The sequence below is a fragment of the Hyla sarda genome, chromosome 5 (assembly GCF_029499605.1).
Source record: "Hyla sarda isolate aHylSar1 chromosome 5, aHylSar1.hap1, whole genome shotgun sequence".
Classification (NCBI taxonomy): Eukaryota; Metazoa; Chordata; class Amphibia; order Anura; family Hylidae; genus Hyla; species Hyla sarda.
In genome coordinates this window covers 200,771,933-201,060,290 of record NC_079193.1, presented here as the reverse complement: position 1 = coordinate 201,060,290, position 288,358 = coordinate 200,771,933, and the positions used below count along the sequence as shown (strand labels likewise).

Genomic DNA, 288,358 nt, shown 5'->3' with positions numbered 1-288,358 from the left:
AGTCCCGCCACTGCTGCCCGATTCCCCCCCCCTATCCCGAGCTTTCATATTTACCTGTCCTTGGGCACGCTCCTGCAGGCTTCGCCGGCGTCCTGCGCTGTTTCTGTGCATGGCGCAATGACGAGTGACATCGCGTTGAGGACGTCACTCGTCAGTGTACAGCGACAGCGCAGGACAACGCCAGTACCGGAGCCTGCAGGAGTGCTCCCCAGGACAGGTAAATATGTAAGCCGGGGATGGGGAGGGAATCGGGCAGTGGCAGGAATCTGGCCCCGCAGAAGCTGCTGCAGTTACATGATTTAAAACAGCCGCTTTAAATCATTGAACCGCAGTGGCTTTTGCAGGGCCAGAAAGAGTTTATTGGCATATAACTTGCAGATAGACTTTAAGCTACGCTAATTTTATCTTAACAAATGTGTGTTATACGCCAATAGATAGATATAAAATAGATAGATATAAAATAGATAAATAGATAGATAAATAAATAGATAGAAAATAGATAGAAATATATTAGATAGATAGATTAGTGTTTCCCAACCAGAGTGTCTCCAGATCTTGCAAAACTACAACTTCCAACATGCCCGGACAGCCAAAGGCATGCTGGAAGTTGTAGTTTTGTAAAAACAGGACGCACTAGGAAACACTAAGATAATGTCTCCCAAACTGCATACCCCCCGTGAAAAGTAACCCACCGGATGCGCAGGATCAGTTGTGGGCAGGAGAGTTTCTCTTTTTTCTAGCGGCGCGAGCGGGTTTTTGAATGTGTCTGCTCCACCAATAAGGCCTGGAGGGGGGGGGGGGGACGGAGAGGAGAAGGAGCATCCCTCTCCTAACAGACCTCGGCCCCTGCGCTGAATTTAAAGGGACAACAGACTGAATTAAAAAAAAGAAAAAAAAAGAAAGAAAAGACAATGGTGCTGGCAGCAGCAGGCCCCTTCTCAAGCTGGAGTGCCCCACGGTCAGTCCACCCCTTCCTTTATATGGCAGCTGCAGGGTTGTGCAGCGGGAGCCCAGGTCGCCTGAAAGCTTGGGGCCCTTACCCCCCTGATGGCAGCCCTGGTCACAGGGGGCGTCGGATAGTTCAGAGCCAACCCGACTACCGGAAACTAAATAACTTGGAACTAGAATTCAGACCCCTGGGATCCATAGAGCTGAAACCATAGATGTTCTTACTTTCAGCCTTGACATTTTGGTCAGATAAATACCTCCCCTCCAATCTTTTTAAATCTAAAGGATACCTATAAATTTCAAACTAGACAGATCTCAATTATGAAAAGTGAAAACATGAGAGAATAATGAATGATTTAGATTCCTTTTCTGATGTTATTTAGATGTTCTCCCATTCAAATTTTTAGTTGCCTTTTTGTTCTCTCAATACTGTATACTGCTTATTACATCAACATTTCAGTACATAGTGATATATGTACTGTAGTGTGGAGGTAATAAGCAGTAATTTTGCAGTGTGAACATACTATTAGGGTTTCATATGGTATCTGACATAAAAGCGTTAGCAGCAAAAGTAGGTTGTGGGATGAGGCCTCCATGAATCAAATAATTTTTCCAGCACATATCACAGATAATGCACAAACAAATGGATCACAGTATATGACATAGTACTATGAATTGCAAAAAATATTTATTTTCCTTACACTTTAACCTGTCTAGGATGACAGTTTTAAACATACTAATTTGGTGCATATAGTTATAATTTTATAAAGATAAGAATAAAGAGAAGGTGTCATTTTTAACGAAATTTGGACTGCATAGAAATGGAAGCCCAAAAAAATTTCAAAATTGCGTTTTTTTTTTCTATTTCACCCCACAAATAATATTTTTTTTGGCTTTGCAGTAGATTTTGTTATTAAATGATTGATGTCATTACAAAGCACAATTGGTGGTTCAAAAAACAAGCCCGTATATGGGTCTGTAGGTGCAAAATTGAAAGTGTTATGATTTTTTGAAGAGGAGGAGGAAAAAACAAAAGTGCAAAAACAAAAATTGGCCTGGTCCTTAAGGTCAAAATGGGCTTGTTCCTTAAGGGGTTAAACATTTATGCCCTTAAAAAGCTGAGATTACACAGCGCTTTTGTTTGACCAGAAAAAAAAAAACCTCATAATGGAGGAGATTTATCAAAACCCATCTAGAGGAAAGTTGCCCAGTTGCCCATAGCAACCAGATCGCTTCTTTCATTTTTAACAAGGTCTCTGCAAAATGAAACAAGCAATCGGATTTGTTGCTCTGGGCAACTGGGCAACTTTTGATTTACACAGGTTTTGATAAATCTCCCCATATATTTATCATGATTCTTTCATTATGTGAATATTTCTATTGAAGAATTAGGGGGGAGAGAATCTTGGGGGAACATAAATGCAGATATTAACCCCTTAAGGACATACCCCATTTTGGCTTTAAGAACACCTTCTGATTATAGGGCTGATGCAGTGAAACATGTATAGTGGGGCAACAATAGTGTCTTTTATATGCTGTCATTACAGTATACAGTATTTGGAGTACTGCAGACTTTGTCATTTACAATGGTCAACCCATCAGATTAGAGTTATTATAACATACTGTAGTGTAGTGACAGCTGATTTTTAACTTCACTTTTGTAAGTTAATAGCTATTTATTTTTATCCATTACAAATAAAAGCTAGGTGTTACGCCGAGCGCTCCGGGTCCCCGCTCCTCCCCGGAGCGCTCACAGCGTTCTCCTATTCGCATCGCCCCGGTCAGACCTGCCGACCGGGTGCGCTGCGAATATGTTCCCAGCCGGGATGCGATTCGCGATGCGGGGCGCACCCGCTCCCGATGCGCATCCCGACTCGCTTACCAGACCCGTTCCCCATCTGTGCTGTCCCGGCGCGCGGCCCCGCTCCCTAGGGCGCGCGAGCGCCGGGTCTTTGCGATTTAAAGGGCCGGTGCGCCACTGATTGGCGCATGAGGTTTTAATCAGTACCTTCACCTGTGCACTTCCCTACTTATACCTCACTTCCCCTGCACTCCCTTGCCGGATCTTGTTGCCATTGTGCCAGTGAAAGCGTTTCCTTGTGTGTTCCTAGCCTGTGTTCCAGACCTCCTGCCGTTTCCCCTGACTACGATCCTTGCTGCCTGCCCTGACCTTCTGCTACGTCCGACCTTGCTCTTATCTACTCCCTTGTACCGCGCTTATCTCAGCAGTCAGAGAGGTTGAGCCGTTGCCGGTGGATACGACCTGGTTGCTACCGCCGCTGCAAGACCATCCCGCTTTGCGGCGGGCTCTGGTGAATACCAGTAGCAACTTAGAATCGGTCCACCGACACGGTCCACGCCAATCCCTCTCTGGCACAGAGGATCCACCTCCAGCCAGCCGAATCGTGACAGTAGATCCGGCCATGGATCCCGCTGAGGTCCCGCTGCCAGTTGTCGCTGACCTCACCACGGTGGTCGCCCAGCAGTCGCAACAGATAGCGCAACAAGGCCACCAGCTGTCTCAACTGACTGTGATGCTACAGCAGCTACTACCACAGCTTCAACAATCATCTCCTCCGCCAGCTCCTGCACCTCCTCCGCAGCGAGTGGCCGCATCCAGCCTCCATTTATCTTTGCCGGACAAATTTGATGGGGACTCTAAATTTTGCCGTGGTTTTCTTTCACAATGTTCCCTGCATTAGGAGATGATGTCGGACCAGTTTCCAACTGAAAGGTCAAAGGTGGCTTTCGTAGTCAGCCTTCTGTCTGGGAAAGCCCTGTCATGGGCCACACCACTCTGGGACCGCAATGATCCTGTCACTGCCTCTGTACACTCTTTCTTCACGGAGATTCGAAGTGTCTTCGAGGAACCTGCCCGAGCCTCTTCCGCCGAGACTGCCCTGCTGAACCTGGTCCAGGGTAATTCTTCTGTTGGCGAGTACGCCATCCAATTCCGTACTCTCGCCTCCGAATTGTCCTGGAATAACATGGCCCTCTGCGCGACCTTTAAAAAAGGCCTATCCAGTAACATCAAAGATGTGCTGGCCGCACGAGAAATCCCTGCTAACCTGCATGAACTCATTCATCTTGCCACCTGCATTGACATGCGTTTTTCCGAAAGGCGTTAGGAGCTCCGCCAGGATATGGACTTTGTTCGCACGGGGCGGTTTCTCTCCCCGGCTTCTCTCTCCTCTGGTCCACTGTAATCCGTTCCTGTGCCTTCCGCCGTGGAGGCTATGCAAGTTGACCGGTCTCGCTTGACATCTCAAGAGAGGACACAACACCGCATGGAGAACCTTTACCTGTACTGTGCCAGCACCGAACATTTCTTGAAGGATTGTCCTAATCGACCTCCACGTCAGGAAAGACGCACGCTGACTCCGCACAAAGGTTAGACAGCTCTTGATGTGAACTCTGCTTCTCCACGTCTTACTGTGCCTGTGCGGATTTCTTCTTCTACCTTCTCCTTCTCAGCTGTGGCCTTCTTGAATTCCGGATCTGCAGGAAATTTTATTTTGGCCTCTTTCATCAACAGGTTCAACATCCCGGTGACCAGTCTCGCCAGACCCCTCTACATCGCCTCTGTTAATAATGAAAGATTGGACTGTACTGTGCATTACTGCACGGAACCCCTCTTAATGTGCATCGGACCCCATCACGAAAAAATTTAATTTCTGGTCCTCTCTAACTGCACTTCGGAAATTCTTCTTGGACTACCGTGGCTTCAACGCCATTCCCCAACCCTCGATTGGACCACCGGGGAGATCAAGAACTGGGGTACTTCTTGCCACAAGGACTGTCTTAAGCCTGCTCCCTGTACTGTCAGTCAAGACCCTGTGGTTCCTCCGATATCTGGTCTCCCCAAGGCCTATCTGGATTATGCTGATGTTTTTTGCAAACAACAAGCAGAGACTTTGCCTCCTCACAGGCCTTATGACTGTCCTATTGACCTCCTCCCTGGTACTACTCCACCCCGGGGCAGAATCTATCCTCTGTCTGCTCTGGAAACACAAGCCATGTCGGAGTACATCCAAGAGAATTTATAAAAGGGGTTTATCCGCAAGTCTTCCTCCCCTGCCGGAGCTGAATTTTTTTTCGTTTCCAAAAAAGACGGCTCCTTATGCCCTTGCATTGATTACCGCGGACTTAATAAAATCACTGTAAAAAAACGCTATCCCCTACCTCTTATCTCGGAACTCTTTGATCGCCTACGAGGCGCCCAAATCTTTACCAAGCTGGCAATCTTTTTTCTCCCATAGGAGGGAAAACATAAAAAAAAAAAAAAAAAAAAAAAAAAACCTCAGCAAGATGCAATTTTAGAAAACTGCCACTGAGCCTAAAAACATCAAGAGACAACCATGGTTAACCTAAATAACCTATCTCCTTATGATAGCTACAAATCAATGGCCTAGTGATCTTTCATAAGGCGTAGTTTTCTTCTAAATAGAGGGCCACAATTTCTCCTTTTGGAAGCCCCTGTAGTTCCTGCGGGAAGTGGATATTTTTCATTGTGTTTTGGATTTCTCCTGTAGTCATTTCTTGTGGGCTATGCTTGCATCATACTGCTTATCTACACATGGGGGGAGATTTATCAAAACCTTTGCAGAGGAAAAGTTGCTGAGTTGCCCATTGCAACATATCATATTGCTTCTTTCATTTTTTAAAAGACCTCTGAAAAATGGAAGAAGCAATCTGATTGGTTGCTATGGGCAACTGGTCAACTTTTCCTCTGGACAGATTTTGATAAATCTCCCCCATGGAGTACATTTACCCCAGACTGCAGAGTGGTCCTCATTTCATATGTTCAATAATTCAGGCTCTTCCTACTAAATAACTTCTTCATTTATAGATGGCAGCAACACAGAAAAGTATTCTGCAGTCATGGGTGCAGGATTCTGTTCCCTTCGCTTTCTTAACCCGCTAAGGACACAGGGCATACCTGTACACCCTGAGTCCGCTCTCTTTCTATAATGCGGGGCCACAGCGGTTTGGGCCCAGGACCCGTGGATAATAGATCGTGATGCCGCGTGCTATTAACCCTTTAGATGTGGCATTCAAAGTTGATCGCCACGTCTAAAGTGAAAGTAAACTACCCCCGGCTAGCTCAGTGGGCTGTTCTGGACAGCTTCAGCGAAATTGCTGTGTTCCGAACAGCTGGAGGACACATGGAGGGTGCCTAACTTCCTCCTGTGTGTCTGATCGCCGAATGACTGCTCAGTGCCTGAGATCCACGCATGAGCAGTCAAGCGGCAGAATCAATCCTAGGGGATAACAATGATCAATTGAAAAGATCAGTGTGTGCAAAAAAAAAAAGTGAAAAATATTTTATAAAGATCATTTAACCTCTTCCCTAATAAAAGTAAGAATCAGACCCCTTTTCCCATAAAAAAAAAAAAAAAACTGTAAATAAAAATAAACTTATGTGGTATCGCCGTGTGCGGAAATGTCTGAATTATAAAAAATATATTGTTAAATAAACCGTACGGTCAATGGCGTACGCACAAAAAAAAATCCAAAGTACAAATTTGCTTATTTCTGGTCACTTTTTACAGTTGCAAGAGTATGCAATAGTAAAAAGTATGTGAACCCTTTGGCACTATATGGATTTATGCACAAATTGATCATAAAATGTGATCTGATCGTCATCTAAGTCACAACAATAGACAATCACAGTCTGCTTAAACTAATGACACACAAAGAATTAAAGGACATCTGTATTGCTGGGCCAAAAATCCCTATCCAACAATGTCTTCCCCCATCCAAATCGGTCCAGCCGATCTGCAGTTATCGCCGCCCGAAGTAGTAAAGAGAAGAGTAAGTGAAACTATATCTCCCATGATGCCCTGCGCTTTGTCCTGTAAGCTAGCAAATTGTAATATTTATATGCCCCATTTCCCTCCCCTATGCATATCCCCTCCCCTCCTCCTTATCTCCGTCTCCCCATGCTCCCTCTGTGAATAACACCTGCTCTTAGGGTGCCGCACAGGGGAGAAATGCTTTTTGCCGACGGAGATCCCGTGATCAGCGGAGATCACATCTGCCCTTTGACCACCGTGTGCGCAGTGTGCCTGCGCTCATGGTGCTGAGTGATAGGAGGCCTGTTGGGATAGGGGCGTTTTTCATGAAGAGCCTAAGGCAGGGTCAGAAAGCGCCCGCTTATGCACATATGTACATATAAATGATAGACTAAAATGTATAACTTTAGTAAGGGGGATGTTTGGGCAGGAATTTTTCTGCTCTACAGATGTCCTTTAAATCTTACCATGTTTTTATTGAACACACCATGTAAACATTCACAGTGCAGGTGGAAAAAGTATGTGAACTCTTGGATTTAATAACTGGTTGAACCTCCTTTGGCAGCAATAATTTCAACCAAATGTTTCCTTTAGTTGCAGATCAAATGTGCACAACGGTCAGGAGTAATTTTTGACCATTCCTCTTTACAGAACAGTTTCAGCTTAGCCATATTCTTGGGATGTCTGGTGTGAATTGCTTTCTTGAAGTCATGCCATAGCATCTCAATCGGGTTGAGGTCAGGAATCTGACTGGGCCAATTCAGAAGGCATATTTTCTTCTGTTTAAGCCATTCTGTTGTTGATTTACTTCTATGCTTTGGGTTGTTGTCCTGTTGCAACATCCATCTTCTGTTGAGCTTCAGCTGGTGGACAGATGGCCTTAAGTTCTCCTGCAAAGTGTCTTGATAAACTTGGGAATTCATTTTTCCTTTAATGATAGCAATCCGTCCAGGCCCAGATACAGCAAAGCAGCCCCAAACCATGATGCTTCCACCACCATACTTTACAGTTGGGATGACTGTTACGCCTAGCGCTCCGGGTCCCCGCTCCTCCCCGGAGCGCTCACGGCGTCTTTCTCCCTGCAGCGCCCCGGTCAGTCCCGCTGACCGGGAGCGCTGCACTGTCTTGGCCGTTGGGGATGCGATTCGCACAGCGGGACGCGCCCGCTCGCGAGTCGCATCCCAGGTCACTTACCCGTCCCGGTCCCCTGCTGTCATGTGCTGGCGCGCGCGGCTCCGCTCTCTAGGGCACGCGCGCGCCAGCTCTCTGAGACTTAAAGGGCCAGTGCACCAATGATTGGTGCCTGGCCCAATTAGCTTAATTGGCTTCCATCTGCTCCCTGGCTATATCTAGTCTCCTCCCTTGCACTCCCTTGCCGGATCTTGTTGCCTTGTGCCAGTGAAAGCGTTTAGTGTGTCCAAAGCCTGTGTACCTGAACTTCTGCTATCCATTCTGACTACGAACCTTGCCGCCTGCCCCCGACCTTCTGCTACGTCTGACCTTGCCTCCGCCTAGTCCTTCTGTCCCACGCCTTCTCAGCAGTCAGCGAGGTAGAGCCGTTGCTAGTGGATACGACCTGGTTGCTACTGCCGCAGCAAGACCATCCCGCTTTGCGGCGGGCTCTGGTGAAAACCAGTAGCCTCTTAGAACCGGTCCACTAGCACGGTCCACGCCAATCCCTCGCTGACACAGAGGATCCACTACCTGGAAGCCGAATCGTGTCAGTAGATCCGGCCATGGATCCCGCTGAGGTGCCGCTGCCAAGTCTCGCTGATCTTCCCACGGTGGTCGCTCAGCAATCGCAGCAGATTGCCCAACAAGGACAGCAGCTGTCGCAGTTGACCGCCATGTTACAGCAACTTCTGCCTCTGCTACAGCAGCAACCATCTCCTCCGCCAGCTCCTGCACCTCCTCCGCAGCGAGTGGCCGCTCCTAACCTACGCTTGTCCCTGCCGGACAAATTTGATGGGGACTCTAAACTCTGCCGTGGATTTTTGTCTCAGTGTTCCCTGCATATGGAGATGTTGTCGGACTTGTTTCCTACAGAACGGTCTAAGGTGGCGTTCGTAGTAAGCCTTCTGTCAGGAAAGGCCTTGTCTTGGGCCACACCGCTCTGGGACCGCAATGATCCTGCCACAGCCACAGTCCAGTCCTTCTTCGCTGAAGTCCGAAGTGTCTTTGAGGAACCTGCCCGAGCCTCTTCTGCTGAGACTGCCTTGCTGAACCTGGTCCAGGGTAATTCTTCCGTTGGCGAGTACGCCATACAATTCCGTACTCTTGCTTCTGAACTATCCTGGAATAATGAGGCTCTCTGCGCGACCTTTAAAAAAGGCCTATCCAGTCGCATCAAGGATGTGCTGGCCGCACGAGAGATTCCTGCCAACCTCCAAGAACTCATCCATTTGGCTACCCGCATTGACATGCGTTTTTCTGAGCGACACCAAGAGCTCCACCAGGAAAAAGACTTAGATCTCTGGGCACCTCTCCCACAGCATCCTTTGCAGTCTTCGCCTGGGCCTCCCGCCGAGGAGGCCATGCAAGTGGATCGGTCTCGCCTGACCCAGGAAGAGAGGAATCGCCGTAGAGAAGAAAATCTCTGTCTGTACTGTGCCAGTACTGAGCATTTCTTGGTGGATTGCCCTATCCGTCCTCCACGCCTGGGAAACGCACGCACGCACCCAGCTCACGTGGGTGTGGCATCTCTTGGTTCTAAGTCTTCTTCTCCACGTCTCACGGTGCCCGTGCGGATTTCTCCTACAGCCAACTCCTCCCTCTCAGCCGTGGCCTGCTTGGACTCTGGTGCCTCCGGGAATTTTATTTTGGAGTCCTTTGTTAATAAATTCAGCATCCCGGTGACCCGTCTCGTCAAGCCGCTCTACATTTCCGCGGTCAACGGAGCCAGATTGGACTGCACCGTGCGTTACCGCACAGAACCCCTCCTCATGTCTATTGGACCCCACCTCGAGAGGATTGAGCTATTCGTTCTCCCCGGCTGTACCTCTGAGGTCCTCCTCGGTCTGCCATGGCTCCGGCTTCATTCGCCCACCCTTGATTGGACCACCGGGGAGATCAAGTACTGGGACTCTGCCTGCCACAGGAAGTGCCTCTCCCCCCCTCCCAGTCCCGTCTGGCAAGCCTCTGTGCCTCCTCATGGCTCCCGTCCTTGTGTCTCCCTGCCCCGTGCCAAGCTTCACCCTCTGCCCCCCCTCCCCATTCCTACTCCTGCTGTACTGCCTGCCATTGAGGAAATCCTCCATTCTTTCCCGGTGTCCTCATCCCAGGGGAGGCAGTTACCGGACAAAGAGAAGGGGAGACCTAAGGGGGGGGGTACTGTTACGCCTAGCGCTCCGGGTCCCCGCTCCTCCCCGGAGCGCTCACGGCGTCTTTCTCCCTGCAGCGCCCCGGTCAGTCCCGCTGACCGGGAGCGCTGCACTGTCTTGGCCGTTGGGGATGCGATTCGCACAGCGGGACGCGCCCGCTCGCGAGTCGCATCCCAGGTCACTTACCCGTCCCGGTCCCCTGCTGTCATGTGCTGGCGCGCGCGGCTCCGCTCTCTAGGGCACGCGCGCGCCAGCTCTCTGAGACTTAAAGGGCCAGTGCACCAATGATTGGTGCCTGGCCCAATTAGCTTAATTGGCTTCCATCTGCTCCCTGGCTATATCTAGTCTCCTCCCTTGCACTCCCTTGCCGGATCTTGTTGCCTTGTGCCAGTGAAAGCGTTTAGTGTGTCCAAAGCCTGTGTACCTGAACTTCTGCTATCCATTCTGACTACGAACCTTGCCGCCTGCCCCCGACCTTCTGCTACGTCTGACCTTGCCTCCGCCTAGTCCTTCTGTCCCACGCCTTCTCAGCAGTCAGCGAGGTAGAGCCGTTGCTAGTGGATACGACCTGGTTGCTACTGCCGCAGCAAGACCATCCCGCTTTGCGGCGGGCTCTGGTGAAAACCAGTAGCCTCTTAGAACCGGTCCACTAGCACGGTCCACGCCAATCCCTCGCTGACACAGAGGATCCACTACCTGGAAGCCGAATCGTGTCAATGACGTTTTGATGTTGGTGTGCTGTGCCTCTTTTTCTCCACACATAGTCGTTACGCCGAGCGCTCTGGGTCCCTGCTCCTCCCCGGAGCGTTTGCGGCGTTCACCTATACGCAGCTCCCCGGTCAGACCCGCTGATCGGGAGCGCTGCATCGGTGTTACCGGCGGGGATGCGACCCACGTAGCGGGACGCGCCCGCCTGCGGCTCGCATCCCAATCCCCTCACCTGTCCTGTCCTCTGTCGGCTCAGTCCCGGCACGCGGCCCCATTCCCTAGGGCGTGCGCGCGCTGGCTCTCTGCGATTTAAAAGGCCAGCGCGCCACTGATTGGCGCCTGGCCCAATCAGTACTCACACCTGTGCCCTCATTATAAAAACCCACTTCCCCTTCCTTGCATTGCCGGATCTTGTTGCCTCAGTGCCAGTGAAAGCGTTTCCGGTGTATATTCCAAGCCAGTGTTCCAGACCCTCTGCCGTTGCCCCTGACTACGATCCTTGCTGCCTGCCCTGACCTTCTGCTACGTCCAACCTTGCTCTTGCCTAATCCCTTGTACCGCGCCTGTCTCAGCCGTCAGTTGGGCTTGAGTCGCTATCGGGTGGAACGACCTGGGGGTTACCTGCCGCTGCAAGTCCATCCCGCTTTGCGGCGGGCTCTGGTGAAAACCAGTAACCCCTTAGACTCCGTTCCCCTGGTACGGCCCACGTCATCACCCCACTGACAGAGAGGATCCACCACCAGTATCCTCACAGTATACCGATCCGGATCCTGACAATAGTGTTGTTTGTTTCCTTCAAACAATTTAACTTTGGTTTCATCTGTCCACAAAATATTTTGCCAGTACTGCTGTGGATTATCCAGGTGCTCTTGTGCAAACTGTAAATGTACAGCAAGGTTTTTTTGGGACAGCAGTGGCTTCCTCTGTGGTATCTTCCCATGAATCCCATTCTTGTTTAGTGTTTTACGTATTATAGATTCACTAACAGGGATGTTAGCATATGCCAGAGACTTTTGTAAGTCTTTAGCAGACACTCTAGGATTCTTCTTTACCTCATTGTGCAGTCTGCGCTGTGCTCTTGCAGTCATTATTACAGGACGGCAACTCCTAGGGAGAGTAGCAGCAGTGCTGAACTTTTTCCATTTATAGACAATATGTCTTACCATGGACTGATAAACAGCAAGGCTTTTGGAGATTCTTTTATAATCCTTTCCAGCTTTATGCAAGTCAACAATTCTTTATCGTAGGTCTTCTAAGAGCTCTTTTGTGCGAGGCATCATTCACATCAGGCAATGCTTCTTTTGAAAAGAAAAACCCAGAACTGGTGAGTGTTTTTTTTATAGGGCAGGGCAGCTGTAAGCAACACCTCCAATCTCATCTCATTGATTGGACTCCAGTTGGATAACGCCTCACTCCAAATAGCTCTTGGAGATGTCATTAGTCTAGGGGTTCACATACTTTTCCACCTGCACTGTGGATGTTTACATGGTATGCTCAATAAAAACATGGTTAGATGTAATTCTTTGTGTGTTATTCGTTTAAGCAGACTGTAATTGTCAATTGTTGTCACTTAGATGAAGATCAGATCACATTTTGTGCAGAAATCCATATAATTTCAAAGGGTTCACATACTTTTTTTGCAACTATATATCATGAAAAAATGAATAAGAAGCGAGCAAAAAGTCCAATCAATACAAAAATGGTTACCGCTATACAAAAAATGAGCCCTCATACCGCCCCGTAGGTGCAAAAATAAAAAAGTTATAGGGGTCAGAAGATGACAATTTTAAACGTATACATTTTTCTGCATGTAGTTATGATTTTTTCCAGAAGTAAGACAAAATCAAACCTATATAAGTAGGGTATCATTTTAATGGTATGGACCTACAGAATAAAGATTAGGTGTGATTCTTTTTTTACCGAACAATGAACTGCATAGAAACGAAAGCCCCCAAAAGTTACAAAATTATGTTTTTTCTTCATTTTTGTCACACAATGATTTTTTTCCCTGTTTATTCATAGATTTTTGGGTAAAATTACTGATGTCATTACAAAGTAGTATTGGTTGATATCATATGGATTTTTAGGTGCAAAATTGAAAGAGTTATGATTTTTTAACCCCTTAAGGACTCAGCCCATTTTGGCCTTAAGGACTCAGACAATTTAATTTTTACATTTTCATTTTTTCCTCCTCACCTTCTAAAAATCATAACTCTTTTATATTTTCATCCACAGACTAGTATGAGGGCTTGTTTTTTGCGCGACCAGTTTTCCTTTGTAATGACATAACTCATTATATCATAAAATGTATGGCGCAACCAAAAAACACTATTTTTGTGGGGAAATTAAAACGAAAAACGCAATTTTGCTAATTTTGGAAGGTTTCGTTTTCACGCCGTACAATTTATGGTAAAAATGACATGTGTTCTTTATTCTGAGGGTCAATACGATTAAAATGATACCCATTATTACATACTTTTATATTATTGTTGCGCTTAAAAAAAATCACAAACTTTTTAACCAAATTAGTACGTTTATAATCCCTTTAGTTTGATGACCTATAACTTTTTTATTTTTCCGTATAAGCGGCGGTATGGGTGCTCATTTTTTGTGCCATGATCTGTACTTCTTTTTGATACCACATTTGCATATAAAAAACTTTTGATACATTTTTTATTATTTTATAAAATGTATTAAAAAAGTAGGAATTTTGGCCTTTTTTTTTTTTTGTTCACGCCGTTAACCGTACGGGATCATTAACATTTTATTTTAATAGTTCGGACATTTACGTACGCGGCAATACCAAATATGTCTATAAAAAAAATTTTTACGCTTTTTGGGGGTAAAATAGGAAAAAACGGACGTTTTACTTTTTTATTGGGGGAGGGGATTTTTCACTTTTTTTTTACTTTTACTTTTACATTTTTTTACATTTTTTTTTACACTTGAATAGTCCCCATAGGGGACTATTCATAGCAATACCATGATTGCTAATACTGATCTGTTCTATGTATAGGACATAGAACAGATCAGTGTTTTCGGTCATCTTCTGCTCTGGTCTGCTCGATCACAGACCAGAGCAGGAGACGCCGGGAGCCGCACGGAGGAAGGAGAGGGGACCTCTGTGCGGCGTTATGAATGATCGGATCCCCGCAGCAGCGCTGCGGGCGATCCGATCATTCATTCAAATCGCGCACTGCCGCAGATGCCGGGATCTGTATTGATCCCGGCACCTGAGGGGTTAATGGCGGGCGCCCGCGAGATCGCGGGTGTCGGCCATTGCCGGCGGGTCCCTGGCTGCGTTCAGCAGCCGGGATCAGCCGCGTATGACACGGGCATCGCTCCGATGCCCGCGGTTATGCTTAGGACGTAAATGTACATCCTGGTGCGTTAAGTACCACCGCACCAGGACGTACATTTAGGTCCTGCGTCCTTAAGGGGTTAAAGGTTAGGAGGAAAAAATGAAAAAATGCAAAAACGAGGGGAAAATGGTCCTTAAGGGGTTAAATCACTAGTAAAGTAGACTTTTTTTGTTTCAAATGGACTGTAGTGAAACCCTCACAAATTAGGAGAGACTAAGAGATTCTTCACCACATGGACATTTCATACTAAATACCTCATTCTGTCAGTGAAATCTACACTTTATTATTGCTTTTAATGCACAGACTGGTACATGAAGAAGTGTGTTATAGACAGATGTCCTATTCCTTAATTTCAGGGGAGTCCATATGTTTTCCATTTGGTTTTGTAGATTTGAGGGGTAGAGGTAATGGTGGGGGGGGGGGGGATTTGTTGACTGTTGGAATTTTGTTTATTGAAAGAAGCACCATTTGTCAGTAATTTGAGAATAATATTTTTTTTTATGAATGCTTATTTTTGTCACTAACTTATTTGTATTGTTTTATTGGTGATTAATACAAAAAAATACTTTTTGTTGGACTATCTATATAATTCACATATTGCTTCCAAAAATAATATTCTAATGGTAACATTTTAAATACCGTATATTCATTTTCTCCACAATTTTGTCCCAGTAAATATGTGGCTTGGGGCATTACCACAGATTACGAACAGCATTGGCATTTGACAAATTATATTTCAGACAAGCATTATCACCATTAGTGTTATTTTTTTTCAAGAGTTTAGGAGTATAATATAAAGAGTGCAAGAAAAAAAAATGTGAGAATTAAATAAAACCTCTTATTTCCACCTGTAATTTATACCATTTTCTTTAAGCATTTTGAAATGTTAAAAAATGGTTAATGTGAAAACATTTATAAATGCTATTTTCAGTACAGTGATAAACTAAACTTTAAAAGTAAAGTTTTGCATAACTTTGCCTTTCCATAAATAAATAAATAAATAAATAATGTGTGCTTTAAGCCACAAATTATCATTTTCTTCTGAAATTTCTAGTTGTACCTGTACATTAAACAAAAAAATCTTGATCTTCTGGTGGGCAAAGCTTGGGAAAGACCGAATAATGTGAAATCTCACGTTGCTGACAACAAATATAGTAGTGGGAATAAGTGTATAACCGACCGGCCCAGTTTTTTTTTCCAGTGGTGCCTGCTGAGAAGAAGGCTGAAAGAAGCTTCTGCCAACCTGTGAGGACAGAGCAACTAAGTGGAGGAGTTACACATGGCGGCACAAGCAAATGGGTACAGGAGGATGGCAGCATGACGAGTGGAAAAGAAGCTCAAAAGACGACAACACTAACCGGTACTCTGAGGTATAGTAAGAGGGAACACTGAAGGTGCATATTTGGAGTGCTCTGAAAGCCATCTCAGCCAGGAGTATGTCCTAGAGATCTTGCTGTGGCCATAGTGACACAAGTATTTCAGTTTGAGTCAGGTCTCTCTTGCTTAGTACATTTAAATTGTGGAGTGGAGCACTCCCTTAGGAGCATGAGGATCGATTGTTCTTACTGATTTATCCTGCAATGTGTTTATTAGTGATTTTCATTCTGAGTTTCTCAGTGCTGTGGGGAAATACTAGTGTTTTCCCAGATTCTACAGTGTGCAGTAATACAAACCCATGTTTTTGGAACTGAGCTCTCTATCGAAAGACTAAACAGCAATAGGGAATTTTCTATTAAGCTGACTAGTGGTCAGAAGCTTCCTAGATGTGACAGAGAAGCCGTCCACCTGCATCTAACAATGAGCCACTTATACTTATATCTCACACTGGCTCATTTGTCTTAGCCTGAATAATGGGGCCATGGAAAAATACTTTATGTAGATACTCGGGCCTCAAAACCCATACCAACAATCAATGGCACCCATGCCTACTAAAGATAAACCCCAAAAAATTCATCAGCCTACCAATTCATCCACATGTAAAGGTGTTTCCACAGTCTTGGTTTTCCATAATTAGGCCATTATGGATGCCATTGGTCCTCTTATAGATTTTAAACTTGCTTGTTTCAAACCTGCTTGCTTACATTAAAGGGGTACTCCAGTGGAAAACAATTTTTTTAAATCAAATTGTGCCAAAAAGTTATGCAGATTTGTTAATTATTTCTATTTAAAAATCTTAACCCTTCCAGTACTCATCAGCTGCAGTATGCTCCAGAGGAAGTTATTTTCTTTTTGAATTTATTTTCTGTGTCACCACAGTGCTCTCTGCTGACACTTCTGTCCTTGTCAGGAACTGTCCAGAGTAGGAGCAAATCCCCACAGAAAAACTTATCCTGCTCTGGACAGTTCCTGACATGGACAGAGGTGTCAGCAGAGAGCACTGTGGTCAGACAGAGAAAAAAATCTAAAAGAAAAGAACTTCCTCTGGAGCATACAGCAGTTGATTAGTACTGGAAGGATTAAGATTTTTAAATAGAAGTAATTTAAAAATCTGTTTAACTTTCTGGCACCAGTTGATTAGAAAAAAATGTTTTCCACTGGAGTACACCTTTTAACTTATATTTAAATTGGCACTGTCAGATACACAAACTTATTATATGTTGTAAATTTACTGTGTTGTAAGTTTATTTCTTTTTTATAGAAATCATGGCTGATAAAATCATGGTTTTGTTCAAGCTAAAGCACAGGCATAGAAAAAGTCCAGTAAGTGAGGATGGGCTAGCACTCCTCTTTGTTCTCTACTGTCTTATAGTACTAATTTGTGCTCTCTCCTGTCCTATCAGACAGAAAAGAGCATAAAGGATCCCACCCTCACTTACTGGATATTCACCTCTACCCTTCAATTCCCTCGTTGAACTTGATGGACATATGTCTTTTTTCAACCGTACTAACTATGTAACTATGATATTATAAGTCATGATTTCTATCAAAAGTTAATATATTTTTCTTATGAAGTTAATTAGAAACATTAATGTTTTGCTAAGATGTACAAAATATAAAATGTTTTTGTACCTGACAGTGCCCATTTAAAGAATTTGGGCCATGATATTAAAGGGGTATTCTGGGCAAAAACATCTTATCCCCTATTCAAAGGATGGGGGATAAGATGTCTAATCACGGGGGGCCCGCTGCTGGGACCCCCCGAGATCTCCCTGCAGCACCCGCATTCTATGCGGGGCTGTGTCTCTAGTTTCGCAAAAACTTCCGGGTTATCGGGACTGGAGACGTGACGTAATGTCTATAGGAGGGGGTGTGATGGCCGTCACGTCCCCAGTCCCAGAAACCTGGAGGTTTCCGAAACTAGTGACGCAGCTCCGCATAGAATGCGGGTGCTGCAGGGAGATTGTGGGGGGTTCCCAGCAGCGGGCCCCCCGAGGTCAGACATCTTATCCCCTGTCCTTTGCATAGGGGGTAAGATGTTTTTTGCCGGAATACCCTTACATTTTTATGTGTTATTCAATATTGTGTCTCTCCCATACACATGCAGCTTACTCTAAATTACACTGCTCAAAAAAATAAAGGGAACACTAAGATAACACATCCTAGATCTGAATGAATGATCTAATCGTATGAAATACTTTCGTCTTTACACAGTTTAATGTGCTGACAACAAAATCACACAAAAAATATCAATGGAAATCAAATTTATCAACCCTTGGAGGTCTGGATAAGGAGTCACACTCAAAATCAAAGTGGAAAACCACAGCAGCGCTCTAGACCCCAGGAAAGGCAGGGGGAGAGAAGCGGGCAGCGACGGCCTCTCTCCCCCTGCCTTTCCTGGGGGGGTATCGGCGTATAACACGCACACAGACTTTAGGCTAAAAATTATAGCCTAAAAAGTGCGTGTTATACGCCGATAAATACGATAAATATGAGCTGATGTTCATGTGTCAAGGCTTATCTTTTGTTAAACTTTCAGGTACGCACATGGTAGATATGATGCAGAATTTTCTGAAATTAAAAACTGCTCTATACATCTTAATGAGGTTATTTCTGCAACATATGCATGGATTTTCAGATACTCCTACCTGTATAGGAAAGTCTTAACTGTTTCAACATTTCATACAGCTAATATTTATTCTTTTCATGTATAGTTCAATATATATTTAAACTGTGTCTGATTTGCCCATAGCAACCAATCACAGCTTAATTTCTAGTTCTCAAATTGTTCATGAAAATTATGAGTTGATCTGTGATTGGTTGCTTTGGGCAAAGCAGACACATTTTTGTCTTATTGATAACTCTGAACTCTGTAAAGAAAAAAACCCATAAACGTAGTGTTGAGCGGCATAGGCCATATTCGAATTTGGGATATTTCGCGAATATATGGATGAATATTCATCATATATTCGCTAAATTCGCATATTCGTAATATTTGCGTTTAATTTTTGCATATGCGAAAATTTGCGTATGCAAAAATGTGCATATGTGAAAATTAGCATCATCGGGAATTAGCATAAGCAAACATTTGCATTTGCGAAAATTAGCATAAGCGGAAATTCGCATATGCGAAAACTAGCATACGCGAAAATTAGCATATGCAAATTTTCGCACATGCAAATTTTCGCACATGCGAAAATTCGTACAACAGTCTCACACAGTAGTATTAGAGCCTTCTTTAAACCACACAATCTGGAAGCAGAGAGGGATGATCACTGTGAAAAAAAAATATGAATATTCGTAATTGCGAATATATAGTGCTATATTCGCGAATATTCGCAAATTCGCGAATATGCAATATTCGCGAGCAACACTACATAAATGTTTACAAAACTGACATTTCATTTTGCATTTGGAACCTACTGTAAATCTGATTATCTTAATACTTAAGAAAACCAAGAACTTAAATGTGTGTAATTTGAGGAACGGAGTTCCAGCTGTTCTTAAATGTTTCTTAACATTATAAGTAAAGGGGAAAAAGTGTAATTTGCGTGATTCATTGTTACAATCTCTTGGCCAGCTGGTATAAGAAGTGCCCTTAATGAAGCATGCTATGCCATGCTGTTTGTCCCTTACAAGATATAAACTCCTGTATACCTTATGGCTGGTCCCCTCTTCCTAATCTTTAAAATTGTAATTTGAGTATATAGGCATTAATGAAAATTCACACGTTCACAACTAAAGGCATTTTAAGATGTACAGAATTTAAATTTAGAGAAGGAAGGCAAAGCATTTTTATACACAGAAAAAGCAATTAGCTCAGCTCACCTGGATCGTCCACGGTCAAACCTCAGAAAGGCATGAAGAACAGAACTTGTTTGGAAGCCAGCACGTATAGTAAAAAATGAAGGTTTATTGAAGTCCAATTAAAAACCCATATAGCAGACAGCAGAAAATGAGTCTTTATAAAAAAAAATTATATTCAGGAAACATAAAAATAAAATAAAATTAAGTAACCAAAGCTGCACTAGCCTTCCCCAAACTGTATGTCTGTACGCTGCAGATAGGGCTTACAGTCCACAGTTTAGTGTAAATGATGTTACCAGTCAGTCCATAGCCAAGTGTAAGTGTTGTGGTTAGTCAGTCCATAGGTTAGCATAAACATTTCTACGTTTCATAAACAGTTCCGTTTCTACGCAGTGCATTTTACGGTAAAAATGACACCTTATCATTATTCTGTAGGTCAATACGATTAAAATGTCACCCTCCTTATATAGGTTTAATTTTGTCTTACTTCTTGAAAAAATCATAACTACATGCACAAAAATGAATACCTTAAAAAATGTCCTCTTCTGACCCCTATAAGTTTTTTTTATTTTTCCGCATATGGGGATGTATGTTGGCTTATTTTTTGTGCCGTGATGTGAGGTTTTTATCGGTACCATTATTGTTTGGATCAGACTTTTTGATCACTTTTTATTCTTTTTTTTTTTGGCATAAATTGTAACCAAAAATACGCTATTTTGGACTTTTGAATTTTTTTTTTACATGTACGCCATTGACTGTGCAGTTTAATTAATGATATATTTTTATAGTTTGAACATTTACGCACACGGTGATACCACATATGTTTATATTTATTTTTATTTGCATAGTTTTTTTTATAGGAAAAGGGGGGTGATTCAGATTTTTATTAGGGAAGGGATTGAATCACATTTATTAACACTTTATGTTTTTTTTTGCAATGTTCTAGCCCCCATAGGGGACTATAACATTGCACACATTGATTTCCTACACTGATCACTGGCATGCAATAGCATGGCATTGATCAGTGTTATCACCGCTCAACTGTGCCTGCCTGGATCTCAGGCACGGAGAAGTCATTTGGTGATCGGACACGCAGGAGGCAGGTAGGGATCCTCCTTGCACCCTGCAAGCTTTTCGGGATGCCACTTCCCACCACCCTTCAGACATGGACATGCAATATGTGCAAAAACAATCATAATGTGCATGAAAAAGTATCTATACGGAATATGGCAAAAATTCTGAAGACTTTAACTAAAGAGGCTTCATGTATCATCGGCATCCTGATTGCGACCAGTGCAGCATTGTATAGTGCACTGGGGCCCACACCCTGAGCTGTCTGGAATCCTTGCTCTGAGCTGATTGTAGGCCAACTCAGAAAAGTGCCTTCGGCCATCTACTTGGTAAAAGATTTACATTGTATACCTCCTGCCCAGCCATGGAAAAGTTAAGTGAAGTGATTCAGTGCATCACTACTTAACCCCTTAAGGACCCAGCCCATTTAAACTTTGAGGACCCGGCCATTTTTTGAACATCTGACCACTGTCACTTTAAGCATTAATAATTCTGGGATGCTTTTACCTTTCATTCTGATTCCAAGAAGGTTTTTTCGTGACATATTCTACTTTATGTTAGTGGTAAATTTTTGCCGATGCTTGATTCATTTCTTGGTTAAAAATTCAAAAATTTGATGGAAAAATTTTAAATGTTGCATTTTTCTAACTTTGAAGCTCTCTGCTTGTAAGGAAAACAGACATTCCAAATAAATTATATTTTGATTCACAAATACAATATGTCTACTTTATATTTTCTTCATAAAGTTGACATGTTTTTACTTTTCGAAGACATCAGAGGGCTTCAAAGTTCAGCAGTAATTTTCCCATTTTTCACAAAATTTTCAAAATCTGAATTTTTCAGGGACTAGTTCAGTTTTGAAGTGGATTTGAAGGGCTTTCTTATTAAAAAAAAATACCCCATTGATGAAACCCCATTATAAAAACTGCACCCCTCAAAGTATTCAAAATGACATTCAGAAAGTTTGTTAACCCTTTAAGTGTTTCACAGGAATAGCAGCAAAGTGAAGGAGAAAATTCAAAATCTTCATTTTTTACACTCGCATGTTCTTGTAGACCCAGTTTTTGAATTTTTACAAGGGGTAACAGAAGAAAAAGCCCCCATAAATTTGTAACCTCATTTCTCTAGAGTAAGGAAATACCTCACATGTGTATGTCAAGTGTTCGGCGGGTGCAGTAGATGGCTTAGAAGGGAAGGAGTGACAATGGGATTTTGGAGAGTGAATTTTGCTGAAATGGTTTTTGGGGGCATATCACATTTAGGAAGCCCCTATGGTGCCAGAACAGCAGAAAACCCCCACATGGCATACCATTTTGGAAACTACACCCAAGGCATGTAACAAGGGGTCCAGTGAGCCTTAATACCCCACAGGTGTTTCACAACTTTTTGTTAAAGTCGGATGTGTAAATGAAAAAAAAATTCACTAAAGTGCAGTTTTTTACCCAAATGTATCATTTTTACAAAGGGTAATGGGAGAAATGCCCCCCCCCCCAAAAAAAAAATAAATTCTAACCCCATCTCTTCTGAGTATATAAATACCCCATGTTAGGACGTAAAATGCTTTGCAGGCGAACTACAATGCTCAGAAAAAAAGGATGAAATGGTTTTTGGGAGGCATATCACATTTAGGAAGTGAGTATTTACACCCCACTTTTGTTTGACAGATCTTTGGAACAGTGGGCTGTGCAAATGAAAAATTAAATTTTTCATTTTCACGGATCACTTTTTCAAAAATCTGTCAGACAACTGTGGGGCGTAAGTGCTCATTGTACCCCTTATTAAATTCTGTGAGGGGTGTAATTTCCAAAATAGGGTCATATGTGGGGGGGGGGGGGGTCCATTGTTCTGGCCCTATGGGTGGTTTGTAAACACACGTGGCCTTCAATTCCGGACACATTTTCTCTTCAAAATCCCAATGGCGCTCACTCTCTTTTGAGCATTGTAGTTCGCCCGCAGAGCACTCTACATTCACATATGGGGTATTTTCTTACACAGAAGAAATAGAGTTACAAATTTTGGGGGCTTTTTTTCCTATTTTCCCTTGTGAAAATGAAAAATTTAGGGTAACACCAGCATTTTAGTGAAAAATGTTTTTTTTTCATTTTCCCATCCAACTTTAATGAAAATTCGTCAAACACCTGTGGGGTGCTTAGGCTCACTATACCCCTTGTCACGTTCCGTGAGGGGTGTAGTTTCCAAAATGGGGTCACATGTCGGTATTTTTTTTCCCGTTTATGTCAGAATCGCTGTAAAATCAGCCACCCCTGTTCAAATCACCAATTTAGGCCTCAAATGTACGTAGTGCGCTCTCACTTCTGAACCTTGTTGTGCGTCCGCAGAGCATTTTACACCCACATATGGGGAAATTGCGTTACAAATTTTGGGGGTCTTTTTTTCTTTTACCGCTTGGGAAAATAAAAAGTATGGGGCAACACCAGTTAGTGGAAATGTATTCTTTTTTTTTTTTTTTTACACTAACAGGCCGTTGTAGCCCCCAACTTTTCCTTTTCATAAGGGGTAAAAGGAACCCCCCCCAAAAAAAAAAAAATTTGAAGTGCAATTTCTCCCGAGTACAGAAATACCCAATATGTGACCTCAAACTGTTTCCTTGAAATACGACAGGGCTCTGAAGTGAGAGAGGGATTGCATAGGGGTATTCTACGCCAGTGATTCCCAAACAGGGTGCCTCCAGCTGTTGCTAAATTCCCAGCATGCTTGGACAGTCAATGGCTGTCCGTAAATGCTGGGAGTTGTTGTTTTGCAACAGCTGGAGGCTCTTTTTTGGAAACAGTGCCGTACGATATGTTTTTCATTTTTATTGGGGGGACAGTGTAAGGAGGTGTATATGTAGTGTTTTACCCTTTATTATGTGTTAGTGTAGTGTAGTATAGTGTTTTTAGGGTACATTCACAGTGGCGGGCGTTTACGGTGAGTTTCCTGCTAGGAGTTTGCGCTGTGGCCAACCTCCAGCTGTTTCAAAACTACAACTCCCATCATTACTGACAGACCGTGCATGCTGGGAGTTGTACTTTTGCAACAGCTGGAGGCACACTGGTTGGAAAACCTTCAGTAATCTAACTCAGTATTTTCCAACCAGTGTGCCTCCAGCTGTTGCAAAACTTCAACTCCCAGCATGTACTGATCGCCGAAGGGCATGCTGGGAGATGTAGTTATGCAACAGCTGGAGGTACTCAACTATAACTCCCAGCATGCTGAGACAGCTGTTTGCTGTTTGGGCATGCTGGGATTTGCAGTTTTGCAACATCTGAAGGACTACAGTCTGAGACCACTATACAGTGGTCTCTATACTGTAGCCCTCCAGATATTCCAAAACTACAACTCCCAGCATGCCCAGACAGCTATTTGTTGTGTGGGCATGCTAGGAGTTGTAGTTTTGCAAGATCTAGAGGGCCACAGTTGGATCACCGCACAGTGATCTTCAAACTATAGCCCTCCAGCTGTTGCAAATAGCTATCTGGGCATGCTGGGAGTTGTAGTTTTGCAACATTTGGAAGGCTACAGTGTAGAAACCACTGTATAGTGGTCTCAGACCATAGGATCCAGGGAGTCGCATGGCTGTCCTCTTCTTCCGTGGATCCCCGTCCCGATCGCAGCCCACAGCCGTCGTCGATGGGTAAGTGGATCTTCGACGCCCGGTCCCTGTCGTTTTCCCCGTCCTGTCCCGCCTATTGTGGGTGGGCACGACGGGGAAAACGAAAGTTAACCCCCCCGATCTGCTATTGGTCGTCACTTCTCACGACCAATAGCAGGGATAGGAGCGATGGCACTCCTGCTACCTCACTCCTATTTCTTCAGGGGGATCGTGGGTGTCATGGACAACCGCGATCCCCCTTATATTCCGGGTTACCGGGTTACCATAGACCCATATGACCCGGAATCGGCACAAATCGCATCTGTAAATTCAGTTGCGATTTGCGCCAATCGCCGACATGGGGGGGGTCATGGGCATTTGTGCAGGGTGCCTGCTGATCCATATCAGCAGTCATCCTGGTCCCCACCCGGCGCGCGGCGGGGATCGAAATTCCCACGGGCGTACAGGTACGCCCTGGGTCCTTAAGTACCAGGGACTGAAGGCATACCTGTACGCCCTGGGTCCCTATGTGGTTAAATATGTACTCTGGTGGAAAACAAATGTTTTAAAATCAACTTGTACCAGAAAGTTAAACTTGTAAATTTCTTCTATATGAACATCTTAATCCTTATCGGCTGATGCATACTACAGAGGAAGTTGTGTAGTTCTTTCCAATCTGGTCACAGTGCTTTCTGTGTCCACTTCTGTCCTTGTCAGGACTGTTCTGAGTAATAACAAATCCCCATAGCAAACATCTCCTGCTCTGGACTGTTTTTGAAAATGACAAAGGTGTCAGCAAAGAGCACTGTGGTCAGAGTAGAAAGAACTTCACAACCTTTTCTGTAGCATACAGCAGCTGATAAGTACTGGAAAGCTAAGGATTTTTAAATACAATTAATTTACAAATTCACTTTTTGGTTAGTACATTTTTGGCCAATATGCAGGGCTTGTTCACAGATAACCTTTTTAACATGCCTTTTTTTTTTGTCAAAATGCTATATGAGACCACAGTCTATCTTGGTTACTGACTGTATCATACTGTATTCTTCTGTTGTTCTGCCTGTAGTGACCATGATATCATCACTAGATGTAGGACCACAAAAGAAGAAGCAAAACAACAACCCTGACTGATAAGTGGACATTTGCCCATTTTATATAGTATACAGCCATCTACAGTAACAAGATGGCCCGAATGGAGTTAACTACAGGATTGCTAGTTAATTCCTTTCCCACTGGGCCAGCACAGAGCGATCAACCTAGCGATAAGGAACCCAGGAACCAGCGGTGTATATACTCTAATGTTACTATATGTTCCCAAAGAGTTAAGTAGAGAAGCACAGCATCACTTCTTAACTCTTTAATAGGTGGTCAGCCAGAGCTGTACCATTAACTGTTTAGCCCCAGACAAAGCCTAGCCCTGCTTCAAGCAGGAACTTCCGTCATTAGTGTTGGGAGTCCCTCTCCTGTATTTGGATGATAAATACTTTGCACAGAATTATAAATAAATACTGCATACAGCCCACATCAGCAGGACGTTGGCTTTTAAAACAGGTCCTGACTGACGTGGGCTGTGAAACAATCTTTGCAACTTTTGAACACATTTTTAATAGCTGCACATGTTAAATCCTGGATTCCAGGATTGAAACGCCCCCGCTCCATCCACTCTGCACCACCTGGATTATTGCTTAAAAGCCTTCTGCACCAATAAAAACAGGGACATACATGTGGCACATAATCTGTACCTCAACAGTGGAGAATATAGGCTGATTTTGGACTTAGTACATGACTAGAGATGAGCAATTTAAAAAAAAATTCTATTTGGCCGATTCGCTGAATTTTGGGAAAAAAATTTGGTTTAATCCGAATTCATTTTTGGCAAACTGCTATTGAAAGTGCATACTAGCCATTTCCGGGCATGAGAGCCTCAATAGGGGTGTAGAACACTTTGCCTTGCTGTAACATGCATAGGGTGTGTGCTGGGTTAGTGAAATAATACTCTTATTCAGTATGACATGCAGATTCTTTTGGAAATGTCCTTCATGCCATGAGACTGTATTGACAAGAGTTATCTTCCATTCTGATCTTCTTACCTGGCTTTTATGGATCAAATTTATTTATTTAAATTCTATTACATTTTATTTCAAAATGTACAAGTCTCTTTTCATAATGTATAAAAAGTCTGTAAACAAAGTTTGCAAACTGCAAGGCGATCAGATAAGTTCTAAACATTGTTACATGCACATTACAAACAGCTATAGCTAGCTCTTTTTGCACCATCTGACACAGGACATCATGGAACCTGCAAACAAACAGATTGGTATTAGGCTCTGCACTTTTTAAGCATTATCCTCCCCTTTTCCCTACAAATGACTCCAGCCTTCCCACAACGCATAAGGGGGGGGGGGGGATTTATCAAAACCAGCGCGGAGGAAAAGTTGCCCAGTTGCCCATAACAACTAATCAGCTGGCTTCTTTGATTTTTAACAAAGCCTTTGCAAAATGAAATAAGAACTCTGATTAGTTGCTATGGGCAACTTGGCAACTTTTCCTTTGCACAGGTTTTGATAAATCTACCCCAATGTTTCCAGCCTCACTTAAATGCCCCCAGCCCCCCCCCCCCCCCCCCCCACCCCCCCCCACAAGCACACATAATGCCTCCTGCATTACCCCACACAGTGACAGAGGGGTGTACATAGGAGACAGGGGTGTATAGGGGTGTATATGGGTGACAGAGGGGCATACAAGGTGACAAAGGGGTGTAGAGGGGTGACAGAGAGGTGTACGGGGTAACCGTGGGGTGTACAGGGGTGACAGAGGGGTTTAGAGGCGTGACATAAGGGTGTAAAGGGGTGACAGAAGAGTGTATGGGATAACAGAGGGTGCCCAAGGGTTACCTGAAGCCGAGTAGGCCTCTGTCAGCACTGCCCCTGCTCCTTCCCTCCATCCACATCATTCTGATAAGGGACCAGGGAGAATCCAGAGTCCAGAGCTGCTCCACAGTAGAGGGAGGATACACAAGGATTGGAGCTTCACCCATCCCGACACTGCTTACAGACTTACCTCCCGCCTGGCCTGCATGCCTGTGACTCACAGGTGTGCAGGCCTGGGCAAAAAAATAAAAAAATGTTAGTGCCATATTTCCCACCAGAGTGTCCTGGTACCCTGGTTGGGAATCAATGCCTCAGTGTAATATGTGCTGGACCCCCCTTGCGCCCCCTTGCAACAAAGCACCTGAGACGATCGACTCTCATCTCATCAGAGCTACAGCCCTGATTACAGAACATACAATGCAAAAAAACACAAACTTCAAAGAACACTAAAATCTGTGATAAAAGTGCTATAAAAAAAGAGGTAGTATAATATATAGCAAGGTCATCAAGGGTGGATTTAAAAGTTTAAGTTGTAGAAATTTCTGCAACAGTTAGTTCCATAAACCTGAGTGAGGGGAACTCTGAGGACAATGTGCTTCAGTACGTTTAAAACAATATTTGTCTACAACCCCAGCCGGTGTGTACTTTTTCCTGGTCTTTCACATTATCTAGGCTCTTAAAACTTTAACAGGAACAAAATAGTACACCATTGAGATGTATGCATGTGGTATGCACTTATGAGGGGAGGACAATGCACTCCAGTACGCTTAAAACAGTGTTTGCGTACAACACCAGTGGGTGTGTACTTTAACCTGGCCTTTCACAGTATCTAGGCCCTTGAGAATTTAACAGGAACAAAATAGTACACCACTTAAATATAGGTATGTGGTATGCACTTATGAGAGGAGGACCGATCTGCTGTAGTGGTGCTCTGCGGGAACCCAGGGAGGTGAGTGATGGTTCATTTTCATTTATTTTGCAGCCCGGGCAGGACGGAGCAGGAATACTCTGCACTAGAGTACTCCTTTAATTAAGCGATTTGTGCGATCAAATGGCGTCGATATTCGCATTTGTTACAAATCAAATTTTTCCCGAAATTTGTAACAAATTTGGATTCTGCAAATTCTATTCGCTTATCCATAGTACCATGAAACCAAAACAATTTATATTTGCGGGCAGAATAAGAAAACTGAAATTTAGTAATTTTTGTTTTTTTTGTTTTTACGCAGTGCTGTCACGTATGGGCAGGGAAGGTAAGCTCGCTAAGCTCACCCTCGCCCCTGTCCCTGCCTACTTGTCCGCCTATCCTAAATGATATGCCGGCAAGTCCTCGACAATCCCTTCCTAAATAAGTGAGGGGAGTCAAATGTCAACACAATAAAATACAATCCTGTCAGTTGTCAGGAGCAACAGGGAAACAAGCAACTAACAAAGACAAACTAAACATACACACGTAAAGTCAATGTCAGTCAAACCGAGTCTAGCCAGGAGTGGGAATAGGTGCCGACTCGCTATAACAAAAGAGAAGTCAGATAGGAAGCCAGAAGTCAAGTTGCCGGGTATACAAGGGAATAAGGAAATGCTAGCTACTCAGGTATCTTCCCAGTGTCTGATGCCTGGTAATATAGGGAGATGCACATGTGGTCAATCAGTAGCTAGCCACTCAGACAGCAGGGCGTAACCCGGCAACCTTGCAACAACACCTTGTCAGCACCTGTTAACCCTGCTGGTGCTGAAAAATGCATTTTATGGTAAAAATGATACATTGGCCCTGACTTACTATTGTAAACCCAACGTGTTTTGTCGGGTTGTGTGCCAAATTCTGGCACATTGCGCTAGAAAGTCTGTCTGCACCAGAATTTGTGCCAGAATTGCAAAAAAACCCGACCGACTTTCCATTTTACAGAGAAAATCCTAAAATGGGGTGTGGCTGCCAGGAAAATATGATGTGGTCTCTGAAAAGGGGGCATGTCCCCGTTCTATGTTTTAAAAACTAAGGTTTTCACTGAAAATGTGATGGATTTGAGCCGAGGAAAACCCCACGGCTCAGAGCATGTGTAAAAAATTGGAAAATGTAGTGAAACATTAGAAATTGACGTAGAAACATACTTGTAGGGAATTAAAACCCACAAAAAAAACTTTTAATATGTAAATGTATTTCCTGGTGTGGTGGTACTTAACCCGTTAAGGACTCAGCGTTTTTCCGTTTTTGCATAAAAATTTTTTCCTCTTCACCTTCTAAAAATAATAACACTTTCAATTTTGCACATAAAATTCCATATGATGGCTTATTTTTTGTGTCACCAATTCTTCTTTGCAGTGATATTAGTCATTTTACCAAAAAATCCACGACAAAACGGAAAAAAAATTCATTGTGCGACAAAATTGAAGAAAAAATTTCATTTTGTAACTTATGGGGGTTTAAGTTTCTACGCAGTGCATTTTTTGATAAAAATTAAACCTTATCTTTATTAAGTAGGTCCATACGGTTAAAATGATACCATACTTATATAGGTTTGATTTTGTATTACTTCTTTTTTTATTTTTTTTTATAAATCATTTATTTTCATTCAGCAAAAATACATGATATACAACAATCGAAATTGTGGTCAGTATATATCCCCACTGTACCAACCCCCCCCCCCCCCCTTCCGATGCCAGGAGAAGGAGGAAAAAAAAAAAAAAGGAAAGGATATATAATTAGTTTCCCTTTTCCTCTCCCTCCTTCCCCTCATTCTGTACTACTCTTCCAGCAATCCTGACCAAATTTGAGAAAATACCTCACTGCATCCTCTCTTATTATATATTGCCTTATCCCATAATATAACTCTTTCCATTTTAGATTTATACTCTGCAAGGGTCGGTGGCCTAGACTCTTTCCAATTTTTTGCAATCAGCAGCCTAGCATTGAAAAGTAGCCTACTCACAGTTATTTGAGTACTTTGATCAAAACCAAGGCCTTCAACATACCCAAGGATGGTACCCTGATCTTAATCTTTTCCTCTATAAATTCCAGAATTATACGCCAGTATGTCAATATAATTGGGCAGCCCCATAGCATATGTTCAATATCCGCATCCCAATGATGACAGCGTGGGCAGCTGGAGTCTAATCCAGAGCCGTACTTGGCTATTAAGGAAGGGGACTGATATGCTCTATATAGGATATATAGCTGAGATAAACAGGGACCTTCTCCTACTGATTGTTGAACTACTGATCTTAATACAGATCTCCACTCTACCTGGTCTAGACCTGATATTGATTGCCAAGTTATAAAAGCCGGTACACTATAAGTCTCGACTATATGTGACATAAGCCGCTGATATATTTTAGACCTTTTGACCCATTTTTGCAAACTATTATGTCCAAAATGGGATCCTTCTTAATAACCAAGGGAGTTTGTTTATTTTGGGCATAGGGTGCATGCCGTAGTTGGAGATATTGATAATGAATGTCAGGATTCGGCAGGCTGGAGGTGGATCCTCTGTGTCAGAGAGGGATTGGCGTGGACCGTGCCGGTGGACCGGTTCTAAGTTGCTACTGGTATTCACCAGAGCCCGCCGCAAAGCGGTAGCAACCAGGTCGTATCCACCGGCAACGGCTCAACCTCTCTGACTGCTGAGATAGGCGCGATACAAGGGATTAGGTAAGAGCAAGGTCGGACGTAGCAGAAGGTCAGGGCAGGCAGCAAGGATCGTAGTCAGGGGCAACGGCAAGAGGTCTGGAACACTGGCTTGGAACACACAAGGAACGCTTTCACTGGCACAATGGCAACAAGATCCGGCAAGGAAGTGCAGGGGAAGTGAGGTTATATAGGGAAGTGCACAGGTGAACATACTAATCAGAACCAGGCGCCAATCAGTGGCGCACCGGCCCTTTAAATCGCAGAGAGCCGGCGCGCACGCGCCACAGGGAGCGGGGCCGCCGGGACAGAACAGACGGAGAACGAGTCTGGTAAACGGGCCGGGATGCGAATTGCTAGCGGGCGCGTCCCGCATCGCAAATCACATCCCGGCTAGGGACATTATCGCAGCACTCCCGGACAGCGGGTCTGACCGGGGCGCTGCGAACAGGAGAACGCTGCGAGCGCTCCGGGGAGGAGCGGGGACCCGGAGCACTCGGCGTAGCAATGAAGCTTTGGAGATAGGTGAAAATCCATTATACATTGTTGAAACAATTTAATAACTCCTTTCTCATACAAATCTATTAACCAACTTGCTCCCTCTTGCCTCCACCTATCGAACCCCTTCAGTTTATTCAACTCCTTAAATTGATTATTGCCCCATAATGGGGTATATTGATGGAGACCTGTTATCCCACAAATACGTTTAACAGTGCTCCAGATCTTATCCATTAGAAAAAATGTGGGATAAAGATCTTAAATTTTTTTTTCAAACCCATTCTCCAAGGGCATTCAAATATTTGAACCAGAGACAATAGTGGATATCATCCCAGCCGAGCCTCCACAAAGATCTAAACTATCAAAGTGATCAAAATGTTTACATTGTGCAGCCAAGAAAAAGGCCCATAGATTCGATAAAGCAAGACCTCCCTCATTTTTTAACCGTTGTAAATTCGATAATTTCAGTTTGGGTTTCCTGCCCCTCCAAACCAACTCCCTCAATTGAGAGTCCATTCGCTTAAACAGAGTCATTGGTATCCAAACAGGGGAATTTTATAATAAGTATAGGATTTGCGGCATGACTATCATTTTTATTAAATTTATTCTACCGACAAGGCTTAGTGGGAGTTTCCCCCACGCTTTGCATTTAGATTTAAGATTATTTAGTACTGGGCTTACATTCAGGGGTACATAATCCTTTACGTTAGTTGTTACTTCTATGCCCAGGTATTTTATTTGGTTCACGCATTGTATATAGCTATATCCTTCAACATGGACCTGCGTTGCTAATCGGTCTATTAATAATAAGAAATATTTCTCCCAGTTTATCCCTACCCCCGCCAGTTCTCCATAGCGAATTAGAATCCCCATAGCGTTTCTCAATGACTCCTCTGTATCATTTAGAAAAAGTAATGCGTCATCCGCATATAAAGCGATTTTACTTGTATAATTCCCATATTGGAATCCTGATATTCCAGGGGAGGAGCGAATATGCTCCGCCAGGGGTTCCATCGCGATGGCGAATAATAGCGGGGACAGGGAACACCCCTGTCTTGTACAGCGGAAAAGCGAGAAATTATCTGAGATTTGCCCGTTTACTTTTACACGGGCCAGGGGATTCTTGTATAACAATTGTATCCACGATACAAATTTTGGGCTGAAGCCCATTTCCTCCAGAGTCGCCCAGAGAAAGGGCCATTCCACCGAGTCGAAAGCTTTTTGAGCATCTAAGGAGAAGATGGCCCTATCTCTGGGGGAGTCCAGAGGAATCTGTAGACTCAAAAACGCCTGATATTAGTTGTGGTGGATCTGGCTGGGATGAACCCGGTTTGGTCGGGGTGTATCAAGTTTGAAATTACCTTATTTAAACGTCCTGCTAAAATCTTCGCAAGTAGTTTAATATCGTTAGTAATAAGAGAAATGGGGCGGTACGACTCGGGTTGCTGGGGGTCTTTACCCTTTTTCAAAATTACTGTTATTATTGCCTCCCTCATAGAATTAGGTAGATTCTGCTCACTCAAAGCTGTATTAAAAAGATCTAACAGCCTTGGTAGCAGAGTCTCTGAATATTTTTTTATAGATCTCTAGTGGGAGACCATCCACTCCGGGTGCTTTATTATTGGGGGATGTTTTAATCGCTAGTTCTAGTTCCTCCATACTCAATGGGGAATCTAAATATTCCCTGTCACTATCAGATAATTTCGTTAAAGATATTTCTCCTAGAAAGTTTTTAATATCAATATACCTCGTTTTAGTTTTAGATGAGTAAAGAGATATATAAAAGTGCAGCATTATCTCCCTAATACCAGGATCATCCTCTATAATCTCTCCCCTCTGATTTTTAAGTGATAAAATATTAGAAGATGTGTTTTGTGCCTTAATGACTTTAGCCAACATATGCCCCGCCGATTCACCCTCTGCATAGAACTCCTGTTTATTTTGGAAAAGTCTGTTATTAGCTTCTTGCATAAGATACAGCCTCAAGGATCTTTGAGCTGTGTTTAAGATTTGTCCCTTTTCTGCAGAAGGGTCCCTACAAATTCTGCTTCCGCAAGCCAAACAGTATCCCGTAAAATATCCAATTGAGCTACTCTGTTTCGCTTTTCCCATGCCACTCGCTTAAGCAAAATACCTCTCAAAAACGCCTTCATACTTTCCCATACTACTTGTTTCGATGAAGTGTTATCATTAAGCAGGAAAAATTCCTTAATCTGCTCAAGGATGGAATTTTCACTATCCAGTTTAAAAAACCAAGAAGGAGTAAACTTTCAAAAATTCAACCCCTTATTGATTCTTTTAACCTCTTCAGGACACAGGGCATATGGATACGCCCTGCATTCCGAGTCCTTAAGGACCGAGGGCGTATCCATACGCACGTGGGAAATCCGGTCCCCACTGCTAGCAGGCACCCAGGCACATCGCCCAGGGGGGTCCTGAGACCCCCCCATGTCGGCGATCGGAGAAAATTGCATGTCAATTCAGACATGCGATTTTCTCCAATTCCGGGCTGGTGACCCGATCACCCGGAAAATAGGGCTGATCGGAGTTGTCAGCAACAGCCCCGATCAGCCTAAAGTATAGGAGTGAGGTCGAAAAGCTGCGATCTACTCCTATCCCCTGGCATTAGTCAGAATGGAGTTCTGACCAATGGCAGCGCAGGACAGGGGGTTGTCCATGGCAACCCCCGTTCTGCCCGCCCCTGGATGTCGAGGGGCTCTGGGAAGAAGATGGAGGCCGTACCTGCAGGAGAAGATGCCTGGGGACCTGGGATCATCACTGGAGCCTGCTGGATCCTGATCAGGTAGGGAATCGACAGTGGGGGGGGGGGGATTGAAAGTGAAAGTAAATCGATCTTTACTGTGGCAACCACTAGGGGGGCCAAACTGCAACTCCCAGCATGCCCAGACAGCCAAAGGCTGTCTGGGCATGCTGGGAGTTGTAGTTTTGCAACATCTGGAGGGTCACAGTTTGTAGACCACTGTTACAGTGGTGCCCAAACAGTAGCCCTCCAGATGTTGCCAAACTACAACTCTCAGCATGCCTTGACTGCTCAGTCATGCTGGGAGTTGTAGTTCTGTAACATCTGTCCCTTCAGATTTAGCAATTTTCATGACATTTTTGAAAATTGCTGCTCTACTTTGAAGCCCTCTAATTTTTTCAAAAAGCAAAAATATGTCCATTTTATGATGCCAACATAAAGTGGACATATTGTGTTTGTGAAGAAAAATAACATTTATTTGGAATATCCATTTTCCTTACAATTAGAGAGCTTCAAAATTTTCATGAAATTTGGGGATTTTTCACCAAAAAAGGATGCAATTAACGCCGAAACTTTACTTCCAAAATAAAGTAGAATATGTCACGAAAAAACAATCTCAGAATCAGAATATTCGGTAAAAGCGTTTTCGCGTTATTAATTCGTAAAGTGACGGTGGTCATAATTGCGAAAAAGGGCTCAGTCCTTAAGGGGTTAAAACTAAAAAGGGCACAGAGTGGTGAGTGGTCCGAAATGGACCGTGCATCATAATAAATCTTTGATAAATAAGTATAAATAGAATGATTACCTATTGCTAGGTCAATTCTTGAGAGAGACAAATATGATGCGGAGCAGCAGGAAAAATGCCTAACCCTTGGATATTTATATCTCCATAAATCCAGCATACCTATTTCCTTAATAAAAACACCTAGTGAGCAAAGTTTAGGCACAATACTGGCACCTCACATCGTACATCTGTCCAGCTGACAATCTATCACATTATTGAAATCTCCCATCAATAGTGTTGGAATATTGGAATGTATAGAAAGAATCGAAAACACTTTACTAAGCACATTAGCAGAATATGGCGGGGGAATATAAATATTTACAAGTGCCATTTTCACATTGTATATAGTGCAGGCTATAATGACGTATCGCCCCTGACCATCCTCATTCCTCCGCAAAAGAGAAAACGGTAGTCTACAATGTACAAAGATACTCACACCTCTAGAAATATTCGAATAGGTTGAGTGAAACGCAGCTTGTATCCAAGGTCTCTCGGTGATATGGAGACGGTCAGGGGTCAGATGCATCTCCTGTACACAGAGCACATCCACTTGAGACTTTAAAAAGTAATGAAATATAGCATCCCTCTTTATTTTATTTAATAACCCTCTTATATTCCAGCTTACAATTAGTGCGGCCATTCTTCAGAAAAGAAAGAGAAGAGAAAAACAAAAAACCAAACAAAACAACTCCTGGCATCGTCCCTTACCCACACCCACCCTCTACTTTTAGAGGTATTGGAGGAAATTCTAAATATCTAACCCTACTAGCGAAAAGGAAGTCACACCCCCTATCTCGCACCGACCCATATAATACATCCAATGGAGTAGATTACTTCTCTACTCCATAATATATATGTTACCCTGTATTATTTATTAACCTATATATTCCATTTCTCCATAGCCAGCCCAGCTACTTCTCCCTCCCCTGCTCAGTGTATTGAGTACTTCCCCCCTCTCTATCCTTTCAAGTTATTATTTACAGATTTTACTTTAGGCGAGTTTCATTACTATCCAGCCAGTCACTGGCGTCCTTTGGATTATCAAAAAAGTGTGTTTTGTCAAAGGCCACCACCCTTAAACGTGCCTGATACATCATGGAATATGTTACTGATAGTGCACGCAGTCTTTTCTTATTATCACTAAACTTCAGTCTTAGCTTTTGAACTTCTCCTGAAAAATCAGGGTATAAAGAAATCCGCGATCCATTATATTGAAGATTGGCAGCATCTCTGGCCTTCCGTAATATATTTTTTTTATCCCTGAAATTTAGCAGTTTAGCAATTATAGAGGGGGGGGTCGTCCTGGAGGTAATGGTCTAGAGGGGAGCCGGTGGGCGCGTTCCACTGCAAATATAGCTGATAGAGATTCTCGCCCAAACTGGGCTATGAGCCAGTTCTCAATAAATTCCGCCACATTGCTTCCCTCTGCTTTTTCCGGAAAACCTATAAAGTGAATGTTATTTCGACGCAGGCGGTTTTCTATGTCATCAATTTTTAATGCAGCAAGTTTGATGTCCTGCGTGGATTTTGCCATTGCCTTGTCGCAATCACTCTGTTTAGTTTCCACAATATTAATCTGTTGCTCTACAGCAGACACTCTAATAGAAATATTTTTAATATCGTTACGGATCACTGAAATATCTTGCTGTACGTGGCCAATCTGAGTGGATAAGCCCGTAATTGCTAGGTATATGTCCCTTAAAGTTGTCTCTTTTGGGATTTGCACATTGTCTGCATATGCAGATAAATCACTCTCTGCTTCAATGCTGGAAACAATATGGCCCCCAGCACTATGACTTACGGTTTCCGGACATATCGATCTTGCCAAGTCCGTAGGGTCCTGTTGTGCATAACGGTCCCCATTATGTGGATATGAGAGTTGATTTTCAATTTTGTCTGATGCAGGTGTAGATGTCTTCACATTCACTTCAGTGCTTGTTATGCCCTGTTGATTGCCAATCTCAAAATTAGAATATTTCATGCTAGCTCTCCTATTCCCTTTAGTGTCCGGTTGTTCAAAAGAGGCCTCTGCCAGAGCTGCCTCCTGAATAGCCAAGGCTTTAGCTAGTGCCTTGGCCCTTCTTTTAGCAGCACTGGCCATTTTAATCAGAGCACAGTTAATGTTAAACAAGTAGATTAACGCTGTTTATCACTTTTTACTTTATACAGTGAGAAGGCAAACCTGCTCCAGTTGCTGCGAACACTGCCTGTATGCACTTCTCTCCATGCTTCACGGGCGAGACCTTTATATATGCAGTATGCGATAAGCAATAGTCCCCCGATACAGATTTCATTTGCTATGCGGCAGTTAGGAATCGTCCCCAGGCTCAATCTTTTAAATATGCGGCACCCAGAATACTGTCACAGGAGTACCTTCCACATCCAGGTCCTTGTCGTCCACTACAGCCGTCACTCTGCGATTCTGCCCATCCACACAGCAAGTCGGCCACAGCACACTGTAGTGTGCCCTCTCGCAGGGACAGGCTCTTCCGGTCCGGGCAGTACGGAACCCGGTGAACTTTCGTTCCAATGGCTCTCTATCTCAATCCACGCTCCATCCGGGACAACACAGGCATCCGCCCGAAGTCCGCCCCAGCCATCCGCCGCGGGGGGAGAGGGGACTTAGCAGCACAGTGGCAGAGCAGCCACACCGGGGGATCCAAAGAACTCTGACCGGCACACACAGCTCGCAGGGCGGTGAAGGGCTCCCGGGATTACAGGGCCATAGGCAAGCTGGGCAGGTGCACAGCGAGAACAGGAGACCGGCGTCCTACGTCATGTCCGGTTAGAAACCCGTCCCACCAACTTAATATAAATTTGTATTACTTCTGAAAAAAATCATAACTACATGCAGGAAAATGTATACGTTTAAAATTGTCATATTCTGACCCCTATAACTTTTTTTTTCCGTGTACTGGCCGGTATGAGGGCTAATTTTTTGCGCCGTGTTCTGAAGTTTTTATCGGTACCATTTTTGCATTGATCGGACTTTTTGATTGCTTTTTACTCATTTTTTATGATATAAAAAGTGACCAAAAATACGCTATTTTGTACTTTGGAATTTTTTTGTGCGTACGCCATTGACCGTGCGGTGTAATTAATGATATATTTTTATAGCTCGGACATTTACACACGCAGCGATACCACATATGTTTATTTTTATTTACTCAGTTTTTTTATGGGAAAAGGGGGGTGATTCAAACTTTTATTAGGGAAGGGGTTAAATGACCTTTGTTATCTATTTTGCAGTGCTATAGCTCCCATAGGGACCTATAACACTGCACACACTGATTTTTACCCTGATCCCTGCAAAGCCATAGCTTTGCATGGATCAGCGAGATAGGGGCTCGATTGCTCAAGCCTGTAGCTCAGGCTTGGAGCAATCAAACACCGATCGGATGTGACAGAGCAAGGTAAGGGAGTCTCCGCTCACGTCCTAGCTGATTGGGACATTGCGATTTTATCGCGATGACCCGATCAGCCTGATTGAGCTGCCGGGAAGCGTTTACTTTCACTTTCAGACGCGGCGGTCAACTTTCATCTCTGCGTCTGAAGGGTTAATAGCGCGCGGCACAATGATCGGTGCCGCGCGCTATTAGCCCAGGGTCCCGGCTATGACCAGCAGTTGGGACCGACCCGGTGTGATGCGGAAAGTAGGTAATTTTGAGTATCATTTTAATTGTATTTAGCCAATCATTTTAATTGCACCTTTACACACGTGGTGATACCAAATATGTTATTTTATGTATTTATTTTTCTTGAAAAATGGGAAAATAAGGGTATTTGAATTTCTTATTGGGGGGGGGGGTATATAATTTTAGAATTTTTTAATATATTTTTTTACTCATAGGGGACTTTGATATTGCATTTAGTGTAGCATATAGCATTATATAGTACCATCGGCTATCTACTGATCTAGCCTGGCTATGCAAGGCTACATTAGTGAAACGACAATCGGTGGCAAGAGGCAGGTAAAGAGACCCTTCTCCACCATTTTAGCTCACAGAACCCCTGCGATCACGTTGAGGGGTTTCTGTGAACTCCTCTGAGTTACCAAGTTCTTTTTATATACGTTGTATTTGCCACAGCATGCACCCATGTATTTTGTAGTTGGGCTGGCTATTTTTCTGTGTATTTTTGCAATTCTGCATCATACATATCAGAGATATGATCTATCAAATGTAATTGGTGCAACAGAAGGAGTCATCAGCCTACAAATAGAAGCAAACCAGAACACTGGTGCTGGAGTGGGAGAGATGACAAAAGTACAGTTTTTTTTTACATTTTTTAGCTCTACCATGTACCAGAAATTGGAGAACGCCTTTAAAGGGGTACTCCGCTGCTCAGCATTTGGAACAAAGTGTTCCGAACACTGGAACCAACGCTGGGAGCTCGTGAGCTCGGGAGCTGATGTCATAGCCCCGCCCCCTCATGTCATGACCTGCCCCCTCAATGCAAATCTATGGTAGGGGGCGTGACTGCTGTCACACCCCCTCCCATATACTTGCATTGAGGAGGAGGGACGTGACATCATGATGGGGCGGGGCTATGACATCACGAGCGCCCGACGCCGACTCCAGCATTCAGAACAGTTTGTCCAAATGCTGAGCAGCAAAGTACCCCTTTAAGTCATGCTCATGGTTTTGACATGTATATAAATTCTTAAACACACTTACATGTGCTAAATCATATGTGTATATAATTAGTTATTCTCCTCTACAAACATTGCTTCTTGGGGACACAATATGTAACATGTACTTGTAGGGACCATGTGTTACTCTACATGGTGTGTGTATGGGTTAATGCTCATTGCTTTATCATACATTTATAAAATGTACTGAAAGATTTCTAAGATCTATTAGAATTCTTCAACAGATTATTAAATCTTAATAATCTTTTTTTTTTTTTTATCTTTTTATATCTCAGGTGCATTCTATTGATTTGAAGCATTGGAAATTGAAAGCAGTGAATGCTGTGCTTTTATCTTTGAAAGAAAATAAGTAATGACAATGGAGTGTGTTGATATGGTTCATCTTCCTCCTTCTAACCATTTAACATTGATCCATTCATTTCTATATATGCCCCTCAGCACAGTAAAATGCATATACAGAAGATAGCATCAACCCGTCATACTGAGAAGTGGCTTGTCTATATATATATATATATATATATATATATATATATATATATATATATAAGCTCCATAGTACAATTTGAATTGCAGCTAAAGAGCAGTCAGATACAGGGACAGAGAAGAAGGGTTTAAAGGAATACTCCAGTGGAATTTTTTTTTTTAATTAAACTGGTGCCAGAAAGTTAAACTGATTTGTAAACTTCATTTATTTTAAAATTTTAGAGGGGTACTCCATCCCTAGAAATCTTATCTATAAATGTATAAATCTATTAGATGTCTGATCGTCGGGAATCCGCTGCTGGGAACCCCCACAATCTCTCCTGCAGCACCCCCTATCATCTGGTGACTTGAGATGCAGGGAGACTGTAATAGATATTACAGTCTCACTAGCAGATCAACTTTCAGCTAGTTTTAACACCCAGTAAAGCTCCTCTTAAAACCAGGCATGGCCCACGAAGAGTTAAGAAGGACTCACTGCACACCCTAAGGCCTTTCATCCAGGCCTGAGAATAGGATTAACCAATAGTCCATAGCAAGTTATTCTAGATATTTATCTCTTTTGAGAATTTATATAATATATATATATATATATATATATATATATATATAATTAGTAAATTTACTTATTGTTATTAAAGAATGCATAAACAAAAAAAATGCGAAAAATCGGCACTCAAAATTGAAGTGCAAGTGCAATATAATGTTATAGATGATTTATCAAGGGATTTAACCAGCTTTGTCTGCTTACAAAAGTTGCACAAAAAGTTGCACGTGCGCCTTAGCAATTTTTTATTTATCATTATGAAAGTCGCACGTAACCAAATAAAAGTCGCAAAATCCCTTCAAAAAGTCGCAAGTGTAAGTAAGGTTAGACCTGGCTTACAAACTTGCTTATGGCAGCATTTTTCACACGTGAGACTTTTTCTGTGACTTTTTGCACAGCTCCGCTCCCCGGCACCCACTCACATCTACCACCTGCTTTCAAGGTGTTGGGACTAAATCTCCCAGCATGTCCTCACTGTAAGAACATGATGGGAGTTGTAGTCCTGCAATAGCTAGCGAGTGGGTGGTAGATCTAGGCGGGTGGTTGGTAAGCAAAGCTGTGCATAAAGTTGCACCAAAAGTCGCAGGTGAGACTTTTTGTGCCACTTTTTTTTACTTTCATTTTTCGCAGGCACGGTGGGACAAGCAGGTAGGAGATGTACAGGAGGGTGACAAGCTTGTCACCTGTCCGCCCATCTCCTGCCCACGCAACACTAATACAACTCCCAGCATGTCCTTACTGTAAGGACATGCTGGGAATTGTATTTGTGTGGCACGCGGGCAGTGTGTTAGATGGGCGGGCGGATGACAAGCTTGTCACCCACCCGCGCCGCATGATTACAACTCCCAGCATATCCTTACTGCAAGAGCATGCTGGGAGTTGTAGTCATGCAGTGGGGGCAGGTGACCAGCTTGTCAGCCGTTTGAACATCTCCCCCCAGCCCTGCTACATGACTACATCTCCCATTATGTCCTAACTGTAAGGGCATGCTGGGAGTTGTAGTCATGCGGTTTGGGCGGGTGGGTTACAATAAATGTACTTACCTATTTTCCTTGTTTTTTCCCTTATCATTCCAGATCCGTATATGCTGCGGACTATGACGATGACCTTTTTTTTTTTTTTTTTTTATATTTGTTTAATGTTAATAAAATGGTTAACCAGTGCTTGTGAGGGACTGTTTTTTTGGAATAAACGTTTTTTAAACATGTTTTTTTTTATTTATTTTTTATTCCCTTTACAGGCTTAGTAGTGGAAGCTGACTTATAGACAGAATCCATTACTAAGCAAGGCCTTAGCGTTAGCACCAAAAACAGCTAGCGCCAACCCCCAATTATTACATTGGTACCCACCACCACAGGGCACAGGGGTGCCAGGAAGAGCCGCTACCAAAAGACCTAGAGCATCAAATATGGTGCTCCTGGGCTTAGGCGGTAACAGGCTGGCATTATTTAAGCTGGGGGGGGGGGGGGCAGTAACAATGGTCCTCGCCCACCCTGGGAGTTCAGGCTGTTTCTACTTGGTTGGTATTTGGCTGAGAATGAAAATATGGGGAACCCAATTAAATTAATTAATAAAAGAAAAACGCATAGCGTTCCCTGTATTTTTATTCTCAGCCAGATACAAGCCAAACAGCAACAGCCTAACCAATTTGGGCGAGGACCATTGTTACTAGCCTTCCCCAACCTGAATAACACCAGCCTGTTACTGCATAGGCTCAGGAATGCCATTTTTGGTGCTCCGGGCCCGTTGGTACCAGCTCTTCCCTGCACCCCTGTGGTGGTGGTTATCTGGGTATAATCTGGGTTAGCGTTAGCTGGTTTTGGGGCTAATGCTAAGCCCCGGCTTAGTAATGGACTCCGTCTATAAGAAAGCATCCACTACTAAGCCTGTAAAGTAAATTAAAAAAACACATTAAAAAAATGTTAGTTCCCCCCCCCCCTAGAACAAGCCCTGATTACAATATGTTGTTAATATTAAACAAAAGCTGTCACGCCCCTCCCATAGGCTTACATTGAGGGGACGGAGCGTGACGTCACACGGGGGCAGAGCCGAGACGTCACAGTACTCCGGCCCCGTGATCGGCAGTCATCATGCTCTGGGGGGCTGATGGTAACACGGTGCTGCGTGAAAGATCACGGGAGTCCCCAGCGGCAGGACCCTCACGATCAGGCATCTTATCCCCTATCCTTTGGATAGGGGATAAGACATCTTAGTGCCAGAGTACCCTTTAAGCCTTTCTCCTTTCTCCCCAATACTGCAGCTCCTAAATATTGGAACATAGTGTCAGACTCCATCATACAGGACAGTACAACATTTGAACATAGTATAGATTGACAGTGTAATCATGTGTGGTATATACTTCTATAAATGCAAATGGCCAGTGTATGGACACACCTTCTATTGTATAGTGTGGTGCAATTGAGATAGCAGCAGCATTCTATAAATAGCGAGGCATACAGATAGAGGTAGGTGGGCAGGGGAGGGGTCTGTAAGCTGCCAGGAGGGATTGATATGTGATGATGTAATACTGTTGTCCTTGGGAGGTCAGGTGACCTAAGACAGACCACTTCCTGAGACACATAAACCCATGTGAGCGCCTGTCACATGACGCAGTTGCAGTATTGAAAGGTGTGGGTTAAGTTGACCTGGAATGAAACAGATGACACTGTAGAGATAGTGGTGGCGAGTGTGCATTATATGAAGAAACAGTGCACTTTTTAATATCTCCATTTTACATATTTATTTTTCACCATAGTTACTCATACAGTGCATAAACATAGGTTCATTCCCCAGGTTGAACTTTTCCTGTGCAACATTAAATAACAATAGTTACAGTAACAATACTGAGACTATTTTGACAAAAGTTAAAAATGTTAAGAGAGAAATAGATATCTACAGAAAAAAACATTATTGCAATTACTAAACAAAAACACAAAATGTAATTTTGACCCCGATGGCAGGATATTTGTTTAAAAGACTTTTGTGATCTAGCGAAGAATTTGCCAAAAGTTGCATAGACATGTATGAGATTTCCACCAAAGATGTCTCCAGGTTGCAATAATTTCAGGACACGTCTTGAGCTCAGGAATTGCTGAAATTTTTAAACACATATCTTACCATTATTGGTGTACACTTTAATTTAATTGGGAATGTGACAATGACAAGTTTTGCATATAAAGACATTAGAATTTTTATCTATTCTAAAGATAGGTTAGGAAAAGACAAGTTTGATCAGCTGACCTCACAGGTGACTTGTTGCTACACGGACCAATGTGAACAAACTTCAGACGATACATGAGAAGATAGTCTAGTTGTCTAGCTTAAGACTTTATTCATGATAAACAGAGACTTCAGGATAGGTGGATACAGACAAAGGGAGGCTTTTTGGTCAGAAATACCAAATTATAGGTTGGGTATTGTTGGAATTGAGTTTTGTGGCTGAGTATTGAGTTGCAGAATGTAACGGTAAATATGATAGTAATAGTAGTACTTCTCTGAACTGCTGTTTCCTTTATGGGCAGGCTGGTGTTAGCTCTTCCCTAAACTGATGCCTATCAATCACTATTTGGTACATAATGGGGAGTGACAGAGGCATTCAGATGGATTCAGATGTATGGACTTTCTATCTGTGAACATAGGCCACTTTTTACATTTTCTTGTGTCTAGAGATAAGAGGACCTGACATCTCACTCAACAGATAACACACAAGGTTTCACAATCTGCATGTACCTGGCTGTCTGCCTGTCCATATTACGTACAAATACTAAGTCAATATAAAACCCAGCCATTGAAATCTGTGATATTGTAATAAATCGGTAATAAACCGACTTAATATTTTCAGCAGTTTTACATTAGAAGAAAGTGAAGGTGCATATTCTGATGATTACTGAGAAAAGAGAGAGACAAAATCATTAGGGGGCAACAGCGTTGAAAGCACACTAATAATATTTAGCAAGCCTAATTTATATCAAAGTCTTAATAAAGCCCAGCTATACAATTTTCTTTTATTAAATGTAATCCAATGCTACTGATTTAATTTTAGTCATTTTAGTATTGACAGTTTTGGGAATACTGCCCACACCTAATGACCCTTTCATCTAAATGAACCAATATAACATGCTTACTACAAGGTTAGTTTTAATTTAATTGGATTTATACATTTCTAATTGAGCAATTTACTTGGGAAAAATTCTACCTTTTTAATGCACTGAGCAAATGTATAAAAATCTATAATTTATTGGCAAGAAGCATGAATTTTAATTTTTTTCCTATTTAAATGTACTCATATGTCTTGATTTGTTTGATAGTAACATCATTACTAGATAAAAAGCCACTGTAAATGAAATTCTTTTATACCTTCACATTTTACATAGCGTCAATATATTCTTGCAAAAATTTACCAGGATGGAGCAGCACAGCTAATGCTGACTATAGAAAAAAAATGGGTGCAAGGCTTCAAGGAGGTTAGACCCAGGCCTCCTGTGTTTAAAACCAATTTCAATCGAAGAATCACACTTCAAGAATCATTTATTCAACGGTCTTAACACTGTGTGAATAAACTGGAGATTTGTATTATTTTGGAGTACTTCTTTTGAAATTGGTATAAACATGGGAGTATATTTAGAGCAAGGTTCTTATAACCAGTGGGGTCCCTCAGGGATCTGTACTGGGACTCATTTTGTTTAATATCTTTAGCAGTGATATTGCAGAAGGTCTCGATGAAAAGGTTTTAGTCTTTTTGCTGATGACACAAAGATTAGTAACAGAGTTGATGTTCCTGGAGGGATACGACAAATGGCAAAAGAATTAGGGAAACTAGAAAACCTCTGGCAGCTGATAATTAATGTGGATACGTGGCAGATAATGCACCTGGGTTGTAACAACCCCAGGGCAGAATAAATATTATGTGATACAGTCCTAACCTAAAAACTACCCATATTTTCTGCCACCCATTTGCCATTTGCTATCTGTACCAACACAGTCTTTCACAAACTGTCCAGTTTTACCACATGTAAAGCAATTACACTGTCTTAAAAGGGGACTCCGCCCCTAAACACTTATCCCCTATCCAAAGGATAGGGGATAAGATGTCTGATCACGGGGGTCCCTCTGTTGGGGACGCCCGTCATCTCGGTTGCGGCACCCCAGACATCCGGTGCACGGAGCGATTTTTGCTCCTTGCCAAATGACTGGCAATGTGGGGCGGAGGCTTGTGACATCACGGCCATGCACCACTTGTGACGTCATGGCCATGCCCCCGCAATACAAGCCTATGGGAGGAGGCGTGATGGCTGCCAGGCCCCCTCCCATAGACTTGCATAGAGGGGGCGTGGCTGTGGCATCACAAGCCTCCAGTGCTCCGGCGCTGCATCTGAAGCTCTATTTGAACGCCGGGTGCAGCAGGGAGATCGCGGGGGTCCCCAGCGGCGGGACCCTCATGATCAGATATCTTATTCCCTATCCTTTGGATCGGGGATAAGATGTCTAGGGGCAGAGTACCCCTTTAAGGTGTCCCTGTCAATTCTAAAAACTTTTGACCTTTTACAGAGATATGTCAAACGTTTTGATTGGTGCTAAGAACTCCATCTACACTGCTCAAAAAAATAAAGGGAACACTTAACCAACTCAATGGCCCTCATTTACAAAGACTGGAGTGTCGGTTAGGTTTTTTTTCTTCAGTGTACTCGTCTTTTTTTTCCTTGTGATTTACTAATCTGTCGCCCAATTTCCCTTTCTTTCTGTCGCAGGTTTTTTTTCTGCCAATAGCTTACTTGTCATTCATAGTGGTGAGACGGCATTTGTATATGTATGATGTGAGGGTCAGACATATATTTATATGTCTGACCCCTACAGCATGATATGCAGATGCTGCCCGCTATGAATGACAAACTCTTAGCAGCGTGACCGGGCAGCAGCCCTCCGCTCCCCCGCTAATAGAGTTTTCATTCATTGGCAGCCAGGGGAGGGAGAAGATGAAGATTAATATGCGCAGCTTGGGGGAGGCAGTATATATATATAAATATGTGCAGCGGGGGTCAATATAGATATATAATAGCGCTGGGGGGCAGTACATTTATTCAAGCACAGCGGCCACTAAGTTTGATATAGCGCAGCGGGGGAAAGATATATAGAAACGCTGGAGGGGCCAGATATATACCCCACCCCCAGCGATTCTATACATCTTTGCCCACCACAACGCTTCTATATTAAAACTCTGCCAGGAGCCCTGATTGGCTCCTCGGCCCTGGCCATTCAGGGCTTCTGGTGGAAAATTTAATAATGAAAGTTTACTGTACATTGCAGGGGATCGGAACATGCCGCCCGCTCCCCTGCTTAATAACATCTGATCGGATCGGGTCTCATAAGTGAGACCTGGTGCGATCAATCCCTCAGCCTCTCTACTACTACCCCCAACATGGAACAGACCCTGTTCCATGCTGGGGGTAGCAGGATTCACTCCGTTTTGAGGAATTTACCGACAGCTCTGAGCTGTCGGCTTTCTGTGAAGCAAAACTCACAGGTTTTCCTGTGAGTTTTCTTCACACTCGGAGTGTTTTTTTCTGTTTTTGTCGGGTTCACGCCCCTTTTCGAGTAAAACACGCCCATTTTGTAGGTAAAAGACAACAGGTGGAAATTATAGGCAATTAGCAAAACACCCCCAATAAAGGAGTGGTTCTGCAGGTGGTGACCACAGACCACTTCTCAGTTCCCATGCTTCCTGGCTGATGTTTTGGTACCTTTTGAATGCTGGTGGTGCTTTCACTCTAGTGGTAGCATGAGACAGAGTCTACAACCCACACAAGTGGCTCAGGTAGTGCAGCTCATCCAGGATGGCACATCAATGTGAGCTGTGGCAAGGTGAAAGGTTGTGGAAGGTTTGCTGTGTCTGTCAGAGTAGTGTCCAGAGCATGGAGGTGCTACCAGGAGACATGGAGGAGGCCCTAGGATGGCAACAAACCAGCAGCAGGACCTCTACCTCCATCTTTGTGCAAGGAAGAGCAGGAGGAGCACTGCCAGAGCCCTGCAAAATGACCTCCAGCAGGCCATAAATGTTCATGTGTCCACTCAAATGGTCAGAAACAGACCCCATGAGGGTGGTATGAGGGCCCGACATCCATAGGTGCAGGACATTTGGCATTTGCCAGAGAACATTAAGATTGGCAAATTCGCCACTGGCGCCTTGTGCTCTTCACAGGTTAAAGCAGGTTCACACTGAGCACATGTGACAGACGTGACAGAGTCTGGAGACGCCGTGGAGAACGTTCTGATGCCTGCAACATCCTACAGCATGACCGGTTTGTCGGTGTGTCAGAAATGGTGTGGGGTGGCATTTCTTTGGGGGGCCGCACAGCCCTCCATGTGCTTGCTAGAGGTAGCCTGACTGCCATTAGGTACCAAGATGAGATCCTCAGACCCCTTGTGAGACCATTTGCTGGTGTGATTGGCCCTGGGTTCCTCCTAATGCAAGACAATGCTTGACCTCATATGGCTTAAGTGTGTCAGTAGTTCCTGCAAGAGGAAGGCATTGATGCTATGGACTAGCCTGCTCGGTTCCCAGACCTGAATCCGATTTTGCACATCTGGGACATCATGTCTCGCTCCATCTACCAATGCCACATTGCACCACATTGTCCAGGAGTTGCCACCTCATCAGGAGAATGCCCAGGCATTGTAGGGAGGTCATATGGCACGTGAAGGCCACACACACTTCTGAGTCTCATTTTGACTTGTTCTAAGGACATTACATAAAAGTTGGATCAGCCTGTAGTGTGGTTTTCCACTTTGATTTTGAGTGTGACTCCATATCCAGACCTCCATGGGTTGATAAATTTGATTTCCATTGATAATTTTTGTGTTATTTTGTTGTCAGCACATTTAACTATGTAAAGGCGAAAGTATTTCATACAATTAGTTAATACATTCAGATCTAGGATGTGTTATCTTAGTGTTGCCTTTATTTATTTTGAGCAGTGTATTAGGAAAACAAATTAGGACTGGGAGTGTTGTAGCATGCCTTACTCCTTGTATTTCAGCAACCCCCCCCCCCCCCCCCGCAATCCTCTGCATGGGACAACAGCTCTCCCCAGGTTCGGTACGTTTAAACCCCTGCAAGAAGTGGTAGCTTACATCCCCTGCCATGTGTCTCAATGGGAGAGCCGGAGATAGCTGACGGCTGAATCTCCGCTCTTCCATAAAGAAACATGAAGGGGGCGTGTCGCCCGCCGCTTTGTGCGGAAGTTGACATGCCCCTTTTACTGGGAGGTCCCAAAAGTTGGACCCTTTACATAGGGGATACATTTTTATACAGGATAATTTTCCTTTAGACTCTTAAGAAATCAGGGCGTGACCCCGCATCACACCGGGTCGGTCCCGGCTGCTAACGATAGCCGGGACCCTGGGCTAACAACGTGCGGCACCGATCGTTGTGCCGCGCACTGTTAACCCTTCAGATGCACCGATCAAAGTTGACCGCCGCGTCTGAAAACGAAAGTAAACGCTTCCCGGCAGCTTAGTCGGGCTGATCGGGACATCGCGATAAAATTGCGACTTTCCGATCAGCTGGCACGCAGGCAGAGGTCTCCTAACCTGACTCTGCGGTGTCCGATCGTCGATTGATTGCTCCAAGCCTGAGCTACAGGCTTGAGCAATCAAGCCCCTATCTGACTGATCCGTGCAAAGCTATGGCTTTGCAGGGATCAGCATAGGAGATCAGTGTGTGCAGTGCTATAGCTCCCTATGTGAGCTATAGCACTGCAAAAAAAAAAGTGAAAAACAAAGTTAACAAAGGTCATTTAACCTCTTCCCTAGTATGTTTGAATCACCCCCTTTTCCCATAAAAAAAAACTGTGCAAATAAAAATAAAAATTAACATATGTGGTATCGCCGCGTGTGTAAATGTCCGAACTATAAAATGATATCTTTAATTAAACTGCACGGTCAATGGCGTACGTCCCCAAAAGTCCAAAATTGCGTATTTTTGGTCACTTTTTATATCATATAAAAATGAATAAAAAACAATCAAAAAGTCCGATCAACACAAAAATGGTACTGATAAAAACTTCAGAAGACGGCGCAATAAAAGAGCCCACATAAAAAAGTTACAGGGGTCAGAAGATGACAATTTTAAACATATAAATTTTCCTTCATATAGTTACGATTTTTTTCAGAAGTGCAACAAAATCAAACCTATATAAGTAGGGTATCATTTTAACCGTATGGACCTTTAGAATAAAGATAAGGTGTAATTTTGACCAAAAAATGCACTGCGCAGAAACAGAAGCCCCCCAAAAGTTACAAAATTAAATTTTTTCTTCCATTTTGTCGCACAATGATTTTTTTTTCTGTTTTGCCGTGGATTTTTTGGTAAAATCACTGTCACTGCAAAGTAGAATTGGTGTCGCAAAAAATAAGCCATCATATGGATTTTTAGGTGCAAAATTTTAAGCGTTATGATTTTTAGAAGGTGATGAGGAAAAAATGAAAATGCAAAAACGGAAAAACGCTGAGTCCTTAAGGGGTTAAAGGCAAAAGTGTAATCACACTTAGCTTGCAAGCAAATAATTTTCTAAAAAGTAAAGCATTTCCTCTGTAGTATATAGCCCCTAAAAAGTACTGAAAGGATTAAGATTTACAAATTTGTTTGTAAGTTTGAAATCTTGATATGTATGTTCCATGCACCTGGCAAGGATAACTATCTGTGCACAGCATCTGATGACCCATGGAGAACAGTGAGCTGGAAATTCCCTTTCATCCTACTAGCAGCACAATATGGGGTTAATTCTGCCCCTATAACCTGGTAGGGCAGGTAAAAAAAAAAAAAGTATTAACTAAAAAAGTGTGAACAATTGGCAAATGCCTACATAACTCCTAAACCACCTCCACAACTTGTGTTTTTTTTCTATTCTTCCAATGCCATGCAATAGGGAGACAAATAAGAATATTTTATGTAACCTGGAGTTGTCCTTTAAGCAGCCCCCACCCCTAAGGCTAACCAGACTTATTCCAGTTACATCCTCAATTCTCCTGGCTAGAATCCTCCTATGTATTGGCTTGCCCTATAGCGTGCTCATGCTGTGATGTTAGCGCAGGGCTCCATTTGTAACACAGATGTTTGAGGAGCTAACAAGAAACACTGCACATGTGTGTGGGGCGATTGCTGGTCGGGCCACTGCTTTTACAATGATGTAATAGCAGTGACCGTACTGCAACTGTCCTGCGGCAGCACTATTGGGCTGCATAGAAAAGGGGAGTGAAGTGAGCTCAGTCAATGACGCATGGACACACCCAAGCTTGATGAATATGCAAGAGGTGGGAAGGGCTGAAACTGGCCACACCAGGAATAGAATTGTCCCGGAGCATGTCAGGTAAGCTCATGAGTCGACCACAAGATGGCCGCAGCAACTACTCAACTTCCTGTGGGACAAAAGCTGCAGTGAAACAGAGGAGAGCTTCAATAGGGACAACGTAAGTGCATTACAAAGTTATATCACTTTGTGACTTTGCAATAGGGATATAATAAACAAAACAAAAATATCAAAGAGTTCTCCTTTAAGCAGGTCATTCCATTTCCTGCCTTCTCAACAGAACCCACAAATGAAGAGGGACAGTCTAGTATAGACCATATTATGATCCGGAACATTCATGTATGTAAGTTTCATATTGTTCTCTAGAATCAGGCGACATAACATATATCATCTCTATAACTCAGAGGTACATAGATAAATTACACAAAGGGGTTGTTTACTATATGTTACGCCGAGCGCTCCGGGTCCCTGCTCCTCCCCGGAGCGCTCACGGCGTCTCTCTCCCTGCAGCGCCCCGGTCGGTCCCGCTGACCGGGAGCGCTGCACTGACATGGCCGTCGGGGATGCGATTCGCACAGCGGGACGCACCCGCTCGCGAATCGCATCCCAAGTCACTTACCCGTCCCGGTCCCCTGCTGTCATGTGCTGGCGCGCGCGGCTCCGCTCTCTAGGGCGCGCGCGCGCCAGCTCTCTGAGACTTAAAGGGCCAGTGCACCAATGATTGGTGCCTGGCCCAATTAGCTTAATTGGCTTCCACCTGCTCCCTGGCTATATCTGCTCACTTCCCTTGCACTCCCTTGCCGGATCTTGTTGCCTTGTGCCAGTGAAAGCGTTTAGTGTTGTCCAAAGCCTGTGTTACCTGAACTCCTGCTATCCATCTTGACTACGAACCTTGCCGCCTGCCCCAACCTTCTGCTACGTCTGACCTTGCCTCTGCCTAATCCTTCTGTCCCATGCCTTCTCAGCAGTCAGCGAGGTTGAGCCGTTGCTAGTGGATACGACCTGGTTGTTACTGCCACAGCAAGACCATCCCGCTTTGCGGCGGGCTCTGGTGAACACCAGTAGCCTCTTAGAACCGGTCCACCAGCACGGTCCACGCCAATCCCTCGCTGACACAGAGGATCCACTACCTGTAAGCCGAATCGTGACAGTAGATCCGGCCATGGATCCCGCTGAGGTGCCGCTGCCAAGTCTCGCTGACCTTCCCACGGTGGTCGCTCAGCAATCGCAGCAGATTGCCCAACAAGGACAGCAGCTGTCGCAGTTGACCGCCATGTTACAGCAACTTCTGCCTCTGCTACAGCAGCAACCATCTCCTCCGCCAGCTCCTGCACCTCCTCCGCAGCGAGTGGCCGCTCCTAGCCTCCGCTTGTCCCTGCCGGACAAATTTGATGGGGACTCTAGACTCTGCCGTGGATTTTTGTCTCAATGTTCCCTGCATATGGAGATGTTGTCGGACTTGTTTCCTACAGAACGGTCTAAGGTGGCGTTCGTAGTGAGCCTTCTTTCAGGAAAGGCCTTGTCTTGGGCCACACCGCTCTGGGACCGCAATGATCCTGCCACAGCCACAGTCCAGTCCTTCTTCGCTGAAGTCCGTAGTGTCTTCGAGGAACCAGCCCGAGCTTATTCTGCCGAGACTGCCCTGCTGAACCTGGTCCAGGGTAATTCTTCAGTGGGCGAGTACGCCATCCAATTTCGTACTCTTGCTTCCGAATTATCATGGAATAACGAGGCTCTCTGCGCGACCTTTAAAAAAGGCCTATCCAGTAGCATCAAGGATGTGCTGGCCGCACGAGAGATTCCTGCCAACCTGCAAGAACTTATCCATTTGGCCACCCGCATTGACATGCGTTTTTCTGAGAGACATCAGGAGCTCCGCCAGGAAAAAGACTTAGATCTCTGGGCACCTCTCCCACAGCATCCTTTGCAATCTACGCCTGGGCCTCCCGCCGAGGAGGCCATGCAAGTGGATCGGTCTCGCCTGACCCAGGAAGAGAGGAATCGCCGTAGGGAAGAAAATCTTTGTCTGTACTGTGCCAGCACCGAGCATTTCTTGGTGGATTGCCCTATTCGTCCTCCACGTCTGGGAAACACACGCACTCACCCAGCTCACGTGGGTGTGGCGTCTCTTGGTTCAAAGTCTGCTTCTCCATGTCTCACGGTGCCCGTGCGGATTTCCCCTTCAGCCAACTCCTCCCTCTCAGCCGTGGCCTGCTTGGACTCTGGTGCCTCTGGGAATTTCATTTTGGAGTCTTTGGTGAATAAATTCTGCATCCCGGTGACCCGTCTCGTCAAGCCGCTCTACATTTCCGCGGTCAACGGAGTCAGATTGGATTGCACCGTGCGTTACCGCACAGAACCCCTCTTGATGTGTATTGGACCCCATCACGAAGTGATTGAGTTCTTCGTCCTTCCCAACTGTACCTCTGAGGTCCTCCTCGGTCTGCCATGGCTCCGGTTTCATTGTACCACCCTTGACTAGACCACCGGAGAGATCAAGAACTGGGACTCTGCTTGCCATAGGAAGTGCCTCTCCCCCCCTCCCAGTCCCGTCAGGCAAGCCTCAGTGCCTCCTCATGGCCCCCGTTCTGGTGACACACTGCCCCGTGCAAGGCTTCGCCCTCTGCCCTCCCTCCCCATTCCCACTCCTGCTGTACTGCCTGCCTTTGAGGAAACCCTCCATTCACTCCCGGTGTCCTCGTCCCAGGTAAAGCAGTTGTCGGACAAAAAAAGGGGGAGACCTAAGGGGGGGGGGTACTGTTACGCCGAGCGCTCCGGGTCCCTGCTCCTCCCCGGAGCGCTCACGGCGTCTCTCTCCCTGCAGCGCCCCGGTCGGTCCCGCTGACCGGGAGCGCTGCACTGACATGGCCGTCGGGGATGCGATTCGCACAGCGGGACGCACCCGCTCGCGAATCGCATCCCAAGTCACTTACCCGTCCTGGTCCCCTGCTGTCATGTGCTGGTGCGCGCAGCTCCGCTCTCTAGGGCGCGCACCAGCTCTCTGAGACTTAAAGGGCCAGTGCACCAATGATTGGTGCCTGGCCCAATTAGCTTAATTGGCTTCCACCTGCTCCCTGGCTATATCTGCTCACTTCCCTTGCACTCCCTTGCCGGATCTTGTTGCCTTGTGCCAGTGAAAGCGTTTAGTGTTGTCCAAAGCCTGTGTTACCTGAACTCCTGCTATCCATCTTGACTACGAACCTTGCCGCCTGCCCCGACCTTCTGCTACGTCTGACCTTGCCTCTGCCTAGTCCTTCTGTCCCACGCCTTCTCAGCAGTCAGCGAGGTTGAGCCGTTGCTAGTGGATACGACCTGGTTGCTACTGCCGCAGCAAGACCATCCCGCTTTGCGGCGGGCTCTGGTGAACACCAGTAGCCTCTTAGAACCGGTCCACCAGCACGGTCCACGCCAATCCCTCGCTGACACAGAGGATCCACTACCTGTAAGCCGAATCGTGACACTATATATATATATATATATATATATATATATATATATATATATATATATATATATATCCTGTTCCTCAAACACATTTGCCCGATGGGGCCATTGGGGCCCTATTGCCACACTGGTCTAAATCTTGTCCCCAAATTCAAAGGCATTTCGATTTAATACAATATCAATAATTGTTGAATGCGATCTATATGACAAGGCCCATTAATATGTGTGTTCAAACTGGAATTTAACAGCCTGGACACTCACATCAGGTGGGACCACTGGGTAACCCATGGTCTCAACACCAAACTTTGCAGAGTGGGTAAGAGGAAAAGGCTGTAGTTACACTTAAAGGCGTACTCCACACCCCCTAGACATCTTATCCCTTTCCAAAGGATAGGGGATAAGATGTCAGATCGCTGGGGTCCCGCTGCTGGGGACCCTGGGGATCTCGGCTGCAGCACCCACCTGTACGACTTTCACCTCACACCGGCAACGCTGGAGGCTTCAGATCCCGACCACAATGGCGGACGAGCGTGACGTCACGACTCTGCCCCGTGTGATGTCATGCCCCGCCCCCTCAATGCAAGTCTATGGGAGGTCCACCACGCCCCCTCCCATAGATTTGCATTGAGGGGGCGGGGCATTATGTAACATGGGGCAGAGTCGTGACGTCACGCTCGTCCGCCATTGTGTTCGGGATCTGAAGCCTCCAGCGTTGCCGGTGTGAGGTGGAAGCCATACAGGTGGGTGCTGCAGCCGAGATCCCGGGGGTCCCCAACAGCGGGACCCCGGTGATCTGACATCTTATCCCATATATAAATATATATATATATATATATATATATATATATATATATATATGTATATAAGCCTGTGCAGTGCTAATGGCCTTTTTTGAATATCCATACACACACATATATAGCCACCACACTTCCTGGATATGTTCCCTGTAAACCATAACTCTGATATACATGGCTCCTGTGGCCTCTGTTGTCTTCTCTGTTCTACATCTTCCAGCAATCATTGCAGCTCTGCTCTGCTAGGCCCCACCCTCCTGTTATGAGCAGCAGAGAGAGAGATTCAGTGTCTGGTTGGCTGAGGCTGCACACATCTCCCCGTTCTCAGCAGTAAAGAGAGCATGACTCATCAGTGCAGGGCAGAAACCACATGGTCTGTATCTCTTATGAGGGTGGGGGTTTCTTTCAAAGAGGGATTTGGACAGATTGCATGGCTGGATGATGTCATTCCCTCACTTCATGCATGTTAGTGACAACCAAAGAGAGAACCCTGCTCTATATATAGCTAATGAATGATGTTTAGACAGTTAAATAGGCTGACGAGAGGGAAAGGATGTGTTATGGGTTTAGTTCCCCATAGTACCCCTTTACTATGGACTGGGCTTAGAGGGGGAGGTAGCCTTTCACGGGCCATCAGATTTACTAGAATGTATGCCAGAATTTATGTAAATCATACCTGCAATCTGTTTCAGTTCATTGCTGGGGTGCATTTTAGTTTATTGGCACATGTGCAACAAAATATGCACTAAATCCATTAAGGCACATTCATCACTGAAAACATTTGGAGCAGATTTAGAATTGCTCCTTCAATGCATTAGCTGCTCTTGCTGATATATTCTCATTACCATAATATTTCATTGACATCACTATCAGATATCTGATCAGATGAATTAGATAGTCACATCCATATTCACAATGATATGATAATTAATGCTAAAATGTAAACTAAAAAGAAATGATCTCAGCTGGGATATGAGACAGTTAACTGCAGTTCAGCACATCTTAAATACTGCTCCGAATGATCATTTTCTGATTGCAGTTTCATTAGCATATTTAATACCGGGTTTGTATCTCTTCTCTTTTTAAACAGATGGAATGTTTAATCTCTGCCAGCAAATCTAAAAACAGCTTTGGCAATGCAGTCATCTAAGGTTTGAAAGACCTCAAATTGATCAAGCTGGTCCCATTTGATAATACACACAGCATGCTAAGGTCTTATGTAAATGCATGTCTGCAGTTCCAAGGGCATGACGCTGGAATGTAATTTTTTTGGTGATGAAGAACTTACAGGGATGTTTTTAGCTGGCTACATTCTAGCTGAAAGCAGATTAGATGAGGCTGATTAACTGTGACTAGATCCAGTCTGTTACAAAGTAGTCTTTAAGAAACCCCTCCTCTGGGTTGCATCCCACCCTATTCATTTGCAAATCATTCTGTGTGCAGCCAAGATTTCACTCTCGCTATTTCTCCTCCTTCCCTAGCTATTACCCTCCATGCTGAATACTGCTTTTCTACCAGCAGCACAATGTCTTCATATCTGAGCCTTGTTTATTAATCACGAGCTTTGAAAGGAAACCAATCAGACGGTCTATTTGACTGTAATCCTTCTCTTGTCTGAGTTGAAATAATGCTGGGAGAGGCATCGAAGATAAGAACAGATTTAGCAGAGAAGTTACTGTACAGCACAGTGGAGAATGTAATGACAGCGACCTGCTAGACATAGATTGATGTGCTTGCTGCTTACTTTGGACTAAGGTAAGTGCTGGACACACTACAAGTTGTGCTTTAAATATACAAATGTATCAATACTTTATACTCTGTAACGACTACTTGCTTGCTACATTGTTTCAGATTTAATTTGCTGTGTACATTTTTGAAATGTTTTGCTTTTTCGAGTGCAGTTTAGATGATAGGATTCAGAATCGGTTTAGAACATGCTTTCACAAAAACTGTATTCAAGGATCCTTTCCTTTTATTGCACTTTAAATATAAGGAGTCGAACAGTAAATAACTGAGGTCTGAGAAACGGTAGTATTGCTAGACTAGGCAAAGTAGTGCTGCCCTTCTGGGAAACTTATTTACCAGATGTTAGGCTATGGAGCTTTGACCTTCTCTTTTATATTAATCAACACTAAACCTGCCACAAAGCAAAAGCACGTGAAGCTGACATTAAAGAATGAAATGATTCAGCAATTGCATGATAAATTGTTTTGTCTTGCCGGCAATATAGAGGAAAATTGGTGTATTTGCAGGGTTCTTGTTACCTTGAAGGTCCCAAACATGAAATGATGAATACCAGCTGTAGAGAAATCAATATTTACTGAGATTGGAAGGAAATGTTGCTCTTTATTTATTTATATATTTACTTTAAACAGACCTATACAATAGGGTGAATTGTAAAAAAACAAACAAAAAAAAAACATACTGTATCTACGCACTTTAATGTTGTTCACCTAGAGATAATAATCTACGCACTTTAATGTTGTTCACCTAGAGATAACAAAAGAAACTTTATTGATGTAAAAGTATAGGTGTGACATAAATATGATCGCACGGAAGCTTGAGATAAATAAGTTAACCCAATTCCTATGGATGCAAATTGATCCATTAAATACTATGTATAAGGGTCCTGATAGTAGAATCAGGTTTAAAATAGGGGGTTATGCAAAGTAATACAGATCAATGTTCCAATCAGTTTGGATTATTTGTTCAAAAATGATATTACTCGGACAGGTGGATACTATGCTAGACGTTTTACATAGGACTGCCGATCAATCTACTGCATATTGTGGACAAGACTTAAAGCTATCAGCTCTGCTCTATTTGTATTGTTGTTAAATATGTAATACTTCAAATGTTGAATTGTATGGGTGCATTAAGTACTTTTTAGAATAGGGTGAAAATCTGGCTGAATACTAAAGGAATGAGCTTTCTCTTGTCTGGTATTTATAAAACAATATGATAGTGACTAATCCAATAGTATCTTCTCATTGCTCTAAAACCAGGAGAACACTTTCCCAAGCACAATACTTAAATCAAGGCCGGTGAGATAGCTAGATAAAGGTTTGATCTTAACAAAAATGATAGCTTTTTATTTACAAAAAAATATATCCTGCTCAAGGTTACATTCTTTTGACTATAGAAAGCACTTAAAAGAGAAAATGTTTCCACCCATTTGGTATTCTGTTTGATATTAGATTTAATCCGTGTTTATTGAATTCAATATATTACATATAACAAAGATATAAACCAAAACATAACAGGGGTAATAGCAAAGAGAAAAAAAGAAGAATTTAAAAAATATATATGAACAAAAGAGGAAAAATTAGCCCGCCTTTCCAATTATATTAGTTGGTCATTTACCATTAGATCCTTAACCCTAGATTTCTCTATGCCCAACCAGAGTGTATATTTCCTATCTCCAAAACTTGGTGGGAAGGATGGGTTATTGAAAAGAGGTATCATACCACCAGGTCTGCTTGATATTTTGAAGTGATGAACCCATCTTTCCCAGACCCTTAAAACATTGGTCACGGATAGCGGCCAACCCTGTATTCATTGCCTATCCTTCATGATCCAGGGGATTGCTTCTAATCCAATTGGGGACAGGTCGACAGCAAAACCACCCATCTTTTAGACTCTTTATGATGGGCCCAATCTAACATTAATGTTAAAGTTGCAGGTTCATGATACTTCCTAAGATCAGGTAATGCCCCCCCCCCCACACACTTTCTTTTTAGTCAGGGTACTCATTTAATTTTTGATTTCCCTTTATGCCATATAAATCATGCTATCATACGCTGAATCTCCTTAATGTAGCTACTGGGAACAGGGATTTGTATTGTCTGAAAAATATATAAAAGCTAGGAAGTATATCCATCTTATTAGTGTTCATCCATCCAAACCATGATATGAATTTGTTTGGGAAGTCCTGTAAATCTGTTGCTTTATTTTTCTGAAGAGGAAGATAGTTCAAAGCAAACAGCTTCTCCAATTGGGAAGGGATCTGTATACCTAGATATTTTATGCTATTCTTTTTCCATACAAAAGAGAAGACATTCTTAATTGCCTCTTATTCATACTCTAATAAAGAAATATTGAGCCCTTCCGTTTTATTAAGATTAGCTTTAAAATGTCTCAATCTCCCAAAGCTCATAAGTTACGGAATTATGGGTGGCAAATATATTCGGGGGAGGTTTTTTATTTATTTATGACCTCGATCCCACTAGTATCTGAATTATCCCCTATGGCTTTGGCTAAATGCTCCATTGCTAGTATATACAACCTTGCCTCGTACCATTTTTAACATTGAAGGCCTCCGATAGGGTTTCATTTACTCTGACCCGTCCAGTAGGTGCTAAATACAGGGCCCTAACCCTATTGACAAAGACAGGTCCCAGGCCAATCTTAACCAGAGATGCCAGATCCCTGTCGAAGGCCTTCTCTGCGTCGACTGCAAAAAGGAAGGATGGTATTCTTGAGATAGTTCGCAAAATGTTATCTTTTGCCTCTCTGCCGCCCAAAAAGCCGGCCTGATCTATATTTATCACTGTGGGTAAGATTTAGCTCAACCCATCCGATAGCATTTTAGAATATATTTTAATATCATTATTTATTAGTGATATAGGTCTATAATTTCCACAATGTGTGCGGTGTTTACCCGGTTTAGGAAGAAGTATCACCGTGGCTCCAAGAGATTGTCAAGTGAAGAGATGAGCTGGTGAAATGCAGATAAACACTTTAGTCATAAAAGGAACTAAATTAGTCCGAAAGGCTTAAACAAAAGCCGCAATAAACCCATCGGGTTCAGGGTTTTTACGTCCCTCCAGAGACATTATCATTTCTTTCGCTTCCTCTTCAGAAAACTCAGCCTCCAACGCCCTCTCTGTCCCTGCTTCAATTTTAGATAAAGCCGTTCTATCCATATACTCCCTTATCTTCTCCTCTAACTCCACTTTTGATAATTCAGCATAGTGACCCTTAATATTATATAAATTCTCGTAATATTCACAAAAGGTTTCTACAATGCTTTGTGAGTCATGTACTAATTTTCCCTTTGAACGGCAGATATTCAGTATATAGGCTGCAGATTCCTGTGCCGCACAAGCCCAGAGAGCATCTTACCACATTTGTTAGCATGTCCATATAGCTGACCCCTGGTCCTGTTCAGCCTCCAGGAGTCCGCAGTCTTAGCCAACTCCTTAGTCTGTTCCCTTATAAAAGTAATTTGAATTAATATTGGTTTTGCTATATTTTGCTTATGTTGTTTAGATAATTCCTCCAAGTATTTTATTAATTTATTAAGTTTTGCCTCTTTCTCTTTCTTTTGATATTAATGGTAAAATGTGTGAATGGTTTTGAGGTTTTCATACATTTTTTAACCCCTCAAGGACTCAGCCCATTTTGGCCTTAAAGGGGTTATCCCGTGGAATTTTTTTTTTTAATCATCTGGTTCCAGAAAGTTAAACAAATTTGTAAATTACTTCTATTAAAAAATATTAATTCTTCCAGTACTTTTTAGGGGCTGTATACAACAGAGGAAATAGTTTTCTTTGCTGACCTCTGATGTCCATTTTAGGGACTGTCCAGAGCAGGATTTTCTCCTGCTCTGGACAGTTCCTAAAATGGACAGCAGAGGTCAGCAGAGAGCACTGTGGCCATGACAGAAGAGAAATCCAAAAAGGAAAGCATTCCCTTTGTAGAATACAGCCCATAAAAAGTACTGTAAGGATTAATAGAAGTAATTTAATAGAAGTAATTTACAAATCTGTTTAACTTTCTGGCACCAGTTGATTAAAAAAAAAAAAAAAAAAATCACGGGAGTACCCCTTTAAGGACTCAGACAATTTTATTTTTATGTTTTCGTTTTTTCCTCCTTGCATTCAAAAAATTATAACTCTTTTATATTTTCATCCACAGACTAGTATGAGGGCTTGTTTTTTGTGCAACGAGTTGTCCATTGTAATGCCATCACTCACTTTACCATAAAATGTATGGCACAACCAAAAAAATACTATTTGTGTGAGGAAATTATAAAGAAAACCGCAATTTTGCAAATTTTGGAAGGTTTTCACGCCGTACAATTTACAGTAAAAATTACATGTGTTCTCTATTCTTTGGGTAAATACAATTAAAATGATGCCCATGATTACATACTTTTTTATTACTGTTGCGCTTAAAAAAATTGCAAACTTTTTAACCAAATTAGTACGTTTAAAATCCCTTTATATTTTAAGACCTATAACTTTTTCCTTTTTGCCATATAAGCAGCAATATGAGGGCTCATTTTTGGTGCCATGATCTGTACTATTTATTAATACCATATTTGCATATATAAAACTTGTAATACATTTTTTTATAAAAAAAAAAAATTGAACAAAATGTTATAAAAAAAAGTATCAGTTTTGGAATTATTATAATTTTTTTACGTTTGCGCCGTTCACCGTACGATATCATTAACATTATATTTTAATACTTTGAATATTTACGCACATTGCGATACCAAATATGTTTAGACATTTTTGTTTCTTTACATTTTTGGGGGTGAAATGGGGAAAATAGGACAATTTAAATTTGTAATTTGGGAGGGGATTTTTAAATTTTTTTTGTTTTATTTTTATACTTTAATAGTCCCCATAGGGGACTATTTATAGCAATTATTCGATTGCTAATACTGTTCAGTGCTATGCATAGGACATAGCACTGATCAGTGTTATCGGTCATCTTCTGCTCTGCTCGATGGCAGACCAGAGCAGAAGACCTGTGGAAGGCAGCGGAGGCAGGTGAGAGGAGCTCCGTCTGCCATTCCGGATGATTGGATCTCCGCGGCAGTGCTGCAGATGATCCAATCATCCATGTTAGTGACCACAGTGCTGCAGATGCCGTGATCCATATTGATCACGGCATCTCAGGGGTTAATGGTGGATATCTGTGCGATCACGGATGTCAGCCATTACCGGTGTGTCCCTGGCTGCTATCAGCAGCCGGGACCTGCCTCGCATGACCCGAGCATCTAGGACGTACATTTACATCCTGCATCATTAAGAGATTAAAGAAAATATTTCAAGAGAATGAATAATATGAATTCTCTATGCATACTGTAAATAACCACCTTGAAAATTTCAATACATTTTTCTACATGCATAGTTCTCTGTTGGAGTTTTCTTTTGTGCATTTCATGTATTTTTTACAAGCTTGTCCTGTTCAGCCTCCAGGAGTCCGCAGTCTTAGCCAACTCCTTAATCTGTTCCCTTATGAAATTAATTTGAGTTAAAATCGGTTTTGCTATATTTTTCTTACCGTACATACTCGAGTATAAGCCGACCCGAATATAAGTTGAGGCCCCTAATTTCACCCCAAAAACCCAGGAAAAGTTATTGACTCGACTATAAGCCTAGGGTGGGAAATAAATCATACCCCCATGTCATCATCCCCCCTGTCATCATCTAGACCCCCGTCATTAACACCCCCGTCATCATCACCTTGTCATTTTCACCCCGTCATCACCCAGTCATCATCACCCTGTCATCATTCCCCTCATCAACATCCCCCCCTTCATCATTCCCCCCCTTCATCATTCCCCCCCTTCATCATCACCGCCTGTCAATCCCTTCATCAGTCGTCTTCAACCTGTGGACCTCAAGATGTTGCAAAACTACAACTCCCAGCATGCCCAGACAGCCATTGGCTGTCCGGGCATACTGGGAGTTGTAGTTTTGAAACATCTGGAGGTCCGCAGGTTGAAGACCACTGCGGCTTTCATCATCATCAAGACTCCCCTCCCCTTTAGTTTTCTACTCACCTCCCCTTGGTGGGAAGGAAGGGTGAGCTGGTCCGGGCCATCTATGCTGCAGGGACCGTCTGATGGGCAGGGTTTGTCGTTCGGGGCTATCCATTTTCACCGGGAGGCCCACTTCTTCGCTCCGGGCCTGTCCCGGACTAGTGACGTTGCCTTGACGATGACGCACAGGGACATTCATGCGCATGTACGTCTGCTGCTCACGGATGTCCCTGTGCGTCGTCATCAAGGTAACGTCACTATGCTGGAGCCTGCCAGTGAAAATGGACAGCCCGGAACAACTAATCCTCCCCACCGGACCGTCCCTGCAGCATAGATGGCCCTGACCAGCTCACCCTTCCTTCCCACTGAGGGGAGGTGAGTAGAAAACTAAAGGGGGGTCTGGACGATGATGAAGACCGCAGTGGTCTTCAACCTGCGGACCTCCAGATGTTTCAAAACTTTTGCAACATCTGGAGGTCCGCAGGTTGAAGACCACTGAGAAGGGATTGACAGGCGGAGAGTTCACTCGAGTATAAGCCGAGGGGGGCGTTTTCAGCACGACAAATCGTGCAGAAAAACTCGGCTTATTCTCGAGTATATACAGTATGTTGTTTAGATAGCTCCTCCAAGTCTTTTATTAATTTATTAAGTGTTGTCTCTTTCTTTCTGTTTGATATTAATTGTAAAATGTGTGAATGGTTTTAAGGTTTTCATTCATTTTTAAAGAAAATGTTTCAAGAGAATGAATAATATGACTTCTCTATGCAAACTGTAAATAACCACGTTGAAAATTTCAATTAATTTTCCTACATGCATAGTTCTCTTTTTTTTTTGTGTTTTTTTTACAAGCTTTATATTACAAGAGTTTTTTAAGTTTTCTAAAAAAAAATATATATTTTTTTCCAATTAGAAATTGATTTTTTTAAAGCGTTTTTTCCCTATATAAAATCCTTTGGCAGAAATGCAGTAGTGTGGCTTTTTTGTGCAATAGGAGCCAAAAACAGTATGTAAAGCAGGCCTTGCAATGTATAATTGTTACGCAAGTATAGCTGTGTAATCTATGTTTAGCCAGATAATATAGATGCTATCCCCATATGCTTAGAAGTGTGTGTAGAAAGTAATGAGATGAATTACATTATGGTCTTGTTGTTAGTCACCTTTCATGCTGTATTTGTTTTACCTTTATGGAATGTAAACTACAACAGTTTTTTTATTTTTTTATAAATTCAATAATGTATATTGAAAATGCTATATTCACTATGACATTACCAATCCTTGACAAATGAGCTCCAGTCTTGAATAAAAGAAAGAAATTGTCATCTACTGACTTTGTGTTACCAAAAAAGAGAAGTTACATCAGTTACATCAATACCTGTTTACCTGAGGATATAACCTATAATATAGAAATAATCTTCACCAATGATAATATTTGTTTTATCAGACATAAATGTAATTGCACAAGGTCATCTGTGTAGAATGTGATCCCTATTTACTGTGGACATTGGGGGGCATTGTGTGTCTATTGTAGACACAGTTCTATCCATTTACACTGCTTGTCTATTGTACACTTTTGCTCAGAATTTACTAAGGCTGTACACTCTTTTGATAAATCTTGTGCAATTATAGAAACGTCCCCCCTCGCTCTAACGTACATTCCTTTCCTACCTCACAGGAAAAGTGGACACAGGGATTTTGTTTTATTGCTTTGAGGCCAGGATTCCATTGAGGTTTTTTAAGCATCATTAAAAACGCCAGAAAAACTGTCCCAACTGTCAGTTTTTTCTTGTGTTTTTTTTTTTTTATTGCATTTTTGCTGGTGTGTGTAAACAAAAAAATGTACTATTTTTTTTTCTTTTAAATTTAGATACGTGAATGCGGAGGACTATGCCAGATTTGAAGGATTGCGATGATGAACAGGGTTTTTTTTATTTTTATTTTTTATGTCAATAAAAGGGTTAACGAAGGCTGTGGTGGAGTGTTTTTTTTCATTTGTGTTGTGTTTTTTATAATTCAATTTTCACGCTTAGTAGTGGAAGCCATCTTGTAGACAGAATCCATTACTAAGCTGGGGCATAGCGTTAGCCCCCAAAAGAGCTAGCGCTAACCCCCAATTATTACCCCGGTACCCACCGCCACAGGGTTTCCAAGAAGAGCCCCTACCAACAGGCCTGGAGCGTCAAAAATGTCGCTTCTAGGCCTAGGCGGTAACAGGCTGATGTTATTTAGGCTGGGGAGGGCCAGTAACAATGGTCCTCGCCCACCCTGTTAATGTCAGGCTGTTGCTGCTTGGTTGGTATCTGGCTGATACTGAAAAAATTAGGGAACCACACACTTTTTTTTATTTATAAAAAAAAAAAAACACATAGGATTCCCCCTATTTTCAGTATCAGCCAGATACCAACCAAGCAGCAACAGCCTGATGTTACCAGGGTGGGCGAGGACCATTATTACTGGCCCTCCCCAGCCTAAATAACTCCAGCCTGTTACAGCCTAGGCCCAGGAGCGCCATTTTTGATGCTCTGGGCCTGTTGGTATCGGCTCTTCCCGGCACCCCTGTGGCGGTGGGTACCAGGGTAATAATTGGGGGTTAGCGTTAGCTGTTTTTGCTCTTTAACCATTTTATTGAAATAAAAAATGTAAAAAAACGCTGGTCATCGTCGCAGTCCACCGGATCTGACGTAGTCCTCCGCATTCACGTATCTGAGAAGAAAAGAAAAACAAGAAATATGGGTTAGTAATTTTTTTTTGCTCTCCCCTGGGAAGAGCGCACATAATGCAGGGTGTTCCTAAACAGGGAGCCTCCAATTGTTGCGAAACTACAACTCCCATTATAGGGGGCTGTAGTTAAGCAACAGCTGGAGGCACACTGGTTGCAAAACACTGAGAGTTTGTTACTTAACTCAGTGTTTCCCAACCCGTGCGCCTCCAGCTGTTGCCAAACTACAACTCCCAGAATGTACGGTTTGTCAGTGCATGCTGGGAGTTAAAGTTTTGCAACAGCTGGAGGCACACAGGTAGGGAAACACTGAGTTAGGAAACAGACAATGTTTCCCAACCAGTGCACCTCCAGTTGTTGCAAAACTACAACTCCCGGCATGCCCAGGCAGTCCAGACATGCTGGGAGTTGTAGTTTTGTAACATCTGGCCCTTCAGACGTTGCCTAACTACAACTCCCAGTATGCCTGGGCAGTCTGGGCATGCTTGAAGTTGAAGTTTTGCAATATCGGGAGGGCTACAGTTTGGACACCACTACTTAGCGGTCTCCCAACTGTTCTCCTCCAGTTGTTGCAAAACTACAACTCCCAGCATGCCCTTCGGCTGTCTGAGTATGTTGGGGGTTGTAGTTTTGCAACAACTGGAGGCACACTGGTTGGGAAACTCAGTGTTTCCCAACCTGTGTGCCTTCAGCTGTGGCAAAACTTCAACTTCAAGCATGCCCAGACTGCCCAGGCATGCTGGAAGTTGTAGTTCGGCAACATCTGAAGGGCCAGATGTTACAGAACTACAGCTCCCAGCATGCCTGGACTGTCTGGGCATGCTGAGAGTTGTAGTTTTGCAACATCTGGAAGGGCACAGATTGGAGACCACAGCACAATGGTGTCCAAACTGTGGCCCTCCAGATGTTGCAAAGCTACAACTCCCAGCATGCCGAGACAGCAAAAGGCTGTCTGGGCATGCTGAGAGTTGTAGTTTTGAAACTCCTAGAAGCAGCAGTGAATATCACTTTACGGCGATCTTCACTGCTGCTTGCAATTACCTGCCGCAGCTGCCTTCCAGACGGTCCCCGGTCCTTGCCGTCCCCGCCGGTCCCACAGCAGGTATGTGCCGTGCCCCCCCCCCCCCCCCCCCCCCCCGCAGCTCCCGGGATCCTCTTTCCCTGCTCTACCCGACTTCTAGGGGCGGGAAAAGTGGTGGATCTGAACTTTAACCCCCCACAGTCGGCGATCACTGTGATTGGTCCACAGGAACCAACCACAATGATCGCTGACCAGGACCATCCACAGATGGTCCTGGGGGGGCTTGCAGAAGTTGTCCCCCGCTGATAACAGCGGGACTTCTGCCAGTTAACCTGTGCGATGCCGTGCATCGCCGAGTTAACTGCATGACATATATAAATGTCATGATGCGCGACCTACCTGCACATCATTACATTTATATATGTAATTCTGCAGGAACGGGTTAAATTGGGGGGCCACTGATGTAATGCGAATCGCAGCAGATCTCCAAAATGATCTGCTGCGATCCGCATTTAAATTAAAAAGCCGGTGGAACATGCGGCTACAGCGCGCTGCCACCGGCTTCCATATATACTGTAATGATTCATAATCCCTGTCGGGTAAGGGGAGCTCTGATTGGAGAATAGCTATTGACCAATCAGAGCTCTCCTCTCCCGGCAGCGGGGATTATGAATTATGACAGCTGTATATAGAAGTTGTGTCAGTGCAGTGAAGCCGCATGTACCACCGGCTTTTACAGTTAATAGATGCGGATCGCAGCGGGTCTCTGGATAATGACCTACTGCGATCTGCACCTCAGCCCCTGGACTATAACTCCCATCATGGACATAGTCTGTCCATAATGGGAGTTGCAGTCCTTACTATGTGAAAATAAACACTTCGGTACGTCTCCTCCGAGGTGGTTTATATTTGCGCAAAGAAATTAGACTTGCGTTCTTTTGCGCGTCCAAAAAAACGCAGTTAGTAAATCAATGTCTACGGGAAAAATGGCTCTACGGTACACCCGAAGGGTGACATCTTTAGAAAAAGTTCCACCAAAAAAGATGCACAAAAATTTTGCAAGATTTTGCGCAAGAAAATACACTTAAAATTACTCTATATAGATTGATGATGAATCCCCCCCCCCCCCCCCATTGTGTACATGCTGATTGGACATAGTTTTTCTAATTTATCTATTCAACTGTAGGTATTATGTGTTATGTACGTAGCCACTATGTTGTACAAAGCAAATCCTGTATGCACTCTGATCAAAGTATGCCATTGTCTATGCGCTGTACTATTTGGGGTAATATAGGCTATATAGAGCCCTTGTATAGTACCTTGTTGCTTTTGAGTTTACCATTTATCCAATCATTGTGGACACATTTGAAATGTATTGCACTAGGAATAATACTGGCTACACCTATAATCTGTAGACTATGTTCACACACTACCCAAAGAGAATATGAAAGAGGCATAATGGGCATTCATTAAGACAAATGTGGTAGTCTGTACAATAAATGTACACTAAAATCCATGTAAGGCAGTGTAATAAGATATTCCAAGTGAAAAAAGTGTGTGTGTATATATATATATATATATATATATATATATATATATATATATATATATATATATATATATATCTAAACAGAAGACCAAATAGGTATAACCAACAAACAAGGATTATTCCGGTGATAGGTATATGCAACAAATAAACATTGTACAAGGACAGACCACTAATGGGAAAAATTTATGAAGCGTTTTAGTCATCTTTTTGTTCTATATTCCTAGCATAATATGTAGCACATGGTGATTTGGGGCAAAATTTGTGCAATGTTTTGCAAATAAATCTTTTACTGAAATGACTTCTGTACACACTTTTGGTTTTGCACTTTGCACTGATTTATAAAGCGCAACTTTTCTAAAAGTTTGTTGCAATGCCCTCAATTACATTACAAACATATACCAGCCCAGACCTGGCTTACAAAAATGGCTGTGGACCGCATTTAAAAAATGTAAAAAAAATAAAATATGCAAGCGGTTAAAAATTCACAAAGGAAACATAAAAAGGGGTGTCCTTAAAGGGGTACTCCGGAGCTTAGACATCTTATCCCCTATTCAAAGGATAGGGGATAAGATGCCTGATCGCGGGGGTCCTGCCGCTGGGGATCACAGGGATCTTAGGCTAAGATGTCTAAGCACTGGAGTACCCCTTTAAGTGTTTTTTTTAAGTGTACTTTATCACATGCCCTGTACCCTTTAATTAATGTTGTGCATGAACACCACACAAAATAAAGGTGTACCAATAATACATTTCCCCCAATTTGTTACATTATAGTCGATGGAAAAACAGCCTACAGCTTAATCATGGTTTAAAGAAAAAGGAAAACGGTCATCCTGTTCACCCACACTAAACCCAATATACTGGTTTAAAATGTGGACGAACAGGAGACCGATGAGAAGGTCAATCAGTTAAATGCATACCTGTAGTCCGGAGCTGTGTCGCTCCGAAGATCCTCCTCTATACCAACTGAATTGCGCACAGGAGGCAGGCCTGGTCATGTGAGCATTCAGTAGGCAGCAGCTGTATATTCAGCTCTGGACTACAGGTACGTATTTATCTCATTGACCCCTCATCGGTCTCCTGTTCACCCACACTGTTACCCAGTGTATTGGGTTTAGTGTTGGTGAATAGAATGACTGTTTTCCGTTAAACAATGTGTGCACATTTTAACACTGAACCAACATTTCTTTAATGAAATAACAGGCCGCATTCACACAGCAATATTTTTGGGTGGACATACCGCAGGTGGCAAGTGTTGGCAGAAGAAGCAGACTCTAGGTGCATTCGGAAATGTGTTGTCTCCATAGAAACAAGCAATGCATTTCAGAATGGATTCCACTGAAATCATTGGCATATTTACTCTTTATGTGGAGTTTGGAATCTGTTGTGTGAACGGTGCAACAGAATCCCATTGAAAATTCTACTTGAAGCCACAAAGTATCAGACAGATATTACCAGATGTAACATGAGCAGCACTGCACAGGGATTTTGCTATAATACATCTCTCTAAGCAGATCTTAAGAATCAATCAGATAACACATTTTATTAGGGAAGGGGCAAACTTCCTGCTGCTTAAATGGGCCAGTTGGTCTACTCCAAGTGCCATATTGGTACACTTAGAACTGTATGTGATTAGCAGAATAAGAGCAGCTGGAAATAGGCAGACAGAATGCTATATCATGAAATGTAAAAATAAAATATCATGAACAGTAACATAAACTTTGACGGTATCTAGTGGGGAGGCTGTAGCCTCTGTCTGACGTAAGTAGAGTATGCAGAGTTCTCAGATGTATTACTTCTGTTCTTCTATAAAGAAATGAGATCTAAGACATTATTCAAAGGAGAAGGGAAAGGTGCCAACATGTCTATGCTAGATGACCAGATGTTTAGTGCTTTGTGTTGAGTTTGTTGTGGAAGGCAAATTCTGGGAGTACGGTTAATCTGGCAATTAGTTCTACTTTGAGACGAACAGGAGCTTGGTTTTGTTCAGTACTATTGGCACAGAGTTTCTGAAGTGGATGTCTTATCCAGTCAACCATTTGCGATAGGTTGGGAGCACCCATAACACCCAAACTTCAAAAGAAATACAAAAGAAGGCAAGGATGGCAATAATCTACGCCTGCCTTCTCTCTGGAAATCCCAGCTGTCACTGACATCTTCTCTCTGCTCATGCAGCGGCATTCACTTCAGTCTATGATGATTTCAATTCTGACCAAGCGCATGATTAAAGTGAATGGACAGTAGTCAAGCAGTTAAGGACACAACTGTAGATGTAACATAAGAATGCTACATTCAGAAAAAAACAGCTTATGATTTTTGCCTTGCTCTTGCTAGTACTAGAAAGTTATTGGTATATTCAGGCAGACGTAGCTCTTAACTTTCTGAGGCATTTGGCATTTAAACATAATTAAAACCACTATACCAAGACCAATATCACTAATAAAACCACTATATGAGGGACAAATATTTGTACCACGCCATGACTACACATTACCACCACATAGTGATTGGAACCCTCCTCAGTGTCTTATATAGTAGAGGGGATAAATAAGTGAGGAAGAGTAGGTAGGTTGCCCCCCTCATTAGGTAATTAGGTTGCTCCAGTAAGTAAACAGGTCCCTTCACATTGTTTCCCCCATTACACAGGTGCCCCGAGTAGGTAAGTGCCACCTGTTGGTAGGTCCTCCTGTAGATGGCAGTCCCCTGTATATAGTAACTCCTTGTAGGCAGTAGCAGCCCCCTATAAGTAGGGGTTACACCCTGTGGGTAGGTGTACCTGTACATTGCAGCCCCCTGTGTATCGTTGCAGTCCCTTGTATATGGTTGCAGCCCCCCCCCTACATATAGTAGTAGCAGCCTCCCTTTAGGCAGTAGAAGTAGCCCTCTTTGGGTATTAGTAGCCAAAGCCCCCTTTAGATAGCAGTAGCAGCAGGCTCATTTAGGTAGTAATAGCAGCAGTCTCTTTAGGTAGTAGTAGTTGCAGCCCCCTTAGGCAGTAATAGTAGTAGCCGACTTCATGTAGTGGTAGTAGTAACCCATTTTTGATAGTAATATCATCCCCCTTTAGATATTAGTAGTAGTAGCCAATTTTGGGTAGTAGTAGTTGCAGCCCCCTTTAGGTAGTAGTAGTAGTAGTAGTAGTAGTAGTAGTAGTAGTAGTAGTAAACCCTTTTAGTCAGAAATATCATCCCCCTTTAGGTATTAATAATAGTAACCTCCTTTAGGTTGTAGTAGTTGCAGCCCCCTTTAGGTAGTAGTAGTTGCAGCCCCCTTTAGGTATTAGTAGTAGCCCCCTTTAGGTAGTGGTAGTAGTAACCCCTTTTAAATATTAATATCAGCTCCCTTTAGGTATTAGTAGTAGTAACCCCCCTTTAGGTAATAATAGCAGCCCCTTTAATATTCTCCTTTAGATAGTTATATCATCCCCCTTTAGATATTAGTAGTAGTAACCCATTTTGGGTAGTAGTAGTTGCAGCCCCCGTAAGGTAGTAGTACTAGTAAACCCTTTTAGGCAGAAATCTCATCCCCCTTTAGGTATTAATAATAGTAACCTCCTATAAGTAGTAGTAGTTGCAGCCCCCTTTAGGTGGCTGTAGTAGTAGTGGCCCCCTTTAGGTAGTGGTAATAGTAACCCCTTTTATATAGTAATGTCAGCTCCCTTTAGGTATTAGTAGTAGTAACCCCCCTTTCGGTAGTAATAGTAGCCCCTTTAATATTCTCCTTTAGATAGTAATATCATCCCCCTTTAGTAACCACTTTATGAAGTGATAGCAGTCCCCTATAGGTTGTAGTGGCAAACACCCTTAGGTAGTTGTATTGGAGGCCGCTACTGTCAGAAAAATAAATAATAATAATATATAAAAAATACTCACACAGCTACCACATAGCGTGTCCTCTCTTTTGCTCTTCTCTCCTCTGATCTGTGCTCCAGGGCATGATGATGCCACTCATCTTTGCTGGAGCACAGAGGAAGAGACTGTTGGTCTATTGTAGTTGCCTGCTTATTGTGGGCGGCCATTAGAGTAATTGACTTGCTTAGGAGTTAATGGCTCTTTTCGCTCTATCAAAAAGCCAAGCGCCACATTTAACAATAAGGGCACCTCTAAGACCCACGTATAGTAAACTGCATCCTAGACCTGGCACTGCAGAGTGGCTATATGTACATTTAAACCATCATTACTCACTTTATATACTTAGGGGGGTGAGTTAGGTGGCTGCAAGGCCAGATCGAGCACCAAGCCTTAGGTGGTCGCTTATTTCACCTAATGGCAGAGCTACCTCTGTATACAGGGAAGATAAAGCTAAATTATTGATATGAAATTTATATAATTTATAGTATCTATACTACTGTCAAATCTAAAACAACATTGGGGAGATTTATCAAAACCTGTCCAGATGAAAAGTTGCCCAGTTGCCTATAGCAACCAATTAAATCGCTTCTTTCATTTTGCAGAGGCTATGTTAAAATGAAAGAAGCAAGCTGATTGGTTGCTATGGGCAACTGGACAACTTTTCCTCTGGACAGGTTTTGATAAATCTCCCCCCATATGTTTTGCAACAGAACAGTAAATATCTTTGGCTACTAAAAATAGAAATGATGAAATCACAGAAATACATCCCGAGAAAATGATATTTCAAGGCAGAGTACTGTCACAGGATGTTGACAATGACACTGGTTAAATCAAACTTCACTGAATTATTCAAATGTTATGCGTATATGATGGATGTAAAAAACATTCGAGGCATCTGTTTTCATCTTGACGGTGATAAAGCAGATGTATCAAGGCAGATGCTATCATCCTTAATTATTTCTTCATCAGATGGCCAGTCCATGTTATTTTTAGTTGAATATTTTGGTAGGGTAACAAAATTGGACAATTGATTGAAAATCCAATGTCAAGAAAATCATTAGATAAAGGTATTATAAATACTATGTCTAAAATGGCAGTAATGGGAACTATGCAGCTTATTTGTTTAGGCTGGGCTCCCACATAGTATTTTGGTAAGTGTGTTTAGACTTGTAGAAAAAGATGCAAATCTTTTCATTGTAGTTTTTCTCTGCATCAATTCCACTACTGGTATTGGCTAAAAATACAGAAAAAAATACTGATCAACATAAATTCTGTGAACCCAGCATTTCATAAACAAGTTTAGAAAAAAGATTGGGCCAAATTTATTAAACCCTTAAGGACCCGGGGGGTTTCCATTTTTGCATTTTAGTTTTTTCCTCCTTACCTTTAAAAAATCATAACTCTTTAAATGTTGCACCTAAAAATCCATATGATGGCTTATTTTTTGCACCACCAATTCTACTTTGTAGTGACATCAGTCATTTTACCCAAAAATCGACGGCGAAATGGGAAAAAAATCATTGTGAGACAAAATTGAAAAAAAAATGCCATTTTGTAACTTTTGGGGGCATCCATTTCTACACAGTACATTTTTCGGTAAAAATAATACCTTATCTTTATTCTGTAGGTCCATACGATTAAAATTATACCCTACTTATATAGGTTGAATATTGTCGTACTTCTGAAAAAATCATAACTACATGCAGGAAAATTTATACATTTAAAATTGTCATCTTCTGACCCCTATGACTTTTTTATTTTTCTGCGTATGGGGCAGTATGTGCCGTTTGGTACCATTTTTGCATTGATAGGACTTATTTATATATTTTCATGACATAAAAAGTGACCAAAAATGCACTATTTTGGACTTTGGATTTTTTTTGCGCGTACGCCATTTGAAAGTGGCTTAAATCTGTATCTCAAACCTAGGGATAAGTGGTGAGGAAATGTTTTCAAAGGGAGAAAACTAAACTATGAGAACCTGCAATTATTAGTGCAACATTTAAATTGTTGTCAAATTTTGGTGCTCATGATGATTTGAAGCAATATTTGGTGCAGTTTACATGAGAAACTGATGCAAATACAGAAATTCTTTCCTTGTAAACCAGCGACCATATAGCTATGTACACACACACACACTGGCCCCGATATACTATTGTAAACCCGACATGTTTTGTTGGGTTGTGCATCATATTCTGGTGCAGTGCGCCAGAATGTGCGCCAGAAATTGTGCTAGAATTGTAAAAAACTGACTAACTCTCCATCCTACTGAAAAAAAAGAAAAAAAAAGGGGCGTAGCCACCAGTGAAATGGGCATGACCACTGAAAAGGGGGCATTCCCCTGACATTTTCACAAAAAAACTACTTATTTACTAAGGATTTGTAGTGGATTTGAGCTGAGAAAAAACCCACAGATCAGAGCATGTGTAAAAAAAAGCAAAATGTAGGGGAAAGTGCAAAATGTAGGGAAACCTTAGTAAATACCATAGACAAAAAATTGTAGGAAATTACAACCCACAAAGAAAACTACACTTTACTCTTAGTAAATCAGGGCCCCTTTTGTGCCATTTTTCATAGACTTTTAACCCCTTTAGGTCAATTGTCATAAATGTAGGTCCTTGTGCCCTTGTATTTAACGCACCAGAAAGTACATTTATGTCTTGTACATGAACAGAGTGCAGAAGTTGCAATCCCTTCATGCATGACAAGTCTTGGCTGCTACAAAAATTAATAAACATATTTGTTATTGGCATGTAAATTTCTTAACTATTAAAATATAATGTTAATGGTTCCGCACGGTGAACGGCGTAAAAGTAACATAAATAAAGTCCACAATTTCTGCTTTCTGGTCACATCATATTCCCAAAAAAAAATACATGAAAGGTGATTAAAAACTTACGTATACAAAAGTGACACCGTTAAAAACTACAGATACAATGCAAAAAATAAACCCTCGTACAGCCTCTTTCATGGAAAATGAGAAAGGTATAGGGGTCAGAAAAGGGCAATTTTAAACATACTTATTTTGTTAAAGTTTTTAAAAAGTAGTATAAGGGTACGTTCACACGTACAGGATCTGCTGTATGTTTTTGCTGCATATTTTTTGCAGCTGAGTTTGCTACCCATTAACTTCAATGGGTAGAAAAATCAGCTGCAGAAAATATGCAGCAAAAATATGCAGCAGATCCTGTATGTGTGAACGTACCCTAATAAAAAATTTAAAAAACCTACAAAAGTTGCAAAATTGCATTTTTCTTTTCAATTTCTCGACATAATTAATATTTTTTGTACATCACAACAAAGAAATATTACACATAGACGCTGTCACTTTCTTGTAAAACATGTAGTTATTTTTTTTTTTTTTATAATATTGCATTAACTTTTCTCTTATTAACTTACTGAATACATGAGTAAATTTATGATCTTTTTCAGTAAAGCATATAGGCAAAATCAACAGTTAATGTGAGTTATGAAGCACAGTGTATGGCCAAGCAGTTTTGTCAGCAAAATGATGCTGTTTTATAGGATTTAATGGACCAGTATATTAATCTAACACTGTAATGGGTCGCATAAGCTTCTGAAACTACACATTAAATGTAAGTATTGTAGCAACCATTGCTGAAGGCATGTTTTAAAGTCATGATATATGAAAAGACAAAAGAACATGCTTGTGTTGTGAGGTTTGTTCATTGATATACTATTTGCTAATTGTAGGGCCTTTGTGGTTGCTATTGACCTACTGTATATATATAGTCTGATATCCTACTGCAAAGTGCTATATTTTATTTCAGAGATACTTGAGCAGAGACATAAAATCCTTTACACTATCCCAGCCCATTTTCATATATTAAACCTCCAACATTGCTTTTTAGAAGAAATCAATCTATCTTTGTGAGCTACATGAACTACTCCCATGAGTGCTGACCCAGCCATTACATATATAAAGCCAGATCACATCTAGCAAATACTAGAGTTGTATAGAGAATTTCAAATTGTCAGCAAGATGCTGAATTGCCACTCGTGTAGGGTAAGACAACATGCAGCAAGATACAAGTCAAAGACGGTGTGGATATCCCCCAGCTTTCTGAAATGAGGGCCAGGAACGAGTGGTTCATAGTGGCAGAGGCAAAATGATCTTGGGGTACAGATAATATTTTTACAACTAATTTCTGTATTTTCAGTGTTGAAAAAGTTACACATTTCCCTTTCAGTATACAAAGATCAGCACTAGTTAATATAAACTGACAGCAGCATCACCTGCATTAACCTGAATAGACCGGTAATAGTGTTCTATTGTGCCAGTTTTTCTGCAGCTGGCAAGATGGAAAATTATTTGGACACAGCAGGGCACCGTAAAAAGATAGGTACAGCATCATTCAATTGTACCACTCTCCAGGTAAGAAGTACAGTTTAATCCAGCTTACCCCTGCACAGGCGCCCGGACTAGACTTGTACTCATCCAATTGAAATAGAAAGAAGGTGAATGTCCGGCGCCAACTCATAGAAACTTTATTCAGTTGCCATAGGAAACATCACATGGACTCAAGTAATGTGACGCATTTCAGCCCGGAGGGCCTTAGTCAGACGCTTGTTACAACTTCTAGGATTGTTTATATTTGCAGTGGAGAAGTGACACAAACGTGGTGTGTCCGAGACACGTCACTGCAGCACCTGCATATATAATTACAAAGACTTGTTAAAAACTTTTCATGTGATACAAAATAAAGATCAAAATAAAAAAAAAATTGCATAAAAATTGGAATAAGAACAACAAGCCTATCCCTGGTGTTCCAGTGTGACATTGTACCTGAAAAAAAAATATATTTTACATAGGTACATGCTGCATTACAATAAACACCGAACACATCAGGGAAGGGTAAAAAATCTAACTTGAGAAATGAAACACAGACTCTAACCATATTGACAAAAAATTCAGAAGATGAACTGGACCTATGATGTGATGAACCAGGAAAGGTATACTGATGACAAAAATAACAATAAATGCACAAAAAATAAAAAATTTGTGCAAACACAAGTTTCTAATCATGTAACACAGCCACCTATCATAATAATAAATGTTATCACCAAATAAAGAATGTGAAAAGAAAAAGCAAGGATCAATAATGCAGAATGGTATCCAACCTCCTGTTCAGACCCTGCGGCACTCGTGTGTTAAAGAGTACCTGTCATCATCTAAACTTTCCCTGATCCCCCTACCCATCTGTCCCTTTCTCTAACTATGCCTATCGCTGTGTTTATTGAGGTTTAAAACGCTGTGGAAATACCTTTTTTTTATCCCTCTTCATTAGCTCAGGAGCACCGTCTTTCTAAGGGGTGAAAGGAGGCGGGTCCTGGCAGGCATGATGTCACATGAAGCCTGGCTGGGACTCTGCTTCTGCCAGTCTTCCTGTATGCTGCTCTCCCTCTGCAGCAGTGTTTCCCAACCAGGGCACCTCCAGCTGTTGCAAAACTACAACTCCCAGCATGACCAGACAGCCAACACTGCTCTGCAGTGTGCATACAGACTAAGTACAGTGGATGGATTGCAGCCTGTCTCTCTCTCTCTCCTGTGTCTCTCTGCACTAAAAAGTCAATGCTGAGAACCAGGGGCTGAGGGAGCAATTATAAAGGCAGTGATTAAGATGAATGTCGGGGAGGGGGGGGGGGGGGCACAGAGCAGGGAGTGCAGTGAGATAATACAATGTATAAGATAATGTGTGGTGAGGGGCAGGAAGAACACAGAGCAGGGGGGAGGGGGAGGTGACTGGCTGTTATATGAGAGGCATGTGCAGGCTTGTAGCTCACAGTACTGAACTTCCGGTGGAAGGACCAGAGCCCTTCAGCATCAGTACTAAAAGCTGTACACTTACTATGAAAAGCATAGGATGCTGCCTGCAGACCAGGCATAGAAGAGTGACCCCTAGTGGCCAAAAGTATAAAATGAAAAAACTGGTATAAATATTAATATTTTTTAATGAAGATATATTACAATATGTCTTCATTAATGATTATGAACAACATATTAAAAGTTTTTGTTGATGACAGGTACTCTTTAAGTATTAAAATCCAAAAAATGTCATGGTCCAAAATCTTCTGCCTCATACTTCCTACTCTGGGTGGTCTGTCAACCTGTTCAATGCCTGGCAACATAAGTGTTACGCCGAGCACTCCGGGTCCCTGCTCTTCCCTGGAGCGCTCGCGGCGTTCGTCTCTGTGCAGCGCCCCAGTCAGACCCGCTGACCGGGAGCGCTGCACTAGTGTCACAGGTGGGTCGCATCTCAATCTCCTCACCTGCCCCGTCCTCTGTCTGCTCAGTCCCGGCGCGTGCGGCCCCGCTCTCTAGGGCGCGCGCACCGGCTCTCTGAGATTTAAAGGGCCATTGATTGGTGCCTGGCCCAATCAGTACCTGCACCTGTGCCTTGCTTATAAAAACCCACTTCCCTTTCCTGTTCTTGCCGGATCTTGTTGCCTTGTGCCCTGTGAAAGCGTTTAGCATGTTCCCATGCCTGTGTACCCAGACCTTCTGCTGTTGCCCCTGACTACGACTCTTGCAGCCTGCCCTGACCTTCTGCTACGTTCCGACCTTGCTCTTGCCTTGTCCCTCTCTACCGCGCCTGTCTCAGCTGTAAGCTGGGGTTGAGTCGCTATCGGGTGGAACGACCTGGGGGTTACCTGCCGCTGCAAGTCCATCCCGCTTAGAGGTGGGCTCTGGTGAAAACCAGTAACCCCTTAGACTCCGTTCCCCTGGTACGGCCCACGTCATCACCCCACTGACACAGAGGATCCACCACCAGTATCCTCGCTGTATACCAGTCCGGATCCTGACAGTAGATCCGGCCATGGATCCCGCTGAGGTCCCGCTGCCTAGTGTCGCTGATCTAACCATGGTGGTCGCCCAGCAATCCCAACAGATCGCGCAACAAGGACAGCAGCTGACTCAACTGACCGTCATGCTGCAACAACTTTTGCCACAGCTTCAGCAATCATGTCCTCCACCAGCTCCTGCATCTCCTCCGCAGCGAGTGGCCGCTCCCAGCCTCCGCCTGTCTCTACAGGACAAGTTTGATGGGACTCTAAACAATGCCTTGGATTCCTGTCCCAGTGTTCCCTACACTTGGAGATGATGTCGGACCAATTCCCCACTGAACGGTCTAAGGTGGCTTTCGTGGTCAGTCTCCTGTCTGGAAAGGCCTTGTCATGGGCCACACCGCTCTGGGACCACAACGATCCTGCCACTGCTACAATCCAGTCCTTCTTCGCTGAAGTTCGTAGTGTCTTTGAGGAGCCAGCCCGGGCCTCCTCAGCCGAGACTGCTTTGCTGAACCTTGTCCAAGGGAGTTCTTCCGTAGGCGAATACGCCATCCAGTTTCGTACCCTCGCCTCAGAGCTATCCTGGAACAATGAGACCTTCAAGAAAGGCTTATTAAGTAACATCAAAGATGTCCTGGCCGCACGAGAAATTCCTGCAAATCTGTCTGAACTTATCCATTTGGCCACCCGCATCGAAATGCGTTTCTCTGAAAGACGCCAGGAACTTCGACAGGAAAAGGATCTTGTTCGCACCAGGCAATTTCTCTCCCCGGCTCCTCTCTTCCAAAGTCCTTTGCAATCTGTTCCTGTGCCTTCCGCCGAGGAGGCTATGCAAGTGGATCGGTCCCACCTGACCCTACAAGAAAGGACTCGCCGCCGTAACGAGAATCTGTGCCTGTACTGTGCTAGTATCGATCACTTCTTAAAAGACTGTCCTATCCGCCCTCCGGCTCAGGAGAGACGCACTCCGTTACCTCACAAAGGTGAGACGACTCTTGGTGTGAATTCTGCTTCTCCTCGTCTCACTGTGCCTGTGCGGATTTCTCCTTCCGCCAACTCCTCCTTCTCAGCTGTGGCCTTCTTGGACTCTGTTTTTGCAGGAAATTTCATTTTGGCCTCTTTTGTTAATAGGTTCAGCATCCCAGTGACCAGTCTCATCAAACCACTCTATATTTCTTCTGTCAACGGAGAAAAGTTGGACTGCACTGTGCGCTACCGCACAGAACCCCTGCTTATGAGCATTGGACTGCATCATGAAAAGATTGAATTTCTTGTTCTGCCCAACTGCACCTCTGAAGTTCTTCTCGGCCTGCCATGGCTCCAACGTCATGCTCTTACCCTCGACTGGACCACCGGGGAGATCAAAAGTTGGGTTCCTTCTTTTCTCAAACGATGCCTCTCATCTGCTTCCACTTGTCAAACCCCTGTGGCTCCACCTATACCGGGTCTTTCCAAGGCCTACCAGGACTTTTCTGATGTTTTCTGCAAAAAGCAAGCAGAGATCTTACCACCTCATAGGCCTTATGACTGTCCCTGTTACGCCGAGCGCTCCGGGTCCCCGTTCCTCCCCGGAGCGCTCGCCTCATCCTCGTTGCTGCAGCGCCCCGGTCAGATCCACTGACCGGGTGCGCTGCGGTACCGCCTCCAGCCGGGATGCGATTCGCGATGCGGGTGGCGCCCGCTCGCGATGCGCACCCCGGTCCCCGTACCTGACTCGCTCTCCGTCGGTCCTGTCCCGGCGCGCGCGGCCCCGCTCCCTAGGGCGCGCGCGCGCCGGGTCTCTGCGATTTAAAGGGCCAGTGCACCAATGATGGTGCCTGATCCAATCTTCCCAATTACCTTGATTAGTTTCCACCTGTGCACTCCCTACTTATACCTCACTTCCCCTGCACTCCCTTGCCGGATCTTGTTGCCCTTGTGCCTAGTGAAAGCGTTCCCTTGTTTGTTCCTAGCCCGTGTTCCAGACCTCCTGCCGTTGCCCCTGACTACGATCCTTGCTGCCTGCCCCGACCTTCTGCTACGTCCGACCTTGCTTCTGTCTACTCCCTTGTACCGCGCCTATCTTCAGCAGCCAGAGAGGTTGAGCCGTTGCCAGTGGATACGACCTGGTCACTACCGCCGCAGCAAGACCATCCCGCTTTGCGGCGGGCACTGGTGAAAACCAGTAGTGACTTAGAACCGGTCCACTAGCACGGTCCACGCCAATCCCTCTCTGGCACAGAGGATCCACCTCCTACCAGCCGGGATCGTGACAGTAGATCCGGCCATGGATTCCGCTGAAGTTCCTCTGCCAGTTGTCGCCGACCTCCCCACACTGGTCGCCCAGCAAGCCCGACAGATCGCCCAACGAAATCACCAGCTGGCATACTTGACCTCCGTGACACTGCAACTTCAGTCACAGATACAGCAGCTTCAGTCACAATTTCAGTCACAGCTACAGCTGCAACAACCATCTCCTCCGCCGGCTCCTGCAACTCCTCCGCAGCAACCGGCCGCTCCTAACCCCTGCTTGTCCCTGCCGGACAAATTTGATGGGGACTCTAAACTCTGCTGTGGTCTCCTTTCTGGAAAGGCCTTGTCTGGGGCCACACCACTCTGGGACCGCAATGATCCTGCCACAGCCACAGTCCAGTCCTTCTTCGCTGAGGTCCGTGGTGTCTTCGAGGAGCCTGCCCGAGCTTCTTCTGCCGAGACTGCCCTGCTGAACCTGGCCCAGGGTGTTTCTTCCGTTGGCGAGTACGCCATTCAGTTCCGTGCTCTTGCTTCCGAGTTGTCCTGGAATAGTGAGGCTCTCTGCGCGACCTTTAAAAAAGGCCTATCCAGCAACATTAAAGATGTTCTGGCCGCACGAGAAACTCCTGCTAACCTACATGAACTCATTCATCTTGCCACTCGCATTGACATGCGTTTTTCCGGATGGCGCCTGGAGCTCCGCCTGGATATGGACTTTGTTCGCACGAGGCGTTTTTTCTCCCCGGCTCCTCTCTCCTCTGGTCCTCTGCAATCCGTTCCTGTGCCTCCCGCCGTGGAGGCTATGCAAGTTGACCGGTCTCGCTTGACACCTCAAGAGAGGACACGACGCCGCATGGAGAATCTTTGCCTGTACTATGCCGGTACCGAACACTTCCTGAAGGATTGTCCTATCCGTCCTCCCCGCCTGGAAAGACGTACGCTGACTCCGCACAAAGGTGACACAGTTCTTGATGTCAACTCTGCTTCTCCACGCCTTACTGTGCCTGTGCGGATATCTGCCTCTACCTTCTCCTTCTCTACTATGGCCTTCTTGGATTCCGGATCTGCAGGAAATTTTTTTTTGGCCTCTCTTATCAACAGGTTCAACGTCCCTGTGACCAGTCTCGCCAGACCCCTCTACATCAATTGTGTTAACAATGAAAGATTGGACTGTGCCGTGCGTTACCGCACGGAACCCCTCCTAATGTGCCTCGGATCTCATCACGGAAAAATTGAGTTTTTGGTCCTCAGGTTCTTTGGCCCCAAGAAGAGGGGGAGACCCAAGGGGGGGGGTACTGTTACGCCGAGCGCTCCGGGTCCCCGTTCCTCCCCGGAGCGCTCGCCTCATCCTCGTTGCTGCAGCGCCCCGGTCAGATCCACTGACCGGGTGCGCTGCGGTACCGCCTCCAGCCGGGATGCGATTCGCGATGCGGGTGGCGCCCGCTCGCAATGCGCACCCCGGTCCCCGTACCTGACTCGCTCTCCGTCGGTCCTGTCCCGGCGCGCGCGGCCCCGCTCCCTAGGGCGCGCGCGCGCCGGGTCTCTGCGATTTAAAGGGCCAGTGCACCAATGATGGTGCCTGGTCCAATCTTCCCAATTACCTTGATTAGTTTCCACCTGTGCACTCCCTACTTATACCTCACTTCCCCTGCACTCCCTTGCCGGATCTTGTTGCCCTTGTGCCTAGTGAAAGCGTTCCCTTGTTTGTTCCTAGCCCGTGTTCCAGACCTCCTGCCGTTGCCCCTGACTACGATCCTTGCTGCCTGCCCCGACCTTCTGCTACGTCCGACCTTGCTTCTGTCTACTCCCTTGTACCGCGCCTATCTTCAGCAGCCAGAGAGGTTGAGCCGTTGCTAGTGGATACGACCTGGTCACTACCGCCGCAGCAAGACCATCCCGCTTTGCGGCGGGCACTGGTGAAAACCAGTAGTGACTTAGAACCGGTCCACTAGCACGGTCCACGCCAATCCCTCTCTGGCACAGAGGATCCACCTCCTACCAGCCGGGATCGTGACAGTCCCATTGACCTCCTTCCTGGTACCACTCCACCCCGGGGCAGGATTTACCCTCTGTCCGCCCCAGAGACTCAAGCCATGTCCGAGTATATCCAGGAAAACCTAAAGAGAGATTTTATTCGGAAGTCCTCATCCCCTGCTGGAGCGGGGTTCTTCTTTGTCTCTAAAAAGGATGGATCCTTACGATCATGCATTGACTACCACGGTTTAAATAAAATCACTATCAAAAACCACTATCCCCTGCCTTTGATCTCTGAACTCTTTGACCGTCTTTGTGGCGCTAATATATTTACAAAATTGGACTTAAGAGGCGCATATAATCTTATTTGCATCAGGAAAGGTGATGAGTGGAAGACCACGTTCAATACTAGAGATGGACATTTCGAATATCTAGTTATGCCCTTTGGGCTCTGCAACGCCCCTGCAGTCTTCCAGGACTTCGTTAATGAGATATTTCGGGACTTATTATATACCTGTGTTGTGGCTTACCTGGACGACATCTTGATTTTCTCCTCTAACTTGGAGGAACACCGTCGTCAAAACGTGAAAACCACCTGTATGCTAAAATTGAAAAATGTCTCTTTGAATGCAACAGTCTTCCTTTCCTAGGTTACCTAGTCTCTGGCCAAGGGCTTCAAATGGATCCAGATAAACTGTCAGCGGTTTTGGATTGGCCACGCCCTTCTGGACTCCGTGCTATCCAACGCTTTCTGGGATTTGCCAACTATTACCGACAGTTTATTCCCCATTTTTCCACCATTGTGGCCCCTATTGTGGCCCTGACCAGGAAGAATGCTAATCCTAAGTCTTGGCCTCCTCAAGCTGATGAGGCCTTCAATCGTCTCAAAACTGCCTTCGCTTCTGCACCAGTGCTGTCCAGACCTGATCCATCAAAACCTTTCTTTCTGGAAGTTGACGCCTCCTCAGTCGGAGCCGGAGCCATACTTCTCCAAAAAAAACTCTACTGGACGTAACATTACTTGTGGTTTCTTCTCTAAAACTTTCTCTCCGGCAGAAAAGAATTATTCCATTGGAGATCGTGAACTTCTGGCCATCAAGTTAGCACTCGAAGAGTGAAGGCATCTATTGGAAGGTTCCAAACATCTCATAGACATTTACACTGACCACAAGAAACTCTCGTACCTCCAGTCTGCTCAGCGTCTGAATCCTCGCCAGGCTAGATGGTCGTTGTTTTTTGCCGCTTTAACTTCGAGATACACTTCCGTCCCGCAGACAAAAATGTCAGAGCTGACGCCCTTTCTCGTTCCTCTGATGCCACCGAATCTGAAGCCCCTCTGCAGCATATCGTATCGCCTGAGTGCCTGGTCTCCTCTGCTCCAGCCTCACTGGGACAAACTCCCCCTAGAAAGACTTTTGTTACTCCACGCCTTTGCCTCAAGATCCTCAAATGGGGACATTCCTCTCACCTTGCTGGCCATGCTGGCATTAAAAAGTCCATCCAGCTCATTTCCCGTTTGTATTGGTGGCCTACACTAGAGGGTGACGTTACCGATTTCGTTCGGGCCTGTACTATTTGTGCCCGGGATAAAACCCCTCGCCAGAAGCCTGCTGGACTCCTCCTTCCTTTACCCGTCCCTGAGCAACCATGGTCCCAAATTGCCATGGATTTTATTACTGATCTGCCCGTATCCCATGGCAACACCGTCATCGGGGTGGTCGTTGATCGTTTCTCCAAAATGGCACACATCATTCCACTTCCAGGTCTTCCTTCTGCGCCACAGTTGGCGAAGCAATTTTTTCTGCATATTTTTTTGCCTTCACGGGCTTCCCACGCATATCGTCTCAGATAGAGGCGTTCAATTTGTGTCAAAATTTTGGAGAGCTCTCTGTAACCAATTAAAAATCTAATTAAATTTCTCGGCCTCTTATCACCCCCAATCCAATGGACAAGTAGAGAGAGTAAACCAGATTCTTGGTGACTATTTGCGACATTTTGTCTCCTCCCGCCAAGACGATTGGGTCGACCTTCTGCCCTGGCCTGAATTCTCGTACAATTTCAAAAATTCGGAATCCTCTGCCAAATCCCCATTCTTTGTGGTGTATGGCCGTCACCCTCTGCCCCCCCCCCTCCCCATTCCCACTTCTTCTGGACTGCCTGCTGTAGATTAAGTTACTCGGGACTTCTCTGTTATCTGGAAGGAGACTCAAAAGTCACTCCTACTGGCCTCGTCTCGTATGAAGAGACATGCAGATGAGAAGAAAGGAACTCCTCCTGTCTTCGCTCCTGGGGACAAAGTGTGGCTCTCTGCCAAATATATCCGCTTTCGTGTTCCTAGCTACAAGCTGGGTCCGTGTTACCTTGGACCATTTAAAATCAAGAGTCAAATCAATCCTGTCTCCTACAAACTTCTTCTTCCTCCTTCTCTTCGTATTCCTAACTCCTTTCATGTTTCCCTTCTCAAACCTCTCGTTCTTAACCGCTTTTCCCCCAAGATCACCGCTCCTGCTCCTGTCTCTGGCTCCTCTGATGTCTTCATCGTAAAGGAAATCCTCGCCTCCAAGGTAGTCAGAGGTAAAAAAAAAATTCTCGTTGACTGGGAGAATTGTGGCCCCGAAGAGAGGTCTTGGGAACCCGAGGATAATATCCTCGACAAGGAACTCATCCATAGGTTCCTTGGCTCCAAAAAGAGGGGGAGACCAAAGGGGGGGGTACTGTTACGCCGAGCGCTCCGGGTACCTGCTCCTCCCTGGAGCGCTCGCGGCGTTCGTCTCTGTGCAGCGCCCTGGTCAGACCCGCTGACCGGGAGCGCTGCACTAGTGTCACCGGCGGGGATGCGATCCGCGTAGCGGGACGCGCCCGCCCGCGGGTCGCATCCCAATCTCCTCACCTGCCCCGTCCTTTGTCTGCTCAGTCCCGGCGCGCACGGCCCCGCTCTCTAGGGTGCGCGCGCGCGCCGGCCCTCTGAGATTTAAAGGGCCAGTGCGCCATTGATTGGTGCCTGGCCCAATCAGTACCTGCACCTGTGCCTTGCTTATAAAAACCCACTTCCCCTTCCTGTCCTTGCCGGATCTTGTTGCCTTGTGCCCTGTGAAAGCATTTCATGTGTTCCCAAGCCTGTGTACCCAGACCTTCTGCTGTTGCCCCTGACTGCCCTGACCTTCTGCTACGTCCGACCTTGCTCTTACCTTGTCCCTGTGTACCGCGCCTGTCTCAGCTGTCAGCTGGAGTTGAGTCGCTATCGGGTGGAACGACCTGGGGGTTAACTGCTGCTGCAAGTCCATCCCGCTTTGCAGCGGGCTCTGGTGAAAACCAGTAACCCCTTAGACTCCGTTCCCCTGGTACGGCCCACGTCATCACCCCACTGACACAGAGGATACACCACCAGTATCCTCGCTGCATACCAGTCCGGATCCTGACAATAAGGCTTGAGGTATACCCTGCATGTACCTCTGCAGAGTGATTTGTCACCCTGGACATGTGCCGTGCCTGCAAATGCGCAACATCGGACAGGTGCTTGCGCACTGTTGTCTTGAGTGGATTGATGGTACATGCAACATATTGCACACTACAGGCACGGCACATGAACAGGTAAACAATGCCGGCAGTGCTGCAATTTATATATTGTTTGATAGAGAAACTGTTGTTAATACTCAAGGAAAAAAAATATGTAGAATTGACCATGTTATTGCAACAGATACATCTCTCGGATCCACATTTATAGGACCCCAAATAATATAACCACGTAGGCTTTTTTCGAGGAGAATCTACAAAAAGACTGGGTGATGGCTTTTGACCTATAGTTGGTGCTCTTTTAGAGACACAAGTATAGCCGTCTTTCAAGGCTTCCCTAAAATCGGGATCAGCATATACCTGCCGATAATATTTTTCACAGCCTCTCCAGGTATGTCCCCCACCTCCTAAGTAGTGCTCACAGATAGGTAATGTCTCCAGATCCTCTAAAAAATGAATTAAAAAATGAATTAAAAAGAAAAAACTACTCCCCTTTCTGCCTATCCTCTTCTGAGGATAGGCTCTTAGGATCCTCCGAAGTGGTGCGTAATTTCTCTGGCAGACCACGTGATTAAATGAAATCATCACGTGACCTGCAGCGTAAGTCTACATTCCTGTAAGTACATTAGGTAGGTAAATAGTGCAATCTATGTACATGAGCAGGAGACTGCTTTATGTACATTATGTAAGCTATTTGTGTGAACTTATAATGTTTTATCATGGGCTCCTTTCTCCCCCTTAGTATATCCACCATGATGCCTTGCCATTTCTCCACCGTGCCTACCATCACCAACCCTCCCACTATTCTCAACCACTGCTTCCTCCTCCACCATTTTTGCAAACACACAAAAGTCTAAGCTCTGACTGTCCTCACACAACTTCTCCTCGGGGCTATTGCTATCCTCTTTCTTAGCACTAATGGGGAGAAGTAAAGACAGAGATGATGAAAGACAGTCTAGGATGGAAATTTATACCATGCCATGTAACTGTAGACGATAAGAAATCCGCTGACACCTGGCTCATTTTCATATTGACAGACCCTTCCTCCTCCTGAGATGACCGAGAATGAGTCACAAGGGCCTTATTATCCTCTAAATCACATAACTCCTGGAAGATGGTGACAAATTTTTCTTGCTGATGCTTTTACTGCCATGAGGCACCAGGATGCTGCTGCTACCTGTAATGGGCATGGGCAAATAGGTGGTGCCCACAGAGCCCACAGAACTACTTGGCACTAACTAAATAGTCAAGGGGCAGAGACACTGCCATTCAACTTTCACTCTCAATGATTTTAATGTATATTTATGTAAACACAGGTAGAAACACTTTATGTCTGATTAAATCTAGAAAATACAGACAACCTGGCCAAAAATGCATATTCATTTATAGAACAACAATCCATTTATTTAACCTTAATGACATAGGACATAAATGTATGTCCTGATGCCCTGTTACTTAAAGTACCAGGGTGTACATTTTCATCCTATACATGATGCATCATGCACGGCCGATCCCAGCAGCCAGGGGCTCGCCGGTAATGGCGGACATCAGCGATGTCGCTTATGTCGACCATTAACCCCTCAGATGCCGTGATTAATACAGATCACGGCATCTGCGGCAGTGCGGCACTTAAAATGGATGATCGAGACTTCCGGTTCCGGCATGGGGATGTGAGGACGCACCTTCAGCAGCTCCCGTCTGTGTGCTCACTGAACACCCCGCCACAGCTTATTACCCACATATAAACTCATCTCTATCATGACAGTAACCAGAGGGAAGGAGGAGTAATCTATAAATGGATCGCTATCTTGCTAAAGCCCAGGGCCGCTCAGACCAGCCGCATGCGAAGGAGACGGCCAAAATTGCGCTGGCAGAGAGGATGGAGGATGGCGCGAACACCACTATTGCCTGATGTTGGCCAACCACAGAAGCTCCGGCAGCAGAGTTGGATGTTTCCCTACCTTCCACCGAAGAATTGTTCCGGATAACCCAGGACTCCTGTGATGACACTTCATATCCAGGTACTGGAGGTGCTCAGGCTCCCTATGTCATGGCAGTTGATTTTAAGAAGCTGACAGTCATAGTAGCTGAACGCTTATTGCCAGCTTTACAGGAGACAATGATAAAAACCCTCTCTGTCTCACTCCAGCAATTACAGGCTGAGTTAACCACTACCTCTAAAACTGTGGGAGTTCTGGAACACAAGGTGCAATCTGTCATTAAAGCCATTCTCAAGGACAATGCCTATATGCGTGACCGCCTAGAAGACCTCGAGAATAGGTCTAGGTGGAACAATTTGCAGATGGTCAGCCTGCCTGAGACAATTCGCACCCAGCAACTACAACAACCAGATGCGCGTGGAATGACCATACAGGGTGGGTTCTCCTCCACTACCCTCCATGGACCAACATAAAAAGCCTGATGCACGCCCCTGGCAAGTAATCATGCACTACCTCGATTACAACAATAAAGAAGCCATACTTCGGGCTTTCAGAACCCGTTTGACTCCTTTGCTTAACAGAGGTTATAAAGTGGTTCTCTTTGCGGACTAGTCAGTGGCTGTTACCAAGCAACATTAAGACTTCAGCTTCATCTGCTCTTACCTTTTCAAGAAAGGCCTAAAGATCCGTCTTCAATACCCAGCTATTCTCCATGTTCAACTGATTGATGGCACGGCAAAAACGTTCCGGGCACCCCTGGAGGCTATGTCCTTTTTTCAAATGAATCCACACTATGTTAATAGAGCAGCCAGCCATGGATCTTCATTCGTGAGCTGCTAAACCTGTATTTAACAACCATGTTCCAAACAACACAACATTTTCCCAAAAAATTACCTTTATAAAATAACTAAATACCATGATCCATAAATTCCTATGGAGTCTTACGTTTAAAATAAACATACTATACCAATAAAAAAATAAAAATAAACATTTATCTGAGTTTAAAAACATAACATACATCATTTAACACTGAAAATGACATCATTAAAATGGTAAAGCTTCATTACTTGTAAAGACCAGACCCTGCCTTTACAAATTATAGCAAAGCAAAGAGAAAACACAATGATTTTATGAGAAAATCATTCTACTAGAATCAACTTAAAATCCGGTTAAATGAAGTTAGCTTTAGTGCTTCAAAACTATATGGGAAATTGGTGTTGCTTGTCTATGCAATATATTCCATCAAGATGATGACACAAATACATGATTTTTTACTGTTTTAGAACACATACACTGCTAAAAAAATAAAGGGAACACTAAGATAACACATCTTAGATCTGATTGAATGAACTAATCGTATGAAATACTTTCGTCTTTACATAGTTGAATGTGCTGACAACAAAATCACACAAAAATTATCAACGGAAATCCAATTTATCAACCCATGGAGGTCTGGATATGGAGTCACACTCAAAATAAAAGAGGAAAACCAAACTACAGGCTGATCCAACTTTCATGTAATGTCCTTTAAACAAGTCAAAATGAGGCTCAATAGTGTGTGTGGCCTCCACGTGCCCGTATGACCTCGATACAATGCCTGGGCATGGTTCTGATGAGGTGGCAGAAAACTCCTGGACAGTCTGTGGTGCAACGTGGCATTGGCAGAGGGATCGAGACATGATGTCCCAGATCTGCTCAATCAGATTAAATTCTGGAGAATGGGCAGGCCAGTCCATAGCATCAATGCTTTCCTCTTTCAGGAACTGCTGACACACTCCAGCCACATGAGGTCTAGCATTGTCTTGCATTCGGAGGAACCGAGGGCCAACCGCATAAGCATATGGTCTCACAAGGGGTCTGAGGACCTCATCTCGGTACCTAATGGCAGTCAGGCTACCTCTGGCAAGCACATGGAAGGCTGTGCGGCCCCCCAAAGAAATGCCACCCCACACCATTACTGACCCACCGCCAAACCGGTCATGCTGGAGGATGTTGCAGGCAGCAAAACGTTCTCCATGTCTGTCTGTCCGTCTGTCACATGTGCTCAGTGTGAACCTACTTTCATCTGTGAAGAGCACAGAGCGCCAGTGGCAAATTTGTCAATCTTGGTGTTCTCTGGCAAATTCCAAATGTCCTGCACGGTGTTGGGCTGTAAGCACAACCCCCACCTGTGGACGTCGGGCCCTCATACCACCCTCATAGAGTCTGTTTCTGACTGTTTTAGTGGACACATGCACATTTGTAGTCTGCTGGAGGTCATTTTGCCGGGCTTTGGCAGTGCTCCTCCTGCTTTTCCTTTCACTGCTGCTGGATTGTTGCCCTCCTATGGCCTCCTCCACATCACCTGATGTACTGGCTTGTCTCCTGGTAGCGCCTCCATGCTCTGGACACTACACTGACAGACACAGCAAGCCTTCTTGCCACATCTTGCACTGATATGCCATCCTGGAAGAGCTGCACTACCTGAGCCACTTGTGTGGGTTGTAGACTCCGTCTCATGCTACCACTAGAGTGAAAGCACTGCCAGAATTAAAAAGTGACCAAAACATCAGCCAGGAAGCATAGGAACTGAGAAGTGTTCTGTGGTCACCACCTGCAGAACCACTCCTTTATTGGGGGTGTCTTGCTAATAATTGACTATCATTTCCACCTGTTGTCTGTTCCATTTGCACAACAGCATGTGAAATTGATTGTCAATCAGTGTTGCTTCTTTAACCCCTTAAGGGACGGGGGTTTTTCCGTTTTTGCATTTTCGTTTTTTGCTCCTTGCATTTAAAAAATCATAACTCTTTCAATTTTGCACCTAAAAATCCATATGATAGCTTATTTTTTGCGCCACCAATTCTACTTTGTAATGACATCAGTCATTTTGCCCAAAAATCTACGGTGAAACGGGAAAAAAAAATCATTGTGCAACAAAATTGAAAAAAAAAAACGCTGTTTTGTAACTTTTGGGGGCTTCCGTTTCTACGTAGTACATTTTTCGGTAAAAATGACACCTGATATTTATTCTGTAGGTCCATACGATTAAAATGATACCCTACTTATATAGGTTTGATTTTGTCAGACTTCTGGAAAAAATCATAACTACATGCAGGAGAATTAATACGTTTAAAATTGTCATCTTCTGACCCCTATAACTTTTTTATTTTTCCGTGTTTGGGGCGGTATGGGGGCTCATTTTTTGTGCCGTGATCTGAAGTTTTTAATGGTACCATTTTTACATTGATAGGACTTATTGATCGCTTCTTATTCATTTTGAAATGATATAAAAAGTGACCAAAAATGCACTATTTTGGACTTTGGAATTTTTTTGCGCGCACACCATTGACCGAGCGGTTTAATTAATTATATATTTTTATAATTCGGACATTTCCGCACGCGGTGATACCATATATGTTTATTTTTATTTTTATTTACACTGTGTTTTTTTTTTTTTTATTGGAAAAGGGGGGTGATTCAAACTTTTAATAGGGGAGGAGTTAAATGATCTTTATTCACTTTTTTTTTTTCACTTTTTTTTTGCAGTGTTATAGGTACCATAGGGACCTATAACACTGCACACACTGATCTCCTATGCTGATCACTGGTTTCTCATAAGAAACCAGTGATCAACGATTCTGCCGCATGACTGCTCATGCCTGGATCTCAGGCACTGAGCAGTCATTCGGCGATCGGACAGCGAGGAGGCAGGAAGGGGACCTCCCGCTGTCCCGTCAGCTGTTCGGGATGACGCGATTAGCCGCGGCTATCCCGAACAGCCCAACTGAGCTAGCCGGGAACTTTCACTTTTAGCCGCGCGGCTCAGCTCTGAGCGCGCAGCTAAAGGGTAAATAGCGTGCAGCGCCGCGATCGGCACTGCGCGCTATTAGAGGCGGGTCCCGGCTTCACTATGACGCCGGGCCCGCCGTGATATGACGCGGGGTTACTGTGTAACCCCGCGTTATATCAGAAGAGCAGGACCAAGAACGTACCGGTACGTCCTTGGTCCTTAAGGGGTTAATGGACAGTGTGATTTCACAGAAGTGTGATGGACTTGAAGTTACATTGTGTTTTTTAAGTGTTCCCTGTTTTTTGAGCAGTGTAGAAAGATAAATTGAGTTGGCAGATAAGATCCATTTGGCCCATCTAGTCTGCCCAATATTTTGAATACTATCAACAGTCCTTGTCTCTATCTTATATAAAGGATAGCCTTATGCCTATCCCATGCATGCTTAAAATCCTTCACTGTATTTGCAGCTACAACTTCTACTAGTAGGCTTATTCCATGCATCCACTACTCTGTCACTTAAAGGTGTATTCAGGGATTTTCTATTTAACTATGCTACAGGGGCTGTGTTAGTGTAGTGTCTGTACCTGTGTGTGATGGTGGTCTCGCAATTCTTCTGTGACCTTTGACCCAAAGTTTATTTTTATCAGCATACAAACAGCTTACAACATAGCCATTTAGCCTCGAGACAAGCATGGATCCTTCCTAAGCTTGTGTTAAGAGAAATAATTTATCACTTTGTGATGCCAGGGCGCCGCCATCCTATACACAGTCTGAGGTGGGAAACAGCTTCTCTTGGGCCAGACACGGGGAGTAAATGAACACACCAATGTCATGTTACGGATAACTGTCTTTACTGAGCTGGGTGCAGATGGAATTACACATACAGTTGGTATTGGGTGAGAGGATACACCGTAATACTTTGGGAGCCCTGTTGCCTTGCTAGGACTTGTGGTGCTTTCACCAAATGGATAACTACTGACTTGTAATAAGGGTAGATGAATTCTGGTAGGTAGGGTTTTGTCAAGCTTTTGAAGCCTTCTCCACATGAACTTATGCCGTACGGGTGATCCTTGCAGAATGACCAGATGAAGTGGATTTGAGCTAAGCTTCCTTAGAGCACACAACACACCTTACACCTTTACCACACTGTAACTCAGGAATAACTAGACCTGTGTGACTCTTCCCCTACTACACTATAAGGGTGATCATTTATAGGTTCCCATTGGCAGGCCAGGTCACATGGGGTTTACACTGCTCTCTCTTAACCTTAAGGACCCAGCCATTTTACACCTTAGGACCCGGCCATTTTTTGCACATCTAACCACTGTCATTTTAAACATTAATATCTCTGGAATGCTTTTAGTTATCATTCTGATTCCGAGATTGTTTTTTCGTGACATATTCTACTTTAACATAGTGGTAACATTTTGTGGTAACTTGCATCCTTTCTTGGTGAAAGTCCCAAAATTTGATGAAAAATTAGAAAATTTTGCATTTTTCTAACTTTGAAGCTCTCTGCTGGTAAGGAAAATGGATATTCCAAATATTTTTTTTATTCACATATACAATATGTCCACTTTATGTTTGCATCATAAAATTGATGTGTTTTTACTTTTGGAAGACACCAGAGGGCTTCAAATTTCAGCAGCAATTTTCCAATTTTTCACAAAATTTCCAAAATCACAATTTTTCAGGGGCCAGTTCAGGTTTGAAGTGGATTTGAAAGGTCTTCATCTTAGAAATACCCCACTAATGACCCCATTATAAAAACTGCATCCCCCAAAGTATTCAAAATGACATTCAGTCAGCGTTTTAACCCTTTAGGTGTTTCACAGGAATAGCAGCAAAGTGAAGGAGAAAATTCACAATCTTCATTTTTTACACTCACATGTTCTTGTAGACCCAATTTTTGAATTTTTACAAGGGGTAAAAGGAGAAAATATATATTTATATTTGTAGCCCAATTTCCCTCGAGTAAGCACATACCTCATATGTCTATGTAAAGTGTTCGGCGGGCGCAGAAGAGGGCTCAGAAGCGAAGGAGCGACAGGGGGATTTTGGAGAGTACGTTTTTCTGAATTGGTTTTTGGGGGGCAAGTTGCACTTAGGAAGCCCCTATGGTGTCAGAACAGCAAACAAAACCCACATGGCATACCATTTTGGAAACTAGACCCCTTGAGGAATGTAACAAGGAATAAAAGGAGCCTTAATACCCCACAGGTGTTTCACGACTTTTGCATATGTAAAAAAATAAAATAAAAAATGTCACTAAAATGTGTGTTTCACCCCAAATTTCAAATTTTTGCAAGGGTTAATCGCAGTAAATACCCCACAAAATTTGTAACCCCATCTCTTCTGAGTATGGAGGTACCCCATAAGTTTACCTGAAGTGCACTACGGGAGAACTGCAATGCTCAGAAGAGAAGGAGTCATATTTGGCTTTTTGAGAGCAAATTTTGCTCGGGGGCATGTCGCATTTAGGAAGCCCCTGTGGTGCCAGGACAGCAAAAAATACCCACATGGCCTACCATTTTGGAAACTAGACCCCTTGAGGAACGTAACAAGGAATAAAGTGATCCTTAATACCCCACAGGGGTTTCACGACTTTTGCATACGTAAAAACAAAATATTTTTTTTCACTAAAATGTGTGTTCCCCCCCCCAAATTTCACATTTTTGCAAGGGTTAATTAAGGTACCCCATAAATTGACCTGAAGCGCACTATGGGCGAACTACAATGCTCTGAAGAGGAGTCATATTTGGCTTTTTGAGAGCAAATTTTGCTCGGGGGCCATGTCACATTTAGGAAGCCCCTATGGTGCCAGGACAGCAAAATAACCCCCACATGGCATACCATTTTGGAAACTAGACCCCTTGAGGAACGTAACAAGGGGTACAGTGATCATTTACCCCCCACTGGTGTCTGTCAGATCTTTGGAACAGCGGGCTGTACAAAATTTTTAATTTGCATAGCCCACTGTTCCAAAGATCAGTCAGACACCAGTGGGGTGTAAATTCCCACTGCACCCCTCATTACATTCCGTGAGGGGTGTAGTTTCTGAAATGAGGTTTTTTATTTTTTTCTGCGTTTATCAAAACCGCTGTAAAAATCAGCCACCCCTGTGCAAATCACTTCAAATGTACATGGTGCACTCTCCCTTCTGGGCCTTGTTGTGCGCCCCCAGAGCACTTTGCGCCCACATATGGGGTATCTCTGTAGTCTGGAGAAATTGCATTGCAAATTTAGGGAGGCTTTTTTTCCCTTTTACCTCTTGTCAAAATGAAAATTTATTTTTTTACACTAACATGCTGGTGTAGACCCCAACTTCACCTTTTCATAAGGGGTGAAAGGAGAAAAAGCCCCCTAAAATTTGTTAAGCAATTTTTCCCGAGTACGGCGATACCCCATATGTGGCCCTAAAGTGTTGCCTTGAAATACGACAGGGCTCCGAAGTGAGAGCGCCATGTGCATTTGAGGCCTGAATTAGGGATTTGCATAGGGGTGGACATAGGGGTATTCTACGCCAGTGATTCCCAAACAGGGTGCCTCCAGCTGTTTCAAAACTCCCAGCATGCTTGGACAGTCAACGGCTGTCCGGCAATACTGGGAGTTGTTGTTTTGCAACAGCTGGAGGCTCCATTTTGAAAACAGTGGCGTACCAGACGTTTTTCATTTTTATTGGGGAGGGGGGCTGTGTAGGGGTATATGTAGTGTTTTTTACTTTTCATTTTATTTTGTGTTAGTGTAGTGTAGTGTTTTTAGGGTACAGTCACACGGGCAGGGGATTACAGCGAGTTTCCCGCAGCGAATTTGAGCTGCCGCGCAAAATTTGCTGCATCGCAAACTTGCCCCTGCCAATGTGAATGTACCCTGTGCAACCAGCTGTTGCAAAACTACAACTCCCAGCATGCACAGTCTATTAGTGCATGCTGGTAGTTATGGTTTTGCAACAGCTGGAGGCACACGGGTTGGGAAACAATGAGTTAGGAAACAGACAATGTTTCCCAACCAGTGTGCCTCCAGTTGTTGCAAAACAACAACTCCCAAACATTCTCAGGTATGCTTGAAGTAGCATGTTTGGAGTTGTAGTTTTGCAACATCTGGAGGACTACAGTTTGCAGACCACTAATACAGTGGTTCCCAATCTGTGCCCTTCCAGATGTTGCAAAACTACAACTCCCAGTATGCCAAAACTGTCCAGGCATGCTGGGAGTGGTAGTTCTGCAACATCTGAAGGGCCAGATGTTACAGAACTACAACTCCCAGCATGCCTGGACAGTAAGGGCATTCTGAGGATGTGTAGTTTTGCAACATCTGGAAGGACACAGTGGTCCCAAAACTGTGGACCTCCAGATGTTGCAAAACTGCAACTCCCAGCATGCTCAGACGCCAAGGGCTGTCTGGGCATGTTGGGAGTTGTAGTATACAGGGTCCCAATACAGCAATGCATGTCACTTTACGGCGACGTGCATTGCTATAAAGGGCCCGACCGCGGCTGAAGAGGAACTCACCTGTCGCTGCCGCCGCAGTCTTCATCGCCGGGATCCGGGTCTTCAGGGAAGAGGTAAGCACGTGTCCTCCAGTCTTCCTCCCGTCCTCTCCGGACTTCCTCCCCCCCCCCTGTGATTGGTCGGTTAGCTAACCGACGGATCGCAGGGGATAGGAGGAGGTGGCAGGCTTGCCACCTCGCTCTTAGCCTCCAGCATGGTCCTGGCTGTCTGTGACAACCGGGATCATGCAAAATTACCGGGCGGTCGGGTCCCAGAGACCCTATCAGCCCGGTATCGCCGCAGATCGCAGGGGCGATTTCCCCCGCGATTTGCGACAATCTCCGACATGGGGGGCCTACATGGCCCCCCTCGGCGTTTGCCCTGGATGCCTGCTGAAGCATTTCAGCAGGCATCCGCTTCCGATCTCTGCCCGGTGAGCGGCAGGGAACGGAATACGCCATGACGTACTCATACGTCATGGGTCCTTAAAGCCCAGGGTGCGGAGACGTATGCATACGTCATTGGTCCTTAAGGGATTAAGGGTACAGTAACACAGGAACAACATATATATAGAAATCAACAATAGAATGAATTAGAAAAATATATTACTTTTCAATAAAGTGCAAACATAATTGGTATAACAGTAAATTTCTGGTGGGCCCAACACCTTGTGCTGCAAAGCTGCCCAAAGCAGTCCAAAGCCCCAGGACAGCTACTGATGCTGGGACACCACATTACTGTCTGGCAGGTATGTACTAAAAATCACAATATGGTGGATAACCCCTTTAAGTATTAATTCCTAATATTATTGCAGAAATCTTTGTCCCTCTAATTTAAACGTATGTCATTTTGTGGTAGCTTTTCTTGTTTTAACCCCTTGCCGCAAAATTCTGTTCATAAACGGCACTGTGGCACGGCAGGGTTATGAAGCGAGGTCAAAAGCTGAGCTTGCATCATACCCGCATGGTCCCAGCTGCTATCAGCAGCCAGGACCCGTGCCTAATGCCAGACATCGCCGTTCAGGCAGATATCTGGCATTAACTCTTTAGACACAGCTATCAAAGTTGATCGCCATGTCTAAAGTGAAACTGAAAGCTTCCTGGTAGCTCAGTTGGGCTGATCGGGACCATTGCGGTGAAAATGTGATGTCCCTATCAGCTAGGACGCATCAGGAGGGTACCTTACCTGCCTCCTGCGCGTCTGATTGTTGATTGATTGCTCCAAGCCTGAAATCCAGCCGCCTATAACACTGATCAATGCAATGCAATGGCATTGATCAGTGTATTGAATCAATGTACTGCATGTTATAGTCCCTATGTCTATAGTCTATGGGAGCTATAACATTGTAAAAAAAAAAGTTACAAAAAGTTAATAAAGATGATTTAACCTCTTCCCTAATAAAAGTCTGAATCACCCCCCTTTTCCCATAAAAAAAAAACTGTAAATAAAACTATAAAAACTATAAAAATATATTGTTAATTAAACCGCATGGTCAATGGCGTACACGCAAAATAATTCCAAAGTCCAAAATAGTGTATTTTTGGTCACTTTTTATACCATAAAATATGAATAAAAAGCGATCAAAAATTCAGATGAAAACAAAAATGGTAATGGATAAAAACTTCAGATCACTTTAGCCCATGAAACGACGTCCATTGAGGGTGCACGGGGGTCTCCAAATGGCCGCTAGCAACATGCTAGGAACAGGTAATGCATTTTAAAGGTCATGGTACCATAACGTTATGAAGATTATTGTAGCATTGGTATTGTACACATATGGAGGATGAATTAAGATCTTATATGGTTAGGGGTGTCTGTACTTTTTGAGTTGTTTTGATAATCATGTAAAATGCTGTTTAATAATTTTTTGGGGATTTGACGGTATTGGAGTATATCCTTATTTGGTAGCAAGTGTAGGTTTATAGTCATGGTAGTTGTTACTATCCATTGGTAAATGAGTGTATATAATCTTTCCTAAAGAGAGTGTAGACACGGGTGTCAAACACAAGGCCTGCGGGCCGAATCCTGCCCGCCAGACCTCGTCATGTGGCCTGCGTAGCCGCCGCCGGCCGTCAGCCTTCACCAACGTCTGCCCTCTAGCGATCCTCCTTCGGTCCTCCTGGTCCTCTGCCTTTATGGTTGTACGCACGGGACGGGGCCTGGTAAGTGACCGGCAGCGCGTTATCTTCTTCTCTTCCGCGTTCCGGTCACCGCTCGACCGGTCCTGGCACCTACTGCTATGGTCCATAGGCCATAGCAGTAGATTGTGACCCCGGGCCGGAGGAGCGGTGACCGGATAACAGTGGGGGCAGCACACAGACATACAGCCTCCAGCCATACACTGTATATGGCTGGAGGCTGTATGTCTGTGGGGAGAGAGGGAGGGGGTGCTGCCAACCTAATGTGGGGGGAACTTTACTGCTAACTAATGTGGGGGAACATGCTGCCAACTAATGTGAGGGAACATGCTGCCTACCTAATGTGGGGGGAACTATACTGCCTACCTAATGTGGGGGGAACTATACTGCCAACCTAATGTGGGGGAACATGCTGCCTACTAATGTGGAGGAACATGCTGCCTACCTAATGTGGGGGAACTATACTGCCTACCTAATGTGGGGGGAACTATACTGCCAACCTAATGTGGGGGGAACTATACTGCCAACCTAATGTGGGGGGAACTATACTGCCTACCTAATGTGGGGGGAACTATACTGCCAACCTAATGTGGGGAAACATGCTGCCAACTAATGTGGCCGAACATGCTGCCTACCTAATGTGGGGGGAACTATACTGCCTACCTAATGTGGGGGGAACTATACTGCCAACCTAATGTGGGGGGAACTATACTGCCAACCTAATGTGGGGGGAACTATACTGCCAACCTAATGTAGGGGAACATGCTGCCAACTAATGTGGGGGAACATGCTGCCTACCTGTAACGGTCCGGACAGGTAACTGAAGGTGGATCCACTGGACCAGAGCAGTGATGACGTGGGCCGTACCCAGGGAACGGAATCTAAGGAGCTACTGGTCTTCACCAGGGCCCGCCGCAAAGCGGGATGGTCTTGCTGCGGCAGGTAGCCTCCAGGTCGTTCCACCAGAGAGCGACTCGACTCCTCTGGTTGCTGAGATATGCGCGGTACAGGAGGAACAGGCAGAAGCCTAGTTGAACGTAGCGAAGGTCAGGGCAGGCGGCACAGGATCAGAAGCGGTAGTCACTAGCAACAGGTCAAGGCAGGCATCACGGGTTTAGAGGCGGAGGTCACAGGCAAGGGTTGACAACAGGCAGGGAACACTATAATGATATGGAACGCTTTCTCTCGGCACGAGGCACAAATATCTGGCGAGGGCAGGAAGGGGCTGGAAACCTTTATTAGAACAGAGAGGGCCAGGCACCAATCAATGTTGCGCTGGCCCTTTAAATTTCATGAAGCCGGCACGCGCGCAGGGAGGCAGAGGCAGTGTATGTGGACATGGGATGCGGCGTGTGTGCGGGGACTGGCCGCCACACTAACCGCATCCCCGACGAAGGAGACCCTGCGCTCCCGGTCAGCGTGTCTGACCGGGGCAGAGACAGCGAGCGCTCCGATCCAGAGGAGGAGACCGGAGCGCTCACTGTTACACTACCTAATGTGGGGGGAACTATACTGCCTACCTAATGTGGGGGGAACTATACTGTCAACCTAATGTGGGGGAACATGCTGCCTACTAATGTGGGGGAACATGCTGCCTACCTAATGTGGGGGGTACTGTACATTGCGGTAGGAGGGGTAGTCTTATATGGCGAGTATATCCCAAACTCTACATTTTAACTGTAAAAGTTGGGGGTCGTCTTATACACCCAGTCGTCTTATACGCCGGCATACACGGTATGTGGGGGGGAGGGGTCCTACAGATACAACCGACCCTTTGAGGGTGACCAAACTGCTGATGCGGCCCCCGATGAATTTGAGTTTGACACCCCTGGTGTAGGTGATATATGCTCTGTGACATTGTATGCCTACCTTTATGTCTTCTAAAATAATGTGCTAATAATAGTGTTGAGCGGCATAGGCCATATTCGAATTCGCAAATATTTGCGAATATATGGACGAATATTCGTCATATATTCGCGAATATTCGCATGTTCGTAATATTCTCGTTTTATTTTCGCATATGCAAAAATGTGCGTATGCGAAAATTAACATATGCAAAAGTTAACATATGCGAAAATTACCATAAGCAAAAATTAGCATATGCGAAAATTAGCATACGCAAATTCGCACACCAGTCTCACACAGTAGTATTAGAGCCTTCTTTACACCACACAAGCTGGAAGCAGAGAAGGATCACTGTGATGTGTACTGTGAAAAAAAAACAAAAAACAATATTCGGAATTACGAATATATAGTGCTATATTCGCAAATATTTGCGAATTCGTGAATATGCGATATTCGCGAATAAAATTTTCATTGCGAATATTCGGAGCAACACTAGTCATTACCAATAGTAACTACATATGAAAAGACTCTGCTGGGCGCTGCCAGCCTATCATGTGCTGAACAATAATTAGAACCGTCGGCTCATTTCTAGTGTTGCTCGCGAATATTCTTTTTATTTTTATTTTTTTTCACAGTACACACGACTGTGATCATCCCTCTCTGCTTCCAGCTAGTGTGGTGTAAAGAAGGCTCTAATGCTACTGTGTGAGACTGGCGTGCGGATTTTCGCAGATGCGAAAATTTGAATATGCTTATTTTCGCATATGCAAATTTTCGCTTATCCTAATTTTTGTATATGCTAATAAATATAAAACACGAATATTACGAATATGCGAATTTTGCGAATATATGACGAATATTCATCCATATATTCGCAAAATATCGCAAATTCGAATATGACCTATGCCGCTCAACAGTAGTAATGACCATTTTTCTTTGGCCAATTTTAGTTTAGGTGTTGGCTTACACAGGCACTATATTTTGGTGGTTTTTATTATACCCAATAAAAGTTAAGTATTAGGCACACCTCCTCTTTTTAGCACCTATTAGTTGTTCTTATGATTTTTTTGATCTCGTATGCTGAGGCGAGACATTGCGCTACTTGGTTGGGACGCAGAATCATACATTCGCATTGCGTTTAATATCTTATGCTATCCAACCCACAGACAATATTAAATTCCATCATGCCCCCTCATCACCAACAACTAAGTATTCGTCCATGTTCACTAGGTGTTCACAAGGTGGATTGTCCACACGGACATTCTACTGAAGCAGAGTCCCATTGATTTTAATGAGTTTCTGCTGCACTGTGTACTTGGCAAAATTCCCGTGGCAGAAATCCCAATTCTGGCGTCTACAGAAAAAATATTCTTGTTTATTCTATTTGCTTGGGAATTGTCATCTATAGAGAAGGTGCATTTCTGAGTGGTTTTCGCGTGGCATGTTATGCCAACACCCACGGTCTGCATAATTTCCACCTGGAAATTTTAGAAATTCCGCCATGTGAACATAGTCTTACTCTAAAATGCTATGAAGACATTCATCACCTTGGACATAAAAAAACAGAGTTCGATATTTTTGCAACAGATTGGGAAGATATATTGACGGGTTAAATGTTAAAAATAACAGATCATCTGTGTGAACAACTACATTGTATCATGCTTGTGATGTAAGAATTTTAGTTGACATGTTAGTTCCAAATAAAGAATGCAAATTAAGAATGAGAATACATTCACATGCTGCAGATTTGATGCAGATATTCTGACATTTGCAAGCTTAATTATTCTACATACATACTTTTTTTTTTATCTCAATAGTCTTCTCCATTGCCGACATATAAGTGTTTTTTTTTTTTATTATGAAAATGAGGCTCAATTGCCAGAGATATATTCCCCAGCAAACCAAGAGCCCAGCATGCCAAGGAGATGGATTGGACATGGGCTATTGTTGTTCTTGGGAACGGCCATGTGCACTTCAACTTAATTTGCATAATAACCATAAGGCTTTTATCTCAGTGATGGAGAAGACTATTGAAATGAAAAAAAGTTTGCTGGAATCATGATGACTAGCCTTTTTTAGCAATGCGCTTATTTACACCCATGCTTTCCTTAGGACAGGTTTGTTTTAAAGGGGTACTCCGGTGCTAAGACATCTTATCCCCTATCCAAAGGATAGGGATAAGATGTCAGATCTCCAGGGTCCCGCTGCTGGGAACCCCGGGATCTACCATGCAGCACCCACCATTAGTGACTTCCAGAACTGCTGGAGGTCCTCAGGCTGAGTCCATCTCGACCACGAGGACGGAGCATAGTGACGTCACGGCTCCGCCCCCGTGTGCCATCATGCTCCGCCCCCTCAATGCAAGTCTATTGAAGGGGTGTGACAGCTGTCACGCCCCCTCCCATAGGCTTGCATTGAGGGGGCGGAGCATGACATAACATGGGGGCGGAGCTGTGACGTCACTATGCTCCATCCCTGTGATCGCCAGTAATCAGACCCGGAGCGAGCGAACACGCTCCCGGGACTGATTCTAACTGGGTGCGGCGTGGAAGATCACGGGAGTCCCCAATGGCGGGACCCCCCGCGATCAGGCATCTTATCCCCTATCCTTTGGAGAGGGGATAAGATGTCTTAGCGCCAGAGTACCCCTTTAAGTAGAGAAATTGTTCTGTAGCCTTTACCTGCCTTATATATGTTTGCAGGAATGAGATGGGTCATGTTTTTTGGAAATATGTGTGAGCCTGTTAAATTCAAAATGTTCTTGCCAGATATTTTCTACATTTATTATTACATGCATAGTATTGTTGTCTGCATGAATATAGGTTTCCTTTGAAATTGTCCTTGGGGAGTGAATGGAAAGCTTCACTATTTTATTTCATTTTTTTAAAGGGGACATTTTAGTATTTTGGTGTTCATGAGTAGTTTCTAGGTAGCAGATCTGGGACAGGAGATTTGTAATAGTTGAAATACATTTGCTCTTATAGTTAGTCCCAACTAACAACCCACTTGTTTACTTCCCAAAGAATATATGGGTCCATGTTTTTTTTTTTTGGTGAAACAAAGTTCCTTCACATTCTGTAACATTGCATTGAGTAATGAAGCACTGAGTATCCACTTCAGAGGGAGAATAGGGGTCGAGAGGGATACCATTATCGATATGAGGGCATGTTCATAGTCAAAGAGCATAGTAGATAGAGGTTTTAATGTTTTATGGAAAAGTAATTAAGCCTAAAGTACATGTCAAGGACTAGTGATTAAAAGCAAAAATCCTTATTAGAAAAGGAAGAGTAGAAACCACAAATCGTACTGTTTATTATGTTTAGTTCAACCATAGTTTATTTTTATTTAATTTTTTTACATAGAAACAAAACAGAAAAAAAAATAGTGTTGTATTGAATAGACAGCCATACAAAAAAATGATAATTTAGGATAAAATGAAACTTTTGGTGTGGGAGATTAATAGAAATAAAGATTTATCTTTTTTTTAAATTAATCCTAATGTTATGAAATATTGCTCTGTCATTATAATTATAATTTATTATACATTTTGAAAATAAATTGTTTATATTGTATTTTTTATGATTTATGCATTTATTTACTTGCTTTTGCTTTTTGCTTTTTTACAGAACCTGGTTTTTGAGACAAAAATATTTTAGCCAAGAATTTTCAAGTGTTTACCAGCAAATCATGAAGGCATGTTACAATTTGTCTTTGATAATGTGCACAAATTTGATATTTATGGCACATACAACACCTGTGAATAAAACAACCATGGAATATACTCACCGTAACAAACGTAGCTTATTTCAAGATGGAATAAAAGTGCTGCAGCGTAAAAAGCGGGGATGGATGTGGAATCAATTTTTTTTGCTTGAAGAGTATACTGGTTCAGACACACAGTATGTTGGGAAGGTAAGTTTTACAAGATAATGCACATAAACATAAATCTGAAGATGGTTATTCTTATAATAGTGATTTTAATATTATATTGATTTTACTTTGATGGGTGATAATTCTGAAGACATTGGGAATTCCATTCTTATTTATAACAGTACAGGCAACATTTGTATCAAACAATCTGTAAATCACTATAACCTAAATTGTTGCTTAAATGGGTACTCCGCCCCTAGACATCTTATCCCCTATCCAAAGAATTGAGAATAAGATGTATGATCACGGTGTCCGGCCACTTTGACTGCCCAAGATCTCCGGGCCGGCACCGCTGCAGTCTGAACATGGAATCTTGGGGCTTCCATGTTTGTGACGTCACACCATTCAAGTCTAAGGGAGGGGGAGTGGGGATACGTCATGAAGATGGAAGCCATGAGCTTTTGTATTCAGAACGCTGCAGTGCCGGCCTGATTGCAGGGGACACATGAATGTGGGTGGCATGACTTCACGACCACAGACACCCTAAGCCAGCGTACTGAACATAATGTTCAGAATCCCGGGGCACCATCCCAGAGATAATGGGGGTCCAGTAGCTGGATGGGAAATAAGATGTCTAGGGGCAGAATACCCCTTTAAGTGTTTTAAAACAACATTTTTAAAATTGTACTGTATGACAGAAGAATAATAGCAGTTTAACTGTTCTCTGATCCTTTTTTAATTTTTTTTATCTAAACATTATCAAGACTAAATCTAAACAATATAAAATTTTATCTAGCCAAATTCTAAATTTAATTCAAGCAAACAAAGAGAGATGCTGGATTGACACCACTGTCAGATAGGGTTAAATTCACATTTGGAAGGGGTGCAGCTAATGCAAATGATGTGCACATATATTCCCCTTTGATGGGATGCTCTAAAGTACAGTCTTTGCAACAAAATCTCATGTAGAAGAAATTAAAATGACACAAACCATCTGTAGAACTTATATCTTTATTAACTTCTTTGAATTACAAAAAATGCAGCAGGCAGCTGCGTGGAGACAGACAGGGAAGTTGCAATCAGCGACAGCTGTGTCAGGCATCACTACACTCTTTCTGGTGACGCTTGGCAATGCTTAAGATAGCTGTGGCTAACTGCCACTTCCCTGTCAGCTCCCCGCTTTAGTTATTGTAATGTCCTACAGGTGAGTGCTGTTTTTATTTCTTCTACATTTGGGTTTAAATTTAATGTAAGCTTTGTCTTTCTCAAACATTTTAGAATCCTTGACCACTGTTGGAAGAAATTACCTTTTTATTTTCAAAGCTAAACATTTTAAAAACTTCTATAAAACACAATTGGCGAATTTTTTTACAGCCCTCAGCATCTCCAGAATTTCAACTATATTGATAGTTTAGGGGTTCCCACCGATCAAAAACAATATGTCCTCTAAATGAACGGAGTGGTAGTGAGCATGCGTAGACAGCACTCCATTATTTATCAATGGGGCTTGCAAACATTGCTTATTGCTGAGCTCCAGGCTAGTGTTTAATTTCTCCCCAACCTTTTCCTCTTTCATAATGTCATCTTTTGTGTGAAGGGACTTAGTCAATCCTGCCACAAAATTATCCCCCAGAATATTAATTTGCCACCCACATGCTTCTCAGTTGGGATAGTGTTCGTTGGCTTACAAGCATCCCTCTTTCACCTTCATGCATAACTATGGTCATATTGGCAAAATGATTCCATTTCTGTTTCATTAGACCAGAATTTTGTCCCCAAACTATTGCAAACTGTGGGCTAAAATTTTAGTAGCTGTTTATGAGCAATGGCTTTTAGGTTATATCAATATTGGGCCCATTTAACAGTTGAAGTAGATACTTTTGTACCCATTTCCTCCAGCATCTTTACAAAGGTGTTTCTCATTGTTCTTGAACAGATTTGTAATATTCTCACCAAAGTATGTTCATCTGTTTAAAATTGAATGTTTCGTTTCAGAATGCTCTTATGACTATGTGGTCCATGGTGGTTAAACTTGCATATTATGTTTGAACAGATGAACATGGTACCATTCAGTCTTCGACAATTACTCCCAAGGGTGCAACACACTCATAGAGGCCCACAATATTTTTTTATGATGTTTTGGATGATTCCTTTTGACCTTTTTCCTTGATGTCAAATAAAGGGGCACAGAGGCATTGAAAGTATACCTTAAAATACTGCAAGAATCTCCTAAAGCCATGATATCATTTTTTATTTTATTTCTCTTACTATAAATGAAATTATCTGTAAACATTTGTTTAAAAAATTGCTTGTGTCATGTACAGAGTATAGCTAAATCTATAGTGTTGTTTTACATGGAATCTGGGGAAGGGATTTATTAATTTAATGACTTCAACCCAAGTGCATGTAAACTTATGACTTCATTTGTATTTTATCTGCAAAACAAAATCCCAGAACAAGGTCAATTTCACATAAGTATATGCTTTGGCATTTAAAATAGAGATCTATGTAATCATTAACCTAATCCACATTTCCTCCATATGAAACTCATGTTTGCACTCAAGTCAAGTGTTTTGAATAGCTAAAGTGGATGTGTATTAATGTGAAATTAGTTATTTGGAATAAAAAAGTTTATTTAATTACATTTTCCACTTCTGAAGCCACACTTATGCTGAATAGTTCTGACAGGATTTTACAATTGAGTTAATATTAACTTAATGGGTACAGTAACTGCATTTTAATTAAAATTGTTCAAACCGCTGATGGCTTCATTGTCTTAGGCTGGGTTCACACATATCTAGTGATTTAGTTCACACATATCTAGTGTTATCCAGCCTAAGGCTATGTTCACACAGGTAAATGTCTGCACGGAAAATTTCCACACAGACATTCACTCAACAGCAGGGCGCCGGCAGAACATGTCAGTGCTAGGACTGCTCAGAAATAGTCTGTATCATTAACGTGTAGACATGTCTATTCGTTCTGTGGACCCCAGAATAGGGATTTCCACAGCAGAAATATATACTGCAGAAAAACTGCCATGTGCACCATGCAACAGAATCCCATTGATATCAATGGGACTCTGCTGCTGCGGGATCTCAGTTCGGAATTCTAATGCAGAATTCCGCATACAACAGATAGAGGGGGCTTAGTTAAAATATGTACTCATAATATAATGCCTGGGTGCTACCAAAAGGGTATCTAAACCACAACAATGAACCTTAGAAACAAGCAAACACCTCACACACAAGCAGCACACCAAAAGAACAATATTGTCATGTTCAAAAAAAAATACAAAATGGTATTATACATAAATGATCATAAGAAATATATACAGACAGACATTAAACACAAAAAAAAACACAAATAGTTTGGGTAACCCTAATACTAGAGGGGGCCAAAAACACACCCTGTATACAATGTCCTGAGTAAGTACAACACTCTCCACCTTAAAAACAATATTATTAATAAGTGTGGCATCTGGAGAATAAGTAAATAATATGGACAATCAATAGTCAATAAAGCCACACAAGAGAACAATCTGCACTAAAAATAGACCCGGTGACAAGTATAGAAAGTAGGTGTTTGAGGTGTTTGCTTGTTTCTAAGGATTAACATATCCTGAAAGTGACCACAACTAATGCCACAACTGATGATGTGGTGTGTCAGTTGGCATCAGTTGTCTAGGATCTGGCGATCATTGTTTGTGTATGGTGGATGGAGGAGTGTTGTAAGATGCATTCCCCATGTCCTGTCCATGTGGTGTGTCCAACAATCTGGCGTCCTAAGTATGGTGCTGAATGAATGTGAACTGTCTCTTTCACAGGAATAGGATCAGTTCTACCATTAGTTTCCCTCCAGAGCTTTTCTACAGCACCGAATTGAAATGCCACCAGATTGCCAGATACATGTGAAGGGGGCCTAAGAATTGCAATGTAAATGCCTGTTCCTCTAAGTGTACATGTTTACTGGGAAAACAGAGGTGACAGGTTTTCATCAAAACTTTATTTAAATTTCGCCTTGTGCTGACAAGCAGAGATGGGCGAATCAAAGCTGGCGAAGTTGAATTTGTTCTGAATTTCATGAAAAATTAGATTCTGAACTAATCCAACATTCCTCGTGCTTCGTGGTAACAAATAGCTTCATTCACAAAATTTTGTGCTGGCCGGGGGGGCTAAAATGGCAGCTACACTGGGAAGGTGGGAAAGTGGGTAGGCAAGATCACCTAATCACATGGTGGCATGCAGCCTATCAGCAGCCAGCCCAGTAATATCAAAGCCCTATATATTCATCAGCCATTGCCAAAGACGGGCATTTCCGAGAGCAGAGACTGTGTGCGCACTAATCACCGTTACTGACAATACAGATCTTTACAGCAGCAAATCCATTCCCCTCAAGCCCGCATTCGTTCTGGGAGAGAGAGCAGACACTGTGTGATCACTAATCAATGTTACTGACAATACAGATCAGCACAGGGGAAATCCATTGATCTTTTTCCACTATCCCAGCACACTCCCTATGCGTGTTACGGCAAGACAAAGTGTTCTACACCCCTATTGAGACTCTCTGTAGCCCAGAAATAGCGTTTTTTAATAGCAATTCACTGCAAATGTATTCGGATCAAACCAATTTTTTTCAGAAAATTCGGCGAATTGGTCGAATCAGATTTTTGAAAAATTTGCCCATCTCTACTGACAAGCCCAAAAATATATGCATTACCATAGTAACCCTACATATTCTACCTACAACTACTATATATGTTCTGCATGTTGCAGCCACATGAATCCTAGAGATAATTTTACAGTAAAGGTGAATATACCAAAAGAAATCCACATTGAACTTAAAAGAGTTTTGAAGTGAAACATAACTTATCCTCTATCCAAAGGAAGTTATAGATCGAGAATAAAGTCTGCAAGATCAATTGAGTACACAGAAATAGGCTGATAGTAATGTAACTAATCACAGAGGCAATTGCTATGATGAAAATAATAAATAATAAAAAAAAATAATAATAATAAAAGGCTGTATTCTCACAGCATATATTCAGACATATATTTTTTTTTTAAATGCATCTGTAAAAATTGCAGAGTCCTTTGGTTGACAGAAGAGGCAGTTCTTTCTGTGCAAGTCTGTAATGATAGCCCCTCCCCCACTTTCTATGTTTCGTATGAATGTTTGTTACTAGATGCAAATTTAATCTTTAGAATTTTTTTCAGTGTAAAAACAGCCTTTTATTCATAGTAAAAGGGATCCTTAGGTGGATAACAAAATGTTTTCATATCAACTGGTGCCATAAATTTAAACAGGTTTGCAATTACTTCTATTTAGAAATCTTAATCCTTCCAGTATTTATCAGCTGCTGTATGAAACAGAAGAAGTTGTGTAGTTCTTTTCAGTCTGACCACAGTGCTCTCTGCTGACACCTCTGTGCATGTCAGGAACTGTTCAGAGCAGAAGCAAATCACCATAGCAAATCTCTCCTGCTCTGAACAGTTCCTGACAGGGACAGAGGTGGCATCAGAGAGCACTCTGGTTAGAATGGAAAAAATTACACAACTTCCTCTGGGGCATACAAATGCATTAAAACATTTGTTTTCTTCTGGAGTGCCCCTTAATTGTTCTTTTAGGATACTGATAGTGCTAACATGTACTATTGAATGAGTATAATTTTTTTCTAGATGGTATTGATGGAAAGACACATCATATAAAAATGTATTGCAATAGCTCCTATGTTGTATACATAGTCACATGTACTGCATGCATACTGAATTATATAGGATATAAACATTTTTATGGTAAAATAAAAGATTACAAAGTACAACTGGTTGTGCAAAAATCAAGCCCTCATATGAGTCTGTAGGTGGAAAAAGAAAAGGAATGCCTGTTAACCCCTTAAGGACTCAGGGTTTTTCAATTTTTGCACTTTCGCTTTTTCCGCCTTACTTTTAAAAATCATAACCCTTTCAATTGTCCACCTAAAAATCCATATTATGGCTTATTTTTTGTGTCACCAATTCTACTTTGCAGTGATATTAGTCATTTTACCCAAAAATTCACGGCAAAACGGAAAGAAAATCATTGTGCGACAAAATCGAAGAAAAAACGCCATTTTGTAATTTTGGGGGCTTCTGTTTCTATGCAGTGAATATTTCGGTAAAAATTACACCTTATCATTATTCTGTAGGTCCATATGGTTAAAATGATACCCTACTTATATAGGTTTGATTTTGTCGTACTTCTGGAAAAAATCATAACTACATGCAGGAAAATGTATACGTTTAAAAATGTCATCTTCTGACCGCAATAACTTTTTATTTTTCCACGTACAGGGCGATATGAGGACTCATTTTTTGCGCCGTGATCTGAAGTTTTTATCGGTACAATTTTTGTTTTGATCGGACTTTTTGTTCACTTTTTATTCATTTTTTAATGGTGTAAAAAGTGACCAAAAATACGCTTTTTTTGGACTTTGGAATTTTTTTGCACGTACGCCATTGACCGTGCAGTTTAATTAATGATATATTTTTATAGTTCGGACATTTACGCATGCGGCAATACCACATATGTTTATTTTTTTTTTATTTACACTGTTTTATTTTTTTTATGGGAAAAGGGGGGTGATTCAAACTTTTATTAGGGAAGGGGTTAAATGACCTTTATTAACACTTTTTTTTTACTTTTTTTTTTGTAAAAAACACGCCTGTGATCAGTGTTATCATCGCTTGACTGCTCCTGCCTGGATCTCAGTCACGGAGCAGTCATTCATCGATCGGACACCGCGATTTCACTGCGGTGGTCCCGAACAGCCCGACTGACTAGCCGGGATAGTTTCACTTTCACTTTAGAAGTGGCGGTCAGCTTTGACCGCCACTTCTGAAGGGTTAATATCGCACATTGCCGCGATCGGCGATGTGTGGTATTAGCCGCGGGTCCCGGACGTTGATGAGCGCTGGGACCGTGGCGATGTGATGAGGGGTCGCAGCGCGACCCCGCTTCATATCGCGGGAGCCGATGCAGGATGTAAATATACGTCCTGCGTCGTTAAGGGGTTAAAACATGAGCAGGAAAAACAAAGTACAAAAATTCACTTTATTTGTAAGACTAAAATGGGCTTACATAATGCATGAACTCTAATGTGCATGAACTTTAGTACAGCTAAGTAATTTGAGTACATTTTCTGTTGTTTATGCAGGTTACCACAATGATGTATGGACTAGGTCTTTACTTTATAATCTGACACAATTGCAGTACCTACTGACAATATAGTCATGACGCAGGGATTTCAGGATCTTTATCTGTGTGGAACAGGTAATGAAGGTGTGGCTTATATGCCCCTCCATCATTTCTGCCTCCAGGATCAGCCCATATCCATTATTTACACATGATATGTGACAAACAGAAAGCAGGAGGGGTTAAATGCCTGGAGTTGTGTGTACATTTGACCTCATCTAATATTGCCGAATGGCGTGGTGCGCTTGAGTGCGCATTCATGGCACCCTCGCCACTGGGGTCTGTGTTCTCCTCCTTCGGTGATGCTGCTTCCTGCGGCAGGCTTGGTGAGAGAATGATGCAGTTCCAGTGGCGTGGTGTGGTGAGGCATGGCATCTTAAGCGCCATGATAGTTTGACGCGATCTGCTCTCATATTCTATCGGTCATTTGTATATAGATAGCTCCTTCTGTTCGGTGGGGGGGAACACCTTGGCTATCACTGCTAGTGTTGTGGGTAGTTAGTTTGTTGTGTGTAGTGTATGTGTTAGTTTGTTGTGTAGTTAGCACCTGTGATGTTAGTCTATTATATGAGGAAACTTATTCCTGGGCACCACTTTTTGTGCTATTATTTTCACCACAGTCCCGTATTTTTATGTCTGCTATCCATATGTATTCCGGCCAACTGGTATAGGTATAACATAGTGGCATTATCCCCATCTGATATTTTCACCTAATGGGACATAATTTTTGTTGACTTACAGTAGGTAGGGGCTTTATTTTTCCCCCACCTTATATGATCAGTTACTGTTCTATCTCTGTTACATTCCTACACTGACAGGGATTAATTTGTGACAGGTGGCATAGTGCAAGATTCTGTAGGTGGTTCTTATCAATTTTTTTGTATGCTTAACTCAATTTTGTGGCTTATTTGGGGCTAAGGGCAGTTTTACTCATTTAGGTTGTGTGTGCCTAAGAAGAGAGGCCATCCTGAACGCTGGAGAAAGTAAAAAGACCAGTGGCCATTTGCACTCATTGGACCGCCACGATCAAACTTGGGGGTCCAGATGAGCCCACCTAAATCCACCGCCATCTACATTTTGCCATAGATGCTGTGATCATCATTGAACACTGCATCGACAGGGGTAATGATGGGCATTAGCATAATCACTGATGTCTGCCATGATTGATGAGTCCCCCGCTGCTGGCACCTGGAACTCACTTACTTTTAGGTGGGTACAGCTTCTGTGCTCGCTTCATAGCCATACTTTAAATGTACTGTTCCGTGTGAAAAATTACTTGCTGCAGTGCGCTACATTTATGGCGCCTGCCCTTAAAGAGGAAATAAAATTTTTTTTAAATCAACTTGTGCCAGAAAGTTAAACAGATTTGTAAATTACTTCTATTTAAAAATCTTAACCCTTCCAGTACTTATCAGCTGCTGTATACTGCAGATATACTACAGAGAAATTTGTGAAGTTTTTTCCAGTCTGACCACAGTGCTCTCTGCTGACACCTCTGTCCATGTCAGGAAGTGTCCAGAGCAAGAGAAGTTTTCTATGAGAATATACTTTTAATCTGGACAGTTTCTGACACGAACAGAGGTGTCAGCAGAGAGCACTGTTGTCAGACTGAAAAGAACTACACAATTAAGTAATTTACAAATATATTTAACTTTCTGGTACCAATTGATTGAGTTCCCCTTTCACCCCTTCCCGACCCATGACATACATGCATATCATGACCGGGGAGATATTCCCGACCTATGACGTAAATGTACGTCATGCAGATACTGGCCGCTACTCTTGGCATCCCACCTTGCCCGGTAAGATGGTGGCTATCACTTATAGCCAACCATCTTGCCTCGCCCCCCCCCTCACAGTGATCGCTCCTATCAGCTAGTCAAATCTGACTAGCTGATGGCAGCGTTTCACACATAAAAATCCTAAGCAGGGCGGTGTGTGTGTCCCTATCACCGGGATCGGGGTACACACACTGCTCTGCTAGGAGACCTCAGTGTCCCTTACCTGTCCCCCTTCCCCCAGTGTCCTTTACCCGTCCCGAGCTGCCGGCGTTGTGCCAGCTGTGCCTGCCGGCATGCTTCACTTTTTTTTTTTTTTTTAAGGAGCTGTTTAGTTATACAACAGCTCCCCCAAGTGTCCTAAACCTGTTACTGCATGTGTTGTGCTCTAGAAACTAGAAGTAAAAAAATATAATATATATATATATATATATATATATATATATATGTGTGTGTGTGTGTGTGTATATATATATATATATATATATATATATATATATAGCTATATATATATATATATATATATATATATATATATATATATATATAGAAAGGAGAAGACTGTAGCACTCCAGTAAGATGAAAAGTGAATGTGGTTTTATTCCAATTCAAACATCAAGGCAATGTTTCAGCTGCACGCAGGCAGCCTTTATCAAGCAGTTACATAGTGCACATGGTGCGATATAAATATGTGGGAAGAACATGACGTCACAGTTACATCACATCATTAGCATATCAAAACAAACAGTCAGTATAAGACATATTACAACGTAAACATTATATATCAAACAGTGGTAGACCACAAGTGCATATTCAGGTGTACAGTGGTAATATAAGTGAAAGAAAGTTAAAAAACTCACAAAATCAACCTGCAGAAGCGGAATCACTGGGCGGGTCTTGCGTGATGTAACAGGAATACATCAGGCACACCGTTACATGGCAGTGTGGCACACGATGTTAAATACAGCGTGGCTGTACTTGGACCGCAACCGGAAGGTGAGGTTGGAACGCAACCGGAAGTGGTGCGATCGCACCAAGTCACATGAGCGGAGGAGAACATACAGTAGTGCGCCTGCGTAGGGCGCAGGATAGAAAAAACTCCAGTTCGGACATGGGGGGACGCCGTCTGTCAGAGAAATGGGAAGGACAAAGGAAACATGTCTGGCCATTGTTATTAAGGGCAACTCAAAGGGCAAAATTAGAAAAATGGCAGGACAATGGGGTCACATATGCAGGTGCACATTGAAATGATTATACTATGTAAGGGCGAAAAAACTTTTATATATCGCCATGCGCAAAAAGCAATTAGTTAACGGGGCCACACAAACAGAACCATGCATACTGGACACTGCACTCTGGACCCTCTCTAGGGTGTTGGGAGACCTAACAAAAGGATCCCCAACGTACAAATGGAGGAAAGGGACAACCCCTAGGTGGATAGGGGAGTCCTGCCCACCAAAACCTAGTCACTGAGGGTGGCCTTTAATTGATGCCCACGCCAGAAGTGTCCATCAAGTACTCACACACGTCTCTGGCCCACCTGTAACTGGAATGAGTAAGGGGTGCACCTGATAGAATATAGAAAATATGCCCCACTAATGCGATCAAGAAAATACAGCAAGAGAAAACAACAGACATGAAAAAAATATAGCAGACATGAAAAAAATTTATATAAATATAAAAATAAAAAAATAGAAAAATAATAATAATGAGATTTTTATAGACATATCCGGTTGCTGTTCAAGATTATTTAAAAGAAAAGAGCAGGTGTATATAGGTCACGCAGGATCCGTTCCGCCGCCTCTGCAAGAAAAAGAATAAAAGGAGGAGATTAACCATCTCAAATGGCAATATGTATACATACATACTCGAGGGGGCAATCTACAAGACAACCGAGTGTCTGGGGTAACTTAAAGATTAGAAATAGGAAAATCGATATTCAAGCCATTGGGTTTAAGACACTTCAATTCAAAGATCCACCATAGTTCTCGTTTATGTAATAGGGCCATACGGTTACCTCCTCTTTTGAGGGGAGGGATGTGGTCAAGAAGTGCAAAACGTAAATCACGTTCAGAGTGACCTCACTCGATGAAATGTTTTGGAACTGGGAGATCCAATCTCCCCTTGCGGATTGTGTACCGGTGTTGATTAAATCTAGTGCGGAACTCACCGGTTGTTTCCCCCACATACAAAAGATTGCAGGGACAGAGTAAAACATAAATGACAAAACTGGAGGTACATGTGAGGTAATGTCTCAACGTATAGCTTTTACCAGAGTTGGGGTGTAAAAAAGTGGGACCTTTTATCATTTTTGGACAGTTGATGCAGTGACAACAAGGATAGCAGCCTCTGCTTCTGACTGTCAAGTAACGTTGTCCAGAGCGAGATTTATCTGCCACATCTGCCTTGACAAGCCTGTCACGTGAATTAGGTGGTCTTCTGTATGACATCAGAGGTGGCACCTGGAACTCTTGAATGTGTGGGAAAGCCTGTTTAAGTAGTGGCCAGGGCTGTCTGATAATAGATGAAATTTGATTAGATTTGTCACAATACTGTGTGACAAATGCAATGCGGTTAGAGGAGGACTTGGTTTTGGGTTCATGAATCAAGGACTGTCGGTCCATCGCTAGGACTTCCTGTTTACATTGTGTGGTAAGTTTTTTTGGGATAGCCCCGTTTAGAGAAATTCGAGGCCATCTTGTCTAGTGTGTCAGAGATTAAATGTTGATCACTAACAATCCTGCGAGCCCTGACCATCTGGCTACGGGGGAGCGACTTAATCATGGGACGTGGGTGATGACTAGAAAAGTGAAGAATCGAGTTGCAATCAGTTGGTTTGGTAAAAAGACTGATAGTTAATGAGCCTTCACTAACAGAGACTAAGGTGTCTAGAAACTGAACAGAGGAATGAGAATAATTAAGAGTGAACTGAATGTGTGAACAAATAGAATTAAGGAAAGACTGGAAAGACAGCAAAGACTCGTCGGAACCGCACCAAATGAGGAACACGTTCGATGTATCGCCACCACCCCAGCACTTGGCTGAAGTGGTGGGATACATAGACGTGTGACTCTTCCAACGACGCAACATAAATGTTGGCGTACGTTGGGGCCACATTGGTCCCCATGGCGGTTCCGGCGATTTGTGCATAGAATGTGTCATTAAACAAAAAGTAATTGTTAGAAAGAACAAAATCGAGAAGAGAGATAATAAACTGAGTTTCAGGTAAAGAGAAATCAGGAGTAATAGCATGAGTGACTGCTGCAATGCCTTCCGCGTGAGGGATTGAGGTATACAGGGACACAATATCGAAGGATGCTAAAATGACACCCTCCGGTATTGATACTGATTCGAGTTTTTGCAAAAAATCAGAAGTGTCTCTAAGAAATGATTTAGCCCGAGTGGCATATGGGCGTAAGAGCTGGTCAAGAAAAATGGAGACATGACTGGTGATGGAATCCCTCCCGGAGACAACAGGTCGTCTGGGAGGGTCCACCAAGGACTTATGAATCTTGGGTAATAAATAAAGAATTGGTGTCACCGGGTAGGGAACCATCAGAAAAGAGCAGAGATTCTCATCAATCAAATGTTGGTCAAGGGCGGGGGTAAGTATAGCCGCTAATTTACGTTCAATGTCATTAATAGGGTCTCTAGATAGTTGTTTGTATGTACTGTGATCGCTGAGCTGGCGTAAGGCCTCACAGATATATTTGCTACGGTCAAGGACAACTATTGTGCCTCCTTTGTCAGCAGGTTTTAAAATCAAGTTATGGTCCTGCATAAAGGATTGTAAGGCTAGAATTTGCTGAGAAGTAAGATTGGGATGCTTAAGCTGACCCGGACTGGACCTTAATGCAGCAACATCTTGATTGACAAGGGTACAAAAGTATACTTTTGTTGACAATTGGAGTAAATTAACTTTTCTTAGGTAAGACAAAAACATCACATTTAAAAGAAAACTTGACTGGTTCTGCGGATGTGGTACCGGACCCCAAAGGAGCATGATTGGGGTCCGAGAACCAGAGCCGCAGTTTCAGTTTGCGAAAGAACTGTTGTAAATCAATTTCAAGAGAAAACCAATCTACTTTGTTAGCAGGGCAAAAATTTTAACCTTTACTCAAAACATCAAGTTGATCATGAGATAAATTAGTCGAAGAAATATTTACCACGTTTTGTTTTGGCGTTTCGTGGTCACTTTCGCAGGTTGGACTTTGGGGGGACGTCCCCTTGTTCTTCCTACGCCTCCATTGTTTGCTTCCTCCCCGTCTGGTGGGTCGCTTAGAGGTGGACGAAGTCCTAAAAAAGACTGACTTTTATGTTTAGGTCCATATGAGCCAATGGCAGTGTCCGTTGAGGAAGAGGTTTGTACAGTCCGAGTGTCCTGATTCTTAAAGTCTCTAATCCGCTTGGAGCGTTTGTTGGTGAGGTCATTCCATGTGTACACACGGGCGCTCTCATAATCAAGGCTGTCCCTGTGCCATTTGTGACGTTTAAAGTTCTCTTGCTCGCTCCTAAATTTTTGGAGGGAGCCAATTTGTTTTTGCATAAAGGTATCGACCTCGGTTGAAGAGAAAGATGATTTTAAAGTGTCCTCCAGTGAAGTCATTTTAGTGCGTGTAGTTACAATGTCCCTCTGAAGAAAGTCGATATTAAGCAAGATAAGTTCAAGAGAGAATCGATTAGCGATGGATTCATATTTGGTCCGGTATTCTGGGTCGCTTGTATATGCATTATCTTGTGGTTGTACCCTAAGGCCCCGGGGAATCCTTTGGGTTTTAAAATATTCACCCAAGGTGGTAAGATGTAGGGTTAAGGACAACATTTTGCGAGATTCCATTTCATATAGACGTTGAATATCATTAGCAGAGGGAGTATGTAGAAATGTAGCGTCCCCATCAACACAAGAAAGAAGTCTGTCAATGTCCCCATCTGAGTATGTAGATGTTGTAGTTGGTGCCACAGTACCTGTTGGTAAGGTATTGGAAGATGGGTCCATGATGAAGGTAAAGAAATCCAACTGTAGGTGCAAGCTCTGATGACCAATAGCAAAACAAGTGATAAGGAGCAGCACTCTGCGAGATACAAGTAGAGGGTGGGTGCACACGGTCGGAATCCCAGGTCACGGGAGACACTTCACAATGTAGAAAGGAGAAGACTGTAGCACTCCAGTAAGATGAAAAGTGAATGTGGCTTTATTCCAATTCAAACATCAAGGCAACGTTTCAGCTGCACGCAGGCAGCTTTTATTAAGCAGTTACATAGTGCACATGGTGCGATAAAAATATGGTGGAAGGACATGACGTCACAGTTACATTACATCATTAGCATATCAAAACAAACAGTCAGTATAAGACATATTACAACGTAAACATTATATATCAAACAGTGGTAGACCACAAGTGCATATTTGCGCAAGGCGATATATAAAAGTTTTTTCGCCCTTACATAGTATAATCATTTCAATGTGCACCTGCATATGAGACCCCATTGTCCTGCCATTTTTCTAATTTTGCCCTTTGAGTTGCCCTTAATAACAATGGTCAGACATGTTTCCTTTGTCCTTCCCATTTCTCTGACAGACGGCGGGCTCTCTGCGCACGCGCGTGCGATATCTATCTACCGCGCGTGCGCGGCATCCCCCCATGTCCGAACTGGAGTTTTTCTATCCTGCGCCCTACGCAGGCGCACTACTGTATGTTCTCCTCCGCTCATGTGACTTGGTGCGATCGCACCACTTCCGGTTGCGTTCCAACCTCACCTTCCGGTTGCGGTCCAAGTACAGCCACGCTGTATTTAACATCGTGCGCCACACCGCCATGTGACGGTGTGCCCGATGTATTCCTGTTACATCACGCAGGACCCGCCCAGTGATTCCGCTTCTGCAGGTTGATTTTGTGAGTTTTTTAACTTTTTTTCACTTATATTACCACTGTACACCTGAATATGCACTTGTGGTCTACCACTGTTTGATATATAATGTTTACGTTGTAATATGTCTTATACTGACTGTTTGTTTTGATATGCTAATGATGTGATGTAACTGTGATGTCATGTCCTTCCACCATATTTATATCGCACCATGTGCATTATGTAACTGCTTGATAAAGGCTGCCTGCGTGCAGCTGAAACGTTGCCTTGGTGTTTGAATTGGAATAAAGCCACATTCACTTTTCATCTTACTGGAGTGCTACAGTCTTCTCCTTTCTACATTGTGAAGTGTCTCCCGTGACCTGGGATTCCGACCGTGTGCACCCACCCTCTACTTGTATCTCGCAGAGTGCTGCTCCTTATCCCTTATCCGGTTGCGGTCCAAGTACAGCCACGCTGTATTTAACATCGTGCGCCACACCGCCATGTGACGGTGTGCCCGATGTATTCCTGTTACATCACGCAGGACCCGCCCAGTGATTCCGCTTCTGCAGGTTGATTTTGTGAGTTTTTTAACTTTTTTTCACTTATATTACCACTGTACACCTGAATATGCACTTGTGGTCTACCACTGTTTGATATATAATGTTTACGTTGTAATATGTCTTATACTGACTGTTTGTTTTGATATGCTAATGATGTGATGTAACTGTGATGTCATGTCCTTCCACCATATTTATATCGCACCATGTGCATTATGTAACTGCTTGATAAAGGCTGCCTGCGTGCAGCTGAAACGTTGCCTTGGTGTTTGAATTGGAATAAAGCCACATTCACTTTTCATCTTACTGGAGTGCTACAGTCTTCTCCTTTCTACATTGTGAAGTGTCTCCCGTGACCTGGGATTCCGACCGTGTGCACCCACCCTCTACTTGTATCTCGCAGAGTGCTGCTCCTTATCCCTTGTTTTATATATATATATATATATATATATATATATATATATATATATATATATGTATATATATATATATATATATATATATATAGATATAGATATATATTTTTTTAATCATTTTTATTATTATATATGCATATATATATATATATATATATATATATATATATATATATATATATATAAATGTTATTGTTCCCCCCCAAAAAATGTGATTTTGAACATTTGTAGAAAAATGTAAAAATGCTTATAATAATATAAGCCTTCTAATGTGGTAAAAAAGTTAAATAATGTTTAACAAATAATGCCAGCATAAAGTAGATATGTTGTGGCTGTGAATTAATAACTACATTTATTTGGCATAACTGTAGAGAGTTTCAAACATAGAGAAATGAAATTTTTTTTTAATTTTTGACAATATTTTAGAGTTTTTCACAAAAATGACTTCATGTATCAACAAAAACTTACCCCTAATACAAAGTACAATATGTCTCGAATAAACAATCTCTGAATCATTTTGCCAGCTAAAAGCAGTTCAATGTTATTACCACTTAAAGAGACACATGTCAGATTTGAAAAAAAACAGACTGGGTCATGAAGGCCCAAACTAGCTGGGTCATGAATAGGTTAAGGGGTTAATGTTCCCCAATTGCTCCGAGCACATGCCTGACTGTTTGGAGCAATCAAGTCACATTAAAAGCATTAAACATTTTTTTTTTTTTTTTTTTTTTATTCCAGACTAAACAAATCAATGACCGGTTTGTTTTTCTACTGAAGTCCTGCCTCTGGTTTTATCTATTTTGTGTATTATATATGTCCTATGTGTGATTTGTATTTTACATTTCACAGATTGTAACTTGTGAAAATGTGTATGATTGATACCCTACTGCAAGTACAGTATAGCATTTATTAAAATGCAGGTTAAAATCTATCAATACATAAGAAAAATGTTTATAATAAAATTATATCTGCAAATTAAAACACATTTTTCCATATAATGCTGTTTTTACTTATTTATTTATTCATTTTTTGATTTATTCATTTTTTTTTATCAGGGTCTTCTATAATCTGGATCAAACCAGTCCAGGCAAAAAAGGAAACATTTTACTCAGTATATCATTAATCATTTATTTTTACCCAGAACAACAACAACAACAACAACAACAAGCACTAAAGTAGTCAATTATTTAGCTTAGAGGCAAATACATGGACAAATAAACTTCCTTAAATGAATGCCAGTCAACAATATAGAAAGCTTATTGGTGCACATTTTCTCTCATTTACACAATGCAATCATTGGAAGGGGTTTGAATGAATGATCATTTTTATGGTTATTTGCACAAATCTCTACTTGAGACATCATTGTTGGTGCATATTTCCTGTGAACACAGGACGATGCACTGCCAACAATAGATTTTAAAGATGCCAACAAAATTCAATTGAGCATTTGCTTGTTTCTCATCTGATTGGTAGTGTGTTTACACTGGCCAATGATCAAGAACAAATGCTTGTAGAAATATTAGCTTTCTTAATTATCAGCTCATGTAAAAGGACCTTAAAGGGGTACTGCGGCCCTAATACATCTTATCCCCTATCCAAAGGATAGGGGATAAGATGTCTGGCTGCGGGGGTCCTGCCACTGGGGACCCCCGCAATCTGTCATTGCGCACACATCTCTGTGAGCTCTCTGCAGCTCTGGAGGCTCCAAATGTGTAGCGGTCATGCCCCCTCCCATAGATTTGCATTGAGGGGGTGGGGCATAACATCACATGGGGGTGAAGTTGCGTCATCACAATACTCCGGCCCCCGTGGTTGTCACGCTACACATTTGGAGCCTCCAGCGCTGCGGAGACCTCACAAAGGTGGGTGCGTAATTATAGATTGGGGGGGTCCCCAGCAGCGAGATCTCCGCGATCAGACATCTTATCCCCTATCCTTTGGATGTCTGCCATTAACCTTGATGTCTGCCATTAACCCCTCAGGTGCTGTGATCAATACAGATCACAGCATCTGCGGCAGTGCGGCACTTATAATGACTGATCTGATCGCCCACGACACTGCCACGGGTATCAGATAAGCCAAGATGGCGGACGGAGGTCCCCTCACCTGCCTTCCAGCAGACCAGAGCAGAAGATTGCCGATAATACTGATTTTTTCTATGTCCTATGCATAGCACTGAATAGTATTAGCAATCTAATTATTGCTATAAATAGTCCCCTATGGAGACTAAAAAAGTGTAAAATAAATGTAAAAAAAAAGTAAAAAAAAATAAAAAAGTTACAAAAATGTGAAACATCCCCTCCCCAAATAATAAACAAATTTGGTATTGTTGCATGTGTAAATGTCAAAACTATAAAAATATAATGTTCATGATCCCCTACGGCAAACAGCGTAAACGTTAATTAAAAAAAAGCAAACATTTCTGCTTTTTTGTCACATCAAACTGCAAAAAAAATTAATAAAAAGCGATCAAAAGGTCACATATACGCACATCTGGTACCAAAACAAACTACAGATCATGGCGCAAAAAAAATTAGCCCTCACAAATCCCTGAATACGGTAAAAAAAGAAAGTTAGAGGTGGTCAAAAAAGGGCAATATTAAGCACACTGATTTTGTAAAAAAAAGTTAGAGATTTTTTAAAAGCAGTACAATAATAGAAAAGTATGTAACCATGGGTATCATTTTAATCGTATTGACCCAGAGAATAAAGATAACATGTATTTTTTACCGTAAAGTGTTTTGCGTGAAAATGAAGTCACCCAAATTTGGAAAATTATGATTTACATTTCCTTACACAAAATATAATTTTTGGAGTTTACCATACATTTAAGGGTACAATTAGGGATGTCATTACAAAGTACAACTGGTCACGCAAAAAACAAGCCCTCATATGGGTCTGGGAATGGAAATATAAAAGAGTTAGGAATTTTAGAAGGCGAGGAGGGAAAAACTAAAACGCAAAAATAAAATTGTCTGCGTCCTTAAAGGGATACTCCGGCACTTAGACATCTTATCCCCTATCCAAAGGATAGGGGATAAGATGCCTGATTGCGGGGGTCCCGACACTGGGGACCCCTGTGATCTTGCGCGCAGCACCCCAGTTAAAATCAGTCCCCGGAGCATGTTCGCTCCGGGTCTGATTACCGGCGACCACAGGGCCGGCGGCGTGTGACGTCACGCCTCCGCCCCCGTGTGACGTCATGCTCTGCCCCTCAATGCAAGCCTATGGGAGGGGGCATGACAGCTTAGTCCTTAAAGGGTACTCCGGTGAAAACCTTTTTTCTTTTAAATCAACTGGTGGCAGAAAGTTAAACATATTTGTAAATTACTTCTATTAAAAAATCTTAATCCTTCCAGTACTTATTAGCTTCTGAATGCTACAGAGGAAATTCCTTTCTTTTTGGAACACTGATGACATCATGAACACAGTGCTCTCTGCTGACATCTCTGTCCATTTTAGCAACCATGCATAGCAGATGTATGCTAAGGGCAGTATGGTGGCTCAGTGGTTAGCACTGTTGCCTTGCAGTGCTGGGTACTTGGGTTAAAATCCCACTAAGGACAACAATAAATAAAGCATTATTATTATAATAATGTCAGCAGAGAGAACTGTGGTCGTAATGTCATCAGAGAGCATTCCAAAAAGAAAAGAATTTCCTCTGTACTATTCAGCAGCTAATAAGTACAGAAAGGATTAAGATTTTTATATAGAAATCATTTACAAATATGTTTAACTTTCTGCCACCAGTTGATTTAAAAGAACAATGGTTTTCACAGGAGTACCCCTTTAAAAAAAAAGGTTTTCACCGGAGTACCCCTTTAATAAGAGATTGCTATAGCCATACTTGTGCAACAGGAGCAATTGTTAAATGTTCAGTACTTTTATAACTCAGTCTCAGTTCATCTGTATTAGGGGGAGATGGATTACTTGTGCTACAAGTCTCACAGCTTCAGCTCACCTTCAACAAATCATAACACTTTCAATTTTCCACCAACTTTACTTTGTAATTACATCAATAATTTCACCACAAAATCTGCGGCAAAACCCTCAAAAAATATATTTGTGGGGCTAAATTGAAAAAAAATCTTTTGGAGTTTTCTGTGGAAATTACATCTTATCCTAATTCTGTGGGTCTATACGAATAAAATGATACCCAACTTATTTAGATTTGATTTTGTTTTACTTATGTTAAACAATTATAACTTTATGCACAAAAATTAGTAGGTTAAAAATGTCCTCTTCTGAACCCTATAACTTTTTTTTATTTTTCTGTCTATCTGGATGTATGAAAGATTATTTATTGTGCCATAATCAGAAGTTTTTATTGTTACAATTTTTGTTTTGATGGGACTTTTTGATCAGATTTTATACATTTTAGGGTATACAAAGTGACCAAAAATATGCAATTTTGGAATTTGTATTTTTTTTTTACGTATACGCAATTGAACGTGCGGTTTAATTAACATTCCATTTTTATAGTTTGGACATTTATGCACGTGGCGATAACATATATGTTTATATTTTTATTTAGGTTTTTAAATTACGTTTATATATTTTTTACATGGAATTTGGGAAAAGGAGGTGATTGAAACTTTAACGAGTATGTTTTTTTTAAACTTTTATATTTTTACACTTTATTAGTCACCTTAGGGGGCTTTTAGGAGGAATCAATGGATTCCTCATACAGATCAATATAGTTACATTGAACTATATTGATCTGCGTGCTCTGCACTCGATTAATAAAGCCTGGTCATGCCAGGCTTTATCAATGAGAGAGCCTGGACCAGCATAGAAGGAGAGGTAAGTCCTCGCCGGGACCAGCATAGAAGGAGAGGTAAGTCCTCCAGCTACCTCAACAGTGGATTGCCCCTCCCCACGATCGTGCTGTGGGAAGGGGGGGGGGTGATCCACCCCACTGGACCACCAATGACTGTTTAAATGTGCCTTTGGATGCCGCTGTCAGCTTTGATAGCGATAATTTAAAGGGTTAATAGCCGGCTGCGATGATCGTCACATGTCGACTATTAACACCTTCCCTCAGCATCAAGAATCAGCTGGGTTCCGGCAGGTATGGCGTGGGCTCGAGTTGGGAGCCCACGCCATACACGGTTAACGGCACAAGTACGTGTATACATGTCCTTGGTCGTTAACCAGTTAAGGGCATAAATCTTGAGTCAAGAGTGGCTAATTTAGACATTGTATAAGCCTCTAACTTGCAATAGGTGAAAATGTCACCGTAATTTGTAAATACATTTCTTTGGAGTAACAACATACCTCATATTAGGAGGAAAACTGCTCTGCGGGTACACACCAGGTCTCGGAAGAGCAGGAGCGCAGTCAGGGGCCTTGTGCATTTACTGAGCTACTTTGGAGCCAAAACAGCGGCCCCATCCCCCCTCAAGGAATGTTACATGGGGTACACTAAGTTAGTAAAGTGGGATAGAGTGGGCAGTAAAATGACAAAATAGGTTATGTTCCCAGAATGATCACCCAGAGCATAGCCAAAACTAAAAAATATGCCCTCCCCAAACCCTATGCTCTGAATCTTCATTCTGCCTCAAATGCGCACCCTTTTCAGGGGAACAGAGAGGCAACATAAAAAAGTTCCCGATGCTAGTGACTCGTGACACATTTTTGGAAAAAAATACCCCAAGAGGTCTTAGAGGTCTTATCATTTTTTTTATCAGTTTTTTGGGCAATTTAGTGGTTTATGGGGTTAAAATTTGGAATGTACTCTGGACTTGGTACATTGGGGTCAAATTATGGGAAATTAAAATGAATATGGAAAACTTAGTACTTCATGGAAGTGTGCTACTCCCTGAAGCAGTTTTTAATGCAGATGCCCGGATGATCGGGGCAAGTGTCACATTGAGTGGTGGTGTCCTTCCATATCCCTCTCTTGTGACACACTCTGCGATTGTCCCTTCTTTCCAGTATGGGGGACCTCTCCTGGAAAGTGCCGGCCTGGGACGATCCAGGCACCTATAACTCCAATTCCTTGAGAACTCCGGCCTGCTCTTTCCCGGTAACCAAAGATCAGGGCCCTTAGGACTTCTTCTTGGAACTGGAGGTATGTTACTGTGTTGCCAGCATACTGGGACAGTACAAAAGAGTTGTACATGGCAATCTGTACCAAGTAGACCGCAACTTTATTGTACCATACCCGTTTTTTCCGCATTATGTTATATGGCTTGAGGATTTGATGAGAGAGATCAACTCCCCCCATATACTGATTGTAGCCCAGAATACAATAAGGCTTGAATCTATATTAAAAAAAATGCTATTTCTAGTCTACATACAGCCTCTTTAAGGGTATAGAACACTTTGCTGTGTTCTAAAATGCATATGGAGTGTGCTGGGTTAGTGAAATAATACTGTTAACACCACTATATGGTGTCCTCATGCTGCCAACACATCCATGCTGTGCCATTCAGCCACTATATGGTCTCCTCATGCTGCCAACACCTCCACGCTGTGTCATTCAGTCACTATATGGTCTCCTGACACTGATGCCACCACCAGGCTCTGTAATTGTGCTCCTGTGCGGCAGTGATTCTAAAAGCGATGTCGGTAATCTGCATGTTAACATTTAAATTAAGCATGTATGTATTTCAAAAATCCTAAAATTAAAGGCCCAAGCCCAGAAGCATCATGAAGTCAAGTAGTTCCTGAAAGACACAGGAGCAGTCAGGAGTAGGCATCAGCAGTACCCAAGAGGCTTTAATAACCCCTTACATTGAACGATCACTCGCGAGATCGAGCAATAACAGGTGTGTTATGCCCTCAGATGTCCAGGGCTGCACATGCTGCACTGAACGGACCAGCGTGTGTCTATCTTTCACCGACAGGTGCTGGTAACCTGCTGAACCCCCTTCGCGATAGGGATCAGGGATTGCAATTATTTGCCAGGAAAGAAGAATCACAACTAAGCGCGGGTCATAATCTCGGGTTCATTAAGTTCCTGCGCTTTGTACACACCGCATGTCTCTACTACCGATTGGATGGTTTAGTGAGGTCCTCGGATCGGCCGGGGCGGGGTAGGAGAAGGCCCTAGCAGAGCACCGAGAATTTAAAGATCATAGTTGAAATTTGCATTAAGCATGTATTAGCTACTGCTAAACTTCCAAAAATTGAAGGCCCAAGGCCTGAGGCATCAGGGAGGCAATTATTTCCTGAAAGACACAGAATGAGTCAGGAGCAGTCAGGAGCAGTACCCAAGAGGGTTTCATAACCAACCCCTTACATTTAAAGATCAATGTTGAAATTTGCATTAAGCATGTATTTAGCTATTGCAAAACATCCAAAAATTGAAGGCCCAAGGCCTGAGGCATCAGTGAGGCAAGTAGTTCCTGAAAGACACAGAATGAGTATGGAGCAGTCATTCGCAGTACCCAAGAGGGTTTCATAACCCCTTACATTTAAATATCAATGTTGACATTTGCATTAAGCATATATTTAGTTACTGCTAAACATCCCAAAATTAAAGGCCCAAGGCCAGAAGCATCAGTGAGGCAAGTAGTTCCTGAAAGACACAGGATGAGTCAGGAGCAGGCAATCACAGTACCAAAGAAGGTTTCATAACCCTAATTGATAATCCAAGAAGGTTTCATGACCAACCATAATTGGGAAATGTTGGTGTAGCAGCATGGTCAATCTACTCTGAGGCATCTGGCATTGGTGGCTGCAAATCCTGACTGATCCATACCTGATTCATCTTGACAAACGTCAGGCTCTCCACATTTTTAGTGGACAGACGAGTTCGCCTTGGGGTGATTATGGCCCCGGCCGCACTAAACACCCGCTCTGATGGCACACTCCTGGCCGGGCAGGACAGCTTTTCCAGGGCAAACTCTGCTAGTTGTGGCCATAAATCAAGTTTGGCTTCCTAGAAGTCCAGCGGATCTTCAATGGTTGTTGGCATGGCCATGTCAAGGTATGCTACATCCTGCTGGTTCAGGTCCTGCTCCATCTCTACCTGCTGCTGATGAGTTGCTTCACTATGCGGGTGAAGAAAGCTACTCATCAGCGACTGTAGACTCAGGCTGCTGCTGATTGAGCTGGTACTGCTCCTGCCACCCCTCCACTCCCCAGCAGCCATGGCAGTGGAAGGTGAGCACAGAGGCCCCCCGAGTCAGACCTGTGAGTGGATGGACCATGTGGCCGATAGGCATCAGCCAACTGACTACGTAGAATCTCTCTGTAGTAGGTCAGTTTGTCCTTCCTCTCAGTGGGTGTAAAAAAGGCCCCCATTTTGGGACGGTAGCGAGGGTCTAATAAGGTGGATATCCAGAAGTCATCCCGCTGACCAATTTTGACAATTCGGGGGTCACTACGCAAGCAACTGAGCATGCATCGTGCCATTTGCGCCAGTGACTCGGAGGGACTACCTGCCTCCATCTCCACTGCATACTACCACGGTGTGTCTGGGTCCCCTGTCTCAACTTCCTCATAACCCTCCAGCTCCTCTAGCTGCTCCTGCTCCTCCTCTCCTGTCCGAAGACTAGAAACACCGGCCATCTCATCCAACCTAAACTGTGCTCCGCTCTGCCCCTCATCATCCTCCTCCTCCAGTTCAGCCCCTACAGGGCTCATGTAGCCTTGAGATGTAGGCGCAATGTCTCCATTGCCGTGACCAGCCATGGTTTCAATCATTTGCTGTAGGAAATGTAGGAGTGGAATTACGTCGTTCATGGCATAATCCAGGCGACTCACAAATAATGTGGCTTCCTCAAAGGGCCTCAGCAAACTGCAGGTGTCAAGTATGAGCTGCCACTGGTTATCATTGAAGTTACACAGATACACCTATCAGCTTGGATCATCAAGAAATCGGTGATGGCTTTTCTTTGTTCATATAGTCTGTCCAACAAATGGAGGGTGGAATTCCAATGTGTGGCAACGTCACAAATAAGACTATGTTGTGGGATACCGTTCTGACGCTGCAGCTCAAGGAAGGTGTGCTTGGCGGTGTACGAGTGTCTGAAGTGCATGCACAGTTTCCTGGCCATTTTCAGGATGTTTTGCAAATGGGGTGAAGACTTGAGGAAGTGCTTGACAACCAGATTCAACACGTGTGCCATGCAGGGCGCATTTTTCACATTTCCTTGTCGCAGCACGGACACAATGTTTTTCCCGTTGTCAGTCACCATGGTTCCCATTTCCAGATTTCGTTGAGTAAGCCATACTCTGATTTCCTTACGAATGAACTTTAGAAGTTCCTACCCTGTGTGACTCTGTTCGCCAAGGCAAACTATGTGAAGAACAGCTTGACACCGCCGTGCCCTACACACATGGTACGATGAAGGGCCACTGAGATTTGGACGTGCAGTGGAGGTCGAGGACACGGTGGAGGATGAGGAGGCAGCGTCGCACGCTGTAACAGGACCAACTGCCTGGGAGCGAGAGCGTGGAGGAGGAAGCGGTGTGACCTGTCCAAGTTGCTGTTGTGGCTGTGCAGGAACCACATTTACCCAGTGGGCCGTAAAAGAAAAGTATTGTCCCTGCCCGTAGTTACAGCTCCACACGTCGGTGCTGCCTTGCACTTTTGAACACACCGACAGGCTTAAGGACTGGCCCACCTTCTCTTGTTCAAACTTATGCAGGGCTGGTACTGCCTTCTTTGCAAAGAAATGACGGCTTGGGACTCTCCACCTCGGCTCGGCACAAGCCATCAATTCTCTGAAAGGTGCAGAGTCCACCACTTGAAAAGGGAGGGACTGCAACACCAGCAACTTGGACAGGAGCACATTCAACTTCTGCGCCGTTGGATGAGTGGGCGCATACTGTTGTCTCTTGGACATGGCTTCGCCGATGGATAGTTGGCGGAATGGCTGACTGAAAGTGGGAGAAGCAGGAGCGCCAGAAGGAGGGTTTGACACACAGCTGCCTTCGGCTGAGGTGGTGGAGCCTTGGCTGGATGAAGGAGGGAGTGGATGGCCACTGGGTGTTGCGGCAGGCTGGGCCACTACATCGGAGTCACGGTTCTCCCAGGCCACTTTATGGTGGGGAAGCATGTGTTGACGCAGGGCCGTGGTGCCGACATTGGGACCCTGGCCACGCTTCACCTTCTGCCGACAGATCTTGCACGTGGCTAAGTGAACCTCCTCCGGATGCCTTATGAAAAACGTCCACACCGCCGAGTAGCTGATTTTCCCACCCACAGTTCGCACTTATTGACTGCTACTGGCAAACCGGGGATGTTTGGCTCCTGAATTTCCACTCCTGCCACCACGCTGACTGCCAAACGTGCTACCACCTTGCTGCCTCAAGGGCAACCTGCAACTCTCTTCTCCTGATGATGATGAAGCCCCTTCTGCACCCAGCTCCCAATTGCGATCGGCTTCATCCTCATCAACAGTTGTGTGCACGTCACTGATGTCCTCCTCAGGTTCTCCAACAGTGTCTGCTTCAGGACCCTGAACACTTGCAACACCGCCTCCCACGTCACTCTACGCATCACTACTTGGCCACCTAGCGGAGCAAGCGGCGCATGTCTCCTCCCCTTCTTGGCTGTCCAGTAGCTGCTGACATTCCTCTATTAGATCGTCCTCAGTAAATAGTGGAGCTGAACCCACAGCATAAGATACTTCTCTAGGAGAGGGAACAGCATAGGACAAAGGCAATGGGAGGACAGGGATTGCTCCCGGGCCATGCCAACTGAGGGTTGTGTCTGAGGAACCCACCGACTGTTGACTGGGGTTGTAAGATGTCACTTGTGATGATGTGGATGAGCGTGTTAACCAATCAACGAAGGCAGAGGGGTTGCTGGTGGAGACACGACCACTGGCTGATAACGGGAGCTCAGGCCTCTCGCTGCGACTCCTGCTGCCACTCGCCCCAAGTCTGCTGCCAACTCTGCCTGAAGTATTTAGGCCTCTGCCACTCCTCTGTGCACGTTCTGGCACTTCTCTGCCTGACATACTTAGTGCATTTATGAGGGTATTACAATACGCTACACTATTCTTTAAACAGTATTTGTCTAGAACAGCAGCAGGTGATTACATACGGCTGTCCTTTCACAGTATGTAGGCCCTTGACAGATTAACAGGTACTAGATGGTACAATACTTGGATGTACCTATGCGGTCTGCACTGATGAGGGCAGTAATAAGCCTAACTATACGCAGAAAAAAATCTGTATTTTTGTAAAACACCAGCCGGTGGATACTATTGTTTGGACTTTGACGGTATGGAGCATCTTGACAGCTTAACAGGTACTAAATGGTAAAATACTTGGATGTACCTACGCGGTATGCACTGATGAGGGGAGTTATATATGCGTAACTATAAGCAAAAAAACAGCCGGTGAATACTATTGTTTGCACAGTATGTAGCCCCTTGACAGATTAACAGGTACAAAATGGTACAAATGCACTACAGTCCACTGAACAATCACGTATTTCTGAACAGCAGCAGGACCCAGTGCAGCACCACAAAGTGCAGCACCACAAAAAAAAAAAAAAAATCCAGGGATTAAACCCTAAATTGCACCATGTCACACAATTCTGAGCAGCAGATTTGTGGAGCAAAAAAAATAAACTCAATTGGGCTGAAAAATGAGGAGATAAGATGCTTCAGAAAGTTCAGGCAGCTTGGAGATCTGTATGAGGCAGCTGACAGCTATCTGCCCCTCTCTGCTGCAATGCTCAATAACGTGAATAGGAGTTTTAGCAATCAATGATCCTTCTCAGTGTAACACTCTGCACTCCTGCCTTTCCCTAATGCTGATGTGACTAGCAGTTGCAGTGTAACGCTGTGTTATGAGCTATTCACACACACACAGTCCCGTCCTCTCCATCTGAGTGCATAGATGAAATGAAGAGAGGCAAGATGGCCGCCGATTATATAGGGACTGTGACATCACAGGGGTCAGTGAACAGTGATAGGCTGCATCTCACATATGATTCAGGGTCATCCCGCCTACCTTCATTCCCGCCGCTGTTTCCCTCCCATAATCCCCTGCCCCATGTACTCACATTTGGATCCGCCATCTTAGGTCTCCAATAGCCTGGAACGCTGTAAAATGGAGTTTAATGAAGCTATTTGTGCGATCGAATCGCGGCGATATTCGCATTCGTTGCAAATCAAATTTTTCATGAAATTCGTAACAAATTCGGGTTCGTCAACTTCGATTCGCTCATCTTTAGCTGTTACCATGAATTGTGGGCAGCATAAGGACAACCCTCTTATCCTTATACCTGACCAGCAACAGGTTTTCCAGGGTATTGGCACGGGACTCACCCTTGGGCATAGGTGTCTGGATCAAATTTAGAGGAAGGTCTCTCTGTTTCTTCTGCACTGTCCCACAAGCGAATGTGGATCTGTCGGCAAGGGATGTGAACAGAGGGATGCTGGTATAAAAGTTGTCCATGTACATGTGGTAACACTAATCCAGCAATGGGTACACAAGGTCCCAAACAATTTGGTGGATGAGTGGGTGGACATTCTTGGGGTTCAAAACAAGCATCTTGTCCCTCATATACTCCTTAAGTACCACGGCATCAGAGCGTACCTGTGCACCCTGGGTCCCTAAGTGGCTGAAGTTTCAAGGACCTCATTACTGTGAAAAGCAAGCCAAAAGTACACACCTGCTGGTGTTGTAGACATATACTGTTTTAAGCATACTGGAGCGTCTATTGTACACCCCTCATAAGTGCATACCACATACGTACATGTAAGTGGTGTATCATTTTGTTCCTGTTCAAGTCTCAAGGGCCTAGTTACTGTGAAAGGCCAGCCAAAAGTACACACCTGCTGGTGTTGTAGACAAATACTGTTTTAAGCGTAGTAGAGCACATTGTACTCCCCTCACAAGTGCATACCACATACTTAAATCTAAGTGGTGTAAATTTTTTTCCCTGTTGAAGTCTTAAGGGTCTAGACTGTGAAAGGCCAGCCAAAAGTACACACCTGCTGGTGTTGTAGAAAAATACTGTTTTAAGTGTACTGGAGCACGCATTGTACTTCCCTCATGAGTGCATACCACATACATACATCGTACACCAAATGTACACACCTGCTGATGTTCTAGACAAATACAGTTTAAAGCGTACACACCTGCTGGTGTTGTAGACAAATACTGTTTTAAGCGTACTGGAGCACGCATTGTACTCCCCTCATGAGTGCATACCACATACATACATCGTACACCAAAAGTACACACCTGCTGATGTTCTAGACAAATACAGTTTAAAGCGTAGTGGAGCGTATTGTACTCCCCTCATATACGCACTAAGTATATCAGGCAAAGAAGTACCAAGACGTGCACAGAGAAGTGGCAGAGGCCTGAATTCATCAGGCAGAGGTTGCAGCAGACTAGGGGCGAGTGTCAGCATTAGTTGCAGCGAGAGGCCTGAGCTCCCAGTATCAGCTAGCTGTCGTGTCTCTACCAGCAAACCATCTTCATCGATTGGTTAACACGGTCATCCACTTCATCACAAGTGACATCTGACCAGTCAACAGTCGTTGGGTTGCTCAGACACAACCCTCAGTTGGCATGGCCTGGGAGCAGTCCCTGTCCACCCATTGCCTCTGTCCTATGCTGTTCCCTACCCCACAGAAGTATCTCATGCCATGGATTCAGCTCCACTTTTTAGTGAGGACGATCTACTAGAGGACAGTGAGCAGCTACTGCCCAGCCAAGAAGTGGAGGAGACTTCCGCCGCATCCTCTGCTTGGCGGGCAAGTAATGATGAGGAGAGTGGCGTGGGGAGGTGGTGTTGTGAGCGTTCAGGCTCCTGAAGCAGACACTGTTGAGGTACCTGAGGAGGACATCAACAGGGTTGTAGGTTGCCCGTGAGGCCGCAGCTGAGCCAGCAAGGTGGTATCATGGTTGGCAATCTGCATGGTGGCAGAAGTGGAAAGTCTAGAGCAGGCATAGGCAACCTTCGGCACTACAGATGTTTTGGACTACATCTCCCATAATGCTCTTTCATCCAAATGCTGCCAAAGCATCATGGGAGATGTAGTCCAAAACATATGCAGTGCCAAAGTCTACAGTCAAACTTTCCAGGATTAGACCACCTGCTTCATGGCAGCCTACCTTCCAGGGAGGTAGTGGAACAGGGGTTCCTGGAGTTGGCGGCAGTAGCAGTCAATCAGTGCGGACTGTTGGTGGGAAAATCAGCTACTCAGCGGTGTGGCAGTTTTTCATCAAGCATCCGGAGGAGGTTAACATGGCCACATGGAAGATGTGTCGGCGGAAGGTGAAGCGTGGCCAGAGTCCCAATGTTGGCGCCACGGCCCTGCGACAACATATGCAGCGTCATTATGAAGCAGCCTGGAAGAACTGTGGCTCCGATGTGGTTGTCCAGCCTTCTGCATCACTTAGTGGTCCTTTATGGCTCACTGAGTGAATGTGGTTCCTGCACAGCCACAACAGCAACTTGGAGAGGTCATCCCGCATCCGCCTCCACGCTCTCAGGCTGTTGGTACTGTGACAGTGTGCAACTCTGCCTCCTCATCCTCCACCGTGTTCTCAGCCTCCACTGCATGGACAAGTCTCAGTGCCCCTCCAGCACACCATGTGTGCAAGGCACGGCGGTGTCATGCTGTTCTTCACATGGTTTGCCTTGGCAAACGGAGTCACACAGGGGAGGAACTGCTAAAAGTCATTCATCAAGAAATCAAATCTTGGCTTACTCCACGAAAACTGGATATGGGAACCATGGTGACCGACAACGGTCTGCACTGTGATAAGGAAGCCTGAGACAGGCGCCTTGCATGGCACACGTGTTCAATCTGGTTGTCAAGCAGTTCCTGCAGTGTTCCCCCAATCGGCAAGACATTCTAACAATGGGAAGGAAGCTTTGCATGCACTTCAGCCACCGCAAAGCACACCCTCCTTGAACGGCAGCATCAAAATGGAATCCCCCAACATAGTCTGATTTGTTTTGTTTCCACACATTGGATTTCCACCCTCCATATGTTGGACCAACTATTCAAACAGATAAAAGTCATCACCAATTTCTTGATGATCTAAGTGGATAGGGTGACTCCCCTGTGTAACTTCAATGTCAACCAGTGGCAGCTTATACGTGACACTTGCCCTTTGTTCAGGCCCTTTGAAGAAGCTACATTATTAGTCAGTCGCCATGATTACGGGATGATCAACGTCATTCCACTGCTTTATTTACTACAACACGTGTTGGAAACGATGGCTGGTCAGGGCACTGGAGACGTGGCACCTACATCTCACGGCCACATGAGCCCTGTGGGGGCTGAACTGGATTTCACCCCCAAAAAGTGTTAAAAAATATTTTGTATACATATTTGGTATCGCCGTGTGCGCAAATATCTGAACTATTAAAATAAAATGTTAATGATCCCGAATGTTGAATGGTGTGAATGTAAAAATTCCAAAATAGATGCTTTTTTATAACATTTTATTCCCCAAAAAATGTATAAAAAATTGATTAAAAGTTCTATATAAGCAAACATGGCATCAATAAAAATTACAGATCAAGGTGCAAAAAATGAGCCCTCATACCACCGCTTATACGGAAAAGTTATAGGTCTTCAAAATAGGTGGATTTTAAACATACTAATTTGGTTAAAAAGTTTGCAATTTTTTTTAAGTTCAACAGTAATAGAAAAGTATGTTATCATGGGTATCATTTTAATTGTATTGTGACAAAGAATAAAGAACACATGTCATTTTTAACGTAAATTGTACGGAATGAAAACAAAACCTTCCAAAATTAGCAAAATTGCGGTTTTCTTTTTAATTTCACCACACAAATAGCATTTTTTTGGTTGTGCCATACATTTTATGGTAAAGTGAGTGTTGGCATTACAACGGACAACTGGTTGCACAAAAAACAAGCCCTCATACTAGTCTGTGGATGAAAATATAAAAGAGTTATGATTTTTTGAAGGCGAGGAGGAAAAAACAAAAACGTAAAAATGAAATTGTCTGCGTCCTTAAGGCCCAAATGGTCTGCGTCCTTAACCCCTTAAGGACCCAGCCCAAATATACCTTAAAGGGGTACTCCGGTGAAAACCTTTTTTCTTTTAAATCAACTGGTGGCAGAAAGTTAAACATATTTGTAAATTACTTCTATTAAAAAATCTTAATCCTTCCAGTACTTATTAGCTGCTGAATGCTACAGAGGAAATTCCTTTCTTTTTGGAACACTGATGACATCACGAGCACAGTGCTCTCTGTTGACATCTCTGTCCATATTAGCAACCATGCATAGCAGATGTATAGCAGATGTATGCTAAGGGCAGCATGGTGGCTCAGTGGTTAGCTCTGCTGCCTTGCAGTGCTGGGGACTTGGGTTCAAATCCCACTAAGGACAACAATAAATAAAGCATTATTATTATTATTATAAAATTGTCAGCAGAGAGAACTATGCTTGTGATGTCATCAGAGAGCATTCCAAAAAGAAAAGAATTTCCTCTGTATTATTCAGCAGCTAATAAGTACAGGAAGGATTAAGATTTTTTAATAGAAGTAATTTACAAATATGTTTAACTTTCTGCCACCAGTTGATTTAAAAGAAAAAAGGTTTTCACCGGAGTACCCCTTTAAGGACCCGGCCATTTTTTGAACATCTGACCACTTTCACTTCAAGCATTAATAACTCTGGGATGCTTTTACATTTCATTATGATTCCGAGATGGTTTTTTCATGACATATTCTACTTTATGTTAGTGGTAAAATTTTGTTGATACTTGCATCATTTCTTGGTGAAAAATTCCAAAATTTGATGAATAAATTGAAAATGTTGCATTTTTTTTAATTTTGAAGCTCTCTGCTTATAAGGAAAATGGATATTCCAAATAAATTATACATTGATTCACATATATAATATGTCTACTTTATTTTTGCATCATAAAGTTGACATGTTTTTACTTTTGGAAGACATCAGAGGGCTTCAAAGATCAGCAGCAATTTCCAAATTTTTCACAAAATTTTCAAAATCGGAATTTTTCAGGGACCAGTTCAGTTTTGAAGTGGATTTGAAGGGCCTTCATATTAGAAATACCCCACAAATGACCCAATTATAAAAACTGCACCCCTCGAAGTATTCAAAATGACATTCAGTAAGTGTGTTAACCCTTTAGGTGTTTCACAGGAAAAGCAGCAAAGTGAAGGAGAAAATTCAAAATCTTCATTTTTGACACTCGCATGTTCTTGTAGAACCAGTTTTTGAATTTTTACAAGTGGTAATAGGAGAAAAAGCCCCCAAAATGTGTAACCCAATTTCTCTCGAGTAAGGAAATACCTCATATGTGTATGTCAAGTGTTCGGCGGGCGCAGTAAAGGGCACAGAAGGGAAGGAGCGACAATTGGATTTTGGAGAGTGAATTTTTCTGAAATGGTTTTTGGGGGGCATGTCACATTTAGAAAGCCCCTATGGTGCCAGAACAGCAGAAAACACCACATGGCATACCATTTTGGAAACTAAACCCCTCAAGGCACTTAACAAGGGGTCAAGTTAGCCTTAACACCCCACAGGTGCTTGACAACTTTTCGTTAAAATCGGATGTGTAAATGGAAAAAAAATTCACACTAAAGTGCAGTTTTTCCCCCAAATTTACCATTTTTACAAAGGGTAATGGGAGAAAATGCCCCCCAAAATTTGTAACCCCATTACTTCTAAGTATGGAAATACCCCATGTTAGGACGTAAAATGCTTTGCGGGTGAACTACAATGCTCAGAAGAAAAGGAGCCACATTTGGTTTTTTGAAAGCAACTTTTGCTGGGGGCATGTCACATTTAGGAAGCCCCTGTGGTGCCAGAAAAGCAAAAAATACCCACATGGCATACTATTTTCTAAACTTCACCCCTCAAGGAACGTAACAAGGGGTCCGCTGAGCCCCAAAATTTGTAACCCCATTTCTTCTGAGTATGAAAATACCCCATGTTAGGACATAAAATGCTCTGCTGGCGAACTACAATGCTCAGAAGTTGAGGAGCGCCATTGAGCTTTTGGAAAGAGAATTCATTTCGAATGGTATTCAGGGGCCATGTGCGTTTAGAAAGCCCCCCGTGGTGCCAGAACAGTGGACCCCCCCACATGTGACCCCATTTTGGAAACTACACCCCTCACATAATTTAATAAGGGGTGCAGTGAGTATTTACACCCCACAGATCTTTGGAACAGTGGGTTGTGCAAATGAAAAATTAAATTTTTCATTTTTACGGACCACTGTTCCAAAAATCTGTCAGACACCTGTGGGGCGTAAATTCTCAATGTACCCCTTATTACATTACGTGAGGGGTGTAGTTTCCAAAATGGGGTCACATGTGTCGGGGGTCCATTGTTCTAGCACTATGGGGGCTTTGTAAACACATGTGGCCTTCAATTCCAGACAAATTTTCTCTACAAAATCCCAATGGCGCTCCTCCTCTCCTGAGCTTTGTCGTTCCCCCACAGAGCACTTTGAATTTACATATGGGGTATGTTCTTACTCAGAAGAGATGGGGTTACAAATATGGGGGGGGGTTCCTATTTTCCCTTGTGAAAATGAAAAATTTAGGGTAACACCAGCATTTTAGTGAAAAAATAAAAAAATTTTCATTTTCCCATCCAAATTTAATTAAAATTCGTCAAACACCTGTGGTGTGTTCAGGCTCAATATGCCCCTTGTCACGTTCCGTGAGGGGTGTAGTTTCCAAAATGGGGTCCCATGTGGGTATTTATTTTTTTTGCGTTTGTCAGAACCGCTGTAAAATCAGCCACCCCTGTGCAAATCACCAATTTAGGCCTCAAATGCACATAGTGCGCTCTCACTCCAGAGCCTTGTTGTGCGTCCGCAGAGCATTTTATGCCCACATCTGGGGTATGTCTGTACTCAAGAGAAATTGCATTACAAATTTTGGGGGTCTTTTTTTTCTTTTTACAGCTTGTGGAAATAAAAAGTATGGGGCAACACCAGCATGTTAGTGTAAAATTTTTAATTTTTTTACACTAACAGGCTGGTGTAGCCCCCAACTTTTCCTTTTCACAAGCGGTAAAAGGAAAAAAAGACCCCCAAAATTTGTAGTACAGTTTCTCCCAAGTACGGCGATACCCCATATGTGGCCCTAAACTGTTTCCTTGAAATACGACAGAGCTCCGAAGTGAGAGAGCGCCATGCGCATTTGAGGACTAAATTAGGGATTGCATAGGGGTGGACATAGGGGTATTCTACACCAGTGATTCACAAACAGGGTTCCTCCAGCTGTTGCTTAACTCCCAGCATGCCTGGACAGTCAGTTGCTGTCCAGAAATGCTGGGAGTTGTTGTTTTGCAAAAGCTGGAGGCTTGGGTCACCATAGACCCGTATGACCCGGAATCGGCGCAAATGAAAAGTGTGAATTCACTTCGCCGACGGGGGGGTCTGATGACTCCCCTGGGCATTTGCGCGGGGTGCCTGTTGATTGATAACAGCAGTCACCCCGGCCCAGTCCCCGCCCGGCGCGCGGCGGGGACCGAAATTCCCACGGGCGTATGGATACGCCCTGGGTCCTTAAGTACCAGGACGTTAAGGCGTATCCATACGCCCTAGGTCCATAAGTGGTTAAGGGGTTAAACTGATGAGAACAGACACCACACTTGGTCTTAGCCAAAAGGCCGAGAAGCTATAGTACATAAATATTCTTAATAAAAACTTGCTCTGGACTATAGATGGGGCTAAAGGTTCACCTTCCAACAAGACAAAACCTTAAGCACGCAGCCAAGAAAACACCGATGTGGCTTAAAGGGGTACTTCAGTGGAAAACTTTTTTTTTTTTTTTTTTAAATCAACTGGTGGCAGAAAGTTAAACAGATTTGCAAATTACTTCTATATAAAAAAAAATCTTAATTCTTCCAGTATTTATTAGCTGATGAATACTACAGAGGATTTTTTTTTCTTTTTGGAACACAGAGCTCTCTGGTGACATCACGCACACAGTGCTCTCTGATGACATATCTGTCCATTTTAAGAACTGTCCAGAGTAGGAGAAAATCCCCATAGCAAACATATGCTGCTATGGACAGTTCCTAAAATGGACAGAGATTTCCACAGAGAGCACTGTGCTCGTGATGTTAGTAGAGAGCACTGTGTTCCAAAAAGAAAATAATTTCCTGTGTAGTATTCAGCAGCTTATAAGTACTGGAAGGATTAAGATTATTTTAATAGAAGTAATTAAAAAATCTGTTTAACTTTCTGGCACCAGTTGATAAAAAAAAAAAAAAGTTTTCCACCGGAGTACCCCTTTAAGGATAATTCTATTAATATCATTGAGTGTCCCAGAGCCCTGACTTAAATCCAATAAAAAATGTCTAGAGAGACCATAAAATGGCTTCCACCAAGAATGGCTGAAAATACCCAAATCCAGGTGGACAAATCTTGTGGCATCATACCAAAGAAGACTGGAGGTTGTAATTGCTGCCAAAGGTACTTCAACAAAGTACCAAGTAAATGCTCTGAATAGTTATGTCAATGCAATATTTAAATGTTTCCTTTTTAATAAATTAGACAAATCTAAATTTCTGTTTACATTCTCATTATGGGTTATTGAGTGCAAATTGGTTGTGTGTGTGTGGGAGGGAGCTTAAACTTTGTTGATTTTAGCATCACTTTAAATCTACTGTGCATTCGATAATAGTGTTTGGTTTTCATAAAATTTAAAAAAGATATTCTTTTCTGTCTTTTTGTTGTTTCTAAAAAGCAATGTATCTGAATATGAATGCAATGAAAAGCAATGAATATGTCATTCTCTACAAAATAGGGCTCAAATATATCATGTATATAAAAATATGTGTTAACACAATTTTCGGTAATAAACTAAACCATTGGAGTTTATATAAAATATGCCATCCTTTCAAAATCTTCCAAATGTATTAAGTGCCGTGAAACTTTTAATTAATAGAGTAAATATAATATCATATGCATGGAAAATATTGATTGGCAATAAGAATGCAATTATTCAAAAATTTTACCAATATGTTTTTTGTTGGTTGTATTTGCATTGTTTTTTTTTTGTTTTGTTTGTTTTTTCCCCTGGTGGGCACTTTTTAAAATGTAACATGTTATAGATGTAGCATTTTGAACAGCATTTCCTACCAACAAACCTAAATTTTAACATAAATTGCACTAAAAGCTGCATCTGTAAGTGTTTCCAACGTTCAAGGGGGTCTTTAGTAGTTCTTTCAGTAATAAAAATATATAAATAGGAAAAGATGTCAATAATATTGTCTTCTATAGGCATGATTCAGTTAAAAAAATATGGCTTTGTATGAAAAGCTTACTGCAAAACAAACTACATATGAATATAGCATTACAAATAGCACTGGGCTGTAATAACACAGTGCAATGATAGTTACTTCTGTGCACCTCTCTCTGTTATTACAAGAAATAAATGGAAAGAAAAACACTGTATTGATTGTACGATATCAGACACACATTTTTTTTTACTGTTATCTACAGCATCTACAGTTTTCAAGATACTATAAGTATACAGAAAGATACGTTCTGTATATTTAAGCAGTACTTAAAATTTTATATACAGGCTTAAAATATTGAAAATATAGAAATATAAAAATATATAAAGTGTTACTATAATAGAATCATTGTTTAAAGTATTTGTGCATCAGTTACACACACATTAATATTGTAGTTTTGAGAGTGTCACCTAAATTCTAAATATATAATAGTATGTTGATTATGTTGAAGAGTAGACAATGGGAATTATAATATGCTATTCATCTAATAAAAACAGGAAACACATAAATAAAGAGCAAACTGAACCTATCGAACCCTGGTTAGTCCAAACTTTATTAAATGTTTGGTAAGGCGCAAATTTGAACCTTGGGAGATTTGATTCCACAAACCTGCTAGAATAGAGTCAGCAACATTGCAGAAAGGAAAAGGATAACATGACCTCATGGTAGCCCATAATGCATTGCAAAAAGCTCTCCAAACCAATCAGAGGACAGTATAAGGGTGATGTCAGAGCCACCAGAAAAGCATTTGAACATAGCTTGAGAAGCCATTTTAGAGATAGCAGGTGTAGGTGAAGATATCTGTGAGGGACAGTGATCTGTGAACAACACAGGACCCTTTCACTACTTTTAGAAAAGTGCACACAAACTAAAACAAAAACTGTCTGGTTTGCTTATAGCAACAAATCAGAGCTCAGCTTTCAAATCAGAGAGCTTTTAAACAGGTTAATTAATCTGGGTCAATATGGGTGATTTTTCAGGTCTTGTGCAAAAGAATAGTGGAGCAGTTGCCCATAGCAATCAATTAGATTGAAAATGAAAAATAAAAGCTTTAATCTGAGTAGTTGCTAAAAGAATCTTCTCCACTGCTCCTTTACACAAAGTCTGATAAATCTCTGTAGTTAAAGCAGCATTGCAGAGAATGTTCTGCACGTGTTCTGCAGGGGACAGTGTTCTAAAGTAAAACATCCGCGTCCAAGTTTTCATGGCTCCAAGATTTTACCTTTTAGGACTCCTGGAGGACTGCATTCAGGCTTTTCTGAATTTTATAGTGCTGTGCATGCACTGCCCAGCTACTGCATGATCCCTTACACAACCTCTTTTTCCTCCCAATGTCTCATTCCCTCCAACTGTAATGTTCAGCTTGCTTAGCAAAACAGAGCTAAGCTTGCTTAGCAAAACAAGTGCAATTTACAAACTTCCAGAACTATGCAACTGCTGTGGATAAGTGAGCAGTAGTCTGGTGCCAACTTTTTATAGGGATTATGCAGGAATTGAAAAACATAGCTACAGTATTTTTGAAAGAAATTAACTATAGTTTTCAATTCCTGGTAAACCCTTTGAGCTTTATAGCACATTCATTTAATATGTCGTTCTAAACGAACATCTCAGCTATACTGTGTCGGGACTTTCTGAATTCCAAGTAACTGCAGTGTAATATTGTTTTCTATTTACTTACTCAAATTCTTTTAATCCCACCATATTCTCAGTTATTTTGACAGTAATTGCTTCAGTTTCCTCATAAGAACAGGTCCTGAAGTAACTGATCAAACTATGTTGTTTCATCCACATGAAAACTCAATCTCACCCTATTTATATGGACATAACAGTCACTTAGATCCACCGAGCATGATGGCCAGTCAGGAGAACCCTCTGTCGACATGTTGGAGCTGTAGATCAAAGACCACAGTCTTTAATTAACACCAAAGCCGAAACAAGGTCAGCTCACTGCTCCTTGTACCAGTCGTGTAGTGTGCTTGGAGATTCTGAGGCGCACATTTTAACACTGAAGCTTTACTTAAAAAACAGTCCTCTATTTATTCATCCATCATTAAACACCACATCAGACAATAGACATAGCATTGTAGATAGTGCTGTGAATATCTCTGTTCTTGTCATTTCGTTAGAACAATACCATGGTTATGCAACATCTCCCACCGTTATGGACTTAACAAAAGAGGGAACTGTCAAAGAGAACTTCTTTTCTATCGGGACAGCTACTGGATTTTTTAAGGGTTTTTAGACATGATTTTTTGCTTTCATATTAAACAGAATAAGCCTATTTATCATATTGTAAGACATATATAATGCTTTTGTTTTTATTTATGTTTCCGCTTTTTGTAAGAGGACATACATAATTCCCATGTTCAGATTTTTGCTATAATTGGAATTTTATTATACAATTTTGTATTTGAATAATGCATTCAAAACCAATAAATCAATGCTGGACCAAGATGTATTCCTTGAATTATTATTATAGCACCTATCTTTTTCTAAGTTTTCTTCTCTATATTTTGTCATTTTATAAGCCTGTGTATAAATACATGGGTTGGATAAAGCTGATTCTCAGCAATCATTATAGGCTTTGTTGTGTGTGCACAGTGCTTCCATACACATTGTTTCACATACATAGGTGATTTACTATATGAAGTGAATGTAGCATGCATTCAGCATTTAAATGCGCTACATAAAGCAATAAATACATTCAGTTCACAGTTCTCATTCAAGTTTTTGCTTTTCTTATGTACTTGGTGTAACTAAGATCAGAAATATCCCATGGTTGTTTATTTCTAAGAAGATCTTACCTGGTTTTGATTTTGTTGAAGATTATGTTTTAATTTTGGTAGACAGACACTTTAATTAGAGGGGTTTGTCCATTAATGAAAAAGATGGTTGCTTGGCCATTTTCAGCCTGTTTTCAGCCCACAGATATGGTCGGGTACCAAAAACCACCAAGCAATTACTGCTTCATGTCACAAATAGCAGGAGGAGCTGTTATAGCTGTCAGGTAAAAGGTGCTGATTGCTCCATGTTCCCTGTCTGTATCATCATGGGCTAAAGAGTATTTTTGTCAGTTAAAAATAACAGTGAGATAAAAAAAAAAATCAGTCTGAAACCCTGATTGCCAGTTTTTTCCTATAGCAACCAATCACAGCTCAACTTTCACTTTACAAGATCTTGTCAATATATGAAAGCTGAGCTGTGATTGGTTGCTATGGAAAAGCAGACAATTAGAGTTTCAGGCTGACTGATAAATCTGGGCAAATATGGGGAATTTATCAAACATTTTCCTCAGTTTTCTGGTCCATATTACCTTTTTTATTTGACTTTTTAGACACCATTATCAAGAATGTGTACCTTTTCTTAATTACTTTTTCATAATACTGATTTTTGTCCTAAAAGGGGGCGTTGCTTAAGTGTCATAGCTTTTTTTTTTTTTTGTTAACTTCATTCAATCAATGGTGGAAAAAACTGCATATCAATAACTCACCGACAAGAAAAAAATTTAAGAAAATAATGCTCCCAGAAATGTCGATTACTACAAAACTTGTCATACAGTTATGCCCCGGGGGCATAAAGGGCATAAAAGTGTTATCCTCATTGCTCTATAATATGTTTTTACGAGGAAAATTACGATAGTGTACCTCTTGGTGAGAGATCATTGACTTCTAGACATACCACTACAACACACTCAAAGACATTTTGGCCTGTTGACAGACTTTGAGAGGGTCATATAATTGGACGGAGAGAAGCAGGAGGATACTTTTGACAAATTGTACACCGTCTAGGCTGTTCTATGAGGGCAAACACACACACACACACAGTGAACAGGCTATACATAGCCTAAGCCAAACACCAATAGAGATAATTGGATACTACAGGCAAGACACATTGGCCCTTTCATTGAACAACCCTGTCTCTGCATGTGGCATTTCTAGATGCTTAGCAGAAGGACATTTTGGTATCATGGCTCCCATTAGGTGTACTGCCACTGACAGCCAGCCACCATTGTCTTTATTTGCAGTAATGTCCTAAATGAGAAACTTTGAGGACTGCTATGGACTACAACTGATCCAACAAAGGTCAGTTTAAATATGGAGGTGTTGTGGTGAGTTATTCAGTCATGTCTTTGCTATGGAGCAATACATTGCCATCACATAAGAAAATCAGTTACCCCTTGTAGTGACACAAACAGTTCCATGATATGGACAGCACATCCTACAGCCACATGTGTTTTCATGCTGTACATTTTTTTTCCATCTATGCGGATCACCGTATTAGATCATTAACATTATATGTTGATAATTCGGATATTTATGCATGTGGCATTACCAAATATGTTTATAACTTTTTTTTTTTTTTTTACATTTTCTGGGGGTAGGATCGGAAAAATTGATGATTTACATTCTTATTGGGGGAGGGGATTTTAAAATTTTTTTTTTACTTTTCTTTCCTTTTTTTTTTACCCTTTTTATGTTTATTTATAGCAATCATTCGATTGCTAATACTGTTCAGTGCTATGCATAAGGCATAGCACTGATCAGTGTTATTGGCAATCTTCTGCTCTGGCCTGCTCGATCTCAGGCCAGAGCAGAAGACCCCTGGAGATGGCCGGTAGCCGGAGAGGGGAACTCTGGCTGCCATGCTGGATGATCGGATCCCAGCGGCAGCGCTGTGGGTGATCCAATCATCCATTTTACCGATCTCATTGTCGCTGATGCCGTGATCTGTATTGATCACAGCATCTAAGGAGTTAATCGCAGACATCAGTGTGATCGCTGATGTCCACTATCACCAGCGGATCCCTGGCTGCTGATAGCAGCCGTGACCTTTCGTGCATGACATGAGCACCACTCCTCCGGTCCTCGCAGTACAGGATAAATGTACGTTCCGGTGCATTAAGTACCAGACCAATTATGTTCTGTATCGTTAAGAGGTTACAGAATACTTGGGCAAGTATTTGTGCATCAGTTACGCACACATCATAATTGTACGTGTGAAAGTGTTAACCAAATTCAAAATATATAATAGTATGTGATTATGTTGAAGAGCAGACAATGGGAATTACAATATGCTATTCATCTGACAAAAACAGGAAACACTCATAAATAGAGAAGAGCAAATTGAACCTATTGAACCCTTGTTAGTCCAAACTTTATTAAATGTTTGGTCAGACGCAAACCTGAACCTTGGGATATTTGTTTCCACAAACCTGCTAGAATAGCGTCAGCCACATTGCAGAAAGGAAAAGGATAACATAACCTCATGATGCCTTGCAAACAGCTCTCCAAACCAATCAGGAAGCAGTATAGTGGTAATGTCAAAGCCACCATAAAAGCCTTCACACATAGCTTGAGTAGCCATTTTAGAGAAAGCAGGTGTAGGTGAAGATCTTTGTGAGGGACAGTGATCTGTAAACAACACAGAAGCAGGACCATTTCTCTACTGTTTTCAAAAGAAAAGTGCACACAAACTGAAAAAAACTAACTGTCTTTTGCTTATAGCATGAAATTACAGCTCAGATTTAATATCTTAAATAGCTCTAGGAAAATGAAAGCTGAGCTGTGATTGGTTGCTAAAGTAAAATCAGACATATTTTAAGCAGGTTAATAAATCTGGGACAATATGGGTGATTTTTCAGGCCTTGTGCAAAACAATAGCCGAGCAGTTGCCCATAACAATCAATTAGATTAGAAATGAAAAATAAAAGCCTAAAGGGGTATTCCAGGCAAAACCTTTTATATATATATATATATATATATATATATATATATATATATATATACATATATATATATATATATATATATATATATATATATATATTTATATCAACTGGCTCCGGAAAGTTCAACAGATTTGTAAATTACTTCTATTAAAAAATCTTAATCCTTCCAATAGTTATTAGCTTCTGAAGTTTTCTGTCTAACTGCTCAATGATGATGTCACGTCCTGGGAGCTAAATCATCAGAGAGCAGTTAGACAGAAAACAACAACTCAACCTCAGAAGCTAATAACTATTGGAAGGATTAAGATTTTTTAATAGATGTAATTTACAAATCTGTTTCAATTTCCGGAGCCAGTTGATATATAAAAAAGTTTTGGCCTGGAATACCCCTTTAAATATGATTAGTTACTAATAGCAACTGCTCCACTGTTCCTTTACACAATGTTTGATAATTCTCTAAATAATTGTAGTTGAAGAAGCATAGCAGAGAACGTTCGGCACCTGTTTTGTCAGTGCAGGGGTCAGTGTTCTAAAATACTAAAGTACATCTTCGTCCAAGTTTTCATGGTTCCAAGATTTCACCTTTTAGGACTCCTGGAGGACGGCTTTCCTGCTGTTCTGAATTTTATAGTGCTGTGCATGCACTGCATTGCTAAAGCATGATCCCTGATACAACCTCTTTTTTCTCCCAATGTCTCATTCCCTCCCACTGTAATGTTCAGCTTGCTTAGCGAAACAGATCTAAGCAATCCACCTCACATACTATCATTATCTCAGGTAGAGATAGCAGATAGCATAGCAGGATAGTAGAAAAAAAGAAAAAAAAAGTAGGACGGTAATTAATTTTAAGCTGGGAGATTGACAATTGAAAAGAGGTAAATGTGGGCTGAAATGTAAACAAGTGCAATTTACAAACTTTCAGAACTAAGCAACTGCTGTGGATTAGTGAGCAGTTGTCTGGTGCCAACATTTTAGAGGGTTACTCCGCTCCCCAGCATCCGGAACATTGAGTTCCTGAAGGCTGTGTGCTGTGTGTTCACGCCCCATCATGTGACGTCACATAGTGCCCCCTCAATGCAAGTCTGTGGCCGCCGCACCCCCTTCCCATAGACTTTCATTGAGGGGGCATGCCGTGACATCACGAGGGGGTGGGTGTGAACACTGAAGCAGTCAATGGGCAGTGGAGTAAGCCTTTTAAGGGATTATCCAGGAATCTAAAAACATAGATAATTTATTTTTACAACTTCTCCCTGTCTGTCTCCTGGTTGGGTGTGGTTCTGCAGCTCAGTTCCAAGTTGTAATACCACACCCAAACTGGAGACAGACATGGAGCGGTTTTTGAAAAAAATGACCTATTGTTTTCAATTCCTGGTAAACCCTTTGAGCTTTATAGCACATTCATTTAATATGTTGTTCTAAACAAACATCTCAGCTATACTGTGTCGGGACTTTCTGAATTCCAAGTAACTGCAGTGTAATATTGTTTTCTATTTACTTACTCAAATTCTTTTAATCCCACCATATTCTCAGTTATTTTGACAGTAATTGCTTCAGTTTCCTCATAAGAATTTACAGGTCCTGAAGTAACTGATCAAACTATGTTGTTTCATCAACATGAAAACTCAATGTCACCCTATTTATATGGACATAACAGTCACTTAGATCCACCGAGCATGATGGCCAGTCAGGAGAACCCTCTGTCGACATGTTGGAGCTGTAAATCAAAGACCATAGTCTTTAATTAACACCAAAGCCGAAACAAGGTCAGCTCACTGCTCCTTGTACCAGTCGTGTAGTGTGCTTGGAGATTCTGAGGCGCACATTTTAACACTGAAGCTTTACTTAAAAAAATGTCCTCTATTTATTCATCCATCATTAAACACCACATCAGACAATAGACATAGCATTGTAGATAGTGCTGGTAATATCTCTGCTCTAGTCATTTTGTTAGAACAATACCATGGTTATACAACATCTCCCACCGTTATGGACTTAACAAAGGAGGTAAATGTCAAAGAGAACTTCTTTTCTACAGGGAGAGCTACTGGATTTTGAGACCTGATTTTATGCTTTCATATAAAACAGAATAAGCATATTTATCATATTGTAAGAAAACAGACATATTGCTTTTGTTTTATTTATGTTTCTGGCTTTTGTAAGATGACATACATAATTCCCATGTTCTGATTTTTGTTATATATAGAAATGTTTTTATACAATTTGTATTTGAATAATAAATTCAAAACTGATAAATCAATGCTGGACCAAGATGTATTCCTTGAATGATTATTATAGCACCAATTTATTTCTAGTTTTTCTCTCCATATTTTGTCATTTTACAAGCCTGTGTATAAATACATGGGTGGGATAAAGCTGGTTTGCAGCAATCATTTTAGGCTTAGTTGTGTGTGCACAGTGCTTCCATACACATTGTTTCACATACATAGGTGATTTACTATATGAAGTGAATGTAGCATGCATTCAGCATTTAAATGCGCTGCATACAGCAATAAATACATTCAGTTCACAGTTCTCATTCCAGTTTCTGCTTTTCTTATGTACTTGATGTAACTAAGATCAGAAATATCCAATGGTGGTTTATTTCTAAGAAGATCTTACCTGGTTTTGATTTTGTTGAAGATTATGCTTTAATTTTGGTAGACAGACGCTATAATTAGAGGGGTTTGTCCACTAATGAAAAAGATGATTGCATGGCCGTTTCGAACCTGTTTTCAGCCCACAGAGATGGTCGGCATAACTTTCAGAGTAACTTAAACAGCATAGCTCCCGGTGCTAGGACATTTCTACACCTTTCAGATATAACATAGATATATAGATACATATGAAATGTAAAGATCGATATATAGATCAATAGATATAGACAGAAATACAAATAGATATGTCACAGATAAGAAGTACTCTTATCTTCTCTGAAATGAGCACAGGAGGGGAAGTGCAGCAGTTACTGCTTAATGTCATAAATAGCAGGAGGAGCCGTTACAGCTGTCAGGTAAAAGGTGCTGATTGCTCCATGTTCCCTGTCTGTATTATCATGGGTTAAAGAGTATTTTTATGAATTCAAAATAACAGTTTGATAAAAAAAAAATCAGTCTGAAACCCCAATTGTCTGTTTTTTCCTATAGCAACCAATCACAGCTCAACTTTCACTTTTACAAGAGCTCGTTAATATATGAAAGCTGAGCTGTGAATGGTTGCTATGGAAAAAACAGACAATTAGGGTTTCAGGCTGACTGATAAATCTGAGCAAATATGGGGAATTTATCAAACATTTTCCTCAGCTTTCTGGTCCATATTACCTTTTTTATTTGACTTTTTAGACACCCTTATCAAGACTGTGTACCTTTTCTTAATGACTTTTTCATAATAATGATTTATGTCCTAAAAGGGGGCGTTGCTTAAGTGTCATAGCTTTTTTTATTTACATTTTTTTTTTGTTAACTTCATTCAATCAATGGTGAAAAAACTACATATCAATAATACTCATTGACAAAAAAAAAATAATGCTCCCAGAAATGTTGGATTACTACAAAACCTGTCATACAGTTATGCCTCAGGGGCATAAAGGGCGTAAAAGTACTATCCTCATTGCTCTATAATAAGTTTTTATGAAGCAAATTACGATAGTGTACCTCTTGGTGAGATATCATTGACTGCTAGACATACCACTACAACACACTCAAAGACATTTTGGCCTGTTGACAGACTTTGAGAGGGTCATATAATTGGAGTGATAGAAGCAGGATTATACTTTTGACAAATTGTACACCATCTAGGCTGTTCTATGAGGGCACACACACACACACACACACACACAGTGAACTGGCTATAGATAGCCTAAGCCAAACACCAGTAGAGATATTTGGATCCTACAGGCAAGACACATGTGGCACTTTCATTGCACACCCCTGTCTCTGCATGTGGCATTTCTAGATGCTTAGATGCTATTAGGTGTACTGCCACTGACAGCCAGCCACCATTGTTTTTATTTGCAGTAATGTCATAAATGAGAAACTTTGAGGACTGCAGTGGACTACAACTGATCCAACAAAAGTCAGTTTAAATATGGAGGAGTTGTTGTGAGTTGAGGCTGAGGTAATTCAGTCATGTCTTTGCTATGGAGCAATACATTGCCATCGCATAAGAAAATCAGTTACCCCTTGTAGTGACACAAACAGTTCAATGATATGTGCAGGACATCCTACAGCCACATGTGTTTTCATGCTGTACAATTTTTTTTTTTACGTCTATGCGGATCACTGTATTAGATCATTAACATTATATTTTGATAATTCAGATTTTTATGCACGTGGCGATACCAAATATGTTTATTATTATTTTTTTCTTACACTTTCTGGGGATAGGATCGGAAAAAATGATGATTTGCATTTTAATTGGGGGAGGGGATTTTTCAAATGTTTTTTACTTTTTTTAACTTTTTTTTAATACTTTTTATGTCCCCATAGGCGACTATTTATAGCAATCAGTCCATAAGGCATGGCACTGATCAGTGTTATTGGCAATCGTCTGCTCTGGCCTGCTCAATCTCAGACCAGAGCAGAAGACTCCTGGAGATGGCTGGAGGCCGGTGAGGGGAACTCTGGCTGCCATGCTGGATGATCGGATCCCTGCGGCAGCGCTGCGGGTGATCCGATCATCCACTTTAACGATCTCACTGTCGCTGATGCCGTGATCTGTATTGATCACAGCAACTAAGGAGTTAATGGCGGACATCAGTGCGATCGCTGATGGCCACTATTACCAGTGGGTCCCTGGCTGCTGATAGGAGCCGGGACCTGTTGTGCATGATGCAAGCACCACTCCGGTACTTGCAGTCATGTACAGGACGTAAATGTATGTTCCGGTGCATTAAGTACCAGAACAATTACGACCTGTGTCGTTAAGAGGTTAAAGAATAATTGGGCAAGTATTTGTGCATCATTTATGCACATATCATAATTGTACACGTGAAAGTGTTAATCAAATTCAAAATATATAATAGTATGTTAATTATGTTGAAGAGTAGACAATGGGAATTACAATAACTGACAAAAACTGGAAACACTCATAAATAGAGAAGAGCAAATTGAACCTATTGAACCCTGGTTAGTCTAAACTTTATTAAATGTTTGGTCAGACGCAAACCTGAACCTTGGGATATTTGTTTCCACAAACCTGCTAGAATAGCGTCAGCAACATTGCAGAAAGGAAAAGGATAACATAACCTCATGGTAGCCATAATGCCTTGCAAACAGCTCTCCAAATCAATCAGGAAGCAGCATAGTGGTGATGTCAAAGCCACCATAAAAGCCTTCGCACATAGCTTGAGTAGCCATTTTAGAGAAAGCAGGTGTAGGTGAAGATCTTTGTGAGGGACAGTGATCTGTAAACAACACAGAAGCAGGACCATTTCTCTACTGTTTTCAAAAGAAAAGTGCACACAAACTGAAAAAAAACTGTATTTTGCTTATAGCAACCAATTTCAGCTTAGATTTAATATCTTAAATAGCTCTAGGAAAATGAAAGCTGAGCTGTGATTGGTTGCTAAAGTAAAATCAGACATAGGACGGCTTTCCTGCTGTTCTGAATTTTATAGTGCTGTGCATTATCCCTAACACAACCTCTTTTTCCTCCCAATGCCTCATTCCCTCCAACTGTAATGTTCAGCTTGCTTAGCAAAACAGATCTAAGCAATCCACCTCACAAACTATCATTATCTCAGGTAGAGATAGCAGATAACATAGCAGGATCGGAAAAAAAAAGAAAAAAAAAAGTAGGACGGTAATGAATTTTAGGCTGGGAGAGTGACAATTGAAAAGAGGTAAATGTGGGCTGAAATGTAAACAAGTGCAATTTACAAACTTTCAGAACTATGCAACTGCTGTGGATTAGTGAGCAGTTGTCTGGTGCCAACATTTTAAAGGGTTACTCTGTTCCCCAGCATCCGGAACATTGAGTTCCTGAACGCTGTGTGCGGGCTTCCATGTTCACGCCCCGTCATGTGACGTCACATAGTGCCCCCTCAACGCAAGTCTATGGCCGGCCCGCCCCCTTCCCATAGACTTTCATTAAGGGGGCAGGCCGTGACGTCACGAGGGGGCGGGTGTGAACACGGAACTCAATGTTCCGGTCTCTGGGGAGTGGAGTAAGCCTTTTAAGGGTTTATCCAGGAATCCAAAAATAGATAATTTCTTTTAACAACTTCTCCCTGACTGTCTCCCAGTTGGTTGGTTCTGCAGCTCAGTTCCAAGTTGTACTACCACACCCAAACTGGAGACAGACATGGAGCGGTTTTTGAAAGAAATTACCTATTGTTTTCAATTCCTGGATAACCCCTTTGAGCTTTATAGCACATTCATTTAATATGTTGTTCTAAACGAACATCTCAGCTATACTGTGTCGGGACTTTCTGAATTCCAAGTAACTGCAGTGTAATATTGTTTTCTATTTACTTACTCAAAATCTTTTAATCCCACCATATTCTCAGTTATTTTGACAGTAATTGCTTCAGTTTCCTCATAAGAGTTAACAGATCCTGAAGTAACTGATCAAACTATGTTGTTTCATCCACATGAAAACTCAATGTCACCCTATTTATATGGGCATAACAGTCACTTAGATCCACGAGCATGATGGCCAGTCAGGAGAACCCTCTGTCGACATGTTGGAGCTGTAGATCAAAGACCATAGTCTTTAATTAACACCAAAGCCGAAACAAGGTCAGCTCACTGCTCCTTGTACCAGTCCTGTAGTGTGCTTGGAGATTCTGAGGCGCACATTTTAACACTGAAGCTTTACTTAAAAAAATGTCCTCTATTTATTCATCCATCATTAAACACCACATCAGACAATAGACATAGCATTGTAGATAGTGCTGGGAATATCTCTGCTCTTGTCATTTTGTTAGAACAATACCATGGTTATACAACATCTCCCACCGTTATGGACTTAACAAAGGAGGTAACTGTCAAAGAGAACTTCTTTTCTACAGGGAGAGCTACTGGATTTTGAGACCTGATTTTATGCTTTCATATTAAACAGAATAAGCATATTTATCATATTGTAAGAAAACAGACATATTGCTTTTGTTTTATTTATGTTTCTGGCTTTTGTAAGATGGACCAATATGTATTCCTTGAATGATTATTATAGCACCAATTTTTTCTAGTTTTTTCTCCATATTTTGTCATTTTATAAGCTTGTGTATAAATACATGGGTGGGATAAAGCTGGTTTGCAGCAATCATTTTAGGCTTAGTTGTGTGTGCACAGTGCTTCCATACACATTGTTTCACATACATAGGTGATTTACTATATGAAGTGAATGTAACATGAATTCAGCATTTAAAAGCACTGCATACAGCAATAAATTATTGCACACAGCTATTTTAATTTTGGTAGACAGACGTTATAATTAGAGGGGTTTGTCCATTAATGAAAAACATGGTTGCTTGGCCATTCCCAGCCTGTTTTCAGCCCACAGAGATGGTCGGGTGCAAAAAAACGCCAAGCTACACTGTTTGCATAACTTTCATAGTAACTTAACCCCTTAAGGACCCGGACCATTTTGGCCTTAAGGACCAGACCAATTTTATTTTAGTATTTTTGTTTTTTCCTCCTCTCCTTCTAAAAATCCATAACACTTTTATATTTCCATCCACAGACCCATATGAGGGCTTGTTGTTTGCGTCACCAATTGTACTTTGTAATTATATCACTTATTTTACCATAAAATGTACGGCGCAAGCAAAAAAAAAAATTTATGTGGGAAAATATAAAAGAAAAAGCAATTTAGCAAACTTTGGAAGATTTTGTTTTCACGCTGTACACTTTACGGTAAAAATGACATGCTTTATTTATTTTGTGGGTCAATACAATTAAAATGATATATGCTTTTCTATAATTGTACCGCTTAAAAAAAATCTCAAACCATTTTAACAAAGTTAGTATGTTTGAAATTGTCCTATTTTGACCACCTATAACTTTCAATTTTTTCCGCATATGGGCCGATATGAGGGCTCATTTTTTGTGCCATGATCTGTAGTTTTTATCAGTACCAATTTTGCCTAAGTTTAACATTTTATACATTTTTTTATAAAATGTTTGTTTTTAATAAAATGTGGCAAAAAAGCAACTATTTTGGACTTTTTTTTATTTTTTTACGTTAACGCCATTCACCGTATGGGATAATTAACAATATATTTTAATATTTCAGACCTTTATACACATGGCAATACCAAATATGTGTATACATTTTAAAAATTTGTCAAATTTTTGGGGGGTAAAATGGGAAAAACTGACATTTTACCTTTTTATTGGGGGAGGCAATTTTTCTTACTTTTTTCTTACTTTTTTTTTTTTACACTTTAATAGTCCCCATAGGGGACTATTTATAGCAATCATTTGATTGTTAAAACTGTTCAAGTGATCTGCATGGAGCATAGCACTGATCAGTGTTATCAGTGATCTTCTGCTCTGGTCTGCTCGATCTCAAGCCAGAGCAGAAGACCCCAGGAGACAGCCGGAGCCAGGTGAGGGGACCTCCGGCTGCCAAGCTGGATGATCGGATCCCTGCGGCAACGCTGCAGGCGATCCGACCATCCATTTAAAGTACCGTACACAGGGCCAGATTAAGGCTGCTTGAAGGACGGAGCACTTTAGTATGATGGGGCCCCCCTTCCCCGAAAAAAAAAAACAATGCCGACACAGGCACATCCCTAAACCTTAACCCCCCCTGTGCATGTTTTCAATTATGACAATTAACAATCCTTCACAAAGGCATGGGCATTTCAGACTATGCAGCCCATTTTTTGGTGGGGGTCCATCTGTTGGGACCCTCATTAATTACCTCAGTTCCAGTGGCTTTCCACCTACTGAAAATCTACAACTCCCATAATGTCTTGAGAGCCTTAGGCATGATAGAAGTTGTAGTTTTGCAACAGTTGGAAAATCACAGATTGGGGTACAGTTTCACTCATGATCACCTAGTCAGAAAGAATACACAATGATATAATGGCTCACAGGTGACACCTTCTCTATTGTCTTACATTTTCTTCTTCATCCGGTCCAGATGGGGTGGTGGCTTCCAGCTAAATCTTCCTCTGCAGAGTGTGATGCCCAGACATCATTGGTTCCTCACTTTGTCAGCAGATCCTTATCATGTATATGAAAAGATAATCAATATGAGCCTGTTAGACATTGTGCCCCCTGAATGAATGAAACCCCTCCAAACACTAAGCCCCTGAAAATACTGCCACACACTGTTTCTTCTCAGTTTGGCTGAATCCAACCTCTCTACTGTCCTCCTCCAGACCCCTATGTCCCCCCAGACCTCCGTGTCCCCTCCTCCAGACCCCTGTTTTCTCCTTCGTGACCCCTCAGTCACCCCCAGACCCTTCAGTCACCTCAAATGCCTTAGGCTGCTTTCACACTATTAAAATTAATCCGTTACAAATGTCCATTAGAAAAGCCCTGTTAAACGGCCGTTAAACAATCCCATTAAAGTCTATGGGATTTTTTCATTATCCGTTATGACTCGTTATAGTCCGTAATGAATAACGGCCGTTAGTTGTGACAGAAGAAATAACGGCACATGCACTCATTTTTCTTCCGTCACAAGAAACGAGTAAATTAACGGCCGTTATTTTTAACGTTAAAGTCTATGGCTAACGGATGAGCCTTTATGTTATCCGTTTACACCCAGTTTATAATATCCGTTATAACTTCTGAGCATGCTCAGAAGAGGTGACATCAGCAGACTCTTGCAGTGCTGAGGGACTACTACTTCCATCATGGAACAGACTTTTTACCATGATGGGTGTAGTAATTCCCTAGCTGCAGGAGTCTGCAGACAGCTGGGGAGGCTACATTAGTGTTTGTACTACTTCCCTTATCATGGAACAGAGTCTGTTCCATGATGGGGGTTTTAGTACAGGGGCTGAGGGATTGATCGCATCGGGTTTCACTTTTGAGACCCGATGCAATCCGAAGTTATTAAGCAAGGGAGCGGGCAGCAAGCTTAGTGTGCTTTAACTTTCATTTTTGAATCCCCCGCGGGGAGCCCTGAATGGCCGGTACTGAGGAGCCATTCAGGGCTCTCAGCAAGAGGTTTAAAAATGAACATTGGGAGTAGCAGGGGCCAAAAAGCACTGTGGGGAGAAAAATATATAGCGCTGCAGAGGGGGGGCAGACATATAGCCTATATATCTAGCCGCCCAGCAGCGCATTAGATATGACCCCCGCCGGTGCATTAAATACATACACCCCGCCAGCGCATTAAATACATACCCCCTGCCGGCGCTTCTATATACCTATGCCAGTGCAGCGCTATAAGTGAAAGGCACCCGCCCAATGCTGCTGCTAGAATGCTTTTCACATAAAGCGCTGCGGCGGCATATGTATATAGAAGCACTGTGGGGGGCAGATAACGCTATATTTCTGCCCCCCCCCCCAGTGCTTCTATATACATATACCCCTGCCGCCATATGAATGAAAAGTATTTCTATTAGCAGCGCATAGTGCCGGCTCCCGGCTAGAATGCTCTTCACATATAGCGCTGTAGTGGCATATGTATATAGAAGCGCTGCGCTGCCAGGGCACATATACATGCGCTGCGGGGGGTATATATTTAATGCGCCGGTGGGGGATATATATTTAATGCGCAGGCGGGGGTCATATCTAATGTGCTGCTGGGGGGCTAGATATATAGGCTATATGTCTGCCCCCCCCTGCAGCGCTATATATCTTGCCCCCCACAGTGCTTTTAATATAGATATGGCCCCTGCTACTCACAATGTTCATATTTAAATCTCCCGCTGAGAGCCCTGAATGGCTCCTCAGTACCGACCATTCAGGGCTCCCCGCGGGGGATTCAAAAATGAAAGTTAAAACACACTTATACATTGCAGAGTTGCGGAGCTTGCCGCCTGCTCCTCTGCTTAATAACTTCAGATCACATTGGGTCTCAGAAGTGAAACCCATTGGGATCAATCCCTCAGCCCCTGTACTACATACTGTACATTAATGCATCATATACACACAACACACATACTGTACACAATACATACTGTACATGCATTATATACACACAACACACATACTGTACATCACTACAACACACATACTGTACACATTACATACTGTACATCACCTCAACACACATACTGTACACATTACATAATGTACATCACAACAACACACATACTGTACATGCATGCTTCATATACACAACACATACTGTACACACTACATACTATACATGCATGCTTCATATACACAAGACATACTGTACATGCATTATATACACACACAACACACATACTGCACACATTACATCTTGTACATGTATTATATACACACACAGCACACATAATGCACACATTACATACTGTACATGCATTATATACACATACAGCACACATTACATACTGTACATGCATTATATACATGCAGCACACATACTGCACACATTACATACTGTACATTCATTATATATACACAGCACACATACTACACACATTACATACTGTACATGCATTATACACACACAGCACACATACTGCACACATTACATACTGTACATGCATTATACACACACAGCACACATACTGCACACATTACATACTGTACATTCATTATATATACACAGCACACATACTACACACATTACATACTGTACATGCATTATATACACACAGCACAAATACTGCACACATTACATATTGAACTCCAAAGCTGCAAATTTATTTATTTAAAAAAAAAAGTCAGACATCCGGGGCCCTCTTGTTTTACTGGGTGCCCGGGGCCCGGAGCACGAGCTCCATGAGCACCATTGTTAATCCGGCCCGGACCGCACAGCTGCAGATGCCGTGATCTGTATTGATCACAGCATCTGAGGGGTTAATGATGGACATCTGCGCGATCGCGGATGTCCGCCATTACCGGTGGGTCCTTGGCTCCTGATAGCAGCCGGGACCTGCCGCACATGACGCGAACAGCGGTCCGGTGCTCGCGGCCATGTCGGAGCATAAATGTACGTCATGGTGCGTTAAGTACTACGGCACCATGGAGTACATCTACGTCCATTGTCATTAAAGGGTTAAACAGCATAGCTCCTGTTGCTAGGACATTTCTACACCTTTCAGATATAAGATATATATAGATAGATAGCAACAGGAGAATACAGCAGCACACTGCTAGCACAAAGATGTAGATAAAACATAAGTATATAGATACAACATGAGAAGCTATTCAGCTATGGTGCAGTAATGAAATAGTGAGATACTTAGCTTGCAATTTGGTGGCCAAATAGCTTGAACCGTCCCACCACGGTAAGGTGATCTCATTGGGATGGACCCTACACTATGAATATGCCGGATCTGAAACATCGAAGCCACCTTATATACACCTGATAGAGGTGGGTGGGGTGCAAGAACCAACATGGAGGTAGCCACTCCCCCATATGTGTAATACAAAACAAAGAATAAGTTGGCCATATTATACAGACCTGGCTAACAGGTGCAGGCTGCTGGGCTAAATATAAAGCAACAGGACAATACAGCATCCAGGTCCTTATAATAGTTTGAAATTGCAAGCTAAGTATCTCACTATTTCATTACTGCACCATAGCTGAATAGCTTCTCATGTTGTATCTATATACTCATGTTTTATCTATATCTTTGTGCTATCAGTGTGCTGCTGTATTCTCCTGTTGCTGTATATTTAGCCCAGCAGCCTGCACCTGTTAGCCAGGTCCGTATAATAGTTTGGAATTAATAGTGCTGGCCAACTTATTCTTTGTTTGTATTACACATATGGGGGAGTGGCTACCTCCATGTTGATTCTTGCACCCCACCCACCTCTATCAGGTGTATATAAGGTGGTTTGGATGTTTCAGATCCTGCAATGCCTGCTGATCTATTCACACAGAGGCATATTCATAGTGTAGGGTCCGTCCCAATGAGATCACCTTACCATGGTTGGACGGTCCAAGCTATTTGGCCGCCAAATTGCAAGCTAAGTATCTCACTATTTCATTACTGCACCATAGCTGAATAGCTTCTCATGTTGTATCTATATACTCATGTTTTATCTATATCTTTGTGATAGCAGTGTGCTGCTGTATTCTCCTGTTGCTGTATATTTAGACCAGCAGCCTGCACCTAGCCAGGTTAGCCAGGTCCGTATAATAGTTTGGAATCAATAGTGCTGGCCAACTTATTCTTTGTTTAGATAGATAGATAGATATTAAATAGAAAGATAGATAGATAGATATAGACAGAAACACAAATAGATATGTCACATATAAGCAGACATCTCATCTTCTCTGTACTGAGCACAGGAGGGGAAGTGCAGCAATTACTACTTCGTGTCACAAATCGCAATATGAGCCATCACAGCTGTCAGGTAAAAGGTGCTGAATGCTCCATGTTCCCTGTCTATATCATCATGGGTTAAGGAGTATATTTGTCAATTAAAAATAACAGTGTGATAAAAAAAAAAAATCAAGTGTTTTTTCCCATAGCAACCAATCACAGCTCAACTTTCACTTTTACAAGAGTTAATCGATATATGAAAGCTGAGCTGTGATTGGTTGCTCTGGAAAAAAAACTGAGAATTAGGGTTCCAGGCTGATTGATAAATCTTGGCAAATATGGGGAATTTATCAAACATTTTCCTCAGTTTTCTGGTCCATTTAATTTTGCCTTTTTTTTTCTTTGACCTTTTTAGACATGGTTATCAAGAATTTCTACCTTTTCTTAATTACTTTTCATATTAATGATTTTGTCCTAAAAGGTTAGTTTAAGTTTAGTTTAAGCTTAGTAAGTGTCATTCAATCAATGGCAAAAAAAAATTACATATCAATAATACTCACTGACAAAAAAATAATGTTCCAAGAAATGTTGGATTGCTACAAAACGTGTTATACAGTTTTGCCTTAGGGGACATGTGGCACCATCATTGCATGTCTCTGCATGTGGAATTTCTAGAAGCTTCGCAGAAGTAAATTTGGTGTCATGGCACCTATTAGGTGTATTGCCATTGACAGCCAGCCACCATTGTCTTTATTTGTAGTAATGTCATAAATGAGAAACTTTGAGGACTGCTATGGACTACAACTGTCCCGTCCTAAGCAATGAATACAGGTCATGTGTGGGATCCAACAACGGTCAGTTTAAATATGGAGGTGCTGTGGTGAGTTATTCAGTCAGGTCTTTGCTGTGGAGCAATACATTACCATCATATAAGGAAATCAGTTACCCCTTGTAGTGACATGAACAGTTCAACGATATGTTCAGGACATCCTGCAGCCACATGTGTTGTCTCTCATAGCAGAGCCCACAAAGGTAATACTTGTCCACACATCAAGGGTTTCACATGAATGTCTCTGCAGTTTGCAACTTTTCCTTGGCTAACTAGTAGCCAGATTTATAGTGAATCAAGCATGTGTGGCAACCTACAAGTGTGCAAGAATTACAGACCCAGTTACAACATTTGTGGGTGCAGCAGAATGTTATGCAAGTCCTGTATGCCTCCGTGCTCAGTCATATCTTATCTTGTGTCCAGAGTATAGGCAGCCCAGCAGGGTACAAGAGCTTTTTTTCAGTTGTACAATTTCCCAACCTCCCTACAACCCCCGCCCCCCCTGTAAAAAAAAATAAAAAAAAATATTATTTTCACTATAAAATTATATTGGCTTTCATATATCATCATTACGTTCATATAGATAAAGTTTCATGCGATTCCTTATTGGTCCTTTTTTTTTTTGTCTAATTGTACATGACATGACAATATCATATATTTTGTGCAAATAAAACTGGCATAAAGTAAAAAAAAAAAAAGTACTATATAGGAAGGACAAAAATATATATATATATTTTTTTCTAAATAGAGAAAATAAAATGAAAAGAGACATTTATCTACCCCACTACAGGTCCCATGGGGGCTTCTTTTAGTACCTTAATGCCTAATAATATTTTTAGGGCCCTCCTGCTCAACCAATCACTTGACACAGTGGTGTGCTGTCTGGGCAATAGACAAGAAACAAGGAAATGGTAGGGGCACACAGGGAAAGAGGTTTTATGGACTGGTATCACTTTTTTTTTTTTTTTTTTTACAGCCTCATCATTTATAACACATTTTGAGGGGACACTGGAATACCCCTTTAAGGACAAATATTCTCTAGGGACACTTGTATGACATCTATAAATAAAATCATTATTTTTACTGTTTATTTAAAGGGTTTATCAAGGGATTAAAAAAAACTGAATTAATTTATTTAAAAAAATACTCCCTGTCTGTTTCCAGGTTGGGTGTGGTACAACTTGGCTCCATTCACTTCAATGGAACTGAGCTGCAGAACCACACCCAACCTGGAGACAGACTGGGAGTGTTTTGTTTTTTTATAGAAAGGAGCTCTGTTTTTCTACTCCTAGATAACCCCTTTAATAGGGCACATATGTGTGCTTCATATCAATTATAAAAATACATGGTTGTGATGTTTCAACAGAAATACCTCATGTCTTTTCGGTTAGTTTTAATTTTTTATGAAACATGCTAAACTGAATATATATTACTGTTATACCAGGTAATTTACTATCCAGGCAGGGCTGCCAAATATCGAACAGCTTAATGCCAAAAGTCTTATTACATCATAAAGATCAATTATGATGAACAGATTGCATTGGTAATGTAATATTTTATCTCATATGACTCACAGGTTTTACTAATAAGATGATGTAAAGATATAATTTCTGTTTACCTGAAACACTTGCTACAAAATGCTACAAAATATTGCATGCTAGGTTTCACATAAATACACAACACCATGATTTTATTATATATTCTATCACTGTGAAGGTAGGAATGTAATTCTGGTTAGGAAGCAAATAGAAATTAGAAAACAAACAGACAGCATCAGAATAATTTGAAATGTGTGGCTGCTCAGCCCCAGATGGAGTTGAAACTTTGTCTCATATAAAGAACACAAATGTATTACATTTTGGAGCCCTGCAGTGTTTTCCATTTGTAATATATGATAGAGGTCTGTTAAACCTGGATCTGTAACTATATCCTTACAATTCTACTGAATCAGTACAGTGTTCTTTTGATTTTGCTCCTGAATTCCCTGATAAAGGGAAAAGAAATGTGAATAACTACTATAATAGACAATGATACTATACTATTGAGTCTCTGGATTTGATTGTAACATAATCATATAGGAAGTCTACATGGCACCTGTGTACAACTGCTATTTACTACTGTGTTGTCACTGCATTGTTGTCTTATTGGACTTTTTTAGTAGTTTATATTAAGTTACTGTGGTATTATATGATAAAAGTGTGGAAGTATTATTTGGTAACAGTATTATGGTATCATTTATATTTTTGCTGAGTGTCTGACATGCCTATTGCATTGTGTGACTTGTATTTTGTTTGGGCTATTTACAATTTTTCATATTGGTTAGTAAATCTCTGTCCAAATACAAAAATCACAGTAAAATACACATATGCTTCTTTGTGTCGCTTGTGCCAAAAACTGAAGCAGAAATAGCCTTTTTTCATTAGCAACATCATGTTCGGGCATGGAAATGTACAACCCTGAAGTAGCCTACAATCTCTCTTCCTGATGATCTGTCCTAGGTGACAGACCCGCAACTGGGCAACGTTCTCTAGACTGAGTAAGCGCAAGATGTAGAATAGTCAAGCAAGCCAAAAATGGTAACTGTCAGACACACCAGGGACTTAGTCAGGAGATAAAGAGTTAAACAGGAAGTGCTGTCACTTGAGTTAGAGGCATTGCTACGGCAACGCATGATAATGTTGTCACTGGGCAAGGAGAGAGCAGACTACACCAAAGATATGGGGTGGATGATGCAAATTCAGTGGAAAAACATACAAAACATACCCCAGGAATTAAACCTCCAAACTTGAAAATGTTGAAAAAGTGTCCCTAAGCAGTGTACATAAATAGTAAATGGCATGTACCTGTCATTAGGAATAGTTAATCCTCATCCTTGTGAGGAATTTATAAACCCACTGAGCCAATTATCTGAACTTTCTTTTTGCAAGCACAGTTTTTCAAATAAAGTGCACAGCTTTTTAAAATGTTTTTAGAACAGAGTGGGCTTAGTAGGTTACAGCAGATTTACTATAATTTATGCAAGACAAAAGATTTAAGTCTGTAGCATATGCATGCTATAGACAGAAGGGGCTCTAAACTTTGTGAGGCCTTAGGCAAAACTTGATAATAAGCCCCCCCGTCTATGAATATAGGAGAATGGTGGTCACACAGTATTTATCCACCACTATACAAGGGACATATTATTGTGCCATACCGTTACCAACATATAGTGACTGGATAATGCCCCCATATCGATACTGAATAAAAACATATTCAAACTATTTCTTCCAGCCACAACTCATCTCCACAGAACCTGCCAGACAAACATTTTATGCTCAGCACCTTTTTAACACTTATAGTGCTCTAAACAGTAATAATAACCCCCTCCCAGTAGAGTGGGTAGATAAGTGGATTGGAAAAGAGTAGGGAGATCCCTTCCATTAAGTAGATGGGTTGCTCCGGAAGGTAGACAGGTCTTTTCACAGGATTTCCCTCATTACACAGGAGTTTTATATATGGGCTTACCTGGTTTAGGTATGGTAGTGATAAGTGAGGTCAGCATGTCTTGGTCCTGGGGCCTTATGAGATGGGAGAGATTCAATCGCTTTCCAAACTTCTTGTTGAGTGATCAGAGAATTAAAATAAGAAAGCAAGTGTTCTGGTAGGCGGAGGAGATGTAGTTCCTTAAGTTACATACCTATAAGTTTCTAGACCTGGTATAGCTTGTTCCGGTGTTACTGGCCTACATTGGTCATATCTAGTTATTTGTGGGATTGCACACACAATTGAGTGATTATATTTTTAACATTATTAATAACAGTTACGTATAAGTCACCTTCCTTTTACTTATGTGTATTTTTGGATCCTTGGTACAATTACTCATTATTGGTCATATCACATTCCAAAAAAAAAAAAAAAAGCAATCCATCAAAACAAGCCCTCATGTGGCTCTTTTTGTGAAAAAATAAAAGGACTATTAGAAACTCTTAGAAGATGGGAAAGTACAAATATGGCAAAAATGGCAACAACATAAGAACATAAACATAAGAGATTGGAGTAGGTGAGATGTTTTTTTTTTTTTTAGAAAAGCGGTTGTGGATGACAGGTTTCAAGAGGGAGACATGGAAGGAATTCGGCATCTGTAGAGAGGAGGGCAGATGGAGAGAATAGGCCACTGGGTTTAGATGTTTCTTGATCTTATAAGGACCCAGATAGTGAGGGCCCAGTTTATAACTGGGTACCTTAAAGCGGATATACTTGGATGACAACCAGACTCTGCCACCAGTAGAGAACTCGGGAGGAGAACGCCTTTTCTTGTCCGCTTGATACTACATACGAGATGTTGCATACAATAGAGATTGGCGAGTCTTATGCCGGATGGTGGAGAAATTCTGCACCTGCTCATCAACCACAGTAACTCTGGAGGAAGAGGACAAGGATGAAGTCCATAAACCACAAAGAAAGGTGAAGTCCCAGTGGATTCAGAGTCCTTATGATTGTTTGAGAACTCTGCCCAAGAGTGATACGAAAGTCTTTCCAGGGGGGAGGTGCTGTACACTTGCTGGTGCTGCAGAGATGAGATGCTTAGGAGGTATGATATTTTGAGGAGGAGATTCTAGGTCAAGAACATCAGAAGACCTGGAAAGATCGTCTGCTCATAAATTCTTCTCTGCTGGACAGAAGTGAATGTAGAAATCAAATCTTGGGAAGAACAGTGACCAGTGGGCCTGCCTATGATTGAGTCGATTGGCATTCTGGAGTTAGAGCAAGTTTTTGTAGTCAGAGTATATAGTAACTGGATGTACAAAGCCCTCCAAGAGATGACACCATTTTTCCAAAGCCAGCTTTATTGCCACAAGTTCGCGGTCTCCCATAGTATAGTTTTTCTCTGCAGGAGAGAAGGTCTTAAAGAAAAGCCACAGGTTACAATTCTTCCTTTAGAAGACTTTTGCACCAAGACAGCACCAGCTCCAACAGAAGAAGCATCCACCTCCAAAATAAATGGTTTGCCTGGATCGGGTCTAGGCAAAACCAGAGCTGAAACGAAGGCAGACTTTAACTGTTTGAAAGCCTCTTCAGCCTCAGGAGTCCAAACCTTATGATTAGAAATCTTCTTGGTGAGAGAGACAATGGGCACTACCAAGGTGGAGTAATGAGGACTAAATTGCTGATAATAATTGGTAAAACCGAGAAAGCGCTGAATAGCTCTTAAGCCTGATGGTCTTGGCCAATCCAGTACAGCAGACAATTTGTTAGGATCCATTTGAAGACCTTGACTAGTAACAATATAACCCTGAAAAGGATGGCTGTTTATTTCGTAAATACACCAGTTTAGCATAGAGATGATTGTCTTGGAGACGTTGTAAGACCTGGCGGATGTGGGAACAATGAGTCTGAACATTGGGCGAGTAGATGAGAATGTTGTCCAAATAGACTACGACACAGGAGTATAGGAGGTCCCAAAAGATATCATTGACAAACTCCTGGAAATCTGCAGGAGCATTGCAGAGTCTGAATGGCATCACAAGGTACTAAAAATGTCCATCTCGAGTATTAAACACAGTCTTCCATTCGTCACCTTCTCATATGCGAATCAAGTTATAGGCTCCACGAAGGTCAAGTTTTGAGAAGATCCTCACTCCAAGCAGAAGATCAAATAATTCCGAGGTCAATGGAAGTGGATAGGGGTTCTTGACTGTAATTTTATTCAGGCCACAATAATCAATGTAAGGTCGCAAAGAACCATATTTTTTTTTCCACAAATAAGAATCTGGCTCCGGCAGGGGAAGAAGATTTAATGATAAAGCCTTTTTGAAGGTATCCTTGAATGTATTTTGACATTGCCTGAGTTTTGGGAATAGACAAGGGGTAAATTCTACCCCGATGAGGTGTGGTCCCGAGCAATAAGTCTATAGGACAATCGTAGGGATGATGAGGTGGTAAATCTTCAGCTTGCTTCTCACTGAATAAGTCAGCAAAGTCCTGAAGAAATGAGGGCAAACCAGGCAGTAGAGTAGAAGGAGACTCCAACTTAGACATAAGAGTATTAAAACAGATGGTGCTGCAGTAAGGTCCCCAAATGAATATTTCTCCGATTTTCCAATCCAGCTGCGGGGCATGGAGTTGCAACCAAGGTAGGCCTAGCAGAAGAGAGGAGGTGCAATGAGGAAGTACATAGAAGGACAAGTTCTCCTTATGCAAGACTCCAACCTGCATAGATAAGGTTTCAATACGGAATAAGACAGTACAGTCCAGCTTTTCTCTGTTGACAGAAGAGATGTAAAAAGGCTTCAAAAGGCGGGACACAGGCAGACAATACCTATGGAGGCATCAATAAAATTTCTTGTGGAACCAGGGTCCAGGAAGGCAAGCACATAAATAGTCTCTTTGGAGAGTAGAGAAAGCTGGACCATCAAATTCAAGTGTGGAAAGGAGGTATTAACACCTGGGGAGGCCTCTCCCACAAAACCTAGGTGCGAGCATTTCCCTGTGACTGGGGATGCAGAGGACAATCTCTGAGGAACTGATGCCGAGGTTGTGCAGAGTCCCTTTCCTGAAGTTGTTCCTCACGTTGTCCAGAGAAACAGATATCAATCCGAGAGGCCAAGTGTATGAGATCATTCAGAGTAGAAAGCAGTTCCCGGGCAGCAAGGGCATCCTTAATATGGCTAGAAAGACCTCTTTTGAAAATGGTACACAGAGCTTCATTATTCCAAGATAGCTCTGATTCCAGGGTATGGAAACAGATGTCATACTTGCCTACATAGGAGTTGCCTTGAAAAAGACTTGTGCAGGTTCTTCAAATACAGCTCGGAATTCTGTCAAAAAGGCCTGAAGACTAGCTGTGAGTGGATCACTGCAATCCCATAACGGGGTTGCCCAGGCCAGGGCCCTTCCAGTTAAGAGATTGACAACAAAGTCCACCTTGGCTCCTTCTGTTGGGAACTGTTCCACCATTAGTTCAATGTGCATAGAGCACTGTGCCGCAAATCCACGACAAGACTTGGGATCCCCTTCATACTTCTCAGGAAGAGACAGATGGAGCTTGGGTCCCAAGGCGACTGCAGGAGCGAGAGGCAACACAGGAGCAGGAGGAGGCTGTGGCTGCTATGTTTGCTGCTGGGCAGAAAACTGCTGCATCATGGTGGACAACTGATTTAATTGTTGCGCCTGCTGGGCCAACTGCTACGATGGAGAGCCACGATAGAGGCGAGATCCGGGTTATCGGGCAAATGTACCCCAGCGGGATCCATGGCTGGATCTTGCTGTCACAACGCTGGATGTGGATCCACTGACCTGTGTGGCAGATGACACTGGTATTCACCAGAGCCTGCCACAAGGCAGGATAAGCTTGCTGCGGCAGGCGACACCCAGGTCACTACCCCGGATACGACTCGACCACACATGTAGCTGGGCAAAGAGAGGTACAGAAGGATGAGGCAGAGGCGTAGTCAGACTTAGCAGAAAGGTCAGGGCAGGTGGCAAGGATGAGTCGTCAGTTAATGTAGCAGAAGGGTCAGAAAACATGGGCAAGGCCACAGAACAATAGAAAATCTTAATCTCAGGCTATGGGGCTTTGAAGATCCGGCAGAAAGGAAGGGGAGGAGATGCCTTAAATAACCTGGCAGAAGGACCAGGCACCAATGAAATGGCCCTTTAAATTTCAAGAAGCCAGCGCGTGAATGCCCTAGGAGGTGGGGGCGCGCGTGCCGGGAACCAGAGAACAGAGCGGAGGCAGGTGAAAAGCAGGTCGCAACTCATATGGGGGCGGGTCCCACGATGTGAATCGTGGCGAGGAGAGCAGGGAGGTGAGCGCTCACTGTTGGATCACCGGGCCGGAGCGCTCACCGTAACAGATGTGAGTGCCAAGACTGTCTATAGTTGCTAGACGAAATGGAATACAAGTATTCATCCCTAGAGGCTTTCACAAAATTTTCCGATGTATTTTGTGCAAAGCACTTTGTATTGAGCAATAAAGTGCTTATGAAAACTAAAAAGTCTAAGCACTTTGATCTAGTGAGTAATACATACTTTAGTAACTGGATACTACTGATCAAAACTTATGACTGGTCTCTATTATATTACAGTTTTTTCAGAAAAGCTAAATAACTTAGTAACATTATTTTTAATATGTGTAACAATCCTTTTTTTCTTTGTTTTCCTTTCAGTTGTACACAGACCAAGATAATGGAGAAGGAAATTTAAAGTTTATTTTATCTGGAGATGGAGCTGGCAGTGTTTTCACTATAGATGAAAATACTGGCGATATCAAAGCTGCAAAGAGATTGGATAGAGAAGAAAAGTCAGTTTATGTTCTTCGGGCCAAAGCAATAGACAAAAAAACAGGAAGACAAGTTGAACCAGAATCTGAGTTTATAATTAAGATTCATGATATCAATGACAATGAACCAAAGTTTAACCAAGATGTTTATACTGCAACTGTCTCTGAAATGTCAGAAGTCGGTAAGTAAAATGAACATATTATTAACCACACCGTGCACTTGACAGGTAAACTAAGAAGCAATTATTAACAGGCTCATATATGAGCAAATTTGCTAAATAAATATATGGTGGCCTATAAAATGCAATAGCATCACATTTTATGGAACTATGTCTGAATGGGCACTCTCATTAAAAATGATTTTTGTATTGCACTCCTTATGGTAAATCAAAAATCTTTCTAATGTACTTTGTTTAAAAGAAAATTAAGTTTTCTATGTTTCATCTGTGATTAAAAAAGCTGCCACTAGGTGTCTCCCTTCTTGTCCAGAGCACATTTTCCCCCATCTTTTGCAGATACTTTGTACTCCTGCTGGCCTGGCAGAAGTCCAAAAGCAGGAAATGCTTCGGGGGGGGGGGGGGGGGGGGGCAGGGGAGGAGCAGCCTTATCCAATCATAGCTCCTCTTACACTGAACTGCTCTGGGCTGTGTGTAGCAGAGTGAGGGAGGAAGTTCTCCCCTGTATGGCTTCAGATGATGTCACGCCTGCTGGGTAACACCCCTTCCCAGTCTGTGAATCTGACTGAGATTGAGCAGAAATTACAGAGCAATATCAAGGGAGAAAACTAAAAAAATGATACAAATAAAGGCAGGGGGTGGTTTATCATGATGGGGGCAATGAACTGGGAGGATTATAAAATTTAACAAGATCATGAGAGTTACTCTTTATACATATCGTTGCACATATTTATTAAAGCTAAAACACATAAAAGCAAACCCTTATCTCTGGACATGTGCATAGATCCTTTAGACTGCATGCAATTTTACACTGACCAGACCAGAGCATGGAATCCAAGTAAGAGTATCTATAGGTCTTAGATCTTAGAAAAGCCCTCAGTTAACAGATGGACATGGCAAGGATAAAAAGAGAAACACGGACAATTAAGCAGAAGGATCAGAATGTTGACACAGCAGAAGGACAAGACCTAGGGCTGAAAGGTGTAGGCATGGGACCATCAGATGAAGAGAATAGTGAATAGATAATATTAGCAAGCAAAGACAAAGGTTTGACAAAGCATGGATACAGAACTATAGAACAACAAATATTATAAGCAGTATACCAAAACATCCAGGAGCAGGCTAAATCAAGACTAGAAGACAAAAAGGAATTGTAATCATACTTGAAACAAGAGACAAAAACAAACTTAGAAAGAGTGGCAAATATGTAAGTGGATTGGAACAATACCGCAATGCAAATCAAATTCTTAGTTGATCCTAAAGAAGGTAAAAACAAGACACTATTTTATTAGAGTAAAAGAGTTCACTTTAACCTGTTGGGGATGAAGGGTGTACAGGTACGCCCTCATGTTCTGGTACTTAAGGATGGAGGGCGTACCTGTACACCTTTGGGAATTTCGATCACCGCCGCGTGCTTGGCGGGGTCTGGACCGGGATGACTGCTGATATCTATCAGCAGGCATCCTGTGGCAATGCCTAGTGGGGTCCTGAGACTCCCCTATGTCGGTAATCGCCACAAATCAACGGTTAATTCAGCCCAGCGATTTGTGGCGATTCCGAGCCAATCGGGTCACAGTGATAACAGTGATCGGAGCTGTCAGAGACAGCTCTGACAATGCTAAAGGATAGGAGGGAGGTGGCAAGGCGCCACTTCCTCCTATCCCCTGCCATTGGTCAGTTAGGCTGACCGACCAATGGCAGTTGGGGGCAGGAGGGTTAAAGTTAATTTTCCTTGCTCTGCCCGCCGATTGAAGTTCAGGCAGAGCGGGGGGAACGAGTGCGACGAGGGGGGGAGCACAGGCTTACTGGAGCCACGGGATCGGAGCAGCGGCAGCAGGAGAGACCAACGGGCAGCGGCGGAGACATCAGGAGGAGTCCAGCCGGAAAGTGCGGCAGTGAAGGAGGCTGCAGTGAAGATCACTGGTAAGTGATCTTCACTGTGGCCTTCTAAAAGTTGCAAAACTATAACTCCCAGCATGCCCAGACAGTTACAACTTTCAGCATGCACTGACTGTCTGGGCATGCTGGGAGTTGTAGTTTTGCAACATCTGAAGTGGCACAATTTGAAGACCATTGTACAGTGGTCTCCAAACTGTTGCCCTCCAGATGGTGCAAAACTGCAACTCCCAGCATGCCCAGACAATCAGGACATGCTTGGAGTTGTAGTTTGCCACATCTGGAGGGCTACAGTTTGGAGACCACTACTAAGCAGCCTCAAAACTGTTCTTCCCCAGTTGTTGCATAACTACAACCCCTAGCAGGCCTTTCAGCTGTCAGTGCATGCTGGGAGTTGTAGTTTTGCAACAGCTCTAGGCACGCTGGTTGGGAAACACTGAGCTAGAGTCTGTTTTCTAACTCAGTGATTAAAACCTGTGTGCCTCTAGCTGTTGCAAAACTACAACTCCCAGAATGCACTGATAGACCGTACATGCTGGGAGTTGTAGTTTTGCAATAGCTGGAGGCACATGGGTTGGAATCACTGAGCTAGAGTCTACTTCCTAACTCAGTGGTTCCCCACGAGTGTGCCTACAGCTGTTGCAAAACTACAACTCCCAGCATGTATGGTCTGTCAGTGCATTCTGAGAGTTGTAATTTTGCAACAGCTGAAGGTTTGGGGCGCCCCCCATGTGAATTCACAGTGTACATTCACACGGGGGTTTACAGTGAGTTTCTTTCTACAAGTTTGAGCTGCGGCTAATTTTCTGCCGCAGCTCAAACTCCCAGCGGAAAACTCACCGTGAACCTCCGCCTGTGTGAATGTACCCTAGAAACACTACACTAACACAAAATAAAAAGTAAAACACTACATATATATATATATATATATATATATATATATATATATATATATATACATACACATACCCCTACACAGTTACCACCAGCCCCCGCCCCCCCCCCCCACCGTATAAAGATGAAAACGTCTCATACGGCAGTGTTCCCCAAACAGAGCCTCCAGCTGTTGCAAAAAAACAACTCCCAGTATTGCCGGAAAGCCATTGACTGTCCTGGCAGGCCAGGAGTTTTTAAACAGCTGGAGGCTCCCTGTTTAGGAAACACTGCCGTATGGTTTTGGTGGAGACAAGTAACATCCTTGTATCCATGTTTGCCCTTATTGCAAATTCCTAGTTTAGGCCTCAAATGCGCATGGCACTCTCTCACTTTGGAGCCCTGTCGTATTTCAAGGAAACAGTTTAGGGCTACATATGGGATATTTCTGTACTCAGGAGAAATTGCTTCACAAATTTTGGGGGGATTTTTCTCCTTTTACTCCTTATGAAAAGGAAAAGTTAAAGGCAACACCAGCAAGTTAGTGTAAAAAATAAACTTTTTTACACTAACATGCTGGTGTTGCCCCATACTTTTCATTTTTACAGGTAAAAGGAGAAAAAGATTTAAGGAGAAAAGTACGGAAATCCGTCATATGTGGATATAAAATGCTCTGCGGGTGCACAAGAGGGCTCAGTAGTCAGAGAGCGTACATTTGAGGCCTAAATTGGTGATTTGCACAAGGGTAGCTGATATTTACAGCAGTTCTGACATGAATGCAGAAAAATAAATAAAACTACACCACTCACGGAACGTAATAAGAGGTATAGTGAGCCTTAACACCCCACAAGTCTTTGATGAATTTTCGTTAAAGTTGGATGCGGAAAAAAAAAAAAAAAAAAGCGCCATTGGGCTTTTGGAGAAAGAATTAGGCTAGAATTGAAGGCCATGTGCGTTTACAAAGCCCCCATGCTGCCAGAACAGTGGACCCCCCCCCACATGTGACCCCATTTTGGAAACTACACCCCTCACGGGTTGTAACAAGGGTTGCAGTGAGCATTTATACCCCACAGGTGTCTGACAGATTTTTGGTACAGTGGTCCCTGAAAATGAAAAATTTGATTTTTCATTTGCCCAGCCCACTGTTCCAAAGATCTGTCAATCGCCAGTGGAGTGTAAATGCTCACTGCACCCCTTATTACAGTCTGTGATGGGTGTAATTTCTAAAATAGGGTCACATGGTGGGGGGTCCACTGTTCAGGCACCATGGGTGCTTTGTAAACACACATTGCCCCAACTTCCATTGCAACCAAATTCTCGCTTCAAAAGCCCAATGGAGCTCCTTCTCTTCTGAGCATTATAGCGTGCCTGCAGACCACTTTACATCCACATATGGGGTATTTCCATACTCAGAAGAAATGGGGTACACATTTGTGGGGGCTTTTCCCCTATTACCCCGTGTGAAAATGAAAAATGTGGGGTAACACCAGCATTTTATTGAAAAAAATGTTTTCTTTTTATTTTTACATCCCACTTTAATGAAAGTTCTTCAATCACCTGTGGGGTGTTAAGGCTCACTCTACCCCTTGTTACCTTCTTAGAGCAGTGTAGTTTCAAAAATAGTGTGCCATTTGTTTTTTTTATTGTTCTGGCATCATGGGGGCTTCCTAAATGCGACATGCCCCCAAAAACCATTTCAGCAAAATTCGCTCTCCAAAAGCCAAATGTCACTCTTTCCCTTATGAGCCCTCTAGTGCACCCACAGAGCACTTAACCCCTTAAGGACACAGCCCATTTTCACCTCTAGGACGCAGCCCTTTTTTGCACATCTGACCACTGTCACTTTAAACATTAATAACTCTGGAATGCTTTTACTTATCAATCTGATTCCGAGATAGTTTTTTCGTGACATATTCTACATAGTGGTAAATTTTTGTGGTAACTTGCATCCTTTCTTGGTGAAAAATCCCCAAATTTGATGAAAAAATTGAAAATTTTGCATTTTTCTAACTTTGAAGCTCTCTGTTTGTAAGGAAAATGGATATTCCAAATATTTTTTTTTTTGGATTCACATATACAATATGTCTACTTTATATTTTCATCATAAAATTTATGAGTTTTTACTTTTGGAAGACACCAGCAATTTTACAATTTTTCACAAAATTTTCAAACTCGCTATTTTTCATGGACCAGTTCAGGTTTGAAGTGGATTTGAAGGGTCTTCATATTAGAAATACCCCATAAAAGACCCCATTATAAAAACTACACCCCCCAAAGTATTCAAAATGACATTCAGTAAGCGTTTTAACCCTTTAGGTGTTTCACAGGAAAAGCAGCAAAGTGAAGGAGAAAATTCAAAATCTTCATTTTTTACACTTGCATGTTCTTGTAGACCCAATTTTTGAATTTTTACAAGGGGTAAAAGGATAAAATTTATACTTGAATTTATAGCCCAATTTCTCTCGAGTAAGCACATACCTCATATGTCTATGTAAATTGTTCGGCGGGCACAGTAGAGGGCTCAGAAGCGAAGGAGCGACAAGGAGATTTTGGAGAGTACGTTTTTCTGAAATGGTTTTTTGGGGGCATGGTGCATTTAGGAAGCCCCTATGGTGCCAAAACAGCAAAAAAAAAAAAAAAACATGGCATACCATTTTGGAAACTAGACCCCTTGAGGAACGTAACAAGGAATTAAATGAGCCTTAATACCCCACAGGTGTTTCATGACTTTTGCATATGTAAAAAAAAAAAAAAAAAATTTCACTAAAATGTGTGTTTCCCCCCAAATTTCACATTTTTGCAAGGGTTAATAGCAGAAAATACCCCCCAAAATTTGTAACCCCATCTCTTCTGAGTATGGAGGTACCCCATAAGTTGACCTGAAGTGCATTACGGGCGAACTACAATGCTCAGAAGAGAAGGAGTCATATTTGGCTTTTTGAGAGCAAATTTTGCTCGGGGGGCATGTCGCATTTAGGAAGCCCCTATGGTGCCAGGAAAAAGACATGGCATACCATTTTGGAAACTAGACTCCTTGAGGAACGTAACAAGGGATAAAGTGAACCTTAATACCCCACAGGTGTTTCACGACTTTTGCATATGTAAAAAAAAAATTTTTTTTTTCACCAAAAATGCTTGGTTTACCAAAAATTTTACATTTTTAAAAAAGGTAATAGCAGAAAATACCCCCTAAAATTTGAAGCCCAATTTCTCCCGATTCAGAAAACACCCAATATGGGGATGAAAAGTGCTCTGCTGGCGCACTACAGGTCTCAGAAGAGAAGGAGTCACATTTGGCTTTTTGGAAGCAAATTTTGCTCTGGGGGCATGCCGCATTTAGGAAGCACCTACGGTGCCAGGACAGAAAAAAAAAACCACATGGCATACCATTTTGGAAACTAGACCCCTTGGGGAACGTAACAAGGGGTAAAGTGAACATTAATACCCCACAGGTGTTTCACGACTTTTGCATATGTAAAAAAAAATAAAAAATTTTTACACTAAAATGCTTGTTTTCCCCCAAATTTTACATTTTTACAAGGGATAATAGCAGAAAATACCCCCCAAAATTTGTAACCCCATCTCTTCTGAGTATGGAAATACCCAATAAGTGGACGTGAAGTGCACTGGGGCGAACTACAATGCTCAGAAGGGAAGGAGCATCATTGAGCTTTTGGAGAGAGAATTTGGCCATGTGCATTTCCAAAGCCCCCCCGTGGTGCCAGAACAGTGGACCCCCCCACATGTGACCCCATTTTTAAAACTACACCCCTCAGGGAAGGTAATAAGGGGTGCAGGGAGAATTTACACCCCACTGGCATTTGACGGATCTTTGGAACAGTGGGCTGTGCAAATTAAAAATTTTATTTTTCATTTTCACAGACCCCTTTTTCAAAGATCTGTCAGACACCTTTGGGGTGTAAATGCTCACTGTACCCCTTGTTACATTCCGTGAGGGGTGTAGTTTCCAAAATGGGGTCACATGTGGGTATTTATTGTTTTGCACTTATGTCAGAACCGCTGTAAAATCAGCCACCCCTGTGCAAATCACCAATTTAGACCTCAAATTTACATGGTGCACTCTTCCTTCTGAGCCTTGTTGTGCGCCCCCAGAACACTTTGCGCCCACATATGGGGTATCTCCGTCCTCAGGAGAAATTGCGTTACAAATTTTGGAGGCTTTTTTTCTGGGGCAACACCAGTATGTTAGTGTACAAAAATGTATTTTTTTTACACTAACATGCTGGTGTAGACCCCAACTTTACCTTTTCATAAGGGGTAAAAGGAGAAAAAGCCCCCCAAAATTTGTTAGGCAATTTCTCCCGAGTATGGAAATACCCCACATGTGGCCCTAAACTGTTGCCTTGAAATACGCCAGGGCTCCGAAGTGAGAGAGCGCCATGTGCATTTGAGGCCTAAATGAGGGATTTGCATAGGGGTGGACATAGGGGTATTCTACACCAGTGATTCTCAAACAGGGTGCCTCCAGCTGTTGCTAAACTCCCAGCATGCTTGGACAGTCAATGGCTGTCCGGAAATGCTGGGAGTTTTTGTTTTGCAACAGCTGGAGGCTCCGTTTTGGAAACACTGCTGTAGGATCCGTTTTTCATTTTTATTGGGGGGGAAGGGGTGGTGGTGGGGGGGTCAGTGTACGTGTGTATATGTAGTGTTTTACTCTTTATTTTATGTTAGTGTAGTGTAGTGTTTTTAGGTAACATTCACACTGACGGCGGATTACACTGAGTCTCCCGCTAGGAGTTTGAGCTGCGGCTGCAGCTCAAACTTGAAGCAGGGAACTCACTGTAATCCGTCACCAGTGTGAATGTAACCTGTACATTCACATGGGAGGGGGGGGACTACAACTCCCAGCATGCACTGACAGAACGTGCATGCTGGGAGTTGTAGTTATGCAACAGCTGGAGGCACACTGGTTGGAAAATACTGAGTTAGGTAATAGAACCTATTACCTAACTCGGTATTTCCCAACCAGTGTGCCTCCAGCTGTTGCAGAACTACAACTCTCAGCATGTACTGATTGCCAAAGGGAATGCTGGGAGATGTAGTTATGCAACAGCTGGAGGCACGCAAGTACAACTCCCAGCATGCCGAGACAGCCATTTGCTGTTCCTGAATGCTGGGAGTTGTAGTTTTGCAAGATTTAGAGGGGTTCAGGCTGGAGATCACTGACAGTGGTCTCTAAACTGTGGCCCTCCAGATGTTGCAAAACTACAAATCTCAGCATGCTAAGACAGCAAACTGCTGTCTGGGCATGCTGGGAGTTGTAGTTTTGTAATATCTGGAGGGCTACAGTTTAGAGACCACTGTGAGTGATCCCCAGCCTGAACCCCTCTAAATCTTGCAAAACTACAACTCCCAGCATGCCAACACAGCAAACAGCTGTCAAGGCATGGTGGGAGTTGTAGTTTTGCAACATCTGGAGGGCGACAGTTTAGAGACCACTCTCTAAACTGTCGCCCTGCAGATGTTGCTAGGCAACAGACTCTGGACACGCGGCGTCATACTTACCTCCACCGCCGCCGCCAGGTAAGTGACCGCCGCTGCCGCCGCCGCCGCTATTACACGGTTCCCCCCGCTGTGCCCGGACACCGATGGGCGGGCATAGCGGGGGGAACCGAACTTTAACCCCCCCGCCCCCAGTCTGCTATTGGTCGGCCGCTCCGCCGATCAATAGCAGGGATAGGAGGGGTGGCAACCCTGCCACCTCACTCCTATCTCTTCAAGGAGGATCGAGGGTGTCTTGGACACCCCCGATCCCCCTTATTTTATCGCGGTGCCGCGATTGATGGGCAGGGGAGAGCGCTCCCCCTGCAAACACCGTAGATGCCGTGATCAGAACTGATCACGGCATCTATGGGGTTAATGCTACCGGGACCGGCGCGATTGCGGCCCCGGCAGCTGCGGTGGGACTCCGGCTGTGATTGACAGCTGAGTCCCACCCGCGATCTCCTGCGCTGTCCGTGGCAGAGCAGGAGATCGCTTGGACGTATGCATACGTCCATTTGCGCGAACGTGTAATTCGCCTGGACGTATGCATACGTCCAATAGCGGGAAGGGGTTAACATCCACATATGAAGTATTTCCTTACTTGAGAGAAATGGTGTTACAAATGTTGGGGGGCATTTTCTCCTATCACTCCTTGTGAAAATGAAAAGTTTGGGGTAACACTAGCATTTTAGTGTTAAAAATCTAATTTTTAATTTTCACGCCCCACTTTAACGAAAGTTTGTTAATCACATGTGGAGCATAATGACTCAATTTACACCTTGTTACGTTCCATGAGGGGTGTTTTTTTACTGTTCTGACATCATGGAAGCTTCCTAAATGCCCCCTAAAAACTATTTCAGCAAAATTCACTCTCCAAAATCCCATTGTCGCTCCTTCCCTTTAGAGCCATCTATTGCACCCACAGAGCACTTTACATCCACATATGAGGTATTGCCTTACTCGAGAGAAAATAAATTACAAGTTTTTTTGGGGCCTTTTAACCTTTTACCCCTTAAAAATGAAAACAATGGGGTTACAATAACATATTTGTGTAAAAAATGGAGATTTAGATTTTTCTCCTATACTGTATTTTGCTGTTATTCCTGTGAAACACCTAAAGGGTTACCAAACTTTTTGAATGTCATTTTGAATACTTTGGGGGTTCAGTTTTCATAATGGTGTCCATCATGGGGTATTTCCAACAAAAAGACCCTCAAATTCATTTCTAAACTGAACTGGTCCCTGAAAAATTTACATTTTTAAATTTTCGTGGAAAATTGGAAAATTGCTGCTATACTTTGAAGCCCTCTGATGTCTTCAAAAAGTAAAAACATGTCAACTTTGTGATGCAAACATAAAGTTAGCATATTGTATATGTGAATCAATATGTAATTTATTTGACATGTCACTTTTCCTTACAAGCAGATAGCTTCAAAGTTAGAAAAATGCTAAATGTTCACATTATTTCTGAAATTTTTGAATTTTTCACCAAGAAATTATGCAAGTATCGACGAAAATTTACCATTAACAATCTCGGAATCAAATTTATAAGTAAAAGCATCTGAGAGTTATTAATAAAGTTTATGCATAAACTGATCAGATTTGAAAAAATGCTCCCGTCCTTAGGGTCATGATGGGCTCCGTCACAAAGAGGTTAAAGCCCTAATTGTACTCAGTTAAACAGAATGATTGTCACATTGTGACGGGCAATAGAAAGCACAGAGCTTACCCAGAACCCCTTTCCCTGCCTACTTGTGTAATCACAATCGGGAACAATTTCACAACTTGGATTCAGTCCCTCCGCTGAACTAAAGTGCAGGGGCGATAAGAGTCAGAACAAAACAACCACAGTACAAGTCAGGAGAGAAATTCAGGAAACAAAAGAGTTAACAAACACACATTTGGTGGCCCAGTATGGGAGGTGTTACCTGTACCCTTGCTGCCTTGCCTTGAAGCCTCCCTTCAGTGTCCCCTGGGCCCCTTGTGCTTGTTTCCCCCCTGTATATATGTTTTGCTATGTATTATAATATATAATGTGTTGTTGCTTTAAGAAATGTACCAGGTAATCCCAGAGGTGACCTATGGGCTCCCTGCTAGTCTCCCCCATATAAGCCCTGGGTGGAGCTTGCTCGCTCTCTTGTTGCTGAGGTCCAGGGCAGTCAAGTCAAGTCTAGGTGTGTGTCCAGAGTCATTGGAGGCCTCAAGTTAAGTCTGCAGCCACAGCCATAGATTTGTCAGTTGTCAGTCAACTCAGTCCCCATCAGCAACTGTCAAGTCAGCGTGGCCTGCATCAAAATTATCCAGTCCTATTACAAGTCCCAGCAAGCCCTTTAGGTCTCTGAGTCACTGGTCACCTCCAAGGGCCCTGGCTGAACTTTATAGACTTTACCATCTGTTTACCCTCAGTAAAGCTACCGTTATCCATAACTTGGCGTTGCATTATTGCCCCCCGTGCCTAGCCCAGGATCTAGCGGTAAACCTTTGGGTGGTAATGAGTATAAACCACACCCTGGCGTCGCAAATACAAGGGGTTAGTTCCATCTGCCCCTAGGGTGACAACATCTGCCCTCATCACACCCTGTTACCACACACAGAAATAGAATGGTAAACTGGTCAGGTCAAAATCCAACAAGACTACAATTTGTGAGACAAAGAGTTAATGATTTAACAAGCCAGATTTAGGATAAGCAGAGATCAAAATAGACATGCAGGTAGGAAGCTAGGGATAGGAGAAATATCTCTATCACAGTCAACATACTGAGGACAACTGAACATATTAATAGCCCAGCCAAGTAGGGTGTAAACGTCAAGACAGAAAACATATGATGCTTTAGCCAAACACCAGAAAATGTAACCCTTAGAGCAGAACCAGGTTGAGTCCTAATAATTATACAGATATGTCCAGCCTTACCTTTGCTCTAGTTTAGTTAAGGAATACTAATTATTATGAAAGTCCCAATGTTTACACTTAATGGTAGAAGGTCTTTACCTCCTGTTACTGTTATAAGTTAGTAATCACACACCTTGAATTACTAAATATATTGATTTTGGAGATAAGGTAAGAAAGTCCATGGAGAGGATTTAGAAAAACCTGTATAGAGGAAGAGTGGTGCAGTTACCCACGGGAAATAAACATATTGCTAAATTCATTTAAAAAAATGATCTATATTTCTGTTTCCTGGTTCCACCTAGTCACTTGACTACTGTATAGATGACTTCCACTGCTCTTGATTAACCTGTCATATGTTTTCCAAGTACCATGGACCTGAATTATTGTATTTGTCAAACACTGTTGACTGGTCACCATCGCCTATGTCATCTTGTTCTACTGTTGTATTAGTTTTAATTTTAATAAAAATAGATTTGTGAAAAAAAAAATATCTATATTATCTGAGCTTGATTGCTACAGCCTGCCAAAGGCAAGCTACAGTAGTCACCATTTCTAGGAAGTCACTGAGGGAAAGGTAAGGCACCAGGCTTCCCTGACAATTCAATGGCACCCACAGTTATATATCGGGTATCCGATAAGACCACCAGACACTAGGTAATAGTTAATGTTTAACCCCTTAAGGACTCAGCCCATTTTCACCTAAAGGACCCAAAACTATTTTTGTTTTTGCACTTTAGTTTTTTCCTCCTCACTTTCTAAAAATCATAATGCATTAAATTTTAAACCTACCGACCCATATAAGGGCTTGTTTTTTGTATCACCAATTGTACTTTGTAATGACATTACTTACTTTATAAAATAATCTGTGGCGAGACAAAAAAAAAATTGTGGGGTGAAATGAAAAAAAAAGCCATTTTGCTAATTTTTAGGACTTCATTTTCCAAGCAGTGCACTTTTCGCTAAAAATGACACCTTATCTTTATTCTGTAGGTCTATAAGGTTAAAAAAAAAAAAAGTACTTTACTACTTAAAAAAATGATTACTACATAATATACCACATATGGTTATTATTTATTTTTATTACATTTTTTTTTAAATAGGAAAAGAGGGGGCTGATTCAAACTTTTATTGGGGGGCTATACCATGAAATCTTTTGATTGCATACACTGATCAATGCTATGTCCAGGCTTAGAGCAGTAGATCGCCAATCAGATGACCAGGAGGCAGGTGAGGACCCTCCTGTTGTCCAGTAAGCTGATCAGAGCATGGCAATTCTGTCTCAATAATCCCGATCAGCACCGCTGCCGGGATAGTTTCACTTTCACTTTAGATGCCGCAATCAACTTTGATCACGGCATCTAAAGGGTTGATGATGGGCACTGGCCTGATCAGCGCAGCCTGGCATTAACCCTGGGTCTTCGCTGCTGATAGCAATCGGGACCCACCAGGTTTTAAAGCGTTCTCTGCTCATAGGATCGCTTTAAAGCTCGGTAACAGGACTCAGAACGTACAGATACGCCCTGAGTCCTTAAGATTTTAAATGATGTGATCGCTATTGATTATGGCATTTAACCATTTAACCCCTTCCAGCAATAGGACATATGCATACATCCCAGCACTCAACATTTTCGCACGCTGGGACATGTGCATACGTCCTAGCGATTTCCTGCACTCCCCCTGTTTACCAACGGAGGTGCCGCGATACCATCGCAGATCGCCATTGGTTGCTATGGTAGCAGGAGGTCAGATGATGACCTTCTGTCTGCCTGTCAGAGGCTGGATGGCACAGTCTGTAGTATCTGCAGCAGATCAGGTTATACTGTGCTACTGTACAAATGTATTGCAGCATAGTATAACATGTAAAAAGTGAAAAATAAAATAATAATAAAAGGTTATTCAATACATGTATGAAGTGTAAAAAAAAAAAGGCCCCTTTAACAATAAAACCCTGTATTGTCATAAAAAAAAGATCAAATACACAAATCATATACATAATAGGTATTGTCACGTCCGTAATGATGTGTACTATAAAACTATAATGTAAATTATCCTGCATGGTGAACGCCGTAAAAAAGAAAGATAATAATAAAAAATCACCAATTTTGGTACAAATAGCAAAATAAAAAGGATCAAAAGGTAGCACATATCGCAAAAATGATACCAATAAAAAGTAAAGCTCATCCAGCAAAAAATAAGCCCTCGCTCAATGGCGTCAGACTGAAAAAAAAAGTTACGGCTGTTGGAAAATGAATGGCAGAAAAAGAATTTTGCTCAGAAAAGGAAAAAGAGTATAGAAAGCTATATAAATTTTACCGCACAGTGTACACCATAAAAAATGCTGCATGTGTCAACAAAAATGCACCGCTTACATAAAGTACAATATGTCACGAAAAAACATTCTCAGAATCGCTCCTCTGAGAAAAAGCATTGTAAAGTTATTACCATTTAAAGAGACACATGTTAAATTAAAAAAAAAAAAAGAGCCTGGTCATTAAAGGAGTAGTCCAGTGGTGATTCAGTGGTGAGCAACTTATCCCCTATCCTAAGGATAGGGGATAAGTTGCAGATCGCGGGGGGTCCGACCCCTGGGGCCCCCCGCGATCTCCTGTACGGAGCCCCTACAGCCCGCTGGAAGGGGGCGTGTCGACCTCCGCACGAGGCGGCGGCCGACACGCCCCCTCAATACAACTCTATGGCAGAGCCGAAGCGCTGCCTTCGGCAATCTCCGGCTCTGCCATAGAGATGTATTGAGGGGGCGTGTCGGCCGCCGCCTCGTTGCGGGGGTCGACACCCGCTATCTCGGCGGAGAGCCGGGGCCCCGTACAGAGAGATCGCAGGGGGCCCCAGCGGTCGGACCCCCCGCGATCTCAAACTTATCCCCTATCCTCAGGATAGGGGATAAGTTTTTCACCACTGGACTACCCCTTTAAGGTAAAAAATGGATCCATCCTTAAGGGGTTAAATGACGGATATTGGAGTTATCTCCGATGTCCTTCATTACTGGCATGTCATCTGCTGATAGGGGCGGGCATCTACCAGTTATGATGCGGAGCCAACTCGCTGACCAGCTTCATGTACACCTCACTTGACTCATGACATATTGGTACATCATGGGTCAGAAAGGAATTAAAGGAAATCTTTCACCAGTGTCACCTGCACTAACCTGCCGGTACTGACAGTGCAGGTGACACTGATGACAACGATACTCACCTTGTCCTGTTCTGTGGCGGGGATCTTCAGTAATCTCTTCCGGGGCTTAGTGATGTCACCGCTGCTGCTCCCTGCTGCGTCCCGCTGTGAGAGAACAACAGCGGTGATGTCACTAAGCTCCTAACGGAGGAGATTACCAGAGATCCCCGCCACGGAACTGGACAATATGAATACCGTTGTCATGAGTGTCAACTGCACGGTACCGACAGGTTAATGCAGGTGACACTGGTGACAGATTTTTCCTTTAAATAATGTATAGTGTGCTTTTAATATAGATACATAAGTTAAAGGAATTTACATTCTTATTTTGGTAGTTGGTAAAATATGAGGATGTAGTGACCACTCAGTGGTGATTTTGGAACTGGTTTAATTAATCCTTCATCCACTGGTCTCAAGGTATCAAGTGACAATAACTTGTAGGTTGACCAACAAAAGGCATCACACAGTCATACTGTCCTGACATGATCCAATTTCCACTTTCATGTGGTTGAAAAAAGCTTTAATACCACTAGCTTTAATACCACTGAAGCCCGGTCAACATTGTTTGGATTGGAGCTAGGTGCTTGTTAATTTGAACAAGTGCAGATGTTAAGGACAACTCCTACCTGATCGATTTACATAACCTTACAACTTGTACTTCTTGATGTTTCAATTTCAGTGTTGAGGAGTGTCAGATTAACATGCAGATATGAAAATGATTTCAGTTGTTCTCTTTAGACAATAGATCTTGCTACAAGAAGGTGTACCAGTTGTCGTGAGATTATTCACTGCTAGAAATGCCTTCATGAAAACCTCAAAGAATTTTAGCCATTTGACAGACTTTGAGAGAGGACATATTGTTGGACTGAAGCAGGGTGACCTTTTTAATGAATTGCTCACTAACTAGGGCATTTTATTCAAGCTGTTAGGAGGTGATGGGAGCAGTTATTACATGAAGCCTGCATTGATGGCAACCTTTAGGGCATGTTCACACCGGGAGTGGAATTCCGCACAGTGAACGTAACCATCAGTGTGAATTGGTCTTCTGTGAGACCCGTTCACTCTGCGAAATTTCAGCGGTGGACAATTCCGCCACTCAAATTGTTCCTTGCAAAGAAAGAACATGTTCTGCATAGGCATCAAAGGTGACAGTGCAGTGCCACGCGGTCCTACCAGCTGCCAGGCTGAATCTGCGCTCGCTGAATTCCCAGAGCGGAGATTCAACTTGATATCCATAGTGTGAACATACTCCAGCAAGCACGAGAAGCTTTCACAATTTCATTGTCCGCCAGCCAGGCACAGGTGATACCTTCAATATACACCATTGTACCTGCCTGGACCATTTTTAGGTGCTTAACAGAAGGAAATTTAGTGTCAAGGTGCCCTGTATGTTTCCTGCCACCGACAACCAGCCATTGTCACCTTTATTTTCAGTGATATCATGAAATGGATTGCTATAGACTGGAACCATATTGGGGGACATTTATTATTGTTTGTTAAGAAATTTCTGAACTACTTTTTTGGCTTTAGTTTTGCTTATGTGCTACGTACATAGGACGTTAGATTTGGAGCACATAAGCAAAACACAAAAGTTGCAGTTAAGACTCTAAATACCTTGATAAATGTCCCTCATTGTCTTTAGTAACATATCCAGGTTCTGTTTGGTATCTGACAAGAGTCAGGTTCGAGTATGGAGGCCTCATGGTGAACGCTTTAGCCCTGCTTTTGCTCTGGAGTGAGACACTGCCCCAACTACTGGATGTGACTATCTGGGGAGCCATCACAAGGATAGTTGATTACTCACTAGTAATGGTATGAGGAACAGAGATCAGAGATATCTCTAGGACAATCTGTGGTTATATTTATTGCCTCTCATGGCTCATACACTATAAGCAAGAGTTTTCCAGGAAAGTCTCCATCAGATCACAATTTCTTTGCCTGCCCTATTGTCAGATTTATCATCAATTGAGCATTTATGAGACAAGCTGTGATGTCAGCTTCAGAAACCTACAGACACAGCTGTGACATGTGTTGCCTCAGGATGCCATACAGCAGCTGTATGCTTCTATGCCTACCCAAGTCTTATTTTGCATTCAGTCTGCTTTTGCAGATGGCCCAATAGGGTAGGAGAACCTATTTTCTAATAAACTTATCCTTTGGCTCTAATATTGTAAACAGTTACATATGTCACCATTAAATTAATATATATATATATATATATATATATATATATATATATATATAAACAAACAAAAAAAAACGTGGTCTCAAATGGCTGGAGGTGCTCAACCCCAAATGCGGTTGTGCATTTATACTGGGGGAGCAGATCCTGCCCTTGTAGTCCGTTGCTAAGGGCGATCCCCAGCATAATGCATACAATGGAGGATGCCTGCAGCGGACTACAAGTGCCACAATAGAATCCTACACCAGATAAACGGTGTGGATGCGTAACAATTAGAATACAATACAGGAATATGGGTGCACTACTGTGGTAGATGTAAACAATACATTGGCTATCCCTCAACACTGATGTTAAAATTGAGACATTCGCCAGTGTATCCTTATATGAAGGACACACCAGAGCCCGCACACCAACGCCAAGGCTTCTCAAATTGGTGCGAGACCTAACGCTAATCCTACCTGTGCTTGATAAGCAAAACAGGGGCCAGTGGGCAATTACGGCAGCATTCGGTTGACTCACAACTTCCTTCCAGATACCCTCCAGCGTGACTGTCACGCTGGAGGGTATCTGGAAGGAAGTTGTGAGTCAACCGAATGCTGCCGTAATTGCCCACTGGCCCCTGTTTTGCTTATCAAGCACAGGTAGGTTAGCGTTAGGTCTCGCACCAATTTGAGAAACCTTGGCGTTGGTGTGCGGGCTCTGGTGTGTCCTTCATATAAGGATACACTGGCGAATGTCTCAATTTTAACATCAGTGTTGAGGGATAGCCAATGTATTGTTTACATCTACCACAGTAGTGCACCCATATTCCTATATATATATATAATTTTATTTGATTCCAACATTTATATATATATATATATATATATATATATATATATATATATATCATTCACTTTAGTGTTAAGTATTATTTAACTTTTTACAATCATTTCCCATTTTTATTTCCCCCTCTTTCTGATAACTGCTGAGAGATTAATTCTACAACTTCCCCAAAATAAAAAAGTATTCAACAGTGCAGGCATCCATTGTCACAATGATCTATGTTGCATATCTTATTATGTCAATGCATTAAATTGTTGTGGGAAAAAAATGTCTAATGTAATTGCTTGAAGAAAACGTGTATAATAAATTAATACAGCAGAAATACATTAAACACTTCAATTTAACTAGAAATAGTCATTAAGTTGATAAACATGATATTTTGTTATATGTCATGTGAACATTTTACTGTTTTCTTCAATAATTAACTTTTTGTATTTGAGTATTCTTTGGTAAAATAAGAGGGCCCATAAATTATTTTGAAGTAATTTTATGTATTTCTGAATCTGGGAAGGTTTTGTATTTGACTGCAAAAGCATTTGTGAAATATGTAATATTATTCTGCGCTAAGTAATGAGGGATCTTCAATAATGCCACAGAGAGTGAATGGAGCAGCATTGTGCATGCATGACTGCTGCTTCATCTAGACAGGAAACTCTTTTACCATTGGACACCAAATATCATAGTAGTAGTAGGCATTCTTTAAGGGAGGCTTTTATGGGAGAATTATTTATGATATATGGTACCACCATACATACACCATACACAGGGTCCGTGTGATCGCCTAGTACTGAGCTGCATATGCTGATATACACCTCCTGCTCATACCTCTGCCACAAACCAAATATATGGAACATGTTAACCTAAACCCTACAAATTAACAAAAACATATGTTCTGAACAAGCACACATATAGAAAAATATTTGAATGATAGGTTTGAATAGAAGGCTAACAATCAAGTGGAAAGCATTATTATACAGTTATAATTATATAATTATACAGTCAAGTAAAAAAAATGATATATATATATATATATATATATATATATATATATATATCTCCCCCCCGTTTCCCCCCTTTTTTCCTTTTCCTTTTCCTCCCTTTCCCCCCCTCCCCAAACCCTTTTTCCCCCCCAATTTCCTTTTTCTTCTTTTTCTTTTCCCTTTTCTTATTCTTCCCCCTTTTTTCCCCCTTTTTTTTCTTTCTTCCTTTTCATATTTTTCCTTTTTTACCTTTTCTTGATTCTTCTTAATTTTCTTTTATTTTTCTTCCCCTTTTTTCTCGTTTTTTTCTTCTTTTCTTTTTTTCTCTTTTTTCTTACTTTTTTCTTTTTTTTCTTTTCTTCTCTTTTTTCTTCCTTTTTCCCTTCTTTTTTTCTTCCTTTTTTTTCTTCTCTTTTTTTCATTCTTTCACCTCTTGAACCGCATAGTTCTTATTATATACATTGAATATGTGCTAGGAATTGCCATGAGTGTTTTTAACCTTCTCTTTTTCTATATTTTATATTTTAGATCACTTATAGGATGTCACGTTGGCACTATGTAAGGAGTGATCCACATGGCATCAATCAAATTGAGACAGTTTTTTTTCATATGCTCTATGACTATTAATGTAATTTTATCACTATTATCCGCCCACATTTTTGTATTGTATCTTTTGTACTTTTATATTGACACACACGCTGCTATGTTATTTATTTATATATTATTACTCCCTATACTTCACTAGGTTTGATCAGTGTTGGTAACCTGGAGCCCTATGCGCTGCACCTTGAATTGACGCATGTGCATTGGGTTGGGAACACACGACCCGGTATTGTACCGAAAGAAGAGCGTATCGCTCTGCGGCTTTTGCGCAGCCGCAATAGCAAGCGTCTGTGGTAACCATAGTGTCCTTGTTACATGGGTTCACGCATGCGCATAGTAACAGTGGAACTCGCAATACGAGAGTCGCGGCAGGCACGATTTCGCGCAGCCGCAATACATTTGTTTACAAACATATAGACACATGGAGGGACGGAATGATTGTAAGTACTGATACAATAGTTATTGACAATCAATAGAGCCGGTCTTAATTCTGATGCCATGTACACTCCCTCCTATTCATTTACTAACTATTGTATGGTCACTAGAGTGAGAATATGCACTTTATTGTAGTAGTCATTGCTTGTTGTGATGATGTCACACATGAGAACCAATCACCTTTAGAGGGTTGGATAGAATCATTAATCACAATGTATCACAGCTGTTTGTAAACCTATCAGAAAGCACCTTGATGTATTTAAGTTTTACATTTTGTATGATTTGTATGCTTGACAAAGGCAGTTTGCTGAAACGTTGCACCGCTATCACATTTATGGTGTGAATAAACTTGGAAGCCTTTCCACTTGATCCTGGACCTCTGATTCTTTGTGCTGTGGTGGAGATTGCATATATATATATATATATATATATATATATATATATATATATATGAAGTTGTTCCCTAAGAGAAGTATGGGTTGTCATAGTTCTTTTGCCTGGGACACCTTTTCACACATAAGACCTGCAAATGAGGTCATTTTAAGGTAACCTATTTGTATGGTCAGTATTAGCAGTGCTTGCTGATTGCTGATTGCGACTGTCCATTCATTGTATATATATTTATAATTGGTGGCAATGATGTATTTGATAGTAATATACATGCATCCTGATCTGGGCACATACTATATTCATTAACAATGTATTTTATATATCTACTTTTTAGCTATTTTGTGAAATTTCCACATATTCCAGTATTTATCACTATCTTGCTTTACAGTACACACATGTAGGTGGGGAATGGGATTTCACCTAACACCAGGCTGCAGTGGATTTACACACTTTCTTTGATTTAGCGCTGTGTATTCCTCTATATCTTTCTTTCTGGAATCCATAATTTATGGAAATGTTGCAGCAAGATTGTGACTCTCATATACTGTATATACAATGGGGGAGATTTATCAAAACCTGTTCAGAGAAAAAGTTGCCCAGTTGCCCAGTTGCCCAGAGTAACCAATAAGATCACTTCCATTATTTAAAAAAAAAGGCCTCTGCAAAATGAAAGAAGCAATTTGATTGGTTGCTATGGGCAACTGGGCAACTTTTCTTCTGCATAGGTTTTGATAAATCTCCCCCAATGTTTCTATATGAGGGAATTTTAGCTATTTTTTTTTAGAAACTTTAGGCAAAGGTTAAAGTAAACACATATTAAATCCCATTGTTGGCCTAGTTAACTTTTAACCTCTTAAGGACGTAGGGCATACCTGTGCGCCGTGCTCCCGCTCCCCTGCTATGATGCAGGGTCACGGATTGACCCCGCATCATAGCCAGGTGGTCCCGGCAGCTATAAGCCACCAGGACCTGTATCTAATGCCAAACATCACAGATCACGGTGATGACTGGCATAAACCCCTTAGACACAGCGATCAAAGTTGATTGCAGCGTCTAAAGTGAAAGTAAAGGTATCCCGGCAGCTCAGTCGGGCTCTTCGGGACCACTGTGGTAAAATCGCAGCATCCCGAACAGCTGAAAGGATGGGGGGAGAGTCCCTACCGCCCTTCTCTCAATTCGATTGCGATCTGCTGCTCTGTGCCTGCTCAGCAGTCTGGAGCAGCAGAGTATCGATAACACTGATCAATGCTATTGTTACGCCGAGCGCTCCGGGTCCCTGCTCCTCCCCGAAGCGCTCGCGGCGTTTCTCTCCCTGCAGTGCCCCGGTCAGACCCGCTGACCGGGAGCGCTGCACTGACATGGCCGGCGGGGATGCGATTCGCATAGCGGGACGCGCCCGCCCGCAAATCGCATCCCAGGTCACTTACCTGTCCCGGTCCCCGGCTGTCATGCTCTGGCGCGCGCGGCTCCGCTCACTAGGGCGCGCGCGCACCAGCACTCTGAGATTTAAAGGGCCAGTGCACCAATGATGGTGCCTGGCCCAATCACCCTGATTAGCTTGCACCTGTTCCTTGCCCTACTTCTACCTCACTTCCCCTGCACTCCCTTGCCGGATCTTGTTGCCTTGTGCCTTGAGAAAGCTTTACTGTGTTACCCATACTGTGTTCCAGACCTCCTGCTATTCCACCATTGACTACGAACCTTGCCGCCTGTCCCGACCTTCTGCTACGTCTGACCTTGCTCTTGCCTACTCCCTTGTACCGCGCTTATCTCAGCAGTCAGAGAGGTTGAGCCGTTGCCAGTGGATACGACCTGGTTGCTACCGCCGCTGCAAGACCATCCCGCTTTGCGGCGGGCTCTGGTGAATACCAGTAGCAACTTAGAACCGGTCCACTGACACGGTCCACGCCAATCCCTCTCTGGCACAGAGGATCCACCTCCAGCCTGCCGAATCGTGACAGCTATGCTATGACATAGCATTGAACAGTGTATGCAATAAGAAGATTGCATGTAATAGTCCCCTATGGGACAAAAATGGTGTAAAAAAGTTACAAATAAAAGTTATTAAATGTGATTTAACCCCTTCGGTAATAAACATTTTAATCAATCTCCCTCCCCCCCCCCCCCCGTTTCACATAAAAATAAATAAAATATAAACAAAAATAAACATATGTGGTATCGCCGCGTGTGTAAATGTCCGTACCATAAAAATATAATGTTAATTAAACCACACAGTCAATGGCATAGACGGGAAAAAAAATTCCAAACTCCAAAATTGCGTATTTTTGGTAACTTTGTATACCCTAAACATTTTTATAAAAAAGCGATCAAAAAGTCCCATCAAAACAAAAATGGTACTGATAAGAACTACAGATCATGGTACAAAAAAATTAGCCCTCATATGGCCCAATAAATAAAAAAGTTATATAGTTCAGAAGATGACAATTTTAAACATACTCATTTTGGTGCATGTAGTTATATATTTTTTTAAAGTAGTATAATAATATAAAACCTACATAAATTGGATATTCTTGTAATCGTATGGAGCTAAAGAATAAATATAAGGTGTCAAATTACCCAAAAATGCACTACATAGAAAGTAAAATTGGTAGAGCATAAAACAAGTTCTTATATGGGCCTGTTGGTGGAAAACTGAAATTGAAAGTGCAATAATGGAAAAATGCTGAGTCCTTAAAGGAAAACTGTCAGCTTGCTTCCCCCACACTAACCAGTGAAACTTGTTGGTAGTGCAGATCAGTTTGATGCATAGCATGCCTGGTTCCGCCATGCCGTTTGCCCGTTATCTTCTTTCTTCTTGATATGCAAATTAGCTGCTAACTGGCATAGGCAGGGTTACTGCCTTCATCTGGCACTGTGACGTAACTGTCGCCCGGCCCGCAGCACAGCCCGGCTTATGAATATTTATGTTCTCCCTCATCATCTCCCTCTCCTCCCTGCTGATTTCAGGACTCCACTGCGCATTTGTTGGCTTCCTGTCTACACCTGGAAGCCGCTTCAGCGCAGTAGAGTCCGGAAATCAGGCAGGAGAGGGAGATGATGAGGAAGAACATGAATATTCATAAGCCAGGCGGTGCTGCGGGCCAGGCGGCGGTTATTTCACAGTGCCAGATGAAGGCAGTGACCCCTTCATCTAGCACGACGGATCCGGACAAACTGATCAGCGTCCCCCTCACTACCAGTCAGTACCGCTGGTTAGTGCGGGGGGAACAAGATGACAGTTTTCCTTTAAGGGGTTAATGACACAGCCTTGTTTTGGCCTTGAGGACGTAGCAAATTTTCATTAATGTTTTTATTATTTTTACTCACTTTTAAAATCCATAACTTGTAATTTTTCACCTTCAGCTCCATATGAGGGCTTGTTTTTTGTAGGACCATTTGTACTTTGTAATGATGTCACAAATTTTTCTGCAAAATCTATGACAAGACCCAAAAAAATATTTGTGGGCGTGGGGTGGGGGAGGGTGTTATTCATTTTGAGGAGTATTTTTTCATGTAATGCACTTTACAGTAAAAATGCCATGTTGTATTTCATGTGTGGGTAAATATGATTACAACGCTACTCAATTTATATAGTTTTTTTTTTTTACTACTTTTTGGGGGGGACATTTAAGGAGCTGTTGCCCAAAGCAACTAATTAGACTACTCTTTTATTGTTAAAAAGGCCTCTGGAAAATTTAATTAAATCTGATTGGTTGCTAAGGGCAACTGTTCGACTTTTTTTCTGCACATGTTGTGATAAATCTCCCCCTTAAATTTTTGTAAGAAATGAGTATGCTTCAAATATGCCTCCTCTAACCCTATAATTTTTTCTGTATAAAGGGCTGTGTGAAGGTGTTTTTGTGCTGTAATCTGAATTGTTCTGATGCTATGATTTTTATTGGTGCCATTTTTTGTTTTGATGAGTCTTTTTAATCATATTTTATTATGATTTTCTGGTATATAAAATGACCAAAAATCTGCAATTTTTTACTGTATTTTTTACATGTACGTCATTTACCGTATTGGATCATTAACATTATATTTTAATAGTTTGGACATTTCCACATGCAGAAATACTACAAATGTTTATGTTTATTTTTACATTACATTACATTATTTTATTTGAAAATGAGGAAAGAAAGTTGATTTAAACCTTTATTGAGGGAGTTATTTACATTTCTTCACAACATTTTTTATTTTCACAATTTTTTAGTTCCCATGGGGGACTATTACATGCATTCTAACGATTGGTTACACTGATCAATGCAATTCCATGGGTATAGGATTGATCAGTGTTATCAGCGCTTAAAGTATACAGGCTGGTGAGGCTGCCTGTATAGTTGAATCTCCAATCGGACAGCATGGAAGCAGGTATGAACCACCCGGCCATCATTCCAGCTGATATAACCCCACACCTACCCCATAGGGATCATGATCAGCCCCCCTGAACTCATCAGCATCAGAAATGTTGCCGGGATCAATTTTGATTGTTGGATCTAAAGGGTAAATGCTGGGCATTGGCATGTTCTCCACTGACTGGCATTAGTAGCCATTTTTTACTTTTAATAAAGCAAGTATAAAGAAATAATTAGGTACCTTAAAACATAACCTTTAATAACTAGATACTAAAATCCACACCAAATAATATGGGATACAGTGTATGTGTCAAATTAACCTATCACCAATGGGAAACAACTGAACGGGGAAAAAAGGAATGCAACTCCCCAGTTATTGCATAGCAATTCTATGTTACTGTACACCAATTAATATAATACAGAAAGACCCCCTTTTATGTCACAGTTACCCAACGTGTTTCTGTTCAAAAATAACTTCATCGGGGTAGATAAAAATACAAAGGTAACAAGAGTCAGATATAATGATGCATATAGGTGTCAGAACTAATGAAATTACTGCAGCACAGAGCCCAATCAGTTTAGATAATACATTATTTGTTTAGATACAGTAGCAACTATGTGGTACTTAATGCAGATATAAGTCCCTGGCAGGAAAGATAACCTGCTATTGGTCAATATCAATTATACAGGGTTCTTTCTGTATTATATTAATTGGTGTACAGTAACATAGAATTGCTATGCGATAACCGGGGAGTTGCATTCCTTTTTTCCCCGTTCAGTTGTTTCCCATTGGTGGGAGGTTAATTTGACAATTTGACACTCCTGACACCGGCTGCGATCATCCTTCATCCCTGAGATGCAGAGTGGCTTTCTCTTGCTCTTGCATCTCTGCTCTGTACTCTGGCCGTCCACTCACTTATTCATATTTCCCTCTGAGAGTGGGGATTGGCTGCCACCATCTGACCAATCCCCACTCTGGATAGAAAATATGAATGAGTTATGTGAATTTCTATTCCCATCACTGGCTGGCCCGGAGTATAGTGCAGAGATACGATCGCTGAATAGAGCCGCTCCGCATTTCTGCTATATTATGGATAATCACATCAGGTGTTGAGTGACAACTGGGGCGATCTGTCTATTAGTACAGGAACTACTACTCCCATCATGGAACAGTGTGTTCCATGCTGGGAGTAGTAGCACTACCTACAAAATATTTTAAAAAAGGGAAAAACACACACACTACATTTTTAGTGCCCTGCCCTGCACACATAAATTGATCCCTGTTTAAAAATGTATAAAAATGTCATAAAAAAAAAAAGAATTTTGTTAAATATTTTTTTTTTTCCATCACTACTGCATCCTTTTTTTTTTTTTTTTCTGGTACCCAACAAATTTTGAAAAAGTCAAAGGGGCAAAAATACAATTTCCACTCAGAGGCAAAAAACGCCAGAAAAGACACATGAAGAAAACGTCAAACACAGGAAAATGATGTGGCGTTTTTTCTGACATTTTTTTTCTTGTGTTTTTTTGAGCCACAAAAAAAAAATAAAAATAAAAAATAAAGTAGAAACTTAGCCTTAACCTTACAAAGGCCTTTGGCTAACATATAATTTTTTTTTAAATTTAAAACACATTTAATTTTATTTTGTTTACATGCAAAATGCTACAAAAACCTAAATGTGTACGTAGACTTGTCAATATTTTATAATAGACTTTACAGTAAATAATTTTACAGCTTTTCACTTAGCCCCTTAAGGACATGCGGTAATGGGTAACTTTGTGCACAGCACGTTACATTTATGGCGCAGCTATGACGCAAACGCTTTTCCCCATTTTAATCAAAAAAGCATAAAAAATGATAAATAATTTTTAAAAAAATTGTATCACCATGTGTGTAAATGTCCAAACAATAAAAATATAATGTTAATGATCCCGTTTGGTGAATGGTGCAAAAAATGAACCCTCACACATCCCTGTATATGGAAAAATAAGAATGCTAGAGGTGGTCATAATAGGGCAATTTTAAACATTGCATTAAACAGTACAATTGTTCATGGAAAAAACAAGCTTTCACAGGGGTCTGTGAATGGAAATATAAAAGAGTTAAGGATTTTAGAAGGCGAGGAGGAAAAAACGAAAATGCAAAAATAAAATTGTCTGTGTCCGGGGGGCGTGGCTTGGCGGTTGAGATGAGCGGTCGCACGCTGTGAGTGCTCCCGCTTAGAACCTGCATTTAACTTATCCTGAGGTGAATCCTGGAGTCCCTGACCCCACAGACTCGGCTGAGGACCCGCATTATGGCCTCTAAACAAGACCCGACGAGAAACAAGGATCGACCGGCCGTGGAAAAGCTCCGGGACTATGCCCGCGCAGACAGGCAAGATGGCGCCGCTCAGGCCGGGGCGCGTGTTCCACCAGCGGCTGCGGAGGGAGGAGAGGCTTCACATCGTGAAGAGGGCGCTGATTCTACTGACCTTACCCTTCGGGAGGTGAGCGATACCCTCCTGTTGGCGATCCAGACATGCCGCACTTCTCTCACCGGCAAGCTTGAAGAGGTCAGGGTGGACGTGGGCCTCCTACGGCAGGACTTTCAGACCTTGAGGGAGCGGGTGACTGAGACTGAGACACGCATCTCCACCCTGGAGGACACGGTACAGCCTCTTCCCTCTTCACTCCGCGAGGTCCGGGAGCAGCTGGATTTGGCCCGTCAGAAGAAGGACGACCTCGAGAACCGGCTGCGCCGGAATAACATTAGAGTGATCGGTCTCCCTGAGCGGGCGGAGGGTCAGAACCCGGGTGCCTATGTGGAGTCCTGGATCAAAGAGCTCTTCCCGGATGCCCCCTTCTCAGCTGCTTACGCCGTGGAGAGAGCACACCGAGTACCATCTAAGCCACCGATCCCTGGTGCGCCTCCTCGTCCCCTATTGGCGAGGTTTCTCAACTGCAATGATCGGGACTTGATCCTCCGCTCTGCCCGGCGGCTGCCGGAGATCATAGTGCAGAACGCAAAGGTGTCCATTTTCCCGGACTTCTCCTCTGATCTTCAACGCAAGAGGGCCTCGTTTACTTCTATCAAGGCGCGGCTGAGAGAGAGAGGGGTACCATACTCCATGGCATACCCTGCCCGGTTGAGGATCGTGGATGGTGACCGGGCGGTTTTCTTTACTTCCCCGCAGGATGCGGATGACTGGCTACGGCGCCAACGTTGATCCGGATCCTGTAGGTGATCCAGGATTACGTGGTGAGATGGAGAGGCTAGTACAGGACCTCCTGCCGTCACCTTTACCCTCCCTCCCCTTGCCTCTATCCCCCTGTATGGCCCCGGTCTCCTGGACCCCTTTGCGGAGCTCGAGGTACTGTGATTCCCCGGGAGGGTTTTTTTTTTTCCCCCGTTTCCCCCCCCCCCTTCCCCTCTCCTCCCCCCTCCCCGGGAGCCTGGTCTCCCCAGGCCCTCCATTCTCCCCATGCACCTGATGTCTCCCTGATGCTCCCAGACCTTACCTCTCCCTTCCCTCGCCCCCATCCTGTTGCTTACTTTGGACTGCTGTGTGCCCTGATTCGGGACTGTTCCTCCGGGACTACACGAGGGCCCTACCCTGGCCCTCTGAAGGGATTTATTCTGCCCCTCTCCAGTCTCCCTGCCACATCACCCTGTCCCTTTTCCCTGGGTCGGTTCATTTATTTTTTTTTTATTTTTTTTATTTTTTTAATTTATTTTGGAGTCTCAGATTTGGAGGATATCGGCCGCTGGATTACTTTTACACGATCTCTATCTGGTCTCCCTCCCCCCTCCCTGATGTGCCAGTTTCCCCCCCCCCTTCCCGTTCCCCCTTCCTAACCGACCCCCCCCCCATAGTGCCTGAGACCTTTTGTTCCTCGATTACCTGGACTGTCCCTTGCTGTGGGACTACTGTTTGCTGGGATTATTATTTTATTTTTCTTTTTTTTTATTCTTTTTTTTTTTTTTTCATTTGTGGGGGGGTCGGGGTGGCGGGTGGACAATCTCCTGAGTCGGGGATGGGATTTACTGTTGATCATATATGTTTTATCATTTTCTATTTCCTCTCTCTTTCTCCTGCTTCCCCTATCCTTCTCTCCTTCGCAAGACCCTCCCTCCACCTCCTGTTTTCCCCCTCCCGTCCCCCCTCTCTCTCTCCCCCCTTTTTTTTTTTTTTTTCTTCCCTGTACTTCCTTCCTCTCTCTCCCTGCTTTCTCCTTTTTTTCCTTTTTTCTCTTCCTCTTTTTCCCTTCCCCCCCCCCCCCCCTATTTTTATTTTCCTGTATTTTCCTCCACTTCTTCTCTCGGGTCCCAGTTGGACTCATATTCTTTTAATGATTGATGAACATACTCAGGGTTCTCCACTGTTAGCATGTATGAGCAGGTTCTCCCCACTAGATGGAGCTGTTGCTCCACTGATGTTTATGCAACACTGGTATAGTTATGTTTACTGTTTGATTTACTTACTGGTCCCCTACTTAGTTTGGGGTTTCATTTTGCCTCCAAGATACCTACCCGCGAGGTCGCCTATTAGTTGGGTTTTTTGTCTTACCACTTCAGTACCATGGCCTATATATGGTCCCGCGCATCCCTGTCAGTGTTTCTCACCCCGGCTGGGGCATGTATGTCTTCTCTGTCTTTACCTCTCCCCCTGCTGTTTTACGTGTTGTCTCTTCTTATGGCTGATATTAAGATAATGTCATGGAATGTTAGAGGAGCACGCACCCCGCGCAAGTGCACTATGATATTCTGCCATATTAGAAAGTATCAGCCTCATATTGTGGCACTGCAGGAGACACATCTTACTCCAGATAAAGCTGGACAGTTTTCTAAACCCTGGGTCCAATGGTCCTTGCACTCCTATCACACGTCCTTCTCAAGGGGGGTTTCCCTACTGGTTAGTCGGAGAGTAAGGTGGGACCCAGTTACAGTACGTAAGGATTCACAGGGTCGTTTTATCTTTGTATACGCATTTTTAAATAATGTGCCTTTTGTCTTCTTATTCATATACAACCCTCCCCCTGCCTCTATGGATATACTCCATAGGGCGGTTACCTTCGCAGCTAGTTATCCCTCTGCCCGTGTCCTCTGTATGGGGGACTTCAACATGGTACCGAATGCGTCCATAGATCGCCATAGCCCCAGGGGGATCCCGGTGGGAGTTGGGGGTGGCCCTTTATCGCTGTTTTTGGAGGAGGTTGGATGGGTAGACATTTTTAGGGCCAGGTACCCTCAGGCTAGGCAATACTCTTGTCACACTCTGGGCAGAAATGCGCTGTCCAGGATCGACCTTGCATGTGGCAACTCGCTCCTTCTTCCCCAGGTTTCAGCGGTTTCCTATGAACCGCGGGCTATATCAGACCATTCCCCCCTAATGCTTGATGTCTCCATGGTAGATCCTGGTTCACCACGGAGGTGGAAAATCCATCCTTTCTGGCTGGAACAGATAGGCTCCTGCAACCGTATTCCAGACCAGCTTCGAGTCTTTCTTGAGGCCAATTCCCCTGGGAGTTCCCCCATCCTGGTGTGGGAGACATTGAAGGCGTATTTGAGGGGATGCTTGCGCTCCACTATCTCCTTTCTCAAAAAGTCAGCGTCTAGGCGGGAGGAGGAGCTGGCTGGACGATGTGCGGAGCTGGAGGCCCGATACGTTGCGGACTCATCCGAGGCTAATAAGGTTGAATGGCTGAGTGCGGGGCGGCAATATATGCTGCACCTCTCAGAGAAGGCCAATAGAAAGCTGTTTTTCACAAAACAATTCTACTTTGAACATGGCAATCAATCTAGTAAGCTGTTAGCACATATAGTCAGGCAGAACTCTTCTGCCCCTGCGATTCTTAAGATAGTGGCCTCGGATGGGTCCGAGCTGTTGGGGGTTGCGGACATTGCGCGTTGCTTTGCCACATACTACTCTAATCTTTATTCTTCACAGGTGCAGTATGGTGCTGAGGAGCTAGACACCTACCTGGACGGTATTGACTTTCCGGTACTATCGGATAGTGATCGGATGATGTTGGAGGCCCCCCTCTCCTTACTGGAGATTCAGGATGCCATGGGGGACATGACTAAGGGTAAATCTCCGGGCCCTGATGGCCTTCCACTGGAGGTTTACTTGCGGTATTCCGACATGCTCCTTCCATCCCTGCTTGCAATGTTTGAACGGGCATTTGAGGATGGTATTCTACCTGCCTCTATGTATGAGGCAACCATAGTTGTCCTCCTAAAACCTGATAAAAATCCTGTGGAGTGCGGTTCTTACAGACCCATTTCGCTGCTGAATCTAGATTATAAGGTGCTTACGAAAGTTTTAGCTAACCGATTGAACAAGGTAATCCTATCCATAATTCACCCAGATCAATCCGGCTTCATGCCTGGCAAATCCACATCCGATAACATCCGTAGGGTACAGGCGGCTGTCCAGGTGGGGAACGCTGTGGGGGGAGATTGGGCTTTGGCGTCGCTGGCCGCCGCCAAGGCCTTTGATTCCGTGGAATGGGGTTATTTGCAGGCTACCCTTGTTAAATTTGGTTTTGGTCCTAACTTTAGAAAATGGGTGTCCTTCCTGTACAGATGCCCGCAGGCCCAGATCCTGGTGAATGGTGTGTGTTCTTCCCCATTTGCTCTCGGCCAGGGCACGCGTCAGGGGTGTCCCTTGTCCCCGCTTCTGTTTGCGGTGGCAGTGGAGCCCCTCGCCCTCCGCATTCGGCAGGATCCTGGCTTCCGAGGTATGTCTACGGGGGGCCGGGAGGAGCGCATAGGCCTCTATGCCGATGATATGGTGTTATTCCTCTCTGACCCTACATTGATGCTTCCTTACGTCATGGCACTCATGGACCGTTTTGGGTATTTCTCTGGTCTACTCATCAACTGGACTAAGTCTGCAGTGATGCTGCTTCTGTCTAGGGATTGGCCCCCAGTAATGAATGGCCTCCCGGTGGTTTCCTCATTTAAGTATTTGGGGGTTCACAGTCACAGAGATCCTTTGCTTGACCTGTCCGCCAACATACTCACTCTACTTCCTTATGTTAAAGCGAATTTCCGGGTGTGGGCCACGCTCCCATTATCGGTTGCTGGCCGTATCAATCTTATTAAACTCATTGTCTTACCTAAGTGCCTTTATGCGCTGGAGCATGCCTCAGTGCCTGTACCTAGACACTTCTTTGATTCTCTTCACTCCCTTCTTTCACCATTTATTTGGGGCCCCAATAGACCTAAAATTCGGCTAGCCACGTTACAACGCCCCAAGTTGGCGGCGGGAATGTCACTCCCTGATTTTTATTTATATTATTTGGCCGGTCAACTTCGTTATATCAGGCACTGGATCTCTGGGGATGTGGTGCTGGATTCCGAACAGTCCTTAGCTAGGTCTGTCCCGATAATGACCCTTAGGATGCTGCTAGATAGTCCTGTCCTTGGAGGTGGAGCTTACCTCCAACTTCATAAGTTGGCCATAAAGGTATGGCGGGCTGTTAAGGGAATATATGGATATACTGACATCGCTGAGGATACCCCTCTATGGCATAATCCTCAACTTCCTCAAGTGAGCGATGCTCTGGACCCAGTCTTCTGGCAGAACGCGGGGGTGCTTACTTTGGGGCATGTTTATCGTGACAATGTGCTCTGTTCATTTGATCAGTTGCAATCCAGTCATGCTCTTCCCAGAAACAGTTTTTTTTAAATACCTCCAGCTCCGACACGCCCTGAATGCCCAGTTCCCAATGGGGAGCCCATTGATATCAGCGTTTCCCCTCATTGGGGTTCTGAAGTCACAGGGTCCCAGGGGGCTGGTGTCCATCCTGTACACGCACCTTATTCAGGCCAAGAACTCCCGCACTCCAGTACCGGCGGTCCGGCATTGGGAATCCCATATCCCTAATTTGACTAAGGATGAATGGGAGGACATTTTTTCCTCCCACATGTTAGTGTCCCCGGCAGCGAATAATAAATTGATCCAATTGAACATTATACACTATAGTTATATCACTCCTTTAAGGCTCCATAGAATGGGTCGTTCAGACTCCGATGCTTGTCATCGCTGTAGCGCTGCCAGGGCAGACTTTTGGCATTTGATATGGGCCTGCCCCTATATCGCAGCTTTCTGGCATGCAGTGCTCACTTTTTTAGCTACTCTGGCTCAACCTTCCCTATCTCTTGATCCTTTGATCTGCCTTTTTGGTATCTTAGATGAAGAGATATGGACACATCACGTACGTACGTTTTTGCGGGAAACTTTGTTCTTGGCCAGGAAGGCTATTGCTCTTAAATGGATGGACCCCGGCTCTCCTACCCTGACTCAATGGAAGGCTATGGTAAATGCTACACTGCCTTTCTCACACATAGTGTACAAAAATAGGAAGTGCCCGGGTAAATTTTATTCTGTGTGGGGTGGTTGGTGTTCCTCTCCCTTGACTCAATGCTCGTACTCTGTGACCTCCTCTGGGACAATGTAAGATACATTAATGCTATGCTTGCTGTCTGTTGTCTCTACTAACCTTTGTTTCTCTTTCTGTGTACGTTTGTCGATTCTTTTTCTCTTCCTTGGATGCGTGGGTTGCCTTTCGGGGTTATTTTCATGGGTTATTTGATGGTACCACTAACTAGTGATAGTATTGTTGGTATAGGATGGTATACGATTGCTAATTTTGGCGAATGTTCGCCTTCTTGTTCTATTTTGTTTTCAGTTTACCTACCTCAGTTGGGTAGTGTTTTATGACTTCGATGTATACCATGTGATGTAACCTGGAGTATCCTGTCGCTTGCATTCTGTATTTTGATGTATGGTCTCATGACCCTTTTCTATGTACTGTAGATATGCTTCGTGTTCACTTTAATGGGCCTGTGGTCTAAAGTTATTTACTTTTCAATAAAACAAATTTAAAATTGTCTGTGTCCCTAATGCCAAAATGGGCTGTTTAAAAGGGGTTAAAAAGGTTTATTACAGGGGTAATCCAACATAAGGTAACTTTACTAATTACCTGTCAGCCAGTAATGGACATGCTTACCAAGGATTTGTGCTTGTATTGATTGTAAATGAACGTGTCCTGTGTCCCCCAGCATGCTGCTGGCTTGTTTGTGTGAACTGACTATTTTCTGTTTCTGTGCCCTTCCTCTGACTACAATCCTCAGTATCCCTTGTTTCAAAGTGGAAGGTGACTTATCCCCCTCCCACACATTAGCCACCCCACCCATTTTAGCACAGCTATGCTCCCTTCCATGCAGGCTGTGCTTGAAATTTCAATTCCCTGCAGCGCTGTGGAGAATAATCTCCCTCTCACCCAGTGGTCTCTCCACCCATTGAAGCACAGACATGCTCCCTTTCAAAACCTGACTAGTGATGCATTGTCTCGGGCTGCAGTACAACCTAGGAAAAGACTCATTTTGTATGCTGCTAAAACTGAATATCCAGGGCAAAGATCACATAAGAATTGTGAGACAGTCATCAAACACAGGTACAGACACTATAATCCTGAAAAATCCATTTAAGTTTTTCAAAACATAACAGGAAAAAGGAACAACAAAAACATCCAAATGTATAAAGAAGCAGAACTTCTTACCATAAAACAGAGCACAATGAAAGCATGCAAAGATTCTTGGTTAGAACTTTACCTTAATACTGATGACACATCCTACTTTATAGCAATGGAAAAGCAAATGAAGGTGTAATATAGTTTGTGTGAAATTTACAATGAGTCATCAGCACAATCTGTTTCCAAATTCATATAAAACACAATAGATTTTACTGCAAATTCTCATTTGCAGATCAATGAAACCTGAGGTGAAATTTCAACTATTCTTACAATTCTACTATTTATTTTGCAGGCACCTCAGTCATTCAAGTAACTGCCATAGATGCTGATGATCCGTTATATGGAAATAGTGCCAAGATTGTTTACAGTATTCTACAAGGACAGCCATATTTCTCTATTGATCCAGATACAGGTTAGTACTAAAATATTGAAACATTGGTATTTTGTCTGTTTCTCAACTCTTGAACAAATTATATACACCACATCATCTCAAGTAAATAAATAAATAAAAGTACAAAGCAAACATTTTTTAGATTCAAAAACACATTTAGCTTTTTGCTTTTTTTGTCTTTATGGTCTATTTATTTCACCTTAACTTTTTAGCTTTTGATAGCTTTACCTGAATCCCTTTCTTGGTCCCATCTAAACTCACTTTTTACATAGGAATCTGAGAAAAATACAGTACATAAAGTTTGATTCTCACATTAGTTTCCTTTTCTTCTTTACCTTGTTTTAACCTTTAAACTCACAATAAATGTTAGCCCTTTAAACCCTTAAGGACTAGTGTTTTATTAGCAAATATTCGCGAATATAGCACTATATATTCGCAATTACGAATATTTTTTTTTTTCACAGTACACATCACAGTGATCATCCCTCTCTGCTTCCAGCTTGTGGGGTGAAAAGAAGGCTCTAATACTATTGTGTGAGACTGGCGTACAAATTTTCGCATATGTGAAAATCTGCATATGCAAATTTTCGCATATGCTAATTTTCGTATATGCAAATCTTTGTCTATGCTAATTTTTGCATATGAGAATTTTCGCATATGTGAAAATATAACGAGAATATTACGAATCTGCGAATTTAGTGAATATATGACGAATATTCGTACATATATTCGCAAAATTCGAATATGGCCTATGCCACTCAACACTATTAAGGACTCAGCCCATTAGTACCTTAAGGACTCAGACAATTTTATTTTTATGTTTTCGTTTTTTCCTCCTCATCTTCAAAAAAATCATAACTCTTTTATATTTTCATCCACAGACTAGTATGAGGGCTTGTTTTTTGCATGACCAGTACATGATCTGTACTTTTTATTAATACCATATTTGCTAATATATAAAACTTTTAATACTATTTTTATTAAAAACATTTGGAATAAAATGTTATAAAAAAAAAGCAGCTATTTTGGACTTTTTTTTTTACGTTCACGCCATTCACCATACGGTATCATTAACATTTTATTTTAATAGTTGGGATATTTACACATGCAGCGATACCAAATATGTATATAAAATATTTTTTTTACACTTTTTGGGGGATAATAGGATAAATGGGACAATTTACATTTTTATAAGGAGGGGGTTTTTCACATATTTTTTTTTACTTTTTTTTTAAACTTTTTTTACTTTTATCTTTACACTTTAATAATCCCCAAAGTGGACTATTTATAGTAATCATTCGATTGCTAATACTGTTCAGTGCTATGCATAGGACACAGCACTGATCAGTATTATCGGTCATCTTCTGCTCTGGTCTGCTCGATCGCAGACCAGAGCAAAAGACCTGTGGAAGGCAGCAGAGGCAGGTGAGTGGACCTCCGGCTGCCATGCTGGATGATCGGATCGCCTTAACACCCCACAGGTGTTTGACGACTTTTCGTTAAATTCGGATGTGTAAATGATTTTTTTTTCCACTAAAATGCAGATTTTTCCCAAAATTTTAAATTTTTACAAGGGGTAATAGGAGAAAATGTCCCCCAAAATGTGTAACCGCATCTCTTCTGCGGGCGTACTACAATGCTCAGAAGAGAAGGAGTCACATTTGGCTTTTGGAAAGCATGGGGGCATGGGGGCATGTCACATATAGGAAGCCCCTATGGTGCCAGAACAGCAATTAAAATGGCATACTATTTTGGAAACTACACTCAAGGAACGTAAAAAAGGGGTACAGTGAGCCTTGACGACTTTTCGTTAAAGTCAGATGTGTAAATGAAAAAAAAAATTCCCTAAAATGCTGGGGAAATACCCCATATGTGAGCGTAAAATGCTCTGTGGACGCACAACAAGGCTCAGGAGTGAGATCACACTATGTACATTTGAGGTCTAAATTGGTAATTTGCACAGGGGTGGCTGGTTTTACAGTGGTTCTCACATAAACACAAAAAAATAAATGCCCACATGTGACCCAATTTTGGAAACTACACCCCTCACGGAACGTAATAAGGGGTATAGGGAGCCTTACCCCCGAATCGGTGTTTGACAAATTTTTGTTAAAATTGGATGGAAAAATGAAAAAATAATAATAATTTAAATAACTAAAATGCTGGTGTTACCCTAAATTAGGGGGTAATAGGAGAAAATACCCCCCAAAATTTGTAACCCCCTTTCTTCTGAGTGTGGAAATACCCCATGTGTGGACATCAAGTGCTCTGCACTTCAATGCTCAGAAGAGAAGGAGCGCCGTTGAACTTTTGGAAAGAGAATTTTGTTGGAATAGAAGTCAGGGGCCATGTGTGTTTACAAAGCCACCCATGGTGCCAAAACAGTGGAACCCCCACATGTGACCCCATTTTGAAAACTACACCCCTCACAGAATTTAATAAGGGGTGCAGTGAGCATTTACACCCCCTGGCTTTTGACAGATCTTTGGAACAGTGGGCTGTGCAAATGTTCCAAAAATCTGTCAGACACCTGTGGGGCGTAAATGCTCAAAGCACCCCTTATAACATTATGAGAGGGGTGTAGTTTCCAAAATGGGGTCCATTGTTCTGGCACCACGGGGGCTTTGTAAATGCACATGACCTTTAATTCCAGCCAAAATCTGTCTGCAAAAGCTCTGTGGCACTCCTTCTCTTCTGAGCATTGTAGTTCGCCTGCAGAGCACTTTACATCAACATATGGGGTATATTCTTACTCGAAAGAAATGGGGTTACAAATTTTGTGAGGCTTTTTTTCCTATTTTCCCTTGTGAAAATGAAAAATTTTGGGTAACACCAGCATTTTAGTAAAAAAATTTTTTCTCATTTTCCCATCCGATTTTAACGAAAATGCGTCAAACACCTGTGCGGTGTTAAGGCTCACTATACCCCTTGTTACATTCCGTGAGGATTGTAGTTTCCAAAATGGGGTCACACATTGGGTATTTTTTTTTTTTTTGGCGTTTATGCCAGTACCGCTATAAAATCAGCCACCCCTGTGCAAATCACCAATTTAGGCCTCAAATGTACATAGTGTGCTCTCACTCCTGAGCCTTGTTGTGCATCTGCAAAACATTTTATGCCCACATATGGGGTATTTCCGTACTCAGGAGAAATTGCGTTATAAATTTTGGGGGTCTTTTTTTTTCCTTTTACCTAATTTAATTTTTTTTTCACTAACAGGCTGGTGTAGACTCCAACTTTTTTTAGGGTACATATATATGGGCGGGTTTACAGTGAGTTTCCCGCTAGGAGTTTGCACTGTGGCGGAAAATTTGCTGCAGCTCCAACTTGAGGCAAGAAACTCACTGCAAACCCACCCGTGTGAATGTACCCTGTACATTCACATGGGGGGGGGGGGAAACCTCCATCTGTTGCAAAACTACTGTCACGATTCGGCTTCCAGGTAGTGGATTCTCTGTGTCAGCGAGGGATTGGCGTGGACCGTGCTAGTGGACCGGTTCTAAGAGGCTACTGGTTTTCACCAGAGCCCGCCGCAAAGCGGGATGGTCTTGCTGCGGCAGTAGCAACCAGGTCGTATCCACTAGCAACGGCTCTACCTCGCTGACTGCTGAGAAGGCGTGGGACAGAAGGACTAGGCAGAGGCAAGGTCAGACGTAGCAGAAGGTCGGGGGCAGGCGGCAAGGTTCGTAGTCAGGATGGGTAGCAGAAGTTCAGGTACACAGGCTTTGGACACACTAAACTCTTTCACTGGCACAAGGCAACAAGATCCGGCCAGGGAGTGCATGGGAGGAGGTCAGATATAGTCAGGGACCAGGTGGAAGCCAATTAGGCTAATTGGGCCAGGCACCAATCATTGGTGCACTGGCCCTTTAAGTCTCAGAGAGCTGGCGCGCGCGCGCCCTAGAGAGCGGAGCCGCGCGCGCCAGCACATGACAGCAGGGGACCGGGACGGGTAAGTGACCTGGGATGCGATTCGCGAGCGGGCGCGTCCCGCTGTGCGAATCGCATCCCCAACGGCCATGACAGTGCAGCGCTCCCGGTCAGCGGGACTGACCGGGGCGCTGCAGGGAGAAAGACGCCGTGAGCGCTCCGGGGAGGAGCGGGGACCCGGAGCGCTAGGCGTAACAGTACCCCCCCCCCTTAGGTCTCCCCTTCTCTTTGTCCGGTAACTGCCTCCCCTGGGATGAGGACACCGGGAAAGAATGGAGGGTTTCCTCAACGGCAGGCAGTACAGCAGGAGTGGGAATGGGGAGGGAGGGCAGAGGGCGAGGCCTGGCACGGGGCAGTGTGACACCAGGACGGGGGCCATGGGGAGGCACAGAGGCTTGCCTGACGGGACTGGGAGGGGGGGAGAGGCACTTCCTGTGGCAGGCAGAGTCCCAGTTCCTGATCTCCCCGGTGGTCCAATCAATGGTGGGGGAATGAAGCCGGAGCCAAGGCAGACCGAGGAGGACCTCAGAGGTACAGTTGGGGAGAATGAAGAACTCAATCCTCTCAAGGTGGGGTCCAATAGACATGAGGAGGGGCTCTGTGCGGTAACGCACGGTGCAGTCCAATCTGGCTCCGTTGACCGCGGAAATGTAGAGCGGCTTGACGAGACGGGTCACCGGGATGCTGAATTTATAAACAAACGACTCCAAAATAAAATTTCCGGAGGCACCAGAGTCCAAGCAGGCCACGGCTGAGAGGGAGGAGTTGGCTGTAGAAGAAATCCGCACGGGCACCGTGAGACGTGGAGAAGAAGACTTAGAACCAAAAGATGCAACACCCACGTGAGCTGGGTGCGTGCGTGCGTTTCCCAGGCGTGGAGGACGGATAGGGCAATCCACCAAGAAATGCTCAGTACTGGCACAGTACAGACAGAGATTTTCTTCTCTACGGCGATTCCTCTCTTCCTGGGTCAGGCGAGACCGATCCACTTGCATGGCCTCCTCGGCGGGAGGCCCAGGCGAAGACTGCAAAGGATGCTGTGGGAGAGGTGCCCAGAGATCTAAGTCTTTTTCCTGGCGGAGCTCTTGGTGTCGCTCAGAAAAACGCATGTCAATGCGGGTAGCCAAATGGATGAGTTCTTGGAGGTTGGCAGGAATCTCTCGTGCGGCCAGCACATCCTTGATGCGACTGGATAGGCCTTTTTTAAAGGTCGCGCAGAGAGCCTCATTATTCCAGGATAGTTCAGAAGCAAGAGTACGGAATTGTATGGCGTACTCGCCAACGGAAGAATTACCCTGGACCAGGTTCAGCAAGGCAGTCTCAGCAGAAGAGGCTCGGGCAGGTTCCTCGAAGACACTTCGGACTTCAGCGAAGAAGGACTGGACTGTGGCTGTGGCAGGATCATTGCGGTCCCAGAGCGGTGTGGCCCAAGACAAGGCCTTTCCTGAAAGAAGGCTTACTACGAACGCCACCTTAGACCGTTCTGTAGGAAACAAGTCCGACAACATCTCCATATGCAGGGAACACTGAGACAAAAATCCACGGCAGAGTTTAGAGTCCCCATCAAATTTGTCCGGCAGGGACAAGCATAGGTTAGGAGCGGCCACTCGCTGCGGAGGAGGTGCAGGAGCTGGCGGAGGAGATGGTTGCTGCTGTAGCAGAGGCAGAAGTTGCTGTAACATGGCGGTCAACTGCGACAGCTGCTGTCCTTGTTGGGCAATCTGCTGCGATTGCTGAGCGATCACCGTGGGAAGATCAGCAAGACTTGGCAGCGGCACCTCAGCGGGATCCATGGCCGGATCTACTGTCACGATTCGGCTTCCAGGTAGTGGATCCTCTGTGTCAGCGAGGGATTGGCGTGGACCGTGCTAGTGGACCGGTTCTAAGAGGCTACTGGTTTTCACCAGAGCCCGCCGCAAAGCGGGATGGTCTTGCTGCGGCAGTAGCAACCAGGTCGTATCCACTAGCAACGGCTCTACCTCGCTGACTGCTGAGAAGGCGTGGGACAGAAGGACTAGGCAGAGGCAAGGTCAGACGTAGCAGAAGGTCGGGGGCAGGCGGCAAGGTTCGTAGTCAGGATGGGTAGCAGAAGTTCAGGTACACAGGCTTTGGACACACTAAACGCTTTCACTGGCACAAGGCAACAAGATCCGGCCAGGGAGTGCATGGGAGGAGGTCAGATATAGTCAGGGACCAGGTGGAAGCCAATTAGGCTAATTGGGCCAGGCACCAATCATTGGTGCACTGGCCCTTTAAGTCTCAGAGAGCTGGCGCGCGCGCGCCCTAGAGAGCGGAGCCGCTCGCGCCAGCACATGACAGCAGGGGACCGGGACGGGTAAGTGACCTGGGATGCGATTCGCGAGCGGGCGCGTCCCGCTGTGCGAATCGCATCCCCAACGGCCATGACAGTGCAGCGCTCCCGGTCAGCGGGACTGACCGGGGCGCTGCAGGGAGAAAGACGCCGTGAGCGCTCCGGGGAGGAGCGGGGACCCGGAGCGCTAGGCGTAACAACTACAACTCCCAACATGCACTGACAGACCGTGCATGCTGGTAGTTGTAGTTTTACAAGAGCTGGAGGCACACTGGTTGGAAAACCTTTAGTTAGGTTCTGTTACCTAACTCAGTATTTTCCAACCAGTGTGCCTCCAGCTGTTGCAAAACAAAAACTCCCAGCATGTACTGATCGCCAAATTTATACAACAGCTGGAGGTACACAACTTCAACTCCCAGAATGCCGAGATAGCCCTTTGCTGTTTGTGCATGCTGGGAGTTGTAGTTTCACAAGACTTAGAGGGCCACGGTTTAGAAACCACCACACAGTGATCTCCAAACTGTAGCCCTCCAGCTGTTGCAAAACTGCAAATCCCAGCATGCCCAAACAGCAAACAGCTCGAATTTTGTAACATCTGGAGGGCTACAGTTTCGAGACCACTGTATCGGCTTCCGTAGTCGCAGGATCATCGCACCAGGGAGAGCATCGCTGCCCACCGTCGCTGATCGCCGTGGGTAAGTGACCTCCACCGCCGCTGCTGGTTACACCATAGTTCCGGGAACCGTAAATCACCGACATGGGGGGGGGTCTCAGGACAGGTACACACTGGGTCCTTAAGTACCAGGGTGTTGGGGAGTACCTGTACACCCTGGGTCCCTAAGTGGTTAATTATGTCATATATCAGAAAAAAATATATAAAAGCGATAAAAATGTCCCAATTAAGCAAAAGTTGTACAGATAAAAACTACAGATCACATCGCAAAAATGAACTCTCGTACATCCCTGTATACAGGGAAAAAAAAGTAATAGGGGGTCAGGAAAGGACAATTTTATGCATATGAATTTTTTTTTTTTTAGTGTGCATTTAAAAAAAAATAGTACAATAATAGATAAACAATATAAATATTGTTTTAATTGCATTGACTTACAAAATAAAGATAATGTATCATTTTGACCATAAAGTGCATTGCATAAAAATCATACCCCCAAGGTTTGCAAAATTGCAGTCTTATAAATTTCCGCCTGCAAATAAAAAAAATTTCGTTTCATGGTACATCTTATGGTAAAATGAGAGAGGTTATTACAAAGCACAATTGTTCATGCAAAAAACAAGCCCTCATATAGGTTTGTAGGTGAAAAATAATAAAAGAGTTAAAAGAAAAAAAAATGCAAAAATGAAAATTGGCCTGGTCCTTAACCCCTTAACGACGCAGGACGTATATTTACGTCCTGCGCCGGCTCCCGCGATATGAAGCGGGATTGCGCCGCGATCCCGCATCATATCGCGTGGGTCCCGGCGCTAATCAACGGCCGGGACCCGCGGCTAATACCACACATCACCGATCGCGGCGATGTGCGGTATTAACCCTTTAGAAGCGGCGGTCAAAGCTGACCGCCGCTTCTAAAGTGAAACTGAAAGTATCCCGGCTGCTCAGTCGGGCTGTTCGGGACCGCCGCGGTGAAATCGCGGCGTCCCGAACAGCTGATCGGACACCGGGAGGGCTCTTACCTGCCTCCTCGGTGTCCGATCGACGAATGACTGCTCCGTGCCTGAGATCCAGGCAGGAGCAGTCAAACATCGATAATGCTGATCACAGGCGTGTTAATACACGCCAGTGATCAGCATAGGAGATCAGTGTGTGCAGTGTTATAGGTCCCTATGGGACCTATAACACTGCAAAAAAAAGTTAAAAAAAGTGTTAATAAAGGTCATTTAACCCCTTCCCTAATAAAAGTTTGAATCACCCCCCTTTTCCCATAAGAAAAATAAAACAGTGTAAAAAAAAAAAAAAATAAACATATGTGGTATCGCCGCATGCGTAAATGTCCGAACTATAAAAATATATCATTAATTAAGCCGTACGGTCAATGGCGTACGCGCAAAAAAATTCCAAAGTCCAAAAAAGCGTATTTTGGTAACTTTTTATAACATTAAAAAATGAATAAAAAGTGATCAAAAAGTCAGATCAAAACAAAAATCATACCAATAAAAACTTCAGATTACGGCGCAAAAAATTAGTCCTCATACCGCCCCGTACATGGAAAAATAAAAAAGTTATAGGGGTCAGAAGATGACATTTTTAAACGTATAAATTTTCCTGCATGTAGTTATGATTTTTTCCAGAAGTGCGACAAAATCAAACCTATATAAGTAGGGTATCATTTTAACGGTATGGACCTACAGAATAATGATAAGGTGTAATTTTTACCGAAATATGCACTGCGTAGAAACGGAAGCCCCAAAAAGTTACAAAATGGCGTTTTTTTTTCGATTTTGTCGCACAATGATTTTTTTTTCCGTTTCGCCGTGCATTTTTGGGTAAAATGACTAATGTCACTGTAAAGTAGAATTGGCGACGCAAAAAATAAGCCATAATATGGATTTTTAGGTGGAAAATTGAAAGGGTTATGATTTTTTAAAGGTAAGGAGGAAAAAACGAAAGTGCAAAAACGGAAAAACCCTGAGTCCTTAAGGGGTTAAAGGGGTGTTCCAGGATTTTTTTCATTTGACTATGCTACAGGGGCTGTAAAGTTAGTGAAGTTCATAATATAGTGTCTGTACCTGTGTGTGACGTTTGTCTCGCAATTTTTCTGTGATTATCGCCCCAATATTTTTAACAACTGTGTTAATAAAAATAAACATATGTCATATCACCACGTGTAGAAATGTCTAAATTATAAAAATATACTGTTAATTAAACCGCACGGTCAATGGTGTACGCACAAAAAAAAATCAAAGTCCAAAATACTGTATTTTGGTCACTTTATATAATGAAAAAAGTAATCAAAAAATTCGATCAATACAAAAAGGGTACCGCTAAAACCTTCAGATCACGGCGCAAAAGATGAGCCCTCATACTGGCTTGTATGTGGAAAAATAAAAGAGTTATAGGGGTCAGAAGATGACAATTTTAAACATATACATTTTCCTGCATGTGGTTATGATTTTTTCCAGAAGTATGACAAAATCAAACCTATATATGTAGGGTATCATTTTAACCATATGGACCTACAGAATAAAGATAAGGTGTCATTTTCACCGAAAAATGTACTGCGCAGAAACGGAAGCCCCCAAAATTTACAAAATGGCGTTTTTTCTTAAATTATGTTGCACAATGATTTTTTTTTCCATTTTGCTTTAGATTTTTGGGTAAAATGACTGATGTAGAATTAGTGGAAGTAGAATTAGTGGCGCAAAAGATAAGCCATCATATGGATTTTTTGGTGCAAAATTGAAAGGGTTATGATTTTTAAAAGGTAAGGAGGAAAAAATAAAAGTGCAAAAACGTAAAAACCCTCCGTCCCCAAGGGGTTAAAGGGGTACTCCACCGGAATTTTTTTTAATCAACTGGTGCCAGAAAGTTAAACAGATTTGTTAATTATTTCTGTTTAAAAATCTTAATCCTTACCGTACTTATCAACTGCTGCATGTTCCAGAGTAAATTCTTTTTTTTTTTTTATTTCCTTTCTGTCTGACCACAGTGCAACTGTCCAGAGTAGGAGCAAATCCCCATTGCTAACCTATCCTGCTCCAGACAGTTCCTAAAATGGACAGAGCTGTCAGCAGCGAGCACTGTGGTCAGACAAAAAAGGAAATTCAAAAAGAAAATAACTTCCTGTGGAGCATACAACAGCTGCACTAGTAGAATTTTTTTTTCATGTTTTTTAAAGCTTGTTAAAAAAGACGATTTTTTGGGAGGCAGATGCCTGTTGGTGTTTATATGCACCCAGAGATATCGAAAGAATCAATAGTTTTTTTCCCCAACTGGAGATGCTTAGTGTCCCTCGCAGAGATCTGCACCAAACACCTGCTATTTCTAATATGGCTGGCTTTTAAAGTGACTTTTACAACACGTCTATACATCCTCTTGACTGACTGAGAGAGCTGTTTGAAAGGCATTATGGGATTCCCTAAGGTCATGTAATTATTTCTACTTTTTTCTTTCATGTGACTGATGTTATTTTAGCGGGTTAGGCCAAACCAGCCACCCAAAGTTCAAGTTCTAGCTGAATCAAACTTTTAGCAAAGTTCTGATCAAACTGGAGTTCTACAGGTTTGGTAGTCAGAAGTCAAAAGCAATTTCAGGAACCAGAGTGGATGTCAGCTAGGCAAGGGTCATACACAAAACCAGGCACTACAGGAACACACTTAGAGATCAGAGATCATGTAAGGCAGAGGCAATATATACGCTTGCAGTTAAATAGCCAGAGCCCAACAGGAAAGGGGCTCATTGATAAGCAGGTAGCCAGGAAAATAAGCAGCTGCTCACTAGTGTCAGCTGAGGTGTTGCTGTCTTCTGAAAAGCAAGTAGTGGAGCAGAGGAGGGGTGAGAACCCTGACATTAATAGGGCCCTTACTTATATTCCATAAACTCTTTTAGGGTGTGTTCACATGTGCGTATTTTTGCTGCAGATCTGGTGCAGATTTGCTGCTGCAGATTTTGCTGCCCATTGACAGGTAAATCTGCTGAAGCTAAACTGCAGCAGATCTGCCGCAGAAAATACGCATGTGTAAATGCACCCTCAACTTTATTCTAAGCTCCTTTCTGGAAAATGAAAATAAGGTCACCTCTGTTTTTATGTCTTCCATAGGCTGTCTGCTGGATCCTAGCCTTTCACTTATTTCACACTTACTTTGACTGACTTTACTTTAGCCTTTATGCACGCAGTCTTACTGCCAATAATAAAAAAAAAACTATATAATATATATGGAATAGGGTCCTCCTCTTTCCTGCTTGGATACAAAATGTTAGCATCTGAAAACTGTATGAACTAACAAAACAAATAATTCCATACAATATCATTTGTATTTTCAGCAAATCCAGAGCTGACAGTCTTAGCAGGTCTCTGTATATATTGCTGCAATGATGATCAGCACAAAAAAACTGGTCACAGATGTATCATGCCATATAGACTAATGTCCCTGCTGTTGCCTGACATTTCCAGTACACCATATCGTCAGTGCAGGAATGTAAAACCAAGACTGACCAGGGATCACAGGATCATCAGTGCTAGGGGGATTTAAAAAGGTGAACATCACTACATATGATACTTCAGTGCAAATGTAGCTGCCTATCTTTCCTTGGCAACTGGTCAACGCTATCAAAATATTTGTTAAAATAGCTTTTTTCTAACTCATGTCATAACAATTAATTGATAATATGTATGCACCTGAAAACTGATGCCCAGGGAAAGCAAGTAAAATCAAGAAAAGATAAATCCTGATAGGGTTACATTTAAAACCTAGTTTAATTAATTAATCATAATTTATTTAGTTGTCATTGCGAAATGATATCCATTCTGCATACATAATTAATTAGCATCTTAAGTTTGCTACAAATTGCTAATGAATCATATTTAAATCAGTTTATGTTCTCCCTAAAAAAAATTATCCATGTTTAGCTATTTTTCATCTACTTGATTTTAACCCAACGTAAAGGAGATGTAATTAAATGTGAATTTGCTGACAATGCCTTTACTACCGCAAAACATTCTGTCTGAAAGTATTTGAAATTTTTATATTTGTTTCCACTTTTTTTTTTGCAGGCATAATCAAAACTGCTCTACCAGATATGAGCAGAGAGAACAGGGAACATTACCAAGTGGTTATTCAGGCCAAAGATATGGGTGGCCAGATGGGAGGATTATCTGGGACCACCACGGTGAACATCACACTGACTGATGTCAATGACAATCCGCCTAGATTCCCACAGAGTAAGATGCATTTAATACTTGTGCTGTGTTTAAATTTGGTAATTTAACAGATACCATCTGTGATGTTCTTTCATAAATACAGTGCCACTGCAGTGCCTGCTTATAGCTTTATGCTAGATAAGGGAAAGCAGTAGCCTGTTTTAATAGGCGCTTTTTGTTTCCCTTTATTACAAAATAGTAAAACAAAATTAAATCCATTCATTTTGTAATGAAAACCTCTACAATATTGTACTTAATGTTTGCAAGCTGAAAAAGGGGTTATTAGTACAATATTTTATTCATGAGTTTTCAAATCACTATTCAGTTCTTTATAAAAGAAAAAAAAATAATGCTTTATATATAAATGACAGCTGTCTTATTTGAAAGGGGGAAAAAAATAAAAAATAAAAAAAAACTTGGAAAAGATATTAGATTTGTAATTTTAATTAGTAAATATTAATATTTTGGCTTTTACATAATTGTATATGCTTCTTACCATTATGCTCAACTGAGAAGTAAAGGGGATTACTTATCTAGATGCTGCATTGTACCATGCCCTTGAAGTGACCTCTAATATAATTACAGCGTCTATAATGTGGTCTAAGTGAAGCAGACAAAAACAGTAGTAATTTTCTTGCACAAATAGTGCAGACATCTTTTCGTCAAGAACAAACATTTTTGAGGGGAATGCTTTCAGTCGTCCCCAAGTTGTACTTATGGAGTCCAAATCAATTTGTTTTGAGATATTTTCCATTTTCCGAAGCTTAAAACATTTCTTAAGTGAAATTTAATACTTGATTTGTTCTGTATAGTGGTTAAAGTACTACTTAGAACAAATATTTCTGTTATAAAAAAAGAACATTTGTTAACAATGTTGTTACATTGTTGTTGTTTTACATGTTTTACATTCATTGACTTCTGTCAGAAAATTAGCCATTTCTAGAGAATGTTATATTTTGAACAAAAAAGAACTATGGAGGAGATTTATTAAAATCTGTACAAAGGAAAAGTTGCCCAGTTGCCCATAGCAACCAATCAGATTACTTATTTCATTTTGCAGATGCCTTGTTAAAAATGAAAGAAGCGAGCTGATTGGTTGCTATGGGCAACTTGGCAACTTTTCCTCTGAACAGACTTTGATAAATCTTCCCCTGTGACTCTACAAATGCTAACAAAATACTTTAGCATATATATAGCAAAGTACTAAAAAGTCTTCATACACAATGGAAAGAAAAGAAAAAAAGAGGCGCACTCCTAGTGTGATACTGTCGGTTTATAGTAGGCACGTGCGGGTTAGTGCACCTTACCATAGCGGGTTGTGCTGCGGGCACAGCACCTTAATCCGCCTGTAGACTCGCACAAAGCCGTAGATATCCCGAGTCGGAGATTCCAGCGCTTAGCGGTGTTAGGTAGGTGGCTGCCTCTGCATCCTTTACCGTGACTGGCAAGTCCGGTAAGACGTATGGGAATTAGGAGAGAAATTAGGATGAGATACGGCGCCTCCTCCGGTTATGTCGGTGTGATGAATTGGAAATAAAAATTATAAAAACAGGCCCAGTTAAAAGAAGGCTGTTTTTATTTAGGGTGCAACTTAAAAGTTTTGAACCCGAACCGGGTTCTTGGTCAGGCAGTTGGGTCACATACATAGATGGCAGCAATTTTAAATACAAAGAGCAGCTAAGTGCTACTTGGTCAGCGGGTCACGGTCAGCTGAAGGTTAGAAATAAAAATTTGCATTTAACAATGAATAAAGAATAAAACAAATATAATTGGTGATACTAATATGTTGTGCATTAAAACATGTAGATAGGAGTTTTATAATGTGAGTTTTACTTGGTTATTTCTTGTTTAGCATAACGCTGCAGTATTACTATGTACTCGGATATATATGTTGAAGGTCCGTAATTTCTTGCTTCAGAAGCCCAGGTGTGTCGGGTGGCCATCATATGCTCTTTTCGACATGTACATCGATATGCTACCAATTACTTCTTAGGTACGGTATACTTTATTGTATGCTTCTTAGTTTATGAATGATAGTACGCATTTGGGGTGTTGTAACCTTCTGAGTTTTGCGCGTCCCGGATTATTAATAGTTTGGCAAAAATACTTTAGCTTGGAATCCGGTCGGGGATATGGTTATGTTGGTAGCTTGTTGGGAGTTTAATTAATTTGCAGCGCTGGAGATACATGAAATGTGGCCCGTTTTGACGCGCATGTATGGATAATATGGGTCACATTGTATCCAGCGGGAGCAGATGATATCGGTACCAATGTTGCAGGTGGATATTATCCACATCTGGTTAGAATCTGTTTAGCAAGACACGTATACATAGATGACATGGGTCACATTGCATCTACTGGGAGCAGATATTATCGGTAACATTGTTACCGGCGCAAGTGGATATTATCTGCATCTGGTGAGAGTGATGTTAAGGAGTTACATTTAGCAAAATGTACGGTATTCTTCTCCATAGGGGGATGCCGATATTACATTTATATATTGAATCATATGAAGCAGTGAAGATTTTGGTATGCAGGGCTGGGGATGGTTTGGGTACTCTATTCTTGGTCCTGTCCTTCTGGGGTAGGATGGAGATTAGACAGTGCTGGAGACCCATATTTTTCTTTTCCACCTTCCATGTGGGTGGGTTAGGGGGGAGGGTGGGAGATAGTATTGTGATTAGATTATGGTTTCAACAATTTCATTGAGACCACGCGGGGAAATGGTTTCTAACTTATACATCCAATACACTTCTCGTTTTTTGAGTATATCAAAGCGGTTTGAACATGTTTCTGATATGACATCAATGGGTGTTATCCTGATTGGTTCTGATATAGTTGGGTGAGTTATAGAGCAATGTCTAGAGAGGCTGTGCAGTTGAAATTTATTCTTTATGTTCTGTCTGTGTTTGTTCATTCTGAAGTGTAGAGGTTGAATTGTTCTCCCTACGTATTGCAGGCCACACACGCAGTCAATGAGGTAGATGATGTACGACGACTGGCAGGTAAGTCTGTGTTTTACAAAATTCTGACAGCTCTTAAAAAGAACAGGCATATCCTACTAAATGACATCCATTTGAAAGGTAAGATTCCGGAACAACCAAGAATCACCTTCCGACGAGCCCCCACCTTAAAAAACCTTCTAGCCCCCAGCCAGATACGTCAACATGAAGAGAAAAAATTGAAAGAAAGCCTGCCTGTTGGAAGCTTCAGATGTGGCAGAAGAGATGTAAATGCTGCAGGGAAATACAACACAATGTGAAAGAAATCATATCAAATACAACAAAAGAAAAACACCAACTAAAACACAGACTTACCTGCCAGTCGTCGTACATCATCTACCTCATTGACTGCGTGTGTGGCCTGCAATACGTAGGGAGAACAATTCAACCTCTACACTGCAGAATGAGCAAACACAGACAGAACATAAAGAATAAATTTCAACTGCACGGCCTCTCTAGACATTGCTTTATAACTCACCCAACTTTATCGGAACCAATCAGGATAACACCTAGACATGTGCAATTCGGTTCGGCACGAATGTCTAATTTACCGAATTTTACTGTTTTCGGGCATTTGGACCGATCCGAATGCACGAAAACATATTTTGAACATTACCGAATAGCCACGATAATACGAATAGCAAAATAACGAATGCATTCGTTATTTACCGAATGCATGCGGTAAATAACGAATGCATTTGTTATCCGTAAACGAACGTAAATAATTCATTCTAATAACAAAGAAATAATAAAAAAGATACAGTAGTTATGGAAAAAATTGTATCTAACGAAATGTATCTTTTTTATTATGAAATGTTTATTAATTTTTAAACATGGATAAATTTATGTGAGCAGGTAAAGCACTAAAAATGTAGCCGACAATAATAAAAATGTAGTGTGGCCGTGTTTTTTTACTTTTTTTAAACATTTTTTTAGGTAGTACTACTACTCCCAGCATGGAACACACTGTTCCATGATGGGAGTAGTAGTTACCTGTACTAATTGACAGATCGTCGGGGTCCCTTGCGATCCTCTTCTATAATGTATAGATGCGACGGACGCTCTTCTATGGTCCCCTGCACTCACGTATATATACACATATGCAGCTCTCTGTGAGAAATAGGAATATTTGTTTATATACGGCCGTGCAGGGGACCATAGGAGAGCGTCTGCCGCATCCATACATTATACAGGAGCATCACAGCGGGTGTCAGGAGTGATACCCGCAGTGATCTTTCCTTTACTACAAGTACTACTACTCCCAACATGGAGTACACTCTGCTCCATGCTGGGAGCCGTAGTACCTGCATTAATAGACAGATTGCAGCAGGTGTCAGAAGTTACACTTGCTGCGATATGTCTATTAATGCAGGTACTACAGCACCCAGCATGGAGCAGAGTGTGCTCCATGTTGGGAGTATTAGTACCTGCAGTAAAGGACAGATCACAGCGGATGTCACTCCTCCTGACACCCACTGCGATCATCGTGATGTGAATGTCGGGATCAGCTGTTCTCAGGGCTACAGAGCCGGGAGAACAGCTGACGCTGAGCTGTAGGTATACATCGTATATCTACTGCCCAGCAAGAACTTACAATGAGCCTGCAATGTGTATACAGTATACACATTGCTGGCTCACTTAACCCCTTGCTGAGCTGTGCGCTATGCGCAAGGCCAGCAAGGAAAGAGTTAACTTACACTGCTGGACAGTGTAGGTTAACCCTTTGGGCGGTATACACTATATACAGCTATATATAGATAGCTGTATATAGTGTATACAGAAGACGAAGTCCGCTTACTTCCCTCGAGTATCGGGCAGGTCTGTGTAGCTGATGACATCATTAGGGGCGGAGCCACAAAAGGGAACTAGGCGAGTTAATCTGAAGCTCTGTTAACATTGTCCGTTTTGTATAATGTGAACAGACCCTTCTGCCAGTGTCTACCCAGACAGGGTGACTCCAGCTGTTGCTAAACTACAACTCCCAGCATGCCCAGACAGCCAAAGGCACCAATTGGTGGCTCCCTGTTTGGGTAGACATTGCATCATGGGTGCTCTCCCCAGCGGATAGCGCCAAAAATGTCATAACCAATTTTTTGTGTTTTTTTTTCCTCTCGTTTCAGATCCGTGTATGCAGAGGATTACTGCGGATTTGATGGATTACGGTGGATTATTGTTTTTTCTTTTAACAAAATGGTTAACGAGGGCTGTGGGGGAGTGTTTTTTTAAATAAAATAATTTTTCCAATGTGTTGTATTTTTTTTTTTATTGAATTTTCAGGCTTAGTAGTGGAAGCTGGTCTTATTGACTGAATCCATTACTAAGCCAGGGCTTAGTGCTAGCCCCAAAACAGCTAGCGCTAACCCCCAATTATTACCCCGGTACCCATCGCTACAGGGGTGCCGGGAAGAGCCGGTACCAACAGGCCCGGAGCTTCAAAAATGGCACTCCTGGGCCTAGGCAGTAACAGGCTGGCGTTTTTAGGCTGGGGAGGGCCAGTGACAATGGCCCTCGCCCAACCTGATAACGTCAGGCTGTTGCTGTTTGGTTGGTATTGTGCTGAGAATGAAAATACGGGGAACCCTATGCATTTTTTAAATTTATTTAAATAATAAAAAAAGTATAGGGTTCCCCGTATTTTCATTCTCAGCACAATATCAACCAAACAGCAACAGCCTGACGTTACCAGGGTGGGCGAGGACCATTGTTACTGGCCCTCCCCAGCCTAAATAACGCCAGCCTGTTACCGCCTAGGCCCAGGAGCGCCATTTTTGATGCTCCGGGCCTGTTGGTTCCAGCTCTTCTCGGCCCCCCTGTGGCGGTGTATACCGGAGTAATAATTGGGGGTTAGCGCTAGCTGTTTTTGGGGGCTAACGCTAAGCTCTGGCTTAGTAATGGATTCAGTCAATATGACAGGCTTCCACTACTAAGCCTGAAAATTCAATTAAAAAAACACAACACATTGGAAAAATTCATTTATTTAAAAAAACACTCCCCCACAGCTCTCTTTAACCATTTTATTAAAAGAAAAAAAATAATCCATAAATTGATCCCTGTTTAAAAATTAATAAACATTTCATAATAAAAAAGATACATTTCATTAGATACAATTTTTTCCATCACTACTGTATCTTTTTTATTATTATTTTGTTATGGTACCCTATGAAATTTTAATAAAAAAGGTATCTCCATAATTTTTTAGGATCGCTAAAGTCCAAAAAAGAATAAAAAGATTTACCGAATGTACCCGAATACCGAATGTATCCGAAAAATCAAAACCGAAAATATTACCGAACCCAAAATTTTTTCCAAAACGAAAAAACGAAACAAAACGAAAATGTTTCTAGTGCACAAGTCTAATAACACCCATTGATGTCATATCAGAAACATGTTCAAACCGCTTTGAGATACTCAAAAAACAAGAAGTGTATGAGTTAGAAACCATTTCCCCGCATGGTCTCAATGAAATTGTTGAAACCATAATCTAATTACAATACTATCTCCCACCCTCCCCCACCCACATGGAAGGTGGAAAAGAAAAATATGGGTCTCCAGCGCTGTCTAATCTCCATCCTACCCCAGAAGGACCGGACAAAGAATAGAGTACTCAAACCATCCCCAGTCCTGCATACCAAAATCATCACTTCTTCATACAAATCAATATATAAATGTAATATCGGCATCCCCCTATGGAGAAGAATACCGTACATTTTGCTAAATGTAACTCCTTAACAACACTCTCACCATATGCGGATTATATCAGCTTGCACTGGTAACAATGTTACCGATAATATCTGCTCCCACTAGATGCAATGTGACCCATATCATCTATGTATGCGCGTCTTGCTGAATGCAGCTCCCGCACATCTTAAACAGATTCTAACCAGATGTGGATAATATCCGCCTGCAACATTGGTACCGATATCATCTGCTCCCGCTGGATACAATGTGACCCATATCATCCATACATGCGCGTCAAAGCGGGCCACATTCCATGTATCTCCAGCGCTGCAAATTAATTAAACTCCCAACAAGCTACCAACATAACCATATCCCCGACCGGATTCCAAGCTAAAGTATTTTTGACAAACTATTAATAATCCGGGACGCGCACAACTCAGAAGGTTACAACACCCCTAATGCATACTATCATTCATGAACTAAGAAGCATACATTAAAGTATACCGTACCTAAGAAGTAATTGGTAGCATATCGATGTACATGTCGAAAAGAGCATATGATGGCCACCCGACACACCTGGGCTTCTGAAGCAAGAAATTACGTACCTTCAACATATATCCGAGCACATAGTAATACCGCAGCGTTATACTAAACAAGAAATAACCAAGTAAAACTCACATTATAAAACTCCTATCTACATGTTTTAATGCACAACATATTAGTATCACCAATTCTATGTTTTATTCTTTATTCATTGTTATATGATAATTTTTATTTCTAACCTTCAGCTGACCGTGACCCGCTGACCCGGTAGTACTCAGCTGCTCTTTGTATTTAAAATTGGCACCATCTATGTTTGTGACCCAACTGAATGACGAAGAACCCGGTTCGGGTTCGAAACTTTTAAGTTGCACCCTAAATAAAAACAGCCTTCTTTTAACTGGGCCTGTTTTTATAATTTTTATTTCCAATTCATCACACCGACATAACCGGAGGAGGCACCGTATCTCATCCTAATTTCTCTCCTAATTTTCATACACAATGGGCCTCATTTACTAAGGCCATGTTCAGACAATGTAATTCCACCAAAAAATTCTGCATGGACTTTCAGCTGCAGCAGAGTCCCATTGATTTCAACTATGCTCTGTGCACATGGCAGAAGTCCCGATCCGGCATCCACAGAAAGAATGGATGTCTATTCTTTATGAAGATTCTACTCAGAATTGGATTTCCGTCAATGGAGATGACTCATTTCGGAAAGGTCCCAGAGCCATAAGACTTTTATGAGTAGATTTTGTAAGGTTTTATGTGTCACATGTGCTGTGCACCAGAGGTTCAGACAAAAAATGCAAAAATCCCAACCAACTCTTCACTTTATTCAGAAAACCCAAAAATGTAGCATGGCCATTGGGGTAAAGGGGTATGTCTTCTAAAAACCTACACAACACAAATTCTAATGTTCCCACATAAAATGTGGTTGATTTGAGCTCTGGAAAACTTAACAGTTCAGAGCATATGTATAAAGAACAAAATATGGGGAAAATTGTCAAAAACTAAATACAATAATAAATACCAAGGGAAAAAACTAAAATTAATCCACAAGGAAAACTACTCTCCACTCTTAGTAAATAAAGCCAGGGTTTTGTTCCTGAATTTTTTCTATGTATTTAGGGCTTGTGGCATTTTTTCAAAACACAGTGTGGGAGATTTATCAGAGAGAATTGTTTAGTATGTCATTTTTAAAGTCACTTTTGTTGCAGGTTTTTTGGCAAACACACACACATAATTTATCATATCTGCCATTAACCATCTTTTTACTTTGTAAAGTAGGTTTCTAGAGCAGCATTGAAGTTGATGTTTGCAGGTTTTTTTTCTAACCATCACGGTGTAATTTTGTGTATTTTCAAAAAATCACAAATGATATATTAATGACCACTGCATGTAAAGTGGCCTACATAGACAGATCTTCAGAATTCACTTGTATTGTAAGTAAAAAATAAAAAAAAATCCATTAAATCGCAAAAAAAAAAGCAAGTAAAAAAACTATAAATCTGCTTCAGTACGCTCTGGAATCAGCAGTTTGTGTGTGTCTCTGTTTAAAACATACAAGATATAACAAATAAAACATACCATTAAACATGCTAAAAAAATAATACAAAAATACTTTTTATTTACTCCTATACTCATATTTCATATGAAGTGAGATAGTGTCCATTTTATTTTTCAGACTTAATAAGAGGTTCGTAGTGATATATACAGGGTGGGCCATTTATATGGATACACCTTAATAAAATGGGAATGGTTGGTGATATTAACTTCCTGTTTGTGGCACATTAGTATATGTGAGGGGGGAAAGTTTTCAAGATGGGTGGTGACCATGGCGGCCATTTTGAAGTTGGCCATTTTGAATCCAACTTTTGTTTTTTTCAATAGGAAGAGGGTCATGTGACACATCAAACTTATTGGGAATTTCACAAGAAAAACAATGATGTGCTTGGTTTTAACGTAACTTTATTCTTTCATGAGTTATTTACAAGTTTCTGACCACTTATAAAATGTGTTCAATGTGCTGCCCATTGTGTTGGATTGTCAATGCAACCCTCTTCTCCCACTCTTTACACAATGATAGCAACACCGCAGGAGAAATGCTAGCACAGGCTTCTGCCACCTCATCAGGCATTGTAGGGAGGTCATACGGGCACGTGGAGGCCACACACACTACTGAGCCTCATTTTGACCTGTTTTAAGGACATTCCATCAAAGTTGGATCAGCCTGTAGTGTAGTATTCCATTTTGATTTTGAGTGTGACTCCATATCCAGACCTCTATGGGGTGATAAATATGATTTCCATTGATCATTTTATGTGATTTTGTTGTCAGCACAATTAACTATGTAAAGACAAAAGTATTTCATATGATTAGTTCCTTCATTCAAATCTAGGATGTATTATCTTAGTGTTCCCTTCATTTTTTTGAGCAGTGTATGTAGTTTGCCATTTTTTGGTATTTAGAAATGACATACATACAGAAGAGGAGACAGCTAGTGTCACTTATTACAATGTGGTACATTTGTAACTAAAGAATTGTTTTTAGGTAGGGCATGTGCTATGTTCTTACACAGTTTGAGCCTTATTTAAGCTGTAAACGTCAGTTTCAGTTATTGAGTTTACTGGAACTCAATAAAAAAAGTGTGGTAATGCTCACAATGCATTATTTACCATCTATTATTCTATAATTTTATTTTTTTAAATGTCTTTCTTTTGAACAAGAACCGCTAAAAAAAAACAGCTGGTACCAAAATGTGTGTGAACATAGCCTGAGGATTAAAATAAAGCTTAAAAAAAAAGCTTTAAGAAGCTGAAAAAAAAAAGATCCAAAAGCAAAAAAAATTAAAACGCCTGGAAAAAAAGCATTGAAATTTTTAATAGAGTTTTTTTTAACCAATCACAATCGTTTATACAAAAGAAATTTAAACAAAGCAAGTATTTGTCTTTCCTTTACACTTATCCCTTTTACTTTGCTCCTTGTATACTAAGATATATAATAAAATATAACGAAAACATAACTATAAACAATACATATATTAAATTGCTGCAGCTCAGGTGAAAGTAGGTAAACGTGAAATTAAAAGTGAAAAAATTAGATGAATGCTAGATGAATAAATTGTGCAGTAAGAGTGTAAAAAATACTTTAACGGGTTAATGACTAAGGACATGTATACAAGTCCTTGTGCTGTTTACAGTGTATGGTGGGGGCTCCCCACTCGAGCCCGTGCCATACAGGCCAGCTGATTCTTGCAGCGGGGGGCTGCCATTAATAGCCAACATGCTGCGATTGACACGACTGGCTATTAACCCTTTAGATCGTCGCTGTCAAAGCTGACAGCGGCATCTAAAGGGACCTTTAACCACACCCTTGATGTCAAATGGGGTGGATCGGACCCCCCCAGCACGATCACAGTGGAGCGATCCACTTATTGTGACATAGCCGGAGGGCTTAACTCTCCTCCAGTGCTGGCTGCGGCTCTGAGATTGATAAAGCCTGGCTGGACAAGGTTTTATCAATCAAGCGCAGAGCACACAGATCAATGTAGTATGGTGAGGAATCTAATGATTCTTCTTAAAGTCCCCAAAGGGGTCAAATAAAGTGTAAAAAAAAGGTTAATAAAAGTTTAAAACAACACTCATTAACTCCATCTATATTAAAAGTTTAAAGCTACCCCCTTTTCCCAAATTCCAAATAAAAAGTATATAATCATAACAAAAATAAACATATGTGGTATCGCTGCGTACATAAATGTCTGAAACTAAAAAAATATGTCAATTAAACTGCATGGTCAATGGCGTATACATAAAGAAATTGGGTCCAAAATTGCGTATTTTTGGCCACTTTGTATACCCTAATTTTTTTTTTTATAAAAACCGATCAAAGAGTTTCATGAAGACAAAAATGGTACTTATATAAACTACAGATCATAGTGCAAAAAATATGAGCCCTTTTACACATTCCGGTATACGGAAAAATAATAAAGATATAGGGGTCAGAAGAGGAAATTTTTAAATCTACTAATTTTCATGTGTAAAGTTATAGTTTTTTAACAGAAGTAAAACAAAATAGAACCTATACAAATTGGGTATCATTTTAATTGTATGGACCTACAGAATAAAGGTGTTTTTAACAAAAAGTGCTCTGCTTAGAATGCAAAGCCCTAAAAAGCCATTTTAAAAAATTTATTTAGCCCCACAAATATTTTTTTTCTGTTTTCATTGTAGATTTTGTGGTGAAATTATTGATGTCATTACAAAATAAAATTGGTGGCATTAAAAACAAGCCCTCATATAGGTCTGTAGGTGGAAAATTGAAAGTGTAATGGTTTTTAGAAGGGGAGGAGGAAAAAACGAAAGTTAAAAAATAAAAAAAAAACTGTTGTCCTTAAGGGGTTAAAAGATGTATTAAAAGTTTACATATTGTTAGCAATATAATATATATATATATATATATATATATTAACAAAAGAGGACAGGCCAGGCACAGCGTATCCTTCGGAATCAGACAGGTGCTCGAACAGTCCCATAGCTTGGTGGGGTGCAATGCGTGGAACAGCAGACAACTTGTATAAATTATCATATATATATATATATATATATATATATATATATATATATATATATATATATATAACAATTAATAGTGGTACTGTCCACTTGCCAGGATGAGGTCTCCCACAATTATTGAAAAAATATATGAAGAATAGGGAACCTTTAAAACATATTGATTTATTTCATCATTTTAAAAAATTGTAGAAAAATTTGTTTTATAAAGATAAATATAAATTTAACAATGACCGCCACCAGTTCTATGGAGTATACAACTCCACTGTCTTTTTAGTCAGTTACTTTCAACAATGTCCATAAATAGTCCCCACATTGTGTTCCGTTCGTGCTTGATGGTGTTGTCTAGGTAGAAAATTGAGCACAGGATCTTAGAGGGAGATTGAGAGAAAGGGGGTACCCTAACAAGGTATTAAAAAGAGCATACCATAGGGCCCTCCAAAGCTCAAGAGACCAACTACTTAGGCCTAAACCAAAAGCAGAGGAGGATGAAGTCATCCGTATCATAGGCAACTTCGATGAGAAATCCAGCCAGGTTAGAGATATCTTGCAAAAGTACTGGGCGGTTTTGCAAGCAGATAAAACAATATCTCCAATCTTATCAGATAGCCCTCAGATAGGTTAAGGACGGGACTTAAAGGAACCTATCCCTGTGGGAGATGTTCCATATGTCCATTCATTGAAAAGGGACAGTTTGCCGTAAGTGAAAGTACAGGAGAGAGTTTTCCATTAAAACACTTCTCCAATTGCAACACGAGGGGGGTAGTTTACATGCTGAAGTGCCCTTGCTCAGTAAACTATGTCGGTAAGACCTACAGAACATTGAAGAATCGCATACAGGAGCATCTTGCTGACATTAGGCATTAAAGAGACACCCCAGTGGGTAACCACTTTTCCCAACATCATGAAGGGACCCCAGAAGGACTTAAAGTCCAAGTACTGGAAGTGGTCCGTCCACCCATTAGAGGTGGAAACTGGGACAAAATACTCTTGCAAACAGAAGCAAGGTGGACTTTCTATATTGACTCTGTTAAACCCAAAGGCATAAATGAATTTATTGCTTATTCCAGCTTTATCTAATACTAATTGTATAGGTTATCCATACAATAAGAGGAAATGTTATAAACTAGTTCTCTGCTACGTAATGTGCATTTCGGACATATCCCTTTAAATTCCTAAAAATAGGTTCCTGTATCTTTAAATCATTGAATCCCTGTTCTAAACTAGGGAATAATCTTAGTAGTCTATATATCCACTGTTAATAATAGAATAAGGCTAATACCCCAGAATTGTTTTAGTATCTTAAATAATCCACATATGTTTAACCATCAAATTAAGGTTTAAAATATCTTGTAAATATAATTCCCTGTAGTGACTAGACAGAACATAGTTAATTATCCTGTCAAATTTGTGCATCCGCCCACTTGGTAGCACCTGAGCTAGAAGGAACCCGATACCTGTGAAAGGGAGCGTCAGAGTACTGACGTATAGCTGCAGGATTGGGAGAGCCAGTGGAAGTTGCAGTAAGGGGTGGGTCAGGCGTCCTACAAAAGGAAGTAGGAGTGAGTTCATTTGATGCTGACCGCCATCAGTGTCGGACATCAACTTCAATAGATCCCTAAACATCAGCCTGGAAACGGTTCATGAGGATCTGGCTAAGGAAACAAGTCAAACCAGAATATACAAAGTGATCTAACATCCATCTGAACCAGAATACAAAGAGGATCCATATCTCAGCTGGGATCGATATCAGGTTCAGTTTCAAAAAATGATGATGACAATCGTTAATGTGCCAAAATGTTGGACTTGAATGAACTCTGCAGCATAATATATGGTCATAAAATGGAATTCTGCAATTAACACAGCGTTTTTGTCCATATATTGTGTATTTAAGACTTACATCCATTCTTAAATAATCTTGGAGTTCCCTTTATATATGACCTAAATGTGGAGATGCAGCAGGTCACTGCACTTAACCTTACATGCCTATAAATAGTACATTATGCAAGTGCAGAAAATTATATGTTGGGATCAAGAAAGTGGACAACTGTGTATTACTGTCACTCAATGAGGATCGTATAAACAACTTCTGAATCCCATAAATGTGCAATATATTTGTCTAAATTCCATATAATGTCAGTGACTATAACACGACACATAACACACATAAAATGCATCGGTATCTGAATACAGCCCTAATATCTTGGGGGCTAATTTAATCCTCAAGGTGGAGCCTAATTTAAAATTAATACCATGCTAATATAGTTACTAGATACATTTGTGGCAACCCTGAGTGAATGTGTTAACTAGGCATGAGTAAGTGCTTGCTAAAAATGACTTGATAGTGTATAATAATACCAGGATACAGCGGTTATCAATGCTGATATAAGGGTTATATACAACTACATTAGGAAACCAAAAAGTAGTACCAGCGACACTGTTCAGTGGATATGATATAAATGTTTCTATACCATGATCAGTGCCGTTTTATCTTTAATCATTCCAGTATGTGAATGAATGCATGGGTACGTGGATGTAAATGATATAGCCACAATAGAGCAAAAAGGCTGCTATGTAAATGATCAATTTAAATATGCTATAACAATGCAAAAATAGTCTACACTGATACCTACATTGTTGTGTGACAGCAGACTCACTATTTGATGGTACAAAATATGTTGAATAATGGTGTATGTCAAATAAGCATATAATGTGAAATTGCACACAAAAACGCACCACAGTCTGAACTAAGACCTATAATAAAAAGTGCCAACAATGGAAGAAATTGCACCCAGGTGTTGATTAACTCATCTAATACTGCTAGCAAGGACTGGGAAAGATACACGTCATGTTAACATGACACAATGAGAAACATAATCATTGACTCTTTGTACTTTAATCTATCTATTCTGGAAACAGCTGCATAACCTAACACGGACTGACCAGGATAGAACATATATTAATCTAGGACATTGCTCAATATAGAAGTATCCATCTGGATGTAATCCTACAATATGTTGAACACTGAGCATCGAGGACGCTTTCTATGACTCAAAGGAGCAATGTGAATAGTGTGCTAGCTCAATTTTCTACCTAGACAACACCATCAAGCACGCACTGAACACAATGTGTGGACTATTTATGGACATTGTTGGAAGTAACTGACTAAAAAGACAGTGGAGTTGTATACTCCGTAGCACTGGTGGCGGTCATTGTTAAATTTATATTTATCTTTATAAAACAATTTTTTCTACAATTTTTTAAAAGGACGAAATAAATCAATATGTTTTAAAGGTTCCCTATTTTTCATATATATATATATATATATATATATATATATATATATATATATATATATGTGTGTACATATATATATATATATATATATATATATATATATATGCATATATTAGTACAGCTACTGTGTTCTTTTATTTGGTGTTCATGAATCTCTCCTCAAATCAGAATGTGTTTACACATTACAGGTATCTACCAATTTGTGGTTCTGGAGTCTGCACCTATAGGGACAGAGACTGGCAGAATAAAAGCTATTGATGCAGATGTGGGTAAAAATGCAGAAATTAAATATACGATTACTGATGGAGATGCTAAAGATCTATTTGATATTGTAACAGACCAGCATACACAGGATGGAATCATAATAGTAAAAAAGGTATTGTCATTAAAAAATTACAGTTTTTTTGTGATTTATGTACTGCAACATAGTCAACAGAAGGTATTATAATGTAATGTAATATAATGACTTAAAATGCTTAAAGGTCTTCCCCCTCCTCCACCCATAAATAGATTCTGCCTTTCAGTCCCACTAGTGCTTCATTCTCTGATAAGGTTGTAGCTATTGATAACTTTTTGTCTGCTCTGTTTCACCTGAGTACAAAGAGTCACCTTGTGACATATTTGAGGAAATGAACCCTAGATACCTTAGAATATATCCCCTTTGGCAAGTACCCTGGCCCTGATGGCTTTCCCATTGCTTATTCAAAATAAAACAAAGAATCACCATACTTGTTCCATAGCCTTTACTCAAGTTTAACTCTCTCAGACGACCCCCCTCTATGACAAGCCATTGAAACATATATTTCTATTTTACTAAAAGAGGGTAAAGATCCAGAGTTATGGAACAAATCTTGACCTAGCTCGCTGTTCAAGTACGATTTAAAGTTGTGGGCTAAAAATCTAGCACCAAAGATCAGTCCTTTGTTTCCACACCTCAGACACCCTAAGCAGGTTGAAGGACAGGAAAGAAATGACAATACTAATTGGGTCATTCACTTAATACATCATGCTGAATGTTACCCTTTGCAGCTTGCCCTTCTCATGACTGATGTTAAGAAGACAATCATTAAGACAGTTGGCTATACATGTCCAAAACACTTTATCACTTCAGCTTTCCAGATCAATTTGTGGCCGCAATTTTTTCCCTGTACTTGAAACCATACCCTAGAATAGCAGTAACTTGGCACCCCCTTTTCCCTTCTTTATTCAGTGGCAGCTTTTGCAAATTATTTTCTGATCCCAATCCTAAACCCCACTAAAGCCCTGCCTCTTCTTTTAATCCTTTTTGGTACTACTTGGGAAGACCTGAGAGGAACTAAAAAGCTTAACAATATTCTTGTGTTGAGTTGTTTCTCGTCTACCTGGAAGGCTTTTCTGCCCTTGAAGTTTACTAGAGATTTCACTTGCTTTGCTTATTTAGCAGATGAGACTGTATTTTTTTCTATACTGTTGAGAGGCAGTGGTTTCCCCAGCTCCCAACAGCAAAATTCCAGATGGCAGCAGCAGCCAGCAACATCTAGGTACTGGCAGAACCTTTTAAGGGTATCTGGAAATAAGTAAGCCACAAATGTGAATTATCAAGGTATGGTGCAATTTGCAACTCAGATTATGTAGGAGGCTATATAGTCAATGGTGGTGTTCCTTATAGGGCTAAAAAGTTTGCCAAGCCTCTTAAGCTGGGTTCACATATCTCTGGCATAGGTGAACTCGGCCTAAATCTCAACGCAACTGATGCCACAACTGATGACAACTTGTCATCACTTGTATGGCATCCACCGTCCATTGTTTCTGGGCAATAGACAAGGGCACACAGCAAGCTGCGTCCCCTGTCCGGGGCGGTCTGGCAACCATCTGGCATCAAAATTGAGACGCTGGATGTTTTTGAACTGTCCCATGAATGGAATCAATTCTAGCACCAGTTTCCCTCCGGTGCATGCCGGAGGGAAACTGTGCCAGACGCCGCACATATATGAACCCAGCCTTACATAGAAGATGGATGTAGATGAAGGTTTATATTTGTTACAATTCTAAGCTTCATACTATCGCAGTGATTCTGTATTAGACTCTGAACTCTATGTCATTTTAACAATATTGTTTGGTAGACTCAGCCAGATACAGCCCCTTAGAAATATTTTAGGCTATGCTCTTCTACAGAAAGAGAGCTGAACAGAAATTATTGTTAGTTGGGCTACATGAGCAGGGAGGGGCATTAAAGAAACACAATATGTGTGAAGTTCTGGAAAAATTGGAGAAAAGCCCATTTAAATATAAATAATTTGGGGGAGCCTCAGAGTTCTGGCCTAGTCTTTCTGTCTTCCTTGGGTATTCCAGGCTTAGATAAAATGCAGATAAGTTACAGTTTTCCATGTCCTTATGTCCTTGTGGGTAGTTGCTAAGGCACTGTGCACCCACATGATCTGCTGTTTCTACAACTAGCATGGTCTTGTTCAATAGTCAAGGTGACAGCATCAGGGAGGGATACACTAGGCCCTTCAGTCCTGATTTGATAAGGAGGTTAGCTATATATATTTTTTTTAATTTAGGAGAGTTTTGTGTACATTTTTGTCAGTAAAAGTAGGATTTTAATTTGGCGGAACAATAGCCCACTGGATTTGTGACTTCCCTGCTTAGCAGTCAGGCTATACTTTGTATTACAATTGTGTACCTTTGTTTTCCTGTACCTTTTTTAGCAAAACATTCCAAAGTTTTATAACTAAGACGGTTTATTTGTATATAGTTTATCAGTTTTCTTTTTTTCCCTTTTCTTCAGCAAGAATTTGGAAGTTCATAACTAACTCACATTATACATGTGCATAGATTTCCGTATAGATTTCCTGAAAGTAAAATATAACTATTACAAGATTTTTCTATACTATCCATCTTTATTTTCTATTTTATGATGAATTTTTATTTTTTTTGCAATATGATCAACAGTATAACCCTGCTGTTTCATGTCCTTCTGGTTAAAAAACCTGGATTCTTTATATCCTTATTTAGCCTTTTTATACTATAAAAAGATGACTGCTTAGTGAGAAACATTGAGGCTGGAACCATCTTCCAACTGAGTTTTGACAGAGTTTAAAATGAATCATCCTTTTTTAGTTTATTTTAAAATTCCTTTTTTTTTCTTTCGCATAAGTGATATTATGGGTCCATAAAATTCAACATTGGATCAGTAACTGTAAAGTGAATACACTACAATACCTAAAAAAATCTATTTACTCTATATACTATTTCATAATTATGTCTTTTTGCAATAACACTGTACACTATTGTATTATTATTTGGAAAAATGATCAGTTATGTTCATTTAATATCTTTACAGCCTCTAGATTTTGAAAGCCAGAAACTTTACACATTTCAAGTGGAAGCTGCTAACATATATGAAGATCCGAGATTTATTCACCTTACCTCATTTAAGGATACAGCTATTGTGAAAGTCCTGCTGCAAGATATTGATGAGGCTCCTATTTTTAGTAAACCTTTCTATGTGTTTGAAGTGAATGAAGACACCAAAGAAGGTAGCATAATTGGGCATGTAACCGCTCAGGATCCTGACTCTGCCAAAAGTTCTGTAAAGTAAGTTTAATTATTTTATCTTTTATTATATAGACAAGGAATGGCTTAGCTTCACTAAGCAGGAATGTAAAACATGTAAAATGCTCATTTTAATTGATCAAGAGTTAAAACTATACTTAAAGAAGCACAACAGTCCTATTTTTGCACACTTGCCATGACTAGTCCTACAACACCATCTGTTTTCTTCCAGCACAGCTGTATCCATATATTTAATTACTGTAACTAGGTCACAAGATCACCAGCCTGATCCAAAGGAAATCACAGTGTTAGAGAAATTGATCTTTCCTGGGTCAGCTGACTCCCTGTGAACTTAACCCGTTCAGGACGCAGGGCGTATGGTTATGCCCTTGTGTCCTGGTACTTAAAGGGGTACTCTGGTGGAAAACTTTTTTTTTTTTTATCAACTGGTGCCAGGAAGTTAAACAGAGTTGTAAATTACTTCTATTAAAAAATATTAATCCTTGAAGTACTCATTAGCTGCTGAATACTACAGAGGAAATTATTTTCTTTTTGGAACACAGAGCTTTTTGCTGACATCACGAGCACAGTGCTCTCTGCTGACATCTCTGTCCATTTTAAGAACTGTCCAGAGTAGGAGAAAATCCCCATAGCAAACATATGCTGCTCTGGACAGTTCCTAAAATGGTCAAAGATGTCAGCAGAGAACACTGTGCTCGAGATGTCAACAGAGAGCACTGTGCTCCAAAAAGAAAATAATTTCATCTGTAGTATTTAGCAGCTAATACCTACTGGAAGGATTAAGATTTTTAATAGAAGTAATTTACAAATCTGTTTAACTTTCTGGTACCAGTTGATTTAAAAAAAAAAGTTTTCCCCCAGAGTACCCCTTTAAGGACACAGTTTGTACCAGTATGCCTTGTTCCCTTTACCAGTGTTTATAGCGTAGTCATGAGCTGAGCACACTTCAAACCCAGTGGGTCCTGACTGCTATCAGCAGCCAGGACCCAGGGTTAATGCCAGGCATTGCCGATTGGGCCGATGCCTGGCATCAACCCTTTAGATGCCGCAATCAAAGTTGATTGTGGCATCTAAAATAAAGTAAAACTCAGCGGGGCTTATCGGGACCATTGCGATGAAATCAAATTGTCCCAATCAGCTGAGAGGACAGCAGGAGGGCCCTTACCTGCCTCCTCGCTGTCCAATCGGGGATCCTCTGCTGTCTCCAGCCTATGCAGGCTAAGGAACGATAATACTGTTCAATGCTGAGCCGAAGCTCAGCATTGAACTGTATATACAGTCATAAAAAAATGGCGCGATAACTTATATAGCCCAGTATGCGGAAAAATAAAAAAAAATTATAGGGGCCAGAAAACGACAATTTTAAACATACTAATTTTGGTGCATGTAGGTCCTTAAGGCCAAAATGGGCTTTAAGGGGTTAATGTGACATCATTACTGTGAGGATGCACCGACACCAAAGTACTCCTTATAATTTCAGATGTATTCTCTAGGTAACTTAGGCCATTTGTCTATGTGTTATGGAGGGGGCAGGGTGTTCTGTTGTCATGGTTGGTAGGTTTGGACATGAGATGGACACAGGAAGATGCTGACCAAAGGAATGCAAATTATTCCTGTTGCCCACCTCAGGTCTGGGGGAAGACACCTTGGAGATGCTGGAGGTGCCCCCCCCCCCCCCCTACAGGAATCTGGGAAGATAAGAAGAGCTGGGTGGGGGATTCAGAGTAGTGTGTAATGTCCCACCCTACAGGGCCTGATGTTAGTACAGAGCCTCCTGGGATATGTAGTACCCCAATAATTGGGGAGTCTTGTGCTGCAGTTGCTGTGATGATCTCAGGGGTAAGGGTTGCTGCTAGTAAAACACTGCCCTGGAGATTGGGCCCCAAAATCTGGAGAATTTCTGGGATAAAGAAGCTGAGGCTGAGGCCACACTCTGGAAAAAGGAATCGTGTTGGAGCTATCTGTGGACTTAGATGTTGACCCCTGTGAACTGAGGAGCGGGTGTGAGGAACAGACCTCCAAGGGGACCTCCCGGGTTCTGCAGTTTGTTCCTTCCCCGGTGCCCAGTGACTGTGCCCTTCTCTTGCCCATTTTTTGCCCCGTGACTGTGACCTTCTGATGCCCATTGTTTGCCCAGACTCCGGATCACCCCTTCATCCTGTGGATTGTGTTTTGTTTTGGTATCTCTGCCAATAAACCTGGTGCTTTTCTCCTATCTCTTGCTCTGTTGATTGTGGGACAATCCCTGAGTGGTGAACCCCGTCACAATGACCTCTACCTATTACCTAACTCTGGTGGCTAGTAGTCATACACCTCCCCTGAGGATGCATTTACATGTTTTTACTGTGTTCTTGGAGTGATTTTCCTAAAATAGCAGGAAATGGCAGTATTTTAGTGTAATTGGTAAAATTTGCTGTAAAAATGCACCATTTTTGGAAAATCACAACCCCCCCCAAAAAAAACAAGGTCCAAAACTATGGTAAAAAAAACGACAATAAGGAGGTAAATAGGCAACATGTGAACATGCCCCTAAGACTTTATATCTTCATAAAACACATTGTTATTATTTATGTTTTTGTTGTTGTTGTTATTATTATTATTCTTCACTGAATGGTCAAAATATCGGTACACTTACACATTACACCTACAGAAGCTTTTAGGGCATCAGTTTCTAAATCCATAACCAATAATATGGAGATGCTTAACCCTCTTTGAAGTTGTGCTGGCTTTCATTCTTCCAGGAAGACTTTCTAAAAGATTTTGGAGTGTGTCTGTGGAATTTTCTAACCCATTCATCTAAAAGAGCATTTGTGATGTCAGACACTGATGTTGGACAACAGTGCCTGCCTTGTCATCTCTGCTGTAGTTTTTCCTAATGGTGTTAGATGGGATTGAAGTCAGGGCTTTGTGTGGGAAGTCAAATTCTTTCCAGTCCCATGTGGAGATACGTATTATTCCAAGAGAAATTACTAGAAGATGGCAGCACCTGGATTGGATTGTAAATTGTTTGTGTGAATTGGATTGTAAGTTTTTTTTTTTTACTATTTTCTGAGAGATGATATGGTACAACCAGTAACATTTTTTAAACACCTCCCGAGCATGAAAAATATATATATTTTTTAATAGAATATAATTTAATATCACTTTCATAGTTTGGATATTTTTTCCCCCAGGATTTACCCAAAAGAAAGGTTTTTGGCCTTCACTTACACACTCCCAGTGGACTTGGAGTTTACTAGTGACTGTGATGACTGCATGTTTTCCTGTACACATGATATAATGGAGAGAATTTTTTTTTTTCAGCCACATCAGTGTACACCTGTATACTTATAACATCTATAATAGCTGTGTTTTTTAATAAAAAAAAATAAAAATAATCTGCTGGTCAGAAATATAATGTATAACTTCTGAGGATTTGAGATGAGGTAGAAGAATACTCTATGAACCCTAAATTTATATCCTTTAATGCCATGGTTAATCATAGGCTGCATTTGTATGAGAAAGGGGTGATTGAAAGAAATCAAGTAAATTAAAGCATGACCGGGTGATTATGCCACCATTTGTTTACACCCTGCTGATAAAAAGAAAAAAATAATGCTGCTAGCCGTGTGAAAATGGAATTTACAGTGGGTAAAATAAAAAAATGAAACACATCACTATTCTCTCACTAAACATATATTTCCAAAGATGCTATTGACGTTGACAAACTTTCACCAGACGTTCGTAACAAGCCAGGTGATCCATACACACAAAAAAATAAAACAATAAAACACACAAATATGCTTAGATATTAAGTTAAAGGGGTACTCCAGTGGAATTTTCTTTTTAATCAACTGGTGCCAGAAAGTTAAACAGATATGTAAATTACTTCTATTTAAAAATCTTAATCCTTTCAGTTCTCATCAGCTTCTGTATAATACAGAGGAAGTTAATTTCATTTAGAATTTCTTTTCTGTCTGTCCATGGTGCTCGCTGCTGACACCTCTGTCCGGAACTATCCAGAGTAGGAGAAAATTCCAATAGTAAACCTCTCCTGCTGCTGCTCTGGACAGCAGAGAGCACTGTGGACAGACACTGTGGACAGACAAAAGAAATTCACAAAGAAAATAACTTCCTCTGTAGTATACTGCAGCGGATAAGTACTATAAGGATTAAGATTTTTTAATAGAAGTAATTGATAAATCTGTTTAACTTTCTTGCACCAGTTGATAAAAAAAAAATTAAAAAAAAGTTTTCCATCGGAGTACCCCTTTAAGTGTAATAATGTCAAAAGGTACAGGGAGAAAATATTGAACACATAAAGAAAGGGAGGTTCAAAAAGGCATGGAAAGCCAAGACAATAAAGGAAATTTGTCAGTAATTAAGAAACTAGCCAATCAGTGAAATTAATATCAGCTGATTCAGTCCCAACTGATGGCCTACAAAAAGGTCTCATTGCCATGGTTTTACACAAGACACATCTCATCTGATCTCGCCTGATGGGTAAAAGCAAAGAGCTGTCTCAAGACCTTTCCAAACTAATTTTTGCAAAACATAATGCATTTCTAAGCTTCTAAATGTTCCAGTAAGTACTGTAATATAATATGGAAGTGAAATGACAATTACTTCATCATAAATTTGCCCCGACCAGGTGCTCCTCGCAACATTTCTGACAGAGGAGTGAAAAGAATAATCAGAAGAGTTGTCCAAGAGCCAAGGAAACGTGTGGAGAACTTCAAAAAGGCTTGTAACTTCTAAGAAAACAGTAAGAAATACATTTAGGCGCCATGTCCTGGCTGCATGATCGCTACACAAAACTGCTGAATGGGCCAAAATCACACCCCAGCAAATCAAATCTCTAATCAGGAGACGTCTTGAAGCTGTCATTACAAACAAAGGCTTTTGTACAAAGTATTAAATACATATCAGTTTTATTTCTTTCTGTGTCATTTCACATTATTAAATACTACTTAATTTTTTTTACTTAAATGTATTGATTCCTTTAGATGTATGGATTGCTTGGGTTGATATCAACATCTGGTGAAAATTGTATGTCTAAAGCACCTTTGGAAATATATTTAGTCCGAAAAATGGTGATGTGTTTAATACTTATTTCACCCGCTATATAAGGATAAAAGTGAAGGTGTTAGTGAGAAAGTGAACCATCAAAAAAGTGTAAGAGAATACAGAAAAATAAAAGTACATTTAATAACAAAACAAAAAAAGTGATAATATTAAGATATTTACATTACATGAGCAAGATAAGAGATTTTAGCAAAATAGGTCTACTACACCAAAGGAGAAAAATCTATTCAGCTTTGTACCATATAGAATTGTGAGAAAAAGAAACAGAATGGTAGGTAATATACCCTTCCCTCTACATCCAGCTCCAGATTAGAAGGCAATTACATTCCACCCAACCATAGACCTCCCCAAGCAAAGGCTGGTAGCTTGAGGGTGTGGATTGAGCGGAATGAAGGTTCTGATGAGTCTGAGTTGAATATTACTCTTTGGACTGTACATGAGTTTATGGACTGATAGGAGTTAGAGTCAATGCTCTAATAAGAAATTTTTATACTGGTTAAATGATGCTGCAGAAATTATGTCAATTTCTATTTATACATTTGGGAAAAGTGATAGTACCCCTATATCAGATGGAACAGGGACATCAGAGGAGAAACAATCTCGGGTGACTAGTTCTATGTCTTCTGGATATCCTGCTTTCAGATAGGATAACAGAAATCACCTGACATGTTTGCTTTAACTTTGTCTTTACAGATACAGCATTGACCGTAACACAGACTTGGAGAGAACTTTCAGTGTAAACTCAGGAAATGGTTCTTTAACCTTAGAAAAAACTCTTGACCGTGAAATGACACCATGGAAAAATGTTACATTAGTGGCATCTGAAACAAGTGAGTTGATTGTTAGAGCAAAAAAAGCGAAAAACAGTTCAGACCCTTTGACACTTTTTAACATTATGTGAATTCACGTAGAGAAAACAGACATGGTCGCACATCTACATTTTGTACTTTGATCTAATTGGTTCTCAGCATAAATTCAAAAACTAACAGGTTGTAAGTATACACTTTGATCAAAAGGTACAAGCCCACGCCAGGTCAAGGCAACCTATTTAGAGTGCTTCCCTAACGTCCCTAGCATAAAATGGTGTAGCACTGGGCGGCGACGAACACCACTGCCACAACACCAGTGCCCACAGGGGGAACAACCCACTGGTAGAGTGTCCCCAATGATACTCAAAACAGTCCCTGGGTGGCACCTCCCCACAGACATGGTGCCACGGCAGCAATGGACGTCGCACAGCACCACACCAGTCTGAACAAGATGTATGAGCTCACTTACCATGTGCTCCCAGTCAGACTGGGAGGCTGCCAGAAATGAAAGGGCCCTGTGTAGCTACCTGCTACTATATATAGGGTTGGGCTGAGGGAGTGGGGCAGAGTTCAGACCAAGTGAAAGCAACAAAAAAAGGAGGGGATAGAAAACACAATGTGAATTCAAATAGAGAAATCTCTAAATAGGTGGCCTTGATGTGGCGAGTAGGCTTGTACCTTTTCATCAAAATGTATACTAACAACCTGTTGGTCTTTTAATTTATGCTGAGAAGCAGGTGGATCAAAATACAAAATGTAGATGTGCGACCATGTCTGTTTTCTCTACCTGAATTCACTTTTTAACATTATGATGTGAGTTCCCGCCATCATTTTGCACTCACTGCCCTATAATGACAAAGAGAAAGTCTGAATAGTAATATACATGTTAAAAATGTTAGGACGAAGGGCGTACAGGTACTTAGGTACTTACATACAGGTACTTAAGTACCAAGGTCCCTGGTCCTGTTACCGCAGATTTAAGCACGGTCAAAAGCTGAGAACGCTTCATACCAGGTGGGTCCCGGTTGCTACCAGTAGCCAGGACCCATAGTTAATTCCGGACACCTCCTATCAGGCCGATGCCAGGCATTAACCCGGGAGCTAAGTACAGCATCTGTAGGTGACGGTAGCTCAGCAGAGTTGATTGGGACATCCACATCAAAATTGCGGGTCCCAATCAGATGAGTGGATGACAGGAGGGCCCATATCTGCCTCCTCGCTATCTGGTCGCTGCTCTGATGTCCCCAGCCAGCCATGGCAGGCTAAAGTAGCAGAGCACTGATAACACTGATAAATGCTGAGCCAAAGCTCAGCATTGAACTGTGTATGCAATCAAAAGATTGCATTTTATAGCCCCCATGGGGGCTAAAAATAAAGTAAAAAAGTACAGAAAAAAGAGTTAATAAAAGTGAATTAACCCCTTCCCTAATAAAAGTTAGAATCACCCCCTTTTCCCATTTTTTAAATGGGCACTGTCAGATACAAAAACTTTTGACATTAGAAAATTTTCAGTATTTCATACTGAAAAAGCCAGTCAAACAACTGCCCCCCCTGCCTGCTTGGACACATACTAGTCCTGCTGTGTCCATGCATCATGGACACACTTCCTTGATTGACAGCTGTGAGCGCAGGGATCACAGCTGGAGGAAAAATCCTCCCAATGTCAGCTTGTGTCCCGCTATTGTCAGTGAGGACAAGCTGGGAGTTGTAGTTTTGCTAATGCTAGGGGAGATGTGAGCAGACAGCATACTGAGGGAGGGGGAGGAGACCTGCACACCCCCTCCGTTTAAGAGGAATTCAGACTAGTGAGCTAAATTAAAAGTGTAATAAAAAAAAAAAATAAAGGTGCTAGACACATAAAAATTAGATGTACTTGGTCAGGATTAGGTACTGAGTGACATATGGAAAAAAAATTGTTGGATCTGATGGATACGCTTTAAATAAAATAATGTAATCAAAAATAAACAAAATCATATCTGGTACCACTGCATGCATAAATGTCCAACTATTAAAGTAGAAGGTTAGTTAAACCGTATGGTCGATGACATACCCATAAAAATATATATTTAAAAAATGATCACTTCATATACCATATAAAAATTGATAAACAGTGATTAAAAGTCCCATCAAAATAAAAATGGAGGCAATAAAAAAAAAGGGGTCAGAAGATGACAATTTTCAGCATACAAATTTTTGGTGCATTAAGATAAAAAAGAAGTAAAATAAAACCTACATAAATTGGGTATCCTTGTAACCATATGGACCTACAGATTAAAGATAAGGTGTCGTTTTCACCAAAAAAAGCACTGCGTAGAAACGGAAGTCCCCAAAAGTTACAAAATTGTGTTTTTTTTTATTTCCCCCCACAAATATATTTATATATATATATTTTGCTGCAGATTTTGTTATTAAATAAGTGATGTCATTACAAAGTACAATTGATGACACAAAAAAACAAGCATTTATATGGGTCTGAAATGCCATGAACAAGGAGGTGTTACGTTTCGCCATTCTCACAACACCATTCTCAAGCCAAATGATAGTGATCACAAGATTCTTCTAAAAAGAGTACCACACCTGTCCGCAAGTTGTGTGGGGTATTACAACTTGACTACATTCACTTCAATAGAAGAGTTGTAATATGACTCCCAACCTGAGGGCAAGTGTGGTCTTGTAGTATTTCTACCTGGATTTAACATAAATTGAAAGCACTGAAATTGAACTTTGAATAGCTATCCAAGGACAAGTTGCTTGCTCTTTCTGAATGTAATCAAACATCTAGTATTTCTACCTGTGCTTTACATAAATACACATTTAAAGCATTGAGAGTGGATGTGGAATAGCCATTTAAAGGAGGACTTCGCCCCTGGACATCTTATCCCCTATCCAAATGTCTGATCGTGGGGGTCTGGCTGCTTGAACCCCCCACGATGTCTGGCCCGGCATGTTCAGAGCGCTGAGTTCAGGTGGCTGTGATCATGACAAGATATCTAGGGGCGTAGTACCCCTTTAAGGCCACATTATGTGTATTTTCTTGGTTTAATCAAACAGATAGCATTTTTATCTGTGTTTAACATAAATCTGTATTAAAAACATTGAGAATGAATATTGACGGCAGTTTCTTTACCACTCGACTAATTGTGTTTGAGTGCCCAATCCACCTAAAACATAATAATGACCTTCAAAACATTTTCAATACAAAAAGAAATAAATAAATAAATTAATTAATTAATTCAAAATGGATCTGAAAATAAGGGTTTGTAGAAGAAAAGGTAGATTAAAGAGCACCCCTGCTATGTCCTCTTCCAGTAAGCATGTTGGTGACAGTAGCAGCTCTGTGGGGAATCACAAATTTGCCTAGGCCCTGTAAAGTTAGCAGCAGAACCCTGGTGCCTATTGGTAGTAGCAGCAGAATCAGTAAGGAAAATTGTCAATATCTTCCAGGAGTTGTTTGGTTTCTGAGAAAAATAAGGCCCTTGTGGATTGGTTGACACATTCTCGGTCATCTCAGGAGGAGGAAACATCTGACAATATGACGTTGAGCCAGGTGTGAGTGGATTCCTCATCGACTATAGTTACATGATGCATTGGAAATGTCTGTCCTAGATGGTCTGTGGGTAATAGTCATTATGGTGGATATGATGAGGGAGAGCATATGATCAGAAATCAAAAGTTCATGCTGAGAGGAGTGGCAAAGACAAAGAGCAGGGGTTTGATAATGATGCTGTAGTGTTGGACAGGTTGTGGAAACCCAGTGAGGAGGAGGAGACATGTTCAGAGCAGTTCAGAGAGGCAATGTCAACATAGACAAATGTAGCCGAGGTAGGTCCAGAACACCTGCCAAACACAACAAACATAGTCCTGCTGGTCTGATCAGCTCGGCTGATGGCAAAGCTGCTACATCTGCTGCATCAAGGAAGAAAAAAAAACTTTCAGGGGAGGGGCCCAGTCAGGTGGTGTACCTGTCTGATTTTCTGCTGTGTGAATATTATTTTTTTACCGTCCCTTATGCAGAAAATGTGGCACTGTGCTGTCGCTGCAACTACAAAGTAAGACATGGTGAAGATACAAGTACAGGAACTATATCTCTTCATAAGCCCATGGAGCAGCATCACAAGGCCGTATTGGTGTCAAAACATCCCACAATGTGAAGAAAACCATACCCTATTGCTGCTGCTCCTCCAGATCCTTCTTATCTTTCTAGCAGCCAGGCCTCGTCCACAGGCAGAGCATTCTCTGTCTTGGACTCAACAATGTTGTTTTGTCCTCATTTATCCCATCAGTTATCTATTGGGGAATCTATGTCATACAGACAACTTCAGTATATTTGTATTTGGAGTAGTAGCTATGGCCAGGGCCAACACATGTCTTTTATAGCCCACTGGGTCAACATCCTGCAGAACGAGGCTCTTCTGCAATAGGGCCACAAAATAGTAGGGACACCGCCACAGTTGTGCCAATATGGTTCAAATTCTGCCACCTGCCACCTATCCTCTTCATTGTCACCCATGTACTTCTCCACGGACATATGTATTTTCTTTTATTTTTTTATTTATGTATTTAATTTTTTGTGGGGCAGTAACATCTCTTTTTACATCTGATTAATTACTTTGAATAACTACTGACTGTTTTCATGTAGATAATCCCAAGCTCAGCAGAAATGTTCAAGTGTATATAAAGATAATGGACATTAATGATCATGCACCAGAATTTTCAGAACACTACAAGACTTTTGTATGTGAAAATGCAAAACCAGGTCAGGTGAGTAAAAACTAATATGTTTAAAAAATACTTTTCATTGATTAATGTGTAAAGAAAATGGATGTACATAATAGTGGTTTTAGAGGTCACTTAGTGGATAGTCAGTCAGCGGGAACTATTTTACAAAAATGTAAATCTGAAAATGTGGTCAGTTTCACACTTTAATTGTCTGCATTAAACCCACAATACCCGGATCTATGGTGATTTGTGTTATTTTCAGTGGGAGTGTTGCATCAAAATAACTGACACTTAAATATAGTACTGTTATGACCATCTGAAATTTGTTTAACAATATTTCTGGAGTGCAATTTAAAGGGGTAATCCAGTGGAAAACATTATTATTTTTTTTTAATCAACTGGTGCCAGAAAGTTAAACAGATTTGTAAATGACTTCTATTAAAAAATCTTAATACTTCCAGTACTTATTAGCTGCTGAATACTACAGAGGGAATGATTCTTTTTGGAACACAGATCTCTCTGCTGAATCACGAGCACAGTGCTCTCTGCTGACATCTCTGTCCATTTTAAGAACTGTGCAGATTAGGAGAAAATCCCCATTGCAAACATATGCTGCTCTGGACAGTTCCTAAAATGGACAGAGATGTCAGCAGAATCTGGACTGTTCCTAAAATGGACAGAGATGTCCGCAGAGAGCACTGTGCTCGTGATGTCAGAAGAGAGCACTGTGTTCCAAAAAGAAAATAATTTCCTATGTAGTATTCAGCAGCTAATAAGTACTGGAAGGATTAAGGTTTTTTAATAGAAGTAGTTTACAAATGTAATAGCTAATATGTAACAGTAGCGCGATAATACAGATACCGTGGTGTGCCCAGATGTGCTGCTTATCTAAAGTGTATGTTCCCGTATATCGTACACAATATAAAGATATCTAAAATACAATGATTTAGTAAGCACTAAATGGGACTTTAGAATAGTTGTTAAATTGGTTACATGCGTGTACAAAAATGAAGATGGATAGGTATGCATTTTTTCTTCATTTTTGTACACGCATTTAACCAATTAAACAACTATTCTAAAGTCCCATTTAGCGCTTACTAAATCATTGTATTTTAGATAATTTACGAATCTGTTTAACTTTGTGGCACCAGTTGATTTAAGAAAATAAGTACCCCTTTAAACCAATAGTATAATTAATCATATGTACTCGAGAAGCAATAGGAAAGTATTAATGGGGTATTATGTATAAAGCACATTTTATTAAAAATAAATAAATACATAAAGAGAACCTGCCTCATCGCCAGACCTATCTGTTTTGGAATAATAAAAAAAAAAAAAGGTTATTGAGCATCTTTCTAGATCTTACTAACAACGTATAAAAAAAAATGCCCCAGTATTGTTAATTTATAAAGAATGCAAGTATGCACTAAATCAGACAAGTCAGTAGTGGCCATAGGTAATCCTATCCTAAGTAAGTACAGTCAATTAAGTTTGCCTGAACCAATAGTGCTAATTATTTTGTAATGTATCTTATCAGAAAATAATTGCTCTTCTTCATATTGGTCACTTCATTTCCACTTTTCTGTCTCTTGTATGATCTCTGAACTCACTGAGGGATTTAGTTACATAGTGCCCATAGAAACCTATAGAGTGGAAACAGGGGCACAAAAACAGTGGTGGTTGTCTCTTTTAGGCTAAGTTTCCACTTGTTTTTTTTTTTTTTTTTCTGGCAGTTTTTGGATTTCTGCCACTGCAGTTTTTGAGCCAAAGCCAGAAGAGTATTCAAAAGGAATAGGACATATAAAGGAAGGACTTACACTTCTCCTGCCTTATGGATCCACTTCTGACTTTGGCTCAAAAACTGCAGTGGCAGTATTCCAAAAACTGCCAGAAAAAAAACAGGTGGAAACTTAGCCGTAAGGTGTTTATCTCACTTACACAAATGCTAGATTCACTGTCAAAGGCGACCAAATGGAGGACATAATACAGCAGTAATGAATAATGTGTTCGGTGCTGTAAATCCAGAATCAGGCTTAGGCAGTACAAATAGTCTACAAGAGCCTGTAGTGTGTCTGTTTCTCTGTCCTTATCACTGTCCATCTTTCTTCCTCCCCTTCATAGACAGAATGTAACCAGATCAAGTGTGCTGAAAATCAATCTTACCCTCAAAATAGATGGTTTTAGTGACATTGAAAAAGTACAATTTAATAGAAACGTAATAGAGAGAATTATTTTCCATGGCTTAACAGATTATCTAAATGAATTTAAGTGCATTGTATGTGTTAGACCTCATGAACATAACAGAGTCATGTTCAAGTGGCTGTACAGTCATACACAGTGTCCTATAACTTATCTTTACTATAGATGAACAGGGTACCAACATTAGCTGCCAAATAAACTCTGAAACTCCCTAATAAACAATATCTCAAATTTTTCAAAAGAAAAAACTGCTTTTCAGAAAAAAGTGTAAAGGTTGTATTAAACTGTATGAGCAGCTTTATCCTCAACATCTGTTTCTTTCCCCTTTACCCTATATAATGCAGCTCAAGTGTATTGTACTTTCTTGCTTTTATTATTTGTATATGATTGGGGAGATTTATCAAAACCTGTGCATATAAAAAGGTGACCAAATGCCCTTAGCAACCAATCTACTACTTTATTTTTCCATAGTTCTTTTGAAAAATTAAGAAATAAAAACATAATCTGATTGGTTGCTATGGGCAACTGGCCAACTTTTTCTCTGCACAGGTTTTGATAAATATCCCCACATATGTATTTTACTCTTTCTCCGCCAAGGATACATCTCATATAGTATGTTCTGACAGTTAATGCTTCAAAAGCCAAGGACATGTCTGATACATCGGTGATAATAAAAGCATCAGCTCAGGCTTGATCCTCAATCTCATTTCATTTTATCGCCAAAAATCCAGCTTTGTGTATAACCATGATGATCGAGCCTAAACTACTAAACTAGAGCAGGTGGAAGGGAGAGCTGAATAAACTTGCAGTTCCTACTTCAGCCTGCATGAAGTGCAAAGGTGCTTTGGCCTGAATTGCTCTGTGATCCTCCTTATATCGCTTTAAAGGGGTACTCCACTGTCCCAGCATTCAGAAATTTTTGTTCTGAACGCCGGGTGCGTGCTGCGAGGGTCGTGGCGTCATGACCACGCCCCTCATGATGTCACGTCACACCTCCTCAGTGCAAGTCTATGGGAGGGGGCATGGTGGTTGCCAGGCCCCCTCCCATAGACTTGCATTGAAGGGGGCGTGGCGTGATGTCACGACCCCTGCAGCCCACCCTCAGCATTCAGAATAAAATGTTCTAAATGCTGGGGCAGTGGAGTATACCTTTTAAGCATCAGATAAGCCCTGGGGAAGTGGTAACATGGATTTTTTTAATGTTATCACCCCTCCCTTATTAGTCAAAGCTTGCTACAATTTTCGTATGCTAGGAGGTCTTTTGTTTTATAGAAATGGATTGGACTTTCTTATTAAATCACCTATCAGTGCTGCACTACATGCTCAAAAAAGATCTTCTAAGGCTTTGATACATCACTGACAATATCTTAATATTTTTAGACAATTTAGAAGTTTTTCAGGAAATGTCAAAGGTTAGTATGTGCCTCCCCTTGCATTAAAAAAAATAAAAGACTGTAAATGTAACCCTCCAAACGCCCCCCCCCCTTGCTATTCCAACACTGCAGCTGTCAGATCTACTCTGTTATTATATTTTAATGATATCCCGCTAAGCCAAACACATAGCTGTGCAGGGGAGTGGGACATCATTGGAAACTGGCACAATAAGATTGCAGCTCTTTGAAAAATCCTAGTATGCAGCAGACAAGTTTAAATATTTGCTAGTGGTAAGGGTCAAGATGACCCCTGCTTATCAGAACTCCATGTTTGTCTGCTTTAAAAACTGATCATTCTATAAGACTTAGGTGTGAGCATCCCTGCTGGGGAGCAAGATTTTGGAGAAATCCCTGCAGCACCTCTCTGACTGTTGCACCTCTCTTAGTGAAAAGTTATAGGAGGTAAAGACCAATGCTACACCTTAATTACTAAAAACATTAGAACCTTTGAGACTGTTGCAGGTGACTGTGTAGGTGACCACATATAGGCTCTGATTGAAAGAACTGGGAATTTATTAATACTGCTCTCTAACCAGTCCAGAAGAATAGCCTTCAACATAATCTTGCCTTCTTCATACGGTGTCTAGATGAGTTTATTGATAAATGGCTCTGTGAATATTTTTCTGAGGCATCCCAACATAAAGTCTGTTGTACATGTTGCAGTTCCATTGCAATACTGTCAGTGAACTGTTATGGATGAGCAAATTTCAGGAAAAATTCGATTTGTAACACAATTCGATCACACAAGTCGCTTCATTGAACTCCATTTAATGCAGTCAAGGCTCCAGGGGCCGGGCATCTAAAATGGCAGATCCACAGGTGAGGACAAGGGGCAAGGAATCCTGAGAAGGTGGGAACAAGGGTCGGCAGAATGCAGCATGCAGCCTATCAGCAGCCAGCCACCCTTGTGATGTCAGAGAGCAGTGTGTTGCTCGGAAAAGCTTTTTTACAGCAGCAATTAACCTCAAGCCCAAATCCAGCCTAGAAGCAGTGATAGGGAAAGGAGTGAGATTGAGAGAGAAAGTGCAATTTTGGGTATAGTACACAGCGACTGTGTGCTGCAACAATGGTGTGTACAACAACTGAAAAGTTAATAGTAGCCAGCCAGTTAGGGTGAGCAGAGCAATAAAAGCATATTGTCCTCTATTAAGTGTAACCTGTGCGTACATGTAAGTGGTATACCATTTTGCTCCTGTTAAAGTCTTAAGGGCCTAGATACTGTGAAAGGTCAGCCAAAAGTACACACCTGCTGGTCTTGTAGACAAATACTGTTTTAAGCATAGTGGAGTGTATTGTACTCCCCTCATATGCGCACTAAATATGTCCGGCAGAAAAGTACCAGGACATGCACAGAGGAGTGGTAGAGGCCTAAATCCTTCAGACAGAGGTCGCAGCAGACTAGGAGCAAGTGGCAGCAGGAGTTGCAGCAAGAGGCCTGAGCACCCGGTATCAGCTAGCGGTCGTGTCAACCAGCAACCCATCTGCTTTCATCGATTGGTTAACACGGTCATCCACTTCATCACAAGTGACATCTGAAACCCCCAGTCAACAGTAAGTGGGTTCCTCAGACACAACCCTCAGTTGGCATGGCCTGGGAGCAGTCCCTGTCCTCCCATTGCCTCTGTCTTATGCTGTTCCCTCCCCCACAGAAGAATCTTATGCTGTTGGTTATGCTCCACTATTTAGTGAGAATGATCTACTAGAGGACAGTCAGCAGCTACTGCCCAGCAAATAAGTGGAGGAGACATCTGCCGCTTCCGCCGCTAGGCAGGAAAGTAGTTATGAGGAGAATGAAGGGGCTTCATCATCATCAGGAGAAGAGGGTTGCAGGTTGCCCGTGAGGCAATGGCTGGGCCAGCAAGGTGCTAGTAGTGTTGCTCGCGAATATTCTCAATGCAAATTTTATTCGAGAATTTCGCATATTCACGAATCCGCGAATATTTGCGAATATAGCACTATATGTTCGCAATTACGAATATTGTTTTTTTTTCCCCCACAGTACACATCACAGTGATAAGAAGGCTCTAATACTGCTGTGTTAGACTGGCGTGTGAATTTTCGCATATGCGAAAATTCGCATATGCAAATTTTTGCATATTCAAATTTTTGCATATGTAAATTTTTGTATATGCTAATTATCGCATTATCGAATTATCGCATGTGCGAAAATATGCTGCGAATATTACGAATATGCACATTTAGCGAATATATGACAAATATTCGTACATATATTCGCGAAATATCGCAAATTCGAATATGACCTAAGCTGCTCAACACTAGGTGCTAGCATGGTGGCAGAAAGGGAAAGTCTAGAGCAAAACGTGCCCAGGCTAGACAACCTGTTTTGCGGCAGCCTACCTTTCCGGGAGGTTGTGGAACAGGGGTTCCTAGAGTCAGCGGCAGTAGCAGTCAATCAAAGCGAACTGTTGGAAGGAAAATCAGCTTCTTGGCGGTGTGGCAGTTTTTCATCAAGCATCCGGAGAATGTTGACCTGGCCACATGCAAGATATGTTGGCAGAAGGTGAATTGTGGTCAGGGTCCTAATGTTGGCACCATAGCCCTGCATCAACATATGCAGCATCACCATAAAGCGGCCTGGGAGAACCGTGGCTCCGATTTGGTGGCCCAGCCTGATGCATCACCCAGTGGCACACCGCTCCCTGTTTCAGGCAGCCAAGGCTCCACCACCTCAGCCGAAGGGAGCTGTGTGTCATACCCATCCTCTGTCACTCCAGATGCTCCTCCTACTTCGAGTCAGTCATTCCGCCACCAATCCATCGGCGAAACCATGCCCAAGAGACAACAGTATGCGCCCACTCATCCAAGGGCGCAGAAGCTGAATGTGCTCCTGTCCAAGTTGCTGGGGCTGCAGTCCCTCCCTTTTCAAGTGGTGGACTCTGCACCTTTCAGAGAACTGATGGTTAGTGCCGAGCCGAGGTGGAGAGTCCAAAGCTGTCAGAAGGAAGTACAAGCCCTGCATAATTTTGTGGATAGAAGGTTGGCCAACAAAGTGTAACAAAGTGCACTGCAGCGCCGACATGTGGAGCTGTAACTACGGTCAGAGACAATACATGTCCTTTACGGCCCAATGGGTGAATGTGGTTCCTACACAGACACAACAGTAACTTGGACAGGCCATCCTATGAAGTCAGTTTGTCGATGCCTATGGCCTACTGCCGTGGCTGCTGGGGAGGGGAGGGGTGGCAGGAGCAGTACCAGCTCCATCAGCAGCCTGAGTCTACAGTCGCCGATGAGTAGCTTTCTTCACCAGCATAGTGAAGCAACTCATCAGCAGCAGGTAAACCTGGAGCAGGACCTGAACCAGCAGGTGGTTGCATACCTTGACATGACCATGCCAACACACCTTGAAGACCCGCTGGACTTCTGGGCAGCCAAGCTGGATTTGTGGCTGCAACTAGCTGAGTTTGCCCTGGAAAAGCTGTCCTGCCCGGCCAGTACTGTGCCACCAGAGTGAGTGTTTAGTGCGCCGGGTGGCCACAGTAACACCAAGGAGAACTCGTCTGTCCATGTAAAATGTGGAGAGACTGACCTTTGTGAAGATGAATCAGGCACGGATCAGCCCGGATTTCCACCCACAAATGCCTGATGTATCAAAGTAGATTGACCATGGTGCCACACTAAAACTTCACAAATAGGGATAGTGCAAAACATTTTTAAGGTCCTGCTTCCCAGTTACAGACATTCCTCCCCATCAGACCACAAGTAAGTATTGGGGATATCCATTAGCAAAAACTTTACTTTTCTTAGGAAAAAATATATGTACCCAAAACATTTTTGAAATCGAACAAAAGGAAAGGTATGCAAAAAAAATCATGTGCCACCTACACCACCAAGTATTTATGTGATGCAAAGACCTCTAAAAGGTGGAAGGGAACAATGTATGGTCCATTGTAACCAACCAGTAGGGGTAAAAACTTCCCCTGAAAGGCCCTACTGTCGCATTACTAATTCCCTTCTTAAAAAGGGTTACTCGCCCTAAAAAGGGTGGCTCCACACAGGAACCACTCCCTATTTCCACCTACAAACTGCCATTTCCCAGGCAGAGTTTCCTGTGTGGGGACACCCTTTTTCGGGCGAGTAACACTTGCCAAGAAGGGAATTAATAGGGCGAGAGTAGGGCCTTGCAGGGGAATTTTTTACCTACACCTGCTAAAATGGACAATACACTGTTCCCTTCCACCTTTTCGAGGAAAGTGTTACTTGTCTTAAAAAGGGCGACCCCACACAGGAACCTCTTCCTATTGGGAAATGGAAGTGTTTGCAGGTGGAAAAAGGGAGAGGTTCCTTTGTGGGGCCGCCCTTTTTAGGGTGAGTAACACTTGCCAAGAAAGGAATTAATAATGCAAGAGTAGGGCCTTACAGGGGAAGTTTTTACCCCCACCGATTACAATGAACCATACATTGTTCCCTTCCACCTTTTAGAGGTCTTTGCATCACATCAATACAGTGACCCCCGACCTACGATGGCCCATGCATACGATCATTTCAACATATGATGGCCTCTCAGAGGTGGTGTAGGTGGCACATGGTGTTTTTTTGTTTGATTTCAAACTAAAATTATGGGTAGATATTTTTTATTCTAAGAATATTATTAAAAGTTACGTTGTACGTAATGCATATCCTCAATACTTACTTGTGCACACTAACACTTTTACAAAAGAGGCCAATTTCTTCTGCCTACCGTCTTCTGCTACTATTCTGATTCTGCCACCCGCCTGATGCCACACATCTGATGACAAGTTCTCCTTTTTCCCCCCACCTTCGTCACCGGTACTGGTATTGCCACCCACCGCCCACTATGTCACCAGGTCACTTTTAGGACTCTGGATGCTGCTGATGCCACCCCTAGGCTGTCTCATACTGCATCCATATGTTCTCCTCATGCTGATGCCAGCTTCAGGCTGTGTCATTCTGCCACCAAATGTTCCCCGTCATGCTGCTGCCACCTACAGGCTGTCTCATTCTTCAACTGGTCTTCTCTGGCTTCTGCCACCTCCAGGCTGTGTCATTCAGACACTATATTGTCTCCTCATGCTGCCGCCCACTCCAGGCTGTGTCATTTAGCCAGTATATGGTCTGCTCTTGCTGCCACCCACTTCAGGCTGTGTCATTCAGCCACTATATGGTCTCCTCATCATGCTGCCAACTACAGGCTGTGTCATTCAGCCACTATATGGTCTCCTCATGCTTCCACCACCTCTAGGCTGTACCACCTTGTGGTCTTCTCATGCTGCTGGAACATTAAATTAAACTAAATTAAATTTAAAATCTTCAATTTAAATTTTAAAAATATATTTAATCTTTTCAATTATGAGGCCCTATGGTCTCGTCAGGCTGTTGTCACCTCCAGGCTCGGTCATTCAGCTACTATATGGTCACCTGATGCTGCTGCCACCTCCGTGATGTGTCATTCAGCCACTAAATGGTCTAATCATGCTGCTGCCAACTCCAGGCTATGTGATTCAGCCACTATATGGTCTCTTCGTGCTGCCACCAACTTCAGGCTGTGTCATTCAGCCATTATATGGTCTCCTCATGCTGCTGCCAACTCCAGGCTGTGTCGTTCAGCCACTATATTGTCTGCTGTTGCTGCCGCCACCTCCAAGCTGTGCCATTCAGCCACTATGTGGTCTCTTCATACTGATGCCATCTCCAGGCTCTGTCATTGTGCTGCTCTGTGACAGTGATTCTAATAGTGATGCCTCTAATCTGCATGTCTGAATATCAGTATTATTTCACTAACCCAGCACACACCCTATGCATGTTAGAGCAAGGCAAACTGTTCTACACCCCTATTGAGGCTCTCTGTAGGCCAGAAATAGGCATTTCTAATACAGATTTGCCACAAATAAATTCAGACCAAACCAATTTTTTGGGGAAAATTCGGCGAAACTGCCAAATCAAATTTTTCAAAAATTTGCTCATCTCTAATGGTGATGTATAGTCATGGTAAAATAGCTCTGGTACCAAGACAGTACAATAATACTGTAATGTAGCTATAACATTTGATTACAGGATTAGGGTTTTTGACATAATCATGTTATTGCCATTGGTGATGAACGGCATAGGCCATATTCGAATTCGTGATATTTTGCGAATACATGGACAAATTTTCATGCGGGGGGGGGGGGGGGGGGGGGTGGATAGGAAAAACAAGAAAGAGCCAAGAAGAGTGACAACATAAATATGGTAAATATATCTGGGTGTAGGGGTGAAAACAAGATTAATAAATGTATGGAAAAAAAAGCCACAGTGTAGTAGATCAAAGAGGAGAGTAGACTTCCAGTAGTGTGGTACAAATTCTAGGAAAAAAATATATAGTATATTTATTCAAAAATGCGGAATAGGAGAAGCCCTCATTGAGGCCTGTTGGACTCCTACCGATAAATCCAATGTATATATAATTTGGGGCATGGGCACTGAGCAATGTAAATTACATTTTTGCTGCTGCAATTGATGTAATCAAAAATTGTATAGCTCCATCCATCTGATAGAGAAAATATAATAAATGTATAAGAGATTATACTGATTTTGCCACAGGCAAGTGTAGACATATAAAGAACATAACACCCAACCTAGGGGCTTTCCTGTTAAACCTACTACCCACCTGTGCTGCAGAATCTGACACCTCTGGTACTGAATATTATTCTGATTCTAGTAATCAGTCAGCTACCGGTAGCAAATGTAAATACAAAGACCAGAACAGATGACCCAAAAGACCACCATATAAGAGATCAGGTAACCCACCCAGTAATTCCGGAAAATCACAGGCATAGGGTCCTACTTATGGCTCTGGGTCTTCTTATGGATTAGGACCATTAGTGCAAGGCCACATTCCGGCCCCTACCCCACAGAATCCTCTTTCTTTTCAAAATTCTGGCCAAGCATCAAAATAGGGGCTATAACATTGCAAAAAAAAAAAAAAGTAAAAAAAAAGGTAATAAAGATGATTTCACCTCTAATTAAAGTCTGAAATACCCACCTATTCACATTAAAAAAAAGCTGTGTAAATGAAAATAAACATATGTGGTATTGCCGCATGTGTAAACGTCCAAACTACAAAAATATATCATGAATTAAACCGCAAGGTCAATGGCATATGCGCCAAAAAATTACAAAGTCCAAAATAGCATATTTTTGGTCACTTTTTATACCATAAAATTTTTTATAAAAAGCGATCAAAAATTCTGATCAAAACACAAATTATGCCAATAAAAACTTCACATCATGGTGCAAAAAATCAGCCCTCACACTGCCCCGTATGTGGAAAAATAAAAAAGTTACAGGGGTCAGAATATGACAATTTTAAACGTATTCATTTTCATGCATGTAGTTATGATTTTTTCTAGAAGTAAGACAAAATCAAACCTCTAAATAGGGTATAATTGTAATTGTATGGACCTACAGAATAAAGATAAAGTGCAATTTTTACCAAAAAAATTACTGTGTAGAAACGGAAGCCCCCAAAATTCACAAAATGGTATTTTTTTCTTCAATTTTGTTGCACAATTATTTTTTTTTTGTTTTGCTGTAGATTTTTGGGTAAAATTACTGATTCCATTACAAAGTAGAATTGGTGGCGCAAAAATAAGCCATCATATTTATTTTTAGGTGCAAAATTGAAAGGGTTATGATTTTTAAAAGATAAGGAGGAAAACACGAACGTGCAAAAACAGAAAAATGCACGGTACTTAAGGGATTAATATGTCCTCTCATCAACTTAGTCCATCTGAAAAAACTCTATTGCTGAAGGGATTATCCTTCACGCCCACTCCTAAGTTTGACAAATTTTCATGGGTAAAAGATGTCAGTTTATTTGCCCATAAATTGGCACTAGATAAATGGCACACTCAACATGGGAACCAAGAAAGAACTGAGAACAGACAAGAATCGGAAGCTATTGAAACACTTGAGACTTTATTGTTAGAAAACGAGAGTATTGATATACAGGCAGTGGCACCTCTTACCGATTTAAAGCCGCATTCGAAAATCACACCATCCTTTACATAGTACTTTGAAATAGACACTTTTGTTAATTTAGTAACCAAGGATATCCAACGGATCAAACCTAAATCTAATCTGATTTATTCAAATCTCTTGAGGGAAGAACAAACTGCACTTCAATCACTATAAGCGGACAATAACTTGATTATAAAGCAGTCCGATAACAGCGATAACATTGTTCTACTCGATAGGGACACGTATGCTGATATTGCTCAGAATTTACTGAAAGATAGGGAAACTTACCATCCACTGAGTCGGGATCTTACTCAGGAGTTCTGGCCGAACTGCAGTCACTATTGATGAACGCTAAACAGAAAGGACTTACCTGTGAGGAAGAAATTAAATTCATATTCAATCCACATCCCACAATATCAACGTTTTACATCTTACCTAAAACACACAAAGGTACAAATCCGTTGAATGGAAGGGACGTCCAATCATCTCTGGTAACAACAATGTTACCAAGGAGCCAGTGTGTATGTTGACACCTTTTGTATCGTCCCTGCACTTTTTGGAAAAGGACACCAAAGACACTGTTCTTAAAATCAATGATCTCACGGTGAATGACACCTTCACTTATGAGTTTGGATGCAGAAAGTTTGTACTTTAATATTCATCACAATTTGTGTATTAAGGCAGTCATTAGTTTTCTTGACACTAAAAGCTTCACCCAGCACAATTTGTTTGTGATCCAATTATTACACTTTTTACTCACTCACAATTTCTTTCTCTTTGGCAGTGACCTCTATCAGCAGATTTAAGGCACGGCCATCACTTGTGCACCTTCTTACACAGATTTTTTTGGGGGTAGTGGGAGCACAATGTTGTTTTTAGTGATGATGATCTTTTTGTTTACAGAAGGACATTTTATATTGGGGATGATATATCAATGATATTTTGATTTTGTGCAATGGGGATGTATCTTTATTTGGTTATTTTGTGAATAGGCTTCATTAGGGATGAAGTTCACATTGGAGGTAGGGGGCAAAACTAAATTTTTTTTTTGATATTTCTATTTTTATTGATGACAACAACCAGGTACAAACAAATATTTACTGCAAGCCTACTATAAGAATAGTTTCCTGCATTGGTATAGTTGGCATCCCAGGTCATTAAAGAAAAGCATACCTATCGTCCAGTATCTCTGAGCAAGGAGAAACTGCTTGGATTATCAACTTTTCAAGCAAGAATGTAGTCAACTGACATCTAGATTTGTCCATAGGGGTTACCCCAAAAAACATCTGAGGACTGCTTTCAACAGAGCATCTAGGAGCAACTGTACGGAATTATTGTCATCTAACCGACCAGCCACTCAAACAGATAATATCATAAGATGTATAGGCACCTATACTGCATATGCCACACTAATGATGCAGATTTTACAAAGGCATTGGCATATTCTTTTATCTGATAATGATCTGAAAGATAAATTGAGTCGTAATCCTAACATTACATATCCGCAGGGGTTCTAATCTCAGTGACTTGCTGGTACACAGCCATTTTCATGCATTGAAAGAACGAATGTCAACTTGGTAGCCTGGACATCCACAGGGTTCCTTCTCCTGTGGCCACTGCACCTTCTGTAAATACATGAAGAAAACAAAGTCTTTTGTAAATCCTTCAGATAGATGGAGCTATTCAACTTTTGATTACATCAATTGCAGCAGCAAAAATTAAATTTACATTGCTCAGTGCCCATGCCCCAAATTATCTATTGGGAAGACCACACAAGAGCTCTGCCGCAGGATCAGTAAACATCTGAGCACAGTCAGAACCAAGACCGATACCTTTCTGGCTAGACATGTCAGATGTCAACATAACGGCAGAATTGATATATTGACCTTTTGGGGCCTACGCTAGATGAGATTGGGTCCCCTCAAGGGGAATGTGGATGGCCTCCTCTTACGAGAGGAGGCACGTTGGACTTATCGGTTAAACAGTAGAAGTCCAACAGGCCTTAAAGGAGATGTCTCATGTAGAAAAAGTATTGTGTTTTAAATGCAGAAGCAAAAGTTATATCACTTTGTAAATCACTTACTTTACCCATCTTGTATGTAAAACCTGTTTTTCTAGCTTCTTTGTTCAGAGAGGAAGTTCAGCAGCTCCCTGTTCTGATGACTTGCGACCCTCCCATTGAGCTGCATTATGCTGGGGGCCATGATGTCACAATTTCCAATAGTTCTGTGTGCTGCCTGCAGCTCAGCCACGCTCTGTGCATGGCCAGGGCATCTCCCATGTGCAGCTTCAGTCAATCATAGTAGCCCCAGTGAGCTGAGCAAGCATCTTCATCTTCTCGGCAGGGAAGCGCGATCAGACAACAAGCTCAGTGTTTATAAGAGCAAGAACGATGTCCTGAGAAGAAGCAGAGGGGGAGATCCCTGCTCTCCCCTGCACTGATCACAATCTGACAGCAGGTCAGTCTAAAAGAACGATGTCCTGAGAATAGAAGCAGGGGGAGGGGAAACACTGAGCCTGCTGTTAGGAAAGTGATCAGTGTCTAGGTCAGTGTATTCCAACCAGGGTGCCTCCAGCTGTTCCAAAACTAAAACTCCCAGGCATGCTGGGAGTTGCAGTTTCACAGCAGCTGGAGGCACCCTGGTTAGGAAGCACTGGTCTCTGCTGGGCTACTTCTGTGATGAACTGAAAGGCATTATGGGAGACAGGAAGTCAGGGACCTCCATGGACCAGGAAGTACCGATCTTTCAGAGGGGATTGCAGGAGAAGAAAGAGGGTGAGATACATGAGGAGCAGATTGTCAGAATGGTGAGCTGATGCACTTTCACAGGATATCATTTTTTTTTGACTTGGTACATGATACTTCTTCTTTAAATGGTACCTCTCATCAAAAAAAACTTTTGATATATTATAGATTAATGTATGGAGAATAACTTTACAATTGCATGTTATTAAAAAATATGCTTCTTTCTATTTAATTTCCACTTTGAAGAAATTACCACTAGGGGTCTCCCTACCAGTCCTGGCAGCAAGCATTTCAGACTCATGTTGGAGTCCTAAACAATATGAGCTGCCAGTCTGCTTTGTTCACAAAGGAGAACACTCAGAGCTGCCAGCCTGCTTTGTTCACAGCCTGTTTGGCTGTGAACAAAGCAGGCTGGCAGCTCTGAGTGTTTAGGACTCCAGCATAAGTCAGAAATGCTTGCTGACAGGACTGATCGAGAAAAATACAATAGAAAGAAGCATATTTTTCATTAACATGCTATGGGAAAGTTATTCAATATTCATTAATCTAAAATATATCAAAAGTTTATTTGATGAGAGGTACCCTTTAATGAGGGCTTCTCCTATTCGGCATTTTTGAATTGATTTACTTAATATTTTTTCCTAGAATTTGTACTACACTACTGGAAGTCCACTCTCCTCTTTTGCATACTTACCCCTCTTTGGTCTACTACACCCCGGCTTTTTTTCATACATTTATTAGTTTTTTTTCACCCCTCAACCCAGATATACTCTCCTTGGCTCTTTCTTGTTTTTCCTACCCCCCCCCCCCCCCGTCATTTTGTTTAGTCACCATTAATTATGACTTTTACTATTGATAATCATACCATTCGTTGGTATCTGCACAGTTTGGTGCTGCAATTATGCAACCTTATTTAGTATTTTGGGTCTTACGTGTTATGCAGTCCATGGGATAGATGTGTAGGGTACAGTAATCCCTATCACATCTACTTATAATAATCTGTACCTTCACTACCTGGTGGCAATTGTACATTTAAATGCTAGTGACTTTGCATCCTGGATTCCATAATGATGTGCAGTCTATGGGGCAGGTTCACATGATATAATGAGGAATATTAATATATCTTATGTGCCCTGTGAAACTATGGATGTTATCAATGTAAGGTTTATTTCATTTCCTTTTCCAAGGATACTGATATATTTACCTGTCCATATGTGCACCGTGACAATGGTTATGAGATAAGCCCAGTGATATTCTTTCAGCTCATTCTTCTAAGTACGCGGTCATGCACAATCTTTCCACACAAGTGCACTGACAGACATACACCCGCAGCAGTTTCTAAGTCGGGCAACATGCGCGAACATCCACACATGTGTACTTTACAGCTTCACGTTCCTACTGATGTCTAAGTCCGGAGTCCTCAGCAGAGAATCCAGACATGCACACTGACTATGTGTGGCACAAGATTATGCCATCAATGGCAGTTTTACTGCACCTGACACATGTTTCAACAATCAAACTTATAGGGAGTCTATATAAGTTGCGATGTTACTTCTGGTGCTCACTAGCCGCCAGTCCTCCAGATGAAGTTGGGTTTTCAATGAAACATCAGGACTTAGGCTTGTGTGACATTTTAATAGCAGCATTATAGTCAGATAGCATTTCCATCCGTTGTAGCTAAATAAGTGGCCATACAAAATATAAACGGCACACCACTACAGTGGCTACACTATGAGCTCATCAGCATCTATGTGCTAGACTACAGCTGTTTTTCTAATTCAGTGTGGTACTGACACCTAGTGGTGTCAATTTGAATTACACTACAGTGGCTACACTATGAGCTCATCAGCATGTATGTGATAGATTACAGCTGTTTTTCTAATTCAGTGTGGTACTGACACCTAGTGGTGTCAATTTGAATTACAACAAGTGATTTTATTCAATAAAAGTTATATTTTATTATTCTTTTTCTGGGGGGTTTCTAGTTTAGGGTACCCCTTTGGGGTTTTCCCCCAAAATTGTTGTTTGGTGTTATTACCCTGTTATCTCTCAGAATTTTTTGTATGGGATTCAGCTTTCATAGGCTCCTGAATGTCTGATCAGCTTCTTTGTCATTCAGGAGTCAGAGAAAGCTTTGGCTGTTCAAGCATGCTGGGAGTTGTAGTTTTGCAAGAGCTGGAGTTGTAGTGTTTGTAAAGCACTGTGTTTGAGCAGTTTTGCCTTTAGCTGTTGCAAAACTTCAACTCCAAGTATGCTCACACATCATTTGTCTGTAGTTTTGCAAATGCTGGAGGCATACAGCTGGAGAATACACACTTCTAACACGGAGTTTAACAAAGATTGTACCCCCAGCTGTGGAAAACTACAACTCCCATCATGGGAGTTGTAGTTTAGGAACATCTGAAGGCTGTAGTGGTGCAATGGTGATTTCCTATACTGTATACCATCACACTTTACGGCCGGTATTCAGTATGCTGCAAAATACAGAGTAGTCTTTCTGCATAAGGACAGATGACCCCTAGTGGCGGCTATTTTCATTTTAAATTTTTTATTTTTTAAATAAATGTATTTTGAAAAAAGTAATCTTATAGTACTAGAAAATATCAAATGTTTTTCTTAATGACAGTGCCTCTTTAAACACTTATACAGGCTGTGCACTCATTACTTTACATTGTAGCATAGTGTCATTTCTATTGTCACAGGAAAATATAAAATAAAACATTTACAAAAATGTGAGATGGACTCACTTATGGCAGATACTGTATATTCATGTTAGAAATGGAATTATAGAAATCCTCAGATCACTTTTATATAGAATGTTTTAGACAGTAATGCAGTAAAGAATTTACATTGACAAAGTAGTTATTCTAAAAATACTAAATGCCTCTTAAAGGGGAACTCCGGTGGAAAAACATGTTTTCAAATCAACTGGTGACAGAAAGTTAAACAGATTTGTAAATTACTTCTATTTAAAAATCCAGTACTTATCAGCTGCTGTATACTACAGATATACTACAGAAAAATGTGTGTAGTTCTTTCCAGTCTGACCCCAGTGCTCTTTGCTGACACCTCTGTCCGTGCCAGGAACTGTCAAGAGCAGAAGAGATTTTCTATGCGAATATTCTTCTAATCTGGACAGTTCCTGACACGGACACGGAGGTGTCAGCAGAGAGCACTGTGGTCAGATTGGAAATAAATTCACAATTTTCTCTGTAGTATACAGCAGCTGATAAGTACCGGAAGGCTTCAGATTTGGAAATAGAAATAATGTAACTTTCTGGCACCAGTTGATTTTAAAACATTTGTTTTCCACTTGATTCCTTGGAGTTCCCCTTTAAGTATATTATCTTTATACTTTATAGAAGTATAATAAATATGAAAGCAATATTTGCCAAGTCCGCTTTTTAAAGTGTTTGCTTTGCTTACAGCTTATTCAGTCTGTAAGTGCTGTGGATAAAGATGAACCTCCACGGGGGCATACATTTTTCTTTGAAATGATACCGGAATTTTCCATCAATCCAAATTTTACACTTGTAGACAATAAAGGTACAGTTTCCTGTTACTATATTTGTGCAGAGTTTATGGTATGTTTATTATTGTTTTTTTCTTAATCATAACTTTTTCATTTTGCTTTTAATGCTAGATAACACAGCCAGTATTTTATCTAAAAGAAATGGATACAATCGCTATAAAATAAGTTCATATACATTGCCAATTATTATTTTTGACAATGACTATCCCGTGCAGAGCAGTACTGAAACATTGACTATACAGGTATGTGCCTGTGACAACAAAGGAAATGTGCAGACATGCAGTGCTGAAGCTTTCTTACTTCCAGCTGGACTGAGCACCGGTGCATTAGTTGCAATTTTACTTTGCATCATCATACTTCTCAGTAAGTCATTGTTTTACTTGTGTAAATAAGTCGGCATACTGTACTAGTAATTTGTAAAAACAGTTAATTGATCTATATAAAAATGTGCACAATATTACTTTACTCCCAGTTACTTTTTCGACATCTCTTTTAACCATGATCATGAATGATCGGGAATTGATAAAGGAAATATATGGGATTGAATGCAAACCAACTTGATTTAGAGGTTGTGAATCTTTTTTGCATTGCTTCTAGACAGACAAATGTTAAACATATACTACTTCCATTAAATATAAAAAAAAATGAAATTTTTGACACAACTTTTATTAACAGTGTTAGAATTAAAAGGAAATAAAATACAGTGCTTAAAGGGGAATTACAGGATATGACTTCTTATCCCTTATCCTGCCCCGCACCCCAACTCTCCTCATGCATGGAGCAAACTCTGCTCTGTGCATGGATTACTGTCTAGCACAGCATTAAACAGTGGCCGACATGCCCCCACTATGTATCTTTATGGGAAAGCCATAGAGATGCCTAGAGTGGGGGTGTCTGCCACTGCTTCATGCGGTGGTCAACAGTAATCCATGTACGGAGTGGAGGTGGCTTCATGCATTAGGAGAGCCGGTGTGCGGGGCAGGAGATTGCAGGGTGTCTGACTGCTGTGGATAGGGGATAAGAACGTTTGTATCAGGCTTCCCCTTTAACAAAATGTCTTCAGTCATTAGTTTGTTTAACTTCTTAGTCTGTTTTACTTTACTATCTTACTTTACATTGCCTATCTACTTCAGACAGTTATGACAATAATCCAGCCTTAGGGTACATTCTCATGGGCAGATTTTCACAGCGTATTTAGCTGCAGATTCGCTGGTGACGGCCCCACTCTATGCTGGCTTTACATGTGCCTGCTGGTAGCTGCAATACGCTGCTACGAGCAGACACAGTGCAGTGATGTGCACGGCTTACTCGCACATCGCGGCCACTCTCCCTGCTCTGAGCTAGGCAGAGAGCTCCAGTGATGTGCGAGTATACTGCGACTCGCACATCGCAGTGTGTCTGCTGGTAACGGTGTATTGCCACTACCAGCAGGCACATGTAAAGCCAGCATAGAGCGGGCCTTCACCAGCAGATTTGCAGCATAAAATACGCTGTAAATCCACGCGTGTGAACGTACCCTTAAAATGGATTGGTGATTGAGAAACCCAAGAAGTTGATTTTTTTTAACCCCTTAACGATGCAGGACGTAAATGTACGTCCTGGGGAGCTGGTACTTATGCATAGGACATACATTTACGTCCTATGCATAACCGCGAGCATCAGAGCGATGCTCGCTTCATGCGAGGCAGGTCCCGGGCTGCTGATAGCAGCCAGGGATCCGCCCGTAATGGTGGACATCCGTGATTGCACAGATTTCCACAATTAACCCCTCAGATGCCATGATCAATACAGATCACGGCATTTGCAGCATCGCGGTACTTTGAATGGATGATCGGATCGCCCGCAGCGCTGCCGCGGCGATCCAATGATCCAGCATGGCGGCTGGAGGTCCGCTCACCTTTCTCAGGCCATCTCTTGGGGTCTTCTGCTCTGGTCTGCGATCGAGCAGACCAGAGCAGAAGATGACCGATTACACTGATCAGTGCTATGTCCTATACATAGCACTGAACAGTATTAGAAATCGAATGATTGCTATAAATAGTCTCCTATGGGGACTATTAAAGTGTAAAGATAAAAGTAAAACATTTCAAAAATAAAAGTTAAAAAAAATGTGAAAAACCCCCTCCCCCAATAAAAACGTAAATTGTCCCATTTTCCCTATTTCACCCCCAAAAGGTGTAAAAAATATATTTTATATACATATTTGGTATTGCCGCGTGCGTAAATATCCCAACTATTAAAATAAAATGTTAATGATACCCTACGGTGAACGGCGTGAACGTACAAAAAAAAAGTCCAAAATAGCTGCTTTTTTTTTTATAACATTTTATTCCAAAATAAATGTATTAAAAAAGTATTAAAAGTTTAATATAAGCAAATATGGTATCAATAAAAAGTACAGATCACGGCGCCAAAAAATGTGCCCTCATACCACCGCTTATACGGAAAAATGAAAAAGTTATAGGTCTTCAAAATAGGGGGATTTTAAACGTACTAATTTAGTTAAACAGTTTGCAATTTTTTTAAGCGCAACAGTAATAGAAAAGTAGCAAATTCCAGTATTGCTCTCTGCACCGACCAATTCCCCACATCTGCGCATGGACACGCCGGTTCCGCCCTCGGCCTTATAAACTATAGAAGAAAGGGATTGTCCAGCGCTGGGCTTGTGGATAAAAGCTTGTTCTTTATTTGGAAAATTCACAGAAATGACTTCACAGAGGACAATGTCTGACGCGTTTCGCACGTAAGTGCTTAATCGTAGACTGACATGTTGTACGAATCACACAAGTTAAAATACAAAAACGCCAGGTCACATGACCTGATGCGTCATCAATTAATTAGCATATGTTAAAATGCAAGAAAAAGTGGAAGAACCTTAGAAGGACGTATTCATTGCACTCAGGTGGGTTGAACCCGCTGATTACCAAACTAACTTGAAAACATGGCCTGGAATATTTATATAAATAAAAATTTGTAACTTCCGGATGAACATTATACATGCATGCATACAATCTTATTCTAACACTATTACTTGAGATGTATTGTTGAAGGCATATTTTTCAATGTCTTTCTCATTCATTTGGCCAATTTCTGAGTCTTGTTCTTTTGCTTCAATTATCGATGTATTTGTTACCAATGATTACGACCCATCTGATGCAATGTTCACATCCTGCAATATTTTTGTGCACATTTGTCCAAATTCAGAGAGGTGCTTCTTGAAACTCTGAAGGAACGTAGAAACATAGAGACCCATATAAATTCACTGTAGATACAATATGAGATTACAGTTTGAACTTAGCATTAATTTTTATTTTTCCAAGGTTTAGACATTAATGACTGTGTTGAGTTAGTTTGAGGGGACACAACATTAAACACTGTTATAGAGGCTGTGCATTCACTACTTATATTGTAGCTGAGTTTCATTTCTTCAGTGTTGTCACATGAAAAGATATAATACAATATTTGCAAAAGTGAGAGGAGTGTACTCACTTATACAATATACTGTATGCAGTTATGGGATATTCATATTCTATATGAATATTTCCCTATAATAAAATGCAGTACTTATCAATCTTGCCATGAATGCCTACTGATTTTGTTTTTTTTTGGCCACTGACAAGTCTATCATTTTAATGGTAGGCTTATTTGAACAGTGAAAGAACAGAAAACACATTTCAAAAAAGTTGTGAATTGATTAGCATTTTACTGAAATAAGTATTTGACCCCCCCCCCCCCCCCCTATTAATCAGCAAGATTTCTGGCTCTCAGGTGTCTTTTATACAGGTAAAGAGCTGAGATTAGGAACACTTTCTTAAAGGAGTACTCCACCTCTAGACATCTTATCCCCTATCCAAGTATAGGGGATAAGATGTCTGATCGCAGGGATCTTGCTGCTGGGGACCACCGCAATCTCTCCTGCAGCCCCCGAGTCATCAGCTCTCCAGAGCCACATATAAAAATAATAGGTTTATCATTTATTTGTCAGTGGGCAGACATACAATATCAGAGGATCAAATACTTTTTTCCTACAGTGTATAAACAAGCAAGAATACTCCGGTCCACACATTTTCAAAACATTAAATTCTATATATACACCTTTATATGACCGATGTTAAGGACACAGTAATCTGTAATATTAAACATTCAGCAAATTTACAATATAATTTTTTTTTCTAATTTTCCTTTCAGCATTAGTAGTCCTTTCTGCAGCTCTAAAGAAGCATAGGAAAAAAGAACCACTAATATTTTCAAAGGATGATGTGCGAGATAATGTTGTGACCTATAATGATGAAGGAGGAGGTGAGGAGGATACGCAAGCTTTTGATATTGGAGCACTAAGAAATCCCGCTAGAGAGGAAAATAAACTTAGAAGAGATATCATCCCTGACACTATATTTCATATACAAAGGACAGTTCCTCTGTGGGAAAATATTGATGTTCAAGATTTTATTCAACGAAGAATAAATGAAAATGATGCAGATGCAACTGCTCCTCCATATGACTCACTTGCAACCTATGCCTATGAAGGTAATGACTCCGTCGCTGAATCGCTAAGCTCTTTGGAATCCCTTGTGGTTGATGAGAATCATGATTATCGATATCTCAATGACTGGGGGCCTCGATTCAAGAAGCTTGCAGATATGTATGGTGGGAATGAAAGCGACTGATTCAAAGGAATGTCTACTATGGCTGTCGTCTAGTAATGATGAACTATGCAAAAATTCTATAGAATACATTTTACAAAGTTACTTATTGTAGATATAGTCGGAACTATTTTCTTATCATGGTTACAAAAAGGAATAACAAGCTGAGATTGATGCTTAATCTAAAGGAGGGTAATACGAATTCATGGGAATACTGTTATGTGCCTTTAATGTTATTTCTATTTTTCAGCTTGCACACAACAGAAAATTAATAAATAAAAGGCAGGCATATGATATAAAATTTAACCAAAAAGATATATTAAGCATTACAAGTATTTGGGGAAAAAATAGTTGTGAATGTTATTTATTCGATTAGAATGTCTGTGATTGTATGATCGCTCTATTTTTATAAATGTAAAGCTATATTTTTGTAATATTTTGGAATAAAATTAAATGTAATACATAAAGTATTTGCATTATAAAAAAAAAGATATATTTCAAGTTTCCAATTGGGCTTACATGTATAGTTTTTTTTGTATATTTATATATCTTTATAAGTATAAGTCCCCTTTATACTGTATGACATGTAACACATCATTAGACCCTCACCAATAATTAGAAAAAGTGCTGAGAAGAAAGCAGTTATGCGCTTTACTCCTCTGATCGTTGCAATCTCTGTCCAGTTTCACTAGACAGGTTTTATTATAAGTCTATGGAGCCCATATAGTGTAACTGGAAAGAGATGGTAGGGTTATCCCCGCTTGTTATAATGATCGGTTAGATTCTCATTAATGAGACCACTAACGATCAAAACTTTTGACATGCCTCTGAGATACTTTAAGTCTTGTGAGATGAATGGTTAGCCTTAATGGATTTACATTTCAGTGTGTTCTGCAGCTGCTTGACTGAAAGGCAGGTCAGCACCTTTAACCCTTTGTTGTGTTCGGTAAACCATTCCTAAACAATTTTTGCACTATACTGCTGACATAGGCCACTGCCATTCATTCCTTATTGCAACGGAGTCTATATAGGAAATATTTATCAATATAGACAAATCACCAGGTCCAGATGGCATTCACCCCCACATTCAAAGGGAGTTAAGTAATGTAATAGACAGATCCCTATATCTAATATTCAAGGACTCGATAGGGACAGAGTCTGTTCCCCAGGACTGGTGCATAGCAAATGTGGTGCCAGTATTCAAAAAGGGGTCAAAAACTAACCCCAGGAATTATAGGCCTGTTAATTTAACAGGGTTCAAAGACGGGCAACCAGAGTAATACAGGGAAATGGAGGATTACAGTACCCAAAAAGATTATCAGAATTAGGGTTATTTGGTTAAGGAAAAAGATGGCACAAGGGCGACCTAATAACTATGTATAAGTACATCAGGGGGCAGTACAGAGATCTCTCCCATGATCTGTTTATACCCAGGACTGTATCTATAACAAGGTTGCATCCTCTACATCTGGAGGAAAGATGGTTTCTACACCAGCACAGATCGAGTTTCTTTACTGTAAGAGCAGTGAGACTACGGAACACTCTGAGGATGTGGTCATGGTGAACACAGAGTTCAAAAGAGGCCTGGACATGTTTCTGGAGAGTAATAACATTACATGTTATGGATATAAGATTTATAGGGACAGAACGTTGATCCAGGGATTTATTCTGATTGCCATATTTGGAGTCGGGAAGGAATTTTTTTCCCTAGTATGGGCATATAGCATCAGCCTCATAAGGGTTTTTTTTGCCTTCTTCTGGATCAACACAGAAGGGACAAAATTAGGTTATAGGTTGAACTTGATGGACCCTGGTCTTTTTTCAGCCTCAAGAACTATGGGGGAGATTTATCAATGCCTGTCGAGAGGAAACATTTCTGAATTGCCTATAGACACCAATCAGATTGCTTCTTTAATTTTTTAAAAGGGCTCTAAATAATAATATAAACTATCTGATTGGTTGCTATGGGCAACTCAGCAATTTCTTCCTCTGGACAGGTTTTGATAAATCTCCCCCTATATAATCATCTATTTGTAACTAATATCCAAATGAATGCAAATGCTTGCTAGAAGAACATTGCACAGAGCATCATGCTTTCTCCATTGGTTTGCTTCGTTCTCATCCTGCTGCCATCTCCTCCCTAGGTAAGTGATGCCCATGCACCTGGAAGACTTGATAGAAGATTTTGCATGGCTAAGTTGGGCCCTGACATCTATATAAACATTCATTACCAATTCAAATAGAGGTTCTTGCAATTTTTAGAGTCTTTGGGTATTTTGTTGTTATTCATGGTTCTTTCTTAACTCTTTCTAGATTGTTCATTGAACACCTGGCATAATCTTAATAGTTCTCCCACTCCTATTGAATGTAGCAGCAGTCTTGCATTTTTCCTTTTGTAGACATCTTGTTTAAACATTGACATGCACCAATGTATTTAGTTATGCTTTAGAATCTTTTTCCAGGTAAAAGTAATCTGCCTCAAAACATAGCCCAAAATACCTAATGTTTCTTAAGAAAAAGTTTTTTTTTAGTAACCAGGCTTTGTGTGTCTTTATTTAATGGGCAAAGCCCTTGTGAAACCAAATGTATTATCACATCTGCCTTTTGGTGAATCCATATTACTTTATTTACTTTTTAGCACTGCACTGTGGCTGTTCACTCAATGGGATAAAAAAAAAAAATATATCAAACAAGTATTTATAAGTAATCTGTCTGTAATCAGTAATCTCCACACTTACTTGTTCATACTGAGTTATAGTGCGGGTACTACTGATGAAAACCATACTTACCTATCTTCTGTCCATGTCTTTTTTCTTCTATAATTCCTGATCTTCTGGATTTTAGTAATGAAAAGCACGGAGCACTGGGCATTTCCACTACCCCCCCCCCCCCTCCCAAAGCACAATGATGCTCGATGTTCAGAAGATCTGTCACGCTGGCTTCTTCATTGGCATGCCTCTTCCCCTGTGTTAAGCCTGCTATGCTGCAGAATAGAGCTCCACTCTGCAGTAAAAATGATCTCCTCTATATGTTCAATAGCCATGGTCACAAGAATTTGTATGCGTCCCATCTATTCAATGTGCATCAACTGAAGGTACCCAACAGCTAAAAGGGCCGCAGGTGTTATTTTGTGTGGGTCAGATCTATATACATTTATACATATTTGTGCTATACTATTCCCAAACTGTTTTGTTACATTATGCATGGTTGTGTTCTTTTATGCAATACAAAGCTAGTTTCAACTAGCTTTGTGTCAGAGATGTTCCCAACGGGAACCCACATCCATATCCTGTGAAGGCACTGCCACAGATAAGTACCCCAACTCCCAGATAGTGAAGGCTCAGGATCGGCCTGCCAAACACAGAGAGGAAACTAGAGTAAGAGACCCCAGGGGTGTCTGCCTATTTACTTAATGTATTTTGCTTCCTACCTAATATTGGGGTTGGAGAAATGGGGGCTGACTTCAAGGGAGTCATGGCACCTGGGCCAAATAAAAATAAAAAAACAAGAATAAATCCGATCAGAGAAAATGTCACTTGTGAGTCCACACTATTGCAACTATATATTTGCAGTGTATATTTGGGAAAATGTATGTTCTTGAGCAATCCTAATACTGTAGTTATCTTTGATCAAAAATATAACACACACATTTCTGCACACATTTTTACTAAAGTAAAAAAAAAAGTGTTTTATTGGGTTTAAAATACACAACAATACACTATATGTAATGCATACTACTTATAATACTGTGTGTTGGCAGGACATCTATATAGGTGTTGCTTACACATGGGTGGGCAACAGAAGGGGGCCCCATGATAATCTATTGCCCAGGGGACCCATGAGTTGTACTTAAAACATGTCACAGAGCCCCTCTAAAATGTTTCAACACTAATGTGGCAATTTCCCCCTAGCCTCTGGAGATGTCACACTAGTGATGAAACATGTAAAGGGGGAGGGGGGGTCCCATTTGTGACATTTTTTAAATACAGCAATTCACCCTGCTCTTGTACTGCAGGTGTACTCAATTAATTGGATCTCTCAATTATTGATTAGTACCATTTAACTTTGACAATGTGTACCACTACACCATAAGAGTGAAGGATTTACAAATGTTGGTGACCTAAAGGGTAAACCAGACATATTTATTCAATTGTGAAAATAGTGTATTTGTAAATGAATTATTAAATTATAGCCAAATCCATTCAATAATTTCGAGCAGTATATGATGCTAGTAGCTACCAATCTGATTAAATAGTTGTTTGGTTTGGCAGGGTGACCTGTTGTTATTGTTTCAATAACAAAACATGAAAAATGCACGTAACTCTGTTATCAATTAAATTAGATTGTGGTTGTCTTTAATTGTGTCTTTTAAATAACCTAGATTTCTCCATTTGTTATTTAAGGGTTCACTTACTACTTCTTGCAATTATAGAATATAAAAAGATAACAGAACATGTAGGAGGAATTTTGGGTCCTAAGACAGAATATCAAGCTTGGGGTTATTTAGTTTGGAGAATAGTCATCTTAGAAGTGATTTGATCACAATGTACAGCTGTGTGAATAGACAGTTGAAAGATGTTTCTAGTGATCTTTTTTATACCTCGGCTGGTAACCATGACAAGGGGGAGTCCTCTAAGTCTAGAGGAAAGGAGACACAGATGGGGATTCTTTACTGTTAGAGCAGTGAGACTATGGAACTTTATGTTACAATGTTGTGATGTCTGATTTAAGAAAAAATAAGTTCAAGGGGGGGGGGGGGGCTGAATGTTAATCCAGAAAACATATAATATTACAAACTATGGATATTAACGTTATAAATTATGTAACTATATATTTGCTAGTTCAGAAAAATATATATATTGATAATGCCACTGGATATTTTATTACTGTATACAATGGTCTTAAAAAAACATTAATTAAAAAAAAAGGAAAGGAATAAAAACCTATTAGAGGAGGTATTCACAAATATAAACTCTTAGTTTTTTTTCACCTAAATATCAGAATTTCTGTAAGTTTTAACTAGAGATGAGCGACTCTCTCCTAGGACTGTATCTACCTTTTCCAGCCCACCAGACCACCTGAAAGCTGAACTAATTGATGCAGGCTAAACTGAGCCGAGAAGTTCATGAAGAATCGAACTGTAACTTCGCTCATCTCTAGTTTTAACCTAAGGTAAGAAATCATGTTTAATTTTTAAAGGTTTTGTGTATTATTTACTTTCTCCTACAAGTTGCCTGGATTGTTAATAAATAGTCCATTGATTAGGGAGTTACTGTTTAATACCTTGTGTAAACCTTCTCCTAGTAAGCATCCAGTCTCTTTATAAATGGCCTTTATACTATAGTTATAGAATACTCAATATTTTTTTCCTTTTATATGCGAATGATATTATAATATAAGTAAATTACTCTAAAAAATTATTTCATATATTACACTTTTTACTAGGCAAACAAAAACAGGAAAGTTAACTTCAAAAGTTAGCTCAATCTAATTCATGGCTCCCTTATAAATCTATGGATCCTGACTCATACAATTAATCAGATTGAGTCTTAAGATAAAAAATGAAGCATGCTACCACATGGTTCACCCAACTATTCATAGAGATCTCTGGGGATCTCAGCACTGACACCAGATTGGACATTTGACTGGAGTAGGGTCCATACTTTGGAGTTAAAGCAGTTGTAGAGGAGTGAGATAATCTTTGTATCCTTGTTACTACAGAGCTACACAGAAAAAAGGACTTCTACTAAGGTGGGTGTTCAGGTAAGTATACAGGTAGGTACAGATGTCATAGCACATTAAAAGGGTTGTCCGGGAAACAGAAACTGTGCTATATGTTCTGCTCCCCGTCAATTTTACCTTTGCTCCTTGCCCAATATCTGTATGATTTTGGCCCATCGCGCCGCTCCTTGTCATCGTGTATAGATGGGATTTTAGGCACTTGTGACTAAAAACACTGCTTCATTTCTAACTGTGTGATTGGGTAGCTATGAGAGATATGTACAAATGAGTGTATATTTGTGTGAATAGACACCTCACATGATGGATAATTTTATAGTTTTTCCTTTTGAATACATTTAAATACATTTCTAAAACCCTAATTTCAGATTCTCCTTATGCCATATTAAAGGGGTATTCCACCCCTAGACATCTTATCCCCTATCCGAAGGATAGGGGATAAGATGTCAGATCGCCGCGGTGCTGCTGCTGGGGAGCCCTGGGATCGCCGCTGCGGCACCGCGCTATCATTACAGCGAACTCGCTCTGTGCTGTAATGATAGCGCAGTGCCGCAGCCGGGATCCCAGGGCTCCCCAGCAGCGGCACCGCGGCGATCTGACATCTTATCCCCTATCCTTTGGATAGGGGATAAGATGTCTAGGGGTGGAGTACCCCTTTAAGTGTAAATTAATGGGGGAAACTTTTTTCTTTAGCACAAATGCATAACATGTCTGTATTTGATGCAGTATGTATGCGGTACTGGCTTCATTATATACATTTTTCTCATTTTGTTTCTTCAACTCTACTGATTTAGAAAGAAGAAAACTAAGAAAAAAAAAAAGGTTTGGCTAATGTTCAGGTAATATACAGCTGAATCCTCTCCACTTGGAGTATGTGAAGATTCATCTGTCCCGCAGACTCTTTATATTATTTATGATTCTTCATGTTCTCATGGCTCTCATGGCTGTTAAAGACTCACACCTGCAGCTGTCTCTTCCTCCTGTCTCTTATCTCACTAGCAACTAGCAATTGCTGGAACATTATGCATTATAGCAAGTCTAAAGGATGTACAATAGATTATGTTGATGTATAGGAGGACTTCATGATATGGCTAACCTTTTCATCTCATAGTTACAGCACATTTTATTTAATGATGACACAACTTCAGTGTAAAGCATCAGTCTCGCCACCTCCTGCACTTATCCCGGTCAAAAAGGTCAAATACTCAAGTGATACTGAAAACTATACAGTAAAAAATGGGCTTTAAAGCATTACTGTCACTTGTAAAAACCTTTATTATGTCATACAGACATGGTTATAACTTGCGATCTCAGCAATTCTTAGGACTGAAACCTCGTCTGGATGACCTGTCAAAAGTTTTTACAAATGACAGGAATATTAACGTTACGAGGTAAAGAATAACAAATTTTTGTAATTTACAAGTAAATTAGAAATTCGTAGCGTCTATAACAACCTTAAATTCCTATATTATTTGCCATTTTTTAAAACCTTACTTTTAACCCCTTAAAGTAGCTATGTAATGACATATAACTTATCTACCATCCAAAGGATAGGGGATAAATTATAAATTGTGTGGTGTCCGACCACTGGGACCCCCCGCGATCTCCTAAACGGGTCTCGGCAGTTTGCTGGAAGCGGGCGTGCAACCCCCCACAGAGCTGCGTCCGGCACGCCCCCTCCATGTATCCCGATCTATAACTTATCCCCTATCCTTTGAATAGGGGATAAGTTATATTTTACTGCACTACTCCTTTAAGGACCAGGCCAATTTTTGTTGCTGCCCTTTAGTTTTTTCCTCCTCACCCTTTAATTGCCATAACTCTTTTTTTTTTTTTGCAGGACCAGTTGTACCTGGTATTGTCTTCATAAATTTTTCAATAGCACATGTGTAACACCTGCGCTCTGGCCGGACACACCGCCCGCGAGCGCTCTCTGCTTATGTCCCGGCTGCCGGCGGGGCTGGGATTCGCATCGCTGGACGTGCAGACATGCGAATCCCAGATTGTCACTCACCTCCCTCATCTTCCGCCTCTCCGCATCCTCGCAGCCCCAGCGCACATGCCCCTGCTTCCTAGGGCATGCACGCGCCAGGGCTCTTACTCTTAAAGGGCCAGTGCTCATTTAATTAAGTGTCTACACCTGCACCCTGTCCTTAAATATCAGCTCCTCCCTTGGTTCCCTGCCGAATCTTTGGCTTCCTAGTGCCATAGTGAAAGTCATGTGTCCCTGTTACCATATACCTGTTCCTTGCTACCTTACCTACCCAGCACCTGTGTTATCTGCCCTGACATTCTGCCATCTTGTCACGTCCTGCCAGTCTCCTTCTGTGCCACGCCACCTCACAGCTACCTGTGTGGATGAGTCGTGCCAGGGGTAGTGACCTGGTGCCGCCTGCCACAGGTGCTTTGCGGCGGGCAACGGCACCGTAGACTCCGCTCCCTGGCACAGCTCACATCATCATCCACAAAGGCCCAGAGGATCCACCACCTGCCATGTCCCATTACAATATGTTCCAAAACGGGGGGGGAAAAAATCTTTGGGAGGTGCAATTTTGCTAATTTGGGGTGGTTTCTTTTTTACACAATTCCCTGTGCCGTCAAACTAATATCTAATCTTGATTCCTTAGGTCAGCAAGACTAAAACAATACCCAATGTGTAGTTTGCATCATGTTTTAAAAATTTGAACAAAATCTAAACCTTTCTTAAAAAAAATTATGGTAATAGTCTGACCCCTATAACTTTTACATTTTTTACTTTACTGGGTTGTTTTAGGGCTCAGCAAAGAAGGACACAGGTTTCTTACTGTGAAAGGCATCTCCAACAGGTTTGAGGTACAGAGCCATCTAATTTAAAAGTGGCACTTTAAATTATTTGCTTACCACAAAAGGGGTCATCCCCAAAACACCTTAGGGAGGCTTATGAGGCAGTAGTATATTTTAAATATTGATCCTGACCTTGAAGAGATAATTTCCTCCTATGATGTGACAAGAAACTAGAAACCTAATTGAACATATTCTTATGATGTTACAATTGTGACTATTTAATACTGGGCTGTGAGTCAATTAATGCTGTAAGGAGATGATATTTATATTAGTACATTTTGTGATACTCTGTAATTGTATAGAACAGCAAAAAGAAGAAAAGTGTGGTCCTCATAGACTAGGCTGGTCCCCAAAGAGTGTACTATCCTATATATAATACTGTAGGCATTACTTTGAACCTGTATCTATCCTAAGTGCTCTGGATGTATCACATACTACTGATGTAAGTAACATAACTTCATCATATTTCTCATTTAGATCATTTTTGTTAGAGTTTTTCAAATACAAAAATAAACAGAAAAAGGTACAATAACTGAGTATTACCATATGCTCATGTCCCCAATACAATACTTAAATATTTAGCCTTAGTGAAAAGTATCCATGAGAATGAACCAAAAAAAACAAACAAAAAAAAGCAACAATATAGACCGTACAGAAAAAAAAAGGAGAAAAAACATAAAAAAAGGGGTGGCTTGACATTTAAAACAATGTCTTATATGTATAAGAAATAATGTCTGATCATATAACAGATAAGATCTACACTAAATGAACAATAGTACTGAAAAGACCCTAGTAGCAATTATTTATAAAACTTAACCTAAAGAGATGTATAAGTAACACTATTGTCAATGGTAATAATAAATCTAGGGGAATTGGAAATCTTCAACATATGAAATAAAATATTCTTACAAGAATCAAATATTCTTACAAAGGGGGAAAGCATCCATGCATGCCAACGATAAAGAAGGATGCATACCTGTCACATCCTAAGGCAATGATTTTTTCAATGGAAAGGGTGGTGTTAAGTTTAGCAACTACCCCATCTAGGGAAGGAATAGTTGACAATTTCCAGTTGCTCACAAGTGCCAATTTTCCCAATATACATATAATACAGACTGAATGTGATCATAACATTATAACATTAATGCTTATGAAGAAATATAAAATCCCACCCCTACCCTTCAATTCCCTGGTTGAACTTGATGGACGTATGTCTTTTTTCAACCGTACTAACTATGTAACTATGTAACAGTATAGGTCTCTCAACTTACAAGGAATAAGACAAAAAATAAGACAGATTGTGGAGACCATGGGACAAAACAGCCCAGCACCTCCTTCACAAATAGTACACATGAAGAGGATTTGTCAAAGATAAGTTCACATCATCTGCATATGACGAAATAGTGGGGGTCTTAGTGCTTATAGTGACTCCCGAGATTTGTGGATCTAGACGAATAGCATACGCTTACAGCTCCATCGCTAAAATATAAATAAGAGGGGACAAGGGGCAACCTTGTCGCGATCCATTAGTGATGTCAAAAGAATTCAAGAGAGACCCGTTAGCCAATACTCGAGCAGAAAGGCAGGAATAAAAAGAACGTAAAGCAGAAAAGATGTGACCAGAAAAGACCATATGTGCAAAAAGGTGTTTGACCACCGCAGTTGGTCAAACGCCTTCTCGGCATCTAGTGCTAAAATCAAAGAAGGAGTGTTTGATTGTTCTAAATAGGACAGTATGTTCAATAAGCATCTGGTGTTATCCGAGGCCTGCCGGCCTGCAATAAAACCACACTGGTCCCTATGAATTAAAAAAAGGAGAACCTTGGAGATTTGTGTGGCTAGTATTTTGGCGAAAATCTTGATATCTTGATTTAGTAAGAATATAATTTTGAGGTAATTCCGGGGTTTTCCCTGGTTTAGGAAGAATGGTAATGATAGCTTCCAGATTCTCTCTAGGAAGCTCCACAGCCATCAAAGCTGCTTGACAAAAGTCCTGAAGAAAAGGGGACAAAAGCTCCTGAAAAGATTTGTAATAAGAGTTAATGAACTCATCAGGGCCTGGGGCTTTGTCAGTTGGCAAAGATTTGATCACCTGGGTGACTTCATCAAGAGAAATATCTTTATTTAAAAGCAATAATTGAGATGAGGATAAAGTCAGTAAATGTAAATGATGCAGGTAATCAGGAATAGATTTGGATAAATCAAGAGGGGTAGGAATACTATCTTTAAGATTATGTAAAGCTTTATAAAAGGATTGGAAACCATTGGCTATATCCAAAGGGGTAAATAGTTTTGTATTCAAGATGTTAAATTATGTTTTTTCAACCTACGTGCGAGGAGTTTACCAGCCTTGTCATTTTGAGAATAATATTGAGCCTGCAATTTGCGATTTTTTTCATAATCTGACAGTAATATACAATACAAGTTGCATCATATTGCCGAGACCTTAGCATCGGAATCAGCAGAGGGGGTCAATTTGTTAAGCTGTTCTGCAGCTTGCAGCTGAGACAGATTGTTAGTTAATAACTGCTCTTTCTGTGTTTTTTTAGAATTGCCCCATACTTGATACATGAGCCACAGATAGCTGCTTTTCTGACAATTCCAGAGAACAATAGGGTCTATAACTGAGTTTTTATTAAGAGTAAAATATTCTGCAATGTCATGTTTCAAAGAATCAGCAAACTGAGGATGAGACCATAAATAGTGATTACTATGCCAAAAATACAGAGGGGAGGGAGAAGGTTCACCTGATTAACAAAGAGTAATAGCTGCATGACTGGACCAAGTAATAGACTCAGTCATAGATTGTGATATCTAGATGTTGATGATCTATCAAAAACATATCCAGACGAGAGTGTTATGAACCCCTGAAAGAAAAGTATACCCTCTTTCCGAAACATGTTGCATCCTCCAGATGTCATACAGTACCTCCTCCCAAAGAAAAGCAGAAAGAGTAGAAGCAGAAGAACGGACAGTAGATGAGGAATCAAGATTTAAAAGGGGGTATTCCAGGATTTTTTTTTTATTTGACTATGCTACAGGGGCTGTAAAGTTAGTGTAGTTCATAATATAGTGTCTGTACCTGTGTGTGACGTTTTTTTCACAATTCTTCTGTGATTTTCACTTCAATATTTATTTTTTATCAGCATACAAAATTACTGTTGTCTCAGTTTTTTCCCAGCTTTCAATGCGACTGAGAACCTGACTCACTAGTCAGCTGATGACAGGGAGCCTATCTACTTCAATGGGTGGAGGGATCAATCTGCAACTAATGCAACAGCTGTAGGCACCCTGATTGAAAAATACAGGTCTGCAGCTCATTTAAGTTTCAATGGGTGGGGTGGCTGATGTGTGGGAGGGAGGAAAATGGAATTGTGGGATTTGTAGTAAAAAAAAGAAAAGTCAAACAGGAAATACCAGTTGACAAAAAGCTAGCCACAGTATTATGGTAATCTCATAACATGGCCATTTAGCCCCAAGAAAAGCGCAGAGCCTTCCTAAGCATGTCCGTCACTGTCTGCCAGGTACATACTAAAATCACCTTATGATGGATAACCCCATTAAGCCTTTAAAGGGGTACTCCGCCCCTAGACATCTTATCCCCTCTCCAAAGGATAGGGATTAAGATGTCAGATCGCTGGGGACCCCCGGGATCGCCACTGCGGCACTGAGTTATCATTACTGCACAAAGTGAGTTCACTCTGCACGTAATGACGGCAATACAGGGGACGGAGCAGCATGATGTAATGGCTCCGCCCCTCGTGATATCACGGCCCACCCCCTTAATGCAAGTCTACGGCAGGGGGCGTGACAACCGCCACGCCCCTTCTCATAGACTTGTATTGAGGGGGTGGGCCGTGATGTCATGAGGGGTGGAGCCATGACATAACGATGCTCTGGGCCCAGTATCGCCGTGCAGAGCGAACTCACTTTGTGCAGTAATGATAGCACGGTGGCGCAGTGGCCGATTCCGGGGGTCCCCAGCAGCGGGACCCCGGCGATCTGACATCTTATCCCCTATCCTTTGGATAGGGGATACAATGTCTAAGGGCGGAGTACCCCTTTAAGGACGCAGGTATTTTTCATTTTTGCACATTCTTTTATTCTTTCTTGCCTTTTAATAAACATAACGCTTTAAATTTTCCACCTAAAGACCCATATGAGGGCCTGTTTTTTGTGATACCAAATATACTTTGTAATGGCATCACTTATTTTACCTTAAATTTATGGTAAAACACAAAAAAATATATATTTGTGGGGCAAAATAAAAAAAACTATTTAAAAAAATATATAACTTTTTGTACGGAAATGAGTATGCTTAAAATTGTCTCTTTAAGCACAAATATTAAAGGCCAAGTTAATTAAAGTGCTTTGCTTTGAATTGCATTGTCATAATTTTTGGGCCACTGGCGGTTGTCTGAGATATTATGCCTTGAAATGGGTTTACCGGTTACACCAATGTATGGATATTTGTAGGAGAAACATCAGTTCTAGAAAATAGCCAATTACCCTAAATAAATGACCTTCGCAGATTTGAATTTGCACCACGATGTAAAGACCATTTCTATGCAACAAAAAGGTAATTATTCTGGACAATGTTTGTAATTTCCTCAAAATATTCACTTTATTCATATTCACTCATATAAGCTTTAGAATTTTTTTTTTTTTTTTTTTTTTTTTTTACCAATGAACAATAGCCAATGACAAGATTTTGCATCTACAATACTTTGTGCCCTTGAAAGGCAATTTGACTGGTAGCTATGAATTTGCTTTCTATGTAAACTCTTTCACTGGAAAATTCATGTGGATCAATGTTACACAGCTTGGCTCTTTTAAGCTCACCTACCGATAAATTGGTTGTCATTTGTTATAGATGGCAACTAGTTGCATACAACAGACCTGTAATAATAAGTGCATTACAAAGACATGAAGCAGCAAACTGTGTAAATTATTTAATTTTTTACTCTATGTTAATTATTAATGTCATGTCTCTATGCAGTCTCCTAGTGACCTCCAGGAAGAAGGACAGTACAGAAATGATTCTTCATGTGATAACACTTTTTTACCAGCCACAACAAATGTGTGCTTTCATACATTTAAGTTTTATTTTTTGTTTTTTTTGTACAAGATAAGAAAAAAAACACACAAACAAACAAAAAAAATCTATTCAACCTTTGAGTACTATCAGACCCCATATCTACTCCAAACTTGAATGTTAAGCAGCATACAAATAGCTCACATTTTAATCTTTTCTGTTGTGGTCATTTTGTGAAGACAGTAGAAGATGTATGAACAGTGCATATTTCAATTTAATTTCATTGGATGGCGCTATGTGTCTTAGGTTTTTTGGATCATACATTTATCCACAGACATGAAATGTTATGCTTTTTTTCACACAGTGGCCCATATTTATCAACCTGAATCCCTAATTATCTGGTTTTGCCCACAGCAACTAATTACAGCTCAACTTTCACTTTACACGAGCTCATTAAGTTATGAAAGTTGAGCTGTGATTGGTTGTTATGGGAAAAACCAGACAATTAGGATTTCAGGCTGATTAATAAATCTGAGCCAGTATGTTTTAATGTAATTGCACAGTGACACCCATGTATGCATGTCTAGGTCTGTAGGCTGTCATGAGTCATCTAAATGCCATTCTAGCTAGGCCAGTGGCTTGCCAGGCTTCCTAAAGACATGGCGTACTGTTTCTATGGATGTCCTCTGCTTTCTGCATATAGATCAGCTGCAAAATCAAAGTCTAGAAAGGTATGTGTTCAAGTGTACATCCACTTCATCATAGTGTTATGTATGAATCGGACTTTCTCTTCTGTACGGGATGATTGTACAAGAAAGAACTGGGAATGTTTTATTAAACCAGTCTGGTTTAATATGCTTGACCATTCACAATACTTCAAACAGCAACTTCTGCCTCTTCGGTTACTATAGCTGGTAGTCTAAGAGATTATGTTTAGTTTTTTACATAGTAAACCTATACTAAATAAATATAAGAAATAGTAGACAGATTAAAAACTTCCATTGCTCAAGTTCTATTATACTGATCTGTCATGGTGATTCAGTCCATTGTTTTATAATACTGTGCGCACCGTTGTAGCTATTCAGCAATATTAATTATCCATTTTGACAACTCTTGAATTAATAATAAAAGCAATAAGCACCAATTAGAATTAAAGGAAATAACAATGTAGTTTAATCTACCTGAAGCCCCTGTTGGATTCTGCAAAATAGTTTTCTGTCTTGTCATTAGGGAAGATTAATGATGTATTCATAGAGGTTTGTTTACTACGCATTAAAAAAAGCAATAGTATTTTAAATTACAATTTTTATTTATTTATCTTGAAGACATTTTAAATGTAATAGTGTTTATTATTGTTAAGGAAATTCAGAGAAATTAATAAGGGAGAAAGACAAACAAGATACAGTGCTACCTTTCAAAACGTCTGCTATTTGAATCTTATAGGTGCTGTCAGTGCACTTGCCTAGTCAAGTGCACTGTTTAAGACTCACGACACTAGGCAGGACTCACACGGTGGTAGTAGATCCGCTGGACCTGTGTGGCAGATGATGCGGGCCGTGTCAAGGAGTGGAGTCTAAAGTGCCCCTGGCTTTCACCAGAGCCCACCATCCCGGTCTTGCTGTGGCAGGCGGCACCCAGGTTGCTACCCCTGGCACGACTCGACCACACAGGCAGCTGAGGTGATGCAAGGTACAGGAGGGCTTAGGCAAGACATTGTCTGGATAGCAGGAGGTCAGGGCTGGCCGCTCAGGTGCGTAGTCAGGAACGTAGCAGAAGGTCAACAGGCAGGCGGCAAGGAGCAAGGTCAGGTCACGGAATATCAGGGTCTGGAACACAGATAACTCTTTCACTAGGCACTAGGGCAACAAAGATCCAGTAGGGAGTGATGGGAGGTGCAGATATTTATAAACAACAGTGCAGGTGTAAGTACTTAATTAAGGGAACACTGGCCCTTTAAATCAAAGAGCTCCGGCGCACGCATGCCCTAGGAGAAGAAAGAGAAAGGAGATGGGTACGGAGGTGAGAGACGGGCTGGGACTAAATCCAAGATTTCAAGGTCTAGAAGAGCTCCCCTATGTGCGCTGTTTTTTTTAAAATCATGAATCACCAGATCATATGTTGCTGTACTGCAAATGGCAACATTTTGTATTCAGATAGTGGATGTTTAACCCCTCAATGACCACATACGTAAATGTACATCCTGGGGTAGCGGTACTTCACGCACCAGGACGTACATTTAATTCATGTACATGACCTCGAGCATCAGAGCAATGATCGGGTCATGTGCGGCACGTCCCGGCTGCCTGACCCGATGGTAATGGCCGACACCCTTGATCACGTGGATGTCTGCCATTAACCACTCAGATTCCATGATCAATACAGATCACGGCATCTGCGGCAGCGCAGCTACATTTTATGCTGACCTGATTGCCCGCGGCATGGCCGCGGGGATCAGATCACCTAACATGGTGGATGGAGGTGCCCTCACCTGCCTCCGGCACCTTCCTGGCTTCTTTTGCTCTGGTCTGAGATCGAGCAGACTGGAGCAGAAGATAGCCGATAACACTGATCAGTGCTATGCCTTATGCAACACACTGAACAGTATTCACAATCAACTGATTGCTATAAATAGTCCCCTATGGGGACAATTAAAGTATAAAAAAAGAAGTAAAAAAAGTAAAAAAAAGAAAGTTACAAAAACAAAAAAATCCCCTCCCCTCCAAAAATGTCAAATGTCCCATTTTCCCATTTCCCCCCCAAAAAGTGTAAACATATTTGGTATGGGCTTGTGCGTAAATGTCCGAACTAATAAAATATAATGTTAATTATCCCATACGGGGAACGGTGTGAATGTAAAAAAAAAGTCCAAAATTGCTGCTTTTTTGTCACATTTTATTAAAGAAAAATAATAAAAACATGTATAAAAGTTTTATATACACAAATGTGGTATCAATAAAAATGACAGATCCCGGCACAAAAAATGAGCCCAATACCACCACTTATACAGAAAAATTAAAAAGTTATAGGTTGTCAAAATAGAGGGATTTTAAATGTGCAACATTTGCAATTTGCTATTTTTTTTAAAGCACAACAATAATAGAAAAGTATGTTATCATGGGTATCGCTTTAATCATATTGACCCACAGAATAAAGAACACATGTAATTTTTACCATAAATTGCACAGCGTGAAAACAAAACCTTCCAACATTAGCAAAATTGCAGTTTTCTTTTTAATTTCCCCACCCAAATAGTATTTTTTTGGCTGCGCCATACATTTTATGGTAAAATTAGTGATGTCATTACAAAGGACAACTGGTCACACAAAAAACAAGCCCTCATACTAGTCTGTGGATGAAAATATAAAAGAGTTACAATTTTTAGAAGGCGAGTAGGATAAAACGAAAATGCAAAAATAAAATTGGCCCGGTCCTTAAAGGGGTACTCTGGCGTTAAGACATCTTATCCCCTATCCAAAGGTGCCTGATCGCAGCACCCTGTTACAATCAGTCCCCCGAGCATGTTCGCTCCGGGTCTGATTACTGGCCAGAGCATTATGACGTCACGGCCCCGCCAAAGTATGATGTCACGCTCCGCCCCCTCAATGCAAGCATATGGGAGGCGTCATGACAGCTGTTTTTTAATAGAAGTGATTTACAAATCTGCAGGTAGAGAAAGGAAATAGTCGGCAACTCACCACTCTTCTGTTCAGCAAAGTTCTTTATTGCACATATTCACAACAATGTTGCCCAGGGAGAAGACGGAGATGGACACGCAGGGGGGTACCACAGAGAGGCGACAACGCTGTTTCGCACTACATAGTGCTTCAACTGGCCTGTCTCTGAACCGGAACTTCTCACCTTATATACAGGTGAGTAATCATGCTCACCTTTCACCTTCCTTTCACCATGTGACGATACAAACGGGGAAAGGGGGATTTTTTCACATGATTACCATTATTATGATGACCAATCTTTACTCAGCTAGAAGCAAATGGAAACATCAACTTTATCATTAAGGCCCAAGGCCCCAGTGTATCGGTCGACAAGATCCAATGCGTTTCCCATCTCAGGAGACTCTTGTCGGCTGTGATTCCTGGTCTGGCTGCGACTTTTTCTAGACCTGCAAACCTTAGAGTTTCTGGACTTCCTCCGTGTGAGTCTATTACATGGGAAATAAATCTAGGAGCTCCTTTCTTAGTCCGCAAGGAATAAAGGTGCTCTCTAATTCTGGCACACAGTTGCCTAATAGTCTTTCCTATGTAATAGTACCCACACGGGCAGAAAATAAACATATAAAAGTTTTTTGTTTTACAAGTGATAAGTTCATTAACAGTATGAAACACCGGACCTATACTAAATGATTTTTTGCATAGGTTATATTTGCAAAAATTAAAATTTTTGCACTGAAAATTACCAGTGGGGGTGTGGTTACTTAACCAATTACTTTTTTTTGCTTTTTGACTTCTCTGTGTTTTCTTTGATAGCATCACCTATGGTTCTATTTTTTTCTGTATGATATTAAAGGTTTATTAACTGCTATTTGTTTAATGTCTGTAAACGTGAATCTACTTTTTGAGCCGTCTTCTGACCGTTTTTAAATTTTTTTATTACTGCCTAGTAGTTCAGTTCTTGTTCTTTTTTCTGCTCTCTATCTTCCCTTTTTAATTAGACTTTTTAGGTAATTTCTCTCCAGTAATCTTGACTCTAGCTCATCAGCTTGTTTTTGGAATGTGTTATTATGGGCATTGTCTCTTTTTAAACGTAAGAACTGTCCATAAGGAATTAAATTTTTTACTGCTGCTGTGTGGGAGCTGTGATAATGGAGGAGAGTATTTTGTGCAACTTCTTTCCTGTACCCTTCGGTTATTAATATACCATTTTCTATTTTTATGTGAACATCCAGAAAATCTAGCTCTGTACCTCCATGTTGTTGTGTAAACGCCATGTTATATCCTACTACGTTGTTTAAGTATTCGACAAAGGCGCTAAACTGGCTTTTTGAACCCGACCATATCAACAGGACGTTGTCTACAAAACGTTCATATGTCCTGATGTATTTAATGTACGGGTTGAGGTTGGAGTATACCACCTCATTTTCAAACCATGCCAAATAAAGATTAGCGTACATACAGGACACCGGTGTCCCCATTGAGGTCCCGGTGTCCTGCCTGTACCATTTGTCGCCATACTTAAACGTGCTATTTTTTAAGACGAATTCTAGGACCTCTTTTAACGAACTGAATGAATGAAAAGGATTTGTTAGTTCTATTTAACACATTGACGACGGCTTGAATCCCCACATTATGGGGGATGCGAGTATATAGATTCACTACGTCCACTGAACAAAGATTCCATCCCTCCTCCGAACCTACATCATTTAAAATAGACAGAAGGTGGCCAGTGTCCTTGATGTATGCTGGGACTGCAGGTAAAAGAGGACGCAAAAGGTAATCAAGATATTGAGAAAGGTATTCAGTCACCGAGTCGATCCCCGCCACAATAGGGCGGCCAGGGGGTCGGCTTAGTGACTTATGCACCTTGGGCAAATGGTACCATTTAGCGGCTTTTGGGTTTTCTGTGATAAGTTTTTCAGCAACTTTTTTTGAGAGAGTGTTGCAAGTAACAAATTTGTACAATAAAGACCTGAGGCTGTCAAGAATCTTTTTTGTTGGATCATTAGGTAGGATCGTTTATGTTACAGTATCAGCTAGTTGCCTTTCGGCCTCTTCATTATAAAGTGCTTTTGGGAGCACTTCAATGCTTCCACCTTTATCTGCCCTAGTGATGACTATGTCATCTAGTTTTTTTTTGCTTTAAGGGCCTCCTGTTCTTCTGGAGGTAGATTACCGTATTTATCGGGGTATACCACGCACCGGCCTATAACACGCACCCTCATTTTACCAAGGATATTTGGGTAAAAAAAGTTTTTTACCCAAATATCCATGGTAAAATGAGGGTGCGTGTGTGCGCGTGTATACCCCGATACATCCCCAGGAAAGGCAGGGGGAGAGTGGCCGTCGCTGCCCGCTTCTCTCCCCCTGCCTTTCCTGGGGTCTAGAGCGCTGCTGCCGGCCCTTCTCTCCCCCTGGTTACCGGCGCCGCTGCCCGTTCTGTCCCCCTGACTATCGGTGCCGGCACCCCATTGCCGGCGCCGACAGCCAGGGGGAGAGAAGGGGCAGCAGCACCCATTGCTGGCGCCGCTGCCCCGTTGCCTCCCCCCATCCCCGGTGGCATAATTACCTGAGTCGGGTCCGCGCTGCTCCAGGCCTCCGGCGTGCGTCCCCTGCGTCGTTGCTATGCGCGGCGCACTGACGTCATGCGCCGCGCCGTTCAGCGCATAGCAACGACGCCGGGAACGCACGCCGGAGGCCTGGAGCAGCGCGGACCCGACTCAGGTAATTATGCCACCGGGGATGGGGGGAGGCAACGGGGCAGCGGCGCCGGCAATGGGTGCCGCTGCCCCTTCTCTCCCCCTGGCTGTCGGCGCCGCTTCTCTCCCCCTGGCTATCGGAGCTGGCAATGGGGCGCCGGCACCGATAGTCAGGGGGACAGAACGGGCAGCGGCGCCGATAGCTAGGGGGAGAGAAGGGCCGACAGCAGCACTCTAGACCCCAGGAAAGGCAGGGGGAGAGAAGCGGGCAGCGACGGCCTCTCTCCCCCTGCCTTTCCTGGGGGTGTATCGGCGTATAACACGCACACAGACTTTAGGCTAAAAATTTTAGCCTAAAAAGTGCGTGTTATACGCCGATAAATACGGTAATAACTGCCTTATGAAAAAGATCTATACACCCCCCCTTGTGCCACTGGAGGTGAAAATGTAGATTTTTTTCCTTTAAGGAATCGATCATGTATGCTACTATCGGTGGGTATATTAGAAAAAAAAATTCAAACATTTATTTTCTAATAAACCCACTGCAGAACACCTTCCCTGCTATGGAGATACTTCAGCAACTATAGGAGATTTAGGGTTTATACCGACAGTTTTTTCTGTAACAGACATAGAGAGTGTACATCTACTAGCCACTGGATTCGATGATACTGCTCATCTCACTGATAGTAGCATACATGATCGATTCCTTAAAGGAAAAAAATCTATGTTTTCACCTCCAGTGGCAAAAGGGGGGTGTATAGATCTTTTTCATAAGGCAGTTATTAATGACGTCAAATCTATCCTGTATCCTAAGGCAGTTTCTAATCTACCTCCAGAAGAACAGGAGGCCCTTAAAGTTAAAAAAAAAGCGAGATG

The 288,358-nt window shown here is 41.9% G+C and overlaps 1 protein-coding gene and 1 pseudogene across 1 annotated transcript; one reads left to right on the top strand and one right to left on the bottom strand.

Moving 5' to 3' along the window:
• Positions 1-55,969: 55,969 nt before the first annotated feature.
• On the top strand, positions 55,970-268,041 carry CDH9 (cadherin 9). Its single transcript, XM_056520966.1, has 12 exons — positions 55,970-56,490; positions 103,990-104,275; positions 169,302-169,596; positions 203,531-203,650; positions 215,598-215,765; positions 231,021-231,208; positions 234,158-234,411; positions 240,148-240,284; positions 244,903-245,024; positions 262,769-262,886; positions 262,984-263,235; positions 267,061-268,041. The coding sequence occupies exons 2-12, from the start codon at positions 104,051-104,053 to the stop codon at positions 267,537-267,539; spliced, it is 2,358 nt and encodes a 785-aa protein (XP_056376941.1). The 5' UTR covers positions 55,970-56,490; positions 103,990-104,050; the 3' UTR covers positions 267,540-268,041.
• Positions 139,509-139,644, bottom strand: LOC130274648 (U2 spliceosomal RNA; annotated as a pseudogene).
• Positions 268,042-288,358: the final 20,317 nt, after the last annotated feature.

Coding starts and splice junctions, on each gene's coding strand:
- CDH9 (XM_056520966.1), top strand. CDS start 104,051: ATGAAGGCATGTTACAATTTGTCTTTGATAATGTGCACAAATTTGATA. Junction 169,597..203,530: donor CTCTGAAATGTCAGAAGTCG/GTAAGTAAAATG, acceptor TTTATTTTGCAG/GCACCTCAGTCATTCAAGTA. Junction 245,025..262,768: donor AAAATGCAAAACCAGGTCAG/GTGAGTAAAAAC, acceptor CTTTGCTTACAG/CTTATTCAGTCTGTAAGTGC.